This window comes from Tamandua tetradactyla, chromosome 5 (genome assembly GCF_023851605.1).
Source record: "Tamandua tetradactyla isolate mTamTet1 chromosome 5, mTamTet1.pri, whole genome shotgun sequence".
Classification (NCBI taxonomy): Eukaryota; Metazoa; Chordata; class Mammalia; order Pilosa; family Myrmecophagidae; genus Tamandua; species Tamandua tetradactyla.
In genome coordinates this window covers 163,681,098-163,969,455 of record NC_135331.1, presented here as the reverse complement: position 1 = coordinate 163,969,455, position 288,358 = coordinate 163,681,098, and the positions used below count along the sequence as shown (strand labels likewise).

General features: G+C 37.8%; 2 long non-coding RNA genes and 2 other non-coding genes across 13 annotated transcripts; 2 read left to right on the top strand and 2 right to left on the bottom strand.

Moving 5' to 3' along the window:
- The first annotated feature begins 56,649 nt into the window (after positions 1–56,649).
- LOC143682851 (uncharacterized) lies at positions 56,650–273,521 on the top strand. Of its 10 annotated transcripts, XR_013175323.1 has the most exons (7): positions 56,650–56,886; positions 59,662–59,766; positions 132,390–132,556; positions 139,492–139,636; positions 165,047–165,127; positions 209,346–209,428; positions 273,294–273,521. It is a non-coding gene; the product is annotated as an uncharacterized LOC143682851 (long non-coding RNA). The 10 variants fall into 10 exon arrangements; XR_013175327.1 differs by lacking the exons at positions 165,047–165,127; positions 209,346–209,428 and adding an exon at positions 266,198–266,296; XR_013175322.1 differs by lacking the exon at positions 165,047–165,127.
- Positions 64,835–103,116, bottom strand: LOC143682850 (uncharacterized). The gene is made up of 3 exons (XR_013175321.1): positions 103,084–103,116; positions 100,591–100,648; positions 64,835–64,868 (listed from the first exon to the last, which is right to left on the bottom strand). It is a non-coding gene; the product is annotated as an uncharacterized LOC143682850 (long non-coding RNA).
- Positions 105,515–105,586, bottom strand: TRNAG-CCC (transfer RNA glycine (anticodon CCC)). Its single transcript has one exon. It is a non-coding gene; the product is annotated as a tRNA-Gly (tRNA).
- LOC143685328 (U6 spliceosomal RNA) lies at positions 106,025–106,131 on the top strand. The gene has a single exon (XR_013176574.1). It is a non-coding gene; the product is annotated as a U6 spliceosomal RNA (small nuclear RNA).
- Positions 273,522–288,358: the final 14,837 nt, after the last annotated feature.

Genomic DNA, 288,358 nt, shown 5'->3' with positions numbered 1-288,358 from the left:
AATAATAATAGTAAAAAAAAACCCAAAAAAAACATAAAAACAAAAAAAAACCAAAACCAAACAAACAAGCAAAACCTATAGCTCAGATGCAGCTTCATTCAGTGTTTTAACATGATTACTGTACAATTAGGTATTATTGTGCTGTCCATTTTTGAGTTTTTGTATCTAGTCCTGTTGCACAGTCTGTATCTCTTCAGCTCCAATTACCCATTATCTTACCCTGTTTCTACCTCCTGCTGTACTCTGTTGCCAATGACATATTCCAAGTTTATTCTCGAATGTCCGTTCACATCAGTGGGACCATACAGTATTTGTCCTTTAGTTTTTGGCTGGACTCACTCAGCATAATGTTCTCTAGGTCCATCCATGTTATTACATGCTTCATAAGTTTATTCTGTCTTAAAGCTGCATAATATTCCATCGTATGTATATACCACAGTTTGTTTAGCCATTCTTCTGTTGATGGACATTTTGGCTGTTTCCATCTCTTTCCAATTGTAAATAACGCTGCTATAAACATTGGTGTGCAAATGTCCATTTGTGTCTTTGCCCTTAAGTCCTTTGAGTAGATACCCAGCAATGGTATTGCTGGGTCGTATGGCAATTCTATATTCAGTTTTTTGAGGAACCGCCAAACTGCCTTCCACAGTGGTTGCACCATTTGACATTCCCACCAACAGTGGGTAAGTGTGCCTCTTTCTCCGCATCCTCTCCAGCACTTGTCATTTTCTGTTTTGTTGATAATGGCCATTCTGGTGGGTGTGAGATGATATCTCATTGTGGTTTTGATTTGCATTTCTCTAATGACCAGGGACATTGAGCATCTCTTCATGTGCCTTTTGGCCATTTGTATTTCCTCCTCTGAGAGGTGTCTGTTCAAGTCTTTTTCCCATTTTGTAATTGGGTTGGCTGTCTTTTTGTTGTTGAGTTGAACAATCTCTTTATAAATTCTGGATACTAGACCTTTATCTGATATGTCATTTCCAAATATTATCTCCCATTGTGTAGGCTGTCTTTCTACTTTCTTGATGAAGTTCTTTGATGCACAAAAGTGTTTAATTTTGAGGAGCTCCCATTTATTTATTTCCTTCTTCAGTGCTCTTGCTTTAGGTTTAAGGTCCATAAAACCACCTCCAATTGTAAGTTTCATAAGATATCTCCCTACATTTTCCTCTAACTGTTTTATGGTCTTAGACCTAATGTTTAGATCTTTGATCCATTTTGAGTTAACTTTTGTATAGGGTGTGAGATATGGGTCTTCTTTCATTCTTTTGCATATGGATATCCAGTTCTCTAGGCACCATTTATTGAAGAGACTGTTCTGTCCCAGGTAAGTTGGCTTGACTTCTAGTTCTTTTTTAAAAAAATATTTTTTATTGACAAATCTCCACACACATATAGTCCATACATGGTGTCCAATCAGTGCCTCACAATATCATTACATAGTTGTGTATTCATCACCATGATCATGTTTAGAACATCTACATCCCTCTATAAAAAGAAATAAAAAATAAATAAAAAGCTCATACATCCCATACCCTTTACCCTTTCCTCTCATTGACCACTCATATTTCAATCTACCCAATTTATTTTACCCCATCTTCTCCCCTATTATTTATTTATTACCCATATTTTTTTGCACATCTGTCCATATCCTGGATAAAAGGAGCATCAGACACAAAATTTTCACAATCACACAGTTACATTTTAAAAGCTATATAGTTATACAATTGTCTTCAAGAATCAAGGCTACTGGAACACAGCTTAATAGTTTCAGGTACTTCTTTCCAGCCACTCCATTATACCATGAACTAAAAAGGGATATATATAAAATGCATAAGAATAACCTCCAGGATAAACTCTCGACTCTGCTTGAAATCTCTCAGCCACTGAAACTTTATTTTGTTTCATTTCTCTCTTCCCCCCTTTTGGTCAAGAAAGTTTTCTCATTCTCATGGTGCAAGGTTCCAGTTCATCCCGGGAGTTCTGTCCCACATTGCGAGGGAGATTTACATCCCTGGGAGTCCTGTCCCACGGTGGAGGGGGGGTGGGGAGCAGGATCTAGTTCTTGAGAAGAAGTTGGAAAGAAATTTCAGAAAAGGGACACAAAACTCTGGGCAGTGGTGTATGAGGATGTGATGCTGAAACTGTCTTGTGATTATGAGGGGACATAGCTGACACCCTGATGATGAAATGGGAAGATGGAAAGACCCTGAGCCCATGACCATGTGACTGAGCCACTAGATTAATCAACTCTGGAACTGATCTCATCTGGACTTTTTAATGTAAGAAGACAAATTCCCTTAAAGTTTAGGTCATCTTTAGTTGGAGCTTCATTATGCTATAATGAAAGCATTCTAGTAGAATCAAAGAATTACTTGTACTTGTCTGGAGCTTCTTTCTCACTTGGACTGGAATATTGAACAGAAGATGAAAGTAGACACAGTCTACTTACTCATAATCACACCTCACTCTCACCCCAAAAGTAGACTCAATTAGATGTTTAAAGATACATTCCTTGCTGTGACATGTGGAGAACCATATTAGAAATGTACATTAACAGGTTGAGTCATATGTATCATAATAACTGCCTATCTGTTCTACTACTTAGTTCGTCAAAAATATCTTGTCCTACCTTGTTCTTTTAAATAAAAATGATTTTACTCTGTTTTATAAACCCAATTTGACATAGATAACTAGTTGCATGGGAATAAAGCATTCAGCTTATTCAGAGTTTCTCTCTTTCTTCCTTAATTGGAAGGGCAATAAAGAATAGACCATTTTCTACAAAAGGTCCCATGCAGTATGATTACTTTCCAGAAACCTACAACCACCAGATGTGTTCCTAGGCCAGATAAGTCCTGAAACCCGGAGGGACCAGCCTCTCCAGGACATCACCTAGTTCCATTCCTATATCCTATATTATTGACAGCCCTTTCCAACATGAAAAAGTTAGAATAGGCATAGCCCACATACCCCTGAAGACTGGGAAAAGTAGTAAAGGAAAAGGTGGAGTTATAACAGAGAAGATAGGATTTAACAAATGAGCATAACTATTGGATCATTATATTGATTTTAATCTCCAGTGTCTTGGAGCAGCTAGGAGGAAAAATCTAAAGTGAAATTTTACAACCCACACCAAACTCTGGAATTTTTTCTACAATTAATTGCTGTGATGAGCTTTGAAATTTGAAGCTCCAGACAAGTACATGTAATTCTTTGATTCTACTAGAGTGCCTTCGTTGTACATAATACAAACATTTTTTGTATATATGTTATTTTTCACAATAAAAAAATAAGCCACTCTCCCTCATTGCTTGTTAGTCTTAAAGATGAGGGAAAAGCATTAGTCTTTGCAGGATGAATTAATCTGACTGAAAAAAAAAATAAGACAGTTGGTATACCTCAGCCTATCTTATTGTTGTGCTTTAGTTATCTTCAAGTACCCAGCTTTCAGCTACTTGTAGTTTTGAAGAAGTGAGTGATTCTCTTATTTATGAAACTGAGCTACCGTAATCACATACTCTCTCACTACTGTCTGTGTTGAATTAATGGGCCCTCATGGTTGTACCCTCTTGAGAAGGATGTTTAATTGAGCCTTGCTATATGATAGCTTCTTGGAATATAATGCCTGCTATGTTCCCAGTACTCCTTGGGATGAGTAGATGTGTCTGATTTTTATGGCTTCTTGCTTGTCTTACACCTTTCAGCTTTAAAAGCCAATTTAAAAGAAATTTCTTTTTCTTAAGCCTTGTCTGTTTCATTATTGATGAAATGCTAAGGGGGAAGCCCCTGTGAAGGACTATATCGACTTACTCATTGTTTTCAAATAAAACGTGTTTCATATTTAACATCAAGAAAGTGAATTCCTGAAGATGTCATCAACATGGAGATGTAAGACATCCCCTGAAGAAGTCTCCCCAGAGATTTAGTGACTAAGAGGACAAATTCCCATTTGCTTAGAATTCTGGAGGCCAGAAGAGACTGGAGAAGGACTCCACAAATGCTGAATCAAGGAACCAGGAAAATATCAGATGAGAACACCCACTCCCAGTTCCCATTCCCTCCCCCTCATTGGTTCCACACAGCTTGGGAGTTGCACAGAAGCAGCATGGCCTGGGACCCTCCTACTATGGACAGAGATTGTAGAGTGATTCACATCAGCAAATTAGACCACACATATCCAGGCACAGGGACTTAAGTCTGCAGAGACCCAGGGTGGAACACTAGCTGCTTTAGCTGCATACTAAAGGGCCTCCAAGGGGGAAAGTGAAAAAGAGAGACCATGAAAGAAATACTGGTGGGGACTGTTGTGTCCTCAGTCAACCCAGTTTCAGTCAGCTGGACCACCCGCAGGCAAGATGGACTTTCCTGAAATGACCCACCTTTCTGTTGTTGACCCTATCTGGCTCCCTGGGTCAGGATACTCTAACAGGGAAGAAAATGGAGGCAGAAAAGCCTTACAGAGAAAAAGGCAAGGAGTTTAAACTGAACAGCTGTAAGATAGGGTGGTTTCCAGAACTGGATGTCACAAAAGAAGAGAAGGGCATGGGACAGAAAGAATATTTGAGGAAATAATGGCTGAAAATTTCCCAGACTCTTATGAAAGACTTCAATATGCATGTCCAGAAATGCAACACACTCCAAACAGAATTAAAATAAAAAACCTGCTCTGAGACGCATACTAATCAGAGTGGCAAATGCCAAGATAAAGAGAGAATTCTGGAGGCAGTAATAAAAAAATAATCCATCGCATACAAGGGATCCTCAGTAAGACTAAGTGTGGATTTCTCATCAGAAACCATGGAGTGAAAAGACAGTGGTATGAAATATTTAAGGCATTGAAAGAGAAAAACTGCCAGCCAAAAATTCTTTATCTAGCAAATTGTCCTTCAAAATGAGGGAGAGTTTAAAATATTCACAGATATTTTTATATAAATGGCCTATTCTTTATTGCCCTTTCAATTAAGGAAGAAAGAGAGAAGCTCTGAATAAGCTGAAAGTTTTACTCCTATGCAACTAGTTATCAATGTCAAATTGGGTTTACAAAACAGCGACTAAAAGAATCAACTATCTAGGAATAAATTTAACCAAGGATGTAAAGGACTTGTGCACAGAAAACTGCAAAACTTTTCTAGAGGAAATCAAGTAGATCTAAATAAATGAAAGGACATTCCATGTTCATGAATTGGAATGCAAAATATTGTTAAGATGACAGTTCTACCCTAACTAATATATAGATTCAATATAATCCCAAAGAAAATCCCAAAAGCCTACTTTGCAGAAATGGAAAAGCCAAATTTCAAATTTATTTGGAAACAATCTTGATAAAGAAGAACAGGGTTGGTGGACTCACACTTAAAACTACAGTGGTCAAAACAGAATGGTACTGGTGTAAGGACAAATGTATCAGCCAAAGGAATCAAATTGAAAGTTCAGAAATAGACTCTCATATCTCTGGTCAATTGATTTTTTTCCTTTTTTTTTTTTCTTTTTGCATGGGTAGGCACTGGGTATCGAACCTGGGTCTCCAGCAGGGCAGGTGAGAACTCTGCCTGCTGAGTCACCATGGCCCACCCTGGCCAATTGATTTTTGATGAGGCTGCCAAGTCCACTCAACTGGGAAAGAGTAGTCTATTCAAAAATAGTGCTGGGAGAACTGGATGTCCAAATGGAAAGAATGATAAAGGATCCCTATCTTATATCATGTACAAAAATGAACTCAAAATGCATCAAAGACTTAAATATCAGAGCCAAAGACTATAAAAGAAGAAAGTGTAGGGAAGTATTTACAGGACCTTGTGTTAGGCAATGGTTTCTTAAACTTTGTATCAAAAACACATGCAATGAAAGAAAAAATAGATAAATGGGACCTCCTCAAAATAAAAAAAACAAACAAAAACTTTTGTGTATTAAAGGACTTTGTTGCAAGAGTGAAAAGACAACCTACTCAGTGGGAGAAAATATTTAGAAATCATATATCCAATGAGGGTTTAATATCCAAAATATATAAAGAAATCCTACAACTCAACAATAAGAAGACAACCCAGTTAAAAAATGGCAAAATTAGGGGTGTAAATCTCCCTGGCAATGTGGGACAGAAATCCCGGGGGATGAGTTGGGACCTGGCATCCAGGGATTGAGAAAACCTTCTTGACCAAAAGGGGAGAGAAATGAGCTTGAGGAAATAGGATTCTACTCTCCCAGGAGCCTTTCTCAGTCCATACGAAGCTGCCATTTGAAGTTTTAGGCTCCTTCTATTTAGAGAAGGCATTTCTCTTTCATTTGGATTGTCTTTGAAGTTTGCAAGTAGGTTATGTATAGGCAACATCTGTATCTTTAAGGATACAATCAGTAGGTACTTAACAACATACGTGTGTTTATATATTCCCTATTTCCCATAAAACAAACATAATATAAATGAACTTTTGCATACGGATAGTCTGATATAAATCAACTAACCAAACTACAAAAGAAGAAAACACTCAATTATTTCTTATGAATTTTGGACTTATCTATGCTTCTAGATGTAGAAATTGTTCAACTTATTCTTCCATTTCTCTTGTAGTACATTGTGTTTTAATCCATGAATCATAAACACTAAATGCATTTCTATCTGTCTGTGAGGTTTTGTGTTGCTTTGAAAATTGGGAGGGCTTAAGAGTAGGAATTCATTTGGCAGTTGTTTATTCATAGCTATACAGAACATATTTTTCTGAAATGAATTCAGTTCAGGTGGATTTAAGCATGCAATGATGATAAAGGAACGCATCAACTGCTATCAGGACATATGGCCGCTCTCCTCACAGAGTGCGATGTCTTCTGCTCATGCTGAGCCATACTTCTCTCCAGGATTATCCTATCTCTGCTCATGGCCCAGTCATTTGCCTCATTGCTCAATCCAGTCCTCTGGGAGTCAGTCTAAGTTATCTGTTGCCTCTCCCTCCACCAACTGCACCATCAATCTACAATTAAAACTCATTTTAATGATCTTTATATTCCTCATCTTCTTTCTGTCTCCGTTTCCACAGCCTTTGGCTGAATTTCCACAACAGCTTCAAAGTCCTATCCCCTTGTCTCTGAATGCCACCTTTCCAAACTTATCATCCACACTATCAGAGTGGTTTTCTTAAAAAGTAAATCAGTAAATGTCTCTCTGTTACCTGCAATGTTTTAGTAGCTCTCTACTCTCACCAGGATAAAGACTTTTGTCTGGCTCTTATGTGTTTCCCATCCAGGGCCATCACTCTCCCAGTCTCCCAAGAGCACCTTTGCTCCTGTCATATTCATTTACTCTTTGTTGGCAAGATGAACTCTCTCATGCTTCTGTGCCATTATGCATACCATTTCTCCCTTGCATGGTCTCTTCCATGCTTCATCTGCCTGGCTAAGGCCTATATGTTTTTCAGGATCAACTCCAAGAGCCATAGCTTCCTTCTGAAGTCCCTTTTTGTACTATCCAGTACCTTTAACCCAGCCTAACTACTGACCCCCCAACCCCATGTTAATTTATGTTCCACTATGGATTCTGTGGCTGATGGAAAAATTTTTGGTTGACACATCTGTCTCACTGATTGTCTATAGAGTTCTTTAAGGGTGAGTTTTGTATTATGTCCATTTCCATATCCTTTTATACCCAGCAAAATATCAGGGAATGCAAGTGTTCTAAAATAAGCTATGGAATGAGTAGGTGAACACTGATGTCATATGACACAATTACACATGAATGGAGTACTATGGTCAGACCTATATTCATCTTTTTCCCTCTCTCCTGCTACTCCTATACTGAAATATCAAGAAGCTCTCTACATTTTGAATTTTTCACACTCTATTACTGCATAAAATAGAAGAGAATATATTAGTTTTCGGTTGCAAATAACCAAAGCTCCTAAACCAATTAGCTAAAAGATCAGTAATTTGTTATTTTATACTACAGAAATGTCAGGAATATAGTAGGATTAATTGTGAATAATGGTTAATTCAGTGGTTTAATAGTGTTATCAGAGATCTCGGTTCCTTGATTCTGTTCTGCCATCTTCAGCAAGGTCACCTTGTTTCTCTTGCAGAAGCAAGATGGCCACCATATTTTCACAGTCCTTGGAGTTACAACCAGAAGTAAGGACAGAGATGGAATCTTATTGGCCAGACCTAAATCATATGCCCCTTCCTAATCTCATCATTTCTTATTCTGACTGGCATAGACTAACCAAGAGTCAGCCTTTGGGGCTGGGCCAGCCTTTCTCATGGCCTTAGGATTCCTGAACAAGGGAAACCTTGTGTAAGAGGCTGAGGTTTAGAAACCCTGAACAAAATCAGGGTTTCAGTAGGAAGGCAGAAAGGGTGACAACTAGTGGGAAGGGCTTTCCAATATTACTTTTTTTTTGTTACCGATATGAAACAGAAAATATTCACTTTCAACTGAGAGGCTGGGTGAACGACTACCTTCATTAAGTATATAGTTTTCAGCTTGTACCTTTTAGCAGTGAAAAATATAAGAGGAAACCAGAATCAACAGTGAATGTCTTGGAACAAAAAACAAATGCTGCTCCCTGGAAGGAAAGTTTTGATCTTTCAAAAGGTTCCAAAGTCCATAAAAATGCTTCTAAGCAAAATTAACTTCCAAGTCCATAAAAATGTGATTTATCATTTACAACATGACATTTATAGTATCCTTTCTTTGGTCTTGGAAAGGGGAAACTGAGAGAAAGGTGTGAAGACATCCTAGTCTTTGAAGATGACTAATGAGGTAGTATATCGTTACTAATATTCCTGAAATAGAAGTATGCAGTTATGTTCACTCAAATCTAAGTAGTAAAGGAGCTTAAATCCAATTTAGCTTATAAATTAAATGATATAAATATTTTTAAATGCCACCTTGTGCAATTAAATAAAAGACGCATTATCAGACAGAAATAAAAGCTTGAGTTTTACTATAAAATTGATCCTCAATATTGAGTTTCTGGATTGTATCATAGTATGTGTAATTATATGTGTTTTGTGAGAATGAGTTTTGCATTTTTGTATATGGTCTTAAATACTTTTTTGGAATGAGGTGATTATAAATAAGATTAATAATATATACTGTTCTATTTTCAAATATCTGTGTATACAGATGTTTGAAGAGTTGTGAAATATTTCTTTTATCTGTTAAAAATCTTATCTTCTGCACTGTGGAAAGAATTTTAACCAAAAACAAAAATGCTAATGCTTATTAGAATGACTGTTAATTTGTCTCCAATCTATAAAAATTGAGATGCTTTCTTTTTAAATTTGTATCCCGCAGAAAAAGAAGTCAGACTTTAAAAGAAAATGAATAAATAACCTGCAGCATAATTTGTCATGTTTTGGGACAATGTAATATATACAAATTGAAGTTTGGTGCTCATATTGAGAAATATGGGTTACTCTGGTTGTATGTCTTACAAAGCTCTGTGCTATTTTGGGCTACCTGTAAACAAAATATGGAAGGCCAAGTAACTAATGACCATGTGTGGATTCATGTTGGAAACATTAATATTGATCAATCTAATCTGCGGAGTTTTCAAGTTTTATTGTGGGAGGAAAATGAAGGCTGGGGAGAAAGATTTGATTTTGCTTTAATTAGCTAGGTAATTACCTCAACTCTCAAATTTACATTACCTGTATTAAAACAGACTTTACTAGTGAAAGAGTGAAAACTAATCAAAGAATCAATCAACAAAGAAGTGTTTAAGTGCTCACGGTTGTGTTAGGTGCTCAGAATTGTGTAAGGGGCTGAGAGTTTGTAGTAGGCATTAGGTATTTTCCTCAGTGCTGAGGGCTAAGAAAAGGTGTGAATCATGTGTCCTCAAGTGGCTTATATGGGGCAGAGAAGCATGTTTCACATGAAATAACTAAGGCACACGTAAGACAATGTGAAATTTCTTGTAGCAGTGCACGTAAGTCCCTGAGCTAGCCCAGCAGCAGTAAGAACTGAGAGGGGGAGCTGAGAGTGAGAGTTTTTTTTGGTGGGGAGCCTCTGGGGCCAACATTATACTTGCTGGTTTGCCTTCTGGGGCCTGAGGTACAGTAATGATGGGCTCTCATACCCTTAGAATGTTTGGCACCTTGGATTTAGTGTGTACTAAGTCAAATTTATATTATATATTACACACATACACATATATAATTTATTGCTATAATATGTTCTGAAAATATGTGGAAAAGGAGAGAAGTAAATCTACCTTCTTCAAGAAAGTATTGAATATGTTTATGCAAATGCATAGGCCAGGGAAAGTGGGACAGTTCGGTAGATGACCAAGAAATATCAGTAAACTGTGAAGGCTTGTAGAAATCAGGTCAGAAAAGCAATTTGAAAAAGCCATATCTTACTCAGTGTTTTCCTAGGAAGACATTAAAACATAAGATATCTGACAGAAAGACTTTGGAATTTTTCCTACATTGTACCCACAATACAGAGCAACAGAGAGAAGGCAAAGGAATACGCTGATCCTTTTTTTTAGAGTGGAAAGCTGATAGATTACTTGAAAAGGCAATATCATGGTATGTAGATATATTCTGTAGAAAAAATTATCTTTTCTACTTCTAACAGAAAACTCAGCAGAAAGGGGAACCAAAGATGATAAGGTAATATTCTTTTGAAAAATTAAATAAATTCATCTTGATTAATCCTATTTTAAGGCTCTAAAAAACTAGCACTATGCAGTGCCACTGATTATTTTTAAGAAATTGCATATTATAGAAAAGGTGTCTAAGATTTAGAAAAAGTGTGAATCTTAGAAATGTGCTATTAAAGAAAAGAGTAATCGTGTATTTAATCTGCTGATGGTTTGAAGAGTAGAAAGTCCTGGGACGTGACAGTCGGGTCTTAAATTTGACAGGACTAACTTTATCTCTTACTGTGATAGGGATAATGGGATTCGTAGGGCAAAAGGAAATGACGGATTTTATCTATACCTATTTTAGCAGGAATTTTGGTTTTGTTTTCCCCCCAATAAAATTGAATGTTGTTTGATTTTCCAACCTTTTGTATCCCTGGGTTAATTGTTCAAGACAAAAGATCTAAGAGAATACCTGCTTCTTTTTTTTTTTTTAATACAATCATTAGCAACAGTTTATAAAAATCTGAATGTATGCAGAATTGGAGGTGCAAAGAGAGATAAAATCCAGTTCCTTCCCTCCCTGGGGTTTATAATCTAGGGGGAGACAGACTGACATACACAGTAACAATATAAGATATATTAAGCTTCATTTGTATGATAAATAGAAAATGGCACCTTGGAGAGAAAACCTTTTTAAAGGATTAAATAAAGACTATTATCCTTTGACGCCTTTAAAAAGGTGTATTTTTATTAGTGTTTGCAGATGTATTACTGACAGGGTTATCAGGGAAAAAATCAGTAGTATAAGAGATCAAAACACTAAGCACATGGAGAGTATTGGTGGGGGTGGGGGGTGGTACGCTCTTCAGTTTCTAGTGCTTTGCAGACTTTAATGTGCAATGAATTGCCTGGGGAACTTGTTAAAATGCAGATTCTGATTCAGTAGTTTTGAGGGCTAAAAGCCTCTGTTCCTAACAAGTTCCCAGGTGACTCCAGTGCTGCTGGTGCAGGAAACTTTGCTAAGTAGCAAAGGGCCAGACCACTGCTTTTAGAAACAAAAGACACAAAAATTATTTGCGTAACCTGTCATAGAAGCCCATGTTGCTTAGATCCTTGAATCCTCAGACCCAAGGGCATTGGAAACTTTGAGCCAGAGCTACCATAATAGAGAATCAAACTTGTAGGAAAGATATAAGAAATTGCTGTCGTGGAACATTAAAAAAATAAAAGGTAATTGATAGGTGCTATAATAATGTCTACCAAATATAGACTATTACACAGAGTGTTGATAGCTTTATTAATTATGCATATAATGGAAATACATTTTGGCAAGATTGATTTAGATACAGAATAGAATGATTTCTCAGTAAGGATGCAGGCTACTTAATGGGTCATTTGAATTTCTTTTTTTTCTGGAGAATTTTATAATAGCAGAGTTGGCTTAAGCAAGACTTCTAAATGTGGAGAGATGTTCACAGCATTACTTCTAAGACTCTAAAAGTGCCACTGACAATGTTGAATTTTATCTAAGCCCTGTGATCCTGGACATTTTCCTTAGCTTGACTAAACTTTAGGTAGGCTCCTTTGTCTCTATATAGCCCCTGACCTCCCTTACTTGGCCTTCAGAGACTCCAGATGGAAGATGTTCCACCTGCTTCTATAGTAGAATCAGGGGATAACTTCATGTAATGGATACACCCCATTGCCAGACCTCCCCCTCCATTCCTCTTCCAAGTAGCTCGTCCCAGACCATAAAAACCCTATTGCTCTGCGCTTCAGGAGAGTTGAGCCCTCTCTCTCTCTCTTATTGTGATAGCCTTCTAGTTTTTCTCTATCGCAATAGCCTTCTGGTCTCTTTCTTCTCTAGTGCATAGGTCTTTGAATTAGGTAGTCCCTGCGTTTCACATTGTCAGGTGCAAAATTTTTCTTTGACACCAGTGAACTGATAAGCCACAGCTGAGGGATAGTAGGGATGATTACACTGATTGTATTGTAAATCAGTACACTAAATTTCCTTGCTGTTTCCCTTATTTCTGAATCCAGCATATCCTATCTGTCTGTAGACCATTAATTCTATCAATCCTTACTTCTGAAAGATAATTTATTTGAATGTCTCCTTTGTCTCGTAAATAGGTTTAAAAGAGTTCAGATAGATTAATAACTGCAAAGGACCTAGATGGTTCAGAGAAAGATACCTTTTCATTCTCCTTTCTTCCTTTCTCGCTACCCCCCCCCTTCCCCTCTCTCCTCTCTCCCCCTCCCCCTCTCTCCTCTCCCTGTCTCTTCTATTTGTCCTGGCGTTAGAATCCTTCATTCAGCTTAGGAATCATGGATAATGAAAGCTTTGCTTTTCTGCTGTGTGATTAATATTCAGTTTGTACAGAGTTAAAACTGACATTTAATAGGATTCAGTAAAATATTATCAACCAACCACATGCTCATGTTTTTGTTTTTTGTTTTTCTTTCTGCAAACTTCAAAATAGTTTACAATCTTCTAGGCTATATATGGAATTATTTTATTTTTGCTTCTTGCCCCTGAACTTTTTTTCATGCATTCACTTTTTTTAGAAAAGTATTTTTATTGACATATCTTCACACACATACAGCCCATACATGGTGTACAATCAATGGCTCACAATATCACACATCGTTGTGTATTCATCACCATGATCATTTTTAGAACATTTGCATCACTCCAGAAAAAGAAATAAAAAGAAAAAAAAGGAAAAAAGCTCATGCATCCCATACCTCTTAACCATCCTTCTCATTGATCACTAGTATTTCCATGTACCCAATTTCTTTTACCTCTTATCCCCCCATTATTTATTTATTTATTATCCATATTTTTTTACCCTCTGTCCATACCCTGGATAAAATGAGCATCAGACATAAGGTTTTCATTATCACACAATCATATTGTAAAAGTTATTTTGTTATACAGTTGTCTTCAAGAATCAGGGCTATGGGACCATCTCAGCAGTATCAGGTACTTTCCTCCAGCCACTCCAATACACTATAAATTAAAAAGGGATATCTGTATATTACATAAGAATAATGTTCTGGTTTGCCAGCTGCCAGAATGCAATATACAGAAATGTAATGGCTTTTAAAAAGGAGAATTTAATGAGTTGCTAGTTTACAGTTCTAAGGCTGAGAAAATGTCCCAATTAAAACAAGTCTGTAGAAATGTCCAATCAAAGGCATCCATCCAGGGGAAGATACCTTGATTCAAGAAGGTCGGTGAAGTTCAGGGTCTCTCTCTCAAATGAGAGGGCACATGGTGAACATAGTTACAGTTTCTCTCTGTAAGCTGGAAGGGGACATGGCAAGCATGGCGTCATCTGCTAGCTTTCTCTACTGGCTTCCTGTTTCATGAAGCAACCTGGGAGGCATTTTCCTTCTCATCTCCAAAGCATTGGCTGATGGACTCTCTGCTTCTCGTGGCTATGTCATTCTTCTTTGATCTCTCTGAACCTCTCCCATTCTCCAAAATGTTTCCTCTTTTATAGGACTTCAGAAACTAATCAAGACCCACCCAAATGGGTAGACACATGCCTCCACCTAATCCAGTTTAACAACCACTCTTGATTAAATCACATCTCCAGGGAGATGGATCTAATTACAGTTTCAAACATACAGTTCTGAATAGGGATTAGAAGAAATGACTGCCTTTACAAAATGGGATTCAGGTTAAAACATGGCTTTTCTAGGGTACATACATGATTTCAAACCAGCACAAATAACTTCCAGGATAACCTCTCGACTCTGTTTGAAATCTCTCAGCCACAGAAACTTTATTTTGTCAGATTTCTGTCTTCCCCCTTTTGATCAAGAAGGCTTTTTCAAACCCATGATGCCATGTCCCAGCTCACCCCAGAGGTTCTATCGCATGGTCCCAGGGAGATTTATACCCCTGAGAGTCATGTCCCATGTAGGACAGAGAGCAGTGAGTTCAATTGCCAAGCTGGCTTACAGAGGCACATCTGAGTAACAAAAGAGGTTCTTAGAGAGAGACTTTGCCCTGGTCTTAAAATACTTAAATTCATATAGGAGTTGTGTTTTTAATTTTAAATATGATCTTGTTTTAAGAGATATATTTATATACATATATACATAAAATATATAAAATCAGGCATTGTTCTAGCCACTGTGGGTATATAGCAGTAAACAAAATAAAGAAAGCAAAGTCCCTATCCTCCCTCCAAAGAGTGGAGTTTGTATGCTGCTTGGAAAAGATAGATGTACAAACAAGTAAACCTGTAGGTATTTCAGATGGTATAAAGTGCTATGTACCAAAAAGTAGCCAAAAACCAAAAAAATCAGGGAATGGGGGAAAGCGAGCATGTGCGTGTATGTGTGTGTGTAGTGGTTATTATGTTAAAACAGATGCTTGGGGAAGGACTCTGTAATACAGTGACATTTGATCAGGTAAGGGAGCACCATTTGGATATATTGAGGCAGAAGGAGAAGCATTCTAGGCAGAGAAAAGAGCAAGTTGTATTAGACACCTATTCTATACCCTTGGGGCCTGTGCCACATGCATTCTCATACTTTTGCTGCTGGATGAGATTCCTTTGTTGCTACAGAATGGGGTCCCAGCACGAATCCACTAAATGCTCTCGTGCATGCATAACCCAGAAATGTCAGGGAGTTTACATCTTTGTGATTGCCCTTGACCAATAGGGAACTGGGGCCTATAGAAAAATTCTTCCCCATTTTCTTTTCATAGTGGACAGTTGAGATGAATAATTCATAAAACCTTCATAAGGATGGTCCCATGGGATTGAGTTCATGTCTTCCCAGAGACAATAAAGTCAATCATACATCCTTGTATTAGTTTTCCTTCCATCTCTGTGTCATTTCTTTTGACCCCACTTGTTTTCTGGGATCACTTTCCACATAAACTATTTTAAGGCAAGCTTTATTTTAGATTCTGCTTTTGGAGGAACCAAAATTAAGAGAAATTGCAAAGACTCTGAGGCCTTTGGCACATTCAGGAGCAGAAAGGAAGTGTGTGTGTGTGTGTGTGTGTGTGTGTGTGTGTGTGTGTGTTAATGAATATGGAGGAGGGCAAGAGTGATGGCAGTGATGGGGCAGGTGGGAAATATATATTTGATGCAGAGGGTCTATCACATGCAAAGATTCAGACACAAAAGAGAAGAGTTTGCAGATCTTGGGACCTGGAATCAGTTTAATTTGTTGATATGTGCCACTGAATGTGCAGAGAGGGGAGAGAGATGGGGTGCGGTGATGTGAGAAGCAAACCTCATACTCTCTCTACTTCCTCACATAAGTTCTAGCCTCTACTGCCCATCTCTTCACACAATATACTCCATGTTGCTATCTCATCAGTAGTTTGCCTGTCACTTAGATACTTTTTCTTTTACGTGCCTATATCTCAAAGTTTGGAGGTGGAGATCAGGAATCTTCCTTGCTTTCTATTGCTTTTTCCAAGTCATGCTGATTCACCTTTATCTTAAAGCTCCTGCTCCGTTGAGGCACATATTTTTCAGTAGCATATGTCAGTGCCCCCTACCCATCATGTTCATTTTCCATCTCCCAGCTCTGCCCTTCCTTCATCAAAGGTGTGGGTAGCAAGCTCACAGTCTTTCCCAGCACCCACTTCATTTCAGCTTCCAGGTGCCTGTGGATGATACACTCTCCATGGCCTGGCTTGGACTGTGCTTTTCTCTTCTCCAGTAGCGTTTTCTTCTCCCATTTCAACAACTTACTTCCAGACAATCTAGATCCTGTCTTCTTTCCACACTTCTCTTTCTGAGAAATTACTAGTTAAGAATTTTTGCTCTTTGTTCATATCTTCTTTCTTACCAACTTACTTCTATCATGGAAAGCTCAGGCATGAAAGATCAGAGAAGTGATTCCTATAAGGTAGCTAGCTTGCCAAGAGAGGACAGAGGCTTGAGTGCAACATGGTTATGCTCTTCCTCAAACTCACCAACCCTGGGGAGAAAACCCAAGAGTGTCACTGTAGAAATTCCTTCACATGAGAATATGAGGCAACCTCCACCCCTGTCCAGTTTCCTGGCTTAAGCTTTCAGCATTACTATTAAGCTTTGACTGGCCCTCAAGAAGAGAAGATTGTCAATCTATTAGGGCCTTCCTGCTCCCACCTTCATAAGGCAACTCATATCTACTCAAGATTGCTGATTAGGCAAGTAACTTTCCTCAAAGAAATCTCTTAAGTAGGTTAGAATTGGCATTAATGAGAATAACCTCAGACTGAAAGCCCATTCCTTATTCTACTTCCCTGCCCAAATGTTGTCCAGGTACATCTCTCCAATATAGCGGTTAGATAATAAGATTAAATGCCTGCCTAAGGATACTCTAAGAATAAAATCTCACCAAAATAGAGATGTTGATGTTGAATAGAAATTTGAATAGAAAAGAATTCAAATTTGAATAGAAATGCCCTCTATTATCAATCTTTTGGGAGAAAAATTCAAGTCCAAAGATGAAATTCCCTTGTAAATTCGAAGTTACAAAGGTTGAAATACTAAAAAATTAAACTCAAACTCCATCCTCTCCAATACTTCTGCTCAGGCTCAACCCAAGGTTTTCTTTCCCTCATAATCATATAACTGTAATATTTCACTACAAAGGCTCTCACAAGCCTGGCTTTTTTTTAAAAGTTGAGAGAATTAATAGGATTACAGTATTGTCTCAGCAACAGCCAACACCCATGAAATTTAGAACACTAGCAGATCCTCAACCCTGGGGCAGTTATTTCAAGCAAAATGATGTTCTCAGAACCCAAGTACCCAGTTTAGCCAAAAGCCATGGCATAGACCAGTGGAAATAATTCTTCTTGGTTTCCGTCTTTCCAGGATCCTTGTCCTTTGCTGCCAAGTGTTATTTCATTACCCATGAAATCAACTCCATTGAGACATATCTTCTATCAATAGCTAAACTGATTTTCATATGTTGAACCAACTTTGTATTAGTTATATAAATCCCATTTGGTCATGGTATATAATCCTTTTTATATGTGCCTGGATTTGGTTTGCTAGTACCGTCAATTCTCATTATTTACAGTAGTTATGATCTGTCAAGTCACCGAAAACACTGAATTAGCAAATACTGAACCATGCCCCTAGAGAAAATACAGAGTAGGTTCCTGCTGGCCTCTGGTCACAACATTTTGTCAACCAATCCATACATAACCTTGTTTTATATGTGTTTTTGCTTAAAGACATCTTATGTCTTTTGATTCTTCCTTAAATTTGCATGCAATGATTCTCTAGGAAGCTCTTTGTTTCACCAAACTTATAATAACTGCCCCCATTTAATCCAACCTAGAAACATCGTTGCCTTCAGAACATTAAACAAAGGCGGTAAACATAAATTTAAGCAAATTTATTAATAAATTGCATTGGGGACAGGTAATAGGACCTTGTTAAATAAGGTGTTGATTCCTTAACATTGAACTCAAGGCCAACAGTCTGTAACTCATGCCTGAATAAATCTTACTTAACACACATATTTTGTCCATAAGGCACATCACAACCTTCTTGCATTTAGGAATACTAGACAGCACTTCAGCACTATTTTTGGGAGACATTCTAAACAGTGAGATCACCACCAAAAAGAGCAAAAATGTGAAAATGTGGCACCAACTATATAGCAAAAAGGATACTTGTTTACAGTAAGAAGGCTTATATAAGAAGGCAGAGCATTGCCTCAGCTGAGAATGAGAATGCCATTTGACTTAAATTTTCAACTGCAAACTTTTATTGCCTCTTTTTTAATTTCTATCTCTTCATTGATATTTTCTATTTGGTAAGATATTTTCATTCTTTCCTTTAGTTTTTTCAACACAGCCTCCTTTATTTAAAATATATTTATTTAAAATATCCTTAAAATAATTGTTTTTAAGTCTTTGTCTAGGAAGTCCAACAACTGGATTCTTCACAGACAGTTTCTATGGATTGCTTTTTCTCCTGGGTATGGGCTATGCTTTCTTATTTTATTTGCATCTTTTTTTTTTAATGGGACATTTAGAATAATATGTCACAATTCTGAATGTCAGAACTACTGCCTCCCCAGTGATTTTTCTTACTGCTGTATGTTGTAGTTATTGCTGTTTGTTTAATGACTTTTCTAAACTACTTCTGTGAAATCTTTATTTATTGTTGTGTGTGGCCACTGAGGTCTTTGCTTGGTTAGTTTAGTGGTCCTCTAGTGACTGGACAGAGATTTCATTAAACACTTGAAATAAATTTTGCTTTCTTTGCTGAAGGGGCCCTGCATGTATGCTGGGGCATACCTTCAACAGTCAGCCAGCTATTAACAGCCCTGCCTTAGCCTTCATTTTCTGCTTGTGCAGAGCCTCAAGTTCAGTCAGAAGTGGAGCTTAGGTCCTTCTCAGATCTTTCCTGTGCACATGTATAGCTGTGGGCATGCGCACACCATTACTCATAAGCATGTGTGAGGCTTTTCTACATTTCCATAAATATGTGGAAGATTTTTCAAGCCACTCTGGACATCTCCTTCCCTAGCTTTTCTTTTGAAGTTTTTTGGCTATCCTATTGTTTGCTCCAATTCTTTCCTACCAACTCTGACAACTGTAATTGAATAATTACCTCTAAATATTTTTGACAAATGCCCATGGAAAAGGCTTTTCTCATTAGGCAAGCTCTTTATCAGTCCACATGAAGACATCATAGCAAGTGTTGTCTTCTGGGTTGTTAACAGATAGCTCGAATAATGACTGTTCTCCAAGAATAAAGCTTTCAAGGATCTCTAAGCTGATTTTACTCTTTCCAGTGACTGCTAGGTTGCTGAATTTTATCATGACTAAGGATTGTTCATTTTCAAGGCCACCATGGAGCCAAGTGGCATGTAGGAATAGGCAAGCTTAAATGCTACAAAGCTCACTGATTTAACTGAAATTCAACTGCTTTTGTTGAATAAATATTCCTTTGATTATCTTCCTGAGTCCTGAAAAAATTTGATTCTGACATTTTTTTACCAGTTTTCTAATTGCTTTTTTATCAATCTACTAAATTTATTTAAATATTTGTTCCCCCTATTATTGGTTTATTTTTATTCCATATGTTTTACTCATCTGTCCATAAGGTAGATAAAAGGAGCATCAGACACAAGGTTTTCCCAATCACATAGTCACATTGCAAAAGCTTTATCATTATACAATCATCTTCAAGAACCATGGCTATTGGAACACAGCAGGCACTTCCTTCAGCCTCTCCAATATACCTTAACTAAAAAGGTGATAGAATAAATGTGTCAGAATAACCTCCAGGATAACCTCTCTACTCTGTTTGAGATCTCTCAGCCATTGACACTTTATTTTGTCTCATTTCTCTCTTCCCCCTTTTGATCAGGAAGATTTTCTCAATCCCTTGATGCTGAGTCTCAGCTCATTCTAGGATTTCTGTCCCACGTTACGAGGAAGATTTACACCCTTGGGAGTCAAGTCCTGCGTAGAGAGGGGGAGGGCAGTGAGTTTGCTTGTTGTGTTGGCTGAGAGAGAGAGGCCAGATCTGAGCAACAAAAGAGTTTCACTGGGGGTGACTCTTAGGCCTAATTTTAAGTAGGCTTAGCCTATCCTTTGCAAGGATAAGTTTCACATGAATAAACTCCAAGATTGAGGGCTTGGCTTATTGCTTTGGTTGTCCCATTGCTTGTGAGAATATCAGGAATTCTCCACATGGAGGAGTTGAATTTTCCCCCTTTCTCCAAGGGGACTTTGCAAATATTTTTTTATTCACTGTTCAAATCACTCTAGGATTTATCAGGGCATCACTCTGAACAAATCTACAAAATCTCATGCCCTACTCAAGGTTCCATGTACTTATGGTGTTTAATTAAACTGTCCACATAAGTTATATTAGAAAATGCACTAATTAAAATATAAATTTTGAACCAAATAAACATTTTTTTGCTTTAGTCTCACACGTATGCTAAAGTTTTTTTTTAAATACAAAAAACCCCCAAATAAACGCAAGCATTCCTATTTTGATCATTCCGTTCTACATATATAATCAGTAATTCACAATATCACCACATAGTTGCATATTCATCATCATGATCATTTTTTGGAACATTTGCATCTATTCAGAAAAAGAAATAAAATGAAAACAGAAAAAAAATTATGCATACCATATTCCTTACCCCTCCCTTTCGTTGATCACTAGCATTTCAAACTAAATTTATTTTAACATTTGTTCCCCCTATTATTTATTTTTATTCCGTATGTTCTACTCATCTGTTGACAAGGTAGATAAAAGGAGCATCAGACACAACTTTTTCACAATCAGACACTCACACTGTGAAAGCTATATCCTTATACAATCATCTTCAAGAAACATTACTACTGGAACACAGCACTACATTTTCAGGCAGTTCCCTCCAGCCTCTCCATTACATCTTTCTTGAATAACAACGTGATATCTACTAAATGCGTAAGAATAACCTCCAGGATAACCTCTCAACTCTGTTTAGAATCTCTCAGCCATTGACACTTGGTCTCATTTCACTCTTCCCCCTTTCGGGGGAGAAGGTTTTCTCAATCCCTTGATGCTGAGTCTCAGCTCATTCTGGATTTCTGTCCCATGTTGTCAGGAAGGTCCACACCCCTGGGAGTCATGTCTCACACAGACACGGGGAGGATGGTGAATTTGCTTGTTGTGTTGGCTGGAGAGAGAGGCCACATCTGAGCAACAAAAGGGGTTCTCTTGGGGGTGACTATTAAGCCTAATTTTAAGTAGGCTTGACCTATCCTTTGTGGGGTTAAGTTTCATATGAACAAAGCCCAAGATTGGGGGCTCAGCCTATGGCTTTGGTGGTCCACACTGCTTGTCAGAACATCACAAGCAATGATATTGGGGATAATGGGGAAGTTGAATTCTCCCCCATTCTCACCATTCCCTGAAGGGGACTTTGCAAATACTTTTTAATTCACTGTTCAAATCACTCTGGACAAACCAACAAAATTTCATGTCCTACTCAAGGTTCCGTGTACTTATGACATTCAGTTAAGCGGTCTACAAAGTTATATTAGGAAATGCACTAGTCAAAATATAAATTTTGTACCAAATAAACATTTTTTGCTTTAGTCTCACACATAAATTGAAATTTTAAAATATTAATTACCATCTATTTTCAACACCCTGCAGTAATGACATTTCTTTGTTCTTCCTCATGCAAAAACGTTTTTAAAATTTGTACATTTAGTCACTATCATTATACACTCTAGGCATTCCTAGATTACACCATCTCAATCTTTATCGTCTATCTTTGTTTCTGGTTTCATTTGTGCCCCCAGCCCTCCTCCCTCTATCGTTCTCACATTCAGCTTCATTCAGTGTTTTAACATAATTGTATTACAGTTAGGTAGTATTGCGCTGTCCATTTCTGAGTTTTTACATTCAGTTCTGTTGCACAATTTGTATCCCTTCATCTCCAATTACCCAATATCTTACCCTATTTCTGTCTCCTGATGATCTCTGTTACCAACGAAATTCTCCAAGTTATTCACTAATGTCAGTTCATATCAGTGAGACCATACAGTATTTGTCCTTTTGTTTCTGGCTAATCTCACTCAGCATAATGTTCTTAAGGTCTATCCATGTTGTTACATACGTCATAACTTTATTCTGTCTTACAGCTGCGTAATATTCCATCGTATGTATATACCACAGTTTGTTTAGCCACTCATCTGTTGAAGGACATTTTGGCTGTTTCCATCTCTTTGCAATTGTAAATAATGCTTCTGTAAACACTGGCGTGCAAATGTCTGTTTGTGTCCTTGCCCTCATGTCCTCTGAGTAGATACCTAGCAATGGTATTGGTGGGTCACATGACAATTCTATATTTAGCTTTCTGAGGACCTGCCAAACTGCCTTCCACAGAGGTTGTACCATTTGACATTCCCACCAACAGTGGATAAGTGGGCCTCTTTCTCCACATCCTCTCCAGCACTTGTCACTTCCCGTTTTATTGATAATGGCCATTCTTGTGGGTGTGAGATGATATCTCGTTGTGGTTTTGATTTGCATTTCTCTAATAGCCAGGGAAGTTGAGCATCTCTTTATGTGCCTTTTGGCCATTTGTATTTCCTCTTCTGAGAAGTGACTTTTCAAGTCTTTTGCCCATTTTGTAATTGGGTTGGCTGTCTTTTTGTTGTTGAACTGAACAATCTCTTTATAAATTCTGGATACTAGACTTTTATCTGATATTTTGTTTCCAAATATTGTCTCCCATTGTGTAGGCTGTCTTTTTACTCTCTTGATGAAGTTCTTTGATGTACAAAAGTGTTTAATTTTGAGGAGTTCCCATTTCTTTCTTTCTTTCTTTCTTCAATGCTCTTGCTTTGGGTGTAAGGTCTAGAAAACCGCCTCCAAGTATAAGATTTATAAGATATTTCTCTACATTTTCTTCCAACAATTGTGTGGTCTTAGATCTAATGTTTAGGTCTTTGATCCATTTTGAGTTAACTTTTGTGTAAGGTGTGAGATATGGGTCCTCTTTCATTCTTCTGCATAGAATATCCAGTTCTCTAGGCACCATTTATTGAAGAGACTGTTCTGTCCCAGGTGAGTTGGCTTGACTGCCTTATCAAAGATCAATTGTCCATAGATGAGAGGGTCTATATCTGAACACTCTGTTCAATTACATTGGTCAATGTATTTATCTTTATGCCAGTACCATGCTATTTTGATCACTGTAGCTTCATAATACGCCTTAAAGTTGGGTAGTGTGAGACCTCTGACTTCATTTTTTTTTTTCTCAGGATACTTTTAGCTATTCGGGGCACCCTGCTCTTCCAGATAAACTTGCTTATTGGTTTTTCTATTTCTGAAAAGTAAGTTGTTGGAATTTTAATTGGTATTGCATTGAACCTGTAAATCGATTTAGGTAGAATTGACATCTTAACTATATTTAGTCTTCTAATCCATGAACATGGTATGCCCTTCCATCTATTTAGGTCTTCTTCTGTGATTTCTCTTAATGATTTCTCATAGTTTTCTTTGTATAGGTCTTTTGTTTTTTTAGTTAAATTTATTCCTAAATATTTTATTCTTTTGGTTGCAGTTATAAATGGAATTTTTTCTTGATTTCCCCCTCAGATTGTTCATTACTAGTGTATAGAAACACTACAGATTTTGGAGTGTTGATCTTGTAACCTGCCATTTTGCTGTATTCATTTATTAGCTCTAGTAGTTTTGTTGTGGATTTTTCAGGGTTTTCGACATATGGTATCATATCATCTGCAAACAGTGAGGGTTTTACTTCTTGCTTTCCAATTTTGATGCCTTGTATTTCTTTTTCTTGTCTAATTGTTCTGGCTAGAACTTCCAACACAATGGTGAATAACCATGGTGATAGTGGACATCTTTGTCTTGTTCCTGGTCTTGGGGGGAAAGTTTTCAGTTTTCCCCATTGAGGATCATGTTAGCTGTGGGTTTTTCATATATTCCCTTTATCATTTTGAGGAAGTTCCCATCTATTCCTGTCCTTTGAAGTGTTTTCAACAAGAAAGGATGCTGAATTTTGTCAAATGCCTTCTCTGCGTCAATCGAGATGATCCTGTGTTTTTTCTGCTTTGATTTGTTGATATGGTGTATTACATTAATTGATTTTCTTATGTTGAACCATCCTTGCATACCTGGGATGAATCCTACTTGGTCATGATGTACAATTCTTTTAATGTGTTGCTGGATTCAATTTGCTAGAATTTTATTGAGGATTTTTGCATCTATATTCATTAGAGAGATTGGTCTGTAGTTTTCTTTTTTTGGAATATCTTTATCTGGCTTTGGTATGAGGGTGATGTTTGCTTCGTAGAATGAATTAAGTAGCTTTCCCTGCTCTTCAATTTTTTTGAAGAGTTTGAGCAGGATTGGTACTAATTCTTTCTTGAATGTTTGGTAGAATTCATATGTGAAGCCATCTGGTCCTGGACTTTTCTTTTTGAGGAGCTTCTTAATGACTGATCCAATTTTTTTACTTGTGTTTGGTTTGTTGAGGTCATCTATTTCTTCTCAAGTCAATGTTGGTTGTTCATGCCTTTCTAGAAAGTTTTCTATTTCATCTACATTGTCAAATTTATTAACAAAAAGTTGTTCATAGTATCCTCTCATAACTTCCTTTATTTCTGTGTGGTCAGTAGTTATGTCTCCTCTTCCATTTCTGATTTTATTTATTTGCATCCTCTCTCTTCTTCTTTTTGTCAACCTCACTAAGGGTCCATCAATCTTAGTGATTTTCTCATAGAGCCAGCTTCTGGTTTTATTGATTTTCTCAATTGTTTTCATGTTCTCAATTTCATTTATTTCTGCTCTAATCTTCATTATTTCTTTCCTTTTGCTTGCTTTGGGGTTAGTTTGCTCTTCTTTCTCTACTTCTTCCAAGTGGACAGTTAATTCCTGAATTTTTGCCCTTTCTTCTTTTTTGATATTGGCATTTAGGGCAATAAGTTTCCCTCTTAGCACTGCCTTTGCTGCATCCCATAAGTTTTGATATGTTGTGTTTTCATTTTCATTTGCTTGAGATATTTACTGATTTCTCTTGCAATTTCTTCCTTGACCCACTGGTTGTTTAAGAGTATGTTGTTGAGCCTCCACATATTTGTGAATTTTCTGGCACTCTGTCTATAATTGATTTCCAACTTCATTCCTTTACGGACTGAGAAAGTGTTTTATATAATTTCAATTTTTAAATTTATTGAGACTTGCTTTGTGACCCAGCATATGGTTTATTCTTGAGAATGATCCATGATCACTTGAGCAAAAGGCATATCCTGCTGTTGTGGAGTGTAATGTTCTATAAATGTCTGTTAAGTTTAGCTCATTTATTGTATTATTCAAATTCTCTGTTTCTTTATTGATCCTCTGTCTAGATGTTCTGTCCATTGATGAGAGTGGTGAATTGAAGTCTCCAACTATTATGGTAGATGTCTCTATTTCTTTTTTCAGTGTTTTTGCTTCATGTATTTTGGAGCATCCTGATTTGGTGCATAAATATTTATGATTGTTATGTCTTCTTGCTGAATTGTTCCTTTTTTAATACATAATACCCTTCTTTGTCTCTTTTAACTGTTTTACATTTGAAGTCTAATTTGTTGGATATTAGTAGAGCTACTCTTGCTCTTTTCTGATTGTTATTTGCATGAGATATCTTTCCCCAACCTTTCACTTTCAACCTGTGTTTATTCTTGGGTCTAAGATGTGTTTCCTGTAGACAGTATATAGATGGGTCCTGTTTTATAATCCATTCTGCCAGTCTATGTCTTTCAATTGGGGAGTTTAATCCATTAACATTTAGTGTTATTACTCTACGGGCAGTACTTTCTTCTGCCATTTTGCCTTTTGGATTTTATATGTCATATCTAATTTTCTTCTTTTTACCTTTACTGATAGTCCTCATTTCTACACTCTTCTCCACACCTCTCTCTTCTGTCTTTTCATATCTGTCTCTAGTGCTCCCTTTAGTATTTCTTGCCGAGCTAGTCTCTTGGTCATAAATACTCTCAGTGATTTTTTTGTTTGAAAATGTTTTAATTTCTCCCTCATTTTTGAAGGATACTTTTGCTGGGTATAGAATTCTTGGTTGGCAGTTTTTCTCTTTTAGTAATTTAAATATATCATCACACTGTCTTCCTCCCTCCATGGCTTCTGCTGAGAAATCTGCGCATAGTTGTAATAGGCTTCCCTTGTATGTGATGGATTGCTTTTCTCTTGCTGCTTTCAAGATTCTCTCTTTCTCTTTGAGATCTGACATTCTGATTAGTAAGTGTCTTGGAGTATGTCAATTTGGATCTATTCCCTTTGGGGTACGCTGCACTTCTTGGATCTGTAATTTTAAGTCTTTCATAAGAGTTGGGAAATTTTCAGTGATAATTTCCTCCATTAGTTTTTCTCCCCTTTTCCCTCCTCTTCTCCTTCTGGGATGCCCACAGCATTTATATTTGTACACTTCATATTGCCATTCAATTCCCTGAGTCCGTGTTCATATTTTTCCTTTTTTTCCCTATATTTTCTTTTGCTTGTCAGATTTCAGATGTTTTGTCCTCCAGTTCACTAATCCTATCTTCTTCCTCTTGATACCTAACTGTAGGTTTCCATTGTTTTTTCATCTCTTGTACTGTGCCTTTCGTCCCCATAAGTTCTGTGATTTGTTTTTTCAGACTCCATTTCTTCTTTTTGTTCATTGCTTGCCTTCTTTATATCTTCTATCAATTCACTGATTTGGTTTTTTATGAGGTTTTCCATGTCTGTTCATACATTCTGAATTAATTGTTTCAACTCTTATATCTCATTTGAATTGTTTTGTTCCTTTGGCTGGGCCATATCTTCAATTTTCCTAGTGTGATTTGTTGTTTTTTGCTGGTGTCTAGGCATTTAATTACCTTAATACTTTATTCTGGAGATTGTTTTCACTTCTTTTACCTAGGGTTTTCTTGCTGGATGAATTTGTTGTCTGTCTGTTCTTTGACATTCAGTTCAGCTTTTTCTAGACCTCTAGCTTAGGTTTTGTTTAACAGAGGATAATTTTTCAGTTCTTGTTTTCTTGTTTCTTGCCCTGCCTGGATGTTGCCTTCCTCCCACACCCCCACCCTTAGGAGGGTCTACTTAGGTATTATAGACCCCAGCCAGATTTTCCCAGACCGAACTGGCCTCCTGTCATGAGGAAAGAGTCACCTGCATCAGTTTTCCTTGAGGGTGAGATCCAGCAGGTTGAAAGACTCCTGTTAAGTCTCTGGACTCTGTTTTTCTTATCCTGCCCAGTATGTGGTGCTTGTCTGTCTGCAGGTCCCACCAGCATAAGATGATGTGGTACCTTTAACTTTGGCAGATTCTCCCTGCTGGTACCTTTAACTTTGGCAGATTCTCCCTGCTGGAGGCATGGTGGAGACAGAGGGTAGGTTGTAGGCTGGTTTTAATGGCTTCAAATTACCAAGCCCTGGTGTCTGAATTCCTTAAGGGAGGGATTCCACCTGAGTTGGGCTTCAGCCCTCCCCTGGGGAAGGCACAGGCTCCAGACAAGCCCTCATCAAGCTTGTTTCTGCCTATGCCTGGGGCAGCTGCAGCCTGAGAAGTCCTGCTGCTGTATCCAGAAGCAGTTAAGCCTTTGTAGAAACACAGCCACAAAAACCTGTTTCTTTCTTTCTTTTTTATCTTTCTCCGTCAGCCCTGCTCCCTTGGCGCCAGGGTAAAAATGAGTGACCTCCACTTTGTCCAGGTTCACCTGGGGGCCTATTTTTAGTAGTCAGAATTTGTGAATTAATTCCACAATTGGCGTTGGGACTCACGGTTCTGGGGGGGCTCGCAGCCAGTGTGTTTCTGGTCACTGATGTGGCCCCAGGAGCTGTTCTGTACTGTTCCTGGTTATTTAGCAGCTGTTCTGGAGGACAAACTAACTCATGCACCTTGCTAAGCTGCCATCTTGGCACTCAAGTTCTAATTACTTTTATGGAGCAAAGATTTTTTGGAGGTTTTTACACCACCATTTTCACTAATGTCTCCCTAGCCTACTTTTTAATTTGGGCTCTTCACTTCTCTAACACGGGTATGACTAGATTATTCCAGTGGCATGTCCCATAGTGAGAGCTATAAAATTGGTGAGTTTTGTGTCTTTCAAAAGCATCCTTGTTCAACCACATCTTGTCTACATTACCTTTCTAGGTTAGATGACCTACCATTAGACCGACATCTACTCCAAGTCTAGACATATCTATTATTGTCCTTTTTGGGTCTCCATTAATATGTTTTTTATTTTAGCCATGTCTGCCCTTTGGGTCCTAATTCCATAAATTTCTTCAGCAATTTCCCTTAGGAATACCTATGGACTGATCTATTATATTTGTATTACCCTGAAAGTTACCTAATAACTTTTTCAACTTTTTGCTGTGAGATTCAAGATATTTCCCTCTCAGAATGTGCCCAATTTTTATGTAGCCACTTGGTAAGATGTCACAATATTTAAAGGGTCATTGTTCAGGTATTCTTATAATGGATCCTCTATCTATATCTTTAAGAGAGCATTTCCCAATAGTTTTCTGAATTCTAACTCCTGTGGAAGTAATTTTCCAGTGTTTCTTTCAAATATTGTCTTCCTTCTTCTGTAGGAGTTTCGGTTCTGAGTAGTCTTTCTGATCTCCTCCCTTTTGAATTTCCTTTCAAAGAACAGATAGGGGGTGGGCCATGGTGGCTCAGCAGGTAAGAGTGCTTACCTGCCATGCCCGAGGACCCGGGTTCGATTCACGGTGCCTGCCCATGTAAAAAAAAAAAAAAAAAGATAGGCATGAATACATCTGTCTTTTTTTCTTTTCATCTGCTATATATTGATTTGGTCCAGCTATTCTCCTAAGACCTCACTCTTTCTCTTGGGTAATTTTTCTCTCTGGGTATTTTAGCCAATCATCTTTTATTTATTTATTTATTTTTTTACTACTTCTGTTCTGAATAATACTGCAGTATGTTTTTGAATCATGTCAGCTCTTTTTTAATTTCTTGATTACTGAGTCCTTTCAGACTGATACTTTGTGGCACAGAAAGAGTACATGTAACTGCCTTTGCAGTAAGTCCCCACCTGCAGCCTCTGCTGAGCTTGCTTGATTATGTGGCCTTGCCCTGTCAAGCTGTGCTTCCTGTGGGCTGCCTGGCACCCAGAGAGAAGAATCTGCATACGGCAGGCTCAGCTTCTTGTCTCACTCATCGAGAAAGCCACTCCTACTCATTGGAGAAGCATGAGTGAGGAGATGGAAAAAAGCCAGGAATGTTAGTCCCTTCGTTTGGAAATATCGATGAAGGGAAAATCAGAATTGCCACCTCCAACAGAGGCTATGTAAAATTCATGGTCACCGTGCTCACCTGGACCTTCAAAACTGCTCCCAATTTCCCTAGTCAGCTTGTTCTCCATTCCTTGCAATTACTTCAAATCTCCCAACTCATTAGCCTTATTCATCCATCCCTATTTTCTCTGCTTATTTGTAGCTGATGGCCTTGTATTTGGTATTCCAGAGAAAATAGAAAACACCAGATAGTAATTCTTTAAATTCCTTGCCACAAAATCTGATATGAGCAAAGTAACACAGTTTTAGCCTGGTCTCAGTAACATGGTCTCAGAGGATGGACGACTGATTGAAAATATATGGTGCTGTGCATATGTACTTAGGCATTTTAATGTTTTGCCCTAGATTACTGTGAAAATGGGCAGCAGATACTTAATTTGTGCAGAATTTTTAATAAGTTGACTTTATATTTTTGGATATGGACAGAAATGATGGTAGCATATTATGATGGTGAGTGTAATCAATGACACTGAATTATGAATATGATTGGGGTTGAAAAGGGAGGTTTAAAGTCAAGTGGGGTACTAGAAGGAAAGCGTGAGGATAAAACATGGGGCTGTAATAAAGTGAACCCTGTGGCGGACAATGGCAGTGCTTAAATGTACAAATATAAAACGATCTTTCACAGACTAGAACAATGTACACCACTAATACAAGTTAGTAATAGAGTGGCATATGGGAAAAATGCACCTATTGCAATCTATGGACTATTGCTAAGAGTAATATTTTAATATTCTTCCCTCAACAGTAGGAAATGTTAAGGATCAATGAGGGTGGGGGGGTAAGGGGTGTGGGATGTTCTGGGAATATTTATTGAACATTTGGGTGGATTGTATGATGTGTGAATGTATCTCAATAGAACTGCTAAAAAAATTTAAAAATTTAAAATATAAAAAAAAATCTGCCATATCAAAAACAAAACAAAACAAAACTGTCATATCTATACCTAATTTCTTCTTCATTCTGACTACAATAGATGATCTTGCCCCTCCTGTCATCCAGGGCAATCTTTCATGTGTTTTCTGCATCCCACACCCTCCTGCCTTCAGAAGAACTTTGTACTATTGTTTATCTCCTTTCTTCTATACTACTTTCTCTTTTGGTCATTTCAGCAGCACTAAACTCTGTTTAAATTTCTCTCCTAAAGCAAATAAACTGAAAAATAAAGGCAATGCCAGCAAAAGCCCTCCCTTCACCCCACATTAATTTTCAACCAGTACTTACTTTTCTCCACTCCATAACTGCTCAAAAATGTTATTTCTTATTTCTGTTTTCTCATACCCATTCACTCTTTATCCCAAGATCACCAATGATTTTTAAGTGTTTATTTATTATTTTTTAACATTTTATTATAGAAAATTTCAAACATGCAGATGTAGAGTGAATGGTATCATGAATCCCATCGTAGCCATCACCAGCTCCAACAATTACCAACTCATACCACGTCTTTCAATCTCAGTCATTGTCATTGGACTTAGCCAGTCATTCCTTTCTTAAAATACTCTTTCTTGGGCTTCCATGACCCCACACTGTGCTGGTTCTTCTCATAACCCACTGACTAATTTATGTCAATTGTTTTCTGCTGATTCAACTTTTCTGCTCAAGCTTTAAATGTTGTAGTGTCTAAAAATGTAACCAATCTTTTTTTAAACCAATATGTTCTCACAATCTACTTCCTCCGTAGGCTTTGCCCCAGCTCCAGGGGACCTTGTTTACCATTGAGATGTCAGTGCCTCCCAAATATCTACAACTCCTTCCAAGATCTCGCCTTAGAGATCAAGCCCCATTTTATCTAATTGCCTATCTAATATCTTCGATAGTAGGTCACATAGGTATCTGAAACTAAATATTTAAAAAATTGAACCCATGGTCTCTTCCCAAGCTTGCTCCTCATCCATTATTCCTTGTAGTAAATTGAATTACATGCTCCCTCAATCCCTTAATCCACATTCCTGTAAGTGTGGACCCACTGGAAATAGGACAGTTTTAAAGATGTTATTTTTAGTTAAGGTATGGGCCAAATGAATCAGGGTGGGCCTTAATCTACATTATCAAAGCCCTTTACGACCAGAAGAAACTTGAACAAAGGCAGTCAGAGAAGGCCACACAGAAAGAAGCTGGAAATCAACAAACATGAAGGGAGAGATTGCCATGTGATGGGAGGCAAAATGCAAGCCAAGGATCCCAAGAATTGTGGCAAGCTAGCAGAAAAGTACAGACTTTGGAGAGAAAGCACGACCATGTTGATGCTTTCATTTTGAACTTCTAGCCTCTGAAACTGTGAACTAATAAAAGCTTGTTTAAGCATTTGTAATAATTGTCACTATAGCCTGATAAACTAAGACATCCTTCAATCCAATCTTTAACGCCTATGTTTCCTTGTACTTTCAACTTTTGAAGTCAACTCCAACTGCTTCTCACTCACCTGTTCCTTTTCATTCTTTTTCAGCCTGCAAGTTCTACTTTTCAAAAATCTTTCAAAATATTACTTTCTTATATTTCTAGTACCCTGTGGATAATATGGTGGCATTGAAGCAGATGAAGAATCCAAACAGCAACAAACATTTCTTAGGGAATCAGATGTTTTTGATCTTTTCAACTGAAGGCACTCATGATTGAATCAAAATCATTTCTTAAATGTTGCTCAGACCAAAGGAATGATTTTGAACAACTGACCACCTTTATAGAATAGAACCTTTGTTAGAACCTTCCAATTTGTCACACTATGTGAAGGAAATTTTTGCTCCAGGGTTCACCTAATTTGAATTCTTTCTCAATTATATTCTCATAACTTGAGTGTTGTCTATTTGTCTTTAAGCACTGCCCACCCACCATTCTTCATTAAAAGAGTCTGATTAGTAAGCTGTTAAGAGTACCTGTTGTTGGGTGACCAGCAGCCTTTTTTTTTTTTTGGCATGGTCAAGCACTGGAAATTGAACTGGGTCTCCAGAGCAACCATTGCTTTTACTTCCTTGTTTACATTACTCTGAATGTTCTTGGGGGAACTCAACCCTTTCCCATTCTCAGGTTTGTAATTTGGGAAAGTTTTAACTAGAGATGTGCTTAAATTGGTTTATTCAGCATGTAGTCAATATACTCCAACTCCTGGTTCTTGATTTAGAGATAGAAACATAGCCTTTTCATAGCAGTGAGATGTGAGATGATGCAGACATTTATGGAAAATTGAAACTTCTTCTCTCTTTTATGGGGCCAACCAGAAAACACTCTTGCTTTTCCCTTTGATAGTCTATTATGAGGATGTGAATCTGGAAATGCTGCACCCATTCAGTTTCCATGAGGCTAGGGGAAACCCTGAAGCTTCTGGAGGAGGGGTCACATGCATAACCTATGTTGGCTATGTGTGAGGCAGAGCTTATTGATAATATTGATGATATTGTTTGTGCTGCTCAATCTGCACTGCTTTCAATTTTGTTTTGTTTTGATTTTTGTATTTGTTGAAGCTGGTATGGCTGAATATTTGATAATTTACAACATAAAGATTTCTAATTGATATGCCAGCCATGTTTTAACCATTTAACTCTAATACCCTCCCTAACCCCAGCCATAACTGTTTGGATAAGTGCATTTTGCTCAGAGGTAATACATAGGTGCTAAGACAATCATTTTATCTAAGGAATATGAACTAGAGGCTTAGCTCAAATAATAGATTGTAGAGAGAAGGGTATATTAGAATATAAATGTTTACCAGAATTAACTTACATTCAGAACTTGCCTTTTCCTCTTTATGATAAATTATAAATATCTCCCCACACCATAAACATTTGATAACATCATTTTTACTGCTTAAAAAAATTAACTTAAAAATTTTGAAGTACAAATTTCAGCTTGAAGACTTTTTTTCAAAGTGGACATATTTGTGTAATCATTACCAAGGTCAAGAAATATACCAAGGTCAAGAAATAGAAATTACCAGCACCCTAGAACTTGTTGCTCTTCCCAATTACTCAAACCTCTTCTCAAAGGTAACCACTTATCTGACTTCTAACATTAATGATTAGTTTTGCCTTCTAGGGCTTTATATAATTGGAAGAATATAATTTGTAGTTATTATAGTTAGCTTTTTTCCCTTTATATTCTGTTGTGAGAATCATCCATGGTATGTTCTGTCGCAGAATTTTGATCATTTTCATTGCTGTATAGTATTTTATATATCCATGGACTATGATTTACATGTTCATTTTACTCTTCAGGGACATTTGGATTGTTTGCAGTTTGACCATAATGAATACTGGTGTCATGAACATTCTTGTACTTATCTTTTGGTTCACATTATGCATCTCTGCTATATCTGGGAGTTGAATGGCTGTATCATATGACATATATTAAGCTATATAAGATAATAACTAATAATTTTTCAAGTAAATTGCATGCCATTTTCCACGCCCATCAGCAGTGCATCAGAGGTCCTGTTATCCTGTAATCCCTGCTAACATTTTGGTATTGTCAATCTTTTTGAGTTTTAAGCCATTTTGTTGAGTGTGAAGTGGTATTTTATTGTGGCTTTAATTTTCGTTTTCCAGATGACCAATGAGGTTAAATTCCTTTTTGTATGTTTATTGGCTATTTGTGTATTCTCTTTTTTGTAATGCCTATTTAAGACTCTTGTCCATTTTTCTTCTGAGTTAGAATTTTTTTCATAATGATATGTAAAAGTTTAAATATATATATACATGTATGTGAACTTATATATTATATTGGATAATTGGATATTTTGGAGGCCTTTTGACTGTTACATAAATCGCAAATATCTTCTCCTGGTTTGTCATATTCTTTTTCACTCTTAATTGTATATTTTGATGAATAGAAGTTCTCAATTTTACGGTAGTCCTATTTACCAATCATTTCCTTTATAATTAATATTTTATATCCATTTTTAGAATTCTTTTACTATCCCTAATTCAGGAAGATATTCTTCTCCATTATCATTTAGAATCTTTATTGTTTTATCATTCATGTTTAGATTTATAATCTACCTGGAACTAATTTGTACGAGATTGGGGTCAAGATTAATATTTTTCCCCAAATATTTAATTGCCCTTTCTCCATTGCTTTGTAGTATCCCTGTGGTAATTTGGAGCTATTATGTACCCCAGAAAAGGCTGTGCTAAGAGACCTGTTGTGGATGGGAACTTGTTAGGTTATTTCAACCGAGAAAAGACCCAGCCCATTCACAATAGGTCTTAATCCTTTTCCTGGAGTCTTTTATGAGAGGATAAAAGACAGAAAAAGTCCAGGAGCTCAGAGAGAAGAAAGCCCCTGGAGGAGCTGTGAGAGGAAGCCAGAATCTGAAAGCAAAGAAACCTGGGAGAGAAGGACTCTTAAATATTGCTGGCTTCAGTTTGCTAATATTTTGTTTAGGATTTTTTTGTGGGTGTGTTTGTATTTATGAGGGAGTTGGCAGTAATTTTCCTTTCTTTCAATGTCATTGTCACTTTTTTTAAATCAAGTTTATGTTAACCTCATAAACTTGGTTAGGAAATGTTCCCTCCCTTAAGGTCTTATGAAACAGCTTCATTAGATTTCTTCATTAAATGCCTGGGAAAAGTATAAGACGGCAATAAGTAGTTAACTAAAGATTCAATTTCTTTAATACAAGAAGGACTACTTGTTTTTCTATTTCTTCTTTTGCCAGTTTTACTTAATTGTTTTCTCTAGGATATAATTTAATTTAAAATTTAAAATTAATTGGTATGTAATTGTTCATAGGGTCCTCTTTTATCTTTTTAATGTCTGCAAATCATGCAGTGTCATCTCATTTCTCAAACCCAATATTGGTAATTTATATTTTTTATTGTGAAGTTCTGAAGTAGTTGCAGTGATTAATGGAAAAAAACCCAAACCTCTACAGTTGTTCCCAATGCAGCAGATACACCCATAACAGGCACTGATTTCACTAGCTACATTTCTAAGGCACAGGAAGAACAGAGCATGTAGAAAGCTTGGATATATTTTTCTAGACATCCAGAAGCAACGAGATTCATTTTGTAAGAAAATGCACTGGGCATAATTAAGTCTAGCCACAACAGTATTCCATGTTTAGTCTCCACTTCTTGGTTATTGTATTGTGAAATTTCACATCCAAAATTTCATCATCAACTTTGCAAGGCAGGAGGCCCAGAAATTCCTCTCTCAGGTTATGAAATTCATCAACATACCTCACCAACACACAGATGCTCTTCTCCTGCTTTGTCCACCACGCCATCTGTGATAAGGGAATAGAAGTGTAAATTTCTCACTTCCTTGAGTGTTTCTTCCCGAGTGCAGGTTTCACACACCTCTAACATCTGTTCCTGCTGTGTTTTAGAACAGAACAATGTGCTAACTGCGGCTCTCTTAAAGCGCTTTCTCAGAACCTTTTCACCATAATTTATTAAGCACTCCAGCAGTGCTTGAAAGTTATAAGGAGTGAAGAGATCTTCTGGGAGTTCATCAGCCTTGTGTCCATCTAGAGATATGTTTTGTTTTCCCATAAGAATAAAAATTTACTTATTTTTGTTTTTCTTCTGTATAAGGGTTAAAGATAAAATGTTTTCATCCTATTCTTCACCCGCTTTTGCTTTGGGGTTCTGAGCATTGAAATTTTTTGCTTCATTATGTTTTTGTTCCTGTTCTGAAATTTCATCGATTTTTTTTTTCTGTTTCAGTGTCCTGATTTCATTTTCACTCAAATCATTTTATTCATTTTCTGTGTCTACTATGTGGATTATTCAAGTAACTGGTAAGATAAAATATCACTGGTATAGCATTATCTCAAATAACTATTTATGTAGGTCTTCTTTTATTTCTTTCAGCAATGTTTTATAGTTTTCCAGGTACAAATAGTTTAAATCCATGGCTAATTTATTCCTAGGTATTTTATTATTTTAGTTGCTATTGTAAATTAAATTATTTTCTTGATTTCCTTTTGGTTTGCTCATTCGTGTTATGTAGAAACACCTCTGATTTTTGTGTATTGATTGTATACCCCACCACTTAACTGAATTAATTTCTTAACTCTAATAACTTTCTTGTACATTCTTTGGGATTTTCTATATATAGGGATCCTGTCTCATCTGTTCCATTTTGAATGCCTTTTGTTTCTTTTTCTTGTCTAATTGCTCAAGCAAGCAATTCCAGTACAGTGTTGAATAGCAGTGGTATTGGGGGCATCCTTGTGTTGTTCCTGACCTTAGTGGAAAGCTTTTAGTCTTTTCCATTGATATGATGTTAGCTGTGGGTTTTTCATAAATGCCTTTTATCTTGTTGAAGAAGTTCCTTTCCATCTCTAAGTTTTCTGAGTGCTTTTTTTTTTTAATTAATCAAGAAAAGGTGCTGGATTTTGCCTAATGTCTTTTCTGCATCAATTGAGATAATCATGATCGTGTGCTTTTTCACTTCGTTCTGGGAATGTAGTATATAGTGTCAGGTGATTTTTTTTATATGAATCATCCTTGAATTTTTGGAATAAGTTCCACTTGATCATAGTGTATAATCCTTTTATTGTGCCATTGGATTCACATTTCTAGTACTTTGTTGAGAATTTTTAAATTTATATTCATGAAGGATATTGGTCTTTAACTTTCTTTTTTTGTGATATCTTTATCTGGTTGGTGTTGGAATGATGCTGGCCTCAGATTTTTGTGTATTGATTATATGCCCCACCTCAGAAAAGTTAAGAAGTATTGCCTTCTTTACAATTTGGGAGAGTTTGTAAAGGGGTGTTGTTAATTCTTTTTTGTCTGTTTGGTAAAATTCACCAGTGAAGCGATCTGCTTTAATGAGAAAAGCTGTTCTGACTGCCAGGCTCACCTATTTATACATCCCTTCTCTCCAGGATCCTGACTGTTCAAATCCTGGCTATTTTAGGAAGTTCTGTTATCTTAAAACAGACTTAAAAAAAATATATTATATCCGGATTGCTAGTTATTCTTGATAGAATGGTTGGTCTGATTCACCATTTTTAGTAGCAGAAGTTTTTACTACTACTTTAAAGATGATTCCACAAGTGAAAAATGGGAGGACCTAATGGTCTTTAATGCATGTACAATGTTTCATTATGTCTTATTTCTGGATGAGGCTAAAGGCACTATCAAGATGAATGAAACACCAGAAGGTTATTTATCTTTTCTACAGAGCTGTATGCAAGATATAAGATATCTGTATAATTTTTAAAGTAAGCTTTTAGTTTTAGATTTACTTCAAAGTTGCAATGATAGTACAAAGAATTCCCAAATATCATGAACATAGTTTCCCTTATCATTAACCTCTTATATTGCATGGTATATTTGTCACAACTAAGAAACCAACATTGGTACTTTACCATGAGCTAAAATATACATTTTATTCAGCTTTTACTAGTTTTCCTTTAATATTATTTTCTGTTCCATGATCCCATCCATCATATTACATTTAGTCAGCATGTCTGTTTAGCCACCTCTGGTCTTTGACAGTTTCTCATATTTTCTTTCTTGTTTTTTTTCTTTTTTTGGATGATCTTGACAGTTTTAAGAAGTATTAGTCATGTCTTTTGTAGAATTTCTCTCAATTTTGGTTTGTCTGACATTTTTCTCATTGCTAGACAGGAATTGTGGGTATTTGGGAGGAGGAACATGGAGGCAAAATGCCATTCTCATTCCATCGTGTCCGGAGGTGCATGTAATCTACATGACTATCACTGACGATGTGAACCGTGATCACATGACTGAAGTGTTTTCCAGGTTTCTGCACCGCAGAATTACTCTCCCTCCACCCTTTAATTTGAAGTGAGTCAAATAAGCTTGGTCCACACTTAAGAGGTAGAGAGTTAAACTCGATCTCCATTAGGCGTCTATAATTTTTTAATGTTTTACTTCCTGCCTGGTTTATTCTGTATTCAGTAATTCTTGCTTTCGGTTCTTCCTTGTGTATACTACTACTTAAACATATTTCAATTAAATTTATTTCATTAAATTTATTTGCTCTAGAGTAAAGATGAAGACAGATCTAGATAGTTTTATAGAGATGATAATACTGAAGATAAAATGTGATTGAATTTTTGAAAATGGAAGAATACTATTTGGGAGTTTCTGTGCGTACTGAATGCAGCTTAAATTCCTTTTCATACATATAAATTTCTTTTTGAGTGCTGTTATAATTATACAATCAGGATAAATGTCAGAAGATTTGTGTTGCAGTTTCAAATTAGCAATTTCTAATTAGCTGGGTGATCTTGGGAAGAACAGCTCAACATTTTGGTTCTTGGGTTCCTTCTGTAGGTTGAAGAGGTCTGGTTGGGGTATAAGATCTCTAAATTCTCAAAAGGCTCATTTTATTTAAAAAATTAAGAGATCTTTTAAGTAGATATTTTAACTACACAGTTTTCAATGGTATCTCTGTGCATGTGTTGCACATTAACAAAAGTGGTTTAAGAGGTGGAATCTTCATTTTTTATTAGCAGATCGATCTCATTTAGTATCAGTCTTGATGACTAGCTAGCAGCACACAACTGAGGAGGAATGGTACTAAGCACTATTCCATTCAAGCTTTTAGAAAAAAAATACCGAAGGGAGAAATGCATGAATGCATATGGCTTGGCAAACCCCATCATGGTAATATGGCTTTCACCCTCAGTCTCCTATTGCCCACTAATACTACACATAGTTTGATAATCTATGCCAGAAATGAGAACATTCATCTTTTGGTAGCATTCGTAATACCCGTCCCTACAGTATGAGAATGACATCATCCATTTTTGTGGTTTGGTGAAAAACAATGAAATTTCTCACCTCAAATTTCAGAAAGCAAAAGGTATTGTTTCCAAGAACTTGTCATTTCCTTGGAGTGGTTATGAAAGCCATCGGTGGTCATGGAGAATTTTTCTTCTCCAAGGTAAATTCATGAAAAGTCAACATTTTCCAGACACGAAAATTAATAGTAGATGAATAAAATATTTGAGCCTCTCAGCCTCTTGGTTTGACTTTTGGTTGTGATTTAAAGTTTTTACATATGCCAGTAGTGGGTGAGAAAATAAAACACCAGCTGAGAACAGCATTTTTTTTTTCCAGATATCATTTCTTTCTTATTTTTAAAAATATTTTCATTGAGAAATATCCACACACGTATGGTCCAAGCATATTATACAATCAACGACTCACAATATCACCACATAGTTGTGTATTCAAATCTCTCATCATAACCGGTTTTACCCCTCCCTCTCATTGACCCTCAGTATTTCGATCTACCCAATTTTTATCTCTCCTATTATTTATTTATTTTTTTATCTTATTATTATTATTTTTTACTCATCTAGCCATACCCTGGATAAAAGGAGCATCAGACGTAAGGTTTTCACAATCACACAGTCACATTATAAAACCTGTATCATTATACAATCGTCTTCAAGAATCAAGGCTACTGGAACACATGAGAAAGGCATTTTGAATAAAGACAGATTGTGTTAATATACCCACAGAGGACGGCTGCCGGAGGTGGGGAGTGGGGTGGAGAGACACCAAGGAGGGGATTGAAAACCTTATTCATTTGAGGTGCCCATATGTCAACACCTTTCAGGTGCCTGGAAATTGAATGCTTTATTTTAGTGAATATCTGGGTGAAAACCTGAAGAAAATGTCCAAGGAAGTGCCTAGAATGGGTAGTGAAATTCTTTCAGCAAACCCTGGATTTAAGGAGCCTCACATTTCAGCTCTAGGGCAACTTGCCTACCCAGGAGCAGGAGGATAGAGCCCATTAGCATGAAGGATGGCTTCCTTTTACATACTAGCCAATTTTCAGGCACAGCTTTTCATGCTGTCAGGAGAGGAAAAAAAGCCTATTTGAAAATGTCCTGGAGGTGACTGCATGGGAGCAGTGGATCCCGGATTAGTCAAAGCGACTGTTTGTTTATATTGTTCAGTTATTTTGAAAACGGTTAACCTATTGTTTCCAAGATGACAAATAAGTGGATTCTGAGGTCACTTAGAATCAAATGTTAATCTTCCTAATGTCAACACCAGGGCAATTTGGGAAAGAAAAAGACTCCTCACCTCAACCCCTCATTTTGTTACTCTATAAATCAAATTTTAAAAAGAACCATGGTCTCTTCTCAGTGAGTGTTTTCCCTTTTGATACCTGGTTCACATGGACTAGGAGAAATCTTTCATCCTCCGTCCCCCTGCCTTGGATTGTTCCTTCTTTTAGGGAGAAATGTAATAATCTTATGGACAGCAATAAGCAAATTAGCCTTAAATGTGATTTACATTAATTTTAATCTTTCAAAAGCTAATGTTCTTCATTTAAGTTAAAGAGTTGTTTTTTTAGTCTTCCAGGTTTTGTTTCATGTTTTGTCTTTCTTTAACTTTAACCAGTCATCTGTGCATATATTTGAGGATAGAACTGGAAAATTAAGAAAAAAAATTTATACTCAATTCTTTAGTGTTTAGGCTGTTTATCAAATGAAGACTTGGAAAGTGAGACTCAGAGCTAGGGGGCTGGGTCAGAAGGGCCTTCCACAAACAGTGCCAGGACAGCCCTCCCTCCAAATACACCTAGGTCCAGGCAATCTTGGGGCTACTAGGTCCAGGCAATCTTGGGACTACTAGTCCAGGCAATCTTGGGGCTACTAGGTCCAGGCAATCTTGGGACTACTAGGTCCAGGCAATCTTGGGGCTACTAGGTCCAGGCAATCTTGGGACTACTAGTCCAGGCAATCTTGGGACTACTAGTCCAGGGTCTACTTCTTTAAGGTGAGATCCCCGTTGGAGGCCAGTTAAGAACATAACAGTCCACTGGAGAAGTACTAATAATTTTGAACATCAATAAAGGAAAATATTGGAATCTGGATCCTTTTTTCCTAACCGGTTTCTTGGGTAGTTTTTTTTTTGTTGTTTGTTTTGCATATATAGGTTTTCATCATCAAGATATGACAAAATTACACATTGTAGTCAGAAGACTTGCCCTGCCTAGCTCTTCTTCCTCTCCCCTTTATTTTACCTCTGAATAAAATTCTGTACTCCTAACTCCTTCTCAGCATCTGCTTCCCAGGAGACCTCCTGACACATATACAATTTCATTCACTAGTTTTTTTTAACTTCTCAAAAATGTTGGGACATTAATTGAGAAAGAATTTTCTCTATTTGGAGTTATTAGGAAGCGTTTATTGAATGAGAATTCTATTTGAAGTCTTAGGGAGTTGAGGCATGAAGACATGTCTAGAGAACCAGTCTAGTGATTCCAGTCCCACACTTCTCTCACTGTATTACTCAGGGTGCACCACAAACATGATTCTAGTTTCCTTAAACAGAAAACAAGTTTACAAGAAGTTCACAAAATCTAGAGGAAGTTAGAGAACCAGGCTAAGAAAACAAGGGTACCAGGGCATGTCTGGGGTTCTTGAAAGTAGGAAGGAGTCCATGATTTTGGGAGGGGAAACTACTGGAATGAATGAAAGCTTCAGTGTTTCCCGCCACTCTTGTGTCACCCTGCTAAGCTTCAAGCTTCTAGAGAGGAAGTCTGACTTGCTCAGTTTGGGTTCCATGCCACCTTTCTCTCAGAAAGGAGGGCTGATAACTTATTAATAAGAATCCCACCAAACAACATGTGAATGGGGAGATATAATTCCTCAAAAAGAAATAGTGGTGTTTTACCAAAAGATAGAAGATTGGATTCTGTCAAACAGCAGAGATCCTCCACCATCTCCAAAATGATTCTTTTTTGAGGCTTTCAACGATGTCCATGTCCTGCCTAAAGGCAGGGAGTGGAATATGTCCTTTCAGAGTGCTTTTCAATCTCCAACATTTTATTTGGTTGTCTTTTCGTTGTATTATTTGAAGGTAGAAACTAGTCCAATTCTTCATAGGCAGTGGATGACCCTAGCAAACATTTAACAGATATATCCTGAATAAACTCTGTTAAAGGAGTCCAAAGAGCTCAGCTATGAGAATTTCCTGTGCTTTAATTTGAGCTCTGTCTGGCCACTGATGCAGAAGGGCTTCCCTTCTCCTCACAAACCTCTCTGCAGCTCTGGGCACTAATTTCTCAAGGATTCCTGTCCTAGATGGTGGAGACCTGTTGTTTATAAAGATGAATGAACAAAATGACAGGAGCTCTCTGGTTTGTTTCCTCATTGTTTGAGTGATCTAAGAAAGCTCTGCAGTCTATTCACTCATTCCCTCACTTGCTCATTTATTCCCCAAATGTTTATTGAGAGCCTGCTATGGACCTGGCACTGGGGATAGGACAGTGAAGAAGGCAGATCAGTTCCCTGCTCTTTTATAAAATATCCTTGCAGGAGAGAACAACAATAAGCAAAGTAGTGAGATCTTTTTGGCTTGTTGTAAGTGCCACAAAGAACATACGACAGGAAAGTGGTATGGAGGTGACAGGGACGGTTCAGGTGGCCAGGGAAGTCCTCTCTAAGAGGGTGATACTGGTGCTGAGGCCCGAATGATTTGCTGAGATCCAAGGAAAAGCATGCTGGCCAAGGGAATCCAGGGCTCTGGGATGGGAATATGCTGGTTATGTTAGTGGGCTGGAAAGATGGCCAGGTGGGCTGAAATGGCATGGATGAGGTTCTTGCATGTCCTGGTTCTTGCAACGTCTTTGTTAGAAAGAGACGTAGATGCCATGACTGTTGTTGGAGTTGCATTATCAGAATATGTGCTTTGAGATATCCAGCTGCTGAGGAAACTTGTGACAAATCAATACCTAAACATCTTAGGGAACTCTGTAACACGAATGAAAATATTCATGGTCAGACCAGCCTTGGTTGCATTACAAAACACATCCTTAACAACAGAGCTGCAATATGACTTTTGTGGGTCCCAGGAACTTTTTTCTTCATGGGTTCCTTCTTCCACAAAAAATATTGAAATTATATTTTCTGACTATTCACTATATGAGTGAATAGACTGCAGAGCTTTCTTAGATCACTCAAACAATGAGGAAACAAACCAGAAAGCTCCTGTCATTTTGTTCATTCATCTTTATAAACAACAGGTCTCCACCATCTAGGACAGGAATCCTTGAGAAATTAGAGGTAGGAGATGTGGCTGGCAGGTGGTAGTAGTGAGATGATAGACATTTACATCAGTGAGCAGACTAGACATGGCAGATACAGTGCCCAGAGCCCATATGCTCCTAGGGCCTGTGAAAATGTTTTATTTATTTAAAAAATAATAATAATGTAATAATGAATCCAGCATTGATTGAATTCATCTTTATACTAGCATAGTCAGAAAATATAATTTCAATATTTTTTGTGGAAGAAGGAACCCATGAAGAAAAAAGTTCCTGGGACCCACAAAAGTCATATTGCAGCTCTGTTGTTAAGGATGTGTTTTGTAATGCAACCAAGGCTGGTCTGACCATGAATATTTTCATTCGTGTTACAGAGTTCCCTAAGATGTTTAGGTATTGATTTGTCACAAGTTTTCTCAGCAGCTGGATATCTCAAAGCACATATTCTGATAATGCAACTCCAACAACAGTCATGGCATCTACGTCTCTTTCTAACAAAGACGTTGCAAGAACCAGGACATTGCAAAGGGGATAGGGCAGTGGGAAGCAATAGACCCTCTAAGCATCAGCTCCTGATAAAACATATGACAACTTTGCTTTGCTTTGGTGCTCAAAAAGAACAGGGAATGCCACCTGTGATTTATCTGTTATATATATATATATTTTTTTTTATGTGGGCAGGCACCAGGAATCGAACCCAGGTCCTCAGGCATGGCAGGCAACCATTCTTGCCTACTGAGCCACCGTGGCCTGCCCGGTTATACATATTTTTAAAATGCTGTTAGTGAAATTTTATAGAAAGCAATCCTTATGGTACTTGCGTGTACTCAGAGTAGGTATCATTATCATTATATCCATTTTACAAAGGAGGAAATGAAAGTAAGAAAATTGGAGTCAGTAATTGGTGGAACTGGAACTCATGTTGAGATCTCTTGACTCCAAAATGCAAACCCTTAACATTATATGAATTATTATATTTAATGGAGTGAAAGAAGGTGACTCCTAGTAGATGGCCAATCAAATTATACTAAAAACTAATAGAACACACTATTTCATTACCTCTGAAAAAATAAGTTCAAATCTTGTGTTATTCAACAGAAAAGGTGAGAAAGGTAGTGAGATAAAAATTCACTTGCACTTGTCTGAATTGTTTTAGGCTTTCTATAAGGAGTGGCTGCACACATATAGTTTTCATGTGCAAAAGACTAATGCAAGAGACATTTATGTGGTATTTTTAATTTCTTAAGATTAAATTCTTTTTTTTCTTTGCTCTTTACTTCCTCATTAATTCTTTCTCTCATAGATTTGGTGGAAAAGTGCTCAGAAATAATGCATTAGGGAATGAGGAAGTCAGGCTTTTTTGCAGACTCTCTGTGGTTTTCCTACTGATCTGAAATTCTCCAATTGAAGTCAATGCAACCAGAATTTATGAATTGTATACTACCAACTGCCTAGTTTTGTAGAGGAAAAATAGAAATAAACTGTCTGTAGAATGCGAGCTTCTTCAGGTTAGGTTGACCTGAACGTGAGGTTTTGAGGTATAACTTGTCTTTATGCCTGTAAATCCTAGCATAGGGCTTGGGGCAAGTGAATGGCATCCTCTATGCATATCTTTTTTACTGCATCTTCAATTAAAACAAGTTCTTGAAGACTGGTGATAAATCGAAGTTCTAGACACTCAAAACGAAAGTTTGCAGGATATGCCCTTACATTCATTGCTCCTTAATTTACTGTCCTTTAGGTGCTTGTTCACTCATCAATTAACTATCCATATCCCATATTATCAACAGCCCCTTCCAACATAAAAAAGTTAGAATGGCCATAGCCCAAATATCCTTAAACAATGAGTGAAAGATCAAAGATGATGGTGGAGTTATACAGAGGAAGTCAGGTTTAACAAATGAGTATAAGTGCTGAATCAGTATATTGATATTTCTTTTAGCCTCCAGTACCTTAGAGCAGCTAGAAATAAAAACCTAAAATTGTGGAATTGCAACCCATACAAAACTCTGCAATCTATTCTACAACTAATTGCTTTTTTGTATATATTTATTTTTGTTATTTTTCACAAAAAAGAAAGGAAAAGAGAGAAGGAAGTTATTTGTTCACTAAGTCTTGACCCCAACCCTCTATGATTTTTCTTCTTTTCCTGAGACTAAGGGTCCATTCTGTTCATTGGTGTTTCTGAGTAGCCAAATGTCTAGAAAATGAAGAAATACCTATGTTATTATAAAGATGAGAGAGGGGGCAAGTTTGGGTGGAGCATAACTGTATGGTTTTATGAGAAAAGATAAGAGTTGAACAAATACCAAATTGGGCAAATTAATCTTAAAGTTTGCTGCTGTAGCTGGAGTACAGATAATGATTACCTGAACAAGGTCTTCTGAGATGAGATCACTTTGGCATAGTGATCGCATTTTTTAGTCAGTTCCTCAGTTTGTGAGTTAAGAGAGAGTTTAATCTCTGAAGGCTTTCTGGAGCCAATTTAGGTTACTAACCTCATGAGAGACTGCTGTACAAACCAGAATAATTTATCAATTTATGGTAGTGGATATTTATTTTTGGTGTCTAGGGTTCTCCGTCTACTAATTAGGGCACCAGAATGGGGAAGCAGAATTGCTATTCCGATGATTTCAAAGAAAGAACAGAATTAGAGCAAAGGAGGTGGATGGTCTCCAGAACATGTCATGTTGGCTGGGGTGAACCGCATGGACCATCCCTGTCCAACAGCAGATTGCATCTCTCGAATGATCAGAAAATATGTGCTCAACGATCTAGTGTTCTCTCCTCTATACTGCTGGAAACATAAGAATATATTTTTGTTCTTGATATATACCTGATTTATCCTTTATGGGTAAATGGGGAGAATAATAGCTGTACTGATCTCTTAGGGATATTGTAAAGATTAATGTGTTAATATATATTAAGCACATAGAATAATAATGGGATATAGTATACAGTCAACAAATATTTAGCAATTATTGTTATTATTATTAATTTGTTACTTCCCAAGACTCTACACAGACAATTTTCCTTCTGCTGTGATAATCTTTCTGGAGATTTTCTTGATACAAGTGTTTAGGTTATAACTTTTTAAATTGTACTCTTATTCTGGACATACTTCTCTCCCTGCAGCACACTCTCACAACCTTGATTGTTCTGAGTGTCTCTAAATTCCTCAGCTACACATTTACTCATCACTTTCTACCTCTGTGTGTGGCTGCTATCATCTACTTTGCATTCTTTTTTTCTTGTTGCATTCTCAGGGAATAACTAGGTAAGTGTACAGTTCTAGAGCAGATGGCTTTGTCCTTATAAATTGACATGTCCTAAATCCAATTTCCTTTTACTCTGTATCTAGCAGACAAGTGCAGACCAAAACATCCTAAGAAAACATAATGTATTCATGTCTTAGTAGCAAGACTGGTTCAGGAGTGTTTTAGAATAGAATGAACCAAACAAAACTCTGACCTGCTGTCCCAGGCACCTGCCTAACACCCACCTCTGGACACACTCTTCCCTACTCTCTTGATCCACAGCTAGATTGTGGTGCCTCTTGACCATGAAAACTGCTGCTCCCCAAAGCTGTGTCCCAGGTGGCCGCTGGATATGCCTTCCAAGTCCCTGCTCCTCTTATACCTCTGACACATTTCACAACCACCCAACTTTCTTACTCTTTCCTCTGCTTTGTGCTTCTCTCTCTGGTGATACCCAAATATATATAGCAGCTGTCCTACGCTGGCACCCTTTTCAGAGCAAATTGCCTCAACTCTGTGTAAACCAAATAGCTGTCCCCTCTCAGTAGACTCATTGTGGCACATAAACTAGGAAGGACAGGGTGAAAGGAGCAAGGTTCCGGGCAGGGTGGGGAAGCATTTTAGAGTTTATCAGCATATTGATACTTCAGTTTTGTGGTGCTTCCAAATCCCAAATGTATGGATGTAGCAATGATCAGTAGTTAAGGCAATTAGGAGGTAGGAAAAAAACCCATCAAGGATGATTAGTAATTTTCATATATAAATGATGTACAGATGAATATGCAATCTGATATTGTGCTATGGGATTTCCTGTTTCAGATGCACAGCCCGGTTATTATGTCAACAGAACCTATAAAACCTACTGGCTAGTCTGATATCACAGCATGATTTTATTATCAAATTATATCTATTAACAAATGATTAGGTATGTTTATCACTTCTAAAGGTAGCACTGCTGTCAGTTATTTTAGTATGAACACTTTGTGAGAAAAGAGTTTCTCTATTAGTTTTTTAATTCAGAAAAGTTATCTTCCTGCTCTTAAAATCAATTCATATTCCCATTCTCAGAATATTTTTTTAGAAATCTATTGTCTATATCAAGAATATAGGGGGGTACAAAGGTAGTTCAGGGGTGGAATTCTTGCCTGCCATGAGTAAGACCCAGGTTTGATTCCTGGCTTGTGCATTTTTGCACCCCCCCCCCCCCCCAATTTCACACATAATGCTGCAATAATGGGATAGAAACATGGAAAAAGAATGAAATGTGGCCCCCACCATACTGCATACAAAAAACAAACAAAAAATTGAGTTACATACTATTTTCTTAGAACACTAGATGAGTGATCTGTGAAAATGTTGTTCTTTTTAGAAGAATATATCATCATTTTGTAAAGCATATAGTTAAAATGAATATCCATGTTCTTTTCCTATGTCCGGCTTCATTAATTGTCTCTTCCGAGTTGTTCCTTGTATTCATTTAGCCTGAAAGAATTTGATGAGTGCCCAGCCTGGGTTATGTTACACCTTGGACAATCTTGCACATTTACTTGTTCTCCATGCCATAAGGTGTTAGTATTTGTGGTGGTTTGAGGCTGTGTGTGTCCCAGAAAAATATATACTTAAATTTAATCCATTCTTGTGGTTGTGAACCCGTTCTAAGTGTGACCTTTGATAAGGCTACTTCAATTAAAGTATGACCCACCTCATTCAGATGTGTCTTAATCTTATTCCTGAAGTCCTGTATAAATGAAATGAATACAGGAGAGACAGACAGAGAGAGAGAGAGAGAGAGAGAGAGAGAGAGAGCGCCACAGAAACAAGAAGCTGAAATTAATGAAACCTAGAAGAGAAAGAAGAGACCAACAGATGCTGCCGTGTGCCTTGCCAAGTGGCAGAGGAGCCAAGCATCATCAGCAGCCAGTCTTTGGGAAGAAAGCATCACCTCGATGATACCTTGATTTGTATATTTCCCCTGACTCTAACTATAAGTGAAAAAATCTCTATTATTTAAGCTGAACCATTTCATAGTATTTGCTTGGAGCAGCCCAGAAAACTAAAACAGTATTCATAGTGTTAACTATGTTAACATTAGTTGGCTTATGGGCACTCTGAGCATGCAAGATATTTGTTACATTACGAAAAAAATTGCTGGCCTGCTTTTTTACTAACTTGGCTGTTAGCCTGATTTAGAGTACTTGGCACACTGGCAGCTCCACACACCAGCTGCCGCCCCCAACCTTCATCAGAAAGCCTGGACGCAGTGGCATAGATCTTTCTCCCCCTCAGCCCTTCCTTCCTGATTCCCTTTATTTCATTTCTTCCTCTTTCTTTCCCTTGAAGACCCTGCAGGGTCTCATTCCCCTCCACTTGCAAGGTGCCTTTACTCTACAGGCCCCTAGACCCCCTTCTTCTGGCCTTCAAAGATTATCTTGGTGAACTGAGCATAGAGGAGGTACAGAGAAACTTCTACTACAGATATGCATGTACTAGCAGTGTGCCCTGGCCAAATATCACATGTGTAATTGCTGCACTCTAGGACACCACTGGTTGGCAGTTCATCTGCACATGGGCTACTCAGGCTCCCTCAGGGGTTCCTACAACCCACCACCCTTTGTTGTGATTGTTTCTCTGAGAATATGTATCCCAAATCCCCAGCAATTAACTTCTGAGTGGACTTTTGAAATAGAGCCCATTTGTAAGTTGAAAACAGCTTGTTCTTTTTCTAAAAGATATATTACCATTCTCTGTTTTTTTCTCACAAAAGCTTGTGAAATAAATAGCTTGGATGATATAACCCGTATTTTATTGATGAGGAACCTGAATCATAAATATGAAATGACTTTTTTAAGGTTACATAAACCAGGTAGTAGGAGAATCACTAAGTTTTGTAATTGAAATACTAGCCAACTAGTTGCATATAGAAAATACATGAAGGCTATCCTTTTTAACTCATGCACTCATTGGACTCCATTTTGGTCAACTATTGTAATGTGAATTTTGTAGTGATTGGATCTGGAGGGGATGAGGAAGTGGATAGGACAGTAATAAACAGATCCTTCTGTTAACAGAGCTCTTCGCTCTTTCTCTTTTTTAATGTGAGACATAGTAGTCAGGAGAAATGTTATGAAATAAAGCTCATTTGCTATTGCTGGTTTGTGGTAAAAATATATTCCCTTTTCTTGTTCTTTCCAAGTAAACCTGCCCACATGGACATCATCCAAAGCCACGGGAAAGCTAAATATAGGAAGGAAAAATCCAATTGGAAAATTCACCCTGGGGAATATAAAAAAGAAAACCACAATAATAAATGTTCTAAAGAATAAGAAAAACAGTAATTAAAAAAATAGATTAGAGGCAGGCAGGCTGGCACTGAGAGAATCACAAGTGATAGAATTAGGACATATAGATGGGCGTTTCTAAGGATTAGGACCTCAGGCTGCAGAGAGGTACACTGGTGTTAGAACCTAAGCTTTCTCAATAAGCTGTTTTTTCCCCTCCTTCTTCTTTTTTTTTCAAAAATGAAACAAAACATTTTAGAAAGCCTTCAATCAGTACATTTACTTTGTTGGGCGGGAGGGCCCATAGCTATAGTTTTTGAGATGTCATGGGCTTTCCTTGTCAAAAACAGATGTGTTGTTTTGATTTTTCCACTGTAAGTATCAATAGTTTGATGTGAAAAGGATGGTCTATTGACTATAGATCAACCATCGGTAATACTCCAGTTCTAAGAGTTGGGGAGAAAATAAAATAGGGCACTCTATTTCTTGGAGAGTTAAAATATAGTGAATAGGACTAGATTTGATATTATCTTCCCAAACCCAAAGGCTAAAGTTGCTAGTTCCAATTAATTTATGATCTTAAACCAAAACTGGCCACCATAGGAAGTGGCTGTTGGACATTATCTGAGGTTCTAATTTGGTAGACCAGTATTATAAGGGCAGGAAGAGGCCTAGGTGAAATAATTGAACTCATTTTCAGTTTAATTTGAAATCTGAGTTTTATAAAATGCCCTTCTGTGAAATAGCCCATTTCCCTCCACATCCGTGGGAAGAAGTTTATAATGAGAACATCCTGGGGAACTTCTATTAATTGTTGCTTACCTGAAATATCACAAAAGAGAGTGAAGCTGTAGGTAAAACATTCATTACAATCATTGTTTTTGCCTTTGTCCATTATAAGGAACTACAAGAATAAATGCCTTTTGGCCTTGAGCACAACAAAGCCTTTCTCAAACCAAGACAATGGGGGCTTCTGAAAGTGTGTGAACTTAAGAGCCTTGCAGAGTGATGGGGAACAGAGTATGAGGCCAAGAAGACATTCTGTCCAGAGTTCTAAAGTAATACATAGATCAACTCTCCTCCCTGACTCCTAGGTCCAGATGGGTAATCTTAAAGATTTAAAAGGGAAAAGGAATATTTTATATGAAAATTGAAGTTTATTTCTTCTTTAAAACTATACTCCCAATCATCAGATTTTCTGATCTCCAGAAATCTCTTGATTCTGCCTGAATTCCAGCACAGTAGGTAGGGATCTGGACTCTGAAAGTAGGCTGTCTGCATTCAAATCTTAGCTTGTTATTAGCTGTAAGAACTTGGACCGGGAATGTAACCTGTCAGCTTCAGTTTCATCATCTATAAAATACTAATATAGTGCAGTTATTTTTGTAGAGTTGCTTAGAATGTTGAGTGAGATATTCCAGATGAAGCCCTCAGCTCAAGATCTGTCTGTCTTGTAGGAAGTACTTGAAAAGCATTGGCTCTTGTCATTCAGCTTTCAAGGATGGCTCTGTATGAGCCTAACATGGTGGGCAGTTTCCCCCTTTAAGTTTAGACTCAGGTATTTGAAACTTTGGAGGTTGATGTACTCTCTGCTACCTGTTCTGTTCTGGCCTTATGCCAATGCTATGCAAGAGGTGGGGGGTTCATTATTTCCTTCTTGGTAGCTATCCTGAATTTAAAATATAAGATTTTGAAATGGGGAATATATTATCAAAGTTAATGTGGTCATGTAAATCTGTATAGCTCTGATGGAGAAATTCAATCAGGTTCCAAAAGTGTTAAACTTGGGAAAATTAAGAAGTTGACCACTTGGAACTCCTTGGAGAAAGCAGGGGCCACAGTGCCCAGAATGGTGCTGGGTGTGGACTGGGGGCTAATTGTGTAGTCACTGATGGTTGGGCTGATATTTTAGAGGATTCTGAGAGGTCTAGGGTTTGGTGCAGCACAGAATCCTATGGAAGGCATTAGAAGTCTCAAGAGAAGCAACAATTTGGTAGTTTTCAATGTTTTTGCTGTATTATCCACTATAGTTATATGAACCAGGGTCCCAGAAGGAGAATTTTTAAGAAAATATTTTTATTGAGAAATACCCACACACATACAGTCCAGCCATATTATACAATCAGTGGGTCACAATATCATCACATAGTTGTGTATTCTTCACCATGATCATTTTTAGAACATTTGCATCACTCCAGAAAAAGAAATGGAGAAGAAAAAAGAACTCATACATTCCATGCCTCTTACCTCCCTCTCAATGACCCACAGTATTTCAATCTACCCAATTTTTACCCTTTATCTCCCCCAATTATTTATTTATTTTTTATCCTTATTATTATTATTTTTACTGATTTGTTCATACTCTGGATAAAAGGAGCATCAGAGAAGGTTTTCACAATCATAACAGTTACATTGTAAAAGCTATATAGTTATACAGTCTTCTTCAAAAATCAAGGCTACTGGGACACAATTCAACAGCTTTAGGTACTTCCCTCTAACCACTCCAATATACCATAAACTAAAAGGGAATATCCATATAGTATGTAAGAATAACTTCCAGGATAACCTCCTGACTGAAAACTCTCAGCCACTGAAATTTTATTTTGCCTCAGTTCTCTCTTCCCCCTTTTGGTCAAGAACACCTTCTCATTCTCATGATGCCAGGTCCTGGCTCATCCCTGGAAGCCAGGTCCCACATTGCCAAGGAGATTTACACCCCTGGGAGTCATGTACCAGAAAGTGGGGTGGGCAGTCAGCTCACCTGTCAAGTTGACTTAGAGAGAGAGGCCACATCTGAGTATCAGCTCTTAGGGGGAGACTCTTAGGCATAATTATCAGTAGGCTTAGCTTCTCCTTTGCAGGAATAAGCTTCATAGGGGTGAGCCCCAAGATTGAGGGCTCAGCGTATTGAATTGTCCCCATCGCTTGCAAGAATATCAGGAATTCCCCAGATGGGGATGTTAAATATTTCCTCCTTTCTTCCCAGTTCCCACAAGGGGACTTTGTAAATACTTTTTCATTCTCTGCCCAAATTACTCTGGGATATATCAAGAGATTACACTAAGACACATTATATAGATATATAGTAAGACACATACTACTGTACAAACCAACAAGATCTCATTCCCTATTAATTCCATGTAATTAATTCCATGTAATTATGGTGTTCAAGTAAACCCAGCAGGAGAATTTAATATAAGAAAATTTGAAAAGTTCTTCACAAGACATAGGGCAACCCATTGGATAGTGCAGTATGATGGAGGTGTCACAGCCAGTCACTGCTCCCACTCAAGGAAGGGATTACTGGAACTGGAAAGGGAAGCTATGTGGAGCAGGCTGACCTGATAAGAAGTTTGATCTTTAGAGAAATGATGTAGTCAGCTCACTGCAACACTGCAGGGAGAAAAGGATCAGGAGGAAAAGGCCCTCTCCTCTCTCCCTTCTTTTCAGGAGCCAGGTGACAGGAGAGTCTTATTGAAACCTTCCATACACTTCAGCTTCTGGGACACAGAGCAGGGTGGAGAGAGGTGGAGAGTGCATCTTGAGGGGAAACAGAAGATAACAGCACTGTCATCTTTACTGTTGGTGCTACTTTAGGGAAAAAAATGGAAAAGAGTTAGGCCATCTATTTGAATGCATTATCTGGAATCATCCTTAGGAATGTGCATACCAGCTGATGCAATCTGTGTCCCTGGATCTTATTAGGGTCTCTTCTTTTTTTCATCCCATGCTGTTCAATTCTCTTTCATGTTTGTTAACGTATGAGCAATTCATTTCAACAAACATTGATGGAGTGAAATAATTCTGTATCCGTGTGGTACAGGTAATCCGGGGGATTATGTCTTTGACTTTTCTGTCTTTCTGTTACTACGGTCCTGGGAATTTGACTCCAGTGAAATTTTTATTGGTTTTTAAAGGCGTGAGCACCGTTAATATCTTGGACATTTAAACTAGTCACTGAATTAATAATTCTAGTCTAACTTGTTTCCAAAAGGGAGTTGGTTTTACCAGGAAATTTAGAGATAATATAAGAAGATAATCTTCCCAGGTTCACTGGTTTGGGAAACTGTGGCGTGAGCACTGCTCACTAGTTTTTCTATAGGAATATGTTACCTTGTGTATCAATCAGTGTGCTAGCAAATGTTCAACAACTGGCACTCTGGTGGGGGGAGCGGTGGGGAAGCCCTGATTTGTAGCATTTGCCAATTTCTCCCACCATGGCCAATATTTTTTCCCCACCATGGCCAATTTTAAGTTACCAACATACCATCACTGAATGTGATGTTGTAAAAAGATGCCCATAATTGACTCTGGAGAACCAATAGGCGCCAACTCCAGTGCACTACCATATAATCCCCTCTCCCTCCCGCCCCCAGAGATATCTGCAAGCACCGTGGGCATGTGGAATTTCTCCCTAGCAGGACCTGAATTCTCGGGATCATTCTTAATATTCTCGACCTTGGGAATGGATTTAGAGTTGATTATTCTGTAATTGGGTATGGGGCACAGGATGGACTAATTTTGTTGGCACCTGCTTCCTAGACCTTACTAGATAAGCCCAATTAAATCCTTGCCCACTTGTGAAAACATTAACAGATATCAGCCCATTCTTGTTTATAGGGGAACTTATAATACTGTCTTTTCTTTCCTCCTGCCCTCTCTTCCTTCCTTCCTTCCCTGCTCTTTCTTCCTCCTTCCCCCACCTTTTTTTTTTTTTTTTTTTTTTTTTACCATTTTCCACGTTGATGATTTGTAGAATCACAATAGATGTATTTAGGAGATGATTAAGGTTCTTGAAACTTTAGTCTTTTACCACTTCCATTATAAAGAATAAAATATTTTATTTCCTAGTGTTTAAAAATGATTGAAGTTGATTTGTATAAATGTAGAAAATCATTTAAATCCTTTTCCTATAAAAGCTAAAGCTGAAAATGCATTTCTTTCTTAAGAGCATTTGACATGTTGATATTTATACCATTCAATACAGTCCCCATTTTTATATACATTTCATATTTCATTATGTGATATGGTATACATTTTCATGTGTATAAGTATCAAACATGAGCATAATATTGAATTAGAATAAGGTTACAGTAAAGTTAATACTAAAATAAGCAACAAATATCCCATTTGTTTTTAACTGTATTTAATTTAACATTGTTCAACATTATACACTAAAATGTGAAGAAAAGTTACAGCCATGCTGAAAACGGATCTGGACAATTTTTGCAGATGTAACTATTCACCAAACATTTACTTCAGTTTTATTTTACTTGAATAGATACATTCACGTGCTCATTATTTCTTGTACAATATGCAACTTATTTACAACAGATACTCAATGAAATTAAACATGGGTTTATGATGATACCGTTTTATTATATTTTTACGAGGCAGGAGAAATAATATCTGTTATCTGTTAAAATGCACATCTGCACTATCTGTAACTGGGAAGAATTTAACTGGTTTTCTAACTGGCTTTCTTGTTTATTAAATAATTAGATTAAGAATAAATGTTAACTGAATCTAAGTCCTTATTTTTTTTAAATGTTCTAAGTTCAAGCACAACTGTTGTTCACATTGATCGTTAAAGAGTACGGCAGGTGGAGGAAAATAAACCTGAACAAATCATTCATTTTAAAAATATACTCCCCAAATCTAACAAATAATTTTGTCAATTATTTAACAAATTGGCATTTTTGTTAATACATTTGTTAACTGTATCCTACTTCACAGTGCACATTTGGCTTCCACATTGCATGTAATACGATCCTGTGCAAATTGGCATTTCCAAGGTTAAGGAGAAATGAGTTCCATACCTTTTGTTCCCTTAAAGTCTAAATATTCAGAGTGTTTAAGGGGAAAGAACATATACTGCATTTGAATTACTTTCATCCTCAATCTATCCATCCATTTTACCATCAAACAGATATTTTTATATTCCTTATGTTTTCCATTGGATTTTGTACTAACACTTGGAATACTAAAATGAAAAGAATAACACAATTTTTCTCTAAATTGAGTGTAGGGGATAATTAGTTCTGTGGAGGTAAAAGCAATCAGGTGAATAGTAGAGCAACTTTCCTACCCAAGTGGATGATTGTTTAGTACTAGGTTTGAATTGGAGTTCAGAGGCAGTTAGAGTGAGCATGGCTATATGCCGACTTTGCTTGTGCATCACTGTTTTCTCTCTGACTCCATAAAGGTCACGGATGCCAGGTGGGTCTGTTGTTGTATTAGTCTTCTACCATTTATGACCTTTAACAGGCTCTTTGTAAGCTTTTACTCTGTCTGATAACATTTGTCTTCTTTCCTTTGTAAACTTCTGATCTGACTGGTATAAATCCATACCATCAGGTTTACTTTTTAAACAAGGTCATTATTTTTTATTATAGCATTAATGTAATCTCTTTGGGAGCCTTTCAGTTTATTCCATGACCTCTGTCTAGGACATCCCACACAGCAGATATTCCACAGCTACTTTTTAGCTAAATTGCCAGTCCTCCTTTTAACCAACACTGTCTTTGAGGGGCATAGTGCATTTAAAATATATCCACAAATTATTTTATGCAACTTTCTTCAGAATTTCTCCCCTTGAGACTTAGGGACTCCTTTGTGATGAATAGAATATGGTGGAAGTGAAAGTGTATTAGTTCCAAGACTAGGTCATAAAAGACATTGTGGTTTTCATTTTGGTTATTCTCTTTCATCACTCACTCCTGGGGAAGCCAGTGCCATGTCATAAGGAAAGGTACATGAGGCAAGTAACTGAGGCTTCCTACCAATAACATGTGAGGGAGCCATCCTGGAAGCAGAGCCTCCAGCCCCAGTCAAACCTTCAGATGACTGCAGCCTGGGCTGACATTTGACTGCTACTTCTTGAGAGATCTTGAGCTAGAACCATGAAGCTAAGCTGTTTCCAGATACCTGCCCTCATAAACTGGGTGAGATAGTATATATTTGTTGTTTTAAACTACTGAGTTTTGGGGGGATTTGAAATGCTGCAATAAATAGCTAACAAATTAAGATTTACTTCTCGTTCTGGAAGAATCTAGGAGTATACTATCAGTGGACTCAGTTCTAGGCAAACAGTCTCTATTCTTTCATTTTTCCCCATAGTATTTATTTACAGAGTTCTTTGAATTTTATGACACCTCTGTCCTTAGCACTTCAGATAAAGAATATTCTCTCATTTTTATCCACTTATACTTTGGACCCATTCTTACCCATCTTTTTTAAGATCTTGCCTTAAATTTCCACCTTAAACCTCTTCCTCCTCTGCTTTGGCTTTAACTAACTTTAGTTTTTCCTATCATCAAGATAAAACCTCCCTTTGATCCCAGTGCTTTCCTGAACATGTATTTTATTGCAAATTCTTGAACTTCCTTTTCTTGGTATTTGCCTATGGTTTCTGCTTTTAATGTTGGCATTCTAGTTACCACTGCCCCTTCTTCATCCAGTACTTGGTCTCTGAAGACTTCAGCCTTCACAGAATCTCAGAGATCCTGAGTGCTGAAATAGAATTCAGAGACCACTCTCAGATGATGAATCAGAGGTCCAAAGTAGTTCAGGCTCTTGTCCCAGATCGCAGCTCTGGCTTGTGGCAAAGCCAGAACTTGGTCCAGCCTCCTTGATCCTCAGGCCCAAGTCCTTCTCTTCATACCGCAGACAACTCCTTGAACCTTTCTCCACCAAAGTTGGGAAACTGCATTTTTAAAGTTCCCCTCTTTTGATTTTTTTTCTCAGTCTGCTTTGCTAGTTCCCTTTCTGATTGAACATGAAGCCCTGCTCTCTGTCCTCAGCTTTTCTCTCTTGTGCCCTCATGTGCCTGTTATTAGACCTCTTCTTTAAATTTTTATCTCCAGTCCCAATTCTATTCTGGACCATATCTCTATATTGCTGACTACCCACAGGACAGTTCCACCTGGAGGTCCTACTGTCACCCTAATCCCATGGGCAAATCCTCAGTTTCTCCAACTTGTCATTGGTGCTGCTCCTATTCTTGTCCTTTGGGGTAAATCCTTAGGGCCATTAAATCAGCTACCAAGCCACCCCTTTTTTTTCTTTTCATTCCACGCATTCAACAAAATTGTATTGTGAATTGTTGTGTTAGGAACATGTCAGATATTAGGGATACAAAGTCTAATGAGTGTTTTATCTGGTCCCTGACTTTTCTATGGCCACAGCTCTAGTCTGCATTTGGATTACTCTGATAGTATATTTAGTTTGTCTCTCTGCCTCCTCTCTCTCTCCTTTCCATCCATGTTCCTTTGTTTATTTTATTATTTGGTTACTATTACTTCCTGTTATCACAACATCAAGACCTAAACTCTTTAGAACCCATCTTAGCTCTGTCTATCCAGTTGTTTTTTCTCAGGGACTCTGTATCTCATGCCAGGCTTCTCTACCCTCTGCCACTTTCAGATGCTCTTTCTAACTTCCATTAAGATTGCTCCTTTTTTGCTCCCTTGGTCCTGTCTTGGCTTCTCTCTAGTTGTAAACTTAGTGGTTCCAGCGCGATTACCAACAATGTCTTTTAAAGATTGACGTTAAGACAGGGAGCAAATATGTGTCAAAGGACTCAAAAGTCTTGGATAAAAATGGCTACTAAAATTTATTGTCACTTTGGAACACTGTATCAGTCAGGGTTCCCCAGACAAGCAGAACCAATAGGATCTATTGTGTGTCTATGTACATGTAGAGAGTTTTGTTTTAAGAAATTGGCTCATGATTGTGGGGACCAGCAGATCTGAAATTTGTAGCACAGGCCAGCAGGCTAAAAACTCACATAGGAGTTGATAAAAACTCATATAGTCTTGAGGCAGAATTTCTTTTCTGGGAAACCTCAGCCTTTTTTGCTCTTAAAGCCTTCAACCCCTTAGATGTGAAGGTAATTTCCTTTACCCAAAGTCAACAGACTTTAGATATGAATCCTAACTACAAAAAATACCTTCAATCTCTAGACTAGTGTTTGAGCAAACAACTAGGCACCATAAACTAGCCAAGTTGACATGTGAAATTAACATTCACATACATGTCTACCCCCCTTTCAAACAAACAAACAAGCTGAACTGCTATGACTCTACACAAAATTCCCTTGGAGTGAGGTGGGAAGATAAATTGGTGATATCTTGAGGAAACTGACAATGTTTGCCTTTTCCATTATCCTTGTGTGGACTAAATATCAGTGATTGTTGGTTAGGGTTTTCAGGCCTTATGATTTGAGCTAAATAAGATTTCCCCACATTTCACAATCATTTCTTGATTCAGGATGCTTGGAAGGCAGTGGTTAATGGGTTCATTTGACAGAAATCAACAAGGTGATCTTTCTAAGAGGAAGGTTCCCTCACGGGCGTGGCAAATCTTGAGGGTGGCTGATTCTCTTTCTGAAACCAAACAGGTTTAGAAGTGAGGAAGTGAGTAATTCCTTTTGTATCTCTTATTATGATTACATCTTATATTAGAATTGTACATGATTGTGGTCTTTATTGTGGTTGCTGAAAGATATGGGTTCATAATAGAATTTCTAGGATGCCAGAGATTTCTGTATAGTACATAAATTGGATATAGAAACCTCAACATTTTCTTGATGAATAATTATTCCTTTTGCATCACTTAACAGAGATAGTAAGGTCATGGCCTTTTTGTAATTTTCTTGCTTATTCATTATTCATTTATCTATTCAACCAAGTTTTTGTCACTTCCCTACTATATTCCAGGTAGAGTGTCAAGTTCTTTGGAAAGTGGTGAGCAAGAGAGACAAGATCTCTACGCTTTTCTGATTACCCACAGAACCCACAAGCCATAAATGGAGTGAAGATGAGGTAGTCTCCTTTATTCTCTTTGACCCTCATTGGAACTTTGGTTTCTGTCCCCTCTTTTTTCTGCTTTCCTTCTCACAAGTGGTCCTTCTCAGATGGCATCAACTTCTTTCTGGAGCCTTAAATATCTGTGGTGGTTGTGGTTGTACACATCAGACGGTGAAGGTCAGGGAAAGTGAAGTTGTAACCGAAGCTGGACTTCTGGACTGGTTCATTAAGAGGACGCTTCAGCTGATGCTTTTAGGCCAACACTCTTCATATTCTGGCAGCTCATTTGCTGTTTCTTTAGCCTAGTGCTCCACTGTCTTAATCAGTCCTTTTTTTACTCTTAATTAATAAAACTGAATTAAATTGGACTTACTCCTAGTAGAGGTGGAATATAAATGACATGATCTGACTCATAGTAGGCATTCAATAAGTATTTGAGAGAAAAAGACATAGAATAAGTGGAGAAGAGAGAGTTATTTTTCAATTAATCAATTTTACAATTAATTAAGATATAAATACTTACTCCCTTTTTATTTACTAAAATAAATAAAAATGTAGATGAAAGATGAAAATGTAAGAAACGAAGAAACCACACAATTTGGGGTGAAGTGCTTAATATTTCTAACCTCTAAATGCTTCTTCAATGATATTCCTAATCTATATGCTGTATGTTAGACAGGTTTGTCTTTCCTGCCTCTTTCCCACCCTCCTTTCCTACCTTCCTTCCACCCATCTCCCCTCCTTCCTTCTCTCTTCTTTCTCTTCCCCTTCTCTCTTTCTCCTTGTCCCCTTCTTTCCCTGACTACCTCAGAAGTTGGCACAAGGATAAGATCGATGTGGAAAAAAAAAGCTGACAAAAGTATAAATACTGTGCACATATCCAGGTCAATGGTAATAAACCTGGGCGATGAATAAGAAGCATAGTGATAAAGACTCAGTTCAGATAGCAGGGAATATGTTTTTTTTTCTACTGGGATCTGTCAGTTACCATATTACTAGAAATGGTTCTTATTATAATGCTAACATTTATTGAGTGCTCTCTATGTGCACAGTCTGATATATAAATATATATGTACATATAGATACATTTGGATATAATATGTTAACAAATATTTTTAAAGCATACTTCTAATTGAGGCATAATTAACATACAATAAAATGCAGATATGTATTTGGTTCGAGGAGATTTGACAATTGTATATATCCGTGTAACCCATATAAAACAAGATACAGAACATTTCTTTCATACCTTGGCTAATCTGAACACCAGAATCCTTTTCTGGAAAAGTTTCCCTTTCCTGCAAGGTCCCTAAGGGATATGTGTGCAGAGTAAAGTGGTCAGCAATTCTTATATGGCTCAGGCCTCTGTACATTTTATTCTTCACCCTTGTCTGTATCATACATGCAGCATTACCTTTTGGCTGTCTTCCAGTTGGGTTTGGCCAAGAGGAGATACTAGTAGGAAATTGGAGAGAGAGGGGTTGAACCATTCCTTCCCCAAGTTCTCCCTGCTGGGCTGCATTTTCTGGCAGTGACTACATCAACACAACCCTACTGGGTGATCTCTCCTCTGTAACTCTGGCTTTCTTGGGCTCTAGTAATACCCTTTCTTCCCTCTTCCTCTTCAGGCCTTCCAGTGTTGTTAATTACTGGGTGCCACAACGTCTCTTCTTGGGTTCCTTTTACTGGCCCGCAACCCTGCGAGTAGTCTGCTCATGAAAGTCTCATGAATGTTTCATGAACTATGAAACCTTCTTGTAATATGTGAGTTGGATTCTGTTTCCTACTGGGTCCCAGCTGATAAAGTCCAAGCTCCACCACAGAGCCCCAGTGGGCTTGGGTGGGGCACCTGGTAAAATGCTGGCACCAAGTGAGGCAAGTTGGGTAACCTACTTCATTTTGTCCTCTGCTTCCTGGACCTCTGCACTCACTGATGGGAAGAAGTTGGACCAGAGGAGGCAGGCTAGCAAGACTCTCGGCTGTTCATGTGTACCCTGTTCAGGCAAAAAGCATGACACATAGTCAGCGCTCAATATACATGCATTGAATGACTTCCAGGAGTGATATTTCTAAAGGGCAAACTTTATTTTACTTTCCTGTTAAAAGCCTCAGGGTTCCATACCGCTACAGACCACTTGGCATGGAACACAGATCCCCAGACTGCACTGGGGATCCTGCCGCCTACCTACTTCAGGCTTTCATCATTTAGAGTCTTCTCAGAGCCCTCTTGGATATCATACTCTTTTATGCCTTTGTGACGGTTGTTTTGGTATGTCTACTGCCCCCTTCTCCCTTCTTCCAGGTACTGGAATTTCCTCTTGCGATCGGGTGGTCTGAAAAGGATGCTGTAAATGGGAGATGCTCAAAGTTGGGAAGTCTGTGGTATTGAAATAGGCTTCTCTAGCTTTACTATTTGGCTTTGAGCTACAGACTCTTCTCCTATATTTGTTTCATTTTTTTCCCCTCTTGTACCATCATTATGGGTTTTTATGCTCAATTTCCATGAAAGTTTAAATTCATAATAAACTGTCTAAGAAAACAGATCTTTTTCCTTTGGTCAATTTAAACGTGTTTGGGACTAGGCCTATAGATACAGACTAAAATTCCAGCCTTGGGAAAATTTTAGAGCATTTTAAATTAAGAAATGTTTTTCTTTATGACCTCTTCAACTAGGATGAAAAAATGGAGTAGGATATAGGATTTGGGAATTAAAAAATATATATTTGAGTTAATCTCAGATATGTTTTATATTGCATAGGGAGATGCCTCTCTACTGGCATGGGAAGAAGTGGGAACTTGTCTTTGCTTTTCCCTGTCAATATCTTTTCATTATGCAGTTAGCTCTTGTTGCTGGATGTTCTGTGTGAAATCACAGCAGTATCAGAATGTGGTTAGAAGGGTAAGAGGCTCTGGAGTCAGATTTAGGTTCCAGTGCTGGCTCTGCTACTTACTAGCAGGTAGCCTTGGGCAAACATTTCCTAGTTTCTGTTTCTTCCTCAGTAAAGTGGGGATAAAAAAACTCTTATAGAGTTTTGTGATGATCAGGGGTGATCATGTAAAGTCTGTCCAATATAGATAATGTCTATAATGTCTGGTTTTTTCCATCCTTTTTTCCTCTACCAGAAGACTATGCTATAGACTTCTACATAGAGTGGGCAATTTTCTACCAAAATTACCAATATAATTTATTCATATATATATTATTCTTTTTCATCCTTGAATATTTTTAAAAAGTTGAGGATGTTTTCCCTAGGCTTTCCAAGAGTATTTCTTTTTTACATGAGATCAAATTTGTGATGCAGAAGCAGAACATTTCAGCAAGTCATAAACAAGTGATTGTATAGGAATGTGAATCTGTGTTCTTCAAATACCTTGTGTCTGCTCCCACAGCCCTACTCAATAAATATGATAAATTAACACTGCTTGGTGAACTCAGATCTGAATTCTCTAGAATTAAATTTGTATCACTTCCTGGAGGCATTTTGGTCCTAACTAATAAATTCTTTTAGTGGACACAATAGTCCAAATTAGTATTTTGGCATTGTTTTCAGGAACCCCAATTCACATTCTCAGTCGTCTCAGAGAGTAGGAAATGTATTTTTCTTCTATATTGGTAGTTTGTAGTCAAGGTTTCTGCAAGCTTTAGCAGTCCTGCCAGTAATTGTTTAGTGGTCATTTCCAACTTTGTTTTGTTTAAAATACAGACTTATGGGAAACAATCCAACAACACAATTGTTATTCCTTCAACAGAAATGCTTCAAGTTGATCATGAGACCAAACAGAAATTCTATCCCCTTAGAAGTATCCCTGTATTGATAAGCAAGGAAAAGAAAATCTTAGTGGAAGAAAATGATGTTGCCCAGTGACGATCTCAGTTTAGTTGAGGTTCTAATATTCTTAGCCTCATTTTGTGAGTAAAGGGTACTTTTAAATTAAAGGAAAAATGCTTGTCTTGTACCCAGTGGGATTTGCAGAGTCAAACAATGTATCTATATCAGGAAATTCTATTCTAGCTTTTACTGTGATGATGAGAAAAACAAACAAACATCTTTCCAGATGGATTTCTGTTTATATAGCCTTTAAAATTTTTACTTGCACCCAGTTTGTCCCATTGGCGGTACTTCTAGTTCTATTTTTCAAGACTTTAGACCTTCAAGACTTCAAGACTTTCATGCTTTAAAACATGAAAAAAAGTGACCCTTTTAGTGAGAGAAACAAAAATTATAAAACTCATTACTGGGAATAATTTTAGAAAGTGTGATAAATGGTACTTACAGCTTGTCAATAAGATTCTTTCAGCATTTTATTACGTGAAGTTGAAGAAATTGCATAGTGAATACCATATCCAGCATCTGTAGTGTACAATTAATATTTTTCTCCATTTACTTTATAACATATTATCCACCTTGATCTGTTCCTCTTTCCCATTTATTAATCCATCTTATTTTTGATGCATATTAAAGTCATTGTAGGTACGAAGTGGTGGGCTCATTCTAAATCATGTATGATATCATCTAGCCACTTGGTTAATGGTACACTGTATTGGTAGGATTAATTGTAGTTAAATAAGACTTGATAGAGTGGCTTAAACACAAAGGAATTTGTTTTCTCAGGTAAAAAGAGACTGAAGGTAGGGATCCAAGACTGGTATGGTGGCTCTAATATCATCAATGGCCTGAACTTTCTTTTTTATCTATCTGGTCAACCACTCTAGCATTTGCCATTCATCTGCAAGGTCTGTCATGGCCTGAGATGGCTGCTGGAGCTCTAGCCATCTCACCTTCTAAGAGTAGGAAGGAGAAAGGGGAGAATGGTTTCTTTTAATGACCTATCCCAGAAGAACTGATAATTTTATATACTTGTCTAGGACCATGTAAAAAAAAAACCTGAAGATGTTTTATGGGGATTGTATTACAGATTGTATTTATAGATTAAATTGGGAAAAGTCGACACATTTCTTTTTTTCTTTTAATATTTTTATTGATAAAACAACGTATAAACATACAAATCTTTTTAACATACAAATATTCCATATATTGTATACAATCAATGGCTCACAATATCATCACATAATTGTGTATTCATCACCATGATCATTTTTTGGTTCATTTGCATCACTGCAGAAAAAGAAATAAAAAAGAAAAAACTCATACATGTCATATCCCTTACCCATCCCTCTCATTGACAACTGGTATTTCCATGCCCAATTTATTTTAACCTTTGTCAGCCCTACACGTTTCTAATTTTTATGTATTATCAATCAGAACATGGCTACACGTGAGAGACTGAGAAATTTCATATATTAGCTGGGTACATGAATGAATGAATATTGAAATAGGCAACTAGCAATTTCTGCCCCACATTCATTTACCAGAAGGATGAATATAAATACAGAATAAACCATTTATTAATATTGTCCTTTAACCAGCTCTGCCCCTGTGAAGTGTCCCATAGTAAAGGAATCATTTTAGATATTGGAATTTGGGCCTTTAAAGATGTGGACAATACAACTTAAAATGCCAATCTGATGTATTTTTTTTTAGCAAAGTGTTATGTGCTCTGCAGCCTTGTTGCATTAGATTCACATTCTAAATGTGATACCTCCAGTATTAATGTAATTCTTAATTATAATATATAGGTATATGATACCACCCTATTTGCCACAGCTGTTCTGGAATTTCTAGTAATTGTTTAATTTTTTATTTTGGGACCAGTATAGGCCTGTGGATCATCTACAACCAAAATACTTAGGTCTTGTTAAAAAATACAGATTTGGGGACTGCATCCCAAAACTTCTCTATCAGACTTTAAATTAAAATTGAGAACCACTACACTAGAGCATTTTTTGGAGGTGCCTAGAAGTCCATGAATGTGTTTGGGAGGATAATAAAACTAAAAATCGCAGGTTGAAATACTGCACTTTTTCATAGGCCTTCTTTCCCTCTTTCAATCCCTCCCTTCCTTTACTCCATTCTAAAAATATAAATTTAGCTTTGCATTTGTTATGTTCCTTTGAGTTGAAAGAACAGAACTTGCTGGGAAGTTGAGGCATAAAAACTTGACCTAACAATGACATTTTCTAAAACTGATGGACTGTTGACTCTGAACATTATACTGAGACCCAGCAGATGGAGGTGACTGAAAGACGCACTAAATAGATTGCTGAACGATGGTGTACGCAAATGATCGAACATTGTGCTGCTACAAATAAAGAACAAAGTTGTGAGGCATGCAACGATGTGAATGAATCAGTGGGACATTTGGTGAGGCAAAATAAGCCAGAAACGAAAGAGCAAATATTGTATGATCTCACTTAGAAAATATTTATAAGAAAACTGGGACCTAAACTGTAAGCTATTATAGCAGTTACATTTAGTCTGGAGTGGTAATTGTTACTTCTGGATGTTGAGGGGCTGTTTTATATATGTAAAACCTGGTATTTATAGATAAGAACAAAACTGATCAGGTCAGGATTAAGGCCATTCAGAATACAGGGATAAGGAAGACATTGCCTGTGTTTTCGAACTTCGCCTACTCCTAAGGCCAAAAGAAGAAAGATTTATTTTGTCCAGAACCTAAATTTTCAGTAGCACATAACCTGACTCAACCTGTCTGTATAGATCATTTAAACAATCCAAACACAGGTGACCCAGAATACGAATGAGAGCCTTTAATCCTGTATATCTTATTGTAATGCCTGGATACAATTCAGAGCTTATTAAGCAGCTAATCAAAAAGTATTGGCAAAGTCCCTTGAGGGATGGGAGAAAAAATATGGAACTGTTAAACTTTACTGCACAGGAAACCCCTGATACTGTATCAAACATTAGGGACACCCAAATTAATAAGCCAGGCCCTGGATCTTGAGGCTTGCTCTTGTGAAGCTTATGTATGTAGTGGAGAAGCTTAGCCTATCTATGGGTATGCTTAAGAGTAACCTCTAGAGGACCTCTTTTGTTGCTCAGATGTGGTCCCACTCTCTCTAAGCCTAATTCTGTAAAGAAAACCACTGCCCTCCCTACTACTTGGGACATAACATCCAGGAATGAAAGTCTCCCTGGTGGCGTGGGAGATGACTCCCAGGGATGAATCTGGTCCTGGCACTGTGGTATCAATGATTCCATCCTGATCAAAAAGGGGAAAAGAAGAGTAACAAACAAGATATCAGTGGCTGAGAGAGTTCAAATAGAGTCCAGAAGCTGCTCTGGAGGTCACTCTTATGCAAGCTTCAGTTAGACATTACTACTATGAGAACTTGCCAAACCCCAACCAAAACCATTCTGCCAACCCTAAAAAACACCTAGGGCATTATATAAGATTCTACAGTTTCCATGCGCTTGGATAACTTTCCAGAAACCTACAACCTCCAGATGGGTCCCTGGACCACATAAGTCCTGAAATGCAGAGGGGCCAGCCTTTCCAGAACATCTACTAGTTCCATTCCCCTATTCCATATTATCAACAACCCCTTCCAACATGAAAAGTTAGAATGAGCATAGCCCAAATGCGCACTAAAGAGTGGGAGAAAGATCAAAGGTGATGATGGAGTTATACAGAGAAGGTTGAGTTAAACAAATGATTATGAGTGCTGAATCAGTATATTGATATTTCTTTTAGTCTTCAGTACCTTAGACCAGTTAGAAATAAACACCTAAAATTGTGGAATTGTTATGCATACCAAACTCTGAAATTTGTTTTACAGCTAATTGTTGCAGTTGCTTTTTTTGTATATCTGTTAATTTTCACAAAAAAATAAAGAAAAGAGAAGGAAGAGTATAATAGAGAAGATAAGATTTAACAAATGAATAAGACTGCTGAATCAATATATTGATATTCCTTTTGGTTTCCAGTGTCTTGGAGCAGCTAGAAGGGAAATGAAAAATCGTGGAACTGTAACCCATGCCAAACTTTAAAATTTGTTGTATAACTACTTGTTAAAATGTACTTGGAACTAAGTGGGGCAGGATGGCAGCATATTGGGGTGTGGAATTTAGTTCGTCCTCCAGAGCAGCTAATAAATAGCCAGGAACAGTACAGAACAACTGCTGGGGCCACATCAGTGACTGGACACACAGCATACACACATCTGGTCTAAGGTACACAAATCTGGACAAGCTGGACCGGTTGTGATCCCACACAGAGCTATAACTCCCCCAAGCTGTGGAGGCCAGCACCCCTCCCCCACAGCACAGCAGCCTGGTTCCCTGAGGGGAAAGGAAACAGACTTTCCTAGGGGCAAAGGCTTACCTCAGCCAAGCTCTAATTGCAGAATTAATTAACAAATTCTGACTATTGAAAATAGGCCCCCAGCTCAGATAAATCTGGAATAAGAGATAAAGGTACTAGGAGTTTTTGCTCTGGCAGAGAGGGGGTGGGGCTAATGGAAAAAACAAACAAACAAACAGATGTTTTTTGAGTTGGACAGCACAAAATACTTGAAAGTGGCTGGCCGCTAAAAGAAAGGGATACATAGAGCCTGGAAATACATAGAGCCAGTATCAATTTAAGCTCTTGATTGGCAAAACCCAAGGACCAGGGGCCCTACCTTTCTTTCTTTCTTTTTTTTTTTTATTGCTTTGTTTATACTAAGTAACAACTCAGTAGATACAATTGCAAGATACAATTGCAAGGCTTCTCAGTCTCCAGCACTGCCCCAGGCAAGGGTGGAATTAAGCTTGTTTGAGAGACAAATTAACTAGTCAGGTGGAAGGAGTTAAATTGCTAAAGGCTGTACCTTATCCAAGAGAAAGGTGAGGCCCAGCTCAAGGGAAATCCCTCCCTCAAGGAATTCAGGCCCCAGGGACTGGAAAACTAAAGCAACTAATGCCAACCTCCAACTTTGCTCCTGTCTCAGTCATACCCCCAGCAGGGAAACTCTGCTGAAGTTAAAGGCATCACACTTCTTTATGCTGGTGGGAAGCCATGGGCAGACAAGTGCCACATACTGGGCAGGATAGGAAAAGCACAGAGTCTAAAGGCTTCATAGGAAAATCTGTCAACCAGCTAGGTCTCACCCACAGGGAAAACTGATGCAGGTGACTCTTTTCTCCTGAGAAGAGACCAGTCTGAACTGGGGAAAATCTGACTGGGGTCTATAATATCTGAGGAGACCCTCCTCAAAAAAAAAAAAGGGCCCCGTATAGGCAGGGCAAGAAACAAAAACAAGAATTGAAAAATTCTGATCAGTTAAAGAGAACCTATGTGAGAGGTCTAGAATAAGTTGAACTGAGTGTAAAAGAACAGATAGAGAACAAAGCCATCCAGCAAGAAAATCCTAGGCAAAAGAGTAAAAACAATCTCCAGAATAAACTAATTAAGGAAATCAAATGCCAAGATGCCAGCAAGAAAATAATGAGTCATACTAAGAAAATCAGAGATATGGCCCAGTCAAAGGAACAAACCAGTAAAATGAGATACAGGAGTTGAAACAACTAATTCAGGATGTTTGAACAGACATGGAAAATCTCATCAAAAATCAAATCAATGAGTTGAGGGAGGATATAAGGAAGGCATTGGGCTAACAAAAAGAAGAAGTTGAAATTTTGAAAAAACAAATCCAGAACTTATGGGAATGAAAGACACAATAGAAGAAATGAAAAAAAAAAAAAACAGAACAAAAAGAGTGGAAATCTACAATGATAGATTTGAAGAGGCAGAAGAAAGAATTAGTGAACCAGAGGACTGGACATCCAAAATCTGACACACAAAAGAAAATAGGGAAAAGAATGGAAAAATATGAGCAGGGTCTCAGGGAGTTGAATGAGAACATGAAGCACATGAATACATGTGTTGTGGGTGTTCCAGAAGGAGAAGAGAAGGAAAAAGGAGAAGAAAGACCAATAGAGGAAATAATCACTGAAAATTTCCCATCTCTTATGAAAGACATAAGATTACAGATCCAAGAAGTGCAGCATACTCCAAACAGAATAGATCCAAATAGATGTACTTCAAAGACACTTTCTTTTTTTTTTTTTTAAAGGAAAGACAGAGAGAAGGAAGGAAGGATAGAAGCAAGGAAGGAAGGAAGAAAGGGAAACATCTCCAAACATTTTCTTGTTTTTATTGTACTTTGTTTTTCCGTTTTTTTTTTTTGTTACATGGGCTGGGGCCGGGAATCGAACCGAGGTCCTCCGGCATAGCAGGCAAGCACTTTGCCCGCTGAGCCACCGCGGCCCGCCTCAAAGACACTTTCTAATCAGACTGTCAGATGTCAAAGAGAAAGAGAGAATTTTGAAAGCAGCAGGAGAAAAGCAATCCATCACATACAAGGGAAGCCCAGTAAGAGTATATGTAGATTTCTCAGCAGAAACCATGGAGATGAGAAGACAATGGGATGATATATTTAAATTATTAAAAGAGAAAAACTGCCAACCAAGAATTCTAAATCCAGTAAAATTGTCCTTCAAAAATGAGGGGGAGGGCAGGCCACGGTGGCTCAGCAGGTAGAGTTCTTGCCTGCCATGCCGGAGACCCAGGTTCAATTCCTGGTGCCTGCCCATGTTAAAAAAATAAAATGAGGGGGAAATTAAAACATTTTCAGACAAATAATCACTGAGAGAATTTGTGGCTAAGAGACCAGCTCTGCAAGAAATATTTAAAGGAGCACTACAGGCAGATGGGAAAAGGCAGGGGAGAGAGGTCTGGAGAAGAGTGTAGAAATGAAGACTATCAGTAAAGGTAAAAAGAGAGAGAGAAAAAAAAAACAACAAATATGACATATAAAATCCAAAAGGGAAAATGGTAGAAGAAAGTAGTGCCGTTACAGAAATAACACTAAATGTTAATGGATTAAACTCCCCAATCAAAAGACATAGACTGGCAGAATGTATTAAAAAACAGGACCCATCTAAGTACTGTCTACAAGAGACTCATTTTAGACCCAAGGACAAAAATAGGCTGAAAGTGAAAGGCTGGGAAAAGATATTTCATGCAAACAACAATCAGAAAAGACCAGGAGTAGCTATACTAATATCCAACAAATTAGACTGCAAATGTAAAACAACTAAAAGAGACAAGTAAGGACACTATGTATTAATAAAAGGAAAAATTCAACAAGAAGACATAACAATCATAAATATTTATGCACTGAGTCAGAATGCTCCAAAATATATGAGACAAGCACTGAAGTGAGAAATAGACATCTCTGCCATAATAGTTGGAAACTTCAATTCCCCACTCTCATCAATGGATACAACATCTGGACAGAGAATCAATAAAGAAACAGAGAACTTGAACAATACAATAAATGAACTAGACTTAATAGACTTTTATAGAACATTACCCACACAACAGGAGGGTACAGCTTTTTCTCAAGTGCACATGGATCATTCTCAAGGATAGACCATATGCTGGGTCACAAAGAAAGTTTCAATAAATGTAAAAAGATTGAAATCATAGAAAACACTTTCTTGGATCATAAAGGAATGAAGTTGGAAATCAATAACAGGCAGAGGGCCAGAAAATTCACATATATATGGAGGCTCAACAACATACTCTTAAACAACCAGTGGGTCAAGGAAGAAATTGCAAGAGAAACCAGTAAATATCTCAAGCAAATGAAAATGAAAACACAACATATCAAAATTTATGGGATGCAGCAAAGGCAGTGCTAAGAGGGACATTTATTGCCTTAAATGCCTGTATTAAAAGAGAAGAAAGAACAAAAAATTGAGAAATTAACTGTTCACTTGGAAGAGCTAGAGAAAGAACAGCAAACTAACCCCAAAGCAAGCAAAAGGAAAGAAATAAAAAAGATTAGAGAAAGAAATAAATGAAATTGAGAACATGAGAACAGTTGAGAAAATTAACAAAACCAGAAGTTGGTTCTTTGAGAAAATCAATAAAATTGATGGACCCTTGGCTAGGTTGACAAAAAGAAGACAGAGAGAGGATGCAAATAAATAAAATCAGAAATGGAGGAGGATACATAACCACTGACCCTGCAGAAATAAAAGAGGTAATGAGAGGATACTTTGAGCAACTATATGCTAATAAACTAGACAACATAGATGATTTGGACAACTTTCTAGAAAGGGATGAACAGCGAACATTGGCTTCAGAAGAAACAAACGATTTCAAGAAACCAATCACAAGTAATGAGACTGAATTTCATCAAGAAGTTCCTAAAAAAGAAATGACTTCACATGTGAATTCTACCAAACATTCAAGAAAGAATTAGTACTGGTACTGCTCAAACTCTTTAAAAAATTGAAGAGGAAGGAAGGCTACCTAACTCATTCTATGACATCAACCTTACCCTCATACCAAAGCCAGACAAAGTTACTACAAGAAAAAAAATTACAGACCAATCTCTCTAATAAATATAGATGGAAACACCCTCCACAAAATACTTGCAAATCAAATCCAGCAGCACATTAAAAAGGTTATACATATCACCAAGGGGGATTTATTCCAGGTATGCAAGGATAGTTCAACATAAGAAAATCAATTAAAATAATTCATCATATCAACAAATCAAAGCAGAAAAATCACATGATTATCTCGATTGATGCAGAAAAGGCATTTGACAAAATTCAACATCCCTTCTTGATGAAAACATTTCAAAGGATAGGAATAGAAGGAAACTTCATCAACATGACAAAGGGAGTCTATGAAAAACCCATAGTTAACATCATCTCAATGGGGAAATGCTGAAAGCTTTACTGCTAAAATTAGGAACACGACAAGGATGTCCACTTTCACCATTGTTATTTAACATTGTACTGGAAGTTCTAGTCAGAGCAATTAGACAAGTAAAAGGAATAAAAGACATCCAAATAGGAAAGAAAGAAGTAAAACTCTCACTGTTTGCAGATTATATGATACTATATGTTGAAAACCCTGAAAAACCTACAGTAAAGCTACTAGAGCTAATAAATGAGTACAGCAAAGTGGCAGGGTAAAAGATCAGCACCCCAAAATCAGTAGTGTTTCTATACACTAGTTATGAGCAATCTGAGGAGAAAATCAAGAGAAAAATTACATTTACAATAGCAAACAAAAAATTAAAATGTTTAAGAACAAATTTAACCAAGTATACAAAAGACCTGTACACAGAAAATTACAAGAAATTGCTAAAAGAAATCAGGGAAGACCTAAATAAATGGAAGGGCATACCGTGTTCATGGATTGGAAGACTAAATATAGTGAAGATGTCAATTCTACCCAAATTGATGTATAGACTGAATGCAATACCAATTAAAATTCCCCAAACTTACTTTGCGGAAATAGAAAAACCAATAATCAAATTTATTTGGAAGGGCCGGGTGCCCCAAGTAGCTAAAAATATCTTGAGAAAGAAAAATGAAGTGGGAGATCTCACACTACCTGACTTTAAAGCATATTACAAAGCTACAGTGGTCAAAATAGAATGGTACTGGTATAAAGATAGATAAACTAACAAATGGAATCAAATAGAGTGTTCAGATATAGACCCTCTCATCTACGGACAATTGGTCTTTTTTTTTTGACAAATGATTTTTGATAAGGCTGTCAAGCCAATTCACCTGGGATAGAGCAGCCTCTTCAATAAATGAACTGGATATCCATATGCAAAAGAATGAAAGAAGATCCCTATCTCACACCCTATACAAAAATTAATTTAAAGTGTATCAAAGACTTTTAAGCATTAGAGTTAAGATCATAGAACTTTTAGAAGGAAATGCAGGGAAGTATCTTATACAACTTGTAATAGGAGATGGTTTTCTAGATCTTACACCCAAGGCATGAGCATTGAAGAAAGAAATAGATAAATGGGAACTCCTCTAAATTAAATACTTTTGTGCATCAAAGAACTTTGTCAAGAAAGTAAAAAAGGCAGCCTACACAATGGGAGACAATATTTGGAAATGGAACCACCACCTTAACAATAAAGAGACAAATAACCCAATTAAAAAATGGGCAAAAGACATGAATAGATACTTCTCAGAAGAGGAAATATAAAATGGGCTAAAGGCACATGAAATGATCCTCAACTTAACTGGCTACTAGGGAAATGCAAATCAAAACCACAATGAGATATCATCTCACCTGTTAGAATGGCCATTATCAAAAAAAGAGACAACAGCAAGTGCTGGAGAGGATGTGGATAAAGAGGCACACATATCCACTGTTGGTGGGAATGTGAAATGGTACAACCGCTGTGGAAGGCAGTTTGGTCATTCTTCAGGATGCTAAGAATAGAATTGCCATGTGAACCAGCAATCCCATTGCTAGGTATCTATTCAGAGGACATGAGAGCAAGGACACAAATGGACATTTGCACACCAGTGTTTACAGCAGCATTATTTACAATTGCCAAGAGATGGAAACAGCCTCAATGTTCATCAATGGAAGACTGGCTAAACAAGCTGTGGTATATACATATGATGGAATATTACACAGCTGTAAGACAGAGTAAAGTCATGAAGCATATAACAACAAGAATGGACCTTGAGGACTTTATGCTGAATGAAATTAGCCAGAAACAAAAGGACAAATACTGTATGGTCATACTGATATGAACTAACATTAATGAGTGAACTTAGAGAATTTAAGTTAAGAACACAGGCTATCAGGAGATAAAATTGGGTAGAGATTGGGCGATTGATGTTAAAGGAATACAGATTGTGCAACAAGACTGATTATAAAAATTCAGATTATGGATTTTATGATTATAAAAATTCAGATATGGTAATTCAGATATTACCTGATTGTAGTACAATAATGTAAGTACATTGAATGAAGCTGAGTGTGAGTATGGTTGAGGAAAAGGGCTGGGGGCACGTATGAAATCAGAAGACAGAGGATAGAGGATAAATACTGAGACAGTGTAATTTAGGAATGCTTAGAGTGTATAATGATGTGATTCAATGTACAAATTTAAAAATGTCTTTGCAGGAGGAAGAACAAAAGAATGTCAGCATTGCAGCATGTTGAAAATAGAAGGTATATGGGAAAAAGTACAATCAATGTAAGTTAGGGTCTATAGTCAGCAGTAACATTGTAATATGCTTCCACTGCATGTAACAAAGGCATTATGCCAAAACTAAATGTCAATTGGCTGGGGAATTGAGAAAGGGGTTTGGATTCTTTGTGGAAGAAAAGGAAATGTCTTCAGATAGATATGGTGGTGAAGGCATGTCTATATACTTAGGTTGGATTGTTTGATGTGTGAATAAAACTATTAAAAAATGGTAAAAAATGTACTTGGAAATTTATTGCTTTTTTGTATATATGTTATTTTTCACAATTAAAAAAAGTTAAAAAAAAAAACTTGCTCTAACACCCCATCCCCCGTTAGCAGATTATGTCTTGAGGGTTTTTCGTTCTCACTTTCTCTCCCTGTCTCCATCTCTGTGTCTGTGAGTGTTGTCTTCATTGTCTCCTTCTGCAGATGTATCTGCTCCATATGGCTCCATATGGTTGCTGGTGGCCAGGATTCACATCCTTTCAGCTTGGCAATTATCCCAGTTGTCCCTAATCTCATAATAGATCTGAATGGCCAGACTTGATTTTTATGTCCACTTCTGGACTACATGGTGTAATTCTAGGAAGTGGGATAATTCAATGGCTGGCACATTTTAGGTCAAATGCCCACCACTATGGCTGGAGGAGACACAAGGCATTTTGCTTGATACTCAACCATGACAACATGGAACAGGGGAAGAATTTCCCAAATGAAAAAAGGTGCTGTTAATAGTAGACGAAGAATGGGGAGTCATATTAGATTGACATGAAAAGCAATAGATAGCTGTATCAGTTCACAAAATCCTACTGTTTGACAAACAGCATACATAGGCTGTGGCTATTGAGAAAAGTAAACAGGTTTCAGTCTAGAGTGGAATACAGACAAGAAATCCAGCCTAGAGTACAGTGTGATAAGTACTATGAAGAACATCTGAAGAGGATGCTGTAAAATCCCCGTGGGGCATCTACCTAACCAGAGGTTGGGAGACGGTGTGAATGGCTCATAAGAAGAGAGTGTTTGATCTGAACCTGGAAGGATGAATAAGAGGTAGCCAATTAGGTTTTTGCCCCCTAGATAGCATCAGGAGTCAACCCTGTTTCTGGAGGTGGGCTGTTTGGGGGAGGGTTTCCAATTGCACCATAGATTTAAGTTGAAAATAAATAGTATGAAGTAAGGATGGGGATTGTAATAGGGTTATGGTTTAAGGGAGAAAAAACTCAATGGTTTTATTAGCACTGAATATAATTTCACATGTGTATTAAAATCTTAAATATTATATATATATTTGGCCAGGTGGCTAAATTATTTCAGCCATTTCATTTTGTTGAGGAATTTCAAATGAGTTGAGGTTTCCTTCCTTACCTCTGTGTGGGTCTTTGGTTATTTAAAAGCCGTTGTGGTTGTATAGGAGGTGACCCTGAGTAAGTTTTCATGTAACTTGAATGCAGTAAAACCATTTGTCCAGTAAATTCAACTCTCAGTTGATTTAGGGAAGCTTTTCTCTTGAAACCCAGCAGTAAGCAACATCAGTTTACTTTAGCAGATATGAAACTTGGACCCTCACACTTTCTTGCGCTCTTCCTCAACCCTTCTCCCCCAACATGGAAAGTGGCCTAATAAGTGAAATGAAACTTGGCGCTCTCAGCGATATTTAGAAAGTGGAAGGTGAAAGTGTTGACATCTGCTTGTATTTGGGGGGCCTGAGCTTCTCTGGCACCATGTGATATGGTGAGAATTTTCTGGCTAGCCAGGCATCTCATGTTTTGTGGGAGGTTGTCTTGTATTACTTGACCTCAGTTGGATTTCTGCCTACTAACAAGTGCAGGTTGATAAAGGTCTGCATTCCTTCCCACACGGTGGCTTCCTAGAACTCTTCCTTCTATCAGTTTTGACTATTTCAGTATGTTTGAGTGTCTGTTGTGTATTTGATATCTGTATGTGTGCATTTATAAGCACATACGTATATTTCAGGCATATGTGTACTTTAATCAGGCATGCCCATCTTCCCTCTTTGCCTCTTATCTCCTTCCTGATCTTATCTGCTCCTCTGCCAGCATTGGTTTGGATCTCAGAGAAGCAGACTACATACAAGTCAGGATTAGAAGAGCAAGGGATTTACTGAGGGAAATGTCTGTGAACAGATAAAGGTGAGGAAGCAGGGGTGCGTAGGGAGAACTTACACAATGCCATGCAGGTCAGACGGGAGGGAAAAATGGAACTACCTAGGCAGTCTCAGGCTGCAGCTCATTTCTAATACAGCTTTGGGCAGGCACATAGGGAGTCCTTAAGGTACGGTTTGAGGAGTCCTGTGTCCCAAAGGAATGGGTGGGCACTGGTACCTGCATAGCGCCCATGTTTGGTCAGAAGCGGTTGGGGAAGTGTGCCCTCCACAGGGATGCGGGGATGGGTCTGGATCTGGAGGGGCAGCCTCAGGAGCTGTTAGTCACCGTGTTTCCCACAGCAGGAGAGCTCCGTGGGGCATTTTCATAGCCACCATGCCCTCTTTGCCCCTAAAATTATCTTTTTTTTTAAAAAGCTATTTACTGTGCAAGAATTTCAAACTTAAAGAGTTGCAAAAATAACACAAAACCTATACAGAGAATTCCAACACACCTCCCTCCCCCCCAGATATCCAGATTTACCAACTCAACATTTTGCAAAATTTGCCCTTTTATTCAATCTATCCATCTACCCACCTGTCTGTCTAATCTATTTAGAATAGGTTGTATACTTCATACTCCTTGAACATTTAATACTTCATGTGCATTTCCTAAGAACAAGGATATTCAACTTATGTAATCACCTTACGCACAAGTATCAAAGTTTGAGAAATTTAACATTGTTAGAAAGATTATAGTCCATATTCCAGTTTTTCCATGTGTCCCAATAATAGCCTTTTGGGCTTTTATTCCTCCATTATTAGATCTGTTTCAGGATCCTGTATTGTATTTAATTGTCATTGTCTCTCTCTCTCTCTTTTTTGGGGGGGTGGTGGTGCATGGTCCAGGAATCGAATTCAACCACTGAACCACCCTTGCACCTCTCGCTCTTGTTTTAATCATGGAAGTATATATACTTTTAACTATCAAATCTCAACCACTCCCAGCCATACAATCAGTGGTGTTAATCCCATTCACAGTATCAGAGTTATCTTTTTTAAAATGCAATACCAACTGTCATTCTCCCTACAGCTCTCTGATGCTCCCTTTTCTTGCATAATAAAGTCTGGGTCATTAAGACCCTCTGCCACCTGACCCCCACCTACCTCTCCAACCTTTCCCCCCCACACTCGTGACCTTGCCCGAATGGGCCCTGCACTCATCTGTCTTGGGCGCTTTTCCCCTGCGGTTCCCCTTTCCTCACTTTCCTCCCTCTCTTGGCTGTCCTTTGAAATCCAACTTTCTTTGAAAACATTTCTCCACAGAACCATAAATGAAATTAACAGCCCTGTCCTTGAAACTCTAATTTTTCTAGGGAACATTGAAATTATTTGCTGAGTGTTATGAAAAAATACCAAGGTGAATCAGGTATGGATTCTGTCCTGGGGGACTTAGTCTAACAGGAAAAATGACATTCTCATAAATACTATATTAAAGAGAAAGTAAGAAAAATAACCAGCTGGGTGCAGAGAAAATGTGATGGAAATTCATGAGAAAGATTATCTTCACATCAGAGAATCCACTATCAGAAGAAGGCCTTAAATAATCAGTAAGATTTGAGTATGAGGCAGTGAGTGGGGCAAGGAATTCCAGATTAAAAGGATAACAGTGGCATAGATATGGATTTCTTTAGAATAGCCTCAATGATTAGAGTTCTTCCAACTTCACTAAGACTCTTTAATAGAGTGTGAAATACATTTAGTGATCCTGCTATTGATATGAAAAAGATGAAATGGAAAAAATAGAATAGGATTGGGTATGTTTGGAGACCATGGTAAAAGTAAGGTTATTGTTTTTGAAACTTTATTGTATGTATACACAATACATATGTATGTTTATACACATGTATGTAATGGCTCACTACGTAAATGTATTTCTTGCTGTAGGGCAAACTGTGTCTTCTTTGAGTTTATTCAGCAACAATACATGTATGTCTATGGAGTATCTCTTATGTGCTGGTCACTGGGCAACGTCCTGGGTACATAGGGATGAAAAACATATAGTCTCTTCCATCATGGAGATTATGACCTAGTGCAGTGGTCCTCAAACCCTGGTGTCTTCGGAAGCACTTGGAGGCTTTATTAACATGCAGATTGCCGGGATCCAGCCTCTGAGTTTCTGATTTAGCAGGTCTGGAGTGGGGCCTGGTTGTTGCATTGCTAGTAAGTACTCCAGTGATACAAAAGATACTGACTAGGGACCTCACTAGACACGGGTCTAGTACGTTACTTAAATAAATAGAAACACGTATATGATAACAAGTTATGATAAATGTTATGAAGGAAAAGAACAGTATTTTGAGAGAGAATAACTGGGAGTTTATTTTATATTGGATGGTCAGGGAAGGTGTCTCTGAGGATGTGATGTTTGGGGAGTGGGGGCATCCTGCTTGAAGGCCCTGAGGCACAGAGTGCTTGGTGCTCTGGGGAAACTGAAAGCAGGGAGGGGAAGAGGGGCTCAGAGGTAGATTAGAAAGTAGGTGGGAGATGGATTGTGCAGGGTTCTAGTGCAGTGGTATTCCAATTGGGATACCCATTTCCCTGGGATACATGGAGATTTTCTAAGGGGTGTACAAGAACATGCAGTTTCTTTTTCTTTCTTCCTTTCGGTACATGGGCCAGGCATTGAATCCAGCATGACTGATGAGCATTCTACCACTGAACCACCCATGCACCCCTGAACGTGCAGTTTAAAGGGAATTATCTTTCTTATGCTCTCTTAAAACGGATCTGCCGGGGGGCAGTACTTTGGTGGTACCGACATAACTTTCCTACAAAGGCATACTTATTGCCCAACACAAATATAGCTAAAGAACGCTTTGTCCCAGGGTGTGGAGGGTGGGAGAGAAAATAAACTCAAAATTTTAACTTTGGTGTTGAAAAAGTGAATGATTCTAATCATTGGATCAAAACGAAAAATCTGTTTCCAAGACAATTAGTCTCCAGTTCTTGGCTTTCTGTAAACTTGAAGGAGGTTCTTAACTAGCTGTCAGCTGGTAGAACATTAAAAAATAATTTTTAATAATGGATCACTTCGTAATTTTGGTATTTAACTTTAAGGAGACCCCAGAATTTAGTGTCATCAGTATAACAACACTGTTTTTATTTTCTGTAGGTTTTTTTATATGAATGAAATCAGCCCTTCTCAGGGCTTACCTCTTTAAAAATGAAAATTTGGAAGAAGAATTGATTCTGACAACTGCCACAATTTAGCACTAAGTAATATCAAATCATAGATACATGAACTAATTGGGAATAAAAACAGTGCCATTCAATACATTGAGATGCTTTTCCAATATAAATTATTTAGTTTATTTAATAATTATCTATAAAATTTGTAATGTGTTTATTTTATATTAATCAGCTGTATACCTGAAATAAATGTAATAACTTAAAATGGAATAATATTTTAAAATACTTAAGATATTATGGTCATAGGAAAATTTATAAAATTCTATTGTATATACAGCAAAGACATATACTATCTATAGATATAATCTCTCTCTCTTCCCCATACCTACTTAGTCTTAGAGAAGTACAATAAAATGATTAAAAACAACCACTGTGCAGCAGAAAAATGTATGAGGATAATTCTTTATTGTAAGTAGAATGGAAATATGAGTTCAAGGAGAAAATGAAACAATGTACTCAGTGTGCCTTCAGATATAGAAGGAAGGAAAAGCCTAGGAGAAGGATTTGTGAACAGTAGAGGAGCTATTTGGAACTCCGTAGGTCTGTTGAGTCTCCAGACTATCTAAAAACACTAAACTAGAGGCTTAGCGGTTAAGGAGAGCAGTTCTCTGGAGAAGAGGAAATCAGCTTGGGAGGTAGGATAGGACAGGACTATGGGATGAGTTCTGAGGTATGAGAAGCACCCATTCTTTTCTCAGCTTTCATCGACTTCTTGAATTTAGAGCAGGCATAAATGTCTCCTGTCATCTTCCTTTTCTGTGTCTTTCACTTCTTCTTCTCTCTTCCCTCCCCACAATGTTCCCCTTCATTGTCCTCCTACCCCTCCACAATAAAATAAGTCAAATGAGGGAGGGGTGGGGATAAGGGGGTGTGGAGATGGAGAATAAAAGTTGATATGATTGTTTGTCAAGGGTCTTTTGTAGGAGGGAGGGGAAAGAGGGATAGTGAAAAACAATTGTGAAGGAAAAGCCATATGATGTCATGTCTCCTTCCACTTTCCACTTTAAAATGCATCTTTGGCTGGAGATCTAGGTGTTTCTTGATAGGAGGGAGAACATGGAAAGATTAGGTTTTATTTCTTGGATAGGGCAACTGGTGTAGCTGTCTTGGGCTCTGCTTCCTTCCAGAGAAGTAGATGATTTTCTCCTTAGAGAAAGTATCTGGAGTAGCAGAAAGCGATACTGGGCTAAGTACCTAAAGAATTGGGAGCAGTTCATATTCTGCCACTTTTTATGTGACTTTTGAAAAAAACATCTAGATTGATTTGGCCCAGTTTCCTTGCTTGGAAAGGTAAAGAATTGACAAAAATGATCTGTAAGTTATCTCCCTCCTCTAAAGTTGATGTTTCTATGTAGTGAGTATTAAAAATAGTTTATAAATATCTAGGGACTTTTGTTTTTGCTTCATCAGCCTAAGAGTGAAAAATTACAGCAAACTTTCCAGTTCATTGTTTAAAAAAAATTCTTTCTCTTCTCTTTCCGAAACGTGAAGATCTACCCTGCCTTCTAATAGTCGCCTGGGTAGAATTTTCTATCTTAGCAAAAAGTGGCTCGACCTGGTTCAATTAATCGTTTCTGCATACCCCTAATTTAACAAGAGGAACTGGAATAGTCACAGTGTGGGGGAAGACTGAGAAAAATAAGGAAGGTATAGAAACCACTAGAGATGGAGATAAGTTAAACATTCTGGCAAATTGTCACGGTGTGTTGCTCATACTGAATGGTTAGGCCATTGGAAAGGTAGTTAAGAGAATGGCTCTAAATGCTTAGTCTAATTGCAAGCAGCTGTCGATTAGTGGAGCTTGACCAACTGTTTTTAATTCTGCTCAGTGCTGATGAAGAGACTGAGACTTTTAAGGGAAACTGGCATGAGCTGTGTGTGTGCATGAAGTTGCTTACACTTTTTTTTTTTTTTTTTGCGAGGTCATCGAGTGCAGCTAAGTACCAAGAGATTCTTTGAAATGATTTCAGGCTTTCATAATAATGGTCTTCCTAGTTTTCACCAGCATTTGTTGTGCTTTTGGTTCATCCAAATTCTGGAATGATTTTTGGGGAATGATTCATTCCCCAATTGGTTAGTGCCAATTCAGGAGCAATTTTTGTTCAATGGAGACAATAAATCCAAAATAAGAGATAATGCCATTTAAGAGTCTTCTCCTTAGGAATATTTTATTTTGTTTTTTGAATTAGAAAATATAAGAAAGTGGAAAAGTTTTAACTTGTTTCCTGTAATTGTAAAATCTGCTACAAATTATCTAAAATTGAGAGTATTTTTAGAAAATAAAGTTTTGGGTACTCAGTTTAATCAATCTGATACCTCTTTTGATGTAATTATTCTTTGCTTCTGTATTTCTCTTTTCCTAATACGGTAAGTAGTCTTTTATCAGCTTTTTTGCTGTTTTATTTGCTTTCATCTCTTGCCATATATTTAAAGAGCATTTATTTAAATGTTTCTACATTGCAAACAGAAGAGACCATTAACTAGACTAAAAGCAAGGCTTCCATGAAAGCAGAAGAGTTTTGAAGAGCTACAGTAGCTGCCTGACTGGTCAGAAAATATGCAAACATCAGAGAGTGTAAGGGAGAATGCCAATTTCTATCCATTTCACACCCTGAAATTTAGTACCTTGAAAGAGTAAGTAAATTTTCCAGGCTTGGACATGTGCAAAGATTTATCCACAGGAGATGTTCTACAATAGCCCTCAATTAAAAATATCCTAAATGTTTGAAACTGGCATTGGCTAAACAGTTGGGGTGTTCATGTGATATAATATTATGCAGACATTAAAAGTGTAGAAGAATATATAAATGACATAGGAAAGTGGTCATAAAATGTATTTGGTAAAAAAAAATCAGTTTCAAAATGAGTCCATTTTAATAAAGATATTTATATATTTTAAAAACTGTGTATGCACATGCATGTGGATAAAAAAATCAAAGTAAAAAAAGAACAAAATGGAAACATTGGTGATAGGACCATAGGTGAGTTTTATTTTATTATTTGTGTCTTTCTGCATTTTCTAAAATTTTCTCTGATGAACATATATATTCCTTTTACAATTAGGAAAACAAACTTATTTTAAAATGAGTTTCCCAACATGTCCTTTTTATATCGTAAAGAATTTTATTCCTTGTCAAGAAGAAGCTAAGAAGAGATTCATGTCCAGCAAGGGAAAAAAAAAAAATCAAGAGGGACACACTCAATAAACACCTAATTTTGTTTCTGATCTCGTGCCTGTTTGAAGCGCTCACACTTGTTTTGACTCAGCTAGATAAGTCAGCTCCTCTAAAACAGTCACAATTTCCACCAGCTGTTTTGGATGTTTGAGGTTATGTTTTTGTTTTAGTGAACTTCACTGCCTATCCCTTGAGCTAGCTTATGAACAATTGTAAAGGAAGTCTTTGAGGCAGACTCAGAGGAAAGCTGCTAATCTCATGACATCCACAAGGATCTGAAAGTGTGGCTGCATCTGTGCTGTTTCTGTTTTTCTTCTAAGGCAGGTCTCTTGATGTCAGAAAGATGAACCAGGTCCCACTGTTGGCTGGAGAGCCTGCCATCAGAGCTTTACCTGGCAATTCTGATAGATGCCTTAGGGGGCAACAGGTTTAACTAGGAAGATGTGAAGGGTTTGTGCCACTTACAAACCCTTCTTAGGTTTTGTTTCCCATGTAGTAATTCTTTTCATGAGTTCAGGGTTTTTAAGTGTGCTGGCAGGAAGCTATTTATCACTGAAAGCCACCAAAGGAGGGCTGCTGTCATCTTTGCCCAAGACCTCTGAGACTTTCCTTTGAGTTAGAAGCCAGGGGGTTCTCATTACATGATGTGGTAGGGTTTCTGGAAACTGATTTGGGGAAGAGGAAGCTGACTTATGTGGGAGTCACAATCTCAGTTGTCATTGTCTGGCCCCCCACCTCCACCCCCACCCCATAATAGCTTTTTCAAAGAATAGAAAGATGGTAAAGCGTCTAGGGGGAATTGGGATTTAGTTAGAAATATTCTAGAGATTAGTGGAGGTTTACCTGATTTGAAGTTTGCCTTAGAGAGCTCACTGGATTTAACTTAATAGTTCTTCCAATATCCTTTGCTACCACCCCCTCCCCTTTTTTCTTCCTTTCTATTTGTATGCAGAGTAATCAGGCCCAATCTTTTAAGGGCTGTTTGCAAACTGTCACTCATTGAGCACCTATCAAGAGACAACAACTGTCATGGTAACCAAGAAAACTGTCCAAAGAGCATACTTCTTTTATTCAAAAAGTTCAGAGAGGACGGAAGGAAGGCCAAAACTTGTGAAAAGGGAAATGTTGAGTGATATGATAAAGAAGTGATGTGTAGGAACAATATTTTTCTAAGAATTCTAGAGGGGCTGGCAAAGCAGTAGACCCGGCAGGTCTGCCCATCTTGAGAGAAATCACAAGTGCGGCAAAAACCAGAGCAATGTATGAGTTTGCTAAATAGAATTTCCACTTACATTAGTTAAGACCCTTTCAGCTGCAAGTGACAGAAACTCAGCTCAAGTTTAGGGGTATTCTAAATTCAGTCCCTGCTGCACCCAGACAATGTTGTTAGGGGTGACTCTCTCATCTTGTTTGGGTTTTCCTCTGCGTTGCTGTCTTGGTTTCCCTCTTCCCTCTGGGGGCAATGTCCACTAGAAGCCTCAGACTTACAGACCATTGGTTTGGCAACCCCAGTGGAAAGAGAGGGCCCCTCTCCCAACGGTTTTAACAGTAGTCCAGGGCCAACTCTCACGAGAACAACTTGGGTGACATGCTAGCTCTGAACCCATCCTTATGGGCTGGGTGTAGCACATTCTTATTGGACAGATCTGCGTTTTGGGCCCCCCTTTGTAGCTAGTGGGTGAAGTCTGTTTTATCATAAGAACTGAGAACTAGGGGGAAATAGTTTCCTAAGGGAAAATCAGGGGTTGTTTTTGAAAGAAGAATGAATGCTGGACAGGCGCTTCTACAAAGTTCCTGATGTCTTTTTCTTGCAGAATTACTTTAGTTTGGACTGTCCTAACCCATCAGAGTGGTTTTTGTAAACTTCCACCTCAATTCATATGGGGTTGGATTCCTGATTTTCTGATTTTTTGCCTCCTAGGAGTTTCTTTAATCCCTCTGCAAGTTTCTCCACTTCTGCCCAACAATTAGGTTTTCCTCTTTAGGGATTTAGGAAGGAGCAGCTCCCCTCTTCTAGGTTGTTAGGGACCTCTTTGTCTATGTTTGCATGACTAAGAGGGGTGACTCAAATGCTTAGTGCAGTGGTTTTCAAGTTGTGGTTCCTGACCAGCAGTATCAGCACCACCTGGAAACTTGCTAAAAATGCAAATTCTCAGGCCTCATCGCAGGCATACTGAATTAGAGACTCTGGAGTTTGGGCCCAGAAAACTGATATAGGGAGCCTTCTGTGTGATTTTGAGGCATGCTCACATTTTATATAAACCATTGATTTATGAAATAGTCCAATATAATCTAGTTTAGGAAGACTTTCTGAGTCCACCTAGATATTTTTGTTTTATGTTCTGCTCCCTCTAGGTTGAATCTTTCCCAAAAGGAAAATCTTTCCCAAAGGAAAGATTCAGTAATTCTTTTTATTTTTTGTATGCTATATGGTGGGTGTCACATTTCACTCTTTTTCTATGTGAGTATCCCATTACTGCAGCACCATTTATTGAATATTTTTTGTTTGTTTGCTTGTTTGTGTTTTTGGGAAATGCATGGCATGGGAATTGAACCTGGGTCTCCCGCATGGCAGATGAGAATTCTCACACTGAACTACCCTGTGCCCCCTAAGATTCAGCAATTCTTCATGCCCTCGCTGGAAGTGAAGAGGAACTTACTTTGTGCTTGGAATAAAAACTGTGCAGGGAGTTGCAGCTCAGAATACCCTATAGACTCTTTTTTTAAAAAAAATTTATTTATTAATTAAAAATAAAGAAACCAAATAAAGCAACATACATAATCAGTAATTCACAATATCATCACTTAGTTGCATATTCTTCATTTCTTAGAACATTTGCATTAATTCAGAAAAAGAAATAAAAAAACAATAGAAAAAGAAAGAAAATGAACACAGGAAAGAAAAAAAAAAAAGATTATACCTACCATACCCCTTACCTAACCTTGCTTTCATTGATCACTAGCATTTAAACTAAATTTATTTTAGCATTTGTTCCCCCTATTATTTATTTTTATTCCATATGTTCTACTCGTTTGTTGACAAGGTAGATAAAAGGAGCATCAGACACGAGGTTTTCACAATCACACAGTCACATTGTGACAGCTGTATCATTATTCAATCATCCTCAAGAAACATGGCTTCTGGAACACAGCTCTACATTTTCAGGCAGTTCCCTCCAGCCTCTCCATTACATCTTGAATAACAAGATGATATCTACTTGATGCATAAGAATAACCTCCAGGATAACCTCTCGACTCTGTTTGGAATTTCTCAGCCATTGTCATTTTGTCTCATTTCCCTCTTCCCCCTTTTGGTTGAGAAGGTTTTCTCAATCCCTTGATGCTAAGTCTCAGCTCATTCTAGGGTTTTTCTCAATCCCTTGATGCTGAGTCTCCATTCATTCCAAGATCTCTGTCCCACGTTGCCAGGAAGGTCCACACCCCGGGAGTCACGTCCCACGCAGAGAGGGGGAGGGTGGTGAGACTGCTCATTGTGTTGGCTGGAGAGAGGGGCCACATCTGAGCAACAAAAGAGGCTCTCTTGGGGGTGACTCTTAGGCCTAAATTTTAAGTAGACTTGACCTATCCTTTGTGGGGTTAAGTTTCATATGAACAAACCCCAAGACTGGGGGCTCTGCCTATAGCTTTGGTTGTCCACACTGCTTGTGAGAATATCAAGAATTCAACTTGGGGAAGTTGAATTTCTCCCTGTTCTCACCACTCCCCGAAGGGGGCTTTGCAGATATTTTTCCACTCACTGATGGAATCACTCTGGGATTCATCAGGGCACCACTCTGGACAAACCAGCAAAATCTCATGTCCTACCTGAGATTCCAAGTACTTATGGCGTTCAATCAAACTATCTACATAAGTTATATTAGGAAATGCATTAGTCAAAATATAAATTTTGTAACAAATAAACATTTTTGCTTTAGTCTCACACAGAAGGTGACATTTTAAAATATGAATTACCATCTATTTTCAGTACCCTGCAATAATGACATTCGTTTGTTCTTCCTCATGCAAAAACATTTTTAAAATTGTACCTTGTACATTTCACTATTATTATACACTTTAGGAATTCCTAGTTATACCATCTCAGTCTTTAACATCTATCTTTCTTTCTGATTTCATTTATGTCCCCAGCCCTCCTCCCTCTGTCATTCTCACATGCAGCTTCATTCAGTGTTTTAACATAATTATATTATAGTTAGGTAGTATTGTGCTGTCCATTTCTGAGTTTTTGTATCCAGTCCTGTTGCACAGTCTGTATACCCTATAGACTCTTACTGGATGTACCTTGGGGAATGAATGTACCTGGAAGTGCTGCAGCTGTTCTTATGGAGCTCAAGTTCTGATGGAAGAAAAAGACATTTAAATAGGCATTAATAGTAGAATGTGATGTGATGGAAGAGATATAAGTCATTTGGGAGCTTTCTGCAGGGTCGCTTAACCCAGACTGGGCTGATCAGGAAGTCTTATCAGGGGAAGTTAAGTCTAAATTGGGACCTGAAAGATAAATAGGAATTTTCTGGCAAAGAGAAGGAGAAGGAAATGCCAGGTAGCATATGCAAAATCCTGTAGGTGAGGGAGAACTTGGTGGGTTCAAGGACTTAGAAAAAAACTATGACTGGACTGTAAAATTTAAAGGGAGGGAAAGGTGAGGAATAAAAAGGTGAGGTGGATCCAATTATGCAAATCATATTAATTGAATTTAGTATTTATCCTGGGAGCAATAGAAACATAATGAAAGGTTTTAGGTAGAGGAAGTTAGATTACCGGGTTTGTTTTACAATGAGTGGTTGAGAATGGATTGGGGATGAGATAGGGAAGTAAGAATCAAGATTATAGACAGGAAAATAAGTCAGAAAGCTGTTGTGATAATGAAGTGAAGACAAGTTAGAAGACTGTGGTAATGAAAGGAAGGATGGCAGCCCCTTGGCCTAGGATGACAGACAGGATATTGGAGAGCAGAGGGTGCATTTGGGATACTGTGAGTGATTGAATGTGAATATGTAGACTGAGGGGAAGAGCAGTCTAAGAGGTACAGTATTCTAGTTTAGGTAACAAGTGAATGGACGTGCCATTCACTGAGACAGGAAACACGAAAAGAGGCATGAGTTTCTAGGAGAAAGTCATGAGTTCAATTTTGGACAAGTTGAGCTTGTGAAATATCCAAGAGGAGATGCCCAATATGCAGTTGCTGTCCAGGTCTGAGCTTAGGCAGGAGTCTGGGTAAGAGTAAATATTTGAGAGCTGTCTTCACATGAAGGGAACGGAAGCCAAGGAAGCAGATGAGATCACTTAGAGCATTTGAGTGGGGAGAGAGGAGGGCTTAGACAAAACCTGGACAAACCCCAGAATTAAGAAACAGACAGAGGAAGAGAAACCTGGGAAAGTGACCGAAGGATGGCAAGAAGATGTAGGAGGAAAATTAGCATATGTTAATGTCATGGAAGCCAAGGAAAGCTGGTTTCAGTACTTTCTGGAAGTGTATGATTGTAATAGCCTCAGTTCTGTACCTGACTGAGATCAAGCCAGTTCATCTCCAGGGAAGTTACGCAGTGTTACCCTTCATCTGCCAGAAACTTCTGTCACTATTCCAAATGGGTTTATTCCAGGAGACATTTTCCAGGAAACTTTGCTTTCCTGTAATTATTTTCTTATATAGATAAAATGGCACTAGCCAAGTCATAATTTACTTAAGGAGACCCCATCCCATACTTTCTTTCAATGTACTGTCCCTGTTTCTAAGTGAAGTCAAATTTCTGACACATTTTTCTCAATTCCATATCTTATCTCATGCAATTTTCAGTTTACTATACTTCACTGTGCCTCTGACACTCAGCATGCTTCCAGACAGATGGCCACAGACAGATGTGCATTTTGCAATCTCAAGTTATCCAAATGTTGTGGTAGCAGCAACACCTCTTCTGGTACCCAATTGTAATAGTGCTCTGTGGCCAGCTTGTGTCTTAAGCCACTGTTGACTTCCCCGACTGAATTACTGTCTTTCTTTCTTTTTTTTTTCTTTCTCCACAGCTGGATACTCTGGGGAGTTATTTTGGCTAGAATTAGACATGCACAGCTGATACCTCCAGCTGCACATTCTTTGGTTCTTTCTTTTTGGCTCAACAAAAGCTCTTGGTGTTTTTATAGTGTATTCAAATGGAGAGAAGTAGGGATGGTAGCCCACCCAGATATTCTTTAAAAGCATTAAAAATGATTCTTTAATTTTGGGGCCCAGTCTTGTCAGTTGAAGTGAGTAGAAGGAATAAATTAAAGTATATTGAGAACCAAAATGAATGTAGGTACTCTAGACAATTCTTATTTTGCTCCTTAATGATCAAATTATCAATAAGATGGATGTAGTATTCTAGACCTAATTATGCAGCCAATGAAATGAAAAAGATGATGCAGTAAATTTGCGAAGAATTTCCATCCAGAACTATAACATGCCATGAAAGCTTAAGGTCCAACATAGAATCTAGCATGGCAAAACTATGGGAATTAATTCATTGCTGTTGGTATTACCTTCAGGCTGATGGTTTTCAAATCTACTTTTCTAGGTCCATCTTCTCTCCTAAACCTTAATCCATGGTCTCCAATTATCCACTAGCTCTTTTTACCTCAAAGTCTTGCTAGCCCTACCTCGGATTTCATAGTTTCCTACTCAGTCCACTTCGTCCTCTTCAAACATACTTCTCCCAATTTTTTTCTGTCCTTATTAACCCTCCTAAACTTCTCACTTGAGGCCTCCAAGTCTTCTTTGACTCTTCCTTCTCCTGCATATACCCGGACTGTAGCCCAACTCCTCTTGCTCACCCCACTGGATCTCTCTGCCTCTCTTTTCCTCCTACTGTGGTCAGACCAGATGAGAGTTATATACTTTTGGGGGAGACTGCAGGCATTTCCTAAGTTGCCCTTTTTTTATTTGTTCTCTTTTGAATCCTTCACATAAAGAGATGCCAAGTTAATCTTCCAAAATACTGTTTCATACCACCACTTCTCTCTATATATTCTAATTATTTATTTTTTATTGATATATATTATATATTCATGTACCATGTAACCATTCAAAGCGCATAATCTATGGTTCACTATTATCACATAGCTGTGCATTTATCATTACAATTGACTTTTTTTCCCCTTTTTTGTGAAAAATAATGTATATACATAAAAAGCAATAAATTTTAAAGCACATTGTAACAATTAGTTGTAGAATAGATTTCAGAGTTTGGCATGGGTTACAATTCTACGATTTTAAGTTTTTACTTCTAGTTGCTCTGAGATAATGGAGACTAAAAGAAATATCAGTATAATGATTCAGCACTCATACTCATTTGTTAAATCCTGCCTTCTCTGTATAACTTCACCATCACCTTTGATCTTTCTCCCAATCTTTAGTGGTATTTGGGCTATGCCCATTCTAGCTTTTTCATGTTGGAAGTGGCTGTCAATAATATGGGATGGGGGATGGAACTAGCTGATGTTCTAGAGAAACTGGCCCATCTGTATTTCAGGATTTATCTAGTTCAGGCACCCACCTGGAGTTTGTAGGTTTTTGGTAAGTTACCCCAGTGCATGGAAACTTTGTAGAATCTTATATAGCACCCTAGGTGTTCTTTAGGATTGGCAGGAATGGTTTTGGTTGGGGTTTGGCAAACTATGATAGGTAGCAATGTCTCACTGAAGCTTACATAAGAGTGACCTCCAAAGTAGCCTCTTGACTCTATTTGAACTCTCTCAGCCACTGATGCCTTATTTGTTACACTTTCCCCCTTTTGGTTAAGATGGCATTGTTGATCCCATAGTGCCAGGGGCAGGCTCATCATCTCCCACGCCTCCAGGGAAACTTTCATCCCTGGATTTCATGTCCCACATAGAGGGGAGGGCAATCATTTCACTTGCAGAGCTGGGCTTAGAGAGAGAGAGAGGCTGGATCTAAGCAACAAAAGAGGTCCTCCGAAGTAACTCTTAAGTATACCTATAGGTAGGCTAAGTTGCTCTGCTACATACATAAGCTTAAGAGCAAGCCTCAAGATCAAGGTCTTGGCCTATTGATTTGGGTGTCCCTAATGTTTGACACAGTATCTGGGGTTTCCTGAGTGGTTAAGTTTAATAGTTCTATATTTTTTCTCCATCCCTCAAGGGACTTTGCCAATACTTTTTGATTATCTGCTTAATATACTCTGGGATGTATCCAGGCATTACATTAAGCTACATAGGATTAAGGGCTCTCATTCGTATTCTTGGCTCCCTGTGTTTGGATTGTTTAAATGTAGATTATGTGCTACTGAAAATTTAGGTTCTGGACAAAATAAACCTTTCTTCCTTTGGTCTCAAAGAGTAGATGAGGTTTTAAAATATAGACAATGTCTTCCTTACCCCTGTGTTCTGAATTACCTTAATTCTGACCTGATGGGCTTCATTCTTATGTCTAAATACCAGGTTATACGTATATAAAACAGCCTTTTAACATTCAGAAATAACAATTACCACTCCAGACTAAATGTGACTGCTATAAGAGCTTATAATCTAGGCCCCAGTTTTCTTTTCTTTTTTTTTCTTTTTTTAACTTTTTAATTAATTAAAAAAAATTAACAAACAAAACATTTAGAAATCATTCCATTCTACATATATAATCAGTAATTCTTAATATCATCACATAGTTGCATATTCATCATTTATTAGTACATTTGCATCGATTTAGAAAAAGAAATAAAATGATAATAGAGAAAAAAAAACTACACGCACCATACCCGTTACCCCTCGCTTTCATTTACCACTATTTCAAACTGAATTTATTTTAACATTTGTTCCCCCTATTATTTATTTTTATTCCATATGTTCTACTCTTCTGTTGATACAGTAGCTAAAAGGAGCATCAGACATAAGGTTTTCACATTCACAGAGTCTCATTGTGAAAGTTATATCATTGTTCAATCATCATCAAGAAACATGGCAACTGGAACACAGCACTACATTTTCAGGCAGTTCCCTCCAGCCTCTCCACTACATCTTGAACAACAAGGTGATATCTACTTAATGTGTAAGAATAACCTCCAGGATAACCTCTCGACTCTGTTTGGAATCTCTCAGCCATTGACACTTTGTCTCATTTCCCTCTTCCCCCTTTTGGTCGAGAAGTTTCTCTCAGTCTCTTGATGTTAATTCTCAGCTCATTCTAGGGTTTTTCTCAGTCCTTTGATGCTGAGTCTCAGCTCATTCCAGGATCTTTGTCCCACGTTGCCAGGAAGGTCCACACCCCTGGGAGTCATGTCCCAAGCAGAGAGGGGGAGAGTGGTGAGACTGCTCATCATATTGGCTAGAGAGAGAGGCCACATCTGAGCAACAAAAGAGGCTCTCTTGGGGGTGACTCTTAGGCCTAAATTTTTTTTTTTTTTTTTTTTTTTTTTTTTAAAGGAAAGACAGAGAGAAGGAAGGAAGGATAGAAGGAAGGAAGAGAGGAAGAAAGGGAAACATCTTTTAAACATTTTCTTGTTTTATTGTATTTTGTTTCTCCGTTTTCGTTACATGGGCTGGGGCCGGGAATCGAACCGAGGTCCTCCGGCATAGCAGGCAAGCACTTTGCCCGCTGAGCCACCGCGGCCCGCCCATTAGGCCTAAATTTTAAGTAGACTTGACCTATCTTTTGTGGGGTTAAGTTTCATGTGAACAAACCCCAAGACTGGGGTAGGCCCCGGTTTTCTTATAAATATTTTCTAAATGAGACCATATCATATTTGCTGTTTTGTTTCTGGCTTATTTTGCCTCACCAAATATCCCACAGGTTCATTCACATCGTTGCATTCCTCGCAACTTTGTTCCTTTTTGGAGCAACACTTCTCTATTTTAAAGAATTCCATAGTTCCTGTTATCCTCAGGATGAGTCTAAGACTCCCTCAAATGATTTTGAGGGTTTAGCATAATCTCTTCAGCTGCCCTCCCTGAGATCAGGCATTGCTAGCTGCACATTTTTACTGAGCTTCACTGTTCCAGCCTGTTAAAATAATTTTGAGTCTTTCTGCCATCGAATATGCTAATTATCCAGCCGAGTTTTCTATCAGTTGCCTTATAAGAAAATGTACTTTACACTTGATTTGGTTGTTGGTAAATACCACTTAATATGATGGAATAAGAACATGAGTATATGCCTCAGAGATTTCTGTAGCACTGAATTTTTTGGACTGGGGAATAAAGTTGTCATTAGGTTACTGAGAATGATCCTTTTTCTCCTCTGGTATCCGTACCTAAAAATGTCATGGCCTTTTGCATCATTCCTTTACTTATTCATCAAACATTTATTGATCACCCATCCTCCAAACGTAATTCTTTCATGTAGGTAAGGCTGTTTGGAACCTACTTCCATCAAGAAATACAAAGGCCAGGGTGGGCCACGGTGGCTCAGCAGGCAAGAATGCTCACCTGCCATGCCAGAGGACCCGGGTTCGATTCCCAGTGCCTGCCCATGTTAAAAAAAAAAAAATACTGAGGCCACTTTTATTTGTTTGTTTGTTGATATTTGATGGGCTTATTGGAGGCAAAAATTGTTGATGAGGAGGTTGAGCCCTGCGAAGAGCATCTGGACATTTGCTTTACAATCCAACAAATAACTCCCATCTTTTTTATGTCGTTCTGGTTACTTTTGCTATATAACAAAACCACCCCAGTTATAGTAGTGGAAAACGACACCTATTTTAATATACTTTTGGGTCAGGAATTCAATAAGGGTACAATGAGGATGATTTATTTTAGCCTTTCTCTCCATGTCTGAAGCTCAACAGGGAAGACTCAAAAGCTGGGGTTGACTCACAGCCGGGGGCTGGAATCATCTGAGAACTGTTCACTCACATGCTGGCACGTGGGCTAGGAGGATGGGGAGTTAGTGCTGCCAACTGGAGTGCCTTCAAGTGGCCCCTCTGTGTGGCGTGCTTCCTCACAGTATGGCAGTCCCCTTCTTACTGTCTGGCTCAGGGCTCCAATCATGTGTGTCCCTGTGAATAAGATGGACCCACATTATCATTTATGACCAAGCTTCAGAGTATAGTGCTAGAGAGTCAGAAGCTGCTCAGATTCATGAAGAGGGGCTGTAGGTCCCACATTTCACTGGGAAGAGTGTCAGAGAATTTGCAGGTGTATTTAAAATTTGCCGCATTTATGAATCGAGGAATCAGCTGTAACTACCACCTTTGGAAACTTGATTCAGTGGTCTGGAGTTTTGGGAACTTTCACAGCTTATTTGGTGTTGGGGACTGAATCATGTACTCCAGAGAAACATGCCCTTAGACTCACAGGAATGGATTCACACTCACAGGAATGAATTAAGTTTTTAGTTAAGATGTGGCCAACTGAATCAGAATGGGGCTTAATCCTTTTTCTGGGGGACTTATAGAGAAGGTCACAGAGAGAAGCAGAGGAAGCAATCAAATTAAGCCAGGGTTAGATATTTTTAGTCTTGAGCCTTTTTAATAAAAAGGAATCTGTATAAGAACTTATCTGTTTTCTCTTTTATTTGTCATAGGCTAGACTTGATATTTATTTTAAGACCTAAAAAAGGTGCTTCTGAGAGTTTCAGCATTTGACAGCTGGTAATAAGTGGGGAAACGTCATTACATAAACCCCCATTTGGGTTAAGAGGCAGGTGGTATTTTTGGAGAAGTCAGTGTCAATGTGAGGCTGTAGCTGCACTGACCGCCTCCAGCCCATCTGCAGAGACATTTCTGTCTCTGGCAAATAAAGCCCCCTCTTTCTGCCTGCTTTGACTGCCTCCCCCGAGTTCCCCTTTTTCTGGACCTTGAGTTTCAACTTGATGAGTCATCCAGAGGACGGGGCCATTGGATTCTACCTGGCAAGAACTTCAGATGTGGCTATGGGAGTCCAGTTTTCTGCTCTGATAAATCTGTGTTGACGTTCATTAAACAAATATTTATTGAGTCGTTTATGTGCCAAGTTCTGTGCTAGGTAATATCATTATAAAAATGAGCAAAAATAGACATTGTTCCTGCCTTCATGGGGTTTGCATGTGGGGAGGACTGACATGAATCAAACAGCTACACAATTAAACAAGAAGTGGCAATTTATTTAGCTGGTGCATTGAATGAAGCTTATGCCGAGTGAGTTTGACAGTGGGAGAGCAGGGGAGGCTTCACTGGTTGAACCAACAGCTGAGGCACGAATAGGGAGTAAATTTGGAAAGCATGTGAGAGTGATCCAGGCAAAGGGAAGGAGAAACCTGGGGAAGGAAGGAAGAGGTTGAGTTGGAAGGCTCAGGATAAGAAAAGACCAGTGGGAACGGCACAGAGTAAGGAGCAGGGTGGAAGGGTAGGTTGGAGAGGAAGGTGAGACAGGCGGTGTGAAGCCTGGAGACCATGGTAAGGAGTTTTGTCTTTATCCAAAGAGTATGGGAAAGGCCTTGAAGGGTTTTAAGAAGGGGTGGTGTGATTAAATTTGCATTTCCCAAGTGCACTTTCATGCTATCAGAAGAAGACTGGTGTATATGATGGCCAAGAATTCCTGTTATGGTCTTAAGGTATATTAGAACATTCATGGATCACTAGGATATTCATCACTGTCCTGCATGCTTTGCCCTACATACGGTGTTTTATTTTGTTTTAACTTGTCTCTCTTACTACAACTACATTGGCAGTTCTTTGGAGGCAGGGACTATATCTTTTTTTTTTTATTAGAAAAATCTTATTTTGGTAACAATACATAATAAAACACTTGCCATTTAACCATTTTTCTGTGTACAATTCAGTGGCATTAATTACATTTTCAGTGCTGTGCTAGCCACCATCCATTACCAAAACTTTTTCATCACCCCAAATAGAAATGCTGTACCCATCAAGTAATAACTCCCCATTCTCCCATATCCCCAACCCCTGGTAGTTTCTAATCTCCTTGTTTCTATGTATTTGCTTATTCTAGATATTTCATATAAGTGGAATTATACAATACTTGCCCTGACTTATTTTATTCAGCATAATGTTTACAAGGTCCATGCATGTTGGAGCATGTATCAGATCTTCATTCATTTTTTCTGGCTGAATAATATTCCATTGTATGGATATACCATATTTTGTCTATCCATTCATCTGCTGTTGTACATTTGGTTGTTTCCACCTTTTGGCTATTAAGAATAATGTGCCCACGAACACTGACATACAAGTATCTGTTTGAGTTTCTATGTTCAGTTCTTTTGAGGCAGGGATCATATTTTGTTCACCAATCTATCCCTTGTGCCTAGGATGGTGTCTGGTACATGATATGTATGCATTAAAAATTTGTGGATAAGTGATCCTGAATGGGGTAGTTTTTTCAAAAGTGTCTTTTGAAGAATTAGGGTAAAACCGTCATCAGTAGTTCTGGGTAGCAGACGACTAGAATTAACATGAAAATTGTTAGCTCTTATTGCTAGCTTCCTTTCTTTGGCATGATGTATAGTTGCATTTTTACTTATTTTGCATAGATTGCCTATTTTAGAAAACAATAATTTTTAAAATGGACTTTTTGCTTTGAAATGAATTTAAATTTACAGAAAAGTTGCAAAGATAGTACAGAGAGTACAGAGACTTTCTGTATATCCCTCACCCAATTTCCCCTGCTAACATCATATATAACCATGGAACATTTGTCAAAACAAAGAAACTGACGTTAGTGTACTCCTGTTTCCCAAACTCCTGACTCTAGAGTTTATTTGGCTCTCACAGATATGTCCATGGATGCTGTTCTGTTCCAGGACCCTATCAAGGTTTCCCTATTGCATTTAGTTATCATGTCTCCCCTGTCTCCTCTTGTTTGTGGCAGTTTCTCAGTAGTTCCTTGTTTGTCATGACCTTGACCATGTCTTGAGTGCTGGACAGATATCCTGAAAATGTACCCCCACGCCCCAATCTGTGTTTGTCTGAAGTTTTTTTCATGATTACACTGGGGTTATGGATTTTTGGAAAGAATATCACAGAGGTGAAGTACCCTTCTTGTTACAACAAATGAGGGAATAATGATGACTTTAACCTTTATACTTGGTTAAGTCAACATTTGCCAGGTTTCTCCAATATTAAGTTATTATTTTTCTACTTCCCTCATGTATTCTTTGGAAGTGAGTCACTAACTTTAGCCCACCCCCAAGAAAGGAGGAGGTAGGGGATAAGTTCCATCTCCTAGTGTGGAGATTGTCATATATATTATTTGGAATTCTTCAGGAAGGAAGATTTGTCTTTTCTTCTTCATTAATTTATTAAATCATTTTCTTAAATCAGAATGGACTCATATATATTTATTTTATACTTTGCATTATAATCTGATACTACGTTATTTTTTTTCTTGCTTAAATTGTTCCAGCTTTGGCCATTAGGGGCACTTTCAGATGGTTCTTGAGTCACTTTGACATGCCCCCATCCTTTCATTTATTGAGCATCTCCTTAATTTCCTGGTACTACCCAATACTCTAAGACTCATCTTGCATTTCCCTGATTCAGCCACTTCTCCAAGGAGCCCCAGTTCCTTTGATTGAGGAATAGTGTTTAGAAGCTAAGATACTGGTGTTTGGGCACCAATTGTTACGGGGTCTTATTGCTTTTAGATTCTCTTGGCAGAGAGAGCTAGGAAACGTATGCATACTAACTGCGTACATACAAATCTATAATTATTTCTGTCTATACATCTCTCTATATTTTAAACTAACATGAATTTATACTGATGTGCCTGACTCTAATCCAGCACCACAGGGTTGATTCAAGCCTTCCTTTCTTCTTACCTGTAAATTCCTCTCCAACAACGGGAAGGAAACCTAGCGCCCACCATCCACTATCATTTTGTAATCATTAGTTCTTCTCTGGTGTAAATGTAAAGCAGTTTCAGTATTTTTAACCTGTAACCCTGTGCAAAATTCACCAAGAGTCTCTCTATATAGTTCCTTTTATCTTTAACAATTTTTTATGAAAAATTGGTATAACATAGTAGCTGAGAAAACAGTCTCTAAAGCCAGATTTACTGGGTTCAAATCCTGGCTCCATCACTTAGCAGGTGAAAATCCTTGTTGAATTACTTAACCTCTCTTTCTCCTCACTTATAAAATTGGGATAATAATGGTATTAATCCATGGGATTGTTTGATAATTAAATGAGTTCATTTATGTAGAATATTAGAATATTGCCTGGCATTCAGTAAACACTTTCTATTAAAATGCTAGCTATTATTGTTACAGGGCAGGAATAACATCTATTTTAATTGTTACCAGAATAATGCCAGGTATATTAGGGTAACATATGCTTTTGAATGATAGCATCATCTTTACTTACTTACTATCTTTCATCACTTCAGTGAAGGGATATGGACACAACTTCCTTTTATATTTTCTTCCATTCAGCCACTGGTGTTATCTTTCTGTATGGAGTTAGTTTATCATTTATTTCTCCACCAAATTCTCGTAATTCAGAAAACCTGTTAAAACCTAGGTCCAAAGTTTTAAATGCATTAACCCCTTAGACTTTGGCAACCCTAGAGATCATGAACCATAACCGCCTCTCTGTGTCCCCAGCTTCTAGTGCATTGCTGGAATAAAGAATGAAGGAATTTCTTGACCAAAATGTGGAAGAGAGAAATGAGACAAAATAAAGTGCCAGTGGCTGAGAGATTTCAAACAGAGTCGAGAGGTTATCCTGGAAGTTATTCTTATGCATTATACAGATATCCCTTTTTAGTTTATGGTGTATTAGAGTGGCTGGAGGGAAGTCCCTGAGCTGTAGAGCTGTGTTCCAATAGTCTTGTTTCTTGAAGATGATTGTGTAATGATATACCCTTTACAATGTGACTGTGTGATTGTCAAAACCTTGTGTCTGATGCTCCTTTTAACTAGAGTATGGACAGATGAGCAAAAAATATGGATAAAATAATTAAGCAAATAATAGGGGGAACAAAGGTTAAAATAAATTGGGTAGATGGAAATACTAGTGATCAATGAGAAGGAGGGGTGAGGGGTATGGGATATATGAGTTTTTTCTTTTTTACTTCTTTTTCTGGAGTGATGCAAATGCTCAAAACAATGATCATGGTGATGAATACACAACTATGTGATGATATTGTGAGCCATTGATTGTCCACCATGTATAGAATGTTTGTATATTAAGAATGTTTGTGTGTTTATATGTTGCTTTATTAATAAAAATATTTAAAAAAAAGAATGAAGAATTAAATAATAGTGATTGAGAAGGCCAGCAGTCTAAGGCATATATCCAGTTGCTGGTTTCTTAATTCTTTTATTATTAAGCCTGCTTCTTTGTGGTTACCACTGTCTGGAAAATCACAGATTTTCATAAACCTTGAAATAGAGATTTGGGGCTTCACTCAAAAAAATTTATGATAATGTTCTGCCTATTGTTATTAATACTGTGCAGCAAAACAGCCATGGTTTCTGCCCGGTGGCCGTCAGCACTTCTGGGCAGGATCATGTGTTACTGGCATTTTAATTAAGCTTCAATGAACCCAGCTGCAACGAGTCAGCAGAGTTTTTCAAATTATTTTTCACAGTTGGGGTTTCATAAAATACATATTCCCCCCACCATTTTCCCTTTACACTAAAACACAAACAAAAAAAAGCACGAGCCAAAAAAAAAAAAACCTACAATGCACGAAAACTAGATGCCTTTGACAATGGGTAAATTAAATTGATATATGGCTACTAATTTTTTTCATGGCTACTAATTTTTGAATCATTAAAATATAAAATTGAACCAACAGCAGATGCTTAATCCTATGAGTCATTTTAAGCTGCTTTGTTAAATGCCCTGCTTCTCAGAAACACAGCAGTGTTTTATTTGGCAAAAATACCTGAAAGTAGAAATTCTGTGTGAATTTCTAAGGTTCAAGAAATTTTTTTTCCGCTTTATTTTAAATATCTTTAAGGCACTATAGATTTCAGGATTAGTGTGTGGAACCATGGCGAAATTTGAGGTGTGATGCTCAAATCCACATAACCCAAAGTGAAATGGAGGACATTGTCTGGGAAACCAGCAAAGGGGCAGACAGCTGCTTTGGCTAACAAGCCAGACACTTTAGGTCAAAGCAGTTCATATTACTGAGCAATGACCAATGAGTTATTTTCATTCTTTTTCTGAGATTTTGCTTTTTGCCTGCCATCAGAGACTCAGGTCCCGGTCTCTTCAGCAGGAACTGTTTTTAGGAATTCATTTCTACCCCACCCAGGCTTGGTTTGCTCCTACTTAGCTAACGTAGAATTATTTCTGCCAGATAAACCAACTCTTGGGCCTCCAGTTCTTCTTTTGAAAAAAATCATCCCAAACACCTTCATGGGCTTTTTTTTCCCCCATGTCCCATCCCTGCCTTTTTCCAAGGCCCACACTTACCTATTCCTGTTATTGTGGAGGAGGCTGGGAGGTCCAGGCTACCAGCAAATTTTGGTTGCTATAATTTGAGTGGAAAAAAGAAGAGGCCAAGAATAAGTGCCATTCATTACTGGTTAGCTCCCAGATCTCCTGCTGCTTGGAAAACAGATCGCGCTAAGCGTCCTGAGTGTGGGATTTTTGAGATCTCACGACCTGTACACAGCTGTGGTGCCACAGTGGTTAATCTACCACAGGGGAATTGAGGTGTGGTAGGCAGGGTTATTTACCGGGGGAAATGACTTGGCCATTTCTGGGGGAAATTTGTTGTAAAATAAAGTTCTGCATATGATACCATTGATTGAGTTGCTCAACACACTTCATAGAACAAGAAATTTTCCTGTTAAAGAGCAGATGTTGCCATATTTTACCAATAGGAAAATAAATTAGTTTCCTTAGAACCCACAGTCATTGAGAGAGTGGTGGTATCTAGGAAGAGAGCCTGAATCTTATAACCAGGAAGAGCCTGTAATTTCCAGACTTAGCTTGTTGACTGGCTTATCCTCACTGTAGCTGGCTATGAACTGGCCAACCTGTCCACTCCACTCAGGTGGTTGTAAACGGGCTGCCAACATTGACAGCCCATTTAGGCTGCCAAGAAGAAGAACAAGAAGAGCTGTTTGGAACCTCTTCTTGTCATCTGTGCCCAGCCTCCCAGCTATTTCCTGGCTTCAACGTCTGCCTCCAGGCTTCTTTAGACTTCATCATGGCCTCCAGGCTGCCAGTGTGGCCTCTGCGGCAGAGGGAGGGAAAGGTGACTTTGACATATTTGCCCTTTAATGCGATAGTATTTTATAGGAAGAGTTCCTTCAAAGGCCCATAACTATATCATGGGCAAATTGTTTTATGAGTACTGTGTAGAGAGAATGGTCATGTTATAGAATACTTTAGAAGAAATCAAATCATACAGCAGGGTGTGGGGTTATGATTTACCAGCTTTGGGGGAGGTAGAACAGGTTATTTCCCTGGCCAGATGGTGACTAATCAGGTCCCGGCCAGACACAGCCAACTGTGTCTGGGCAGTGTGGGTTCAGGGCAGGGCCCAGTTGGAGATGTAAACCGTGAAGACTTGTTCTTCTCAAGGGATCTGCCTCCCTTGCCCTTTCTCCATGCAAAATGTAAGAGCTGAGGTGGCAGGTGACAAGGTGCGATGGGGCCAGACAAGCTTTGGAGTCAGAAGATCTGAGTCCAAAATCAGTGTTTGCCTTTATCAAGATTCTTAACTCATTTGAGCCTCAATTTTCCATCTCTAAAATGGGAATTTAAAACACCCAATATATTGGGTTGTTGTAATGATTAGAAATAATCTGTGTAATGCCTGACACGTGACAGCTATTCAATTAATAGTAGCTATGATTATTGATTGAAAAACTCTGCTAAGCAATGATGGCAGCATGTAACATATCAAAGATTTTAATTATTCTACTCTGAGCACCTGACATCTATTAGAAAAACACATGAAAAAACAAACTTCTGTTAAAATATTTTCCCCCTGCTCCATTGAAACATATCCAATGTCATTTGTAAAATTCAGAAAATCAATTCCACGGCTAATATTTTAAAACATTTTTTCTTCTATATATGTATAAATAAAATTGATTTTATGACTTATATATGGTTTTATATCCTACTATTTTAACCTAGCATTATAATGAAAATAAAAACTCTTTCTCAAGTGCCTTATTTTCATGTAAGGGGAAGTTTCTGAAAATTTTCTCTTCAATGGAACCATATATGCCTAATTTGTGTGCTTATCCAACACAGAAGCAAATTCCTAGAAAAGTGTGAAATTCTTTGCTAAATGGAACATTCAATTTTATTGCCAAAAAATAAGCACAAAACTGAAGAGAATCTGTTTAGTGACTGGTAAGTCCACGGGAATGGTATGTTAATGAGGCTGTTCATAAGATACATTTAAAAGAATTTGTTTTGTGTTATGGAAAATTTCGAACAAGCAAAAACAGAAAGGATAATATACTGACCCTCTGAGCATACCTTTCCTGCAGCTTTAATATTATGACACAAAGCCACTCTCGTTTTACCTGTACCCCAAGTTTTTACCATCTGCTACCTTCCCAGATTATTTTGCTGTCAATCCCAGATATCCCTTGATTTTGCACATAGCATTTTGTAGAGTTGACTCTGGGTTGCTCTGTGCTTTCTGGTTTATACTCACTACTGCTGTGGGAAAAGACCCGGGCTTTAGCATCAGATATGTAGGTGTTCAAATCTAAGGCCCACCACAAATTAGCTGTGGTGTAGGAGAAACCAAGGCTCTGAAAATCTCAGCTGTAGAATGGATATAATGCATCATACGGTTACTGTAAGAACCGTCTATGCATATATATTTTAAATATATAATATTTAATATAAACAGATATGTTTATATATTAAGCATTTGATTATAAATTTATTAGGTCCCCCTCAGTTGGTAGACGCTCAACAAATAGTATATACCTTCACTTCCAACCTGTTTCTGGCTCCTGAGAGCTGCTCTTTAAGGCTGACCTCCTTAATTGTGGCATCTTGGAATCCCTGGGGATCAGTCCTCATTCTTCTTGACCCTTGAAGCAGTTTCCCTGGGTCTGACTCCTTCTATTAGGATATGTCCTGAGCCAACCTTGACAAGACAAGAATTAGCACTTCTACCACTCAGTGGGTGAGGCCTAGAATTGCTTTTTTTCCCCTTAAACTTCGTACCTTGAAGTAATTTCATATTTACACATCTAAGAACAAAAATATTCACTTATATAGCCAACTTAAGTAGAGTTATTGAGTTCAAGAAGTTGAACATTGGTATGAATCTCACAGTCTGTATTCCAGTTTTTTCATATGTCACAATAATGGCCTTTTGGGCCTTTTCCCTTCCAGTTCAGGATCATGCACCACATTTAATCTTTTTTTTTAATTGCAGAAACATATCTACCACATGAACTTTTCCTTCTCGATCACTCCCAAGCACACCATCCAGTGGGATTAATCACCTTCACAATGTTGTGCTGTCTTTACCACCTCTAGAATTGCTCTTTTTGCTCAGTGTCTGGTATGTGAAGTACCATAGAGAACCCTGGATCCTTGAGTAGCCTGCACCCTCTCTAGTACCCTCACTAGATTGAGCTAGTCCAGTTTTCTGAGATAGTTTCCTTATATGGTGCTACCTTCATTTTCCTATTGGATCTGGAATTGACCCTCCTGTTGTTGAAGGGCCCTGAAGCTCATCCTGGCTTTTTTGATTGAATGATTAATTGAGCTATTGAGGCAAAATCACCTTTATCGGGACATGACTTGTTGAGGGAAGGGCATCTCCTGAAGTGTCCATGAGTGGCTGGGATAAGGTTATAACAAAGGGTGAGTGGAGCTCAGAATGGTAGTCACTGAAAGGCTGAGGTGGACCAGGGCTGGGGTAGGCACAGGCAGAGGTGTAGCAGCACTAATACTTCTCTTAGAGAGGGTTAGCACCCTGGGAGGGGCAGCTCTACAGCATGAACACACTTGATCTGGGGGTAGAAGCAAAGAGCTATGTAATGGGATTGGATGTGGCAGGCATTTTGGGAAATGTTGAGGTTGGGCTGTTGCGCTTTCATGGTACAGAAGGCTTTCGCCTAGTTGGCTAGCTCTTTTTTGTACTTTCTCCACAAATCTGCTCTTGCTTCCTAGAGGGGGAGGTCTTGCAAGGGCAATAATATTTGTGCAATATTGCACTTCCCATTTAACTTCAGCTGTTAGGCAACCCATGTAGTCCAGTCTCAAATGACTACATTTAAAGAAACAGCACAAACAGGAATTCCAACCTTTCTTTAAGATTCTCGTCAACATTTAAATGTTTTCTGGTACATAGTTCACAACAATTCATCCCCCTCATCTCTCCCCCCAAAACTGTCTATTTCATTTACTTAGTATCTGATATTTTTTTTTGTCCCCTCTCTTGTCTGCCTCGTTCTCCCAAGCATGTCTTCCAATTTAAAACACACACCTTCCTACTCTCCAACTAATTTAGGTTTTCTCTATTTTTCCCTAGAGAACATATATATATATATATATATCTTTTTTTTTTTTTTTTTTTTGTATGGGCAGGCACCAGGAATCGAACCTGGGTCTCCAACATGGCAGGCAAGAACTCTGCCTACTGAGCCACTGTGGCCTGCCCCCTAGAGAACATATTGGCATAGGTTTTTCTTTCTTCAGATAATGAGAAGAAAGAGGCTAAACAAGAAATGAGAAATGCTTCAGTGATCTATTAGCAGGGAAAGTTGAAGACCTTTATTTTTGTTATCACGGAACTATCAGTTATTGCCCGAATGCTTGCTTACCCACACCCCTTTTATGAATGTGCCGAATGTGTGCATTGATCTTCTACCTGCCTTCCCAGTGTAATGACTCCATTTGCTTTCTGTGTGGTTTCAGGCCCACTGCTTATGTTGCTGAACTATGTACCAGAAAACATTTAAATGTTGATGAGAGTCTTAAAGAAAGGTTGGAATTCCTGTTTGTGCTGTTTCTTTAAATGCAGTCATTTGAGACTGGACTACATGGGTTGCCTAACAGCTGAAGTTAAATGGGAAGTCAACCCCATTATGACAAGGACTCATCTTGAACTTCCCTGGAAGAATTTAGGGAGCTCTAGGCCCTGCCCTATGGAGCTCACTCATCTTGAATTTTGATATTGGAGCTTGATGTTGGAATCACCCTGAACTATGGTCCCTTGTTCTATCTGAGGGACTGGAATTTTGCTGTGGAATTTCAATGGAGCAACCAAGGCTTGACTACTTGCTTCCTTAAGGCTGCCTGTAGGCCTGGAATTCTGAGAGTCCAGGATTCCTTGTGTCTGCCTCCTTCCTCTAGATAGAACACACCTCCTATATCCTCTCATATATATATATTTTTTGGGTGCATGGTCCAGGAATCGAACCTGGGTCTCCTGCATGGGAGGCAGGCATTCTAACCTTTGAACTATCCGTGTACCCTCCTCTTATATTTTTTATGTTAACAGCCCAGTGTACCCTGGAATGCTGTGTTCTACCTGTAGGGATGAATGATGCCCCAGCACCATCACCTGACTCTTCCCTTTAGTGTATTGCTTGCTTACCATTATGCTCAGCCCTTCTGAGTTTGGCCCTTCCTGTTTCAGAGAAGCCATTCCCATTCATGGTACTGTTGTATTATTATTGATCATTACTATTTCTAAGGTGACTACCTTGTGCTGTATAATTCCTTCACATTTTCTCATTTCTTCTTCACAAAAGTCCCAAGGGTCAGGAATTATTCTAAGCATTTTACAGATAGGGACACCAAGGCTTAGTGAGGTTTAATTATTTCCCTAAATTGTATCCTTAAGAAGTTGTAGAGCTGGGAATTTAGATAGAAATGTATAAGAAATGCCTATTAAAAAACAGATTCTGTGCTCGCTTTGGCAGTGCATATACTAAAATTGGAACAATACAGAGAAGATTAGTATGGCTCCTGTGCAAGGATGACATGCAAATTTGTGAAGCATTCCATGTGCTTTAAAAAGAAAAAAGAAAAAAAAACCAGATACTTTGGTGTTACCAAAAGAAATTCTAATTTTTAAATTTGATATGGGGGTCAGGGAATATATATTTTTAAACAAGTTCCTTGATTCTGAATCAGCTGGTCTATATACTATCCTTTGGGAGTAATGTAATATGTCATTCTTTTCTGAGATAAGGCTAATTATATGCTTTGTGGGTTTTCCTTATGTAATTACACAGTGTAGCTCATTTAGGAATGCTTTTTTGTGTGTTGTACATGTAAGACATTTTTGACTCTGTCTTTAGAGGCACCCATGGGGCATGTCTGAGCAGTCAGTCCATGTGGAAGTTGCAGCCTCAAAATTTAGTGATCAGGTGAGGAATCCTCCCCTGTGAAATGAAAGCTGGAAGGATCAACAGAAAATGGAGGAACTTGCCTTAAGAGATGGTTTGTTAAAATGCTGCCGATGGTTCTAAATGTCTTAAGCAAACATAACTGTAATGTATCATGTTAAGAAAGGTGTGAGCTACTTAGCTGCATTTCAATTTGAGCTAATCATTGGGCTGCAATAGTAGAAGGGCATGTTCTGTATAGGGCCTTGGAAAAGGGGAACTAGTAAGAAGTGTCTCCAGCTGATTTAGACCAGAATTCTCTCTTGGAGAAGAAGAGCAGATTCTATCCCTTAATGATAACCAGCTTCCTCTGATCTAAAGTTGAGCTCACTGAGCAATTGATCCATGTTGGGTCTCCTAGATGGGCTGACCCCACCAGGAGAAGGAAACCTCCACAGATAGTGGATTCAGTTTTCAAACCATTCCCACTCATTCGCTCATTTGTGCCCTGCTTAATTAATTGCTCCCAGGTGGGTTTGGATAGCACGGGTCCACTGCCTGTCATGTGATCCTCATTGGCTCAGCTAATTAAAGCTGATTTTCTGAAGATTAGTATCTGAACCCAAAGGGACTCTATCAAGTATTGATGCCAGTCTGAAACAACCAATCAAATTTTCTCAGCTTCTGAAAACCCCAGTTGTCCAGCCTCAGGGTTACAGGGCTTCTGGATTTCTTTTGCCAGGCAACCCTATTCCTTAGGCAGTAGGATGAATGGAGACTATATTTTCACCTAAGAAACAGATACTTTAAAAAATTCTATTATACACACTAGCTAAATATAAATTTGATCAACATATGTATTTGCATGAATAAAGGTTAACTTAGTGTATCCCAGATAAGTGGGCAGATAGTTTGAATTCTATAATGGAGAAATTGAGGCAAAAGGAAAGTGGACTACTGCCCAGTGAGTCAGTGGCAAAAGTAGGATTTTAATGCCAGTTTCTGACCTCTCATATTGTGCTCAGTTCATTTAAATCTCAATAATTCCAACAGTGTCATTGCTCTGTCTATATTTTCTCTCCATTTTGTCCCTCAAGGCCATGTCTTTCACTGTCTTGGCACATTAAGCCCACTGGGAATCGAACCTGGGTCTCTGGCATGGCAGGCAAGAATTCTGCCACTGAGGCACTGTCGCACCGCCCCATCAATTTCTTTTTGTTAGACTTCTTGGAATTTTATTTTGCATATCATAAAGAAGAATTTGTATGATGTGCTTGTTATGAAGGATAAATAAATAGATAGAGATCTTACCTGGCACAGCTCTAAGTAACACATGGCACCAACAATTCTCCTCTGCCAAAAAGATTCTGCTCATTGGCCTTTGCATGAGGTTGATTCTTTAGAGAATGGGAGGTAACTTGTGTCAGCAGATAACCCAGTATTGATCCAACAGAGCTGTTGGGGAAGCTTTTGTGGTGAGTGTGGGAAAGGTCATGAAATTGGAGTCTGGACTGGGCACAGAAAGGGCGTATGAATAAGGGCAGGGCATACAAATCAGGCAAAAAACAAAGCAAAACAAACAGAAAACTTGCCCCTGTACTTCCTTAATATAACTTCATTAAAAAAAATACACACAAATTACTCATAATTAACATAGCATTTATTTTACAGTACTTCTTGGATCTTTAAAAGTTATGTATCAATATTTAAAATCTTCATTCCTACAATATTGCCTGCCCTATTAATTTACAAAGAACCTTCCTTGAGAGGACAGACTCCCTCTCAACCCTGCTTCTTTGCATTCATCGCCACAGAACTACGCCCGAGTTCTGCCCACACACTTACTGATTGCTCTTCAAGGGAAAAAAATCATCAAAACCAAGGCGAACTTGCCCCACTATCTCTGAGCAATCAGTTTCTGATGTTATACATTCCCAAACAATGAAGTTTTTTCAGTTTAGAACATAAATGTCCTAGAAATGCTACACCAAACGCAAACTCCAAAAAAACTCCAATTCTCTGACCAAAGCAGATTATATTTAATGGAAGAGCAGTGGATTCTGGGATGTCAGGAATTACTTTAAAGTTTCTCCTTCTGAGAGAAGGCCATCCTTTTATATTTCACCAAGCTTTCTACTGGACACTCACAGTTTTTGAAAACAAGCCTATAAAATGCTATTGCTAATAAGAAGTCACACGTGCCATGAAGTTGAAAGGTTGCCTGTCTGGCCTGAAAACATATTGTCTGTGCAAACTACTTGGGGGAAGTGAGGAGGGGGTGGTCAGAGAGGAATAAACACAGCTGGTTTCAATATTAGAAGCAAAGATAGGCTTTTAGCTCTTTCTTGTGGTACCTGCTTCAGGAATGAGATCAAACAGAGAAGAGCGTCCGTAAGTGTGGGGTATGCATGTGTTCAGCAGATAAGCTGGGAAGGTCGGCTAAAGGGGACCGCTTAAGACTTTGGGCTCTACTTCCCTTCATCACGGCACTGTGGTAACATCATCTTCCTCCAGCACCTTGTGTCAGCACTCTTGGATTTCACTGATTGTGAAAGTTCCTCGTTTTGTAAAGGATCTACGTCTTTCTTGCCTTGTAAAAATCATCCCGAACTTAAGCTGAAACTGTAAAAACCCCCCTAGCAAACAAGAAGCCTTCGTTATGATCTAAGTTATGGGAAAGTGGATTTTTAAAACTTTCTATTTAAAGACATTGGAGCCTTCGTGATGTATTAGTAATTCTAGTAAAAATAATGAATGATACAGACCTGATTTCATAAGAGAAGGCAGTCAAAACACTGATCCATTTCTGCTCGGAAGGGTCACTTTCAGTTTTTATGAAAAGTAAAAACAAATTTGGAATTGAAAACGAAGTCGCTTTTAATGCAGTGATTCCCACACAAAGTTTAAGAGGAGGGGAAATTTTTTTTTTTAAGAGAAAAGTTTCATAAATTTAGTAGATAGTGAGAATTTGGTATTTATAGTGGAATACAGTAAATTTTAGCAGACATTTACCATGCCCATAAGTACAATCTCTTAATTTTTAGTATTCCTTTAGTACTCTCATTCCGAAAAGTATACTCATTTATACTTTTCTACTAGCCTATTTTCCACTAAACTATAATATATCCCTGCTACCACCCCTCACTCCCGGTACATTGACCCGCTTTTCTTCCCTTCCCAATCTACTCGGTTGTCCTGGGTGATCTCATTTTTTCTCATCATTTTAAAATCTGATGAGTCCTAAGTATACCTATTCAGCACAGACCTCTCTCCTGCATTTTAAACTTAAACGTACAACAGGAACCTCAAACTCAAACCATTCAAAATCTCAGCTCATCATCTAACCCATCCTTCTCCAAACAGCACAGCCCCCTCACCATATTTCCCTTCTAGCACCCAAGAGCCTGGGAGTCATTCTAGTCGTATCTCCTCCTCCTCTTCTTTCTTTAAGTCCTGATATGATTCAATCGCATGAACATGGCTCCAGCCTCTCTTGTCTTCTCCATTTCCATGGTCACTGCCATGTTGCAAGCCTCTGTCATCTCTACCCCGAACATGGGTAATAGCCTTCGACTTGGTCTCCCTGTCTTCTACCTGACTTCCCTCTACTGTTCTCTGCTAGCGTGCTTTTTCTAAAACACATTTGAGATTGAGTGACTATTATCTTCAACTTTCTTTGGTTCCCAGAAGTATGAATGGGATCTAAATGGTGTTCAAGGGTTCAAGGAGGTCAAGGGCCTCTTGCCTTATTTTCAGTGTCCCGAAGTTCCTGACATTTCCTGAGTGTTCTATACTATTTCACACCCTTGGGTCTTTCCACTGATTGTTCCATATGCTTAGAATTTTGTGGTTTCCTTTTTCCCTGATAAATTTATTCTTTAAGCCTTGACTTAAGTGTCACCAAAGCCCAGACAGCTTCCCCCATCCTCCATCATGATGCTGTTCCCACCCTGATAAAGGTACTCGTTTTTTCCTTTCTGCCACCTCTGCACTTTGTATTCTCTTCACACTGGATTATGATTTGCTTTTATAATCTTTATTCTTGTGCATTTTTACTTGTCTGCCTGCTGTACCAGAGCATGAGCAACTTTGAGGCTGTAGGCTTTGTCCAATTCAACTTTGTATCCCCAGTACTTGACGCAGTGGCTGCTAAATGGTCCCTGTGTAGTCAGATATGTTTACTGAGACAATAACCAATGAATGCTTTGGCTCCCTTTGTATCAACAGTGAACCTAAAGGACTCCCTACTACAGTGCTCTCTCTAGCCACAAAGTGCAAAGCAGAGGGAACTGACTTCCTCTTTTGTTTCTCATACTTACCATACAATGCCCTTTTATGACTGTACCTCCCCTCACTGCCTCCCTGAGGTTCACCTTAATCTATAGAAAAACCAGGTTGAGATGGGATGGGGAGGGGTTGGGTGAACATAATCTTACCTCCCACCTGCCTTTTGAGCCATTCACATAGTCCCTAAGTATCTTGGAGCTTCACCGTGCTTCATTAAGTGTAAGAATCAGTGGTTATGGAAGCCTTGATTATCTTTCTTTTCCTGGCTCAGAGACACTGTGTTTTGTAGAGGAACCCTTTAGGCATAATTTCCCCATTTTGTGGTTTTAATGTCTACTCTGAGGGGATTCAAAAATCCTAATCAATAACAAGGAGAAGTTAGAAAAGATTGTTTATGTCACAGATAGGTTTCAAGAATTCACTATTTTCTCAATGTATTGAACTGATATTGAAACTGTGATGCCCTATAAAGACCAGTTGGTTTACAAAAACTATTCTGCAGTGTAGAATAGTTTTTGCTGCAGCAGACCTCCAGCAAACACTTACAGTTGCAAGGTGGAATTTTACACTAAGAAGAGGGTTTGGTTCTGTGTGGAAGGAGATTCATGCTTGTCTTCAACATTTATGAGTTGAGTTTTATTTTTTGGTTTAGATAGGGGAACCTATCATTTGGGAGTTAATTTATTTGTTTGAACATTTCTTTGTGGTACCTGATCAGGAGCTTCAAGGACTTTTTTTGGTGACCCACCAAATATTCTGGTATCAGAAAGGCCATATATGGTTTTGCTGAAACTTGTCACCCTTTCTCCTCACATTAGCTGGGAACTGGTGGCTTGGTACTAAACACATCCACCTCACTTTCAGGCCACTGGTTCTCAGTTGACATGGATGAAAAGATATGACTGAATCAATTCAATGTCAGTCTGTGGCCCAGCAAGAAATAACCCTGAACGAAGTCAAGTGACCCATGTGGGGACTGGATTAAGCCTCAAGATCCACTACCACCCTGCCTTAACCAAGGGAACCAAGTGACCGCCGACTCTGTATGTTTGGGGTAAAAACTGGAAGAAAACGAGGATCGATGAATCGATTTCCACCTCAAATGTGAACTTGGTCCTTTCTGAAAGGTTTTAAGAACTACTCTTGAAATTTTGGACTGCCTGCAGTGGAAGTCACATTTGACCACCTCCACACTTGAGGCTGTTATTTTTCTGAAGGCTTATTTTAACCAAAGGAAATCCTGTTTCACCAGCAGCGCTGGCAACAGCCCTGAGATGCACAGTTGTCTCAGAGTGTTGTAAAGATACAGACTCTCTTTAATCTCAGAATAAAAATATTTGATGTTTACAAGGTGTATTAGTGTAATTGGAATGTGTCTGCCAGCCTTCCTTCCATGGTGGGACCTCATAATTAAAGAGCATCGTGTTCATGTGGCTGCCTGTTTATCCTTTCATAGTCTCTCGTGAGTGGTCATGGGCAAAACCGTTACTCTGTCCTCTCGGACAGGTCAAGCCTCAAAGAGACAGATGCAACCAGAACAAAGGGGAGGTTGGACTCCACTTGCAATTCTTCAGAGCTCTGTGGAGCAACTGGAGAATGAGACATGTACAATCCAGTGGAGGAGGGATGCCTGGTATCCCAGAGAGACTGAAGATGTGTGTTGTGGAATAGTCTCGTATTAAAAAAACATAGGAAGACCTCAAAAATGATTTCCTTTTTCTTTAAGTAGGAGGCCAGGAAAAGAAACTCTCTCTCTTTGTAAGCATCTAATTCCATATTACATATTAAAATCGTATTCCAAGGGATTCTGGATTTTACTAAGCAGATCCTCAGACAGTTACAGTAACATTAATAGCTTACACTTTCTGAGCTTGATTCTTCCTTTATTCCCTTTTTTTTCCTGTAACTCAGGAACTTTCAGTAGTGCTTGGGAAATAATAGGGCTCAACAAATGTGTATTATCTGAATGAATATATCTCCTTGCAAAGTTCCTTTCCTCCCCAATTCTTCTGGAAGTCCCCAAGAGGTTGTCTGCCATTGCTCAAGTCAGTGTGTTAACCACAGCCACCCAGGGACCTCTGGGTTCTCACTCTCTCCCCTGGCTTCCTCATGTTACTTGAGAATGTCCCATGTCTGGGGCTGCTGCTAAGTACCCCAAGAATGCTAAGGTCTCAGCCGTGTCCTGATGCTTCTCTTTTGTCTCCCACAGTCACTCTGGCCCTAGAATTGTACTGCCTATGGTTTCACTGGGTCTCTCCATTTTTCCACTTCTTTCTCCAGCTGCTCTCAAAGGAGCAGACTGTATGTTTACAATAAAAACTGGAAGAAAACAAGAATGCATGAATCAGTTTCCTCTTAGAATATGAACGCATTTGTTTCCGAAAGGTTTTAAGAACTACTCTTGAAATTTGCACAATCTGCAGTGGAAATCACTTTTGATTATAATCACTTCTAGATTATAAAAGTAGTAGTCAAATTCAAACGCTGAATAAAATACTTATCTCAAGTAATGAGACTTTTACTCCTGAGAAAAAAACTGTAAGGGCAAAGATAATCAGACTGATTGTGCTCTTTTGAGAACATTAACATGTATCTACAAAGAAGTGAGCCCCATGGAAAGATGGGGACAGAGACGCTGTCTTATTCATTTTTTGTATCACTTCATTCCTGAGAACAGACTTTTACACATTTAAGTTTATAGAACTGAAATTAATTGAAATAACTTGTCAGCTGATCTGTTACCCTATACCTAATAAAAGACCTAGAGGAACAAACTACTTGACAATTAAACAACATTTTCTTTTTGTTTTTTTTTTTTGTTTGTTTTTTTTTTTTTTTTACATGGGCTGGGGCCGGGAATCGAACCGGGGTCCTCCGGCATGGCAGGCAAGCACTCTTGCCCGCTGAGCCACCGCGGCCCGCCCCAACATTTTCTTTTTGAAAGTTGTTTTTAACAACCGCAAATCTGAAGTGTTTTGATCAAAGCAATAATTCTGTGATTCTTTTAGGTAACATCGTCTTTCCTGGGATGAAAGGATTTTTTTCATATAGAAATTGAGAAAGGCATACACACTTATTCTGACTTAGAGTTGCCACGGTTTTGTAAACAAGAATAGTTTTCCAAGTCACAGAAATCTTTTTTTCAGTTTTCTGACCGATGAGGAGCTAAAGTGCAAGAAATTAAGTCTTAAGGATTGGCCAAATAAAATGCTTCCTTTGAGGAAAAAAGCTCTGTCCCCATACCCACTAGTTTCTGACCACATTTCTTAGAATGCACATGGATTGGCTGTAACCACACAACACACGAGGACTTTTGTTACCTTTGTTGATTGACTGCTGTTTGAAAGTTTGATTATTTCACACTACATATTAAGCCTGAAGTAAGTTTGTTGAATTAACAGGAAGGCAGGATATACACCTGTCACTCTAAATAGTTTGTAAGCTTTTGTGATTGTAAGTTGTGTTGGATAAGTGCCTCATAGTAGCTGTCTGAATGTCATATAGTCAGAAAACTCTATGAGAATTTAGATTCATAGAAGATATTTCGCATAAGTGAAAATGTTAAAGGGACAAAGAAAAAACCCAAGCTTTAACTATGAGGGCTGGTGTATATTTGTGATCCTACTTTTTTTTGTTTTTCTTCCTTTATATTTTTCCCCTAAGGTAGTATGATGATCATTTGTTGTCACTATGAGATGTAGGACAGTATCAACACATGTGTGCAAACCTTCAGCAGAAGGAGATACTTTGAAGCACATTCAGATATCCTAAGATTTACTTGCTGCTTTTCCTTGAAAGACAGCTCTGGATCTGATACCACCCTTTAGAAGTGAGGTTACTTTGAATAATTAGGGCCCGAAGAAAAGTTACAACACCACTTTCTTCCGTCCATCCACAAGATCTTCTTTGCACGCAAATATCCCATTGACGTTAGCAGAAATTTGTTGAAGTTTTTTTTTTTTTTTCTCTGTCACTGGGAACTGGAGAGTGGAGGTGGTGGGTGAGGAGCATGGGACAGGGTCTGGGTGCTAAGGTTGAGTCAACTGTGACGAAATTTGAAACAATGCAGTTTTCTAATAAAATCAAGTCTCATGCTGCTTTCCCATGGAACAAGAAAAAACATACTCAGAATGACATTTAAAATTCTTCCATCTTGTTTGATAGACTGACAGCTGTTTTATGGCTTTTGAGGACTGGCCAGCATTAATGATTTGGCATTTGATTTTGGAGAAGTGTAACTCTGAGCTGAATTTATTGGATTCTCTGTATCTGACCTACTACTGGAGATCTTGTGACTTCTTACCAACTGATGCTTCAGCAAAGGAGATGGTGTGCTTATGAACATATGCACCTTTACATTGATGTCCCATTAGTTTCAGAAAAATATAAGGGCTCCAAACATTTTTGAGATATGAAATAATTCATTATGTTTATCCAACATTTACTAATCTTTCCCCTTTGTTGTTTAGGACTTGAATTCACTTCTAAAACTTCCTATATTCCTGAAGTTGAACAAATAATCATCTTTCTTTAGTGACTCTATCTAGACTTAATCTGTTTGATTGGTAAATTTTTATCATGTGCCTAGCTCTGTATAGATATATCAGAAAGTACTCTTTAGAATGGTTTAAAATCTCAGTTTAATTGCAGTTTGTAAAAAGGAGGAGTGTTTGTCTACAGGAGTAGAAGAAAGCTTTGTGGAAAAAATGTGACAATTGGTGGACTTGGAAGAATTAATTAGACTTAGCATTACAATAAAATCTCAAAAAGATGATAGAGGATGGGAAACTCTAAAATTAATTTTGGGCTTTTTGGGGTAAACCATGGAGTCATGTGTAGACTGAGTTTCAAGTTGAGCTATATCTTCTTAGAGGGTAAACACGTGCCTGTGAATTCTTAGTAGACTGTGTTCCTTTTATTTATAGTTACCATTTGATTGTGCTCATAAAGACTTTACTAATTCTGATAAAATTTGTGGGTAAAGAAACACTCTGAAAAGAACCGTTTCTAATTTTTTTTTCTTTTAGTTCTTTTGCTAATTTGAAGGGGGAACTGAACAAAAAGAGTAACCAAATACTGTGAAACCCCTAATTTTCTTGACCTAATGGCAGGTGTCTGTTACAAATCTCATTAATTCTAATCATTTTTGGCTCCATTTAAAATAAGTAGCATGAAGACTTTTCTTATCTTTGTTCCTCCAATTCAAGCGTAGCTTTATATAGTCTACCATCAACTAATTTATTGAGCATCTATTTATGTACTCAGAATTTTCTTATAGCTGTAGTTTAAGTTCTGCCTTATAGAGCTTAATATATTAGCAACAAAAATATATAATACTGAGTGTATTGAAGTTTTGGTTAATACTGTAATGTATGGGGGTGTTAGTAGTAGGAGTCCAGGAAAGAAAAAAAGTAAAAGACACCTGGGGTAACAGAGATTTAGAAAGCCAATGAGAAGGGAAAGTCTTAGAATAACTGGAAAAATAGGGGTAAGGCTTGAGGCACAAGAATGAAATAATGAAGAGGTGAAGGGATAAGAAATGATGAAGAGCTGTTTCCAAACAATTCTTACTTTCCTAGTTTGTGTGTACAAGAAGGAGAGTCCAGAAAAATTTTACTTAGCATTTATTTGGCCAAAAAACGCACACACACATGCACACTCTCTCTCTCTATATATATGTATTTACATATATAAACTCATTAATTCCATTGATTATCCTTCTGGTTGATAATAAGAAATGCATATCTTTAACAGAATTGGTAGAAAACTTTTATGATAGTCACATTCTAAATTTTTTAAATGATTTTTTAAATTGTGAAATATAACATATATACCAAAAAATGCAATAAATGTCTAAGTATGTTTTAACAAGTAGTTATAGAACAGATTTTAAAGTTTGATATGGTTTACAGTTCCATGATTTTTCGTTTTTTCTTCTAGCTGCTCCAAGACACTGGAGACCAAAAGAAATACCAATCTAATGTCAACAGTCATACTCATTTGTTAAATCCTATCTTCTCTGTTACATTCCTCCTCCTCTATTTTTTCTTTTTTGTGAAAAATAGCATATATACAAAAAAAGGAATAGATTTCAAAGTACGTCACAACGGTTAGTTATAGAATGCATTATAAATTTTTAAAGACTTACACTGTGAAGTTTTACTGGCAAATAATAAGAATTGTGGTTGTTAGCATTTCTTATTCCTAATAAATACAACAAATGAGAGAATTCCAAGATTAAAAGTTTCTTGCTCATACCAAGAGAAGTCATAAGTAATCGAGACTTTTTTCCCCTTTGATAGACTATTTGGAAGTAAAAGTTAAAACTTAAGTATGAGAAATGCAGAAGTTATAAAGGGAACTTGAACATTTATTTTTAGACTATTAACCAGACGCACTTTTCTTGGCAGCTCAAGACTCATTGAAATTATTGTTTCAAATAATATATATATATAATATTTGCAAATTTATTTATCATGGGCAAGATACAGCCATGTGTCTTAAAATTTTTTCAAGTATTAGAACCATGTTTCTTAAACTTTGGTATGCATATAAATCATTGGGTATCGGAATGCAGATTCTGATTCAGGTGATCTGGGTTGGAAACTGGAATCTCCATAGCTAAGATGTTCCCAGGTGATGCTGATGCTATTGGAACATAAGCCACACCTTGAATAGTGAGGTATTAGAGAACATCAAAGTAGCCTCTGGTGTTAGTGACTTACCAGTACATTGAAATTTGCTTTATTATTTTATTTAAAAAATAAGTGTAGTGTTAAAGTGGACATGAGCTACTATATTTTTATTGTGGTCCAGCATATGTTGACCATTCATCAGATTAAGTAAGCCGTAGAAAGCCAGTATCTAAGGCTTCCCCAAGCGTCTGTCTCTCTGATCTCTGCTTGTTCCATCCGAATGCTATCTTCCTCTACCTCTTCTTACTCTGACCTTTGATGCTTTTAACCATGGCCCAGCAACCATCTTGATGTGCTCTTGATCTTTTCTCCTCCCTGCCTTGTCTGTGTCGCCCCAGTTCTGTCCTGTGGTATTTCTGACCAAGATACACAATATATCTTGTGGTTTATCAAAGCAGGGTTTAGTTCTTTCTTCTTGACTGCCTTCTTAGTATTATTTGGAGAATTATATCTATGACATAATTTTTCTCTCTCTCACTAGCTCATGACAATTCAAGAAGTGCTATTTGCCACCAATGTGACGTTAACCAAAAGGCAGCACTGGCATTGTAAAGCAGCACTAGATTTTAAGGGAGTCAAGAAGATAATCCAAAATATGTATCTACTAATTTTTATAATTATTATTGACATGGAACACAGGAATTCTTATAGAGAACTTGAAGACCCTTAAAAAATACTTCCTCACACCTGGGGACATTTTCAAACCCAAATGGAGAACTTCTCGAGAACTTAGGGTATTACTTTCAGGCAAAAGGAGGCCCCCTGGCTTTTCTTGGTGCAGCTCATTTTACCAGGAGAAAACGTTAGGCTTCAAGGCAGAAGTTTTGTAAACAGCAGCACTTGTTTATTTTTTGTTTGTTACCGGGGGCTTTTCCTTAGCACTTTCACCCATGAGCCTCTGGAGGGTGTTGGTTTTTGGCATTCCTGGTACTAGTCATATCTCAGTCTGCAAAACAATCACTCAGTATAACTCTGGCCTTCCACAGATGACTTAGGTGAGTTCTGTAAGATAGTTGAAGAGGCTCTCCCAAGCTTTTAGCTCAATTCACCAACAACAAACAGTATGTGTTTTCTGTTGTACCTGAGATGCTTCTGAACTAACTTCTTAATATACAGAGTCTAAGTTTTTTTTTTTAAACAGTTTTATCCACATACTATACAATCCATTCAAAGTGTATAATCAATGGCTCTTGGTATAATCACAGAGTTGTGCATTCATCACCATAATCAATTTGAAAACATTCTCGTTGCTCCAAAAAGAAAACCCCATGCCCATTGTAGCCCCCTATTATTGACACTTATAATTGGTATAGTACCTTTGTTACAATTTATGAAAGGATATTACAATATTACTGTGGCCAATAGGCCAGAGTTTTCATTAGTTCTATTTTTCCCATATACTACATTATTGTAAACAACTTCTAATAGTGACGTATATTTGTTCTAGCTCATGAAAGAACAGTCTTATCTTTGTACAATTAACCACAGTCATCATTCAAAACAGGGTTCACTATATTATACAGTCCCATGTTTTATCCTCTAGCTTTCCTCTTAGTGACATACACAGGGTCTAAGATTTTTATCTGATAACTATTTTAGCAAATCAACCCATCCTATCTATTTCTATGTTAACAAATCTACACTAAGCTCACATCCACTTGGGAATCTTTACCTATCAGTGGAACCACAATTGATCGGTGACATCCCATTAATATAAATTATTGTTTTTCTGTTCAGTTTTTTATTTTGCTTCTATGCCAGGAGGTTCTATTCTTCAGATTGACCAACATCTATTTTTCCTCTCTCTAGTCCTCTCCCTAGACTATAATCAGTTGGTGCCTCTGGTTAACTCCCTTTCAAGTCCTCTTCTCCCTCAGATGAAAGGACTGAGGATGCCCATAATTTCCCCACTACGAGAAACTAGAGTGTAGAGCTTCCTCTTAATCTATGGTAAAGTCCCCTGATGCTATTAGAAGAACTTTAATTGTGAATTAATGTAATTTGAAAAACAAATAAATGCATATACTTCGAAGTGCGATACTTTCTTCTGGGATAGTTATCTGGAAATTTGGGCATTGTCTTTAATTTCTCATTTCTCTCTCTTGATTTTCTTATTTTTTTTCTTTATTCTTACTGCTTCTAATCTAATGATGATATCACCGCACAATCTCTTTGAAACAACCCCCAACCTTTCTCATAATCCACTTGAAAGGGTTTTAATAAGTAAAAATTTGACCACATCATTCCCTGGATTTAAATTCTTCGGTGACTTCTGACGGCCCAAACTTCTTAGCTTGGCTTATAATTTTTTGTAGTCTGGACTCAGTTTACTTCTCAACATCAAGTCCTGCCACAGCCCTACTCCCTCTGTGCCCTAGACAATATTGAATTGCTTTCAGTTCCCTAATATATGATGCCTTTTCTCACAGCTAGTCCTTTGCAGTGCTGACTCCTCTGCCCAGAAGGAGGCTTCTTTTGAGATTCCCATTACTCACTGAGGAATACCTGGTCTAGGTATCACTTCCTCAGGTAAACTTATGCTCCCATAATGCTTTGCATGGATTCCTTTTATGTCCTTAGCATTGCAGATTGAGTTAGTCTGTCTGCCTCTCCAGCTCAGGATGGTGGTAGGCAACTTCATTTTGTATCTCCTATGATTCAGAACCTTAGGACTTTCCAGCCGTCAATCTCATGGCAAAGTAATTTTAACAAGGACAAGGGGAAAGCAGTCATTGTGATTTTAGTTCACACCAGGGCACCAACTGCTGAATTACCTATTCTATCTAATTAGAGCTGATCTAGTACCCTGATAAGATCAATTTATCCTATCTAGGTCTATGGAAGGACTTAAACCGTGGACTGACACAAAAATGAAACTTTAATTTATAGTAGTTGCTAGATTTTATTGTAAGAGCTAAATGTATGGTAGAATTATACAAATGTTCTTAACCAAGAGCCCAACAAGCAATGCTGTTTATGTAATAATTAGCTTGTCTTCATTTAAGACTACTCAACAATTGGATTTCTTGGTCTCTTTCTTTCTTTGAATTTATTCTGAGGCTTAATATTTCTACCTTTAGCGTTACACAAATTGGAAAGGATAACACTTAGGACATAAGAAAGTCCTGTGGGTATTCAATAGCACTATAATTGTGCTTGTGTTTGGTTAAGCGCCTAACAGTGCCTTCCTAAACTAAGTTGTGGAAAGAAGTTTCCATCAGTAACTGCAGACCACGTGAAGCCAAGATTAATTCATCCTTCCTGTGGAAAAGAAACTGCCTATCCTTTGTCTAATATTGAAAATACAGCTGAGTGAAGAAAAACAATTTGGCAAAATTAGCAAAGCATCACTGTAAATGCCAAGTAATTCACACCATAAATGCCAAGTAGTTAATACTACCTGAAAGGCAATCAATCCTTTTTACAGACAATGTACTTCATTCAAGCCACTGGGTTTCAGGAAATCCCAAGTGGGATTTCACAGGGATAGCAATGACTAAATGTTCATCCTCTTATTCAAAAAATATTTATTGAGCATCTCCTCTGTATCAGGCATTAGGTTAGATACTGCGTACATAATGGTACACAAGATACATATGGTCCTGCTGTTGAGCATGTGGAGATACTCAACCACAAACAAGGAAATAAATTAACAACAAAATGATCAGATATCACAAAGGTAGGGCTTTGTGATAGAAAGGGACTGGGTACCTCCTTTAGACTAAGTGGTCAGAAAAGCCTCTCTGAAAAAAAGTGACATTAAATTGAGATTGAAGTAACAAGAAGCAGCCAGTCATGTTGGAGAGAAGCCTTCCAGATAAGGAGCAGTTTGTGCAGAGGTCCCAAGTCAGGGCCAAGCTTATCATACCCAAGGAGAGAAAGAAGGCCACAGAGGTAGGTACTGCTGGGCAAGGTGGAGCAGGGTGGCGAGAGATGAGATTAGAGAAATAAGAACCAGATTGAGTAGAGATTTTAAGCAGGGTTCGGATTTTATTCTGGAAGCCGTGGCGTGGAAAATGATATTTGATTTACATTTTTAAATGGACACTCTGGCTCTCATATGGAGAAGGTACAGTAGAGGGGTAAGAGCAGATGCGGGGAGACAGGTTGATGCTAAAGTTGTCCAGACAAAGATTTGGTGGCTTGATAAGGTCTTGGTGGTGGTAGAGGTGGACAAGTGGACACTTTTGGGACCTGTTCTGGATGGAGACCCTACAGGTCTTGTTCGTGGATTAAGTGTGGGGTTGAGGAAAAAGAATAATTGAGCATAATGCTCCCCTGGGACCCTATTCTTCTATTCTGCATTACATGAGCACAGGATAACTGAAGCCCGAATCTCCAGTGATGACATGCAGTAGCCCTTATCCACTTCTCCATGTTGTGGGGATTTCAGGAGGGCTCTGTCTGTCCAGATTGGGACTTATTCTGTAGTTAATTTATTTTCATGGCCCAATATGACTCAATCATTTAAGTTAAGCACTCCCCAGTGTCATAGGGAGATTCTCATAAAGCAGTATGTGCCGAAAACCTTCTCCAAGAGTTGTTTCTTTCATGTTGTTAGAACTTGCATATCTAATGTCTTCCACCTTCTTGTTCTTTCTGTTGCCTAAAATTTATTCTGATTTTCCACTTGGAGTCATTCTTCTTGTTGCCCATTGACTTTCTTTTTGGATCAGTTGACTGCTGTATTGGCTGTGCTTACATAAATATTTAAACTCTTTTCCACTTTCTTCCATTAATTCATCCAACAAGATTTATTTATGAAACACCAACTATGTGTCACACCTGCTCAATGTTGGGTGTAAAAAGGTGAATAAAGCTGGACCCATTTGGGGAGCCTTTATCATCTCCACCTCATCCACTAAAAAAAGCCAATATGTTGTACTAACAGCTCCTGCAGACAATATCTTCCAAATTCTATTTAGAACCCTCTTACCCTGGTGTTTGTTCAGTTTCTGATTTCTTTATTTTGCCCACATAATTCGATTGATGGTAAAATCTAGGTTCAAAATAATTTTCTTTCAGAAGTTTGAAATTTTACTCTGTTATTTTACAGCATTTATTATGCTACTGAGAAGTTTGAAGCCAGTAAGATCTCATTTCTTTGTAGATGACCTGTTCCTTCTCTCTGTAAGTTTAATAACCATATCTTTATTTTCGATATCCTAATTTTACACAATGATGTGGATAGGTGTGGGTCTTTGTTTTAAAAGAAAATCATTATTCTGCTCTGAATTTATGAGTTCTGTCAATATGAACTCCAAGTTCTCCATTTGGATTCAGGCAACATCTGATGTTATTTAAAAAATAATTTGTCTTCACAAAAGGACAAACATTGTATGATTCCACTTATATGAAATGTCAAGAATAAGCAAATTCATAGAGACAAGAAGTTAATTAGAGTTTCCCAGGGGCAGGGGGATGAGGAGAATGGGGAGTTATTGCATAAAGGGCAGAGTTTCTGTTTGAAGTGATGGAAAGGTTTGTAGTGGATGGAGGCACTGGTAGTACAACATTGTGAATGCAATTAATACCACTGAATTATACAGTTAAAAATGGCAAAAATGGGATATTTTATGTTATGTATGTTACCACAATGAAATTTTTTTAAATAATGAAATTTTAAAAATGAATGTAATCACAAGATTAATAGAATGTGATCATCTCAATCCAAAATAAAAAAGGCATCACAACAGGGCACAAGGGTAGTTCAGTGGTAGAATTTTTGCCTGCCATGCAGGAGACCCAGGTTTGATTCCCAGCCCATGCACTTCCCAAACAAACAAGCAAACAAACAAATGAAAAACCAAACAAAAAAAATTTCAACAAATGGTGCTGCAATAAGGGCATACGCACATGGAAAAAAAATGAAATGTGACCCCAGCCATACAGCATACAAAGAAAAAAAATGCATTACAAAATTTTACACTCATAAACGTAATTTCTATCTCCATTTTCTCTGTTCTGTCTTTCAGAAATATGTATTATTGGCTATTGGATCTCGTGGATTGATCCTCATTATTTCCTACCTTTATTTTTTCATATTCTTTTTCACTTTATTTTTGAGTAGAGACTTCCTGGCTTCCTTGACTTTGATTTCAACTCTAAAAATATAATTCTTATTTTGGTAATTGTATAATAATTTGAAAGTTAGAACTAAAACTTATTATTTGTAGTTAATGTGATTTATAGGTAGAACATCCAAAAAACTCTTTAGATATATTATTAAAATTAATATGTAATTTTAGCAAGGTTATGGGATAATATACAATATCAATTGTATTTTTATATAACAACAACACTTAGAAAATAAAATCTAAAACGATATTGTTTACCTTGGCATCAAAAAACCATAAAATACCTTGGAATAAAAGTTACAAAATGTTGCAAATTCTCTACACAGAAAACTATAAAACATTATTAAGAGAAATCAAAGTCCTTCTAACTAAATGGAAAGATTCACTATGCTTACTGTTTGGAAGCTATTGTAATAATGCAAATTCTACCCAAACTGATCTATAGATTCAGTGGAAGCTCAGTCAGAATTCTAGGAGATTTTGTTTTAAAAATCGATAAGCTGATTCTAACATTTATATGGAAATATAAAGGGCAATGATAAACAAGTAGTCTTGAAGAAAAAGAACAAACTAGGAGAACTTACTTTACTTGATACAGTTATTATAAAGCTTCAGTAATTAAGATTATGTGATATTGATACAAAGAGAGACAAATGGGTTTATGCAACAGGATAGAACATCTGGAAGCAGATCTACAACTATAAAGCACTTGATTTTGACAAAGGTAGAATTATGAAGATTAGCTTCTTCAATAATTTGTGCTGAATCAATTGAATATCCACATGGAATAGTCGAGCTAAATACGAACGATCAAGTTTCTAGAACAGTGTTTCCCAAATATCAATGTGCATTTGAATCACCCGAGAATCTTGCTGAAGTACAGATTCTGATTTACTAGAACTGGGATGAGGTTTAAGGTTCTGTTTTCTAATACAACCCAAGACGATAGTTATTTTTCTGGTATGCAAATCACACTTTGTGTAGTATGAGTCTAGAAGATAACAAAGGAGATATCTTCATGACTCTTGGATGGGGAAATACTTCTTAGACAACGCACAAAAAAGTATTAACCATAAAGGAAAAGATTTGTAATTTGGACTGCATTAAAATTAAGTATGTTGGTTAAAAGATACCATAGAGAGAAAAGGCAAGCTACAAACCAGGAAGAATTATTTGCAATACATACAATTAATGAAAAGCTCATATCCAGAATAAATAAAAAGCTTCTGTCTCTCCCTCTTTCATATATGTATCTATATGTATATCAATAAATAAAAGTCAGCACAATAAAAATGATCAATAGAATTGAATATTCATTGAGTAAAAGAAGTTATGCAACAAATATATTCAAATGTCCAATAATATGCAAAATGTGCTCAACCTTGTCAGTAGTCAGGAATGCAATAAAGTCATAATATGCTGCAATTACACACCCACCAGAATGAGTTAAAACAAAACAACCCTAAAATTAAGAACGTGATCTCAAGATTTGACAAGGATGTGAATACAACTAGAACTTTCACATGCTGTTGGTGGGAGTTTAAATTGATAAAACCATTTTGGAATAATGATTGAATTTAAGCATACCTCATGACTCAGAAATTTCACTTCTGTTTGTATATCCTACAGAAATGTGTTCTTATGAACACATGTAAAAGAGTGTTCTAGTAGTACTGTTTTTTTATTTATTTTTAAAATTTTTATTAATAAAACCAATCAACATACAATATGAACATTCTTTTTCTTTCATCACATAGTTATGTATTCATCATCATGATCATTTTTAGAACGTTCGTATCAATTCAGAAAAATAAGTAAAAAAAAGAAAAAAAAATTCATACGTACCATATCCCTTACATTTCCCTTTCTTTGATCACTAACATTTCAATCTACTAAATTTATTTTAACATTTGTTCCCCCTATTATTTATTTATTTTTAATCCATATGTTTTACTCATCTGTCCATAAGGTATATAAAAGAAGCATCAGACACAAGGTTTTCCCAATTACACAGTTGCGTTGCAAAAGCTATATCATTATACAACATCTTCAAGAAAAATGGCTACTAGAGCACTGCTCTACATTTTCAGGCAGTTCCCTCCAGCCTCTCTGTTATGCCTTAGCTAAAAAGGTGATATCTATTTAATGTGTAAGAATAACCTCCAGGTAACCTCTCGACTCTGTTTGGAATCTCTCAGCCATTGACACTTTATTTTGTCTCATTTTCCTCTTCCCCCTTTTGGTCGAGAAAGTTTTCTCAATCCCTTGGTGCTGAGTCCCAGCTTATTCTAGGATTTCTGTCCCATGTTGCCAGGAAGGTCCACACCCCTGGGAGTCATGTCCCATGTAGAGAAGGGGAAGTCAGTGAGTTTGCTTGTCATGTTGGCCGAGAGAGAGGCCACATCTGAGTAACAAAAAGAAGTTCCTTGGGGGTGATTCTTAGGCCTAATTTTAAGTAGGCTTAGCCTATCCTTTGCAGGGTTAAGTTTCATATGAACAACCCCCAAGATTGGGGGCTCAGCCTATTGCTTTGATTGTCCCCACTGCTTGTGAGAAAAGCAAGAATTCTCCACTTGGGGAAGTTGAATTTTGCCCCTTTCTCACCATTCCCCCAAGGGGACTTTGCATATACTTTTTTATTCACTGTTCAAAACCTTCAGGGATTTATCAAGGCATCACTCTGGACAAACCTACAAAATCCCATGCCCTACTCAAGTTTCCATTTACTTATGGTGTTCAATTAAGCTGTTCACATAAGTTATATTAGGATATGCATGAGTCAAAATGTAAATTCTGTACCAAATAAATATTTTTTGCTTTAGCTTCACACATAAGGTGAAGTTTTAAAATATTAATTACCATCTATTTTCACCACCCTACATTATTGATATTCCTTTGTTCTTCCTCAGCAAAAAGTAGTACTGTTTTGTAAAAGTAAAAAACTGGAAACAACTACAGTGACCAGCAACAGAGAATGAGTAAGTAAATTGTTGTGTACTCAATAGCAGAATGCCATACTGCAATAAGAATGAACTAATGTCACACACAATATGGATGAATATCCCCAACATGATGTGAGTGAAAGAAGAAACCTACTTGTTGCATGCTTCCATTTGTGTAAAATCAAACACAGACAAAAGAAATCTATGACGTTGAGGAGTCAGGTTTTTTTTTTTACATGGGCAGGCAGCGGGAATCAAACCCCGGTCCTCTGGCAGGAGTCAGGTTTCTTTGTGGAGGAAAAGAGAGTAACGAAGAGGACATAAAGGGCAACATGTTAGTAATGCTCTAGTTCTTAAACTTGGTGACTTAAGTGATAGTTAAATCGATGTGTTCATTATGTGGTATTCTGTAGAGCTTTATTCTTATGATTTATCCACTATGTATTTTACACTTCAATAAAAAGCTTGAAAACATGAGAATATTTATTGAAGTTTCTTTTTATATCCTCACCTGCTCTCTGAATTTTCGGTTTCCTCTGGGGCCAGTTTTCAAGAGTTGGTTTTGATCTCTTTCTTTTATCCTTCGGTGACACTTCAATTGTCCATCATTTCTACCCATTCACACTCAAGTTTGAGGGCATAGGGTGGTGTAGGAAGTAGATCTGGCAGCTCTGTGCATTGAGGAGTTACTTTATTTTAGATAGAAAGAGCAGGGAACTGCCTTTTACCCTGGACGTCTCCCAAATACCAGAATGAAGAGGCTTCACGTTAGTTTCCCTAATTCTCCGCAGAGTGCTTGTTTAGTTTATTTAGAGAAGAAGGCGTGTCGTTATAATGTGTGGCTGCCTGCCAGTCTGGGTACAAGGGTAGGATTCAGGACATGAGGGTGCGTTAATTCTTCCTGATAAAGACTTTCAATTAATGTTCATGTTTTAACCAGTTTCCTCATTCCTATCTGTTATCATTCTTTTATCACACCTGGAATGCCTTGTTCCCTCCTCCTCCCCACTAACTGATACAGTGAGCTTCCTCCCACTCTGTTTTTTTTTTTTTTTTTTTTAAAGGAAAGACAGAGAGAAGGAAGGAAGGAAGGAAGGAAGAAAGGGAAACATTTTTAAACATTTTCTTGTTTTATTGTATTCTGTTTCTCCGTTTTTGTTACATGGGCTGGGGCCGGGAATCGAACCGAGGTCCTCCGGCATAGCAGGCAAGCACTTTGCCCGCTGAGCCACCGCGGCCCGCCGACCTCCCACTCTGTTTTAATTTATCAATACTTTGCCAATCTTTCAGAAAATTTTTGAAATCTCATTTTCTGATAGTTTCCTTTCAGTTAGTTTTCTTTCATGTTACAGATTTATTAATTTTTAATTTCTTTCTTTCTTTATTTTTGCATGGGCAGGCACCAGGAATTGAACCCTCGTCTCTGGCATGGCTGGCGAAAACTCTGTCACTGAGCCACCATGGCCCGCCCTAATTTCTTTTATTTTTTTATTGCATTTGGGGAGGGAAAAGAGGCATGTTCTAATGTGGCCATTTTAATCTAGAAATTTCATGTATATACTTAAGCTTTTATTTCCTGCTTTATGATTTTATAATGTTTCTGTTACATCTCCCATGAGGAATGAAGAACATATTAGCACCTCTCACTTCCCTTTCCTGCTTCAACTTCTGATTTGTCTCATTGCTAAATTGTCAAGGTTTATGCCATTTACATTTCTCCTTTAATAAAATTAACCTCTTCTGTTCTTGCTCTGAAGGTTTCTTCTAAAAATTTAACCCTCCTAAAGCAGCAAGAACTAAGGTTGTGTGGCTTAGGCCATATTGGAGGAAATGTAATCCTGTGTCACTAAAGATCTTGTCGCTCACAATAGACAGTCTGAGTGTCAAGGTCCAGTGGAGCCTCTTTTAATTATTTTCAGCTTCCTTTATTTCTTCTGAGTTGTACTAAGATGCTACTTTTTTTTTTTTTTGATTCTCCTGTCATTCTCTTTCTTTTAAAATTCTTTTTTTTGTTTTTGTTTTATTGTTATGCTTCCTTGAGTAATGTACTCATACTGAATTCTTGGATGATAAGATTTCTGACTTCTTGCATGTTTATAAATGTCTTAGTCTTACCCCTTGACTGGAGTTTGACAGGGCATAGAAATTTTAGATTAAAAAAAAAATTTCCTCTGCTTTTTTTGATCTGTTACTTATTTTTGATTAACTTTCTATTTATATAGCCTTTCTCTTAAACTAATGTTGGACCTCCTGGAATTATGCTTCACCTTGCTTGCCTATTGCATCTTTTCATCTCTATGCAGCTTTGTGCTCTGTGCGGGGTAGATATCTGAATTTGAATACCTGGACCACCAACTAGTCTCTTTCCCCTATACTATCTACTATTTTGTTCAAATGTGTTTTATTTTGACAATTGCATTTTTAATTTTTGTGAAGCTCTGTCATATTCTCTGATAGCTCCTTTTTATACTCTTTTTTTTTTTAGCAGATGTGACATCATTAAATGTCTCTGAAACTACCGAATCACTGTTTTAAAATACACTCCTCAGTTCTTAAAGCTATTTCTTCTAGGGTCTGTTTTTTGTTTGTTTGTTTGGTTTTTTGTTTTGTTTTCCATCTTAATTGTTTTCTTTCTGCTTCTCACTTCCTAGCAACTTAATTCATGGTGTCCAATGCATGTTCATGAATGAACCAATTTATTGTCGGTTAGTATAGACATGTAGCTGGCCAGTGTTTCCTCTGCATTTCTTTATCGTTTGTTACAATTTTGAATGGAAAAATTCTCCCCATTTTATTTTCTTGACGATAATTGCTAGGATATCAGAATCTTAGCAATTTTTGATACTTCTTTTACATCCAGACAATTTACTAATCTATCTTATACTTTCTATAGTTCTTCCCATTGAATTTTCCTAGTAAATCATCAAGTAGATTTCAATTAATAATTTTTCTTCTTTTTCTGGTTAATTAATCTTTTGTTCCTGTTTCGTTTGTTATTGTTCTGATAATTTTTAAGTGCCTGTGCCAAGGCTGTATGCTATGTGCAATATATTTAAGTAATAGTATAGAATAATGAATCATTGTAATAATTTTATAATATTGGTCACTATAATATCAGTCTTGGTTATACAAGGTAAGACAACAGCAGAATATATGAGACATCAAATGTTTTTAATGGAAAGGAAATATCAAGAATTCAGATTGGATCATTCTCCACTGAATTCTGGTCTTCTGGATAGGGTTGAGGAAGAAATGAAACCACAGAAGAGTTTTATTTGTTTTTTAAACAGATACTACCAGAAACTCTTCTTTTAAAATTTAGAAAGAGTCCAAGATGTGAATCTGGAATGGATCCTTTCCACATTTTGAGATTAGTCATTTGTTACCCAGTAGCTATTTACTCTTCTCAAGATGAAATGGGTAAATATGCCCATCCCCCATAATCACTGTTGAATAATTTTCCTCTATGAAATATGCACCATAGCTATTGGATAGAGTTGCAATCCTGCTTTATCAAGTAATTATAACAACAACCAAAACCAAAACCAAATCCCAGCAGCAATCAACCAGCCCTAGATTTTAACGAGATAGAATTTGATCTTTCATTTAGATGGATAGGTAGCATGTCTGATTATATGGATTTAATATGCAGGCTGGGCTTTTGTTTTTGATTCTAAGCCACTACAAAAAGCACCTATTATAGTTTTCATAGGTACTTTGTATAAAATATCTTCCTACTTCTCACTGTTTCTATCATTATAAAATATTGAACAGACTTCGCTTAATTGGCAGATGGAAACTGCAGTCTCACTGAAGAATATAGTCAGTTAGCAGAGGATTAGAAGTGGCTTCTCATCTTAGTCTTGACATGAACAGTAAGGAACAAGCTATTGAATTTCCTTTTTCACTTTGGCTACTAAGGATCTCAGAAAAATCTGGAATTCAATTTGCATAATTGTGTGAAATCCTTGAGCCAGCTTGTATGTACATCCTAAATTACCCTATGCTTCAACTTTTTATTCTAATGTATATTATCCGTGACTCTGAATTTCTAATTTAATTCATATATTTAAATTTTGTTTTCAGATTTTTTCCCAATCTATTTCAATTCCTATGGGTGATACCAAAGGAAAGAAAGAGAAAAAGGCAGGGAAAAGAGTAGAGAGAGGAATGGAAGAGAGATAGGGAAATAGAGTTTGTGTGAATATTTTTATTTTAAAGGAGGAATTTCTGCTCTATTTATGTGAATTGGCTGTGGTCTAGCATTGACTTGAAACAGCCTATTTTCCTGCCCCCCCTTGCTCCTCTTCCTGCTTCTCTCTTTTCCTCTTCTAGTTATATCTTGACACTTGCCAGCAGAGGCAGGTAGTCTCAAATTATGCAGATTAACTTATTTCAGCAATTGCTGAAATTGAAGTTGAATTATCAACTTCATTTTCTCTGAGAGGGAGTGAACCACCCACAGTCCCAAAGACCACTGCATTGTCCACCTGATTCAAATGACCGATAGAGCCTGTGGGCTGAGGCTAGGAGGAAGGAAACTTGCAGAGTCAGGAACTCTCAGTTCTACTATTGATGGGAAAGTTTCTTTATTTTTCCTTTTTTGGTCTGTGTCTGTAATTCTTCATTTTGTCCTCACCCCCCTCCTGCACGTCCCCCAGCCCAGGTACACACGCACATGCATTGTCCATTAAGCCAGCCTAAGTTACTACCTGTGATGTCATGCCTATGTTTGTTACCATGAAAGCTAACAGGATCTTCAGACTTGCCCATGAAGTATGGAGGTTTCTTGCCTATGTGTATACCAACTGGATTTTCTTTTTACTGTTTTCTTTTTTCATGGGGGCAGGCTCCGGGAAACGCACCCAGGTCTCCAGCATGGCAGGCAAGAAGTCTGCCTGCTGAGCCACCGTGGCCCTCCCTGGATTTTCTTTTTAGTTACTAAAAGCGTTGACTGCCAAGTGATCTGCTTATTTAATATTTCAACAGGTAAAAGACAACTGACTTTAAAGTATGATGCTATCAAGGATGTTTGTTATTTGCTTGTGTTACATGATCAATTCCTTTTTTTGCTAAATTTGGCGACACTCAATTCATGGATCATAAATCTGTTTCTGTGACTGACTTTAAAGATTCTAGAAAATAATACTTAGCTACTGCTTACTGTCTTCAGGAGAGCTTTAAAGGCAGGCTGGTGGAGGAGAAGTGGGAGAGAACTTTTCCTCTCCAAACTCTGGCATGCCTAATTGATCTTATCTGCAACATTTGACCCAAAGACCTCCCCCATAACTGTCAGAAGCGTAGATTAACATTGTTGTTAAGTCCATGGGTAGATAAGACCTGGAGTTGCTCTGACTTTCTGGTTTATATAACCTTGGATCAGACATCATCCTGCAGGCTTCCCACCCTGATATGCTGACCTTGGCACATGGATGCCAGAGCTGACCCTGGAGACACCAGTCAAGCCAGGTTTCTGGAAATATCTCAGCTAAGGACCTGTAGATGTTCATGACTGTGCTCTGAAACAGTGGCTGGAGAAATTGACAGTGCCAGAACCTGCAAAAAAGGCTGGACCTGCTGGATGTCATCCATTGCAGCTGGCCAAGATGGAAGGGAAAATGGATCAAAACAAGCTCTTCATATCACCATCTCGCTTTTGAGCTGGTTTGTTGCTGTTCGCAAGGGCAGACTTCCTGCTGGTCAAGTCACAGAGGCCCAAGGGGTTTTCTCAGGGAGTGCCCAATGTGCCTCTGTTTCCTTCATTCGGCATTAAGGCTGTTTCTGATTTCTGGGTATGGCTCCTTACCATCTGTTCCAGGCTGCAGCTGCTGTTGTTTTATTTTGTTTTATGGGACTTATTACTATTGTTGGTTCATCATTACATAATGTTTTATTTATATTCACAAAAATTTAATACCAAGTTGTTGTTCTTTTGAATAGAAAGCAGATATCCTGGGGCTCAATAGATGAATGGAAACCTCTGGATCCCCTGGAGAGGGAAGCTCAGAGCTGGGAGAAGGGACGAGTGATAATTCTGCTTTATCTTCAAGGAAGGGCATATACATGTGCCTCTGTAGAGTTAAGTTCCATCACAATCCTCCCTAAAGGTAAGTGATATTGAGAGGTTGAAGAAAGGCTGGGAAATATAAACTAATGAAATTCAGAATGTATTTGGTAGTGGTCATGTATATAGGGGATGCTGTACTGTTTGAATAATAAGCTGCTTTTAAACTTTCTGTGCATGATTCTTTCTTTGGCCTGAAAGCACTCAGGAAATGATGATTCAGCAATCTTTCCAGTAGGAAAAAATGTATTTCTTTAGGCTTGCCTCTCATATTGTAAGACATATCTTATCACTGTATCATTGATTAGGAGGCCCCACAGAGCTTAGCTCGTGTTTCCTGGGACGGTGTGAGAAAGTAACGCTTCCTGTCATCTACATTGCTCTCACTTTTTGTCAAAAATGTTTTTGATCATCTCTAATTATCAAGGACCCTGGACAACACTTGGGTCCTCTTCTAATTGTTAACACTCTAGGACATAAGTGTAGACAGAAACTAAAGGCATTACAACAACAAGTGGGAAGACAGTCAATTATTTATATTATTTCGAGTGAGTTTTTGTTAGAGGCTTGGAGCAAGAGTAAATACAAAATTGAGATGTCTAGCAGAAAGCTTCATTTTAGGGTTCTTCTTCTGTACAGGATGATATTTGTTCACTGCACTGTGGCCAGGCATTGCTCTAGGTACCCAGTATATGAGGAAGCTGTTAAACCTGTTAGCGTGCTTGAAAGACTTGATTCTTCCCACAAGAGTTACATTGGCCTTGCCAATCTGTTTAACAGACTGTTATCAGAAGTAGATGTGGACGAAGTTTGGTGGCTGCTCCTTAAACACAGAAAACCCGGACAGTGATTGGAGGGACCCCGGGGGTCCTCCTGCCCCAGGCCCACTATGTGGGCAGCTCTTAGTCCCCACTTTTGCATCCACTTGTAGATTTTGGACCAAACCAAATTTGCTTTTTAACTGGACCATCCAGTTTCTCACAATGTCTACCTTATGGACAAAATAGCTGCCTATTGTGAAGGTATTGGTGCACATTTCAACTAAATTTAAAGACCTTTTGACATTTATGATAGTTCCCGTAGTACTCATTACGCACTGAACTAGAAGCTTTGGATATATCATCTCTGATTCCCACAACAACCCTGAAAGCTGGGGTGCATCCTGCAGTTTAGCCAACGATAAGGCAAGGGATCAGATATGCCACCAAAGGTGGCCAATGCCACAGGACAAGTCATCAAAGGACAGAATCTCAGTCCAGGTCTGAGTGCACATCCTGCCATCCTCCTGTCATTAGACCATCCTGTGCCTCTTAGTAGAGCCTCATGCCATGTGTATACCAACTGACCTAGGAAGCCCAAACTTCTTTTCCAATATTTTGAACTAAAAAAAAGAAGCCTTGATAATATCATAGCATTGAGCAAACACACACACACATTCTGCTAAGTCAGTTTCTTAAATTTATGTTTGAATTTTCCACTAAAGATAATGAGCTTGTTTCTCTCAAAAAAATAGGATCTGGGGAAGGAAGTATATGGGGCATAGGGAACTTAGACTAACATCAATGAACTTGATTGGACTATTAAACCTGTAGTGCACGCTTATGGGGTGATATCATCAAAAAGTAACTTTTTGGCATCTGAACTAAATGGATCTCTGTGTATAAAGACCCTTCCCCTGTTTCTGGGCACATCGGCAGACATAGCTAGAAGTTTGCAGGACCCACAGAAAAAGAGCAGATGCATTGACTCAATACAGGACATGGATGTGATCAACTTCTGGTACAGATCAAAACGAGTGTGCCTTGTGGGGGATGGGCTTAAGTAGAGTGCACTGCTGGGGAGAAGAGTGCAGAGGGTAGACACAAAGTCAGAATTTTCATGGGCCACCACCCCAGTCCAGGCTTCTGCCCCCCAAAATGTGCAGAGTAGTCAAGGGGGAAAGTGACCTGTCAAGTAAAATTAATGGCCACCCTCCTGGACTCTCGGTAGGTATGCCAGAGGTAGTGGCATTCCCATCATCATGTTCATTTACCTGTACATGGAAAATGACCCAGTGGTTTTGTCCTGAAGGCTTTTTTATGGTCTCCTGACTCAGGACTCCACCTGTGTTGCTTTAGGGGAAAGCATTTTGTCAGCATCCTCCTTTCCTCTCTCTGAGTTGCAGGCAGATGTGGCCTGCAGAGAGAGGTGAAGGAACCAGCGGGGCGATACAGCTGGGGATCGTTAGCAACAATCAAGGAGCAGCATTAAAAGGCAGCAGGGCTGAGTGTCTTGGTTCTTACGTTGGCCTGCTTGAGGAAGCCATCTGGACAGAGGAAATTTGCCTTAAACCTTGGCAAGAGAACTTTGTTCTGTTTGAACTTTGTTTAAAGCCCCAGAGTGGGTGATCATTTTGTTTAAACTTTCTTAAAACAAAGAGTGGGAGATCCCCTGCAATTAACAACAGGAACCTTCTTCCCTTCTTAACAGATTTGATAGGAAAAAAAAAAATGCTCTGACATCCATTAAAGTGGCTCAGTTAGCAGGATGGAAAGAAAGATACAAAGGAGTAGGATTTTGAAGTCTCAGGAGAGATAATATAATAAATGTATAATCATATTAAGCACCACCCTTATTTGGACCTTCTTCCATTGGTGACTATCCCCACTGACTGCTGAGAGCTTCAGCCAGTATCCGCCCTACAGCAGCAATTTAATTTTCAGCATTATTTCCTAAATTCACTCTTCATCTTTGCCTGTGAATTTACACAATGGTCACAAATAATGGGATTTGCCACTCTGCCTAAAGTAGTTCACTAGGGAAGCACATCCTCTAAGCTCTGAAGTAGTTACAAATGCAGCTGCTTTTCCTCTAGCTCTATTTATTTAATGTGGTTCAAATATTGGACTTCAACCAAATTCATAGAGCGGGCCTAAGGAAGCAGCAGGTTTATCTTTAAACCTAAAGGTTACCATTACATCGTTGTCTGTATTAACATTATCTCTAACACATATTTATACATAGGAACATGTAAATATCGGGGCCCGTAGGAAAATTAAAAGAAAAAACACCATCTGGTTGGTGTAGGCCTGTGCCACAGGCTTGAAGATTGACCTCATACAAAATCAGCCTCAGGTGGGATTTTGGGCAAACTCTTTCCCATTCTGGACCTCACTTACTGTCACTGTCAATTGTCTCAGTTGGACTAGCATTGGACCTTCCTGCTCAAACACTCTATCATTTTATAACTGTAGGTGGGATGAACCCAGTCTAGTCTCTTAGGCATTTGTACTGGGAGCAGTGGCTATTAGCTGCCCTCCCATAGCATATGCTGCCTTTCCGGCCTAAAGCATTTTCTCCCCCACCTCTCCCACTCCCTGCAGCCCTACCCTTCAATCTGGTGAACAACTATTCTGGGTTAACCCTTAGACTCCTGCCTAGTGTCTCTTCACCTAGGATGCCTACCCTTCCTTCCCAGGCTGGCTGTTATATAGGGCCAAGTCCCTGCATTCCTGTATTGCCCTTGCTTGTTTGATTGCTTGTCTCTGACTAGACCAGAAGCTTCATGGGGGCGGGTGCTCACGGTGTTGACTACTGAGTACCCCCTGCCCAACACCGTAGCTGCTACATACTGGGAAACAGGTCTTCTGCAAACATTTTTGAACAAAAGAACATACTGACAAGTGAGTGGATGAATAAAAGAAAGTTCCCAAATGGATAAACATTCCTAAGAGGTGAGTTTAGGGAATCCCAGTGGAAGGGATTGCTGCCTCTCCACAGGCCTGGCCGTACCTACTCAAATTGTGCAGGACTCGAATGAAAATTTAGACATGGCCACATGATTGCTTCTTCATGTGCTAAATGCAAAAGGGCCTGGGCACATGGGCAGCGGTGGAAGCTGTGTGAGTGCTCCTCTGAAAGTTTTGTGGGGAACAGACACCAGAAGCACCTCCTCTTCTCTAGCAGAAGAGGGGCTGTGGACGGGAAAGCTTCTCTAAAGCCACAGAAACTCACAGGTGGAAGACCCACGTGTTCTCCACCCATGTTTCAGCTGCTGCCCCTGCTTTATATGGACAGAGGGAGCCTGCTTTCCCCCTGCTATCCTTCTATAACTCAGCTTACACACTAGGAGCTCCATGGCAATTGGATATTTTTTTCATCAAGTGGTGCAAATATGGGAACACTTTGTAAGGATAAACTGAATTTGGGGTTCCTACTTGCCCCTTTACTGTTCCTTGTTCCCATACCTAAACTTGATCTGCTTCATCCTTTAATCCCACTGTAGTGCCCAGATTTATAATTAGGTCAACTAAATATATAAGTAATTAGCCTTCACAACTGAAGAAAAATCTAAAAATGATATTTAGGTATTGATTGTTATTCTGTGCAGGCATGTATTTCCCAGGGGACTAAAACTTAATTTCAAATGTATGATTTTTTTTTTTATGTTAAGAACAGCCAAAAAAAAAAAATTGCCAATTAAAAAATAAGTAAGACCAGTGTGAGCCTGTCTGTATGATAAATATTTGAAACACTTATTTACAAAATATCCATTTGCTCTGCCTCAATATTTTGGCTTCTGGGAATTGGTTCAAACAGAAGTGTATACGTAAAGATGTTCAACACAGCACTGCTTATAAAGACAGAAAACCTAGAAACAACTTAGAGTTCAACTTTAGGAGAATGGATAAGTAAATAATGGTATAGCCTCCTAATGAAAAGGATTGAAGCCACAAAAATGAAATTTGTAGATTAATTGTAATAATGGTTCATGCTGATGCTATAATATTTAAGTGTGTGCACGGGCGGTGTGATGGTGGCTCAGTGGCAGAGTTCTTGCCTGCCATGCTGGAGGTTTGATTCCTGGTGCCTGCCCATGCAGAAAAAAAAAAAAAAGAGTGTGCACACGGTGGTTTCAGCTATGTGGATCAGAATACAAAAGACAAAGGAAAACACAACAAAATGTTCACAGGATGATTTGGGTAGTGTGATTATAGGTAATTTTTAGTCACCTTAACATATGTTCCAAGATTTCTGCAATGAACCAGCATTATTTTCAAATGCTTACTTTTATAATAAGAAATAAATGATTATCAAACATCATAATAGATGTTGTATTATTGGGCTACATGCTAGGTCATAAGCACTCTTTGCCAAGAGGAACAAGTCATGACTTGTCTTCAAAGCTTCAAGGGGCACAAAAATTATAAATTTATAAGAAAGATTTTGTGAGCATATACAGCAAAATACTTGCTTATCAAAGTCAGGGTAGTATTATCATACGACACTTGTTTGAAATTTCCAAATGAATTGTGCTGTCCAAGCAAGTTTACCCTGGGAGCAATAGTTAATAAATTCTACCAGAATAGAACCAGGACAGAGGCTAGTTAGTAGGATGTTTTCCGTGGAGCCTAAAGTTTTTATCAGCAGAAGTTTGCTTTATAGCTTACATCACAATTCCACAGGATGAAAATAAGATGATTTGGGTCTTGGTTTAGCTATTTGGGCTTATAAATGGCACAGACTTTGGTTATTATGGTCCAGTCTGGGATTTCTCTGTTCTTTTGTAAACATTACTTGGGCAGGCAGTAGGCAGACAATTTTAAGTTAGTGGTGGAATCCTTTAGGATGATAAAGCTGTATAATTAAAAGTCTGGGTCCCAGCACATTTAGTTTGGTGCAATATTCTTTTTTCCTCTGAAGAGTCTGGGCCAAACAGAGGCTTTGGGTCATGTGTGGACATGATTGTGATATAGCTGCATTAGTTACATTTCAAAATTGTCCGTGATGGGCCACAATTAGGGGCCTCTTTGTAAGAGGCAGAAGTTTACAGAGTAGTAGGGAAAAGAGCTCTATTAGAGTTGAACCATCAAATCCTTAACTCTCTCCATCTAGGTTGAATTCAGTTTTTGTCACTCCTTTGTTTCATTTAATTCTCTGAGTTTTGGAGCAGCATGATTATCTCACTAATCTCAATGGAATACTGTTATTCTCAGAGCAGTTAGAGTTGGATAAGAAGGCTGTTATGAGTTGGGAAAAGAAACAAAAGAAAACAAAATTATATTCTCTATAATCCCTATTCTTTGCAGCTCTCAAGAATATTCTCCATCTCTAATAATAATAATGGAAGTTTCTATTTATTGAGTCCCGCACTAAGTGATTTTTTTTAAAACAGTTTTAGTCACACATAATACAATCCATCTTAAGTGTAAAATCAATGACTCTTGACATAATCACATAGTTATGCATTTACCACTACAGTCAATATGAGAACATTATCATTTCTTAAGAAAATGTCCGACATCCTTTTTATCCTCCCGTTATTGACATTTAGCTTTGTAACGCCTCTGTTACAGTTAATGAAAGAATATTAAATGTTACTGTCAGCTATAGACCTTAGTTTGCATTAATTGCATTTTTCTCATATACTATCCAATTTTTTCTTTGCATGGGCAGGCACCGTAAATTGAACCCAGGTCTCCGGCACGGCAGGCAAGAACTCTGCCTGCTGAGCCATGTGGTCCGCCCTATCCAATTTTTAATACCTTGCAATAGTGACATACATTTGTTCTAGTTCATATAAGAACTTTCTTATATTTGTAGAATTAGCCACCATCGTTGTCTAGTCTAGGTTTCACTAAGTTCTACAGTCTCAGTTTTCATCCTCTGGCTTTCCTTCTAGTGGCACGCATGTCTCTATCCTTCCTCTTTCTACCGTACTCACACTCAGCTTTGTTCATTATACTTACAATATTTGCACTAAGTGTTTTACTGCATTATCTCAGTGAATCCTCACAACCACCATTTGAACTAGGTATTTATTTTTGGTTCCCAGTTCAAAGATGAGGAAAAGGAGGTGCAGAGTGGCTAAACTGGGGGTTTAGAATTTCTAATTATGGGCATTTCTAGAAATCACTTGGGAACCACATGCTATACACTTAATCATAAAGGCATTATAACTCTAACTCCAAAACTAATCCTGCATTTCCCTGCATACAGGATTAGAGTTGCCATGCCTCTGCGGTCAACAATACTTTGGACGGTCCTGGTGAAATGAGGACTTAAAGCACTTCTCCATTTTCACCTCCTAATTGTTTAGGTCAACCCAAAGATGTACAGTGAAAGAAGACTTCATTTCGCTAGGGTAAGGTAATTCCCTCTGGAGTGGGACTTCCCTCCATGTTGCCAAGAAATAGGCTCTGTTGGAAAAGTCAGATGGAAGCTTTGGCTATCACCAGCGGGGGCTGCATTGCCCCTCCTCTCGTGTGGGGTGACGTCTACTCTACTCACACCTTTAAACATGCAGACTTTACATGTTAGACCACACCCGCACCCCTGTAGATCCCATAGGCTTTGGTCAAGATTAAAGTGTACTAAGTGAATGAACACAGAGAGTCCCTAGGGATAGAAATATCAGGGGTAGAAAGGTATTGAGGAACTTATGAAATAGAAATACAGAGACTCAGAAATAAGGATATGAGGAAGAATTGTCGCTCACTGATTGGACTTGGCCTCTGATACCAGGCAGTTTTCTTCAAGTTATTTGGAGAGGAATCATTTTTACTTTTCATAGATATCTGTTTTAGTTTCCTTGACTATTCGAGCAAATACCATGCAATGGTTCAGCTTAAACAATAGGAATTTTTTGCTTATGGTTTTGAGACGAAGAGAAAGTTCAAATCAAGGTGTTATCAAGGCAACGCTTTTTCCCTGGAGACTGGCACCTGTGGCTGTCTCTCTGTGATTCTCAGTCCTCAGCTTTTCTGTTACATGGCACTGCACCTTATTGCATCTCCTGGTTTCTCCCTTCTTTTCTGGGTTCCACTGATTTCAGTTTCTGGTTGCTCCCTCTGTGGCTTTCTCCTTCTCTTTCTGAATTTTGTTCTGCTTATAAATGACTCCAGTAATAGGATTAGGAATCAGCCTTGGCCACAGCTTAACTGAAGTAACAATGGGTTCACACCCACAGAAATGGATTAAATTTACCAATATGCTTTTCTGGGGTACATACAGCTCCAAACTACCACAATATCCTTTACTTGGTCTTCTTAAAATTGAAGTTTCTCTTTAACCAGAAAGAAGTTGGTATTTGTTATTGGTGATTTACTTAAGAAGCAGCTGCCCAAGCATGCAGCTTTGCCTAAGGGTATTAAAAGGAATTTAGTCACCTTTGATGGGCAACACTCTGGAAAAGTACTCTGAGAAAATATTGGTTGCTTATTTCAGGCTCTCAGCTACATTCTCTAAATTGGTCACTGATTCTCCAGGTAATTCATGATTAGTTCAAAATGAGGGCTTGTATATACCGGAGTATAAGACGTTCACAGTATCATGTTTTCCTGTGCTTGGGTACAAGAAAGGTAGCATTTCCCAACCACCTCTGGCCAATGGGCCATGAACAGAAACGATGCGTACAACTGTGAGGCAGAGGTGGTGGGAAGCCCTTATGCTTCACTTAGATCTAAATATTTTTTCCATGTTAGCTAAAGAGTGGAAAAGACATATTGCTCATGAACATTTTATTTGACTGATCTTAGTACAAAGGAAAATGAGCAGCTTTAACTATTTCAGAAAAGCGTGGGCACCAAAACCAGTCTTCTCACTGTCTTAAGGGCAATATGTTTAGCTTAGTATTTAATACCAAGTTTAAAATAAAATAATTAGAATTAAGCTCTTCGTGTATTTTTTTAAGTGATAGTTATTCTAACTTTTACCACTTGTCCTTAATTCCTTGGGCACTTAAAATCCAGTTTATTTGTATATATGCCATATTTCACAATTAAAAAAAGTAAAAAAAAAAGCCAGTTTATTTTCTGGCCATAGGATGGTAGGGCTGTTAAAACTCACTATGGAATTCCCTGAGTAAAGAATTCAACAAGTAATATACGAACTCAATTCCAAACGTAACTTGCCCGTATCTTCCAGATTTAAAGTAGAATGCTGAGTTTGTTCCATGAATCTCATTCCATGACAAAAAGAAAAACTTCTCTTCTCCAAAGCGGGGCATTGGCTGACACGCCTTCCCCAGGAAACAGAGGGCGGGACAGCACTTACAGCTGACTTGACTTGCTGTCACCTGTGAGATAAGTGTTATGCGAAGGATGACTGTTCATATTGTAATTCTCCAGCTTCAAATGTTCTAGTTATTTAATTTCTTTTTATCCATCCTTATTATCAGTTCTTTTCCTTCATTTTCTTGAGGACTGTCCCATCGTTTATGAGCTTGACAATCTACAGCATCAGGGTTCCCATAAGTTAAAGTCATAGCCTTGGGGAATATGGCTGGATGTTTGAATAAGAGGATAAGGCTTGGATGTTCCTCCTTGCTCTAGAGTAAGCAGATTGCCTTCTGGGAGAAGGGAGCCGGGACTCAATTTTATCTACAAAATAAGGGAATGGGGAATGGACCCAAAGTGATCAAGATTTCTTTCTTCAATAGAAGAAATATTTCTCAGTGAAATGTGACTTTGCTACATGGTGTAGCTGTGGCTGATTTGTTCATCTCTTCCTTCATTCAACTCTACTCTTCAAAGACTCAGTATTTTCATCCTCCTTTATTTTTTATTTTATTTTATTGCTACTTTGTCCTGTGCTTTTGTACTTTTATTCGTACTTCTCTGGTCAACTACCTCCCTGCCTTCTCTTTATTTCTCCTGGTTCCTTTTCTCATCTTCTCATTGCTGCTTCCTTTTTCATCTCCTCGGTACCCATGTCCACTTCGTTTCTCATTTGTCCTTAGAGCGGCCCCTGCTAGCTTGCTGCTAAAAGTGCCCTATTACACTGGGGAGCTGGAAAAGGTGGAAGGTCATCAAAAACATGAAACTTCTTTCTGCTTTGATTCACCATGTTCAGTACTGGGGTTCCAGATGGTACTCCCACCTTAGGTAGTACCTCCTGGAGGACACAGACCACCTTCCAAAATGGCTCATGCCTGTTTTGGATTCCCTAAGTCAGGCTGAATCCAGAGCCCCATGCCTCCTCTTACCTGCATTCCTTCTTTGAAGCATGTCATTAAGTGTTATGCCTCAAACAGAGAGTCCCAGGATCCAGGGACTTTCTTTCCTGTTTGTACTTGATAGAACAGTAGCTCCTTTCATGATTCACCTTATCTTACTGCCCCTCCTATCACTGCCTTCAAATCCTATCCCATTGTATCCCTCACTGTGCTTGCTACAACTGAAAGCTTTCTTGTCCTCAGAGCCAAATCCCGTTTTTCTTTTTACTTTCTCCTCCACACCTTCCTCAAAGTCAGGGACTGCCATTCTCCACAAGTAAGGGGTGTCTACAGGGCTGTCTGCATCCACTGATGTTTGTGGATCTTCCTGGGGACCACTCTTGCTGCAGGGTGGCCTCTTGGCTGCTGACTTCAGGCTGCTTCCCTGGGATGTAATCCAACGGCTCAGGGGCACCTACCCATGTGGATGCTCCCCAGAGGCTGACTGTTGGTGGTCTCTAGAAACCGGCAGGCCGGTTATACTGATTCTCACTCCAGGGCTTTGCTCTTTGCAACCCAGTGACTTCCTGTGGTGCATACATGTGCAGTCTGCTTTCTAAGAAAGGGTCTCCAAACTTTTCAAGGGAATCTCCTATCAGGAAAATTTATGAGCATGTGCCTCTAGTATATGTTTGTATGTGTGTGTGTGTGTGTGTGTGTGTGTGTGTGTATAAAACATATACACGCTCTACTGTGCCACAATCCCTATTTCATAAAGCATATAAAATATTTAACATTTAATAGCATGAGCCAAGGCTTCAATAAACAATGTTTTCAGCATAATTTTTATTTTCTTTAATTCAATGGTAGAAAAAACCTTTTGGCTCTCACTAAGATAAATATTGTTAACAGTATTTTTAATGAGAGCAGTATGAGTTAATATGTCTGACAAACTCACCATAGGTTTTATCTCATAATTTGGATGATGAAGAGCTCTTACTTGGAGTGGAAGTGTTGGCTTTGGCAATTTCTTCTTGTTTGCTGATTCTCATTAGCATTATCTTCAACCCATAGTTTCTTTAAAATAACATTTTGGAGCCACCTGCCTGTTTGACAGGGCTAGTATACAGTTACTACTAAATTATATGTGCTCTAAGCCCACTAATTGGGCACATGGGAGCTGCAATACATTGCAATCTCTGGCCCACTATGCATTAAGGAAGTCCCCTTTATTTCTGGGGACTATTACTGAGGCCTTGACCTTCTAACATATTGAAAAGATGAGGAGGCCAGTACCAAGCTATATAGTAAAGTTTAATTTATAAAAAGGTTTTTTTAAGATTAAAAACTGTAAATAGTCCTTCTAATGCTTTCCTCCCATACCCTAGTATATCATCTCATTCCCTTTGGAGACCACTGATTTTACCATTGCTTTCTGACATACTCTGGGCCCACCACCCCTCTTTTCTGGCTTCCTTTCAGTGGCCTCCCCGGTGACTCTCTTTAGGCACAGCTTTTCCAAGATATTGTCAACAACAGTTTCTTCAAGACCTCATAGCCTCCTCCTCTGCCCTTTCCAGACCTTCTCAGGAGTTTTTAAATAAATAAAATTTAATTGTAAGTTGTCGATGATCTTTTCCCCGTCTTACTTGACTTAAACTTACTTAGTGAATGTGTGGGTGAAGAGGGCAAGTTTAGTATGTGCCTGGTGCTTTATGAAACCTATCTCATGCCATCCTCAATGGCCTGATGATATAGGATATGTTAACATAAGGCTCTAAAGCTCAGAGATGTTAATTGGCCAAAGTAATAGAGCTAATAGATAGAAGAGCTGGAATTTGAACCTTAGTCTCTTTGACAGCAAAGGCTGCTCATGTTGACTTCTATTAGGATTTTAGTGATGGGAAGAATCTGGCAGGGGCATTTCACCAGTGGGAGGCATGGAAGCAACGATTTCTGAAATTCCTTAGGTCAGGAATTTTCCAAGAGAAACTTACTGTTCATCCATCTCTATTTATCCCACAGAAATGTATTGCTTACTGTGAGTCAGGTCTTGGGGCAGGCACTGGGAATTTAACAGTGAGGCAAACACAGAGGAGGCTGAGATGAGGAATCCTGGGGGTGGCAGATGCGAAGAGCTATTTTAGGTAAGGGGGCTATGTAGTCACAAAGTGGGGTTCAGGAAGTCAGAACCTGGAACAGGTGAGTAGGACAGTGTTGGTGGGATGGAGTGCCTGGTTTAGGCTGGAAGCTGTGGGAACTGTTTAGAACTTGTAGACCCATGCGAATGTACAACTTGTTATCACGGTAATGTGCAGGCCAGGGAATCTGAGTTCTGGGCAACACCTGAAGCTATTCTTTAGGCCCTCTGACCTCTCCCTCTGTTCCTCACAGCACCTATTTTGGGCTGGAAATAAATAAAATGCTGAGTGCCTGTCCCGTTGAATTGATTTGTATTTTGTTAAAGATCTATGCTCTGTAGGGTACAGTTGCATCATTTTTTGCTGATTAAAATGAGACCCTTTAAAAGGGCTGTGACTTTCTTTTATAACATCAGCTTTTCTCTGAAAATGAGATCAATTTACATCACAGTGTTCACTGCATCTTTGCTAGAAAGCTAACCCGTGTAAGCTTGAAGTCTGTTATAACATCTACCTAGGGCCTTCCGGGATTTTTATTCCTTCCTCTTCCCCAGGTGTTCACAAAGTTAGTCATCCAGACTTCTGAATCCAAATTTTTGACAATAGCTAAAGAATTGCTTCACACCATTAAAAATGACAGGGAAGACTTCCTGTCATTGTAAACTCCTTAAATAGATAGCCCCATCTGTCCTATTCACTGTGGAATCCCCTAAGCCCAAAACAGTGCCTGACACATAGTAAGTGCTCAATAAATATTTGCTGAAAGAATAAATAAATTGTTAAAGTAGAGAATAATGTATTATTTTATTTTCTCCATTGTGGTTGGTGCCTGTAAATTTTCTTCTTTAAAGAAAATGCTAAGCAATTAAGGAGTTGTTTACTATTTTAAGTTGGAAAAAAGAAGTGTGTGTTTTGATGTTTAAACTGCCTTTGGTCACAGGAGGTTAGTCCCTGATGGTAGACATGCCAGGCTGGGGACAGCTCATATATGTGCTCCACAATCTCATTTTGTCTGCTGCAAATGTTGAATTATTTTCTTTTAAATGTCGGTGGGCAATATACCAAATGAAGTATGTTGGGGACATTTTTTTCCTTTTTTTTTTTTTTTTTAATCCATGTGTTTTCACAGAAATGTAGGCCATAAGTTTTTGATTCATTTACACTTAACTCATCAAAATGTGGTTTTGTGAGCACTCTTTGATATCCAAGAAGCTTTATGATCCTTTTTACTGTACTGTTCCACCCTTTTCCTCCCCTTAGAAACAGAAGGTTACATATGGCAAGAAGATACACATGTAGCAAAATACTTAAGTTGGACCCAAACCCCAATATTTTAGGAGGCTTTAAAATTGGGAAAATGTTGCCACAGTTCTTTCCTATCAGCTAGTGCCACAAAACTCCAAACAGGACATGGGATCAGTGTACAGGTTATGGGTTGGGAAGCTTTCTAGTTCTTTCTTTTGAGAATGTTCCTGGAAACATTTTTTAAGGAAGTGAATGTATTTGGCTTCTAATGGATTTTAGCTGTAGATAGGATAGTCAAATATCAGCTTTTCTCCTTGCACTTAAATATTACTACTTTTTTTTTTAAGTGGGGGCAGATGGTAACATTATATAGACTGAATACTTGCAAAATCTTAGTATTTGAAGAAATTAACAAAATGTGTGTTTTTGTTTGCTCTTTCTCATTATTTGGGCAGAGGTTTTTAATCCCCAAAACAAATACACAAGATAACGTAGAGTGCCAGTTTGAAACTGTTGTGTACCCCACAAAAGCCATGTTCTTTAATTTTCATTCAATATTGCTGGGTAGAATCTTTTTTATTGTTTCCATGGAGATGTGACCCACTCAACTGTGGGTGGTAACTTTTGATTAGGTAGTTTCCATGGAGATGTGTCTCTACCCATTCAAGGTGGAGTTGCTTACTCCCTTTAAGAAGGAACCATTTTGGAAAAACTTTAAAGCCCGAGTACTGACAGAACCCATACAACCAGAGACCTTGGGAGGTACAGAAGGAAAACGCCCCTGGAAAAGCCCTATGAAATGAGAAGAGATAGCTATCAGATATCACCATGTGACTTCCCAGCTGACAGAAGTGTTCTGCATTCATTAACCTTTCTTGAATCAAGGTATCTTTCACTGGATGACTTAGTTTGGACATTTTCGTAGCTTTAGAACAGTAAACTTGCAACTTAATAAGTTCCCCTTTTTAAAAGCCTTTCCATTATTGGTATATTGCTTTCTGGCAGCTTTAACAAACTAAACCACTAAGGCATGTAAAAACACCATGAAATACAGAAGAAAAATGCTTTTTAAAGCACATATATATATAGCTAATACTAAGACTATTTCTTTTCAGAAAGTTTTTTTTTAAGATAAATATGATCAGAATGCTTTGTCAATCAATTTTCTTAAAACAAATAAGCAAAAACCCCAAATGTGAGAAACTGAGACACATCTAGAAATTAAACATTCTGAATCACAAGGTTCTAGATTTTCAGCACATATAGCTGACAAAAGTACTGTACATTTTGTTTGGTTGTACAAAATGTGTATTTAGGCCTCATGCTAATCTTTAGACGTGGGTAAACACGTATTAACCCCATTTTCTGTAACAAATTAGTCTGAATGCTGAGCTGGCAAACAGCTGCCATGGCTTGCATGAGAAAAATAACTCCAGAAATGAGAAAATGTTATTGGTTCCTTAAATACTGGAGGTCAAGACTTTGAGAAGACAGGAAACAAAATGCTCTGGGGTTTTGCCAAAAGGCCTCATCAGTTTCAGCTGTGGATAAAGCCCTCCTCTAACCTCAGGTTTTTTTCTGCCTCTGTGTAAGCAAGCATGGACAGAATTCTTCTTAGGAAATCACTAGAAAGACATCAGAAAATGACATCAATGTGCTTCCAATGTCTCACCTCATGTCATTCTGAAGGCATTTTCATCTTGATTACCTGCAGTTAACTAGTTTTCCCCAGCCTATCATCCATTAGTTAGACGTGGATCAGCCTATCAGACTCACAGAGGAAAGGACCCACAGGGAGATATCAAGAGGGCACGATATCCCTGAATCTACCACTAGTTTCTACCACAACAAGTGTGTTCTCTCTTGTTCAAGAAATTCTCTTGAATGGATAGTAAAATATGGAATGTCTATATTTCACCAAAAGGTGTTCAGAGCTACAAAGTCTTTCTCAATCAAATGACATCAACACTTAAGTAAGCTAGTATCTTGTGACTGATTCAGGAAATTTTGCACATAACCTCATTTTTCTCTAGTGAATTGCTTCAGTTGAGACTCATATTAAGTTTTTGTAGCTAAAGACATGTGGAGTATCTCAACCAAGCAATAGAGTATCCTTGGCAGGGATGGGCATCTCTACCTGTGTTCAGGAAAGAGCTATTTCTGGCTAACTTTTTCTCTCATTTCAAACGATGACAAAATGTCTCTATTGCTGTGATGGGGAATGTTTGTTATGACTCAATCTTCTAGTCAAATTAATTGGTGGATAATTCCTAGAAATTAGGAAAGCCATCAAAATTTTACTCAGCTTCTCTTAACTGGAAGCATTTGGATCTTGGGTTCTTGGTGCAGAGAAAAATGTTATGAAATGAACATATTTCTGTTGATAGAACATTTCAGAAAGGCAGTGCTGGACACTTTGGGGAGCTCATTAAAAAAATCAATAGATCAATATGGAAAAAAGACGGGAGATGATTAGTTGTTAAGTACAAATTAAGAAATTGTAATTTCCCAAATGATGAGAATTTTATGAAGATGCAGAATTTCCCAAAATGGTGAGATTTATTCTTCAGTCCTTCTCCACCTTTCCCACCCTGCCCTATAGCACCTGGTCACCAAAACTTAGAGTGTGGAAAGAGAAGTCCATCTCTTAGTCAGAGTTGATCCTGCTCAGCTTTATTCTATATGGAGCAGTGGTGATTCATGCCTTCCTCTGCTGTCACACTGTCAGCATCCGCTAATCATAGCCCCATGATCACAGGACTTGTACACATAAACAATTTCCAGGAGGTATAGAGCAGCCCAGGGATCTCTCAAGCATAAACACCAGTTATTCTGTAATTCATTACACCCCGTCCTCATCATCTTGACATGTGCTTAAAATAATAGCTTTCCTTAAAGTGTTTGAACATGCCAGTGGACTCGATCCTTTCTCTGTCTTTGGTACATACATTTTTGTTTCACAAGGTCCCCTTTCCTTTTGGAAGAAAATCGTTGGCTGGCTTTTCTAATGAAGCTTAGTGGATTTGCTTCTTAAAGAATGCCAAAAGAATACAATGTTAGAACCTCAAAATCATGCTAATTACCCTTGGGCTTTGCATTTATAGTCTTGATGTATAGCTCAGTGCACTAGGGTGATGCCCTTCATGGCTATTGCCAGGCAGACTGCATACATTGGTGTTTGTGTATTTTTTTTTACACTAGTAAGTTAGGTCATTTAACATCCACTCCTCTTAAAACAGTTATCTTCAACAAATTAAGTTGCTCCAGTCAGCCCGTGTCCCTTAAGGCAGGAGCCAATAACTTCTAATTATTCTGATATCATTTATTGATTAGTTCAGTCAATCTGTATTTTTTGAACACCTACTATTCATGCATTGTAATAAGCATTGGAGTTTAACAGTGAATGCAACTGGTTCTGCTCCCAAGGGAGTCTAGAATCAAGAAGAAACATTTATGATTTCAAACCATAGTTGTTTAGTGTCTGAAGTCTCTGATGGAGTATTCCAGTAAGGATTGATAGACTTCATAAAGTCTTTTGGTAATATTGAATTTTAAACCTAGACTACTGAATTTAAAACCTATCCCTTGAATGTTGCAATTAAATGTTCTCAATAGTCAGAAACTAGAAGGTTGTATTTGGAAAGCTAGAAGGTGTACTTCTAATGCTGTGTCATGTTACTAGAGATTCCTAGCCCTTTAAATTGTGTTTCAAAACTAAGCCAAATTTTGTAATTGTCCAAATTATAAAACGTATTTGTAAACCTGTCCCTAAAGTCCTATCAATAGCACTGTTTTGACATCTATATTATTCCTTTTCACACATGAGGACACAGTTTCAGCACACTTGCTTGATTTGCCCAAAATATATTTTCCTAGTTTGTATGTTAGGGTTAGATTTGATACCATATTATGGTGTCTTTACCCTTTTTATGCTGATCAATGAGAACAGCAGTCAAGTGTAAAGAAAGGGCTAACGTTTTAGTTTGAGAATCACTTACGGACACTGCTCTGATTTTAACTGTGCTTCCTGCATACCACGTGCTTGAATCAACTTTTGATACATTATGTGCTAGAAAGACTAGGGAGAAGGACTTCCAAAGCATTTAAATATGAGTTCAGTTCTCATTTTTGTTCCTAATGTGTTTTTACCCCATGTTCTGGGAATTAATAATAGTTTTAACCATTGGATTAAACTGTATTTTCAAAGTCTAATTGTCATGGACAGATCATTGACAAAAAGGATATATATATTTACGTCTACAAATATGCATAGGTATAAGTAGGTATCAAGATATCTAGTAATCAGCAATATAGAAATTAAAATAAGGTATGAGAAATAAAATAAAACTCAGATAATTATCCCAATGATATGGATCTCTTATATTTTGCTGATAGTTGTTTAAATTAGGACAAATCCTTAGGAAAACAGTTTGACGATATCAAGAGCCAGAAAAATGTCCATGCTTTTTGACACTGTAATCCCAATTATGGAAATCTATCTTGAGGAAGCAATCCAAAATATGGGGAAGGCTACACACATGAAAAAGCATGAAAAATGTAAGTATTCAACAATAGGCTAATGGTAAATATATTTTATTTTATCCACTTCATAGAATTAATGGCCATTAAAAACAATAGCCATTTAGAGGGTAAAGAGTTTCTATTTTGGGTGACAAAAAATTTTTAATAATGGAAGGTGCTGATAGTGGCAAAACATTGTAGAACTAGTTAATACTACTGAGTTTATACACGGAAAAATGGTTAAAATGGCAAATCTGATGTTATACATATGTTATCACAGTTTTAAAAAATGATAGCTATGAACATTGTATAATGACAAGGAAAAAAGCTTAGGATACAATGTTAACTGAAAATGCAAAATTAAAACATATACGAATATACTTTATGATTACAAATAGGAGAAAAGCAGATGTAGGGGGAAGAGAAAAAGCTAAAGGAAGCTCACCCTAAGATGACAGTGGTTGAGATAGGGTCATGGGACTTCTTGGTGGTTTTTTCTTTTTCTATTTTCCAAAATTTCAGTACTGTTATTTATATTACTTTTATTCAAATTATTAATACAAATGTAATCTAATTTAGCTGTTCTCCACAGCTGTGATGAGGCTCACCGATGGGTTTGGGAGTGAGTGGGAGGAAAGGGGTGGAGTTAGAGCTAGCAAGCAGAACTTGTCACAGAAAGTTCTGGCCTGACCACTCTACATCGCTGGGAGGGACAGTTATTGAGGTGAATGTGTTCTGCAAAAAGCACTGTAGAGCCATCTATTAGCAGAAATGTTAATAAAGAGTACCTTTTTAAATCTGTTTCTCTACCTGAAGTACCGGATTTCCTTCCAGTTTGCTGTCAGGGTAAATGAGGTAATGCATATGAAAGCATACTGTACACCAAATACCCCATAAACATGTTAGTAACCATTATTTTAATAATAATAATAGTTTATTTGAACCTTGGTTTCCTTTTCTGAAACAAAGCAATAATAGTTTCTGTCCTACTTATCTCACATGGTTATTGTTAGAACCAAATGAAATAATGTATGTAAATGAGTTTTTGTAGACTCTAAGAGTTACAGAAATAAAAGCTGTTATTACTGACTGCACACCTGGGCTCCCAAGGTATCACGAATTTGGGAGTAAAGCTGAGGACTAGCCTTACAAAATGGTGCCCTCTTCAAACTTTTGTGTTCATCCTTTCTCTGCTGCAGAGAAAGCCTATGCTTAGAAAAGGCATTTTATTTTCTAACTCCTACTGGGCCAGGGTAAGAATATCCTGTTTATGTCAGTAAAGTTGTTGTTTAAGCAGAAAAGTTCGCCTCCTGGAGAAGAATTGGAAGATGATCTGCTATGGTGTGAATGATTCCTCTGAGGACAGCTGGGTTGATGTGTAACTAATGAAGGAATACAATGAAGGATACAACTGTTCTTCTCCTCTAGAGGTAGGAAGCAGCAACTGTCAATGCCCTAGAAAAGAAATGAAACATAAAGAAGCTGCCAATCTCTCAGCTTTTGGAATTTCCAAGGCATTTCGTAATTAGAAATCCAGAATATTAAATCAGAAAAAAACCCTCAGTTTAAAATGACTCCCATGATATTCTGCCAAGCTGTCCCTTTTAAAAGGTCTATAATAGAAAGGTCTCAAAAACTCCTGTGATTCTATGATCAACAGATTAAAAGAAAAGATCAGAGTGAAAAAGAGGTGATCTTCCAAAAGCGATGGTGACAAATGCCATTTGTTCTTAAGCCATAGCTTCAATGCCAGGAGTTAGCATTCAGGAAAAATACTGATACTCAAGGCTGATATTTGGCATGTCTTAATTTGCTTAAACAGAACTGGGAGGACAACAATTTGGAAGTAACCATGTGGATTAATTGCTTTTGGAGAAGAGCATTAAATGTCTGGTGATACTTATGTTCAGTCCAATTAGTGAGATAGAGTGCAGGTAAAACCCTCTTATAATTTCCCTTAGAAAAGAAAACAGCATTCATAACATTTTACACAAACTAATATGAGTAAGGAATGGAGATAAATCATAACTCATACACATATGTAAGAAAATCCTTTCTTAGTATTTACTGAGGCGGGACATTTCCCCTTGTCAAGAGCTCCGGCACCCGTGGTCAGGAAGCCGTTTGACCCTCCAATTTTAAGTTAACATAATTTTCTCAAGAAGTCTGTTTAATATGAAACCCAACCACAAAGGATAAAAAACATTAAAATTGAAAGGAGTTGGGGAGCGGGGGAGAGAATGGAGGAAAAAGGAACTTAAATCCCAAATCTATTTTAAAGGAATGACCAGTCCTCTTATTGTGACAAAGTAAGGACTCACTGGAGCACAAAGAGGTGCATAAACTCTTATATCAGACAGGCCGGTGGGTTTCAAATCCTGTAACCAGTTCATTCATTCTCTGTGTGATCTCAAACAACGGTCATCCAGTGGACACTCTGTTTTTAATATATAAAATTAAAGTTACTGATGGTTGAATTAGACAATATCTGTTAAATGCCCGGAACATCACGTATCTTTATATATATATGTATATATTGAGCAGTGTTCATATTAAGGTATCATATTCAAGCAGTATAAGGGCTCCAAAGTGGTTATATTCACTAGCTTTTGTGAATTGGATTACGTGAGAGATCCTGCATGAACTGGCCATTGAAAGGACTCCTGTAGGAAGTTGTCCTATAACATTTGTCTTCACCTCTTCTTGTATTGACTTGTATATTTGAATTTTTTTTTCTTTTTTTTGGTCTTAGTAAAGCACAGCTGATTTTTCATTCTATTATTAAAAATCCTTTTCAGTTTAGACTTGTTCAGTGCATGATAGAACGCAGTTATGTAATTTCAGTTATTTAGTTCAGGGTGGGAAGATACTGAGGTCTAGAGAGTTTAAATAACTAGAGCTATGTAGTGGCAGACCCCCAAATCAATTTTATTAAAAGGAGATTTTGTTTGTTTTAGTTAAAGTATCTTATAATTGCTAAGGAGATGATTTTCTTTGGGCCTTATGTACATGTTCACAGCATGTATTAAAGAGTAGACTTTTTGCTCGATGAGAATTTCACCACTGGATTCATACAATTTTCCAAGGAAATGCCCTTTCAAAAATTTCTGTAGCCAATAATCTAAAAGTGATTTTTTTCCTTAAAAGAAAATTCCCTTTAGAAAAGAAGGAAGTACACCAGGACAAAGGCAGCCAGCTGAGATCAGTGACTCAGTCTGCTCCAGAAATTACAGCTCTCAAGTCAGTTTGAACCAGTGCTCACATTTCCAAAAAAACAGACTGCGATGGCACCTCAGGGTGTAGGGAGAGCTACAGAGGTGATTAGTTTATAAAACATAAGAAATTAAGTTCCTCACTCTAAGGTATATGCAAACCCAGAAATGCAAATTTAAACAGGGAATTTCCTGGTGCACTGAGAAATTGTTACCCTATTCAGTGGTGAAATTTAAGACTATGGTATTTATGGATGGGAGTTGCTTGTCAGCTGTTTGCGACCTGTGTTGGAGTGAGAGAAGGTAGGAGCACAGAACCACTGTCCACCATTTTCTCCTCAGCTAGAAGAACACGATTGTCCGAAGTAGTCTGGTCAGTTTTCCAAAGGGCAGTTCCAAGTTTTCGTTTTTGTTTTCCAAGACCACAGGCCATCATCCATTCAGAAGCTCCCACTTACACGGATGCTCTTGATAATGATGAAGGAAATTGGGTAAGAGTCTGAGAACTGACCTGGACAAGTCCTTGTGAGTGCACAGGGAGGATAGTTACATTGGGGAAGATTTATTCCCTTAAAAACCCCAATCAAACATTTTCTTGAATCACTTTGTTCCTTAAGCTTTCCTCGTCACTGGGGGAAAAAGTGGATGTTAGAACACACTTTTACATGTCCTTTATTTCTAGAGAAATCTTGTCAATTTCAGTCTTTTTCAAGCCATGGACAAGTTTTCTGAGGCCTCCCCATCCTCAGCCTGCCTAGAGGCATAGTTTTCTCACACTTGCAGAGTCTTTAGGCTGAGTCACCTCATTAGATGCAGAACTTGTCACGTTCAGTACTTTATTTACAGGCAAAGAGAAAAGCATAGCCATTTCTGCTTCCTTCACTACCCAGTAGAAACTATAATTTATGGAGCAAAGCTGTTAGTCTTATTATTAAAATCAACCTAGAACCTTCTAGAAGTCCATTTGGGTCTTCTGGAACTCTGACATAATTTATTGTCTGCACCACCCATTTCAGAGGGTGATTTTTCCCCCTCTTGTTTTCTATTAGTTTCACTTAGAGATGCTTGCTAACAGGAAGTCTTGCCTTGTCTCACAAATAGGTATGCAAGCCCCTTGGCACTTGATGCCTTCCCTTTAATTGACATGTGTCACATGGTCTTTGGATAATGAATGGGGCATGGCTCAGATTATAGTTTGTGGTTGATAAGTGTGAGAATTCTAAGGCCACAATACACTATTCTCTCTTGAAGTTTCAGTAAAGCCCTCCCCTATTTGACCATTTCCTGTGATATGGTTCTGACCATTTTTTAGGTATTTGAGAAAAAATTTTAGGTTCACTACCTTTAAAATGGAATCCAATCACAATTTCCTCCAGTTGTTTTTTTTCACCTCTCTAGTTGTCATTCCTGGGAAACACGCTGGTGGTGGTGATGGCGGTTTATGTCATCAACCTCGAAACATTTCAGGGTGCTGCCTCTGAGATACCAGTCCTGTTTTGCAAAGCATTTAGACCTCTATTTAGAGCAAATGAAAATTACTGCTATTGTGGCTGCTATTTTTTTGTTTTTTTCGCATGGGCAGGCACCAGGAGTTGAACCCGGGTCTCCAGCATGGCAGATGAGAACTCTGCCACTGAGCCACCATGGCCCACCCTGTGGCTACTATTTTATATTCTAGATTAATTTCTCTAGCAGGTGCTCATTCCCCTCCCTCCTGTAAATTCCAGAATATTAAAAACTGCTCATGAATTGCACCATAACGTGGTAACTTTGAGGAGGAAATTTAGTTGAGAAACATTTGCAGATAAATGGAGTATACTTCTCCCAAATCACATGAGGAACTGTTAATAGATTAGTTTGAATTGTTTTTCCTAGTCTAAAAGGAAAGATGTAACTAATTTGAGTTTGGGAGTGTTCCTATGTTTGTGCTTCGTGGCAATTTTTTTGGTTGCTCATTTTTCTTTCAGACTATTAACTTCAGGTTACATCAAATCATAAGGAGCCCTCAAGGCTCACTGAGCATGGTACATACTCTCTGACCAAGATTTTTTGTGCCTTTTTTGATGCAAGAGGCAATCTGGAGATACAATTTGAAAGCTTAAATGGTTGTTACTTAAATGTTAGAATAGTACATAGGGGTCCTGCAAGATATTTAACATAAGGATTGTCCCACAGAATCCAGTATAAATGATGGCCTTTGTACATTTTTATGATATTGCATTGGATTATACTGAGCACATTATGAAATATGAAGTACAAATTGAAGGATGGTGACTGCCAAATTGATGCAAACATTTTCTGTAAAGGGTCAGAGAGAAAATATTTTAGATTTTGTGGGTCATATGGTCTCTATCAGTACTACTTGACTCTGCCATTGAGGCATAAACATAGCCTTAAACAGTAAATAAATGAATGAATGTGGCTGTGTTCCAATAAAACTTTATTTATGGCCACTGAATTTTTTTTTTTTGATAAGGGTGTGAGGAAGGGGGGAAAAGAAATCTCAGACAAAGAGGGCTACGCTCTCCTACTTTACACATCTCCTCTCGACCACACCTGTGCAGCCAGCTGGGCTCTGAGGGGTGGGATTGGGAAGCCAGAGTGATCTCCCCATCCCTGGAGCTCATTATCCCCCCTGCAGCTTGCAATACTTATTGCCCCAACTCCCAACCAATGAAAAGACGTTCCCACAAGCAGTCTTCTTTGGGGTTACCTGCACTTGAAGGGTGAAACCTTGCTGGAGAAAGGACACTCCAGCAGAGGGCCTGGGGCATGCACTCTCGATCCAGAGCCAGCAGAGTTATTAACGGGGCCCATGCCTCAGTTTCCACCTTTGCAAATTGGAAAGGTTGCCTTTAAGTGAATGGTCTTTCAAGCATTTTTTTCTTTTAGTTTTTATCTATACAACAACATACAAGCACATAAATTTTTAACATACAAACATTCCATACATGGTGTATAATCAATGGCTCACAATGTCATCACATAATTGTATATTCATCACCATGATCATTTTTTAGGACATTTGCATCACTCCAGCAAAAGAAATAAAAAGAAAAAAGAAGAAGCTCATACATACCACACCCCTTATGCCTCCCTCTTATTGACCACTAGTATTTCCATCTATCCAATATATATATATTTTAATTTTAACATTTGTTCCCCCTATTATTTACTTATTTTTAATCCATATGTTTTACTCATCTGTCCATACTGTAGATAAAAGGAGCATCAGACACAAGGTTTTCCCAATCACACAGTCACATTGCAAAAGCTGTATCATTATACAATCATCTTCGAGAAACATGGTTACTGGAACACAATCCTGGGGCTTGTCCCTATGAAACTTATTCCCACAAAGGATAGGCTAAGCCTATTTAAAATTAGGCCTAAGAGTCACCCCCAGAGAACTTCTTTTGTTGTTCAGATGTGGCCTCTCTCTCTCTCAGTCAACACAGCAAGCAAACTAATTACCTGCACCCTCGCCACTGAAATTTGAATGTCATAATTTTCATGCATCACAAAATTTTCTTCTTTTGAGTTTTTGCATCCATTTAAAAATGTAAAGCCATTTTAAATTCATGTGCTGTACAAAACAGTCTTTGCGTTGGATTTGGACCATAGTCATGGTTTGCCAGCCCCTAATATACTGAATTGGTAAGTTAAGGATCTGAGCCCGGGAACAGAAAGATGTAAGCTGTCATACACATTTCTTGGACTGATTTACTTTCTCCCTCCAGGTACTGGACTTCTGATTATCATACTTGATTGTGATATGTGATATCGGAATGTTTGCTCCTAGTGGGAGTAATTGAATATCTTAGGGAACAGATGTAATGAGATTTATTTTTTTAAAAAATTATTCCTGATGATAAGACTTTAAATCTATATGAAGAGCTCAGCTCTGCTGTCCAAAACATGGATTTTTAAGAGTTACATGAAAATTCAGCTTGCTGAAGTTTCAGCCTTTAAAAGTTCCCTAAGATGAGGAAATAGTGTAGAGAAAGGGAAGTTTTTATTCTTTAAACGGTCAACTTCATTAATATCTTGGCTGGGACTATTTCCATAAAAGCAAAGTCATGACTCAAAAAGAAAATATTGCTAGTGAGAAGCATTCAGAAAACAAACCTCATCTTCGAAAATGACTCTCCAAGAGAGAGTCCTTTACCCTACTGCACCTTTACTTCAGCAATCACTTATGAGACAACAGTCTCTCACTTGCCTTTGAATTTTCTTCTGTATAGAAGTTTTATTTGTTCCTTATATGCTTGTGGTCTTAGTCTCACAGACATATTTTTATTTTTTCCCCCTTTTCTCCCTTCCTCAGTCTAAGATGTTAGAAATTGGCCTCTACTCAGAGTTCTCATCTGTGTGTCTGTACCTTTCCTCATCTGCCTACTCATGAGGAAGGTTAAGGAAGGCATGTCTGCCCCGGATGGAGGGAATACTGACTTCTCATGGGCACTGTCTCTTGATGGCCACATCACAGTAATACGATGCGAAGGTTGTTTTCAAAAAGAGAGCTTCTCTATGTTTTTAAATATTGGCAGATAAGTGTGTCTGTGGTGATTCTGATGCATCAATGACAGGGCTTTTCCTGGAGAACCCACTAGTGTTGGCTATCAGATTCTGCATAGGATTAGGTAAGTCTACCGTTTCCTGGATGGTGCCCTGTCTACATGGATGCAAAGGATCGCCACAGAATCAAAAAAGTCATTTAATAAATATATATATTTTTCATTAAAAATTATACTGCACTTAGGCTCGATTTCCTTATGTAAACATAGATATTTGGAGTATTTTGGATGTATTGATGTGTCAGCTGATAAAAGCTATAAATGAAATCATTTCTGTTCTTTACTCCAGTCTTTGAATATTCCAGATTGTGATTCTTATGTAGGCTAAAGCATTTCTGTTGGTGTCCGTGCTCTACCAAAAGAAAAATTACAGGGCTGAAAAGTCATAAGAAAGCAGAGGTGATTAAAGACTCAATAGCTCAGTTAGAGATACCCTACTGATCTTTCAAATCCTTTAATAAGATATTAATTGTTTATGACATAGGGCAGAAAAGTTATTTAGTATCAATAATCTACTTGAAAGAAAAAAAGTTGAAAACAATTGACTTGGATTCTTCTTTTTTTTTTTTTTAATTTTGAACATTTTATTTTGAAATACATTCTAGTTTGCTAGCTTCCGGAATGCAATATACCAGAAATGGAATGGTTTTTAAAAAGGGGAAATTAAGAAGTTGCTAGTTTACAGTTCTAAGGCTAAGAAAATGTCCCAATTACTACAAGGCTATAGAAATGTCCAATCAAAGGCATCCAGGGAAAGATACCTTGGTTCAAGAAGGCCGATGAAGTTCAGGGTGTCTCTCTCAAGTGGAAGGGCACATGGTGAACACAGTTTCTCTCATCTGGAAAGGCACATGGTGAACACAGTCAGGGTTTCTCTCTCATCTGGAAGGGCATGTGGTAAACACGGCATCATCTCCTAGCTTCCTCTTCTGGCTTCTATTTCATGAAGCTCCCCAGGAGGCATTTTCCTGCTTCATCTCCAAAAGTTGCTGGCTGGTGGACTCTGCTTCTTGTGGCTATGTCATTCTGCTCTGCTCTCTCTGAATCTCTAGCTTTCTCCAAAATGTTTCCTCTTTTATAGGATTCCAGTAAAATAATCTAGACCCACCCAAATGGGTGGAGACATACCTTCCCTAATCCACCTTAACAACCTGGAGATCTTCCCTGAGAGGAGAAATTTCAACCACCTCTTCATTCTGGAAACATTTTCTTCCATTGTTTATTTTTTAAATAATTTCAAACTTATAGGACAGTTGCAAAAGTAATACAAACCCATGTAGAGAACTCCAACATACCCTTCCCTGCCCACTTACAGATACCCATATCCACTAACTTTTTTTTTTTTAACTTTTTTTATTGTGTAGTATAACACATATACAAAGCAAAGAAAGAAAAAAGCAATAGTTTTCAAAGTATTCTTCAACAAATAGCTATAGGACAGATCCCAGAGTTTGCCATGGGCTACGACACCACCGTCTCAGATTTTTCTTCCTAGCTGCTCTGGAATATAAATATCCACTACTTTGAACATTTTACCACATTTGAAGTATCAATTTATCTATCTAACCATCTATACACATAGATTTTTAAGCTGCTACCCTTTTCCCTTATTATATTATATCAGATTTTCGTGATTTAATTTTAATATATTATGGACATCATTTCATGTCAATAAAAGTAAGATTATATTATTATTTCAATGGTTATTTAGTATTTAATTAAACATATTCTATAAGTTATTTAAGCAGATTGCTAGTAATGGACATTTGATTATTTCCAAATTTTTATTTACTAAACCTCTTAGTGATGAAATAATTTTTATCAATTTTTACTGAGAAATATACACAAAGGATATAATGTTTATATGAAGTTTAAAAGATAAAAATAAGCACCTCTGTACCCATCACTCCCTGCATAAGAAATAGAGCATCATCAAAATTTAGAAAGACCTGTCAACCCTGCCGTCCTATTGCTCTCTCCTCTCCCAGGAAGTACCGCTGTCCTGAATTTTGTGTTTCTCATTCCCACGCTTCTCTGTATAATTTTACCATAAGAGTGTGTATCCAGACAAAACCTAATCCTAAATATGATCCTGCAAGATAAAGAAGAGTGGTATGAGCATTTGCATTTCTGGCCTTTCTTTCCAGATTTGTGCATCCAGTTTTTTCTATCCCTTTTTTTTTTTTTTTAACTTTTCGTTTTGAAATACTTTCAAACTTACAAGACAGTTGCAAAATAATACAAACCCATACAGAGAATTTCACCATGCTCCTCCCTCCTGGAGATACCCAGATTCACTAACTTCTAACATTTTGCCACATTTGCCATATCCTTCTATATCTATCTATCATCCATCCATCCGTCCATCCATGATGTCTATCCATCAATCCATTTTCTGAACACTTGAATGTAGGTTGTGTACATCATGTTCCCTGAACCTTTAATACTGCCATGTACTTTTCATAAGAATAAGGACATTCACTTATATAACCACCTTAAGTACAGTTATCAAGTTCAAGAAATTTAACATTGATATAAAGCTTAACGTCTATTCATATGTCCCAGTGATATCTCTTTTAGCCTTTTCTCCTCCCGTACTAGATCCCTTCCAGGATTATGCATTGCTTGTATTTTCTTTAGATTCTCTTTCTTTCTTTCTTTTCTGTAATTGAGTATATATATATATACAGCATAAAGTTTTCCATCTCAGTCACTCCCAAGCATACTATTCAATGGGATTAATAACAGTCACGATATTGTGGTACTATCATTAACTTCTGTTACTAAAATTTTTCCATCTCCCCAAAAGAAACCTGACACCTATTATGCATTAATTCTGCATTTTTTCTCCCTCCCCCCCACCCCAGCAACCTGCACTCTGATCACTGTCTCTATGAGCTTGCATATTCTCCAAAATTTTCTTTATATGTACCATGGGACTTAAATTTTTTTGTTGTTGTTGATTTCAGGAATTTATTTGATCTAATATTACTAGGGACTTAATATGTCCTAAATCTATAAAAATCTTGGTTGCCTTGATACCAGTTTAACTTCAATAGTATATACAAACCATGTTACTATACCACTCCATCTTACCTTTATGTAGTTTTGTAACAAATTACATGTTTATACATTATTAGGCTAAACCATTGATTTTTATTGTATAGTATAACACATATATGCATTTGCCTTTCAGATCCTATAAGAAATAAAAAGTTAAAAAACAACAGCAACCAAACAACATAGTGCTGGCAGTTATAGTTTACCCATGTAATTATCCTCATTGGAGATCTTTATTTTTTCATGCAGCTTTGATCTATTGTTCATTGTCCTTTCCTTTCAAGCTGTAGAATTCTCTGTAGCATCTCTTGTAGGGCTGGTCTGGTGGTGATGAACTCACTCAGCTTTTGTTTATCTGGGAATGTCTTAATCTCATCCTCATTTTCAAAAGACGGTTTTGCCAGATATAGAATTCTTGGGGTGGGGGACATTTTTTAGCACTTTAAATATGTCCTCCCACGACATTCTTGCCTTCATAGTTTGCAATGAGAAATTGGAACTTCATCTTATTGAAGCTCCCTTGTATGTGACACATTGCTTTTCTTGCTGCTTTCAGAATTCTCTCTTTTTCTTTGGCATTAGACAATATGATTAAAATATGCCACAGTGTGGCTCTGTTCAGGTATATTCTGTTTGTGGTTCATTGAGCATCTTAGATGTGTATATTCATGTCTTTTACTAAATTTGGGAAGTTTCAACCATAATTCCTTTGGATATTCTCTCTTCTCCTTCTGAGACTCCTATAATGTATTTATTAGTATGCTTGATGGTGTCTCACATGTTCCTCAGAGTCTGTTCATTCTTCATTCTTTATTCTTTCTGTTCTTCAGTCAGAATGATTTCAATTGTTTTATCAAGTTCTCTGATTCTTTCTTCTGCCACCTCCAATCTGCTGTGAACTACTGTAGGGAATTTTAAATTCTGTTACTGTTGTCTTCAGCTCTATTTGGTTCCTGTACCAGTTGAAAAAGTTTATGTACCCTAGAATAGCCATGCTTTAATCCTAATCAACCTTGTGGGAGCAACGGTTTCTTTTAATCCCTATTCAGTACTGTGTGTTGGAAACTTTAATTAGCTTATCTCCATGGAGATGTGACTCAATCAAGTGTGGGTATTAAACTTCATTAGGTGGATACATGTCTCCACCCATTTCAGGTGCATTTTGATTGGTTTTACAGTAAACCTTTAAAAGAAGAAGCACTTTGGAAAAAGCTAAAGAACAAGAGAGGAAGCCATGAGATTCTGAGAGAGCAGAGAAGGATGACAGAACGCCACAGAACCACGAAGCAGAGAGTCCACCAGCCAGTGACTCTTGGAGATGAAGAAAGAAAAGGCTTCCCAGGGAGCTTCATGAAACAAGAAGCACAGAAGAGAAAGCTAGCAGACTTTGCCACGTACCCTTCCAGCTGAGAGAAACCCTGAACGTCATTGGCTTTCTTGAGTCTAGGTATCTTTCCCTAGATGCCTTAGATTGGACATTGCTATAGACTTGTTTTAATTGGGACATTTTCTCAGCCTTAGAACTGTGAGCTAGCAACTTATTAAATTCCCTTTTTAGAAAGCCATTCTGTTTGTTATATTGCATTCCGGCAGCTAGCAAACTAGAACAGTTTCTTTTCATAATTTCCATCTATTGATATTATCTTTATGTTCATCAATTATTTTCTTGATTTCTTTTGGTTCTTTGAGATTTTCCTTTAGCTTTTTAGGACCATTTTTTTAAGTCTTTGTTATGTCCCAGTTCCAGACCTCCTCAATGATAGTTTCTAATGCTTTAATCTTCACCTTTGCCTTTTCATCACTTCCTCTTTCTTCTTATGTTTTGTAACCTTTGGCTGAAGCCTGGATATTTGATATTTGAATGAGTTATAGCTGGAATTTAGGTGATGAGGTGTCTCTTCATCAAAATTGCATCCAGGTAGTGTCTCCATATTGGTTTTCGTGATGCCTTGTTTTCTTGGTTTCCCCCAACCTCTCTAACTTTTCTTCTCAGTCTTTCCTGACAGGTTTCCCTCATACACTTGACTTTGCAGTTCCTGAAGAGTTGCAGTTCCTGAAGAATTTGTCTCAGACCCTCTTCTTCCTTATTCAATACTCTCCCTGGGGAGTAATTTAATCTGAGCCTTGGCTTTAATTATCACCCATGCCTATGAATATCAAATTTATATCTCCAACCCAGATTTTTCTTCTGTGTTTTTAAACAACTCTACAATTGCCTACTTGACCTTTTCACTTCTACATACCAAAAGAATCTCAAACATATCCATTCAAAGCAGACCTCACAGATTTCCCGTACCTATCCCTACTGCTTCTCTTTCAGTCTTCTCTGCATCTGTGAATAGTTAACCCAGTTCCCTACAGCAGAAACCGAGGAATCAACCTTTTACCTTTCTCTTTCTCACACCCTATATTTCCAAGTCTTCTATATTACGATTGCTTAAATAGCTCCCCAAATTTGCTTTTTCTTTTCACCTCTACCTGGTCCTCATGACCTTCATGTCTGGCTTGGACAGCTACAATGAACACTTTCTAGCTTCCTCCCAGTACTCCACACAGCAGCCAAAGTGATCTCACTGTTAGCATAATTAAAATATTTAATGCAGATGTCTCTTGCTGTGTCTGCCTCCTCTTGTGCCATAATAACCCTTGCTCTGTGCTTGAGCCCACTGGTCCGCTCTCAATTCTTCAAAATATCATTCACCTTCCCACCACGGGGTTTTTGCATGTACTTTTTCCTCTGCATGAACAACGCTTTCTTCTATTTAAAAAAATCTTCTCAGATAGATTAGCTCACATGTCAGTTCTCCAGGGAAGCATTTCCAACTCTCCCATCTAGGCCAAGTTTCTCTGTGATATACCCATGTTAGCAACTTCTTCCTATCCTTCAAAGCACTTGACTTGGGTTGCCATTTTTCTGTGCGCGATTATTTTCATAAATGTCTTTCTCCCTCATCAGGCTGTAAACTCCATGATACTGGTTAAATGTTCACTGAGATAAAGGGACAGGATCCACTTCTATATAGGATTTTGCACTTAACAAAAATAAAAAAAAAACAAAAGCAGCAAGTCAGCAGTGTAAAATAACCATAATTGACATAAGGCACTGAGGTCACTGGGCAAGGTGGCCTCTCTTTCTTTTGCCATTCAGTGCCCAAAGCTCACTCTTACATTCACTGCAGCACTGAAGACAGGGAAGTAGTACATTTCCCCGGAGCTTTGGAAAATGGGAGGGTACAGTAAATGTCAGCCTGATTCAGACATCAGGAAAGGCAGTGGTGGGAGTAGTGGTCCTTTCCTTCTTACATCAGTACTTCTTAAATTTTAATGTGCATCACAATCTTCACATACTACTAAAAGAGAAGTTTAAAAAGGGAATGATGAAACAAATAAAAATAGGTGATTAAAAATTTTCCTCCATGCCAATGGATTTTCTTGCACATCCCCTTGTGACTTTGGAGGTCACTCATCTTGACAGTTTTAAGGTTCTTTAATGTTCTAATTTTCTTTTGCTTTATGTGTGGTACACTACTCAGGCTGGATATTTTATAGTTGATTCTTGACTGAGTTCACTAAAGAGTTACTTCTGATGAGCTATACAATGAGGAAAAGAAGATATACAGGAAATAAAAACTAAAAGAAGACTATAGTGGCTTTGAAACAGCAAAAGCCTGACCCTCAAAGACTCAGAGTCCCTCTCTGCTGGGAAATTGCCACAGCCTTGGCCTTAGTGGGTTGGGAAGCCAGGAAAGGTCAGTTTGAAAGGCTGTGGATAACTGAATATTTACATACAAAGAAAACGGGTCATGGATTATAAATTTTGGAGTGAGCTTTAAAAATCTGTTTGTTCACCCCTTCATCTTTCAGATGAGAACTTCGTATCCAGAAAAACTAAGTGATTGTTAGAGGCAAAGGTGGCCTGATACTCTGGACTTTAAATGTTTTCATGTAAGTTCTCTTCAGCAACAATGTTTTGGGATTTCTTCAATGCCTTTTATTTAAGAACAGACCCCTTTTCAAAGCATTATGAGCTTCACGGCAAGAATAGTTCATGTCCACCTGTAGATGAGCATTTAGATTAAATAGTTGTATAGCCACAATCAAATGGGCACTCTTGGAGCTGGAGAAGGAATACATGTTTTGTGGTTTCTTTCCCAGTCTCTCCATTTTGCCTTGAACCTGAAGCATGTGAGGACCTGGGATCTGGAAGAAACATATCACTAAATTGGTAGAATGTTCTAAGAACACACCCATGTCCACATCGCCTCATGATCAGTCATCAATCTGCAGTGAATGTGGTAGTGTTTGCAATGGGAAAGGAATGGATAACAAACTCAATATTTTCCATATGACTTGTGCAAATGCCTTCTTGATTTCTTCTTTTTGATGGAAAAAGAAATAGGGAGAAATTGCAGATGGGGAAGTTCATTAGCAGTTCTTTAAAGCTTTCCTGCCCAACTGCCTCCTTTTCATGAGACATTAGAAAGAGAAAATTGGAGACCCATTCTCTGGTGAAGGGATTTGGCTTCAGAGTAATCTGGGACCTCAAGTGGACCAAAAGCTGAACTAGTACCTGGTTTCTGCCCCTGAGGAATCAAAGAAGACTTTAAGTAGGACAATTAGGATGAAACTATCTGGGGTGCCTAAGGAGGTTGCAGGGAGTTTGCTTGTCTTGGGTGTCTTGAGTAACAAAAGGAAAGTAAGAGGGGGGCAGTGGTGTGGTGTTTTGATAGAGTGTGGGTCCTGATGAGTGGGCCATGGAAGGGGAGCAGCTGCAAGATGCTGTTTTGTACGTGACGAGAAAATGATCTATCCTGACTCTCGTGAGTGAGTTTAGCTTGTACAGATACATCTGGTGTCCTGATTCGGCTGGCATTTCTGCACAATCCAGTTTCAGGCCCTTCCTTTTTGGATGTGGTTCTGGGCATTCCCCTTTCAGAAGGCTTTAGGTTGGAAGTCCCCAAGGGTCTGTTCTCTTCCCATAAGTTAATATTTCCATGGTAAAGAACACAAAAAAATTTTTTTGTGTGGGTGGATGCTAGAAGGGTTTCTCTTTTTTCCTTCTTCTTCCCCTGAGAATAATGATGAACATTCCCTCTCTGCAAGGTCATTTGGCACAGAAATGCTGCCTGTGCTATCTGATCTTACTGTCTGTCTTGTTGGTTGTTTCTTTGTATATCTAATTTCAGGTGTAACTAGCCAGCTAAATACATTGAATTGTAGATCCAAAAGAGGATTTTTTTAAACTGCCCTGCTCTCATTCCCCCATTTTTACATCTTCTGAATACTTATTTCACTCATTAGTTCTTTCATGCATCCTGGTTTCTAGTTTTGCTTTGAGGGCAATTCAGAGCATTTTTTTTTTCCTCTCTGGCTTCCATTTTCAATGTCTTAATGAGAGCGTTTGTCAGAATAATTCAGTTTTTCAGCTTTGTCAAAAAAGCAGTGATTTTGGGTGAGTTTAAAGAGAGAAAAATAGATATAATCAAAATAATTTTTATAATGTGAGAATCTGATTATACACGGTTCTATCCTTACTTTCCTTTGGAAAGGGTAATACTCTGCAGCAATTCAGAATGTTCATGCCTTTTTTTTTCCTTAATATTTGAGCTAAAATTTCCACTTCCTCTCATATTTGAATATTGATCCTTGTCAGGAAAATCACAGCTGACAAAATTGTCTCAAATGGGCATGAGATCTGATTCTCTGCAGTTTTCCAAACAAAAAAGTTAGGGGGGAAGTCATTGAAATGTATTCAGGAGAACACAGTGCCCTTTTTGGTGAGTGGGCCTTGACAAATTCAGGGGTGGTGAAAGGTTGACAAGGTCTGAACCTTGACGGTGAGTGTCAGAGTTAAACATTCTCTTGTAGTCAAAGTGAAGAGACTTGCTGGTGCAGGGGATGGGGAAATCTTCTAGGAAATGTTGAATGCAGGGCTGACAGCCTTTTCCAGGACAGAAAGTAAATAGGGGGTTTGTGTTTTGTTTTTTTTTTAAATACAGAACTGTTAAACACCCCAAATAGGAAAACAAAAATCTCCCAGATGTAGGCTGTAGTAAAAGACATCGTGTTCCTCCAGAGAGAATAAAAGAGAAAAGCAACAATAGAAAGGACCAATGATAGCAAACACCAAGTTCCATGGCTCTTCAAATGCTTCACTGCACATCTGAGTTGGTTCACTGAGCTTCCTCCACAGGTCTGAGGGATATTGTTCCTGCTCTCAGGAGATGACCTAAGACCTACAGGTAATGGGGTGATATGTCAACTCCTGAAAAGAAGCCTTCCTGTACATGAACGTTGCCCAAAAGGTAATCACGGGTGATGGATGGGAACCACATTCTTTCTAAATGCACCTTTCTTTTTAAGAAAGTATTTGTGCCTTTAGTTGGAAAAGAATGCTTCCTCCTACCCCCCACTCCAAGGCTTTTCTCCATGGCTTAAAGAAATGCTTAGTCTCTTCAGCTCCACAACCAGCCTGAAAGGGGCATGCTATCTTTTTGGGAAAGGTGAATTTTTGTCATATTTATTCAAGAACCTCAGGTGTAACAATATCTCACAACAGAGTTGTAATTTGGACATATACAAATTCTTACATTCAACCTCATAAGGGCTGGGGGAAGATTAAGTGACCAGGGTCACCTTCACTCTTTCTCTCTCAGGGTTATCACTGATCTGATGTGATGCCTTTCTTTATTTTCTTTCTCTTTTTCTTAGAGAAGTTGTAGGTTTACAGAAAAATAATGCAGAAAATACAGAGTTCCCATATACCTCCCACACCCACAATTTTCCCTATTAACACTTTGCATTCGTGTGACACCTTTATTACAATTGAGGAAACAATATTATAATTATACTATTAACTATACTCCATAGTTTACATTAAGGTTCACTGTTTGTAGTGTACAGTCCAATGAATTTTTAAAAAAATTTTATTGTAGTAATATATATACAATCTAAGAATTTCCCTTTTAACAACATATTCAAATATGTCATTCACTGCTGTTAATTACATTTACAATGTTGTGCTACCATCACCATCACCATCCATTACCTAAATTATTCTATCATCCCAAAAAGGAGCTCTATACAATTTAAGCATTAACTCCCCATTCTCCATTCCCACCCCAGCCCCTGGTAAATTATATTCTAATTTGTCTGTATAAATTTACTTATTCTAATTATTTCATATCAGTGAATTCATACCATATTTACTTTATGTGTTTGACTTATTTCACCTAACTTGAGGTCTTCAAGGTTCATCCACATTGTAGCATGCATCAAGACTTCATTCTTTTTTATGGCTGAAAAGTATTTCCATTGTATGTATATATCACATTCTGTTTATTCATTCACCTGTTGATGGATGCTTGTTTCCATCTTTTGGCAATTGTGAGTACTGCTGTGAACATCAGTGTGCAAATATCTGTTTGAGTCCCTGCTTTCCATTCTTTGGGATATTAATCTAGATGTGGGATTACCAGGTCATATGTTAATTCTACACTTGACTTTATGAGGAACTGCCGAATTGTTTTCCACAGAGGCTGTACCATTTCATACTCTCCCACACCCCAACAATGAACAAGTGTTCCTACTTCTCTCTCTAACACTTAATATTTCCATGTTTTAAAAATAGTAGCCATTATAGTGGGCGTGAATGGTATTTCACTGTGGCTTTGATTTGCATTTCCCTAATAGCTAATGATGCTTTGGTTTGCTAAAGCTGCCAGAATGCAATATACAGAAATTGTTGACTTTTACAATGGGGGTTTATTAGTTTACACACTTAGAGATCCAAGGCCATGAAAATGTCCCAATTGAGGCATCAAAAGAAAGATGCCTTCTCTGAAGAAAGGCTGCAGGCATTTGGGTTTCCTCTGTCATATGGGAAGGCACATGGTTGGTGTCTGCTGGTCCTTTGCTCCTGGGAGTCATTGCTTTCAGCTAATGGTTTCAGTGGCTTTTTCTCTCAGTCCCAGTGGGTTCTTCATGCTTCTCTGGGCATTTTTCTCTCTAAGCTCTCTCTCTCAGTGTTTCTGCCTTTTATCCTTTCATAAAGGGTTACAGTAAAGCATGGAGACCCAGCTTGGATTGGGTGGGACACCTCGTTTGAAACAACCTAACCAAAAGGTCCCACCCACAATAGGTCTGCACCACAAGAATGGATGAAAAGAACATGGCCTTTTCTGGGATACATACAGCTCCAAACTACCACAAATGTAGATCAGCTTTTCACATACTTTTTTGCCATTTGTATATCCTGTTTGGAGAAATGTCTATTTAAGCCGTTTGCTCATTTTTAAATTGGGTTGTTTGTCTTTTTGCTGTTGAGTTGTAGGATTATTTATATATTCTGAATATTAATCCTTATAGGATATGTGGTTTCCAAATATTTTCTCCCATTCTGTAGGTTTTTTACAAAATTTCATGATGAAATCCTTTGTTGCACAAAATGTTTTAATTTTGATGATGCCCCCTTTACCTATTTTGGTGCTTTTGATGTAAAGTCTAAGATACCATTGCCTAACAGCATGGTCCTGAAGATGGTTCCTTAAGTGTCCTTCTAGAATTTTTAGAGTTTTGGTTCTCATATTTCAGTCTTTGATCTACTTTTAGTTAATTTTTGTATACAGTGTGAGGTAGAAGCCACCTTCATTCCTTTGTATATAGATATCCAGTTTTCCCAGCACCATTTGTTAAAGAGACTATTCTTTCTCCATTGAGTGAACCTAGCATTCTTATAAAAAATCAGTTGGCCATAAATACAAAGGCCTTCTTCTGAACTCTCAGTTCAGTTCCATTGATCTACCCAGTTTTCCTTGCGTCAGTACCATGTGGTTTTGATTATGTTGCTTTGTAATAAACTTAAGGGCAGGAAGTATGAATCCTCCAACTTTGTTCTTTTTTTTAAAGATGGTTTTGACTACTTAGAGCCCCTTAATCTTCATATAAATTTGGTGGTTGGCTTTTCCATTTTTGCAGAGAAGGGTATTGGGATTTTGATTGGGATTGCATTAAATCTGTAAATAGCTTTGGGTAGAAGTGACATCTTAATGATATTTAGTCTTCTAATCTATGAACTTAGAATATCCTTCCATTAATTAAGGTGTTATTTGCTTTCTTTTAGCAATATTTTGTAGTTTTCAGTGGACAAGTCCTTTATATCCGTGGTTAAATCTATTCTGTCTATATGATTCTTTTAGTTGCTATTGTAAATGATTTTTTTTTCCTGATTTCCTCTTCAGTTTTTTATTACTAATAAATAGAAACCACTACTGATTTTGGGGTGTTGATCTTGTATCCGGCTATTTTGTTAATTTGTTTATTCACTTTAGTAGTTTTTAGTGGATTTTTCAGGATTTCTTATATATGAGATCATGTAATCTGCAAATAGGGGAAGTTTTACTTCTCTCTTTCCAATTTGGATGCCTTTTCTTTCTTTCTTTTTCTTTCTCTTTGTCTAATTTTTCTGGGTATAACTTCCAGTACAATCTCGACAGTGGGTATCCTTATCTTTTTCTTTCTCTTAGTAGAAAAATTATATTCTTTCACCATTGCTTATGCTGTTAGAAGTAGATTTTACATATGCACCTTTTATGTAGTTAAGGAAGTTTCCCTTTATTCCTAGATTTTTAAGTGTTTTTATCAAGAGCCATGCTGGATTTTGTCAGATGCTTTATCTGAGTCAATTGACATTATTAGTGTATTTCCCCCTTTCATTCTATTAATGTGGTGTATTATTTTAATTGCTTTTCTTATGTTGAACTACCCTTTCATACCTTGTATAAATCCCACTTGATCATAGTATATAATTATTTTAATGTGTATTTGGATTCAGTTTGTTATTATTTTGTCGAAAATTTTCGTATCAATATTCATAAAGGATACTGGTCTATAATTTTCTTTTCTTGTGGTATCTTTATCTGGTTTGGGTATTAGAGTAATGCGGGCCTCATCGAATGAGTTAGGGAGTATTCCCTCCTCTTTGTTTTTTGAGAAGAGTTTGAGCAGGATTGGTATTAATTCTTCTTGGAATGTTTGGTAAAATTCACCAGTGAAGTCATCTGGTCCTTTTTTCTTTGCTGGGGGTTTTTGATTACTGGCTCAATGCTTTTACTTGTTTTTGGTCTTTTGAGATACCCTGTTTCTTCTCGAGTCAGTATAGGTGGTTTGTGTGTTTCTAGAAATTTCATATGGATTATCTAATTTGTTAGCACATAGTTGTTCATAGTATCTTCTAATCCTTTTTATTTCTGTGGAGTTGGTAGTTATATTTCCTTTTTACTTCTGATTTTAGTGATTTGTGTCCCTCTTTTTTCTTTCTCATTCTAAATGAAGTTTTGCTGATTTTATTGATCTTTTCAAAGAATTAACTTTTGTTTTCATTGATTATCTCTTGTATTCATTTGTTAAGCTGCAGAATGCTATATAGCAGAAATGGAATGGTTTTTAAAAAAGGAATTTAATAAGTTACAAGTTTACAGTTCTAGTGCTGAGAAAATGTCCAAACTAAGGTACCAACAAGAAGTTACTTTCACTCAAGAAAGGCTGATGCCATCCAGAACACCTCTGTCAGCTCAGAAGACGTGGCTGGCATTTGCTGGTCTCTTTCTCCTGGGCTCTGTTGCTTTCAGCCTCTGTTTTCTGTGGGGATTCCTCACTTGGCATCTGTGGGCCTTCACTTAGCTCCTCTGGCACACAACCCAGAGTCGTGCTTGTTTAGCATCTCATGGGATTGCACATGGTAACATCTGCTGGGTCCTGCATCTCCAGATATCTGGGTCTTTGTTGGCTCTTGTCAGCTCTGAAGCAACTGTTCTCCAGGTGTCTGCATCTACTTTCTGCTTTCTCCAAAATGTTTCCCGTTTAAAAGACTCCAGTAAACGAATCAAAACCCACCTTGAATAGGTAGAGTCATATCTCCATCTAATTAAATGGGTGCACCACATCTCAATAGAGATGATATAATCAAGTTTCCATCTTACAACAATGATTCAGGATTAAAAGAAATGGCTGCCCCTGCAAGATTGTATCAGGATTAAAACATGATTTTTCTAGGGTACATTATAGTTTCAAACTGGCACATCTCTACTATTATTATATATTCTCTATTTTCTTTATCTCCACTCTAACCTTTATTTCCCTCCATTTGCTTGCTTTGCATTTAGTTTCCACTTTTTTTTTTTTTTTTTTTTTTTTTTTTACATGGGCAGGCACCGGGAATTGAACCCGGGTCCTCTGGCATCACAGGCAAGCATTCCTGCCTGAGCCACCGTGGCCCACCTGCCCTGCACTTCTTTTTGTAGGTCCTCTAGTTGTGAGGTTAGGTCTCTAATTTGAGATCTCTCTCCTTATTTAAAGTAGAGCTATAAATTTCTTTCAGAGCACTGACTTCACAGCATCCCATAAATTTTGGTAGGCATCCCATAAATTTTGGTATACTGTGTTTTCATTTTCATTCAGCTCAAGATATTCCCTAATTTCCCTTATGATTCTTCTTTGACCCATTGCTTATGTAAAGTATGTATTGTTTAATTTCCACATTTGTGTGAATTTTCCATTTCTCCCTCTGTTGTTGGTTTCTAGCTTCATTCCATTGTAGTCAGAGAAGACACATTGTATGATTTCAGTATTTTTAAAATTATTGAGACTTGTTTAGTGACCTAGCACTTTGTCTTCCTTGGAGAACAAGCCATGTGCACTACAGAAGAACGTGTATTCTGTTGCTGTTAGATGAAATGGTCTATAAATATCTGTTAGGTCTAATTCATTTATAGTATCATTTAAATATTCTATTTCCTTATTCATTTTCTGCCTGGATATTCTATCCATTATTAAAAGTCGTGTATTCAAGTCTCTTCCTATTAGTATAGAACTGTCTATTTCTCTCTTTAATTCTGTCAATATTTTCTTCATGTATTTTGGGGCTTTCCTGATAGTTACATGTACATTTGTAACTGTTAAATCTTCTTGTTGAATTGACCCCTTTATCAGTATATAGTGATCCTCTATTTCTCTCATAACAGTTTTTGACTTAAGGTCTGTTTTATCTGATATTAGTATAGTTATCCCAGCTCTCTTTTGGTTATTATTTGCATGGTGTATTCTTTCTATCCTTTCACTTTCAATCTACTTGTGTCTCTGAATTTAAGATGAGTCTCTTGTAAAAAGCATATAGTTGGGTCATACTTTTTAAATCCTTTCTATCAGTCTCTGCCTTTTGACTGGAGAGTTTAATCTATTAAATTTAAAGTAATACTGAAGATGCAGGAACTTTTTCATTACAGAAGAGATCCCTGTATTTTCATTGTTTTTGTAAATCTTACACCTTTCTAATCCCTCAATTCTTCTGTTAATGCCTATTTTTGTCTTTAGTTGAGTTTTTGTAGTGTGCTGTCTGGGGTCGCTTCTCATGTCCTTCTGTATTCTTCAGATATTTTCTTTGTTGTTACCATGGGGCTTAAATTTAACATTCTAAATCTATAGCAATCATGTTTGATTTGGTACCAACATAACTTCAATAGCAAGTACAAACACCATTCCTAAACCCCCTTTGTCTTCCCATTTGTTTTTTCTTAACTTTTTTTATTAATTAAAAAAAAATTAACAAACAAAACATTAAGATATCATTCCATTCTACATATACAATCAGTAATTCTTAATATCATCACATAGTTGCATATTCATAATTTCTTAGAACATTTGCATTGATTTAGAAAAAGAAATAAAATGTCTTCCCATTTTTTGTTTTACTTGTTACAACTTACATCTTTTTATATTTTATGTCCCAAACCATAGATTTATCATTACTTTTATGCATTTGCATTTTAGAATCTGTAATAAGTAAAAAGTGGAGTTACATATACAAAATGCAATACAATATTGCTGGCATTTATAATTACCCATATGGTAACCTCAGGTTTTTATTTCTTTATGCCACTTTAATCCACGGTCTAGTGTCCTTTCCTTTATGTTTGATGAACTCCCTTTAGTACTGCTTGTAGAATAGGGCTAGTGTGACAAACATACCCAACTTTTGTTTATTTGTGAATCTTAATCTTCTCTCATTTTTGAGTCTCACTGTCTTATTGGGGGTCCCTTGTATATCACACACTGCTTCTCTTCTGCTGCTTTCAGAATGCTCTTGCTGTCCTTGGCAATTGACAGTTTAACTACTATGTGTCTGGGTCTGGTTCTCTTTGAATGTATCCTGTTAACTTTCATGGGCTTCTTGAATGTTCATATTCATGTCTTTCATTGAATTTGGGAGGTTTTCTGCCATTATTCCATTGAACATTCATTCTGCCCACTTTTTTCTTTCTTTTCCTTCTTGGATTCCCATAATGTGTATATTGGTACACTTGATAGTGTCCCACAGGCTTTCAGGCTCTATTTGCTTTTTTCATTATTTTTTCTTTCTTCTCCTCAGTCTGAATTATTTCAATTTTCTTATCTCTGAATTCGTTGATTCTTTCTTCTGCTAGCTAATCTAATCTGCTACTGAAACCCTCTAGGGAATTTTTAATTTCTGTTATTTTGGTCTTTAACTGTAGTATTTCCATTCATTGCTTTTTAAAATTTCTATCTTTTTAATAAAATTATCATATTATTAACTCATTGTTTTCCTGATAATATGTTAGTTCTTTCTCCATGTTTTCCTTTACCTCCTTGAGCATTCTGAAAACATTTTTTTTAAAACTCTTCATCTGTTATGCCCAATGTCTCATCTTTTTCATTGATAGCTTCTGAATTTTTATCTTGTTCTTTTGGGTTAGTCATCATTTCATGCCTCTCTGTCTTGTAATCTTTTGTTGTACTCTGTACATTTTAATATTTCAATGTGTTAACTCTGGCATTTAGTTCCTGAGGTGTCTGTTCCTTAAGTTTGTTTCCAGCTAGTGATATGACAGAGATTTCCTTGAGTGCCAGAAACTATCAAAAACAAACAAACCTACGCAAAAAAAAAAATACTTGGGCGGGCCGCGGTGGCTCAGCGGGCAAAGTGCTTGCCTGCTATGCCGGAGGACCTCGGTTCGATTCCCGGCCCCAGCCCATGTAACGAAAACGGAGAAACAAAATACAATAAAACAAGAAAATGTTTAAAAGATGTTTCCCTTTCTTCCTCTCTTCCTTCCTTCTATCCTTCCTTCCTTCTCTCTGTCTTTCCTTTAAAAAAAAAAAAAAAAAAAAAAAAAAAAAAAAAAAAAAATACTTAAAAAAATCTTGGCATATTTGCTCGCATTGGTGGATGTTCTCCTTCAGAGTATAACCCTTTATCAAGCAGATGGGACTGAGGTGAAAATGAAGTAGAGTCCTCTTTGCTTACCTTCCCCCACCCCAAGCCTTTGTCTTGTCCTGGACTTGTGGCCCTCAGAAGTCTACCATTTACAGGAATCTGAATATTCCCTCTACTCCCTAGGGAATAGATTTTCCCCTCCTCCTAAATTCTATTGTATGTCTTAAAACCCATTATCCTCTGCCCCAGGAGTTAATTGTTTCTTACACTGCTTTAGCTATTTGTAAACTGCTTCAGTTTACAGGGCAATTTCTGGGACGGAGAGCCAGAAAAGAGTTTCCTAACTCAGTCTTTCAAACTTCCACCCTAGATACTGGCACTGCAGGTATCCCAGAATACACATATGAGTTACTTTGCTCCTTCTGGAATAATGCCAAGGACCCACAATGGGAGTACAGGCTGGTTCTATGATCATGGCCAGGAAGGGTTCCATGAGCTTCTTCTACTTTTTAAAAGTTATGTTGTATTGATTTGTACTCATCCAGTTAACTGTTTTCTGGAGTTTTGAAGAATATGATCTGCCATCTAGTTGTTCAAAGATTCTGAATGTAAATGGCACATGGAGCCACCATCTTCGTAAATCAGAAGTCCACTCTTTTTTTTTTTTGTGAATACCTTTCAGTTCACATGAATTGTTGAGCAACATGTGTGCCATGTGTCATATTTTTTTCTCAGTGTCCTTATCATTTCTGCCAAAAGAAGATTAAGATCTTCCTAGATCCTGTTCAAATGCTCCTTCCTTTATTTGAGGTTTGGGGGACCACTTTCATGACCTGTGGTCTGTAATTTTTGCTGCAATCATCATATTTTCTTTAAGTATCTTTCATCTTCTATATTAGACATGAAACTGTTGAAATGAAAGTCAAGGCTTTTTATAAATTTGGCTTTCACCACCTCTATCTGTACCCAGCAAAGAACAAACACACAGAAGGTGCTTAGTAATAATAACATATTTATAAAACACTTTACCTATTATAGAAGTGCTTTCACAGAACCACCTTCTACCTAGTAATATGAGTTCAATTGAAAGTCATTGAATTAACCAAATTGTAACTACTTTCATTGAACACCCACAAGGTCATTATGTTGTAACCTAAGACAGAAGAGAAGAAAAAGAAATGAACTAAGGAAGAGAAAATAAATGTAATTGAAGCACATATGGTAGGGAGTGGCAGAGTGCTACTGTTTTAATTTCCTGGCTGCTAAAGCAAATACCTTGCAATGGGTTGGCTTGAACAATAGGAATTTACTGGCTTACAGTTTTGAGGCTAGGAGAAGTCCAAAATCAAGGCATCATCAGGGTGATCCTTTTTCCCAGAAGGCAGTGATATTCTTTGCCTGGTGCCAATAATTCTGGGTCCTTGACTTTTCTGTTACCTAGCAGTGCACTTAGTGGCCTCTCTTTGCTTCTCAATTCTATTGACTTCTAGCTTCTGACTGCGCCCTTTGACTTTCTCTCTGCGTGGCTTTCCCTATAAGGCCTTCACTAATAGGATTAAAACCCATCATAATTCAGTTGGTCTACTCCTAACTGAAATGATCTTGTCAAAAGGTCCTGTTTACAATGGATTCATATCTGCAGGAATGGGTTAATAGTAACAACATGTTTTGCTTGAGTACATAGCTTTAAGCCATCATAGCTACTAACAACTATTTCAGGGCATTCAGGTTTCACTAAATGGTGTTCATGCTACTCCAGGTAGATGTTATTCTCAGCTACATACAAAGGACTCTGGTCTTAAATCTCAGGGTAGCTTCTAAAACATACTGGTCTTTTAGACATGACTGTAGAAGAGAAATTTTTCTAATAAGAAAGATGCCATCAGGAGGAACTTATATCATGGTATGACACAGGGTTTTTGTTTTGTTTTGTTTTTCTGCTGGGAGAGTCAGCTGGAAAGTGGTCTAAGTTACAAGAAAAGAAAAAAGATGTTTTCTTCCTGTGAGGAAGACCTGGGGATGTAGCAGAACAGGGGGAGGACTGGTAAGTTCGTGGCTCTCTCTAAGTTAAAACAGATAGCAAAGTTTGATGCACTAACCAATGCAGAAAGAAACAGCAGTGATTGGAAAGACATTTCTTAAAATAAAAAATAAAAACCAGACTCAGTTCAGTAGTGACTGGTCACTGTTTTTGAAGCTGTTATGTACTCCAGAAAAAGACATGTCCTTTTAATTCATTTCTGTGGGTATAGACCTATTGTAGGTGGAACCTTTTGATTAAGTTATTCATTTGAGATATGACCCATGCCATTCAAGATGGGTCTTAATCCAATCACTGGAGTCCTTTATAAGAGAGAGATGGAAGATAAAAGAGATGAAATTAGGAGATGCTTACAATGAAAACCCTCTGAGAAGCTAAAAGAGGACCCACTGAAGCCAGAAGTTGAAAGCAGTGAAACTTGGGAGAGAAGGACCAGCAGATGCCGGACATGCGCCTTCCCATGTGACAGAGGTGTCTCAGATGCCAGCAGTATGTCTTCAGTGTCCGGGTATCATCCTGTTGATGCCTTGAGTTGGAACATTTTCATGGGCTAAGAACTGTAAATTGTACATTAGTAAATCCCCATTGTAAAAGCCAACCCATTCCTGGTATATTGCATTTCATCAGCTCTAGCAAACTGAAACATGAATGCAAGATGATTTCCTTGTGATTAAATTTTTTTAGATCTCCAAATTTTCACTCTGAATTAAAGATGTATTTTTCTGTTATGGTAATAGTTATATATTAATAAACATGCAAATATGTGCTTTATATTTCTATAGGGCAGAGATAATTAAATAGATTCTTTTAAATTTCTGATTTTATTGCCATAGTTAAAGAGAGTTTCTTGGTCTGCTTACCATAAACATATACCAGAATACCAGGTAAACTTCCAAGGAGGAAACAGTCGACTTTGATTGCCAAACAAACTTTCTGAGATAATACGAAGGTTGTATCTCCTTACCTCCACTGTCGCTTTTTGCACATGGTCTACCTTATACATTTTAGGTAGAGTACATTCAAAGATATGAATATGTCTGTCTGATTCCTCTAACATTCTATTCCAGGACTTGTGGAGCAGCTAATATTTGATGGTAGTTATGAGATTGATAAACAGGACAGTACTTCAAAGTCCTAGCCATTTCCCCCCCAGGGCAGCCAACTGTTTCTAAGTCAGCTAAGCATGCATTTCCTCACACCCTAGTCCCCAATATAAGAGCCAGATATAAACAATATTTAATAGCCATGTCAGCTCTAGCACCCACAAATTAGAATGGACACTAGGAGAGCGCTAAGCAGTGTCTTAAGCCTTCTACAATGCTGGGGTGCCATTACCCCTTTCATTCTGAATTGTGGGGGAGGTCCTAGGGATAGACTGGGGAGTGGGTGGGGTTGGGCACTCAGGTAGCACAGAAGTAGCAATTGAAAATTAGTACAGCCAGGGCACTCTGATGGAATGCCAGCCCTAAGAGCATCTGTATTGAATGAAGGTGAAGCTTAGAGCCACACAATTGAGATTCTGTGTAACAATCACTTTGCTGGAAGTGAGGGTGTAAAGATGAAAAAGTATTAATGGACAGTGGTGATAGTAGCACAACCTGTGAATGTAATTAACACCACTGAACTATATACCTATACATTTATAAATTAAACCTGGAAATTTCAAGTTATATATATGTTACCACAATGAAAAACCAAACCAAAAACAATGAAAAAGAGCCCATTTCAGTACTGTATTCCAATGAACAGAGTGAGCATTTCCTTCACATACCTGAGTCCAACTCATCCTTCAGTCCTAACACTGCATCCTGCTCATTTCCTTCACAACACCTGTCACACTGTAGGATTTAAACACACACAGATCTGCGTAGACATGTGAATGTATGTGCTTATTTTCAGACTCTCCCCTTAGACCCGAGTTCCATGAGGTTGGAGATCATGCATCTTCAGCTCCTTGCCTGATTTGTGACACTTAGTAGATATGGAATAAATTTTTGTTGAACAAATGAATCAGGAATCACCAACCAATTATCTGAGTTTGATTAAAAAAACCTCAGAAATATTAACTATAAATGCTGTGGAAGACACAGAATTCGTATTCCCCCCCAAAATGTAACATAAAATGTTGGCTTTAAAAGTGTGCTGGATCTTTTAGTTACTGGACCCACCACAGCTGGCTGACCTTCCAAAGAGAAGCACTTGAACGTTTTGTGACATTAGGAAAGAGAGTGTGTGTGCTTCCTGTCAATAGTCAGTTAAATGAATGTTTAAGTTACTCAAATAAGAAAGTCCCTGTGTGAATGACCCAGCTTTTGTGAACCCATTTAAGTCATTAGGGGAAATGGCATTTTTAAATCGCAGCAAAGATTCCCTTCTGGATCAGTCTGAGTTATGGGGGATTTTTTTCCTCCTCAATTTATTTGACTCATTTCACCCACCCTGCAAACAGAAATAGCCTTTTGATATTCTTCCTCCCCCTTAATTAACTGTTCGGGTCCCAAAAGTCTCACAAGAAAATAAGGAAAGGAGTGAACTGAAAGGAATGAGAAAGTTCCATCTAGGGGAACTTCTGCAGACTCAGGACATTTGAGGAATCCTGAAGCAAAGTAGAAGGCTTGTCTATCAGCAGAGTCTTGCTGGTCTCCCTGCTTCCTATTCCACCTCCCCACTAGTTCCCACCCCACTCCTCAGCCCCAGATCCTCCAACTCCACCCTTCTTTTCCGTTGCCCTGGAGGGGAGGACATGAGTCAGCATTCAGACTTGAAAGTGTGAGCTGCCTCTGACTCCTCAGAATGTAATCATTTCAGAAAATCTAGGACGCACAACTATAGAGAAAGTCGCTTTCCCTGCCTCTTTCTATCCCTTGGCCAGACATGTACTCCCACTCTCTGAATGCAGTCTTAGCTGGCCTGAGCTTCAAACCTTAAAAAACAACCATTTGTGCATGGTGTGGGGCATGGGGTGAGGGTGGGAGATAGGGGGGTTGTTGGGGAGCAGCAACAGCCACCACCCAAGCACAATTGGATGAACAGCTTTTGCAGAAAACACAGACAGCGTACCCCTGAACATCTGGTGCTTGTCAGTGTTCAGGCTGGAATTTTGAAAAAAGAAAAAGAAAAAGAAAGAAAAAGTCATGTTCCAATCAGAGTCTCAGTCTCAATTTTAGAAGCCAGGATTAATTGACTTTACTCTTCCCAGAGAGGAAGTGCCTTGGAATTCCCTCCAGGTATCTTGTTAAAACTTCCAGGCACACCTTTAAACCCATGGTTTTGAGAAGGAAACCACTTCAGTGATTTTTTTTGTTCAGTCAACATTCTATCAGTTTCCACATCCAGGTTTTTACGTTGTGCTGGAAAAAAGAAATTTAAGTGTCTCTTGCTCTCCCAGAGTGACTTATTTTTGTTTTGGCTTTTGGAGAAAAGGCAAACAGTCTCATTCATGGGATTGCTGCAGACTTCATCACAGCTCAGACAGCTCTGAGAAGAAAATCTACTTAGACTTCTTAAGATTCAACCTGTTCAGGATTAGGAGAAAGCCAAGACCTCATCTGCTATCGTGGGCAACAGTCTGGCAAAAAATAATTTAAAAATTATGGTTCTTCTGACAAACAAAGGGAAAAGTGGCTGAACTCTTTATAGAACTACCTGATCACCTTCTTTTGGGCTTGAACAATCCTTTACTTTTATTTGAAGGGTCTCTGCCTTTCCCTCATCCAATTACCAAAGTAAGCTTGGTTTAGAAAGGGAGAGTGAGTGTTGAGGGCCACAGGTCCAGTTGTTGAGTTCATATTTCTAAGTATTTAGCTGCCAAATCAGACAGAAAGCACTCCAAACAAGCTTTTATTTAATGAACTGATCTTGGATGTAACTAACTTGTGCTCTGAGCAAACAGAAAACCAGATCTTGCTCTGGCCTTAACAGCGTCCTTGTGGAGACTGGGAGAAGAGCAATGCAATCTCCCTCCTTCTGAGAAATTATGGATACATGCACCTTTGCAGTATCACTGAAGAAAAACTCAGACCACCTAGTGCATGAGAAAAGTGAGGTCTGAAAGGGAAGGGCCACACACAGCCAGCTAGTGGCTGATGGAAGTAGAATTCTCTGCTCCTTCTGCTCGTCTTGGCCGTCTCCATCATACCACTTCCAGCTGTGCTTTCATTATTAATGGGGTGAAGCTAGCCAGGCTGTGATTAATCAGTGAAAGGATAGTGATTTTGCTGCGTTCAGTGCTTTTGCGTATTTTATAAGTATGGGAGAGTTGGGGGAGGAAAGTGTGTGTGTATGTGTTGGGCCGGTGGAAGAATGCACAATGACAGAAACATGATCTAACTGGTTTCACATTGTAGAAACCAATATCTACCTCCTTAGCTTAAGGGCACCCACCACTATCAGTATGAACAGAGTTGGCTTGGGGGCAATCCAATTCAGTAATTTTGGGGGGCCATCCACCTTGTGCCTGCGAAGTGCTTATGACTCTGGGCGACTCAAAAGATATGAGTAAGAACTGGGCTTTGTGGCCCTTCTGGGTTTCACAGGGGAAATTTACAGACCTGAGGCTCTTACATTGGGAGGACTGGGATACAATAGGGGTGAAAACAGGCCATTCTAGGAGGATGGATTTGTGCAGGTGACAAACCTTCTCTGCACTTTTGGAGATATAGTCAACAGAGCATCAGCAACTTGACAGTCTCCTTAGGGGATTGTTTTAGATTGTCTTCTAAGAAGTGTCTATACATGAGCATGGAGTCAGGTAAAGGGCTATGTGTGAAGTGGCTTGTTCCTTTTTCCTTTGTTTATTTTCCCAATTTTTTTTTTTTTGAGAACATTTCAAAGAGTTATACACGGGTAATTCAAATGATCACTGTGAAGATCACAAGCATTTCAGTGGCATTACCAGCAACATTATCCAAATCAAAGAATGTTCAACACATTGGAGAGACATTCACTCTAGAATATCCACTTGCAGATAGCAATCTTTTACTTCGATTTTATATTTTATTGTGTGTGTGTATATATATATATTGCATGGTTTTCCTTGAAGGATAATATGCCTGTTAAAAATTAAAGTCTCTCAAAGATTTTGTTATAAGACCCTTTGCTTTTTTTTTTGAAAATATAGTCATTTTCATGAGACCACGCTGGCTTGTAAGAACCAACAATGCCTTCCTTCTTTCCTTCCTTATTTATCCGTCCTGCCTTCTTCTCTTCATTCCTCCCTCTTTTCCTCCCTTCATTTTTTAAGACACTTATAAGTAGGGTTGAGAGACTCTATATACTCCAGTTTACCTTTATGAGTTCATATGACTTTTCCACCAAAGGCCAATCAAATACCAATTCAATGTAAACCTTAAGTAAGGATCAAATTTTAGAAAGGATAATTTTCGTAATTGTAAAAGCTTAAAATGGGGAGCTCTCGATGTTAGCAATGTTCATAGAGGGCTAGGAATGATTGTGCTGTTGTTCCTTACACTTTCTGCAGAGAATTTTAAAAGTACCAAACACATCAGAATGGCAAAAACAAAATAGAACCAAAAAAATAAAAAATAAAAATGAAACAACTGGATATGGCAAGTCCTAGTGGGGTGCTGGAGCAGTCTGAACTCAAGTACGCTCTGGTGGGCGGGAAGGCATATAGGTCCAACTGCTTCGGAAACTGCTTGGCACTTATCCACTAAGTCTGAATATAGGCATGCCCTATGACTCAGCAATTCTACTCCTATATTTATTCTCAAGAGAAATTAATACACATGTTCATCAACAGACATGAACAGGGATCTTCCCACTAGCACCATTCGTAATAGCTCCAAACTGGAAATAACTCAAATATTCATCAGTAGAGGAGAGGATAAATAAACTGTGGTATATTTATACGATGAATAAACTATGAAAACATGAATGAATCTCACAAACAGAATGTTGAGCAAAATAAGCCAGACACAAAAGAATGTATATATTGATAATTGTATTTCTATGAAAGTTTAAAAAGGCAAATTTAATACATGATTTTAGAAGTCAGGAAAATGGTTTTCTTTCGCAGGGAGGTGGTGGTTAGGAGGGGTCATGAGAGGGTCTTCTAGGTGCCAGTTATGTTCTATTTTCTGATCTGAAGGCTGGTAACATGGCTGTATTCATTTTGTGAAAATCCATCAATCTCTACCCTGACAGTCTGTGTACGTTTCCATGTGCATGTAATACTTTAAATAGCTATTGTTTTTGAAAGTATCTTAGAATCAAAATCATTGGTAATTTCTATTTCTTTATCTGAAGGTATCTTTTTTTTTTTTTTTTTCCTATTCCTGGGCTTAGGAAAATTTTTTTTATTTTCCAAACTTAACTTGTGGAAGTGCATCAAGATCACATCTAAATTTGGCTTAGTGTCAAGCAATATCATGTGTGCACAGATTTGAAGTGATGTTAAGTCCTTGAACAATGAACACTTTAGGTTCCACATCACATTTTCCTTAACCTTGGACAGGTATAGGGTATTTATGTTTTGGGACAAGGTAAGGGCAAGATAACTGGAGATAGGGTGATCATTAGATAAATGTATGGTAGCGTGAAAAACAGACCTTGGTCAGTGTGTTCTTGCTGTTTCTGGGCACAAGCTTAACAGCTTGTTCTTTAGGCTTCTCAGTCTTCTCAGACTGTGATGAAACTACTGTAGGCATGATCACTTGAGAATGATGGAATTAGTAACTTTTTAAAAGCTAATATGGGTAGGCTAGTTAAAGGATACACATTAAGATGGAACATAAAGTCCTTTATACATGAAATTTGGTCGACTGCAGACACTGGAGGAAAAGGCTGAAATACAATGCCCAAATAAGAGCATTCTTGGATAGGTGGGCAGCCGTGGGCAGTAGGTACTACCTAGCCTTAAAGTACAAACATTGTGGCAAGAGAAGCAATCTTTGAACTTTTAAAAAATATGTTTGAGTGTGCGCAAGCATGCCCATATGATGGAGGGAGAGAGTATTAGGTTCTACTACAAGGATAATAAACCTCCTTTGAACTCCCAATTTCCATGTCAGCAACGAACCTAGGAATTAAATATCTCACTTAACAAATATGATCAAATATTTTCTAAAGAAATAAAAAATATTTTCTAAACCTCTCCCCACACATGAGTGTATACTTGTGTCCTCTATAGCCATGATTCTATTTCTTTCTCTGATATTTTAAAAATATATACTTCATATTCTCTTTTTTCTTTTTTCTCACCTAATCCCTTTTTAGCTCTTTAAACTCTGACCTCCCATCTCCATCCACCTATTTATCCAAATTGGCTGCTAGAAGTAATCAATTGCCTCTATAACCTCCAATGTCCTTTCTTTCAATCTCATTCTCATTATCCCTTCTGCAGCCCTGCTTACTTTTTCCACCCCCTCTTCTTGGCAATTTTCTCATCCTTCCACATTTCCAACATTAGTTTCTTTGCTAATTTTCCAATAGCTTTTGAAGTCTCCCATCTGTCTCTGATTCCTCCTTCGGCTTTCTTTCCCCAAGGCTCAGTCCTTGGTCCTTCCCTCTTCTTACTGGGTACCACAAAAGGCAGAGATTGTCTCTATTCTCTATTCTCACGGCTGCAAACACAAGGGGCTAATGACTCATAGATTTACAGCTCATGTCCTGTGCCTTGTTCAAGGTTTATTCCCATTTTCTAACTGGTCATTTTCACTTGAAAGTCTTCCCATTGCCTCTAATTCAGCATCTCTTGAGTTCAACATCTCCCCCACAAAACCAGTTCCCTTCCCAAGTTCCTTGTTTCTGCCACAGAAACAGGCCATATCTCATGGCTATTCTAGCTCAAAACTTTGAAGTCATCCCTACTGTTTCCTTTGCCTTTATCCTTGCCTGCCCCACAGTCCTCCCCTTCATGCCTGATAATCTTCAAGTTCTATTTTTACCCCCAAACCTCTCTCACCTTCCTTAATTCCTTTCCATTTCCTCTCGCCCTTAATATGGGGCTATGCCATTGATAGCCCCTTCCTGGCCAACCTGTCTGATTCTGGCCTCCCAATCTCCAACCAGATCCCACACTCTTGAATTTTGAATTTTCCTTAAACATTGCATTTTCCCACCTTTCCCCTGCATCAAAGTATCAATGCCTCCAACCGTTGGTTGTTCTTTCTTGGTCTCAATTTTTTAAATGAACAATTACTCATTGAGCACCAATTACATGCCAGGTGCCTTGTTAAATGTTAGTTGGCGGTGAATACAATTATGAGTAAGTTACATCATCCTAGCATTTAAAGGGAGCCCTCACTCTTCCACTTAAATTGGGAAGACAGACCAATATCTAAATACTAGTAAGGATAAAGGAATAGGGAGAAACTGGTGGTGTTGCTTGTGGGCTGGGAATGGAATAGCAAACTCCAAGAAGCCAAATCCTTATATTTTTATAATGCCACAGTGCTGATTTCAAAGCTCTGTCAGTCTTAAGGCTCAAGGGTGGAAAATTATCCTAAGACCAAGGGAATTAAAATGGACCTGGTAAAAGAGACAAAGTTTGCTATTTATCCTGTTTCTTCTCTTTGGTTACAAGCTTTCAGAAGATGGAACTAGATGGCATTTTTTCTATAAATCTCACAGACCTGAATTAATTGCTGAACTCTTAGTAGTTTTTAGCAAATACCCTTTGATTCATTGTTGGTAGACCAATCATCCTTAATACTGGTGAATCCCTTTGTGACCTTCACTGAAAGCCCAAGCTCAAGTTCCTTAAAGCTAATTTTTTATATTGTAATGATACCAGCGATATAGCAGGCTTGGTGCCTTGTTTCAGTTTAGGCCAGGACAACTATATGCCCCTTCTCCAGAAAAAGGAATCAGGGAAGAATCTTTTGATTCAGTTATACCCAGATGTTGGGGAAGCAGTTGTTGGAAGAAGATAAAATAACAAGCAAATTAATTTAAGAACAAAAAGAGAGGCTAAAAAAAAGTCATTGAGTTAAAAACAATCTATTTTTATTTAAAGAGGGAGTTGGCTTGTGACTTTGTACTTTGTTCTTGAAATCACTTTTATTTTCCTAACCACACCAAACTGATAAAATCCAGATGAATATTTGGCCAGATTAACCCTCTGGGTAGCTTTGTCAAGTGATGTTTATCTTGGGAAAGGCCATCCATCTTGATCTCTAGCACAGACCATTGCAAACCAGAGGCAAAAGTAGGTGATTATAATGCTAGAGTCTTTTCAATGCTATTTCTCTTTGAAAACCACCACTCATGGCCATCCTCTCACCTCAAAGAAAACCACTCTTTCCTTGGTCTAATGAATGAATGTGTGGGTGTCTTAACCAACAGACATACAGAACCATCAGAGCCAAACAGGACAATGTCTTGCAATCATGTTTACAAATTTTGCAAAAAGCTCTAATGTGCAATATACATGAAAATGATACAGTCTAAGGTGGTGGAGCAAATCCTCTGCATAAATGTGATTCTGAATGTTGACATATTTTCCTGGGAGTGGTGGTTTGAGGCAAAAATGAGAAATGAAATGAAAGTCTGTACTTTCAGAATTGCAGCCAAATCTCATAGAATGGAGAACAAGAAAATCAGAAAGCTCTAGGTAATGCCTGTATTTAACTTCTTCTTTAGTTTCAGTTGACTGTTCATTACATTTCTTAGGTAACTAACAAGTTCACACACTGGCTTGAGCCTCATCTTAATTTACATAAAATTAAAATTTGGCTTCTGTGCGGTGTCTTCTACCCAGTATATTACAAGACAAGGTCTCTATGTTATCTTTGGTTGAGGGGACTGTGAGCACTGAGGTGAAAAAAAAGATGGAAAGCAATTGAATTGGCAGGACCAATATAATTCGCTATAATAGGAAGGTGGTACTTGAAAAGATCAGAGAGCCTTCAAGAGGGGTATGGTCCTGCTGCTTTTCCAAACCTCACTGGTAAATACCACAATGACTTTTGTATAGTTAAAAAAAAAAAAAAAAAAAGCAAGATAGAAAAACTCTTAAGCACTCTTCATGTTTTGAAAGAAAAATGCATGCCATTGGTCAAACTAATAGATAGTCCAATTTCGTGGATTTTTCCTTGCGGATATTTTAGAGTATGGATTTTACTCTAAACGTGGTAGATTTTCATTGCAGAATTGGAAGCAGGGGAGTGAAATTATCTGAGTTATTTAAGATATTTAAGAATGGAATGAGCTTCCCATCCTCCCTCTCTTGGGCCTCCTAGTCCTTCAGCTCCCATAGCTCTCATAATAGTCATAGAGGATGTCTTTCACCCTGCTCCTTCACTGTACTCCAAGCAAGTGCAGCCTGCTGATGACCAAGAAGAGCCTTCAAGAAAGAGAGGTTGGCCAACTAGACCAAAGTTACCAAAAAGCCCAGTAAAATGAGAACAGGAAAATATCCAATGGACTTGGCGACATGGAAGTCAGCAATGGCCTGGCAAAAGCAGTACCAGTTTCAGTGGAGCAGTAGAGATGGAAGCAGACTAAAATGAGTTGAAAAGAGAATTGGGAAGTGAGGATATGGGGAACAGCACATCTAGATAACTCTCTATAGATGTCCAGCTATAAAACTGAGTAGAGAGGAGTGTGATTAATAGGGGATGTAGGGGCAAGAGGAGTATTTAAGACAAATAGCAGTGTCTATTTATAGGCTTACAGCAATAAATCAGGGAGAGACTGATGATGCAGGAAAGAGAAGATAACCCGAAGAATGGGATCCCTGAAAATGTGGCAGGGGGTAGGACCTAGAGCCCACCAAAGGAATTGACCTTCTGTAGGAGAAGGGACACTTCTTTCACTGTAAAAAGAGGTATGGTAGAAAGACTGGGGAAGGAATAGCTAGAATCCCTTGAGCAGAAGGTAACTATGGTTAACTTAGACAAAAAGATATATTAGAAGAATTCTTGTTAGCTAAAAAACAAAACAAAACTAAGCTGTTGTAATAACTCATGATGTCTCTTCTGATATCCAGAGAAAGAATTAACTCCCTTTTAGACCTCAGGACAGAGGTGCAGGTAAGCAGAGTTTTTTACTCACAGATCTGGTATATCTCACAAAGCATACTAGGGTGGTATAACAGAGTGAGGAATTCATTTTCTTCCATTGCACAAAGTCCTCAAAAAGAGGGTATCACATGTCTCCTCCTCTCTTCTACTCCTGCTCTTCAGTCCTCTTTCTCTTCCCATTGTTCCCTCTCTCAAGCCTGCCAAGATTTAGGTTCTAGGGTTCTCCTCAGGATTTAGGGCATCTGCCTCCAGGTATCTTGTTACCCCATTACATTCAGCATATGCCAGATGCTAATGAAAGCTCATCTTCATCTCGGCTTTGCAGTCTGGGGGTGTCATACTGGACTCTAGGCTAACCAATGGGGGTAGTAGAAAGCTCTAATTGCTGTTTGGCCTTTTAAGCAGCGAACAGCATGGATAATTTTTTATGGCAATAATATAAAGGAATCATTGATCATCTGCAGAGGCAGCACAATTTTGTCCCATACAAGGGAAGCACATTTTGACCCTGCTCCTTGTACAAATGCTATCCTGGTATTTCTGTGCTAAAGAACACTTGACTTGGTCCAAAATCTCTTTAATTACCAGAGTAGCTGCTACTGGCTGTGAGTAGCACTTTCTCAGCCATCCAGAATGGCCAGTATCAACATTCATTGAATTTGTCATGATCCTCCATAGAAATGGTGGTAATCTCAGTTTGTCATGCCATGCCATTGTGAAATTTCAAAACTAAGATGGATGTCAAAAGCGTGGACCTGGTGACCATTTTAGGTAAAATTTCACAGATGATCATAATGGTCCAAGGTTTATTTTTTTTTCCAGCTTTGTAGGTTAAAACAATCAATTCTCTGAAAGTTTTCAGGTGTTCAAGGACTTATTCAGAGTTACCAAGTTCCCAGGGAATTTTTTTGTTATTAAAATAAAATAATAGTATTTAGTTATTAAGAATATTTTATTAAGTTAGGAAATAATTCTTAGGAGTCAGAGTAATTCTGTCAACTGGACCATAATTTCATCTCCACTGTAGAAAAGTCCACATAGAAAACTATGTCGCTACTCCTGGCTTCTTGGCCCAAGAGTAGTTGGGATGGGGTATAAAAACAGCCCTTTCCAAAAGTAATATCCTAATTAAACCTGGATCCTTTAGACTCCAATCCCTACAAGACACTCTCCCTCCACTTCAATTCATTTTCTCCATTGAATTAGTTGTTCACATTCAATGACTTTTCTTCCTCTCACTAAGCTCCTTTGAGTTGGACAATGTCACATTCAACTTCGTATTGCTACGTCTTCTTTCCAAGGGCCAGATAGATTTTGCATATGCTAGGTGTTCGGGATTTGTTTGTATTACCATCAGTTGGTTTCTTGGAAAATTGCTTCTTATCTTGACCCTCAAGAGGCTGGGTGATACTGTATAGAGCAAGCAGTAGAATTATAGCCAGACTTACTAACTTCACTCCTGATTCTGCCACTTACAACTTATGTGACTTCAGGCTAAATCACTCAGTGCCTCTGAGCCTTAGTTTCTTCATCTACAAAATGAACAAGACCTATGCAACAAGATCATTGTGAAGATCAAATGAGATCAGGTATGTCAAAGTGTTTAAAGGCCATATAAAACTTAGGGGTTTAATAGTGACCATGGAGTCAGAACAAAGGAACCAGGATGACCTTAATGATTATTGTTAACACCCACCATTACTTTGGTCTGCCTGTCTTTTCATCTCTATAGCTTTAGCTCTTAGCACATGCTGGATTAAGTAGGTTCTCAGTAGATGTTTTTTGAATGAATGCCAATATCATTAAAATCAGTTCCACCTTGCTTGGGTTCTTGCAAAATAAGAGTAGAAGCAAAACAGTTTCAGAATATTTCATGTGGATGTGGATAAGTGTGGTAGGAACAGAGATGGAGACAATTCCCCTCCTGGAGGGGCGGCTTTAGGAGGATGGAATAATTCTAGAACCCCCTGAGATTCTAAACCTCCAAAGGTTGTTCCTGCCTAGCTTAGCTTGCATTATCCCCTGGAGTGGATAGTCTTGATGAGACCTCTTGGTTGTAGCTCTCTTACTGGGACACTGAGGATACAAGATAACAAATTAAAAATAAGGAATGAAATATGAAGTGATGCTTTGGGAATCACACTGAGGAGAGTGGGTTACATTTGGAAGAGAGACAAAGAAAATGAGCTCTTCCAGTATTGGCCTAAGGTGAGGGGAGGCAGAGCAGGATAGGGAGGACACAATAATTGGAGCACGTGGCTCTCTTGTGCTATTGCAGACCTCTGGTGTGCATTGCACAGAGTCTTTTGGTGTGCTTTTGTAGTTGCACTGACCAAGTAATCAAACACCAACCTTATTTTGTTTTTATAAAGAAATCCTTTTCGCTAAAAATAACCTTTTGAATAGAGTAGTTATTTATCCAAATCATTTTTTTTTTTTTTGGCCAATACATTAAGGGATTACCTAATGTTAAATTGATTTTTAACATTTTAAGGAATAAATAAAGTTTTGACTTTATTATGAAACTGTCTTCTTTCACATATCTCTAAAAGAAACACTTAATCAAGAACATCTAATTTTTATTTGTTCTACTGCAACTTACAGAAAGATTTATATCTGGTTTTATAAGGAAAACAGATTTTTCCCCCTTTCCTTCATTGTCCTACCATAGAAAGTCATTACAGAGGAACCCCAAGGTCTTGGACTTTCTTTCCTTGTCAGACTCTGGGCAGATTTAGGAAAAGCTGCCTGGCCTAGATCAGGAAATTTCTTCCCAGCCCTGGAACCTTGGGATGGCCAGCCTCTAGAGAGACTCAAATGTTTGCTATACTTCGGTGTGATTGCCCTTGTCAGCCAGCCTCCTCATAACCTGTCAGCTCTGCTGTTAACCTGCCATCTGCTGCAGTCCTGCTGGGTCAGTATTTCGGTTGCATTGGAGATATGCAGGAGGACCTCATCCTCATGCTGAGGTTTTCTCAACAACAAAACAAGACCTCTGTGGGAGGATGTAGGAAGTTTAAGCCTGGCTCGACAGCGTAACCTGGAACACTGGGAGTGAACACAAACATGGATGTTGCAGCTTGAAGAAAAAACTTGGCAGAAGCAATGTGGATCCAGTGCCTTGGCTCAGAACTGGAAGGAGGAATCCAATTTTAGTACATTCTGTATAGAGAGTAAAAAACGTTGCTTTTGTTTTGCTATACTCCCATAGAAATAAATGAGAAAATAAGAACCAGATTGAGAGTTAGTTTTTCGTTCAAGATTTTCCTTAAGACAATGTCAAGATGGAAAACATCTTCTGGAGCTTGAAGAATGCTCTAATTTGTAGAACAGCCAATTAAAGCTTCTTAAAACCTGTATGGCCTGCTGCGGTACTTTAAGAGCAAAGCAAATAATTTACTTCCTACAGGACAGAAACACCATTATCCTGTACATGTGATGTGTTTATGTGCTATCCACTATGAAACAGGGTCACAATGTTCAAATGGACCTTGAAATCTTCTATAAGGGGATGAGAGTCTAACAGGGCAACAACATGCCACCCACAGCTTGGGGCATGCATTTTATACAAACCTACATGTTTGTAAGCAGAAATGTAAATGTCACATATTAATATATCATTGTGTACAAATATGTATCAACATATATAACATGGAAGTATCCATTTTCAATGGGAACTATTATTAAAGGAATACAATTACTTCAAATCTAAGGAGTTTCAGCCAGAACACTGTGAAGTGCTTCTTAATGTTACATTTAGACTTTTTACAACAATCGTGAAGAATCGACTTTTTTGTTGTTACGAATGTGTAGTGTGGCCCATACCCTATGATCTTTCCTTGGGGCTTGCAATTAAGTGAGTAATGATCTTGGAAGGTTAAGTAGATAATATGATTGTGAAAACCTATTAAATCCAATTATTTTTTTTCCATGACCATGAAACACAATCTGTAAAGGCTGAGGTTGTGCAACTCCCTGGAAGGCTCATGGCTCAGTTCAGAGTTGCCTCTAATGAGAGGCAAATGAAAACAAAACCAAAAATAAAACACAAGTGATCCATGAGGCTGGCTCTTTGAGCCTCATTGCCTTTAATTGTAAACGTATGAACTTCAGGATTTTCAGGAAAAGTCCTGCCCTGCAAGACATGTGGAAAGTCAAGAATGACCCAGCTCAGCTGTTTGTGACTGGAGACTCCATGCTACCTGGTATGGTTATTCTAACCTAGATAAGAGAAGTGGCTAAGAGGTTGTGTTCTTGTTCCTTTTTGGCCTGGGTAAGCAAATAAGTAGCTGTTAAAGTTCAGCATCCTTAGATGGAAGTTTCACCACGGCTTGCTAAGATTGCTCTTAGTAAGAGGTGAGATACTGTTCTGCCTCAGTGCTGCTATCACTAGGCCAAGGGTGTTGCTCTTGGTGGCAGTTGCACTCGATACCAAAGAAAGGGTGAGTTATGCCACTATCACCGGAGTTGCTTCAGGGTAGGAGGTGCCCCAGTTGCCTCGTTGCTTGGCTTGTCACATGGTTTAAGAATCTTTGAAGGGTGGAGCTTCCTTTGATGAGTTTTCTTCGGATTGCTAACACTGAAGTCTCTCTGTCCTCTCAATAGTAATAATCATAATACATGCCTCTTTAACTTTTTTTTTTTCTGTGTGGGCAGGCACCAGGAATCAAACCTGGGTCTCCAGCATGGCAGGTGAGAACTCTGCCTGCTGAGCCACCGTGGCCTGCCTTGAAGGCATTAACTTTTAAGCTTAAGTTTATAACACAAGTTTAGGCCATTACTCTGCTTATCCAGTCACAAGAACAATGGTTTACAATAAAATATATGATCCCTTTCATTTGTAGAACACTTTAAGAAGCACTTTTACACACATTATCTCTAGGTCCCCCAGATAAACCAATGAGCCAGGCATGGAAGACATTCTCTTCTTCCCTTGGCCTCTTTTTAAAAAAGTGAGGCTGTGAGTTCCAGAGAGCCAAGAATCCAAGTTCATATCTAGATAGGAAGTGGCAAGGCAGGAATAAAATCTAGGTCTTCCAGTTTCAAAATTGGGTCTCTGTTTTTGCGAATACTTTAAATATTTGGTGGCAGAATAATGCATGATTTTTTTTTAGGGAAAAAAATGACTTCATTATACTTCAGGAAGATAAACACTATTAAAAGAATCTGCTGGCAGCATCTCCAAATGTCCAGGTCTTTTGATTTATCTCAGTTACAGGGAAAGTGATACTTGTCTTCCATTTGAGGGAGTTCTGTGGCAGGTTGACATTGATTTACTGTCATTTAAAATATTTAGGGGCCTGAATGTCCCTCAAGAGTAGACTACATGACTTTCAGTGTAGGTTTATACTTTAGGGGTACATGGACATTGGTTTATATCAAATCTCAGAGCTGTAAGGGCAGCTTAGAGATCATTCCTCTCTCTACTTAATCATTTTACTCATGAGAAAACTGAGGCTAAAAATACTAAGTGATTTACTTAAGGTTACATGTTGGTTCAGTAAAAAACAAACCCTATCTTTTTTTTTTTTTAACTATTTCACTCTAAATCACCCAAACCAGTTTTCCTCTAGTGATGAACACCAAGCTAAATTTCAAGCTATAATATGTTATGGTCTACCTGATGGAAATTATTTACAATGGCTTGGACCAAGATTTGTTCCTAAGGTAAATGTGTATGCAGTATTTTTACTTGGAAACAACAAATGGCTCCACAACTAATAATAATTATTATTATATATCTTATCATATGTATATATCATGTGTATTGTGTTTTGGGTCAATGTTGTTCAAGCCCTTGTGAGTGACACGAAGAGCCAAGAGCAGGGAGTGAATCATGGAGTCCTGCTGTGATGGTGAAAGGCCCCGTGCATCTGAGGGCACTTTTGCAGTGAATGGGGCACTATCTTTGGACAGTCAGTGGGGCACAGGCCTGCCTCCAAGCGGCCCATGGCTCGATGCTGGCTTGTTTGCTCATTATTGTACGTTTGTCTAAGTTGTTGATCATCAACATTGAAGCAGGGACTGTTTCCTGACTAAGAAATCCCTTTGACATTATAGCAATGACTCAGTGAGTGACTTTGTGCCCACGGTGCAGCCAAAGTCACCTTCTTCTGGTGTTCTCGGCCTCTGACTTGATTAGTCTGGCTCTTTCACACATCAAGCACATAAAATACAAGGAATCAAGGTTTTCCTGAATTAATCTGCCCTCCCAGAAGGCCTATTCTTTTCTGTCCCCTAAGCCAGATATCACTTCAGCTTCAGGCTCCCACAGCCCCTTTACTTTGCAGAGCTGTCCCTTACTCCCTGCTCTCTTCTGTCTCTACATGTCCCCTCTGAGAGTCTGTGTCACACTGTTTTCTTCTCTAGCTGATCCACTTTTTAAAAAAACAACAACAACATCTTCTTCAGGGTGTAATCCTGACTGGCATTTCTTTTATAACCTCACAGAATACAGGACATATATTAAATGCTTCAAGATACTTATTGGATGGCTGGTTGCTATGGCAATGAGAAGATGAATTTTCTTCCCTCCCTCTCTCCCTCTCACCTTCCTTCCTTCACTGCCCTCTCTCTCCCTTTCTCCCTCCCTCCCTCCCACAAATATGTATTGTGATAAAAGACACGAACTGTGCTTGGTTTGGGGATAGGGCAATGAACAGGGCAGATAAAATCCTGATCATGGAATTATGATTTCAATATAAATGCAGAGCAGGCGAGTATTTTGTTGAGAAAAAGGTGATGAAGGCATTTTGTTTCATAATTAGAAATGAGCACTAGATGGAGAAAGCCTGTCTCCCTTTTGTATTTGGGGGTAGTAGAGTTGAGAAGGAAGAAACATGTGTTGGAAGGAATACTGCAGTTGGAGGCAAGTACAGGCTCTGGCTTGACTATTTTAGAAGCTCTGAGCCTTTGGGCAAGTCACTTAATACCTTAAGCCTCAGCTGCTGCATTTATAAAGTAAGGGTGGTTGTGAGGATTGAATTAGCTATATGAAAATGCTTCTTAAATTTAAGCACCTATTTTACTTTACTTAATATTAGGTAAATGCTTTTTAATATTATGAGTTATGTTTGTGCTATGTGCAAATGCTCTTAAGCTTGTACAAATGTGAAGGATTTTATAGGACATGCCACACTTTATTTTTCCTCTGCCAAATTTCATCTAAATAGTTGCTACCTCCCTCCTGAGGATCTAATAATAGGTACTAGGCTACTTCTTTTTTTTTTTTTTTTATTAATTAAAAAAGAATTAACAAAACAATTAGAAATCATTCCAATCTACATGTACAATCAGTAATTCTTAATAACATCACATAGTTGCATATTCATCATTTCTTAGTACATTTGCATCGATTTAGAAAAAGAAATAAAAAACAACAGAATAAGAATTAAAACAATAATAGAAAGAAAAAAAACAAAAAAAACAAAAACAAAAAACCTATACCTCACATGCAGCTTCATTCAGTGTTTTAACATAATTGCATTACAATTGGGTAGTATTGTGCTGTCCATTTCTGAGTTTTTATATCCAGTCCCGTTGTACAGTCTGTATCCCTTCATCTCCAATTATCCCTTCTCTTTTTTTTTTTTTTTTTTAATTAACGGAAAAAAAGAAATCAACCCAACATTTAGAGATCATACCATTCTACACATGCAATCATTAATTCTTAACATCATCACATAGATGCATGATCATCATTTCTTAGTACATTTGCATTGGTTTAGAAGAACTAGCAACATAACCGAAAAAGATATAGAATGTTAATATAGAGAAAAAAATAAAAGTAATAATAGTAAAATCAAAACAAAACAACACAAAACAAAACAAAAACCTATAGCTCAGATGCAGCTTCATTCAGTGTTTTAACATGATTACTTTACAATTAGGTATTATTGTGCTGTCCATTTTTGAGTTTTTCTATCTAGTCCTGTTGCACAGTCTGTATCCCTTCAGCTTCAATTACCCATTGTCTTACCCTGTTTCTAACTCCTGCTGAACTCTGTTACCAATGACATATTTCAAGTTTATTCTCGAATGTCCGTTCACATCAGTGGGACCATACAGTATTTGTCCTTTAGTTTTTGGCTGGATTCACTCAGCATAATATTCTCTAGGTCCATCCATGTTATTACATGGTTCATAAGTTTATCTTGTCTTAAAGCTGCATAATATTCCATCGTATGTATATACCACAGTTTGTTTAGCCACTCTTCTGTTGATGGAGATTTTGGCTGTTTCCATCTCTTTGCAATTGTAAATAATGCTGCTATAAACATTGGTGTGCAAATGTCCGTTTGTGTCTTTGCCCTTAAGTCCTTTGAGTAGATACCTAGCAATGGTATTGCTGGGTCGTATGGCAGTTCTATATTCAGCTTTTTGAGGAACCGCCAAACTGCCTTCCACAGTGGTTGCACCCTTTGACATTCCCACCAACAGTGGATAAGTGTGCCTCTTTCTCCGCATCCTCTCCAGCACTTGTCATTTTCTGTTTTGTTGATAATGGCCATTCTGGTGGGTGTGAGATGATATCTCATTGTGGTTTTGATTTGCATTTCTCTAATGGCCAGGGACATTGAGCATCTCTTCATGTGCCTCTTGGCCATCCATATTTCCTCTTCTGAGAGGTGTCTGTTCAAGTCTTTTTCCCATTTTGTAATTGGGTTGGCTGTCTTTTTGTTGTTGAGATGAACAATCTCTTTATAAATTCTGGATACTAGACCTTTATCTGATATATCATTTCCAAATATTGTCTCCCATTGTGAAGGCTGTCTTTCTACTTTCTTGATGAAGTTCTTTGATGCACAAAAGTGTTTAATTTTGAGGAGTTCCCATTTATTTATTTCCTTCTTCAGTGCTCTTGCTTTAGGTTTAAGGTCCATAAAACCGCCTCCAGTTGTAAGATCCATAAGATATCTCCCAACATTTTCCTCTAACTGTTTTATGGTCTTAGACCTAATGTTTAGATCTTTGATCCATTTTGAGTTAACTTTTGTATAGGGTGTGAGAGATGGGTCTTCTTTCATTCTTTTGCATATGGATATCCAGTTCTCTAGGCACCATTTATTGAAGAGACTTTTCTGTCCCAGGTGAGTTGGCTTGACTGCCTTATCAAAGATCAAATGTCCATAGATGAGAGGGTCTATATCTGAGCACTCTATTCGATTCCATTGGTCGATATATCTATCTTTATGCCAATACCATGCTGTTTTGACCACTGTGGCTTCATAATATGCCTTAAAGTCAGGCAGCGCGAGACCTCCAGCTTCGTTTTTTTTCCTCAAGATGTTTTTAGCAATTCGGGGCACCCTGCCCTTCCAGATAAATTTGCTTATTGGTTTTTCTATTTCTGAAAAATAAATTGTTGGGATTTTGATTGGTATTGCATTGAATCTGTAAATCAATTTAGGTAGGATTGACATCTTAACTATATTTAGTCTTCCAATCCATGAACACAGTATGCCCTTCCATCTATTTAGGTCTTCTGTGATTTCTTTTAGCAGTTTTTTGTAGTTTTCTTTATATAGGTTTTTTGTCTCTTTAGTTAAATTTATTCCTAGGTATTTTATTCTTTTAGTTGCAATTGTAAATGGGATTCGTTTCTTGATTTCCCCCTCAGCTTGTTCATTACTAGTGTATAGAAATGCTACAGATTTTTGAATGTTGATCTTGTAACCTGCTACTTTGCTGTACTCATTTATTAGCTCTAGTAGTTTTGTTGTGGATTTTTCCGGGTTTTCGACGTATAGTATCATATCGTCTGCAAACAGTGATAGTTTTACTTCTTCCTTTCCAATTTTGATGCCTTGTATTTCTTTTTCTTGTCTAATTGCTCTGGCTAGAACCTCCAACACAATGTTGAATAATAGTGGTGATAGTGGACATCCTTGTCTTGTTCCTGATCTTAGGGGGAAAGTTTTCAATTTTTCCCCATTGAGGATGATATTAGCTGTGGGTTTTTCATATATTCCCTCTATCATTTTAAGGAAGTTCCCTTGTATTCCTATCTTTTGAAGTGTTTTCAACAGGAAAGGATGTTGAATCTTGTCGAATGCCTTCTCTGCATCAATTGAGATGATCATGTGATTTTTCTGCTTTGATTTGTTGATATGGTGTATTACATTAATTGATTTTCTTATGTTGAACCATCCTTGCATACCTGGGATGAATCCTACTTGGTCATGATGTATAATTCTTTTAATGTGCTGTTGGATACGATTTGCTAGAATTTTATTGAGGATTTTTGCGTCTGTATTCATTAGAGAGATTGGTCTGTAGTTTTCTTTTTTTGTAATATCTTTGCCTGGTTTTGGTATGAGGGTGATGTTGGCTTCATAGAATGAATTAGGTAGTTTTCCCTCCACTTCGATTTTTTTGAAGAGTTTGAAGAGAATTGGTACTAATTCTTTCTGGAACGTTTGGTAGAATTCACATGTGAAGCCATCTGGTCCTGGACTTTTTTTTTTAGGAAGCTTTTGAATGACTAATTCAATTTCTTTACTTGTGATTGGTTTGTTGAGGTCATCTATGTCTTCTTGAGTCAAAGTTGGTTGTTCATGTCTTTCCAGGAACCCGTCCATTTCATCTAAATTGTTGTATTTATTAGCGTAAAGTTGTTCATAGTATCCTGTTATTACCTCCTTTATTTCTGTGAGGTCAGTAGTTATGTCTCCTCTTCCATTTCTGATCTTATTTATTTGCATCCTCTCTCTTCTTCTTTTTGTCAATCTTGCTAAGGGCCCATCAATCTTATTGATTTTCTCATAGAACCAACTTCTGGCCTTATTGATATTCTCTATTGTTTTCATGTTTTCAATTTCATTTATTTGTGCTCTAATCTTTGTTATTTCTTTCCTTTTGCTTGCTTTGGGGTTAGCTTGCTGTTCTTTCTCCAGTTCTTCCAAATGGATAGTTAATTCCTGAATTTTTGCCTTTTCTTCTTTTCTGATATAGGCATTTAGAGCAATAAATTTCCCTCTTAGCACTGCCTTTGCTGCGTCCCATAAGTTTTGATATGTTGTGTTTTCATTTTCATTCGCCTCGAGGTATTTGCTAATTTCCCTTGCAATTTCTTCTTTGACCCAGTCGTTGTTTAGGAGTGTGTTGTTGAGCCTCCACGTATTTGTGAATTTTCTGGCACTCTGCCTATTATTGATTTCCAACATCATTCCTTTATGGTCCGAGAAAGTGTTGTGTAAGATTTCAATCTTTTTAAATTTGTTAAGACTTGCTTTGTGACCCAGCATATGGTCTATCTTTGAGAATGATCCATGAGCACTTGAGAAAAAGGTGTATCCTGCTGTTGTGGGATGTAATGTCCTATAAATGTCTATTAAGTCTAGTTCATTTATAGTAATATTCAGATTCTCTATTTCTTTGTTGATCCTCTGTCTAGATGTTCTGTCCCTTGATGAGAGTGGTGAGTTGAAGTCTCCAACTATTATGGTATATGAGTCTATTTCCCTTTTCAATGTTTGCAGTATATTCCTCACGTATTTTGGGGCATTCTGATTCGGTGCGTAAATATTTATGATTGTTATGTCTTCTTGTTTAATTGTTCCTTTTATTAGTATATAGTGTCCTTCTTTGTCTCTTTTAACTGTTTTACATTTGAAGTCTAATTTGTTGGATATTAGTATAGCCACTCCTGCTCTTTTCTGGTTGTTATTTGCATGAAATATCTTTTCCCAACCTTTCACTTTCAACCTATGTTTATCTTTGGGTCTAAGATGTGTTTCCTGTAGACAGCATATAGAAGGATCCTGTTTTTTAATCCATTCTGCCAATCTATGTCTTTTGATTGGGGAATTCAGTCCATTGACATTTAGTGTTATTACTGTTTGGATAATATTTTCCTGTAACATTTTGCCTTTTGTATTATATATATCATATCTGATTTTCCTTCTTTCTACACTCTTTTCCATATCCATATCTCTCTCTTCTGTCTTTTTGTATCTGACTCTAGTGCTCCCTTTAGTATTTCTTGCAGAGCTGGTCTCTTGGTCACAAATTCTTTCAGTGACTTTTTGTCTGAGAATGTTTTAATTTCTCCCTCATTTTTGAAGGATAATTTTGCTGGATATAGGAGTCTTGGTTGGCAGTTTTTCTCTTTTAGTACTTTAAATATATCATCCCACTGTCTTCTAGCTTCCATGGTTTCTGCTGAGAAATCTACACAAAGTCTTATTGGGTTTCCCTTGTATGTAATGGATTGTTTTTCTCTTGCTGCTTTCAAGATCTTCTCTTTCTCTTTGACCTCTGACATTCTAACTAGTAAGTGTCTTGGAGAACGCCTATTTGGGTCTAATCTCTTTGGGGTGCGCTGCACTTCTTGGATCTGTAATTTTAGGTCTTTCATAAGAGTTGGGAAATTTTCAGTGATAATTTCTTCCATTAGTTTTTCTCCTCCTTTTCCCTTCTCTTCTCCTTCTGGGACACCCACAACACGTATATTTGTGCGGTTCATATTGTCCTTGAGTTCCCTGATACCCTGTTCAAATTTTTCCATTCTTTTCCCTATAGTTTCTGTTTCTTTTTGGAATTCAGATGTTCCATCCTCCAAATCACTAATTCTATCTTCTGTCTCTTTAAATCTATCATTGTAGCTATCCATTATTTTTTCTATGTTTGCTACTTTATCCTTCACTTCCATAAGTTCTGCGATTTGTTTTTTCAGTTTTTCTATTTCTTCTTTATGTTCAGCCCATGTCCTCTTCATGTCCTCCCTCAATTTATCGATTTCATTTTTGAAGAGGTTTTCCATTTCTGTTCGTATATTCAGCATTAGTTGTCTCAGCTCTTGTGTCTCATTTGAGCTATTGGTTTGTTCCTTTGACTGAGCCATATTCTCAATCTTTTGAGCGTGGACAGTTATCTTCTGCTGCTGGCGTCTGGGCATTTATTCAGATTTCTCTTGGTGTTGGACCCAGCAAGGTTGTAATATTTTTCTGTGAAATCTCTGGGTTCTGTTTTTCTTATCCTGCCCAGTAGGTGGCGCTCGTGGCACCCGTTTGTCTGCGGGTCCCACCAGTAAAAGGTGCTGTGGGACCTTAAACTTTGGAAAACTCTCGCCGTCCTGGGGGTTCGCTAGCCGAAACGGCTTGAGCCGGCCCGGGGTCCGAACGCAGGGAGGGTTGCTGGTCGCCGCAGCCAGGGAAAGAGCCCGTCCGAATTTCCTAGTCGGCCCTGGGCAACAAGCGTGGCGGGAGGGCGCCAGCGGCAGCGGCCCGCCCGAGAGAGTGCACGTTCCCCGGGAGTCACGGGTTTGGAAGGGGCCTCCCCCACCTGTCACCGTTCTCCGCGGCCTGGGGGTTTCCGATCCAATTCTCTCAGTTGGTCCGGGGGCTGCGCGTGGTGTGGGCGCCAGCCGTCTTTGTTTCAGGGGACCGCCTCTCCAATTCTCCCAGCCGGCCCGGGAAGGGGGAAGGGAGTAACTCCGGCCGCTTGCCACCCCGCCCGGTAAGGCCCGCGCGCCTCGGCGATCTCACCCGAGCTGCTTCTCTCAGCCAGCCAGCCGTTCCAGGATGGGGTACGCTGTCTTTTTTATCTCTGTTGTGGCTTTGGGCGCTTTCTGTATCGTTTCTACTCCCCTAGTAGGTGTCCTGGAGAAGAAACTAAGATCCGCGCGTCTTACTAAGCCGCCATCTTCCAGGAAGTCCTAGGCTACTTCTTTTTGAACAGAGTAAGAATTCCTGTGTGTCTTAGAAATAATGCAACTCTGGAAGCACATGTATTTACTACGCTGAAGCAGCACTTTGTTAAATGACACAGATAGTGCCTGAATAAGCTAGTAAAGTTTTCAGTTGAAGTTGCCCTTGGAAATTGTTCATAATTCAGGATATGGTCCTATGATACTTAAAAACAAAACGAACAAACAAATAAACAAAAACCAGCCCAAACCCTTGATATTCTGGAGTGAAAGACACACTTTAGGATCAAAATCGACATTTCTGAAATGGCATAGACTCCCCCCAAACATCAACAAACACGAAAACTAAAACCAAAAACTGAATTCCTCCCAGAACTAGGTCTTCTTCTGCACCTGTTACAATTTCAGCACAATTTAGGGAACTATGGGGCCAGGTCACAGAATCCCAGGCTTGGTGCTTCAAAGTGATTCACCTTATAAGGGACCGGAAAGGTCAAATGTTCCCCCTAATTTCTCCATGAGTTAAATAGTTGGATCAATACTAACCTGATTAATAATCTTTCTTTTTTCTGGAATAATAATGAAAGGTCCGTAAAACCCTTCTGATAAAACATGTGCTAGCAAAGCAGGACGTGACTGTTAAACCAGTTCCTGCAGGTGACAGCCATCATATATCACACATTGCTTTCACTGGGAGCTGCATTTAGTGCTTGGTGTTGTAAGCCTATTTCCCATTGCATCAGAAGAAAACCTCCTTCCCCAGCCATGGCAGAGCTGCCAAACAGATTTCATGTACTGGTCTATGAACTTTAGACCTTGCTTTCTCTGGGGCTGCAAACAGACTGGCTCTCTTTAGGGAAAGCCTGTTATGGCCCACTTCCAGATTCACTGAGATCCCATTTGCAATTCATAGGCTCACTGTTTTTTGTTTGGTTTGGTTTGGTTTTTTTTTTTTTTGCTTTTTGTTTTTTCTTCTCCAATCCCTTGAATATTTACTTAAACAGTTGAGACACAAGCAATAATAAAAACTGTATTTTTTATGTTATAAGAAAAACCATTTTATATGATAGCTACATGATATGCCAATTTTCTCAAAATCTTTTCTAAAATACTCTGGTCCAGAGGTTGAATCAGTAAGGTCACAAAGAAAGGCACAGAAGATGGTAAAAATATCAAATTTACTGAGGGGTTAGAAGAATTAAATATTTACTGACCACATACTAGGCACACTAGACTAGGTTTTACACACTTAAATGTGAATATAAGTTCTAGTTATCTATTAATAGAAGAACAGTGCTACTGTCAGGTAAGCTTGTATTAAATGCTTTCACTTTAAAGATGAACTATGGAACCTTTTCATTTAACAAAGATATTTGCTCAAAGAAGCATGTCAACATACGCTAATACATGTTTTCCATTTCCAAAGATTTTATACAAGCGTGAACCATTAGCAAATGGAATATTCAATCTGTTTTATTTGACTTAAATCTCGATTTGTTTTATTCCCACCAACTGGGTACCATTTGGCCAGCATCACAATTCCCTGGTTTCTTCACCACTATTAAAACTTTAGGTAAGTTTAGTAGGAAGTAGAACCTTTGACTGGTTCTCTTTCTCACCACTGCTTGTTGGAGGGCAGATTTTGTACTCTTTCTGGGCTATAGTTTCTTTCCAGATGATCTTACAGACGTTTGAGGACCTTCAGATTCAACTTCCTACTCGGACCCAAAGATCACGGAAGACTCAAGAGCTGTGACTAGATCTTCATGGACCCAACACAAAAGCTTAATCCAGCCTTGACCCCGGAGTCTTCCCTGATGTCTACTGAAGACAGTGCCCAGAAAGACATGGCGGCCTCTCATCCTTTCTCCTCAGAAATGTTAATAAAGAACCTGAGCAACTTGACTCTCAACCCTGCTACCCAATTCCTTTCCTCTCCACTGGAAGAGCCACTCCAACAGCAGGATGGAGAAAAGATCAGAGGGGAAAAGAGAAATAAGTTTCTCTACTGGAGGGGTACAGTAAGGATGTATCTTAGCACAAACAAGTATTTGAGAGGATGGAAAAGTGAAATAGCTCCACCCCAACCAATCTTATCCAGTCAAAAGAGAGTTAACAAGCCCTCAACATAAGAGATTCCAAATGGAATAAGAGATGAAATATTACACCGTACCTGTCTTCTTTACCTGCATTATGGTTGGGATTCTTCTGAAAATGCTAGAATGAAGATTAATTAAGACAAACAGAGCCAATTTAGTCATAAAAATCATTCTAATACTGTTTTTTCTTGCCAGTAACTTTAGGATCATTCTGCAGCAGGCAGTGAAAGCTACTGTATGCTATGGCAGGTTATAGCTTTTGATGACCTGTCAGTCTTGTAATATAATTTGTCTTTTTCCTTCTTGAATCTTTCCTCCCTACATTGATACCAGTAGTTTATAAGGAATCTGTATAGTTTGAATGCCTTGCTGACATTAATTTACTTTAGTTCTACTTTGTGTATATAGAAAAACTTATTAACATTGAGATGCATTTGAAAAAAAAAACTTTAGGTAGAGGCCCTCAATCATGAGGCTTACTCTTGTGAAGCTTATGTAGGTAGCAGAGCTTAGGCTACCTATAGGCATGCTTAAGAGTTACTTCTGGAGGACATCTGTTGTTGCTCAGATGTGGCCCACTCTCTCTAAGCCCAACTCTACAAATGAAATCATTGCCTCCCTCCCCACATGGAACATGACATCCAGGGGTGAAAGTCTCCCTGGCAATGTGGAAGATGACTCCCAGGGATGAATTCAGCCCTGGCACAGTGGGATCAACAATTCCATCCTGACCGAAAGGGGGAAAAGAGGTGTAATTAATAAAGTATCAGTGGCAGAGAGAGTTCAAATAGAGTCGAGAGGCTACACTGGAGGCCAGTCTTATGCAAGCTTCAGGTAGACCTTGCTACCTATCATAACCTGCCAACCCCCAACCAGGACCATTCCAGCCAATCCTAAAGAACACCTAGGGCAATATATAAAATACCACAAGGGTTCCATGCACTAGAGTAACTTTCCAGAAACCTACAACCTCCAGATGGGTCCCTGGTCCAGAGTAGTCCTGAAACCTAGAGGACCCAGCCTCTCCAGAATATCAGAGAGGTATGTAAAGATCAAAGATGATGGTGGAGCTATACAGAGAAGACAGAATTTAACAAACGACTATGAATGTTGAATCATTAAATTGATATCTCTTTTTGTCTTCAATATTTTAGAGTAGCTAGAAGTAAAAAACTAAAATTGTGAAATTGTGACCCATGTCAAAGTCTGAAATATGTTCTACAACTAATTGAGGTGCTGTGCTTTGAAATTTATAGCTTTTTGTATATATGTTATTTTTTACAAAAAAAAGAAAGAAAAAAAGTTGATTATGATGATAAAAAATGTACTTAAGCCCTCTAGCCTCCTTTATTCTGGAGTAGCTAGAAGGAAAAATATGAGAGGATTGTATGGCAGCCCATGACAAACTCTGGGATCTGTCCTGTAACCACTTGTTAAAGTGTGCTTTGAAAACTATTGCTTTTTTATTTCTTTGCTTTGTATGTATGTTATACTATACAATAAAAAAAGTAAAAAACAGCAAACTGTAAATAGGAAACAGTGTTCACTGGTGGAGGGGTAGAAAGCCGGTGATTTTTTAAACATAATACAGCCAAGCTTTCAAAAGTAGGATCTAATTTTAAAATACAAAAGTTTCCATTTAAATAAGAAAATGTACTTGGCTTAATCAGCTCTAAGGTAAAGCTATCATTGCCTTTTCAACAGGCTTAAATCAAAGCAGATTATTTTCCAGAAAGCCAAGTGATTCCCTGCTTGTATTGCACTACGATTTTCAAGGGCATATATAGTTAGCTTTCTACCCTCCCCAAATCTAAGCTAACTTCCCACTCCTCCAGCCAATCCTTCGTTTTTCCAGGTCCATTATATTCTTGCCAAGCTGTCTGCTCCCTGCTCTTTTTGCCACCTATATGACTCACTGGTTTTAAAGGTGGTTTCTGCAAGGTAATTAAATCAAATTCAATTGAGTTATTTTTTTGGTTTTCAGAAGTCACAAACAGGAGAGAAAAGTTTTCCGGAGACCTCTTGAGTAACACATTTGTCACACTCGACTAGTTTTCTGGTTGAAATGGAGACAATTATTGAGTGTCTGTATTATAATCAATAATAGAGTAATATATTGACCTCTGATAAAATCTCTTGACCTTCTCCATTTCTGTGAAGTGCTGGCCTGACATTTATGCAGTGTATAGCAAACCATACCCACGTGCAGGAGACTGAACAGCCGAGCATATTTTCTCCAGTGCATTGGTCTTGGACGGTAAGCAATGCAGCCAAATATAGCTGGGCTTAGAAGAATCTCTGGGCATTGGTCTTCTCATCTGAACATAAATATTCAACCACTTTTAAATGTTTTGACTCCTCAAAAAGTTTGAAGTCTTTTGTACAACTTTGTTTAGCTATGGAAACTCTGGCGTATCTCTTAGGAAAATATTATTCTTATTTTATCAAGAAGAGGTACTCACTGAGTAGAAAAATTTACTTTGAAATTCTTTAAGGTTTGTTAAGATACTTTGAGAACATCTATTTTTTAACAGTTTGATGTCATTTGAATGAGATCTAGTGACCTTCTTTTAATCAAATTAAAAAAAATAAAAGTATGATTTTTGAAACCACACAAATCTCAAAACTTGACTTAAAGTTATTTTCAAGTATGTTATGCATTTTATAGCTGAACGTTGAGTCTTCAAACCTGAGACCAGATTGCTTTGACCTATGTAGCAAGAGTCATTCACTTACTATGCCTACCTACTGAATTCTGGCTTAGTTTTACCTTCAGTGCAGAGTTTTCATGTTAGGAAATAAACTCCAGATTGTTAGTAATTCTTTCTTCCTCATCTTCTGGAAAGCAGATGGCTTTATGTGATCACTTCTTCAAATTAAGTTTACAAAGAAAACTTTATCAAAACTTCCAGACTCCTTTTCTTTCTCTCCTCCATTAAACCTCCTCATATGAATTTTACTATTGCAAGTTTTCTTATTAAGCTACCTATTGTTTTTTAAGTGCACTTTGAGAATTCCTAATTCTGTGCCTTTGATCATAGAGTTCTTACATTTGAAATGCCCTCTTCCTTCCATTCTACTAGTGGAAGCTCTCCCCTCTCTTTAAGAGCTACCTCAAATCTCACATTACTCATTAAATCCTTCGGTATAGGTGATTCCACTGAACTTCTGTGTAGTTTATGTCTAAATCACTATATTCACATTCAGCATTTATTCATGCATTTATCAATTTTTAGGAGACAAAGATGAAGTCAGCATAGATTTTTTTCTCAAGAAGCTTTCAGTTTAATTAAGGTGATTGCCTGTATTTAACATCATATTGCAAAGTAAGACATCCTATGAGAAATAGAGAAGTTAGATCACATGAGTGAAGAGGTAACATCTAATATACATGAAAACCCCTAGATCATGTGCTGAATAAATGTTAGTCCCTTTCTGTATAACTGAGAAGGATTAAGGAAGGATTTAGGGAAGAAGTGTTCTTCAATCTTGATCAAATACTTAAGACCTGTATAAGTAGACGAAAGGGGAAGAAAAAACATTCCAGGTCAAGGAACTTAGTCTAGGACAGCAAGTCTCAAACTTTTAGGACTCAGGATCCTTTAAACTCATAAAATGTTTTGAAGATCTCAATCTATCATTATTTATCCTATTAGAAACTGAAACTGAGAAACTTAAAATCTATTTCTTTATAATTAATTAAAAAATAATAAACCTACTATATGTTAACGTTAACATAGTTTAATGAAAAAATAACCATAATTTTAAAAATAAAAATATTTCATGAGAAGACTGGCATTGTTTTACACTTTTTTTTCAAATCTCTTTAGTTTCTGGTTTAATAAAGCTGAATTCTTTATCTGCTCCTGCATTCAATCTTTTACATGTAGCCTCTAGAAAACTCTACTGTACACTTGTGAGAAATGTGAGTGAAAGAAGCAAGTAACATACTGGCTTTATTATGGAAATAGTTTTGCCCTGGCAGACTTCCTGAGAGAGTCTCCGGTCCCTCTGAGATTCCCAGACCACTTTGAGAATGCCTGGTTAACAATGTGCATTGCTAGCCATCTCTTTTTATGGATAGTCTGTATTTTTTTTCTTTGATTAAATTACAAGCTTCTTAAAACAGAGCCTATTACAGGTGTTCAATAAAATGAATGGCCAACATTGATGACAATGATGATGATGGGTGTTTGTGTCTATTCATATTTGAAACTCTATATTTAGTGACTTTGGGGGAGTAAAAGTTCAAGCACTATAAATACTGCTAAGCCATAGAGCTGGCTATTAATGATTTGCCTGAAGGTAGTAATAGAGGCAATGTTAGTAATAAAGCTAATGACTCCTACAAAATAAATTAGTCAGCAAAGGATATCCATGTGCATTGACAGGGTGGCAGGCAGCCAGTTTCACTTTTGCAAATTTTAAATTCCTAGGGCTTTTGGTACCACTTCATCAGCTTCCTTTCCTGCTGGGAGACAGATGGCAGGTGTGGTCAGATTTGTATGTGAATCAAGTACACGTGGAAGTCCAAGGCTGGAAATCTGTGATAGGATATTCATATTCTCTAGAAGTTTCTCAAGAGAATTGCAGCAGGAAGAGTTTACCATATACTGTACTCAAGGTTCTGAAAAAAAATGAAATGTGCCCCAGCCTGGTATCCCTTCCTTATAACTCATCATTCTTAGGCATGGCAAACTGGGGTGGGCCTTACATTACTGTTCTCCAGTGTAGAGCTTGACCAGACTTTATTTTTTCTCCTCCTATGTTCAAGATGAAATGTTACTATAAAGACAGCTTTAAAGTTCTTTGTCATTTAAAACTAAGAATTTATATGTCAGACTTTGAGATGTATGTGTTTCATTCCCACTTTGTAGAAGGAAAGAACAGGTTAATATAGATCAAATGAAACCAATTCTCAAATTCACAAATGAGGACACTGAGAATAGAGAGGTTAAGTAACTTGCCTGCGCCTTTCTCTTTTTGAGTCTCTGAGCCAATGGTCTTTTGTGTCCCATACTTGTGCACCAGCTCAGCCTCATCTTCCTTAGGAGGTATACCATTTCCTGTATTGAGAACTTGTGCAAAAAATGAGGGATCAGGGATGAAGTCTTTGGTGCCAAATGAGTGAAAAGAGGCTCTGTTGTTTTGCTTTTAAAGGAGCTTCTGTGCTTCTGAATGAGGCTTTGGACCTCCAATAGATCAATAGTCATCCATAGATGAAGGCAACCTTCAGACTCCAGGTAAGTGGTTCTCTACCCTGACTACTCATTATAGCCACTGGGTTTGGCTTAAAAATCCCAAGGACCAGTCCTAACTGGAGCAATGAAATCAGAACTGGTGGAGGGTGGCAGGATGAGGGTGGGGGTAATGTGAAGAGCACACTAGGTAATGCTCATGTACAACTAGGTGGCCAAGCTCTGCTCTAGTATCAGAGTGCTTATTCTTATAACTCTGCTCTCCTCTTGCCCTGAAGACTGAATTAAGCTCCAGGCTTATATCCTCTGGAAGATACAGCACCCCATACAGGCCTCCCTTAAAATTTTCAAGGAGAATTTGTTGATTTAGTTTGGAAGAGACTGCTAAGGCTGTGGTTTGGAACTGTATGTACCCCAGAAAATCATATTCTTAAAGTTAATCCAGTCGTGTGGGTATAAACCTATCGTAAGCAGGATCTTTTGGTGAGACTATTTAAGTTACAGTATGACCCACCTCATTCAGAGTAGGTTTTAATCCTCTTATTGGAGTCCTTTATAAGAGAATGAAATTCAGACAAAGAGAGAAAAAGCCATGAAAGCAAGAAGCTGAAAGCAACAAAACCCAGAAGAGAAGATAGAGACCAGCAGATATCACCATGTCCCTTGCCATGTGACAAAGCATTGCCTGCAGCCACTCATCAGCAATAAAGCATCATTTTGATGATGCCTAGATTTGGACATTTTTATCATTTCAAAACTGGAAGCTTATAAACTAACAGATTCCCATAGTTAAAGCCAATGCATTTCATGGTATCTGTTTTCAGCAGGTTAGCCAACTAAAACAACGGCCCATCAATGCAATTGACCACACATTCCGGCATCATGAAGGACAAGTAATTCTATGACATGCGGCTTCCTGCATGTCTGTACACTGCCCACCACACCGCTCGTCTGGCCTTCCACGAGCAAAAGTTTCACTACTGAAATCAGTGGGTGACCTTTTTCATTTTTCATATACCCGGAGGAAGAGACAGTTTGCTATCGAGTAGGTTTACTATTGAGTTTAGTACTTCAGAAAGACGAGAACCCAGGAATGGAAGCCTAATCGAGGGTCATTCCTCAGTGCCAACTGACAGTACTTTGCCTTTGTACTGTTGCCGCATGATGAGTTTACTTTTTGGATGTTGTCATAATCTTAATTCACTGAAGGGATATACCCACAAAATATCAAAATACTATGTTTGACAAGGCAACTATTATTTTCTCCTCGCTTTATTCCAAAAGATGTTGGCATCATGGAAACTGAGTATATAATTCCAAATTATAGTGGTTAGCACAATCCCTGCCCCCCAGAGGTACTGAGACCAGAGGTCCATCACAACTACATGCTACTGCTTCTCTCAAACAGAGCCTGGCTCAGGGAGGGAAAGCTGAAGAAAACTAATATCTGGGGAAGCCTAGTGATAGCAAAGAGAGGGACGAGATATCAGGCAAAAGGTAAATAAAAACTTGGAGGGTGAGAGCTGGAGAACAGTGCTGTTGAAACTGAATATTCATCAGGCAGCCAACTCTAGCCTCAATTCCCCATCCTCCTCTCTTTTCTGGCCTCTCTTCCCATCCTTGGCGTGTTACCTCCCTAGGAACAGTGGAAGCTCCCATAGCTTTGTCAGTTAGTGCAGGTGCTAGGATCCAAACCATTCAGGGCAGATCTTGCATTTGATTCAATTCAACTGAGAAAGAAGAAAACTAAGGTTATTCTCTCTTCCCTCTAAGGAAATCCAGCCCAGTGGTTCCCACGTGAAAATCATGAAATTAAACATTGACCTAATAGATTTCATTTTAGGAAGAAATTTTACCAGTAGAGACTATAATTTTATTATATATGTATATCTTCGCATAATAGTAAAAAAATGTATCACATATCAAGTATTTAAAGATATATATTTTATAAATTTCTGATATTTTGTGAATTATTTATTTTTCTCAGATAAATAGTTGAATGTACCTTAAAGTTGAGAAAACTTTGTGGAAGAAACAAGTAAAAATGGTAACATCCTACCCCTTATCTTTTTATCCCTATAAATTGGGAGAAGCCCTCCATTGTTTGGACAATGATTTTCCATTGTCCTAACAGTGAAAGCACCTCATTTCAACTTTTGAAGCAAAGTCTGAGAACTTCTGGTCTCTGGATAAACTGCTAGACTCTAAGAAAAAATACACACTGTCTGAAGTTGAGCTTCTGATTGGCGCTTTGTCCCTGACAAGCATGTGACTTTTGGGGAACCTGAATCAGTATTCCTACCTGAAAAAACATGCCCACGCTGATCTCTACGTGGAGATCGCCTGCTGGTGCAGCAAAGATTCAAGCTGTCAGCTGCCTAAGAGAAAGGGGAGAGATTTAATTCTAAAGAAATCAGCAAGGAAGCATTTGACAACAGCAGAGAGGAAATCAACCAGCAGAAAGTTTAACTGTGTGGTGTTGATCAAGAACGAGCAATGGCCTCCAGAAGCTGATATTTCTGACATATCTAAATTTCAGGCTTCGGGGGTGAGAAACAGGTTTGGGAGGCGTCCCAACGTGGAGGAAACAAAACTCGATTGGAGAGAGAGGGGCAAGAGCACAGAAGGAAGTTCCTAGGCCTCTGTCAGTTTTAATTCCTTCCTCTGCTAAAGACCAAGAAGGAAAGTGGGAAGATATATGTTAGCAGAAAAGGGAGAGCTTTGCAAGTTGTGAGGGCAATGGCATGGCAGAGAGACATAAAATAAGCAAGATGTTTAACAGACACCATGGAGATATAAGGAAAACAAATCCTCATAGGGAAATTACTTGGCAGATTAATTCATTAGAAGGGTCTCCAAGTATAATAACTGAACTTAGAATGATTTATAACCTTTTTCAGGCCAAACACAGCGCTGCTGTGGAGGAAAGAGCTTGGGTCGTAACCCCGACAGACCTGGGTTTCAGCCCCTAATAACTGAAGCAGAGGGCAAACTTCCTCATCTAATATAATAACAGACCACCATTTTCTTACGGATTTCTTATGAAGCGTGAGCTAAGATTTGCAAAAGTCCTATCATGATTCCTGCCACATAGTGTTCAAGGTAGAGCAGTTCTTCTGTTTTGCATGAAATGGTAATTATGGAGGCTACTTTATGGTTGATTATTCCTGTAGGAAAGGAATCAGGATAGTTCAATCTAGGTCTCTCTGGTGTTGCTGGGTAGAATCTGGGAAATGACATTAAGATAAATCACGTAATTTTTTCTACGGGGGTGTTCACAATGCTGGGGATTGAATGCTTACACAACACAGCCAGCATGGACGCTGCGATATTGCACAGCCCTCGCGATAGCGCTCAGTCGTCGTGATACCGCACAGTCCTCGCGATATTGCACAGCCCTCGCGATATTTCTTGTCCAAGGGGAGCGAAGGGTGTGATGTCCCATCCAGCAGTAGGTCTGGAAAATGAGGCTGCAAAGGGGCAGATGCAGTTGCGACAGGCCTTACCCAAATCTCCATTGACTGTCTGACAGCTCCAAGAGCTAGGTGCACAAAAGTAATAATAATAATAATAATAATAACAACAACAACAACAACAACAACAACAACAACAATAATAATAATAATAGTATTAAGGAAGTGGAGAAATGGGGAGGATGGTGAAAGGAAGGATCCCGGAGAAAGATCAGTGCCTCGGTGAATGTGAGGCAGAAAAGGGATATAGAAATAAACATGTGTGACAGAGTCAGGTAAGCTACTTCAGATCTTTCATCTGTGAAAAGGTGATTTATGGCCTGAAGGAGCCGGGTTGAAGATAAGGTCTGTGGAAACACTGGCCTAAGACAGTCCGGGAGGAAGGCTGAGTAAGAGCGCGTGGTGATTGCAGGCCAGATACTGCCCTCCAGCAGGTGGTGGTAGCAGTTGCAGTTCTGCCTCCACGAACCCCTACAAGTCACTTAACCCTGCTTCAGCCTCGTGGCTATACGACGAAGGAATCAAACAAGAATGGCAGTTTTCAACCTTTTAAAAAACTCTACACCCGCTTTTGAAAAATATCAAACTCTCTTGGCGCTCTCCCTTCCCCGCTTGGACACATCCTCCTTTTCAATAATTCCCAGTCCCAGCTGAGAACCCTGAACTAGATCATCATTCAGGTCCCTCATGATGCTGACGAAGTGAGGACATGTATCCCCAAGACAGTGATAAAATAAAGACAGGAAGAAAAGAGCAGCCAAGTGCTCAGAACGGACTCTGATATGGGTATTGCTCAGGAATAAATTGTCTACTGGCCAAAGTCCAAGTCAGGGTGAAAAAACGCGTCTCCGGGATCTTTCAGCTGGTGAGCTGAAGAAGGGTAATTTAGGGAGCTCGAAACAGAAACCTGCCCCGTTACAGAGGTGGTTAATTCCACAAGGGAGATTCTCTGGGAGGCTCCATGTTGCTCTCCAACTCCAAGGAAGAATTTCGTAGACACATTGCCTCCAGGTTGTTTTCGGTAAGATTCTCAAATCAGTGTTACTTACTGTCTATTTGAATGGGAAACCCTGGTTAATCTGTGACCAGTCCCTCAGCCACTTCCTATTTTAGCTTCCTTTGAAAATCCCTGCTCATTTTCTTCACCTGCCTATGGCTCTGCTCTGTAAATTCTTGTGAAATGGGTGTTAAACTGTAAAGATGCTACCTAGTGGTTAAAAAACAAACAAATATTCTGGAGCCACACTGCCTCCCTTCAAAGTACAAGCTTACTAGCAGTACATCCTTGAGCAGGTGTTCTTAACCTCTTTGTGCCTCATTTCCTCTCCTGCAAAATGTGGATAATAATCTTCCCAACCTAAAAGAGTGGTGAGGATTAAATTAATAAGCATAAAGTGCTTAGAATAATGTCTGGCACAGAGTAAGAGCTGCATAAACTATTAGCTATAATCATTTCTCAAATCCTCATATCATTTTTATACCCTAAATTTCGTTTCTAAGTGGTTTTCCTTTTTCTTTTTTTTTTTTTTTTGGCCAAAGGGTTAAAGCAGAATGCACACAAAAAACAATCATACAGAGATAGGACAAACCTGAAGAGTTTCCACCCACCCTCTTCCTGCTGCTGTCCCAATTTGCAAAGGATCATGAGATTTTCTAATCACTCGTGTAGATAATTCCATCACCTGTAACTAACTGATTTTTTTTCTCCCCAAAGAAGTGAACTTAATGAAAACAGAGTTTGTGAAAAGAGTCAGGGAGTCTTCTTCCTCCAGCCCTACCCTTTACTTCTGGAAAGAATTTAAAACCACAATACTTCTTTTTCAGTTTTTAAGTTCAGGTTTGAATTTGAAGGCTGATTTTCAGATTTAGTTTTTTTAATTATCTGGGGAAGAAAGAAAATTTGATTTTTTAATTGTTCTAGGCAGAAGGAAAAACAGTAGCAAAGATGGCCACTTTGCAAGGTCCAAAAACTTTATTTAGAGAGAGTTGAAAGTTCTGGAGGGAAAAGCTTAAAAAGGAGAATGGAATGAACATTTATGTATTCACAGGGCTTTGTTTTGCAGCAGAGTGTTCTAGATTGGAAAGGAGATGAAAAAATAAAACAATATACATTACCTTTAATTGTAATTTTATTTTACCTAATATGTAGTAATGAGAAAGCATTAGGAAAAGCTGAGAGAATTACTGGATTTATAATTCAAGCCAATGAGCTAATAATGTTTCCAGCAAGATTTTCTTTTCTTCCTTATTTTGTAACACCAAAGGATTTTATTTCCTGTCAAATAGCAAATACTTCCTGACTGGGTCCTTTTAACTTTGCCACTGCATTTAACCTTATGCACCCAGGCCCAAAAGTTCCTTACCCAGGGGAAAGTCACCTAACCACACCCCTCAAACAGGAAAAATAAAAGCCGTATTATTGTGTGAGCCACTTTCTTTCAGGTAATGTGTCTGTTGCGATAATTTCATTTATTCATCATGAGCTGGAGACAGTCATGGTACCTTGTTTACAGGAAGTTCTTCCTCAAATGGGCTTTACTTACTTAACTGAACTTAACACCAAATCATATCACTCAGAACCCCACCTATAGTCATTCCTTTCATTCTTACCTGACCAGATGAGTGGGTGGAGGGTGGGAACCCTCTGAGATCAATGTGTTATTCTCGAGGATTTCGGCCTGTCCACAAATAGGCTGGAAAAATGGCATAAATATACTTTAGTATTGCAGGCAATTTCTTGTGCCTTCCGCAACCCACTGTGGCTATGTCTAGTATAATGCTGACCCTGTTTATCTGTCAGGCTCCTACTAGATGATGAGCTTCTTGAAACCTGAGGCCATATCTCATTCACTTTTCATTTTCTCAATCTATAGCACGATCTAGCACATTGTTAGAGCTTTCTAGTTTATTATCTTATTATCCTTTTACATCCCACCTCATTCTGCCAAAGAACTTGAGGCTCTCAAGAGACATTGTTGTTAAATTAACAAATGTTTTTGAATCAAATATGCTTAGATACCACGGAAGCAAAAGCCAGAGCAGGCACACCTTGATGACATGGCAGAGATGATTCATCTCCCACCTGGTGGTGGGAGTGGGTGAGGAGAGAGCATTCTTAGAGTCATAGGGTGATGGCGCCTCACAAGGAGGAGGGTTTACCTAATTTCCTTCTTATTCCTGTTTTTGTAATTCCCCTCTCTGACTTTACATAAACTAAGACAGTAGTGTGGCACGCACAACCAATGTATTTTCTTGCAAGCTCCTGACTTCACTTAGCAAACAGGCTTTGATATCCATACCTTGAAAAAAAAATTAATGGAAGAGCTTTGTGCTCTTTATTGTGATAATCACTAAGTGCCAACATGGGATGCCCCACCAATAAGATGGAGAAATGGGAGTCCTGAAGTAGGTTGCTCTGTCCTAGTTCAGACAGGATGCCAGTCTTGAGAGCGAATGAGATCTACGCACATCTGTTCTCTGTCTGTCAGCTTGGCCTACTGTATCTCATTGTTCTTTGGTGAACTCTTTGCTATTGAACTGAAGATGTGGGATGCCCAGTCAGAAGAAACAATTGGCTCTGACTCAATTTATTCCATCACTCTGGCCCACAGGGAGAATAGAATGCTGGGTGAGACGCCTCAATTCCACGGTGGAGCCTAAGCCTCAGTTCCACAGTGGAGTCTAAGCGTCTTCTACAACAAAGAATCAATTAAGAGTAACCATAGGAGAACAATACTTCCTTTGTTGTGGAAAACTTCCTCAACAAAGGAAGCCTGCTGCTCAGGCTATTTGTTGGAGTAAGTGTTTATAGCATGCCTTTCTGCTTTGTCAGGGGAATCTGGCCTTCCATCTTGCAATTTTGCAACATTACTTCTTACTGTATCTTATTGATTCTAATAGCAGACATTGAGGCAACCGCCTGTTGGGTTTCACTCTAATGCTACACTTCCTGGGGTCATAGTCACAGATCGAAAAAAGCACAGCCCTTCCTAACTACATGCAAATATGTCTTTAAAAAAAAAGCAAAACAACTTGCTTCTTCATGAAAACCTCATGACTGACACTCCACTAAATATAATGTTGATAAACCTGTTGTTCATCTTCCCTAATCGTGAGTTTGGTGGATGCCCTGAATCACGAGGCAATCTGAAGGAAAGTATTTTCTGTTATTGTTAAACTTATGCATGAAATGTTCAATGAGTTTAGGCTTACATCACATGGGCTGGATTTAGTTGCGCCGACTGTAATTCAGGCAATCCAGCCCTACAGGTAATTGGTACACGGATCTCTCAGATTGGATACCTGTTTACACAGCTGAAACCTGGCATGCAGCACACAGTATATTCTTGAACAATAGAAATGGAAGATGGGGAAAGTTCTAAGCAATACAGCCAAGAACACTCTGTGATATTTGGATTTGGTCACTGCATTTCCCTTGTCCTTTATTAGGTTCATGAGCCACATGTTAACCTCTTTTGGTTATAGTCAATTCATCTATAAAATGGGGAGAATAATAATAATAATAATAATAATAATACATTACCTTAAGACAGCCTGCTTCACTAATCATCTTTTAAGATTCCTTAAGAGCTCATGGATCATACTGAAAATGCAGACTGTAAAGTGAGGAATTTCCCTGTAGTTTTTTTTTTTATTTAACTGATTAAAATGAATTTTATTGATACCAAGATTAAGTGCAGTTAAACAAAGCCATCCTCTACCTTTGTCCCACTCCCTCCCGCCAGTCTTGCTTCTGTTTATTAACAGGTCAGGCAACTTTGAATCAAAATAAGGAGTCATCAGATGAACTCTTATGTCCATATGGATGGGTTTAAAATTTTATCCAGTGACCTAAGTTAGATAGGCATAACCGGTTTTGAGTGACCTTACCATAGTCCATATTGTTTTTGCAGGTTAGTGGAAGTGGCAGATATCCTCTTTGTGCTGCTGGGTTCCAATGCATAGGAGCAAGAGATCTTTAAACTATGTTGTCTGTCCTCCTTGTGGCAATTAGGATTAGATGACCATCCAATTGTAGCTTGCTTTCAGCCCAACTGGGCAAGTGGTTTAAAAAGAGTGTTTTAGAGATGTAATTTTGAAAACAAAAACAACCAAAAGAAATGTTTGTTGGGGATATATTTTAATGGTCATCTGCAGATGGTTTCAACATAGTACAAGCCCTCTTCTTACGTAAACTGAATTAACCATTTGTCTTCCTTGCTAGACATGCTGTTTCCTGAATGAGCATCCATTTTTATCACAGCTTGGCATAATTTTTAAAATAGTTAGGAACCGATAAAGGGGATTTAAATACAGAAGAATTCTATATAAAGTGAAGCAATTTTTTCCCTTCCTTAATGTTCACTTCTTTTTTCTCTTGCTAGCTTTTCAGACAGAATGAAAGGAGGGACTTAAACCCAGATCCCCCAACTCTGTGCTCTACCTGGAATATCCCCCACTCCCTTTTGCTTATCTTTATCATATCTACCCATTAAAACCTAAATTTGTCTCACCTCTTCTAACTTCAAGTTTTTTCCAGACTATTTAGCAGAAGCCAATTCTCTCTCACACACATACATGCATACTGTATATTTCACTTAACAAACAGTTATATTGTTCAATATATCCCAGATACTGTTCTAAACTACCTGCCAAGTATTCATCTGCTCTATCTTTGTAATTCTATGAGGTAGAAACTATTAGGAAATAGTTGAAAAAATTGAAGAACCAAAGTTTAATTAGATTTCTCAGAATCAATGCTAATAACAGAACCTGTTTTGAACCCAGGCACAAATGGTACTCGTGTGTGTGGTTTTTTTCTCTCCTATTTTGTTCTGTTCAGTTTGGTTTGGTTTGGTTTGATTCAATTCAATTCTATTTGATTTCTTTACACAAATGCTGATTAAGAGCCACTGAATTTCTTTAATATCATGGAAAACACTTAACATCTCTCTCCCATCACTCTAGTCTGACAGTACAGAATAAATTGTTTATATCATTAATTTGGGCCTTTTCAATGTTATTATTTATCTTTGTGTATGTTTAACAAGGTGACCATTGTGAAGACTCTGTAACTCTGACTTTGGGTCTGTAACTCTGACTTTGGGTAATATACTATTGTCATTTGTTAAGAAGACACCATTGTGTGATGGTTTACTTAAAGGGGAGTGGATATCACCACTGTCAGTAATTCTGCAGAGGGCCTTATATTGAGGCAGAAGATGAAGCTCAGAGCAAAAGGGCTTAGTTGGGAAGTGAAGATAGTTCCTCTTTCTGGAGCTAAGGATGCATTTGATCTAGACTCTGAGGCATGAAGAAACTTGGAGTGGGCCCCGTGGTGGGGAGGAGCTCCCCTCTGGCTATGTGATAGGTCATTTGGAGTAAAATAGGGAATCAGATAGTGAGAGACCATGGACTAAGCTAAGTAGGACCGGCTCCTCAGGCTTGGGGGCCAGAGTGCTATAAGGATTAGCAGAGTCCATAGTTGTATATTCCTGTGATAGAGACACCAGGATATTTAAAAATATGGTTCTGGATGACTTCCAGGTTAGCAGAGGGCTCTTCTTTACCCAGCCTTTCAGAGACCTGGGTTATTCCTGGAGAGATTCTATTGCCATCTCTTGGAGCAGTGGTTCTCAAAGTGTGTGGTTCCACAGAGTCAAAGTTATTGTGATAATAAAACTTTGCATTATTAGCTTTTATCATTAGATATTAGAATTTTCCAGAGGCTATGTCTTGTGTGATATCATAACAGACTAAATAAATGGATATGAGAATCTAGCTGTTTTCTCTTAAGCCAGACTTGAAAGAGATTTGCCAAAAAATGTGTAACAATGCCAATCATTAAGTTTCTTCTTTGGGAAATATAGTTAATGTTCATAAAAATGTTAACCATCTGCAATGTGTTGGTTATTTTTAGTATTAATAACTAAATATGTTTACAAGTTTTTCAGTTTTAATTTTTCATACCATATAAGTCACTGGATAAGACCCACATGAACAAAAACCCATTGGCATAATTAACAATTTTTAAGAATAGAAAGGGATCTCGAGACCAAAACTTCAAAACTCCTGCCTTCGTGCACTGTTGTTGCCTGCATGATCAAATCTGGTTTGCCACCATGACAGGATGGAAGGTGGCAGGAATAGGGGGTGAAGAGTATGGAGAAAGCATCAGCCTCAGTTCTTTCTATTGTGCCTCTCTGTGTAGATTCCTGAGTTTCTGCACATCACTGTGTCTGGGTTCCAAAAGTGAGCATCTCAAGAGTGAGCCTTCCAAGAGGACAAGACCCAGTGTGCAAGCAGTTATCAAGCCTCTGTTACTCACATGACCAAACCCAGAATCAGTGTGGGAAGGAAATACAGTAAGGCTTGAATACTGGGAGATATGGTTCATTGGGTGCCACCAAAGTAGGTCTGCCTCAAGTGGGTTTAAAAAGAGAACTGTGATTTTATTTTTGTGATGAAAGGCTGATACCTTCTGAGCCTCATGGGATATATATCTTATATTCTATTATGTCACATACTCCATATTTTCTTTATGCAAAATTGGACAAATTGTTGACAAAGAAATTTTTCCTTGAAATATCAATTCATTCACATGAAATACTATTAAAATAAGAGCAATTAAATTATTTAATCAACTAATTTTATTGGGAAATACCAATTATTTCCTGAAATTGGGTTCTTCCAAGGAAAGTAATGAGTTCAGTCTCCCTCATTAGACACTCAACCACTTGAAAGCAAGAACTTCTACTACTGCTCAGTGTTTAGGGGCCTATAATAAGACTCCATCAGAATTTGAAGACACATTTAAGATAAGTAGTAAAAATTAATACCTAAGAGATGCTATTAGCCCCGTGGGTTGATGTTTGTAAAATGTATTCCTGATGATTTGGGTGTATCTGCTGAATCCCATCATGGAAACTATACTATTTATCAAGTACAACTCAGGTGACTAATTTATTCATTCTGTAAAATAAAATTGGGATATATGTGATTATGAGAATGTAAGTTGCAATCTATTTAATAGTAGGATGACAAATATGGCAACAATATGCTTTGTGGAACTGATTCTAAGGGAAACAAAGAGTTGAAATATGGTTACTGCAGTTATACACTGTATGTATCAGTTGTTTGAGTAGTGTTTTTTTTTTTTATTGCTGAATAGTGTTCTATGGTATGGATGGAACACAATTTGTTTATCCTTCACAAGTTGAAGGTCCTTGGTTTGTTTCTAGTTTATGGTGATTATGAATAAAACTTCTGTAAACATTTGTCATTGTGTGGACATATGTTTCCATAGGTAAATCCCTAGGAGTGAGATTATGGTGTTGTATAAGTGAATGTGTTTGACTTTATAAAAAGTAGACAAATTGCTTTCCAAAGTTGTTATATCCTTTTGCATTCCCACTGACAATGTGTTGTTCTGCATCCTTACCAGTACTTGGTTTTGCCACTTTTTAAAATTTTAGCCCTTCTAATATGTGTGTATTAGTATTTCATTGGGGTTTTAACTGGTATTTCCCTAATAATGAATGATATTGAACACTTTTTATGTACTTATTTCCTATCCATATATCTTCTTTGGTGAACTTTCTGTCCCAATCTTTTGCCCATTTTTAAAAATTGAGTTGTTTGTTTTCTTTTAATTGATTTTTGAGAATTCTTTATAAGTTTGGATGCAAGTTCTTTATCAGATATGTGTTGCCAATATTTTCTCCCAGTGTGTGGCTTGTCTTTTCATTTTTTTTAGCGCTCTTTTGGAGAGCAGAAGTTTTCAATTTTGATGAAGTCCAGTTTGCCATTGTTTTCTTTTATTGATCTTACTTTTTATGTCTTCTGAAGAAATCTTTGCCTATCCCAAGTTCTCAGTGTTTTTCTCTTATGTTTTTATCATAGACAGTTTATAGTTTTAGCATATGGATGTTCCATCAGCTTTTGTTAAAAATACTAAACTGTCTCCATTTGCTTGCCTTGGTACTTTTGTTGAAAATGAATGAACCCAGTGTGTGGATCTATTTCTGGACTCTATTCTGCTTCATCAATCTATATATTTATCATTTTTCCAATGTAACAGTTTTAATTACCGTGACTTTAGAGTAAATCTTGGAATCAGGTTGTGTCAATGCTCCAACATTTTTTATTTTTCAAGATTGTTTTGTCTATTCTAGGTCTTTTTCAGTTGTGTACTTTTGATTTAGTTGTTTCTTCTGATCCTCAATTTCTCACCATTAGTATGTGAATAATAATAGTATCTATAGCATAGAATTATTGTAAAGGTTTAATTTTTGTAAAGCAGTTAATAAAGGGCTTAGCACATGTTAGTTTTCAATATATTTTAACCATTATTATTATTAATTTGTAATTTGCATGGTAGCTTTCCTACTATTTCATTCAAAACTGTATACCTTGCTTTATTCTGAAACATGCATATGCCTGCTGCAGTACCTTTTCATTTTTGGTGGGGGGTGTCAGTGTAAAAAATATTATGAAATAACACTTTATCTAGTCAAGTAATTAAAATACAAATTTGAAAAGGAACAGCCTGAGATAAAAATCTTTCTTATATAACTCATTTTATGAGGTTTTCATGGAAAATAAGATTAGTAAAAGATGCAGTTGACAACGGGAGCAGAGGAAGATACAGTATAGGAGGAAGACTTCATTTGGAGTCAGAACCCAACAAATTTTAGTCTTGACTTGCGACTTCCTAGCTATGAAATCTTTGGGTGTACTCTCTTGCAGTCTCAGTTTTCTCATCTATATAATGTCGCCCAGTAGTGAAAGATAAATGAGCTGGTAGCTGTGAAAGTGCTCGGCAAATTGTAAAATGCTAAACCCACAGTTCCTAAACTATTTAACAAGGTGCCCTGTGGTACTGCAATGGGCTCTCAACAGCACATTGTTACCATTTTCTAAGGATACAAAGTAACGTCTGTTGGAAACTGTAAGAATTGCTACCAATATGTTGTTTGACCCTAACAAGTTAATAAGTGATAAGGTTAGGTATTTATTTTGGTATAGAAGCCCTGTAAAATAAAATTACTGAGTTATTAAGGTTACTATGAATGAGAAAGTTTGGGAACCTCCACAATGAACACCCATACCTTGAATAATTTGTGGGCCCTAGGCACGTGTCTAGCATAAATATGTTATTATTTTCTGTGCTTTTGTTATTTCAAAATCTTTGATATGGATTTTTCATGTAATTGGTCTTAGAACTCATCTCAAAAGGCTTAGTTACCAGAAGTGTTGGAACAAACTTGCAGTACCATCAGATATATAAATGGCCTTGAGGACAGCCGCCCCCACCCTCCCCAAAAAAAGGTAGAATGAGTTTATATGTTAAGTGTTCTACATGTATTAGCTTACTTATTCGCAATCAATCATCCTGTTACAGATGAAGAAACTGGATGAAGAGAAGAAGAGATTGAACCAAGGCCTGGTAGCTATGTGACGGAGATATTTCACCCTTGTCTCTTGGATTGCAAAGACATATATGGTCCATTAAGGAAGCCAAGGACTGCATGAAAAGGAATCCTAAATTATTTTTGTAGCCCTATATATTTCTAAATTTATCCATATTATTTTTTAAGTTTCATTTTGATCCTTTTTTAGTTGTTTGAGGAAAAATTCTTGGTGGGGTTGGATAGTGTATACCTGAAGCCATTTTAAAATTCTTAATGGCATGATCATGTGTTCCTACAGTCAAAACTTGGATCTGTTGAAATCTGTGTGTTGTAAAACCAAGAAACTATAAAAACCAGTTTTCGTAAGTGCAAAATGTTACACAGACTTTCTTTTAACATGTTTTAAAAAAAGGGGGATGAGATGCCCCAATAAAAAATTCAATCTCCTTTTTTCAAAGAAAACTAATGATTTCATGATGTGGTAAGTTGCTTTCATTACCATAAACATCTGGTTTCATAAGCACAATTGGTGAACTAAGGATGCTTGTTCAAATGTTTTGGCCACACAGCCTTTCAGTGCTGTAGTGACTGGTTGATAATAACAGGCAGAACTTGCCAGGACATGAATTCTTCTGCATTATGTGATAATGGCCAAAGAACTCCTGATTGGTCTGCAGTGAGTGGCCTATGCTTTCTGCCTCGTTATCTGCTCTTCTCCTTCCCTGGCTATACCTGCATCTCTTAAGCCTTTTTGCTGTTCTTTTTACTCAGTCAGTGCTGTCCAATAGAACTTTCTGTAATAATGGAAATGTCCTATATTTACGGTGTCCAATATGGTAGCCACTAGTTACATGTGGATATTCAGCACTTGAATGTGGCCAGTGTGACTGAGAAGCTACATTTTTAATTTAATTTAATTTTAATTAGTTTAATTAATGTAAAATAGCTAGTGGCTATGGTATTAGACAATGCAGGTCAGATACCCTTCCGCTCTGCCTTCCTGCTCCCAGTACTAGATTCTTATTATCAGGTCACCTCCTACTCATTTTTCAAGACTGAAGAGTCTCTAGGGAAGCCTTCCCTATCCTTGCGGCGCTTTCTTCCTCTAAACCCACATTCAGAGTTCTAGAACCATATCTCTGTATCCATAATAATGCTTTTCCTTTATCCCAGCAGCACTATGACGTAGATTTTATCTACCATATTGGGAACTCCATGAGGTTTTTGGACTATGTCTTTGAACCTACAAGTATCCAATACACTGTTCTATAACTGATCAAATCCTTCTTGTGGATTGAGTAGGGTTAGAGTAGGAACACTTTTCAGTTGTAAGGTTCTTTAGCTAACTAGGAGAGAGATTGTGGAATGTTGAACTGATATAGTCAATGAATAAAAAAGTTTAGTTGACTTTCCCTAACAGAAACCCAAAGGATTTAGTGCCAAAAGGCTATAATTTCTCTTAATATTGTTGAGGAACTTAACATAGTACTCTGGTTACTATGCCCAATTCTTTGCTTATTGTTGCCTGTTGTAGTCTAACTTGTATATACTGAAAAGTGAATGTTTCAAGAAGTGGCAAACCAATAGCTCAGGTTGGAAAAAATTGAAGAAACTACTTGATGCCACTGCTTTAGAAAGTTTTCCTGAGTATGTGAAGTTCTTCACCTCCTCTCCTCCCTGGAAGAACAGAACAAGGTAAAAACCTTCCTTAAGGCAAGGACAGAAAGTTATACAAATGAATAGTTTTTGTTTTATTTTATACCCTCTCCCAATGCCCTCCAGGCCTATATGTATATTTATAACATGCTGAAGCCAGTGGAGCATTATCTGTCTTGGTTTCCCTGAGAACCTTTAGATTCTAAATCTCTCATCTTTTTCAAATGAAGTCCAAAAGATATAGGTCTGCTCTCTTAGCACCAATATGATTTTTTAAATTGTGAATATAGTAACAAATTTCCATTAAAATAGTAAAATGAAAATGTTTTTTTAAAAAATAATAATAAATAATAATTAAGCTCAACACCTTCTTTATCAGATTGGGAACCTCACTGTTCACCTCAGTCTGTGTTTGAGGGCTATGGGGAGAGGAGATTTTCATGCCTGAGAAGTTAAGCATGTGGTTCATTAATATGTGGGGTGTAAATTGAAGCCACATGCCACAATACTTAGCATTTGATAAGATGTTCATATACTAAAATAATAGGTTTGGACTCCTGATGCTCAATTAAAATCATGTATATTTAGTTTATGATTGACAAGTCTTAAGTTGCATCTTTTTTTTTTAAATATCATATCCAGACATTTTGAAAATTTCTCATATGATTTTGTTTAGCATCAAAGAGTTTTCACTTAAAAATGTTAACATTAAAACTAGTCACACAGCAAGTGGATGACAAAAGATAAAACAGCAATCTTGTACAAGGAATGAAGAGTTTCAAGTTAACCAAGTTGAGCAAGATGCACTTGAATGAAGTTGACACTTGATTCAGGACTTCCAAGTGTAATTCCAGGGACATAAAGCTGTCATTGTCATTGGCATTTTGAGTCATTCAGGTCACACAGGAATAAAACTGGCCCAGTAGCATGTCCCATCTGACTCAGTGTGGTGGCAGGTTTTAGTCAATGAGGGGAGTAAACCTTCAATTGGAAATGTCAGTAATGGAAAAATCAGCTTCTAAGAGGCATCAACTGGGCACTTAACCATTGTGACTGATTTTTCATTTTTTCTTACTTGCCCAAGACTAATCTACTGCTTTAACTTTCAAAAGCATTCAGTTAAAAAAAAAAAGCATTTAGTTGCCAATCACAAATTATGCATTGAATGGAACATCAGTTCATTCATTCATTCATGTAGTTATTCACCTGACAACTATTTACTGAGCATTTATTATTGGCCAGGCATTATTTCAGGACGCTGGAGCTAAACCAGTGATTAAAATTAATCCCTGCCCTAATGGAACATACATTCTAAATGGGAGTAGATAGACAATAAACAAATCTGCAGGTAAACATTGATAGCATGTCAGTGGTGATACATGCTAAGAAGAAAGATAAAGTGACGTAAGAGGAGAGAAAGTGATTGGGGTAGAAACTCCTTTTTTATTTAAGATGCTCAAGGAAGACTCCTCTGATAGGTGATATTTGAGAAGAGACCTGAGGAAGAGAGGGGGCAAGGTAAATGGATTATCTGAGGAAAGATTTTTCTAAGCAAGGGGGAAGAGCAAATGCCAAAGGCCTTCAGGGAAGAGTGGGCTTAGAGTATCTGAGCAAGAGAAAGGAGGCTAATAGACTTCTCATTGAAGAGGGGCAAGAAGGGAAGCAGGGAAATAGGAGGCTTTTGGAATGGCTAAACTGAGACAGCAAGGTGGAGACTAGAAGGAGATAATTTTACAGAGGTACCCACTCCTGAGAGAAATGGAAAGCATCAGAGATTTTTAAACAGAGGAGTGATCTGATGTGTTTTAAGCAGTTCTCTTTGGCTGCTGCAAGGGGAGAGACTGCAGGGGTAATGATAGGAGCAGAGAGAAAATTTGGATAGCTGTAGCAATAACTCAGAGATTATGGTGGCTTGGATAAGAGTTTTGGTGACAGAGAGATGAGAAATGCTTGGATATTGGATATATTTTGAAGGTAAGGTCCTTAGGATTTGCTGAAAGATTAGATGGGAGATGTTGAAAAAAGAGTGAAGTCATGGATGACTGGAGGGCTTTTGGCTTGAGCAACTGTAAGGATGGGATAGGGTTGTCATTTACCAAGACAAATAATACTGAAGGAGGTGGAGGTTTTACTTTCCATTGGGGAAGAGCCGGTAATCAGAGTTGTGAACATTTTAAGTTTGGGGTTTCTATTGGAAGACCAGATGGAACTGTTTAATTTGAAGTTAGACATATGAATCTGGACAGTAAGGGCATGGTCAACATTGGAGCTACAAATTGGGACCCAGAAGTTAGACTGTGTAAAGCCATGGGACCAAAAGATATCACTGAATAAGTGAATATGGATAGGAGAGAAGGAGTCTTAGGACCAAAATCTAGGAGAAACCATGAAGGAAAGTGAGAAGGACAAACCAGTGGGGGAGGGTGAGACAAAAGAGAGGGGGCCCTGGGGGCCAAGTGAAGAAGGTAGAGAAAAAGGGAGTAATCAGCATGTCAAATGATGCTGAGAGGATGAATCAGCAGAGGGCTAAGACTGATCACTAGGTTTTGCAATATGAGGGTCAAGTGGTCATAATAAAGGTTTTTTAAGGGTGCCAATGAGAGCCCAAAGGAATGGGTTGGAGAGTATAGAAGGGGAGGGAATGGAACCAATGACCACAGAAGATTACTTTGAGGAGTTTTCCTATGAGCGAGAGCAGAGAAATGGAGCAGTAGCTGCAAAGGTATGGGACAGTCAAAGGAAGTTTTTAAATTTCTCAATTTAATGAGAAATTGAAGGCAAAATAAAGTAATGGAATTGGTTATATGGAAGGATCAAGTGTTCCTTAGGGTTCATCAAACACAGATAAGAGTTTCACAGTAGAAATAGAAAGGATATTGCTTTACTTCAACTGCTGCTGCAACCCTGCAAAGTGGTTGATCTTTAGAACTTTACCTCTTATGGTAGTTAGCTGAATCACTCTTAAGGATGTGTTTGATACTAAAAAACCTGCCTATGTTCATTTCATCTGTGAGGTTGGTGGCAGGGGTCAGATAAAAGGGCAGAAAAGGGAGAATATTGTTTTTGCCTTGCTTTCCTTTTCCTTAATATTGTTTATCAGATTACGTGGGACTAAGCAAAAGTTTTAACATAATGACACCTCCAAATTATAGCAAATAAATAGTTTAAGTCTCTTCTTTGAAAGGTATAGGAGCAGTATACAACGACTTAAAATCTGATTAATGAGAAAATGTGTTTCTCCTCTCTACTCAGATGTTTCAGGATTGGATTGCTAAGTGGCCTCTCAAATTTTTACAAATTAATCATTGGATTAAATGTTCCTGTCCCAGAGACTCCTTGGGTCTTGTTTTGAAGATGATCCTATGTTTTTAAACTTGAGGCTCAGTATGTGATAATCTGTGGATTGCTAGACTATAAAAGCCTATGTTGTTAAAATTTCTGGAAATAATGTAATTCTCTAATTTCTTGTAATATCATCTACTATGATTTGGATTGGTTTGAGAAATGTACTACATGCTCTGGGATTCTAAAACAACTGGAACTGTCTTAGAAATGCCCAGAATTCTCATTTGGTTCCTTTTTCTTCTCATCAGGAAGAAAGCAGGCACAGGTTATCTATAAATTCTTGTTCATAATAGCTAGCATCTTTCCCCCATCCATCAAAAACACATCTGTTCTTACTTTGGGCACAACTACTGCTATTGCAACATCCTTTTCCTTTGTAAGTGAGGATAACCTGCATCAGGTTGTAGAATATGTCAGCCATGTGGGAAGAAGAACATCAGCATTTTTTTTTTTTAATTTGGGGGTGGTAAAAGATTCGTTTGAGTATTTCTTAAGCACCTATATAATGATATACATAAAACTGAGCTCCCAAATCCTGTGAACTTCCATGACTAAGTAACCTGGTTACACATGCCTGGGGCAGTTTTATGGTGAAAATGTTGAAGTTATCCAAGACTGGATTCATTTTTATCCTTTATGTTCTTTAGAATGAAATGCACAAATAAGAATTTAAGGAAATGACAAATGGGAACATTGCCATTCTTGGAGAAATTTACCTGGAGAAGACTCCAGATAAATTTGTCTGGCCAGTATTGGAAGTGTGGGCACCAGGAAGGTGAGCTCTAGTGAACATGATCTGTCTCAGGCTCAAGAATATCTAAGTCCTACCATTAATCAGGTCATTTGTTTGCAATTACTTTTCTGAAGTAAGTAATGTTTTAGATTAGTTTTACTTGGCCAGAATGTTGTGTTCTTGTAGAAATTGTCAGGAATAAGAGGACTTTGGCAAGTGAAGGAAGCATGGGCACGTATCACTACCTTTGGGGTCAAAAGAAGATATTAGGGATGCAGATGGTAAAATGCCAGGTGGACTGCAAATTGAACATTTTTTGCTTGGAGGTGATAGAAAACCAGTGACAGAGATGCAGAATTTGGGAGAACTCTCAAAAATAAGTTTAGAAAATTAAGTAATATATTAATCAATTATATTTTTATATTTACATATTTTATTTAGATATATTTATATTTATATATTATATTTTATGTTTATATATATTTTTATAATATAATTGATTAGCATTCCTAAATTCCCATGCCCTTTCCCCCAAGGTCTTCTCTAACAGGCTTGGCTAAGTAGCACCTATGTCCTTTTCTTCTGGATTCTTGGATCCAAGTATTTGGAACTGAGACCCAGAGAATGTTCTTGTCTCAGATGGGTGATTTTAGGAAGTAGTGGGGCAACCATGTCTGAGTTGTGTGCATGTGGAGCAGAAAAAGCAGATCATAAATGGAGATTTTGGTGAGTGTGCAGGAGTGGGGGCTGGGGTAGAGATTGAAAGCAGGAATGAATGGAAATGAGGAGCAGAGAAACCTGGGTTAATCTGAGAGGGAACCAGAGCAAACTCCTCTATGGGTTTTAAGAAAATGACTGGTAAAATGAGGTGGCTGATTATGAAGGGTTCAGCCACAGTCTTTCATGAAATTGGCAAACTCTGAATGGATCCTTCTTGCCTTGAAGTGAACACTTGACTCTGACCCAGACAAAAAGAAGACTTTGCCATTGCAGACCAATCATTGAAAAGCCTGACAATGTATGGATGCACTGCACTTTGTAAAAGATTTGAAACTTCTCTGCAAATTCTTTGACAGTCTTCCCTCAACAGGCCAGGCTTAAGTTCCATGTCCTTAAATCAGGGCATACTTGAGACTGCTTCTACCAACAGTGTATGGTGGAAGTGATGCTGTGTGACTTCTGAGGCTTGGACATAAAAGACCATGAAGACTTTGCCTGGTTCTTTGGGGATGCTCACTTTGGAGAAAGGCAGCTGCCATGAAGAAGTCCAACTATTCTAAGACCAGCATGCTGCAGAGGCCACATATAGATTCTCCAGGTGACAAGTGAATCCCCAGCCAACTGCCCAGAGCCAACATTCGAAGTCCACATGTGAATGCACAGTCTTGGGCATCCAATCCAGCTAAGCCTTCAAATGGCAGTAGCCCCAGCCAACATCTGTCTAGGACTTTATAAAAGACCCCAAGCAAGAACTTCTCAGTCAAACCCTTTCCAAATATCTGAACCACAAAATCATGAGCAAGAAAGGAGAAAGGGTATCACAGAGACGACACAGCCAACAGTGTCTGCCGTAGACAGCTTGACTAAAGAAAACTTCTGCCTTTTTTTCACTATCATCAAAAATCATCCAGTAGGCAAATGTTTTCTTATTGTTTGTGCTAGAGGCCACTCAGCTCGGCTGGGTATAACATTGGCTAAGAAGGTTTTATTTTATTTTGTTTTTTACTATAATCCTGTCTCTATACGGATTAGTTAATGTCTCTCATATCTGTGTCACAAGTTGAACTCAGAATTCCCATTCCCATCTGTCTTTTCAGAGGTTTATAGCATGAATCACAATGTTTATGTGTGCGGCAGGGTAGGAGAACTGGTGAGAAAGGGCACATGGGCCAGTGCAAATACATTACCACTACTGGGAAAACTTAGACAAATGACCAGACAGTGCTGGAAATAGTCAGAATAGTGGGGCAAGGGAAAGAAAGAAAAGGAATAATATGAAGGGGAAGGCTTGCTTGATTGTGTGCCAAGCACCTTGGTCTTCAGAGGAAATGGGAATTACAAATCCCCTCAGATTTAAACACATGACTTCTTTAAAACAATTGCTTCATTGGTGCCCAACTGTATCAGATCGCAGCTCCAAGAATGCTATTTCAGGAACTTTTTCTGCTTCATGGAATCAATTACATAGCCTCTTAATGCGCCATCAGAGAGCTCAATGTTAAGTTGACTGCTGTCTAGATTTAGTAAAATTGAGACAATTTGTATCCAAGAGATACAATCCAAAAGACTGGCTATCTATTCTTTCTTTCTTTCTTTTTTTTTGATCCAGGCTACAAAAGCAGAAATCTCCAAGGGCCAGGCTGGTATGGCAAATGAAGGAAGCCTCTTGACTGAGACTGTGATGCTCAAATGACTATGCAAGAGTCAGTGACTGCAGAGTAATTCAGGCAGAGAATAAAAAAGTATTTGCAAAGGTCTGGGGGACTGGGGAGAGAGGAGGTAATATTAAACTTCCCCATCAGAGGAATTCCTGATGTTGTCCCAAGCAGAGGAGACAACCAATTCAATAGTCTGAGCCCTCAACCTTGGGGTTTACTTCTATGAAACTAACTCCTGCAAAGAAGCAGCTAAGCCTACTTAAATTATGCCTAAGAGTCACTCCCAGAGAACCTCTTTTGCTACTCAGATGTGGCTTCTCTCTCTAAGCCAATTTGGCAGGTAAACTCACTGCTCTCCCCTCTATGTGAAATGTGACTCCCAGGGGTATAAATTTCCCTGACAATGTGGGACATGACTCCTGGGATTGAGCTGTGACCTGGCATCATGGGATTAAGAAAGCCTTCTTGACCAAAAGGGGGAGGAGAGAAATGAGACAAAATAAAGTTTCAGTGACTGAGAGATTTCAAGCAGAGTCAAGAGGTATCCTGGAGGTTATTTTTATGCATTATATAGATATCCCTTTTTAGTCTGTGGTATATTGGAGTGGCTAGAGGGAAGTACCTGAAACTGTTGAACTGTATTCCAGTAGGCTTGACTCTTGAAGATGATTGTTTAACAATATAGCTTTTACAGTGTGACTGTGTGAATGTGAAAACTAGTGGCTGACAGTTTCTTTATCCAGGGTATGGATAGATGAGTAAAAATATAAAAACAATAAATAAATAAATAAATAATAGGGAGAGGATAAGGGGTAAAAAAAATTGGGGTAGATTGCAATACTAGTGGTCAGTGAGAGGTATGGGATGTAAGATTTTTTTCTTTTTTCTTGTTATTTCTTTTTCTGCAGTGATGCATATGTTCCAAAAATGATCATAGTGGTGAATACACAACTATGTGATGATATTGTGAGCCATTGATTGTATACTTTGGATGGACTGTATGTGTGTGAAGATATAAGTATTAATATTAAAAAAAAGAGTCAGTGGCTAATGAAAATATTCAACTCGAAAATTGATTGTGACGATGAATGCACAACTGTATGATAATACTGTGAACTATTGATTATACACTTTTGATGATTATATGTATAAGAATATATTTCAATAAAATTGCTTTAAAAGAAAAGAGCTAGTAGTTGCTCAAGGCCAGTCAATGACTATGAAGGAAAGTGGTATCCGTTTGCTGAAAATTGCAGCCTTTAAAAGAAACAAAAAATCTGAATTTCTGTGAAAAGTCTGATTTTTGAATGTTAACAATGAATTAACATTTTCATTAAATACCCTATTTGCCAAATTTGCCTGTGGCAGGTAGTTTGCATCCTCTGCTCTGTATTCTTTAAGTTTTATTCTTGAATTGAGTTAGCACACCAGAAAGCAACATACCAAGGCTATATTAGCTTGATACCCTATAGAAATATAATCTAAGCTTTATTTTAATACAATGGCATTGACTTCTATCAAAGTCCAATGTTCACTTTGCTATGCAACAGTTTTTATATACAGATACACATGGCAAATTTCTACTAGAAGTCAGTAGGAAAGAGAAGTCTGTCTTTCCAGATATACTTGTAGTTGGAACTGCTTATTTCATTCTTTTTCCTCATTTAGCTTGACTTCTGGAAAGATCACAGTTAAAAATAGTGCTTAAAGGAACATATTCCATATTTTGGGTACTATGAACTTTCACTTCGCTCTAATTTCAAATATATAAGAGGAAACTTTTCTAAGTTTCCTCTAAGTAACTTACCTGCTTCTCACCTCTTATTACTATGAAGAGACCAAGATATATTTTTGAGACATGTGATACTGACAGATAAATACACATCCATGCATATAATACAGAACAGTCCACATTTTATATAATGTGTATTTTGCGTTCCTATGTTCTTCTCATTATTCACACAGTTCTTTTAGCTTGCTTTTTAAAAATAAATGCAAGAATAAAATGTAAAGGAGCAAATAATTTCCCCAGTTATATTTGGCTGTCTGACTATTTGGCCAACTTAGAAATATTCCTTAGAACATCTATGGTGTCCGTCTTCTTTTTCTTCTTTTTTACTTTTACTTTTATTTTTATTCTTTATTGGAGAAGTTGTAGGTTTACTGAACAATCGGGCATAAATATAGAATTCCCATGCACCACCCTACACCTTGCATTAGTGTGGAATTTTTGTTACAATTGATGATAACACATTTTAATAATTGTACTTTTAACTATAGTCCGTGGTTTAATTTAGGGCTCACTATATGTGTTCCATGGATGTTTTTAAAATTTTTTATTCTGGTACCATATAAACAATCTACATTTCCCCCTTTTAATCATATTTGAATATATATTTCAGTGCTGTTAATTGTATTCACAGTGTTGTGTTGCCATTACCACCATCCATTCCCAAAACATCTCCATCATTCCAAATAGGAGCATTGTACATTTTAAGCCTTAACTTCCTGTTCCCTATCCCCACTCCATCCCCTGGTAACTTACATTCTAAATTTTGGCTCTATGAGTTTGCTTATTCTAATTGTTTAAAATCAGTGAGATCATACAATATTTGTCCTTCTGTGTCTGGCTTATTTCACTTAAAATAATGTCTTCAGGGTTCTTCCATTTTGTTGCATATATTAGACTTCATTCCTTTTAACAGCTGAATAATATTCCTATATATATATAAAATGTATATACCACATTTATTTATTCATTCATTGGCCTATGGATGCTTGGGTTGCTTCCATCTTTTACTAATTGTGAATAATGTTGCTGTGAACATCAGTGTGCAAATATCTGTTCTAGTGCCTGCTTTCAATTCTTTTGGGTAAATACTGAGTAGTAGGATTGTCGGTTGTACAGTATTTCTATACTTAACTTTCTGAGAAAGTGCCAAACTGTCTTCCACAGCAGCTGCACCATTTTACTTTGCTATTAGCAATGAATGAGTGTTCCATTTCTCCATATCCTCTCCAACACTTGTTATATTCCGGTTTTTTTGTTATTGTTTTTCTAAAATAGCAGCCATTCTAATCTGTGTGAAATGGTATTTCATTATGGTTTTCATTTGCATTTCCCTTATGGCCAGTGATGTTGAGGGTCTTTTCATTTGCTTTCTGCCCATTTGTATATCTTCTTTGGAGAAATGTTTATTCAAGTCTTTTGTCCATTTTTTAGTAGAGCTGTTTGTCTTTTTGGTGTTAAGTTGAAGGATTTCTTTAAATATTCCGTATAGTAAACCTTTATTAGATATATGATTACCGAATATTTTCTTCTTTGTTTAAGCTTTCCCACACTTCAACTATTACAAAATTGCAGGAAATTTGGAAATCAAAATTCCTGTTTCATCACCCAGAAATTACTACCAAGGAATTCAAAATTTTTTCTCTAATATTTTTCTATGTATACATTTACTATATACTCTGTATGTATATATGTGCCTTTTATATAAGTGATATATGAAATCATATTTTAAACACAATTTTGGAATTAGATTTTTCTTCTTAATATTGAGCATTTTCCTATGACCCTAAACATTTTTGAAAAAATAATTTAAGCATTTTAACATTTCAGTTATGTGAGTAAATTTTAATTAATCTAACCATTCTCTTATTCTTAGACATTTGGATTATTTTTGAATTTTCAACATTAAAAGTGTGCTACCATGAATGTAAATATTTATATGCTTTTCATAATATTCCTTGGAGTAAATTCCTGAAAGTAGGGGTCAAAGGGCATACATTTTAAAATAAATATTGGCAAATTATTTTCTATAATGATAGTGTTTACTGAAGCAGTATACAAGTATACAAGTGTTCCTATCTCTGGACATACTATGAAAAGACAGGAGATTATCATAGTAAAGTAACACTTCTGCTAATTTTTAAATTCTGAATTACGTTCAAACTTACAAGACAGTTAGTTAGAAAAATAATATAAACCCCTTCCAGACAACTCCAACATAATTCTACCCCTCCAAATACCCAGATTCACCAATTTTAACATTTTGCCACATTTGCTGTATCATTCTGTCTATCTACTGTCTACCTATTTATCGATCTATCAATCTAGATATCATCTATCTATGAATACATTTTCTGAACATTTGAGTATAGACTCTATACAGCATGCTCCTTGAATTGACATGTACATTTTTAAGAACAAGGACTCATATATAACCACCTCAGATGAGTTATCAAGTTCAAGAAATTTAGCAATGATATAAAACTTGCAGTCTATATTCCAGCAGTGCTGAGGAAGAGAGGCCTTTTATATCCTATAGGAAATAAAAGTGGAGTTAAAAACCAAAAAAGAAACAAAACAAAAATAGTACTGGCATTTGCCCTTATATTTACCCTCTTTAGAGATCATTATCTCTTCATGCATCTTTGAGCGATGGTCTATTGTCCTTTCCTTTCAACCTGCAGAACTCTCTTTAGCATCTCTTGTAAGAGATCTACATAATTTATTTTATCCCTTCTCCCCCCTATTATTTATTTATTTTTTATCCTTTTTTTTTTTACCCATCCACCCATTTTGTCTGGGAACATCTTAATCTTGTTCTCATTTTTGAAAGACAGTTTGGCCAGATATAGAAATTGGTGGGTGGGGGGGGTTGCTTTCAGCACTTTAAATATGTCCTGTGTTGCCTTTTTGCCTCTGTAGTTTTCTGATGAGAAATCAACACTTACTCTTATTGTGCGTGTACATGGCACCTTGCTTTTCTTTGTGGCTTTCAGAATCCTCTATCTTTGGCATTGACAATTTGATTGTAATATGTTCTGTGGCATTGGTCTATTTGGGTTTATCTTGCTTGAAGTTCATTGAGCATCTTGGATGTGTATATTCATACCTTTTGTTAAATTAGGAATTTTTCTGCCATTCTTTCCTTTAAAATTCTTTCTACCCCTCTCTCTCTTTCTTTTCCTACTGGGATTCCCATATGAAAATATTGGTATGCTTGATACTAGGTTTTTAGGTTCTGTTCACTTCCCTTCATTCTTCTTTCTCCTCCTCAGTCTGAATGATTTCAATTGTTTTATCTTCAAGTTTTCTGATTCTTTCTTCTGCCACTTCCCATCTGCTATAAAATTCCTCTAGGAAATTTTAAATTTCTGTTACTATGGTCTTCAGCTCTGTTTGGTTCCTTTTAATAATTTCTACTTCTTTATTGATATTCTCTTAGTGTTTAGCTATCATTTTCCTGATTTCCTTTAGTTCTTTATTCATGTTTTCCTTTAACTATTTGAGCATATTTAAGATCAATTTTTAAAAGTTTTTGTGTGGTAAAACTCAGATTTGTCCTCTTTATTGATGGTCTCTGCCTGGGACATCATGTCCTGTTTCCATATATGTTTTTTGGTTTTTTTTTGGCTTTTAATAAGGGGAATGTAATAAGTTGCTAGTTCACAGTTCTAAGGCCAAGAAAGTGTCCCAATTAAAACAAGTCTATAGAAATGTCCAATCTAAGATATCCAAGGAAAGATACCTTGGCTCAAGAAGGCGGATGAAGTTCAGGGTTTCTCTCTCAAGTGGAAGGGCACATGGTGAGCACAGTCAGAGTTTTTCTCTCATCTGGAAAGGCACATGGTGAACACAGTGAGTTCCTCTCTCATCTGGACGGGCATATTGTGAACACGGCATCATCTGCTAGTTCTTCTCCTGGCTTCCTGTTTCATGAAGCTACCTGGGAGGCATTTTCCTTCTTCATCTCCAAAGGTCACTAACTGGTGGACTCTGCTTCTCTGGCTGTCATTCTCTACTTTCTCAGAAATCACCTCTATGTATGTTTTTAATCTTTTGTTGAAACCTGGAGATTTTGATATTTTAATGTATTTGGCTAAAATTTAGATTCTGCAGCATCTGTTCCTTAAGCTTTATACAGTTAGTGTTATGACAATTTTCCTTGAAAACCAGGTGCTGTCAATAAACAAGAAAAAAAAAAAAAGAAACCCTAAAAAACAATGGGGGGAAAAATAGCTTTCACTGTCTTTGCAGATTAACCTATATAAGAGTTTTCCTTCAGAGTTTATCCATATAATGGGTTTTATGATAATAGCTCTAGGCCAAAGCATAGGAACTTTCTTGATCCATTCTACACACTCCTCTAATCTGGGGCATGCATATGTGGCCCTAGGAATTCCCCTGTTTACGTGGTTCTGATATCCCTTTTACCCTAAGAAGCCATTTGCTCAGGGTCCCAGGCACTTCCCTGTATGTCCTACAGCCAGCAGTTTCTTGCTCCAGACAGCATGACTTGATTACTTTCCCATAGCCTTCTGTAAGGGAGCTCTGGGCTGCCTTTTACATGCAGGGCAAATTTGGGGATGCAAGTCTCTCAGGACATCCCTGAAGAGATTAGGTCAGACATTCATGTTCCCAGCATGTGCATAAGGACCAGTCTGCTCCCTGTGGAAACACAACCAGGGATCTGCACTGGGAGCAAGGGCTTCATCCCAAGCTGGTGAGGGGTCGGGGAGGGGCCATCCAGGTTCCTACCAGATCCTACCACTGTTTAGAAGGCTTTTTCTTGATTTAGGGCCTACCTTATAACTGCAGTCCTTTAACTGTTTTCTGGAGCCCTGAGAAAGATGTTTCTGCCACTCCTTGATGGTTATTCAAAGCTTCTGTGGGGTGACAGAGTCCTGAATCACACTCTGCCATCATCATTGCTGATTTCTTTTGCTAATTTAATAGATAAAAAATAGAAGCTTATTATTTTATATTGTATCTTTGTGATTATAATAAGGTTGGATTTTTCTTATTTTTAATATTGGTGCTCATATTTCTTCTTTAGCAAACTATATATTCACATTCTTTGCTTGTTCTTTTATTGCAGTGTTAGAGGTTTTTTTTTTTTTTCTTATGCCTTTAAAAAAATAAAGACACTTAGGCTAGACATTAAGTCCAAGGTTGTTAGACTTCTGTGGAATATCCAAAAAAATCTCAAACTTCCATAACAAATGTTTCCAGATTTGACTCTACTAGCTTCCACTGTCCAATTATATACAAATTTGTAGTTTATAGAAAGGGAAATTCTACTGCTTTGTAATAACTCTCACTGTTGTTTGCCAAAATTCAGTTCCACAAATTGGTAGACACTGAGATGAGTTCCACACTGTTTTGTTTTGTTTTGTTTTTTTCATCCCCTTCAAGGCAATGAGAACTTTTGTTTCCTTACCAAGCAGAGCTGAATGTTGTTTCAATGCAAGACATCTCATTTGCCATCAGTTTGGTTTTCCAAGTGGGACTTTCCTGATGGGGTTTTCTTGAATCTTACTCATTCTTTTCTTTCTTTGTCACCCCACCCCTCTTCTTCTAATAATTTAGAGTTCTCTTTCCAGAAATATCAACCAGGCGGGTACAGTTTTTCAGTGCTTCCTACTTCAGTGACGTAAAACACCCACAGAAATTTTCTGCTAATCTGAGTAAAACAAACAATAATATATCAGAAATGCTCTGAGACAAGACCTTGGAAGTCAAAATGCACATGCCAGACTGAGACCATCAGAGTGGAGTGCTTATTCTTAAATGGCAAATAGGCAGCTTTTGCTTTTCTTTGGGTAGGCTCAATCCCATATATGCCATTACTAAAAGCAATCACAGATAGTTTTTTAAGGAGTTGAGGTCTGGAATTCATGTCTCAAAATAGCTACAGTTTTCTCAGAATTTTTCATTGCCAAAGAAACAATTTATAAGCAGTAGTAGTGAAACAGGGCATGGTTCCCTTTCGAATTCATTATGTGTGTATTAAGTTTGGTTATTGTATTTACATAAGGCATTTCTTTTGAAGCACAGTATTCTTGGCAGTAATAGGAAGTGCAAAACATAATTCATTGCTGTCTCTGTTTAGCTTTGAAAGAGACATAAAGGGACACAGAGTTTATTGTAGTTTTTGCTGGGCAAGCTTTCACACCTTGTGGGCTAGAGTGCTGGCCTGAAGGCAAATCCTCATGAGCCTAGCCTCATGGAGATCTTATGGAAAATTCTACTTTATTGATGTGATGCCCTGAAAGCTTATCAGAAAGAGAGAAAAAGATGAACAGAACCTTCCTCTCCTTCTGATTCCATGAGTATTCTAGGCATAACCCACCATAACCCTACCCTACACTTCCCTTCCACCTTCCAGATCTAAGGGTCTCCCAGGAACAAACATCTCAGTCACTGATTTGATCCAGCATGTGTTTTTGTAGAACACAAGATTGAGAGAGGTAGAAGCCATGCTGGTTGTTGAAGAGATAGGATGGAGTTCCCTGAAATAACCCTGACTTGCCAGCTGCACATAGCATAAGTGAGCTATCCCTGAAGTGGGGCCTGAGAGTAGAAAGTGAGGGCAGGGCACAAGATAGGGTGATGAGGAGGCCTTCTCTGAACCATTAATGAAGGAACTTGTTATTTTTATTGGGTGTATGTTAGTCTGGAGTCTTGGTTGAAAGTGACCAAAATGAAAATACAAATCAAAACACTCAAGTGAGCTTCTTGAGCAATAAATGCACTTGATTGATTAATATGACTGAACAGTGCCAGGATAGCACTACTTTGCAACATGGTTAGATTTGGGGGTCTCAGACATGATACTGGTTCTGTTTCTTTGGAAACCTTTTTCTCAGGGTGAATCACAAAAGTCAGAGTCTGTGTAAGACTAAAGGTCTACCAGCTGCATGGCCTTGACAGAAAGAGAGCATCTTTTGCCAGGAGAGAGAGATGAGGGGAGAAGTAGGGAGAACCAAGAATGGCTCAGATTATATCAGCTGTCTATCCTTTAAATGGAAGGAATTTACTCTGTGGGCTAGGTTTTGACCACATATCTATTCCAGAGGAAAAGGAGTAGGGTCCAACAAAAATGAGATATTTCTATTGCTAGAAAGAGAGGATTCTGTTGCTAGAAGACGCATGGCTATCACAGTCCACTTTGTTGTGGTGTGGTAGCAAAAGCCCAAGGTTGGGAGCCTCTTCTTTGCCTCTAACTAGCCATCATCTTGAACAAGCATTTTCTAGGCCTCAGTCTTTTTAGAAGAAATAAGGACAAGAACATGTGCATTGTCATTTCAGTGAGACCACTGTATAAAGAATACCAAAACAATACAAGTGTAAGGGATTATTCTTGTTGTCTCTTTTGAAATTGTTGCTGGATCCCACAATTGCAGAACATTTGTTTACTTGTGTAAGGTTCTAAAAAGGAAGCTCATTGCTTAATCTTCAGTTTAAACAGCTGCCTTCAACCTACCCAGGTGTACAGATTATACATCTGCCTCCCACCTGCTTCACCCAAGTGATGCAAAGAAGAGTGTGTTGGTTTCAGCTTCCTAACACTATTGTCAGAACATTGAGTGTCACTTCTCTCTGATGCAGCTTCACTTTGAAGTATTGAACTTCCAGTTACAGATTCTTTTGGAAACTTTAGTTGGCTTCTGAATCCAAAGTGTTTGAAATAGTCAACTTTTTATCCCTAGAAATGGAATGGAAGGACGGACACTGCTCCTAAAGTCCCAGCTGCACCAGCTGTTTATCCTGAATTAACATGTTGTGACTCTCCCTAGAGTTCATGGCATTTCCTTTGACACATCAAAATGAAACTCCTAGAAGGCAGAAACATGTCTATTGTTAGGGGACATTACCCCACTTCAAGGTGAAACCAAACACCAGGTTGTATTTTTTTTTTTAAGTCCTAAACCCAGAGTGTCTAGATTTGGGAGGTAGGTACTAGTTAACAAATATTGGTAAAAGTACAAACTGCACTTCTGGCAAAGTCATCCTCTTGGAAAGGACACTTTTATAGAATAATTTCAAAGAGGAAAACCGACCAACTGAATTCACAAAAGAACTTGTCTTTACATCCAACTGATCCCTTGGTTCCATAGATTCTAGACTTTCCACTTAAATCCTCTCCTCTCTCCTCCTTCCCACTGACTTTGTTCTGGCACCTTCACCTCTCATTTCGATATTCCCTTTTAACTCACTTATAATCTTTTCTAGTTTCTAACCTGTCTTCGAATTTCCTTTCTTGTGAATTTTCCATCTAAATACATATCTGAGGCCTTTTAATATATGTCCTTGGGCTAGTTCATTAGCCTCTCTCTACTTCAGTTTCCTTAGTCCTTAGTTCAAAGGTTTATGTGAAGACTAACTGAGTTAATATAAGTAAAGTGCTTAGAATAGTGTGTAGTGCACATAGAATGTTCTACTTAAATGTTAGCTACATACATAGTAGCTATTATTATTTGGTCATATTTGAGTCCAGCTTAGTTGTCTACCATCTTCTGTTCAAGGAAGATGTAGCTTCTGCACATAGCATGCCCTCTCCTCCAGACCTGGACCCTTGCTAGGATTCAGCCTCTTCCCTCACACTCTGCCACATGCACCCTGCCTTCTATGCTCCAGCCACACTTAGGAAGACAATGTGCTTCACCCATGTGGTTTCTTCTACCTTTCCCCCATGGCCACTCTGGGAATGCCTCGTCATTCTTCAAGTCTCTTCACTGAAACCTTTTCTGAACAAATCTCTGGGAAAGACTTAAAGATGTCCTTTTTGCTGCTTTCTTCTATTATAGTGCTTATCCTAACACTTTAAAAGTAATGGAAATAGCAACTGCTTATTGAGTGTCTAGATGTGCCTTGGATTTTTATACATGATTTCATTTTATCTTCACAACAAAAGCATTCTTCCTGTTTGTATTAGTTTCCTAGAGCAGTCATAACACATCACTGCAAACTTGGTAGCTTAAAACAGCATAATTGAATTCTCTTACAGTCCTGGAGAATCAAGAGAGCAAAATTAAGGTGTCAACAGGGCCATGCTCTCTCTGATGGCTCTAGGGAAGAATTCTCCCTTGTCTCTTCCTATCTTCTAGTGGTGTCTGGCAATCCTTGGCATTTTATGGTTTATAGCTGTATCACTCCAGCCTCTGTCTTCATCTTTATGACCTTCTCCTTCTGTGTGCTTCTGTCTCTGTGTCTTTTTTGCTTTTCTTATAAAGACACCAGTCATATTGGATTAGGGTCCAACTTAAACTAATATGACCTCATCTTAATTTAGTTAATTTGCAAATAGGGTTACTTTCTGAGGTTTCGGGGGTTAGGAATTCAATGTATTTTTTGGGAGGACACAATTCTCAAATAGGGTTGAGAAAACTGAGACTCACAAAGCTGAAGTAACTTGCCTGAGGAAGCAGTGGTGCCAGGATTAAAACTCTGGTCTGATTCTAGAATCCATATTCTAGAATCTATATGTCATCTTCTTTCTTGCTGTGATTATTACTTCTCTTGTCTGTCTTCCTTCTCTGAATCTGTGAGCTGCCTCAGTGTTGATAATGCATACTGGAGAGCTCTGTCCCTGCTCCAAGAGAAATCAGTGCCCCAGTGAAAGAATCTGCATTATACACCCTCCACTTACCAAGTTCTTCACATCTTTCCCTACTCCCAAATATGAACAACTGCTCTCATTTGATTTCTTCCAATTCTGATCTCTAACTATTTTTTTTCCATGCCAAAGACTCTTGGACTTCTGCCTTTGATTCTTCAGAAGTAATGATCTTTCAGTTCATGTTTGGGAGTAGAGGAGTCACCACTAGCTCCAAACACTGAAGAATTGTGTATACCCTGCCCCCTTGGACCAGGCTTCTGAGCAGCACTCTGTATCTCTGCCAAATGTCCCTGCCTCCTGCTTCCTAGGGAGAAGGGACTTGATAGTACACTTTGTGAGGGTAGGAATTGTGTACTGGAGGCACAGTATATAGCCTGATGCCTGGCACATAGCATATACTCAATAAGTAATAGTTGAATGAATGAGTGGAAGAAGCATTAGCTGGAAATTGAAGTCAAGCAATGGGCTCCTCAGAAAGGCCAAAAGATGACTGAGCCTCCATATTTTGCTTCTAAAAAGAAACTCATGATGTATGGCAAAGGGAGTGAGTGTTAACACAGAGGATCTGGATAATTGTCATTTGAACAATGGATTGCCACACCCAAACTCTATCTAAATGCCATCCTCTATCTACCTGCTAATCAAGACAGTTGTAATTCCCCTATCCCACTGGACTGGAACTTCCATCTGGTGACCTTTCCTGTCAGCTATTCATTTACTCCTTAGTCCTTTGAAGTTTAATGACTTTTCTGGCTTATATCAATTCTAAAATTAACTGAAAATATCTTAGATCTTATTAAAATATCTTATATCATATAAAATCTCATACCTTATTTCTTATTTCTTTCATCAGTGGGAGAGCAGAGCATAATAATGAATGAACTGTAACATAGAATCTGGCATATATGAATGCTCAATTCATTTGCTTTGTTTTTGAGTTCCTTTCTTCCTAAAAAGATGTTGTTAATACCATTTGTGTATGATTCTTGAAAATACTTGTTGCAGTAGATGCTTCTTAACAGGTGGTCTTCTACCTAACAAACTAGAATAAAAAGAAGGAGAAAAGAGATCAAGTGCCATTTTTAAAAAATCATACATAAACTTTAAATGAAACCAAATGTTTGTGAAAGTCAAAGGGAGAAGGAAGATGTCTTTTTTTTTCGTGATAATCACGTATGGAAATCGTGACATCCTTCTATTTTACTGAGGAAAATAGAATACTGTGGTTGATTTCTCTTGATATTCTCTGGTCTGGAGGAGGTGGGCCCTTTTCAGATGAAGATTTGCATTTGATTCCTTATGCCCCCACCCCACCCCTCACTCCTCACATTTCTTTGTGGTCTTGCATACTGTTTTAAACACTGTCTGGTTCCACCTAGAGCTTTTTTCTGAACTGACATCCTTAGGGCTTAATTGTTCCCTCATGAAAGGAAGTCCACCTCCCAGGTATCAAAGCATTTCCCTTTCAGCCTGTGAGAGAATTAGTATTTGTTGTTGTCCCAGTCAGCTGCTCTCTTGGATTAGCATTTGCAGGCCCTTCCAGGCTCAAGGAAACTTGGCAGGATTGCCTGGCAGCTCTAAGCTTACTAGAAATACCAGAAGCCCACAGTTTGCATAATGCTAATTAAGTTTTAAAGTCAGCCTCCAAACCCTTATAATATTTAGAGGATCGAGTAATTTAGGAAATGTCATGTATAGCGACTAATCAGAGAGAAAATGAATTCTAACCCACCAATAAAGCAAGGCTATGGAGTTCAAGGGAACGCTGGAAGGTGTGTCCCATACCTTCAAAGAAGAACTGGTCTTTCAATTTTCCTTTTTCATTTGTAGTGACAACACTGCCAGCATAATATCATTTTCTAGTATCATTTCCTGAGTGCCTGTATTGATTTATCTCCTTTGCCTTTGCATGTGTTTGGTTTTCACTGAGCCATCACGCTACTGGGTGTGGTGATACTCCGAGGTTTGGCCACACCTCTGGGGTGTGACAACACAAGACACCCATGCCAAGTGGCTTTTCAGGGTGTGGTGATATCACCAATTCTTACCACACATCTTGGAGAGTTTTAATTAATCTCTCCCTATCAGTCATCCAAAATGAAAACATATTAGTCTTAGGCTTAAAAGCTTTCTTCAATAACAAACAAAATATTGGTTACTGCTGTGGGGCTGAAATCTCATAATTTATAACAAGGATGAGGCTTTTAATTGAAATATGAAATATTTTACAGTAATTAATACAATATCTTTTTTTTTTTTTTTTTTTTTTTTTTTTTTTTTTTTTAAAGAGAGAGGGAGGAAAGGAAGGAAAGACAGAGAGAAGGAAGGAAGGATGGAAGGAAGGGAAACATCTTTAAACATTTTCTTGTTTTATTGTATTTTGTTTGTTTGTTACATGGGCTGGGGCCGGGAATCGAACCGAGGTCCTCCGGCATGGCAGGCAAGCACTTTGCCCGCTGAGCCACCGCGGCCCCCCCCAATACAATATCTTTTAAGAAAGAAAATGCCAAGTGAGGAGACCCAATAGAAATAGAACAGAAAACACTGGAATAGAAAACACTGGACCTTTCTCTTTTCTTTAGAAATTCATGTATTTACAGAGGTTACAAGTTAGGGAATGAACTTGGTCAGTGTTCTCTAAAACTTTGTACTTAAGAAGACTTATCTGTAATTAATAATCTCGTTTATCACTTTTGACATAGATACTGATTACTGGCTTCCAGGCATCACTGGAGTGGTGGAGACCAGTCCCCTGCTTTGAGCCCCAGGGTTTCTGTGCCCACATGGATGGCATCACTCTTGATTCAGCATAGTCAGGCCTTGGCAAGAGACTCTGGGCCAGATAGGTGGGTAGGCAGTAACCCACCCTAATCCCTTAAGGAGTACCTGTGGAGCAGCCAGTCTTGCTCACTGGGACCCACAATATCTGATTGTATCTAGTACACAGTTAGTTTCTGAAGGAAAGAATAATAAGGAAAATAATGTTTGCTTTCTTGAAGCCCTCTATGTGAGGGCTCAAAACTAAAAGCATGAGAATTCCAGAGTTAACTGGCAAATTGTGTGGCATGGATTATGGGTTCAACAGAAGAGCAGAGCAGGTAGACATCTGGCTGTAATGGAATAGCTGGGAAGGCTTCCTGGAGGAGCAAGAACTTGTAATAGTCCCAGAAAAAGGGGTGCAATTTGGAAAGGTTCTGTAAGAGGATCTTTCTAAGATCTGAGTTGTATAAACCACTCTACAACAAACATCACTTTAGATGCTTGGAGATGTTGTGAAAGAAACAAAGCAAGGCTTCCAGCCTGCACACTGTTGAGCTCTTTTCTGAGCTACTCATGAGAAGAATAAACAACTCAATTTAGGAGTAAAGCACTTGTACTGTATTAATAAGAAAATATTTGTAAATTACTAGACAGGAGGAAGAGGAAGAAACTTAAGATGAAATTTTCTCAGTCAAGGAGGAAGAGGATTAAATTTTTCCCAGTTAAAGAATTCTTTATGATAGGAATGGGCAATCTCCAAGGTTTGTGTCAAATCAGGCCCATTGCATGTTTCTGTGTGTCTACTGAACTAAGCATTGTTTTTATATTTTTATGTGGTTTCAAAAAAATCGAAGGAAGAATATCTTGTGATAAGTAAAAATTATAAGTTATTCAAATGCCAGTGTCCATAAATAAAGTTTTATTGGCACAGAGCCACACCCAACTGTTTATATATTGTCTGTGGCTGCTATTATGTGCTACCATGTCAGAGCTGAGTAGTTGATAAAGAAGCCAGATAAGGCGCTCTCATAGCTCTGCACTGCCACTCAGCACACTGAAATTGCAGTGATATAGTTTTAAATTGATAGCATTTTGAGTGCCGTGCATATCATCTACCTGTAGGAAAAGATATTTTTAAAGATGAAATATATAAAATCTTATTACAGATCAGCATGAACTGATGAACATTTGCCGTCAATTTTGATGATAGGAAATGCTAACTTTAAACCTCAGTTAGGTAAAATGTTATCCCTCCTAAAGAATTTAATTCTTCCCATTCATAGACCCCATTATAAAAAATGCAAGCCATGATTATTATATTTTGAATTTTGTCAACAAAAAATTGCAGAAATCAGCTTCCCCTCTTGCTATGTAAGCATCTACATAAGATCCTTGATTTTGTCTTGTGACCTCCTAAGCTGAAAATATTTACTATCTGGTCCTTTACAGAACAAAGTTTGTCAAGTCCTACTCTATAATAAAGGTTTACATCTGAAGCATGCTTTGGCATTTATTGTGTGTACATAACCTCATGAGATGGTCAAAACAGATGCCATTATCTTCATTTTGTGTAGAGATTTTTAAGGTGAGGGAGCTGATATATCCTGTCTTGAGCAGCATTTTAGTTTTGGAAAAGTACATTGAATAATCACAACCATCTGTGATGCGCTCGAGAAAATAGACACCCCTGGTATAATGGTTTCATCTCAGAGGAAGAGGTGAACTAATATGCATAGGAATGAGAGGATCTTCTGGGAGAGGAAGAATCAGGACCATAATTCCTGCTTCTAGAGATTCAAGGTCTGGGAAACCTGCTGAGGTGGATCCAGTGATGGTGCTGAAGCTCCAGCATTTGGCTTGACTGAATCTGGATGTTCATTTTGATCAACCAACCTTTCAGCAACTATGGGTATGCTTTGGGAACAGTTTGTGAGAGTATACTGAAGATCTTAGCGCTGAAGAAACTGAGGGTCCTTCCCCTACACCAGACAGTCTTGAAACAGTGGGCAAGAATGATCACTCGGTGCAGGACCAAGGGGCAGTCTTGAACAGAGCTTCCATGCAACATTGAATGGCAACGTCAGTTGTGGTCTGGCCAGACTCTAGTTCTTTGCATGTTTTTTGTCTGAGAATGCCCTAGACATCTTCATAATTTGTCAGATATTGCTCAAGAGGGAGTTACCAGATGGCTTGTTAGAGGAGCAGGTTAAATAAAAATGCAAATACATTTTTTTAAAAAAAGATGTTATTTTGGGAAACAGGTCATCTGGTTAAATGTACAAGGAGACATTAGTATATGCATCTCCTGAGATTGTATAAGCAAAAAAGCAAGAAGTAGTAACAAAAAAACAAACAAAAACCCAGGTGTCTGGGTTCCGACCCATTTATCCCTCATTCTGGATTAGTTTAGGGCTTTTGCATCATTGCAAAGATGATCTTCACCAAAGAGCTTAATTTTATTGAATAATGCTAAGAATTGAAATCATATTTATAATATGTATTCACTTGGGAAGTTTTAACATTTCAAACCTATTCATAATTCCTACCATTTACTCACCAATTTAGCTCATTTTACTGGTACTTATTAAATTTCTCCTGAGCACTCACTGTTGGTATTGCCAAGCAATAAATATAGATCTTTATTATTTCTCTTTGTTTTATCCTCAAATTTGAGTTTCTCAGCATTGCATAGCAAGATATTTTTGGTGAACCTGCTACAAATATGAAGAAGTGGCTCTCCCTCAATTCCTCCGCCCTGTCTGCTCAGGGAGCCACTTACAGGTAAGGGGGGGTGCCCATTTCCACATTTGGAGTGAGGTTAAAATACCAAAATGCTATTTCCTTTAGTCATGATATGTTCACTAAGTCTTCGTGAATAATTTCAGTTTGAGCCACTCTTGAATGTCACTCTGGGTTATCAACTCAGCCATGAGTGGATTTTCAAATTTCTTCTGCATGTTTGGGCATATTCTAGGATATGAAATTGTTTGGGGCACCCCAAATAACCAGACATAACAGCACCCCAAATAACCAGACGTAACAGCATTTTTTAACAGTTTTATTGAGATATATTCACACACTATACAATTTCATCCAAAGTATGCAATCATTGGTTCACAGTATATAATATAGTTCTACATTCATCACCACAATAAATTTTAGAACATTTTTCTAAATGTTAGGATATAGGATATCCTAACATTTAGAAAACTTAGTTTTGCAGTGGTACATTTGTTAAAAAGAATACTAAAATATTACTGGTAACTATTGTCTATAGTTTGCAATAGGTGCATTTTTCCTCATATACCATTCTATTATTAACTCCTTGTAATAGTGATGTACATTTCCTCTGGTTCATTGAGGAACATTTTTTTTTAATTTGTACTATTAATCACAGTCATTCACCACAGGGTTTACAGTCCCATGTTTTATCCTCTAACTCTCCTTCTAGTGACATATGTGACTCTCAAATTCCTCTTCCAACCACAATCACAGACATAATTCAGTATTGTTAATTACACTCACTATGTGCTACCATCACCTCTACTCATTTTCAAACATTTAAATTCAACCTAGTTAAAAATTCTAGAACAGTAAGCATCTGCTCCTCATTCTCTACCCTCATTCTATCTCTGGGTAACCTATATTCTAGATTTTAACTCTATGAGTTTACTTAATATAATTAGTTCATATTAGTGAGATCACACAACATTAGTCCTTTAGTGTCTGACTTATTTCATTTGGCATAATGGTCATCCATGTTGTTGCATGTTTCAGGACTTCATTACTTCTTACAGCTGAGTAATATTCCATGGTATGCATACAACACATTTTGTTTATCCATTCATCAGTTGATAGATACTTATGTTGTTTCCATTTTTTTTGCAATTGTGAATAGTGCTGCTATGAACATGAGTGTGCAAATGTCTGCTTACATCCCTGATTTCAGTTCTGAGTATATATCTAGTAGCAGAATTGCAAAATCAAAAGGTGTTTCAATATTTAGCTTCCTGAGGAACCGCCAAACCATCTTCCATAGCAGCTGCACCATTTTTCATTTCTACCAACATGAATGCGTTCCTATTTCTCCACATCCTCTCCAATACTTGTAGTTTTCTGTTTGTTTAATGGTGGCCATTCTAGTAGGTGTGAAAGGTCTCATGATTTTGATTGCATTTCCCTGCTAGCTAGTTGAGCATCTTTTCATGTGTTATTTTAACCATTTATATTTCCTCTTTGGAAATGCATCTATTCAAGTCTTTTGCCCATTTTTAAATTGGGTTGTTTTTCTTTTTATTGTTCAGTCTTAGGATTGCTTCATGTATTTTAGATATTAAACCCTTATTGGATATATGGTTTTCAAATATTTTCTCCTATTGAGGAAGCTACCTTTTCACCTTTTTGACAAAGTCCTTTGTTTCATAAGAGTATTCAGTTTTGAGGAAGTCCCATTTATCTGTTTTTTTTCTTTCATTGCTTGTGCTTCTTTGGGTATCAGGTCTAAGAAACCTCCACTACCATAAGATCTTGAAGATGCTTCCCTACATTTTCTTCTAGGAGTTTTATGGTCCTGTCTCTTATATTTAGGCTTGATCCACTTTGAGTTAATTTTTTGTATAAGGTGTGCGATAAGGGTCCTCTTTCATTCTTTTGCGTATGGATAGCCAGTTCTCCCAGCACCATTTGTTGAAGACAACATTATTTTAGAAAACATAAAGTTGAAGTTGGAATGAACATGTTGCAGGTTACACAAGACCATCTCAATTTAGGAGAACAAGCATCCAGTGACAGCAGTAGTTGTAAGTTCATCGTGCCTGTGCCATCACAAAATAAAGGTAGTGAGAGTCTACTTCCTTTCTCCGGGCAAAGGTGGAGCAGAGACCTGTCTGTGTTAGGTAATGGCTTAGCTGAGTTTGTCATTGATAAATGTTTCCTTCTTTGATTTTCCTCCTCCTCCTCCTCCTGTTGCAGTATGACTTACTGAAGTGAAACTCGGGGAAAGGGAGCAGGTACAGAACATCCCTCACTAAAGGTGACACACAGAATCAGATGAAAGTCTCATGGCATCACAAACACGTGATGCACAGGTTAATGTGCATACCTTCTGTGGGTTGGGAAGTAAACAGCTTAAATTAATGAAATGTGGAATACCCAGTTTATAGTAGGGAGGCTGTATTGCAGTGGGGAATGAGTCTCCAGAGGATGGAGAAAATCTCACTCCTAGTTTCAGTATTGCTCAAGTTCTTGAACAAATCTTTTTACATCTCTGGGCTATTACTTCTTGTCTATAAACTGAAGGACTTGGGATCAATGTTTTCCAGAGGTTCTTGTGTATGCATGTGCTTGTGTATTTTGTGGAGGAATTAATGAAGAATAATGGGTTCAAGTTCAGTTTTCAAAAAATAATAGCCAAAATATATGGACTACAGACAATTTGCCTGGCCCTGAGCAAGGAAATATCATGAATTTTTTCATTTAGTTTGTACTATACAATTTACCACAAAAAAAATTAGTAGACATGGAAACTGAGTCTTAGAGAAGTAAAGCCATTGCCACTCAGCTGTTAAATAGAGTGAGGATCTGAACTCAGACATCTCAACATCAAAGCCCGTGGCCTCACCACTGCCTTTCTCGCCCATATCCATTGCCAGCCTGGCTGTGTACAAATGGCCTAACCTCTATACTTCCACATACCATAGCAATGAAATGACCATGCAATTCCTGCTCTGCCCACCTCTTAGCAAAGTACTAAAGACCAGAGAGCTGATATATTGGTATGCCTTTTTTTTTTTTAACTTTCTTTATTGTATAATATAACATATATACAAAGCAAAGAAAGAGAAAAGCAATAGTTTTCAAAGCACTCTTCAACAAATAGTTACAGGACATATCCCAGAGTTTGACATGGGCTACCATACCATCATTTCAGTCTTTCCTTCTTGCTGCTCCAGAATATAGGAGGCTAGAAGGAATAAATATTTTTTTTACCATCACAATTGAATTATTTTCTTTTTTGTGAAAAAAATATATACAAAAAACCCAATAAATTTCAAAGCACAGCATGGTAATTAGTTATACAAGAGATTTCATTTGATATGGGTTACAATTCCACAATTTTCAGTTTTTACTTCTAATTGCTCTAAGATACTGGAGACTAAAAAAATATCAATTTAATGATTTAGCAATCATATTCGTTTGTTAAACCCTACCTTCTCTGTATGACTCCACCACCACCTTTGATGTTTCTATCCTATTTTTTAAGGGTATTTGGGCTATGGCAATTCTAACTTTTTCCTGTTGGAAAGGGCTGTCAATAATATGGGGTAGGGAGATAGAACTAGCTGATGTTCTGGAGAGGCTGGGCCCTCTAGGTTTCAAGACTTATCTGGTTCAGAGACCCATCTGCAGGTTATATCAGTATGCTTTCAGCATGATGCCCAGTAAATATCAGCAGCCCTAAAAATACAGGTTCATTCTTTCCCCTATCCCATTTAAAATGATTTCTTTGAAAAAGTAAATAAGTATCATCATATTTCAGAGTGTCATTTAAAATTTTCTATTAAAATAAAAATATGAACTCTCTGTGATCTCACAGTTCCACTAGGGATCTTATTTTACAAATACAAAGATATTCATTAAAGCATTGTTTAAAAGGCAAAAAAAAAAACCAAAACATTGGAAACATTTTGCCCAGTAATAAGGGAACATTTAATGAAATGGAAAGAAAACCATAAATCTATAGTATGAACTACTACATGGCTATCAAAAGAATGGGGTGGTGCTATAAAGACTACCTTGGAAAGAGATTTAGGAATACTGTTAAGTCATGAGAACAATATATAATCCCATTTTTATATGATAGAAAAACTATATATTGATAAGCATAAAAATGCCAATGCATATACATATTAAACTGATATGCTCCTGATTAGAAGAGAGAAGGAGAACTATCTGTTTACTTAGTACATGATCTATATATATTTACATTTTATGAAAGTATTAAAATGGATTTTCCATTTATTTAGGCATTTAATTTTGTAATAAAGTACTTTGTAAGCGATTAATTTTATAATAAATCAACTAAAGATTAAAGAATAAAAGACTGTTTTTTAGAGTCTTTTATTTAATGTTAGGTTGATGGTTTTTATGCTGTGGGCTTATATTAATTTGCAAAGCTCTTTTAAAGCTTTTATTTAGTAAAGGGATAAGAATGAGTCTTATGCAGCTTTTGACAAGTCAAGACTACCATATCATTTTATAGAGACATTTGGGGAAGATATCCCCTAACCTATTTCCTTGGTCAACAGACATTAGAGTATCCACAGGGAAGTTGTTATTTATTGAATTGTGTCCCCCCCCAAAAAAAGATCTCTTTAAGTACTAATCAACCTCTGGTCCCATGAATGGGAGCCTGTTTGGAAATAGGGCCTTGAAAGATGTGATTAGCTAAGATTTAGTCAAACTCTATTAGAGTGGGTCTTAATCCAATATGACAGGTGTCCTTATAACTTATGAGAAGCATTAAAGAGACAGACAGGAGTGGAGAAGACCATATGACAAAGGAAGCAGAGATTGAAGTGCTGTAGCTGTAAACCAAGAATCACCAAGGATTGTTGACAAAGTAGCAGGAGCTAGGAAGAGGCAAGGAAAGATTCTTCTCTGGAGGTTCCAGAGGAAGTATGGCCCTGCTGACACCTTGATTTTGGACTTTTGGCCTCCAGAACTGTGAGACAATAAATTTCTGATGCTTTAAGATACCCAGTTTGTGGTGTTTTGTTATGGCCACCTCAGGAAACTAAGACAGAAGTGTTTCCTTACAGTTATTGCTCTCTCTGTGTCTGGCAATACCCAAATTGACAGAAGGGTAAAGACCTTTAAGTTAAGGCAATTTTTTGCTGATATCTGGAGGCAGAGGAGTGAGTGCTAGTGACAGCTCAATGGGAAATAGCATCCTAATGGAGTCTCTGTGCTTCCTCTGTTTGTGGAGTGTTTTATGCAAACTTGGAGGGCAATAATTTAGCTAAAAATGTTGAATTCTCAGGAAAAAATATCCTTCAACTAAAAAATAATTGATTCATTTTGCCTTTGTAATTTAGAACTACTGAGATGGTTTTCTCATCTATTATTTAAAGGGATAATAATGTATTTCAGGCAGAGACTGTTTCTCTGCTCCACACTATTGCTCTGAAGAGCTTTGAGAACTTTTTAGGCAAATATAGATTTTTGAGAAATTGATATCCAGGAGGTGGAATTAGCTATCAGTTGTAAGCTTCCTGAGGGCAGTGAGTACAGTCTCACTCTTCTTAGTACCCCCCAACAGCACTTTGCATATGATGTTCTGGCTACTCATTGGTAAATCGAAACCATCTTCTGCAAGTTTTTCTCTCTAGAAAACACTTACAATTAAAATTCAGTCTTGACACTTCCTTGCTGAACATTCTTCAATGCCTTCTTCTTGTTCTAAGTAGTTCTAAGTGCCAACCACAGAACCCATAATGTGTCTTTTAAGGCCTTTCATGCAAGGATGACTGTGAACCAGTCACACTGGTTCTGCCACGCAGTTTATCAACCTGCCTTTTACTTGGCCAAGTCTGAGCTTTCCAAGTTGCTAAATATTTAGAACATCACCCCTACTTGGGTGACCTGGTCGCTGCCTACCTATTAGCCTCACCTCCAGCTCAGGTCCCCTGTGGTCACATTCTGGCTTCCCAGGGTTTCCTTAAGTGTACCCTTACAATACCTCAGAACCACACCCCTCTTCTTTGTCTTCTGCTGGGGAATCTTCCTGGGTTTTCTTCACCTAGTAGTTAATTCCTTCTCAATCTTCTGATCCCAGTTTTAAATCTCAAATCTTCAGGAACCTTCCCTGAACCCCTGCCCCAGATAAAGTTAGAGATCCCTTTAATATACTCTCAAAAGGCATTATAGTTTCTTTTAAGCATTGATCATAATGGTAAGGAGATGACTATTTATCTGATTATTGAGTGTATGTCTGATAGATGGAAGGCTCCAGGAGGCCAAGAAACATCTTATCCTCATAGCACCAGTTTTTGCCATACAGAAGAATCATGGTAAACATTTGTTGGAGTGAAAGAATAAGTTTAGGCAAATTTTAATAATTGGTGTTTTATGAAGCTATTCAGATTCTGTAAATAACCCTTGTTGAGTAAAAACTCTCATTCAAGTGTCACTTGCATACTAATTTCAGCCATGTTGGAAAATGAATGTATAAGTTTTTTTTAGCGTCTAAGTTTTTATTTAATGTAGACAAATATATCTGAATACAAGTGTTCTAGTTTGCTAGCTGCCGGAATGCAATATACCAGAAATGGAATGGCTTTTAAAAGGGGGAATTTAATGAGTTGCTAGGTTACAGTTCTAAGGCCGAGAAAATGCCCCAAATAAAACAAGTCTATAGAAATGTCCAATCAAAGGCATCCAGGGAAAGATACCTTGGTTCAAGAAGGCCAATGAAGTTCAGGGCTTCTCTCTCAAGTGAGAAGGTATGTGGTGAATACGGTGTCATCTGCTAGCTTTCTCTCCTGGCTTCCTGTTTCATGAAGCTCCCCGGGAGGCATTTTCCTTCTTCATCTCCAAAGGTCACTGGCTGGTGGACTCTCTGCTTCGTGGTGCTGCAGTATTCTCTGCTCTCTCTGAGTCTCTTTCTCCAAAATGTTTCCTCTTTTATAGGAGTCCAGTAAACCAATCAAGGCCCACTCAAATGGGTGGAGGCATGTCATCCCCTAATCCAGTTTAACCACCATTCTTGACTAAATCACATCAACCAGGGAGATGATCTCATTACAGTTTCAAATTTACAGTATTGAATAGGGATTATTCTACCTTTATGAAATGAGATTTATATGAAAACATGGCTTTTCTTAGGGGGCATACTTCCTTTCAAACCAGCACCACAAGTTTAGGGGTCCTGCTTACTTTTGGGAGACATTCCAATTGCCACTGCCTCTCGATTACATTTCTAATATCTTTGGAGTCGTGGTCAAATAAATTTTCATTCATATACATGAATTTGGTGAAAACCAACCTAGATATAGAAATGAAAGGTAGAGTTTTACTGAATTTCTTTTAAGCTCTTTTATTGAATTTCTTTTAAGCCTGGCTAATTTTAGCCCTTAGGGACATGAGATATGTTAATTTGCCTAACTTTTGTTTGTCTAGATCAATTATATTTTCTTGTATTTATTTGACGTGACATTTTTTCCCATATGATTCATTTTGAGTAATATTGTAACAATTCGCCATGCACATCCTGAATGCTATTGCCAGTATTTCTTTTCTTTAAATATTTTTAAAACTTTTTTTATTGTATAGTATAACATATAAACAAAGCAGAGAAATAAAAAAATAATAGTTTTCAAAGCACTCCTCAACAAGTAGCTACAGGACAGATCCCAGAGTTTGTTATTGGCTACCACATGATCCTCTCAGATTTTTCATTCTAGCTGCTCCATAATATAGGATGCTAGAAGGCTTAAATATTTTTTTATCATCACAATTGACTTTTTTTCCGAAAAATAACATATATACAAAAAAGCAATAAATTTCAAAGTACACTATAACGATTAGTTATGAATACATATATAACATATTTCAGAGTTTGACATGGGTTACAAGCCCACAATTCTAGGTTTTTACTTCTAGCTGCTCTAAGATACTGGAGAGTAAGAGATACCAATTTAATGATTTAGCAATCATATTTATTTGATAAATGCTATTATTTCTTTATAACTCCACCATCACCTTTGATCTTTCTATCCCTCTCTTTAGGGGTATTTGGGCTATGGCCATTCTAACTTTTTCATGTTGTAAGGGTCTGTCATTAATATGGGGTAGGAAGATGGAGCTATCTGATGTCCTGGAGAGGCTGGGTCTTCTAGGTTTCAGGACTTATCTAGTCCAGGGACCCATCTGGAGGTTGTAGGCTTCTGGAAAGTTATACTCGTGCATGGAACCCTTGTGGAATCTTATAACTTGCCCTAAGTGTTTTTTAGGATTGGCTGGAATGGTCCTGCTTGGGGTTTGGTGGTTATGATAGGTAGCAATATCTAATGAAGCTTGCATAAGAGCAATCTCTAGAGCAGCCTCTCAACTCTATTTGAACTCTCTCTGCCACCCTTTGGTCAGGATGGAATTGTTGATTCCATTGTGCAAGGGCAGAATTCATCCCTAGGAGTCATCTCCCATGTCTCCAAGGAGACTTGTACCCCTGGATGTCATGTCCCATGTAAGGGGGAGGGCAATGATTTCACTTGCAGAGTTGGGATTAGAGAGAGTGAGGCCATAGCTGAGCAACCAAAGAGGTTCTCCAGAAGTAACTCTTAGGCATACCTATAGGCGGGATAAGCTTCTCCGTTACCTACATAAGCCTCACAAGAGAAGCCTCAAGACCAAGGACATGGCCTATTGATTTGGGTGTCCCTATAGCTTGACACAGTATCAGGAGATTTCCAGTGATAAAGATGAATAATAATGCCTGGATACTCTAGGATGTATCCAGGCATTGCATTAAGCTATACTGATTTAAAGGACTTCTTTCTTACCTTGGTCTCCCTGTGTTTCAGTTGTTCAAATGAGCTATACAGATAGGGTGAATTCGATTATGTGCTACATAAAATTTCAGTTCCAGACCAAATAAACCTTTTTTCCTTGGGTCGCAAAGAGTGTGTGTGGTTCTAAAATATAGACATTGTCTTCCTTACCCATGTGTTCTGAATTACTTTAACTCCAACCTGATCGACTTTGTTCTTATCTCTAAATATCAAGTTTTATATATATATATATATATATATATAAAACAGCCTCTCAAAATCCAGAAGTAATAATTACCACTCTGGACTAAATGTGTCTGCTATAAAAGCTTACAATCTAGACCCCTGATTTCTTGTAAGAATTTTCTAAAGGAGACCATACTATCGTTGCTTTTTGTTTCTGGCTTATTTTGCCTTATCAAATATCCCATACGTTCATTCACATCGTTGCTTGCCTCCCAACTTCGTTCCTTTTTTGTAGCAGCAGAACATTCGTTCATAAGTATACACCATTGTTTGCCAATCTATTTCTCAGTTAGTGCATCCTTCAGCCACCTGCATTCATCAGGGATCATGTATATGCCCAAAGTCCACAGCCCATCAACACTCTCAATTTTAGATAATTTCATTGTTCCCAAGATAAAGAAGACCATTAAACACACCCTTGCCAAATAGGAAATCTAAACCTCATCTTAACTCTTGTTCCCCCCACACTCCATTATTTACCTCTGTTGTTGCTGTGGCAGTGCTGATGTTTTCTTTTTAAACATAGTCCATAAGTTTTCCCCCTATACCCTGGACTTAAGCATTCTTTAAGTTTGGTTTTAATTAGTTTTTAAACAGTCAAATATCCACTTTCATAAATGAACCGTATGCTGCTTGTCCCTATCAACCACTAGCCAGTTTATTCAGTATTAATAGTCAAGAAAAAGCTCTGTATTGAACCTTAAAACACTGCTCCAAACACCCAACTAAATCCCTAAAACCAAACCAAATAGCAACATAGTATTTTTCTTTCAGAATGGAAAACACATTTTTCTGTTGGGCAATATCAATGTTTTCTTTCAAATGATGTATTTTTTTTCTCCAAGATTTTTCTCGAACTGAAGTGAATCTCTCCAATACTTGTAGGCCTGGAATCATTAGATAAAATCAAATTCCCTCTGGCTGATTTTCATGTGACCGTATGGGGAAAAAAGAATGATAGTGAGCAAGAGAGAAGAAATAACCTACTTAGAGAGAGCAAGCAAGAAAGGAGGATATAAAAAAAATAACAAAAGACCACCATTTAGGCTCTTATGAAAGTCAATTTGGGCTACCTAGAGCTCAGGAAGAGGCAGACGAAAAGAAATGTTCCAGTTAATTTCAAGGTGAGATTCCCAGTCCTCTCTTCCCAGAGGGCACAGGATCTCCACTTGGGGGGATTCCCAAGGTTAGTTAATCATCAGACTTAGACATTCCCCAGAGCTACGTATGTGAGGACAGGAAACTTAGAAAGGAGTCAGTAGATGACAGCAGTCAATTCTTAAATGCTCCACTTAGTAGATTCTGAAAACCTAGTGTATTTTTTTAATGCCCCTGGGATTTCTCCACCCTATAACTTAAGTCCAGACAGGCTATCTGTGACAATTACCTGTAAAGCAGCTCATTTTTAACTCTCCATTTTTAGGAACAGGAGGAACTTCAGCTCTGATTAAAGTCAAACTCCACAAACTAGTAGAAATTTGTCTTAGTACAGTTGTAAAACTTGGCTTGAGGTTGACCCACTGTTTAATTTCCTCAAAGCTTACTTACAGAGTAATAGGGAGCTTATTAGAATTTTTATATGAAGATACTGCAGATCTGAAGAACTGTCCCTGGGCTTTCTTATTTTGTCCTGGGAAACAAGTGATTTCACTTTCAAGTCATCATTGATAGTTAAAGAAGAAGTTTGGCTTTTGTTGTTTCTAGGTTGACTTGTTGAAGAGGTGACATAGATGGTGAATGAAAGAGGAGAAATACTTCCAAATTAAAGATAATGGTTCAAAATTGCTATTGCTTTGAGGGCTGATGAAATAACATTTTTACTATGTTATCTTTAAAGTTTCTAAATGATTCTATATTTCTTTTCAGTCAGTACAAGATAGAAGGGCTTAAGAGAAACAAGTTTTTGGTTGGCCATGATGGAGCAAAACGAGAAGGAGCAGGTTTTGAGTCTTCTGGATGCATGTATGTGATACTTAGTTTAATCTAGAGCATAGAGTCCTACCTCAGAGATTGTGCACAATAGTGCTTGATGATTATTCTCCACATATCAAGGTACTTTGCATTAAAAACTCAAAATGAGAATGTTTGCCAGTAGAGTAGAAAGGGAAATAAATTTCCATGTTTCTCTATTTTCAGTTTTAATATAATAATCTATATCAGGATTATTGGGATGCAAATAAAGAAAACACAATTAGGAGGGACCCAAGCACTAAGAAATGTCTGTGTCTCACATAATACAATATTTGAAAGTTGGATGGTTCCAGACTTGTTTAGTTTAGTGTTTAAAGGATATCCTCAAGGCCCCAGTTTCTCTCAAACTTTCCTCCATGACATCTGGCTTGTCTTTTAGCCAAATTCTCTCAGCCAAGATAGCTGCCATTGCTGCAGACTTCAAATGGACACAGCAGCATCCAGAGACAGCAGAGTTAGTTTCCTCTTGTGTGTCTTTTGTTAGTAATACATAACACTTTCCCTGAGCTCCCAAGCATACCTCATCACTTTTGGAGAGAATGGGTACAGTTAGGTATGGCAGTTTAGTAGGCAACACAGTTTGTCATAAATCTAAATTTGGCACACTAAGTACAGATAGTCTTTCCTAGAAGACAGTTGCCTCCTTGTGTGCCTGATTATCTTGATTATATACAAAGTTTGACTTAATCTTTTTCCCACTTTCACAAAAAAGTTGAGCAATATCTTTCTGAAAATAAAAACAAGGAGAGATGGGGTTTTGATGGGACGTGGGTTTTAGGTGTTATACCTTATGTGATTCTCAACACAGGTCAGAGTTTATTGCTCTTGTGTAATTTCTTTCTTCTTATAAGGAGAGTTCCATGCTTTAGAGATCTGGAAAATATACTATATATTCTATAGTGTATCTTTTCATTCTTCAATTATCAAAGGATACACGTAGGAATCAGAGAATCTATCTTTCTATGGCCTGCTTTTTCTCAGAAGGAAAATGTAGAACACTCATGATGGTTATAAGTACCATGTAAGTATCAAGGTAAGTAGAGAATAGGTTTAAAACTTCAACCCATTAATTTCAAGTGGGTTACTCCCTAAAGTCAGGGAAGAATGCAGCCTTCTACAAAATCTGCAGAAGAAAAAGCTAGTCTCCTCAGGTGACATTTCAGATCCGGCCCCTCCTACCATCCAACCTATCTCTTCTTGAACCCTTATACTGCAACTCTGCCAGGGTATTCTTGCTTGCTTTGACCTCAAAGAGGAATATCAGTTGATTTCCACTCCTATGTAATGGTCCCAGTTCTTGAAAAATGGCCAAGAAAAGCAGAAAGAAAAGTTATTATGAGAAGATCCAAAAGGAGGGGAGGCAGGGAGGAGAGAAGAAACTTCAAATTGCTTGGGTCATTCAGAATCAGGAAAAAGGTGGCAAGTAAGGAAAAGAAAATTGAGATACAACAGAAAGTCTATTTTTCTGTCTTATTTAAAAGTAAGTCAGATTATTATATGTGATTATTTGAGTAGTTGTTGAATGGTAAAAGAATGGAAATTAGACGTAGGCTGCTTTATTTTCTAGGATTTGATTTTAAAGAAAACATTCTGATATTCAGTCCTTATGTGGTGATTACATTAAAGCCATTTAATTTTCTGCAGTTTTTTTCACCCAGGATTCCCTAATTTCCCACTCAGTTTTTATTTTTAAAGCCTTTGTGCAAGATGAAATGACCAGAGAAGAGCTGCTTTTTAAAAAAGGGTTTGAAGTTTGTTTGCTTAACAAAGTGTTTGCAGTCATAATTAGGTTGCATATTAAAGTTCAAAACCAACTCATGTTGGAAGTGACTGAAAATTGTTACCATCTGATGGCTTTGTGGGCAGATCTTTCACAAATGACACTGCACGCACTAAGGAATAAAGGCCCCATTTCTGAGCATTGTCCCAGGAGATTTTAAGGGCCTAGGCAACACACAGGCTGCAGATTTCTCATGGTGGCATTATGGGTCTTAAATCCAACTATCATAATGCTAGTGCCTTGCTCTGACAATTTGATTAGTCTTTATGCTATTCTCATTTCTTTAGCGTTCTCACTTCTTATCTTGAGTGGAACTAGAGAACCCATGATAAGTTTGTATATCCTAGATCCAGAATGGAAAATCCATCTCAAAGCCAGGTTTTCATTAAGACAGGGAGAGAGAGAGAGCGCCCGATGGAGACAGAGACGTTGGCTGGGCTGTCCGAGATGAGTCAGCGCCTTGTCTGTTGTGTTGAAAGGCAAACTGTCGTTAATCTTAACAGTGCTCCACTTCCATCTTCACTGGCATATGAAGCCTGTTTTGGAACAGAAAGAGCAGTTTTATATGGCACATTTTAAACATCTTGCCTCAGGCAGGAACCTCACTGTTTCGGAAAGGGAAATCGCTTCACTAGCTTCCACACCTGAGTCTTTTATTTCTATTTAGAAGGCAATGAACAGTGGAAGCTTGTTTGTTCTGATGATGAGCACAAGGCAAGAATTAAGGCTGATTAAACTCTGTGATGGGACAGAATTTTGCATAGATTAGTACAGAGGACTATGATTTTAGGAGTCACCACAGGTATTGGATTTGCTGATGCCACGTGATGTATAGGTTCAATCTAAATCTGGAAACTCAGTGTCATATCGAATAAGGAGAATGAATTTTTTCTTTCTTTAAGTAACTTCTATGTTAGAAGCTCAATTTAACTTGGATCATTTTAAGATGAATTTTGGTTATCTCATTTTGTGTTTCTGAGTATTGATACTTGTTCCCTTTTACTCATTGCAGGTTATACTGTCTGATATGAAATGCTTCCTAGTATAGCCATTCTGCTTAATAAAATAAACAAAAAAAGAAGGATCAGAATTTGGAAGAAAGCCAACATAATGACAAAAGAGGCAGCTAAGTCTTTGGTTTTGTGATTCAAAACAGAGAACAACTTTAAAGCAAAATAGAAGGAACCATAAAATATAGGCTTGACTTTACAATGAGCAGAAATGTTTTTTGGTGGGGGGAAGACTGGATGTGTAGAGGGTGGACAAAGCTAAACAGATTTATTTTTAAAACTTTTTTAAAAGCTAGTTTTGGAAGATTTATTTGAATTCTACATCAAAACCAGGTGCTTTCAGCTCTCCTTAACAAGTGAATGTTGTCCTTCGTTCTTTTATGCCCAAGAATAGCAATAATTGGAAAACAGCAACAAGTAGACATTACTCACCATGGCATTCTGTCTGTGACCCCCACAATAAAGATAGAAGATGCATCATTTTAGTCTGAGAGTTATTCCATGGTCTCTTAGAATAGAATCCATTTGGACCAATGTGCTACAGTGAGCACTGGTTTGGCAAAGTGATGTTTAAATCTTCATAAACATCCAAAACCCATTCTATCTAGTGCAGAAATAAAACAGCCACAGGGAGAACCCCAAGGTCAACATTTATGTTGAGATAATGTCCCTTAATTAGTGAAGGTTTAAAATGGCAAATGAGATTGGACATTTTCTAAAGCAGACAATAACTTAAATATTTTGAAGCTTTTGAAAATTTATTGCTTTTTAATATACTGCTGCTACCTGGCCCTTATTTGAAAAATCAGAAGTGTATTACATAGAAGATTAAAGAAAGAGTTTCAGATTTTCAAAATGAATAGTTATTAGTGATATTCTACAAAGAGATTAATATGTTAGAATGCCAGACATCACAGAATAGATATAAGATCAGCTGTTTGTCCTTGGGAGCATGGGCCTGAGGTCCAGGAAAATTTTGCCTATTGAAATCTCAGATATATATATATATATATATATATTCAATTCTTATAGCTATCCTCTATTCCCCTGCTGATAAATTACAGTTCTTGTATCAAAAAGAGAATATTAGGATTAAGACACCCACACAATCTCCCCATTGAATCTGTTGTTTGTTTGGAAGGACTGAAAGGGGAATAATTCACATGGCAGATGAGTCCCAGGAAGATAAATAAACCCAACTTTTTAAGTCTGGAAAGTTCTGGAACTTTTTGTTAAATTGTAGCCCTGAATAACTACTACCCAGCAATAAAGTGATCAATGAAATAACTCAAGTGAAAAGACTATTGTAACCAATTGATTGAATGAGCTAAATATGAAAGGATGCAAATAAAAAGCATAACAAATATATTCTGGTAGATATCCTTTTTTCCCTCTAAATAGTATCTTTGAAAGATCCCTTACCAGTTCTAGGCACTTTCAGGCTAGACCAGTGTCCAGCTTGAATTGTGTCTACCATAGAGCTATACCAGTTACTTATGGCCAGGGTGCATTCTGATTATCAGTGCCTGTGTCTTCCTAGTTGGTAAATATCTTAAATATCACTCCTGCCTTCCGGTATTAATGACCAATCATGCTTTCAGCAGTTCAAAGGTCCATTTTTTTTTTCTAATATGAAAACTCTGATTTCAAATCCAATTCAAAGTTTTTCCCTCTCCATATCATTCAGACTTGACCCAGCCTCAGAAAGCTGCAGTGGGAGAAATGGTGATAGTGTCTTTACTATTCCGCCACCTTGTTTGTCTCCTCCTCCTGTCCCCAGCTGGGCTTTATTTCTGGCTTCTCCAAGTTAGAGACACAGGACAAGGAGAGGAGATTAACAGAAAAAATATCTTACTTTATGAGTCTGTTGTGATCTGGTAATGAGACCCTCTGTGCAACAAGGCCTACCTCTGGGTTCTTTCTCCCATGGGGCATTGTGTTGGGTACTCTGGATGTGCCCACTCAACTTCCTCCTATCTTGTTTCTAGTGGGAGAGGTAGGATAGATAAAAACAATATTTCCCAGCCTCCCTTGCAGCTGGAGTTTGGGATTTGGATTCATTTCTGCCAATCAGATTCACTTACCAGGAGGAAGGCAAGAATGAGATGGGAATCATTGTCCTAAGGCTCCTGGTTGTGGTTTCTAGCAAGCAAGAAGGAAAAAACATGAGTCTTTCCTGCAGCAGTGTTCCTGTGTCCATCTACCACTTTCCTGTTACGTAGAGAAATATTGGCAGAGGCAGCTTTCTCTTCCAGTTCAAGTGGTGGCCTCAGAGGTGTTAGCTCCCCTAGTGGGCCAGTTCTGTATCATTCTGTGAATCATTTCCAGAGCCTTCCTCCTTCAGCCTCTCCTAGGATTTTGCAAGCATTTGTAACAAGAATGTTCTTTGCTTAAAATAGCATGGTTGCTCTTTCCTGCTGTAAACTCCGATCAACAAAGGTACTTTTGTGCTTTCTTGATGCTTCTCCTCCCAAGAGAAGCCCCTTAGAGCAAGGGATGCTCCTCTGACTGACTGTCATGCAGCCCAATTTCTTCAACTGATGGGGCACCCACACAGACCTCTTCTGGTCTTTAAACTCTTCCAGATTAAGAATTAGACACTTGTCTCCACACTCCAGGATATGCAGGCCAAGTTCTTTCAAGAACTCTGTCTGCAAGCTCTGCTCTGATTTTTGTTCAGGAGTAATATGTACCTGCTTCTGACAAGGCCCATACTCTTTATAAAAATGGTTCTTGTAAAGTTCTTCCTCAGTTGCCTTGAATTGGTGGAGCACCATTCTCTTCTCTGACAATACCCTTCAAAGAAACCCTCGCTATCCTCTTCTTTTGAGGCTGAGATAAGGGCCACTGTTTTGGTAAGATTTTCAGTGATGGTTTAACATCTTTCTTTAGAAGTCAGGGTTAGTTGCCACCTATTGTTCTCAGCTTTGGGAACTCTGTCGAAGGAAGATAGTTAAGGAGGTCAAAAGCTTTTTATTATACTATTGTTGTTGGTTTTCCAGACTTGGAGGCCAATGCCCTGCTTTGGGGATTTTTTTGGGGTGAGGGGGTAGGAGAGGGGTGTAATAGGCAAGTGAGATAAGAGTTGTCTGCAGCAGCATTGAAGTAAAACTACCACTTGGGAACAACATTCTAACATTGAGACTGGTAAAAACAGTATACCTCCTCTGTGATCACTCCCCTTCTAAGCTTTGCATTTGAAAAATTATTGTCTGTATTTCTCCATATTCGTATGGCTTATATTTGAAAAAACTAAGTGTAAAGCCCCAGACTGAATCTGATGGGTATAAAATTTACCAGTCATTCAAAAACTAGTGTTGCTGCATTAAAAAAAGAAATCGTAAAGCAAAATAAAGCTTTTGACTTAAAAAAAGGATAGAAAAACAGCTGGTCCACCTGTGTGTGCCTCAATTTCCTAAAATATAGAATGAGCAGTTGGATTAACAGACCAAATTCCCTTCCATTTCTGACGTCACATGACTCAAAATCAACATAACCAAAATGGTTAAACTTTAGCTACTTTAAGGAACCATTGTTCTCTTCCCTCAAAGAGCTAAGGTCAGCTAGAGAAAAAAAAAGTTTGGACCAGTATTAGGTCAGGCTTCTCAAGAAATTGTTACATATTAGCCCAAATAATTTATTGTAGAACATGTTTAAGTTATGACTCTTCATACATCACAAAGGCAGCATGGTCATCTTTTGCCAAAAGTTTTCATGAAACCCATGTGGAAGAAGTCAAGGAAGCAAGATATTAAGTGAATCCAGCTCCAATTTTAAACAACTCTATCTACCATTTCCCCCAAACAGTTTAGATATGAACCATCAGCTGAGATCAAGAGATTTTATGTCAAGAAACAGCAACCACCTTGTTTCATTTCCTGAGAAATACAGGTTGAACTTTGGACATGGCTATCTATAGAGTAGCAATTAGTTGAATGTCGGTCAGTAAGAGTAAGGCCAGTAGGCAAAATGCAGGTTCATAATGCTCACAGTGAAAACACCTATGGAACAGGAAATGAATTTCTAAGACATCTACTTATCTTCGAGAATCATGTCAAAGTATCCCATTTTCTGTTGGACCCTCTTTTACTAGATGAATTCTCTTGGTGTGCATCCAGTAGACTTGGTAATATGGAGCTTCAGTCTCTGTCCCGGACTCTGCCAAATATTCTTCATAGCAATTTGATGGAAGGTAAATGATTTTATTTTTGTCGCACTTCTATTTTTACACATTTAAGTGGAAAGTGTGAGCATGAAGAATAGTGGTTTGAAAACCATTCAAAGGTAATCAATATTCAAAATATTTTCTAAGTGTACAGCATCATGATGCCCTCTGGTGGCTAACCCATAAGAAACGTGCTTTAAAAGTCCCACAGGAAATAGAAATTCTCCCTTTCTACAGGTGAAATAGTCTCCCTATAAAAGTATTCATTACTTTTTTTTCTTTAATAAAAGTGGAACTCTATACTTAGTTGCCATTGCCTCATTGCTTTCATACTCAAAGATCAAGATATTCCAAATTAATATGATAATTAAGTGACAAAAGCTTTTTTATCATTGAGTAGGCCAGTAGGTAAAATGTAGACCACGACAATTGGCATCACCATCTCAGAGTAGAGGAATACATCCCTTGAGGGATGATGAGAAAATTCTCCCGGGGTTGGTTAATCTGATACTGTTAATCCTTTTCCATCACTGAAATAGCTTTTTCGGGGGGAGACTTGTGATTACTGTGTAGGGAGCAAGACTATTCCAGAAAGAAAAGACCGATAGACTCAGTTGAAAAGCAATCATAAAATTGACCCAACTATTTGATAAATGACTTCTAGGAATTTTTTTTTACATTCTTGAATCCCCAACAGCTGCCAGTGAAGTGGATACACATAAGTGAGGTTTTATAAAACTCGGGATAAACATTTAAGAAAACTAGTCAAAATCTTAAAATTTTTTCTTAATATACCCAATTAGATAGTTTTAAGTAATTAAGAAATTTTAAAAATGCTTATAAATTGTTGATGTGTACGTTTTCCTTCATTCCACTGACACTGAACTTATTATCTGAACATATTTGAAGACATCTCTTTATCTGTTTAAAATAACAATCATAAGCTTCAAAATCTTTTATTATTCACTGATAAAACTGTATTTTTAAAAAATAAAACTCCATGACAATAGATCCTTTTAAAAGAAAATATTCTTTATAGCAAAGCTGTTTATATGACCTGACTATGATAACAGTGCTTTTTGGAAACTAGTTGAAACATTTTCTCTATCATAAACTCAGCATTTTTATTAGTCTCGGTCCATGCACCTGTTAGTCTGTAGAATGAAGTTAACTGTTGGTGGTTGGCACTGGGGAAAAAAGACTGAAGAACTTATTACAACACATAACTTAACAGAACTTGTGTCCTGCCATTAAGTAGTAAGAACTTTTCAACTTTCTTGCTCACATGAAAAGTTCTAACTACCCCAAAAGGAAAGACTAATAATAGTAATAAATCCCAAACAATCCACCAAAACAAAACAGTGCATTAAAAAAAAAAAAAAGGATTTGGAGTTGGAATTAGGAAAATAAAACAAGGAAGAACACTCCAAAGGTGAAATCTTCCTTTTCCATCTACTGTATTTATTTCCTAATTTGTGATTTTCTCCTTTCAAAGACTCCTGGTTTTGGTTTCATTTTCTCCCCAGGTCTATAAGACTGTGGACATTAATGCCAGCGTATATTCATCACCATAAAATCACCTTCTCATGAAATGATTTGGCAAATTCATGGGTTTTTTATAGTAGAATTTTACCTGCCTTCCATTGAACCTGTTCTTTTTGGTGTGGTGTAGTATAATTTACCTTTATTTTTTCGCCATATGGTTAGCTGATAATCTTAACTACCAGCTGGGCAATCCACTTTTCCCTTGATGATTTGAGATGCTAGCTTATGGTATATTAATATTTCATATGTTTTAAAAACTGTTTAAGTAAAAACTAACATCTCTTCCCGGTGCCTGCCCATGTGAAAAAAAAAACAACAAAAAAACTAATATCTCAGTGTAAAACAAAAAAAATATATAGCATTCTTTGATTTCCTTTTTCTCCCTGCTCAGTAGACTTTCTGTCTTTATTTTTAGTATGCTCTAATAATCTTTTACATTATTTATATGCTCTTTCAATAATTTTTGATGTTTGCATTAGGTTAAATAACTATTTTTGACTTTGCTCTTTTTTATTAATTTATAAATTGGCTGGTATATATACTTTTTAAAATTAAAATATCAGAAAGTTTAAATGAATTCTTGTCTTTATCCTAACATGTCTAAGAACAGGTCTTTCTATTGTTTTTATACGTTAGAAGCAATAGGGATGAGTATAGACTTTGGGGACTTACTGTTGTAGGAGATAAAGACAATAATAAATGCACATTTCTCCATTGTAGGAAACTAGTTTTTGTTTGTTTGTTTTCCCTGTGTGGGGCTGGTAGGACTTTTTTTGTCTTTGAAATTCAAAATGTTGACCTATTTAAGTCATTTCATTAATTTTGTTTCATACACTTCCTAAATAGAGGTGACCTAAATCTCCCCTAAGTTCAGATAAAAGTTCTGTAGGTTTTAATGTTAGGTTTCTGTTCATTTGCTTTAATTTACTTTGGAATTTCTGTTATAAATGTATTGCATCTCCCAGAACTGTTTTCACACCTCTTTTTTCTTTAACCTTATTAATCCCTGCAAAATTGAGCTATAATTATTTTGAACCTTGTCTTCTAACTTTTTGATAATGTAATTTTTCTCCTATACCCAGTTTGTTGCTCCTTCTAGGATCCAGTCACCTAAGGGTAATATTGTGTTTCATATCTTTCTATTTCCAGTACAAGGCTTGGCACAGAGATAGTAATGAATAAATGTTTATTGAATGGCTTTTCAGTAAAGTTGCTCAAATATAAAAAGCAAAGAATTATTAGGGAATAATTTTTAGTGAGAACATTAAGTATAACTTGGTATAAAATTACTGATATAAACTATATTAGTTGAAAATCTTTTCAGAAATTGTATTATCATCTGCAAGAATTTTAGCCTAGAGCCTCTAATATTATTCGGTAACTTTAAAATTGTGCACAGCCCTCTTCTATAACTCCCCACTCTAGTCCAGGGGTACAAAGAAACACAGCAAAGTTTTGTAATAATAACTAACATTTTCTGAGGCTTATTAGGTGGAAGGACCTAGTGAGGGGCTATATATGCAAAATCTTATTTAATCTTCTCAATAAATTTATCAGTTAGGGCTTATTTTTGCTGATGAGGGACTGAAATTTAGGCAGTAAGTTGCAAAAGGTCATACAGCTAATAAGTGGCTCAGCTGGGATTTGAGCCCAGATCTGGTTTGTTCCAAAGTCTGTGATTTAATCATTAAACAGGACTGGATGGACTTTCCTTTTCTGGGCCATTCTGATTCTGAGGTTCAATGACACTATATTACTTCTAAGTTTCATAGGCATCAAACTTCCCTTTCCTTGCCTTTTCCCTAATAACTCTGATTTGGCTCCATAGAATCTAAGTCTTTACTATTAAAGACTATGATCTAAAACTGGTCAAGTCAAAGTTATTACCCTTATCTTTATCATATTTGCCCTATCCATATAATTAAATGCCTAGTGTTTGCAGGGGGTACAAAGACAAGCTGGGAATGGTCCCCTGCCCACAAGAGGATTAAGATCTGACTGCACAGGACAGCATACAGATATAGCAAGGGATGATGGCCCCTCATGTCTCTCATTCAGACTATTCATCTGTGCAAGAACTTGGTATCATTTCCAAGTTGCTCCTCAAGATCCATTGCAGGATATGGAGGTACTGATGCTGGAATTGGTGATCCCAATGACCTTTTACTCTAAGACCCTCAAAACCAGCACAGGCCCATCACAAGGGCATTTAGATCCCTAGGTTGCCGAAGACCAGGCTCTCCAAATCTGGAGCCTGCGTGGGAGTGATATATACACACCAAGGAACATGAGCTTTCAGTCTTGTGTTGAATCATGGCGATACTGAGGAGGCAGAGGATCATGATGACTGTTTTTTGACCTCTGTTATATTTGTTGGTGACTGGAGCTAGAGCTGCATTAAACAGTGCCAGTGACAGCAGGGTTTATGGAAAGGATAAACAGGAAGTAGTATGGTTTATTGATCAAGAAATTGAGTTTTAGATTCAGAAAGCCATGGTTTTGAGATTCTCTTCTGCCAATTATTACCTCTATAACCTTAGATAAGTTCCTTAAAACTTTCTGAGCATCACTGATCTCATATTTTACATTGAGAAGTACTCAATAAATGACAGCTATTACTGTTAACATTAATTCACAGGGTGTAAGAGTCTTTGTTCATTTGTTTTCCCGCTTGGCATTTGTTTTTCTTCCTTTTGGCAACCACATTGATTTCTTACCTCTCCCTTAGTATAATTGCTGAAGTTCTCTGCCCTCTCCCAAATAAGGCATGGACAAAGGGCTGGAGCCAGGTCAATCAGGTTTTCTTTTGGGACTTTGAATTGTGAACAAATTGACACCTTGAAGAGATCATCCTTTGATTCTTGCTGCCTGCACCTCTGAAACTGCCTCAAATGCCATCTTCTTTCAAACCTGATACTTTGATGTAGTGAGCTACTCGTGTCCTCCCAATAAAATCCTAGGTCATATAACGAGGATATGTTTAACATTTTAAGAAACAGTAAAACTATTTTCCAAAGTGATTGAATTATTTTGCTTTTTTTTTTTTTTTTTTTTTTTAACATGGGCAGGCCCCGGGGTCCTCTGGCATGGCAGGCAAGCGTCCTTGCTAGCTGAGCCACCGTGGCCTGCCCTTATTTTGCATTCTTAATGGCAAGGTGTGAGAGTTTTTGCTGTTCTATTTCTTACCTATGTGGTATTGCCAGTCTAAGAGGGGCATAGTGGTATCTCATTGTAATTTTGCATTTCCCTTCCTAGTAACTAATGGTGTTACCTGTTCACATGCTTATTTGCCATAAGATATCTTCTTTGATGACGTATATAGTCAGATTTTTTGCCCATTTAAAAAATCACTTGATTTTTAATTAGTGAATTCTAAGAGTTCTTTCTGCATTCTGGATGTTAGGTCTTTGTCAGATACACGTTTGCAAATATTTCTCCCAGCCTGTGCCTTGCCTTTATAAAAAAAAATCTCTTAAGGGAAAGACATATCAATTTTGAAGATGTTCAATTCATCCATTTTTTTTTCTTTTATGGCTGTTACTTCTGGTGTTTTATTTAGCAAATCTGTGACTAACTCAAAGTAACAACGATTTTCTCCTGTAGTTTCTTCCAGAGGTTTTAATGTTTTAGCTGTTTCATATTAGTCTAGGATATATTTATACTTAATTTTCGTAGGTGATATAAAGATTGAGCTCATTATTTTTGCATATGGATGTTCTTTTTTTACAGGTCATTTCTTGGAAAGACTACTATTTTATGATTGAATTATTTTGGCACTTTGTTGTGTATGTCTGTCTTATTTCTGAATGCTCTGTCCTGCACCATCAAACTGTAGGTCTCTCCTCACACTGATAGCTGTATTTTTCTTTTTGTAGCTGTCTCTTATCAAGTTGAGGAAGTTTCATTTTATTCTTAAGTTACTGAGAGGTCCTATCAAAAATGTCTGTTACCATAATGACATGGAATCTTGAATAGAGCATGACTTGTTGGTTTGTACAGGTTAGTGTGATGCCTTGATATAGCTCAGAGTAATTTGGGCAGATAATAAATAAGTATTTGCAAAGTCACCCTAGGGGACTGGGGAGAAAGGAGGAAATTAAAGTTCCCCATCTGGGGAATTGCTGATATTCTCACAAGCAGTGGGGACAGCCAATTCAATAGGCTGAGCCCTCAATCTTGGGTCTCACCTCTATGAAGCTTATTCTTGCAAAGGAGAGGCTAAGCCTACTGATAATTATACTTAAGTGTCACTCCTGGAGAGCATCTTTTGTTGCTCAGATAAATCACTGCCCTCCCCACTAAGTGAGACATTACTACCAGGGGTGTAAATCTCTCTGGGAACATGGGACCTGGCTCCCAGGGATGAGCCAGGACCTGGCATCATTGGAATGATAAAGCCTTCTTGACCAAAAGGGGCAAGAGAGAAATGAGACAAAATAGAGTCTCAGTGGCTGAGAGATTTCAAACAGAGTTGGGAGGTTATCCTGGAGGTTATTCTTACGTATTATGTACATACCCCTTTTTAGTTTATGTGTATTGGAGTAGCTGGAGGGAAGTACCTGAAACTATTGAGCTGTGTTCTGGAGTCCTTGATTCTTGAAGAAGATTGTATCAAGATATAACTTTTACAATGTGACTGTGTGATTGTGAAAACCTTGTGTCTGATGCTCCTTTTTTCCAGGGTATGAGCAGATAAATTAAAAAAAAATAAGGTTAAAAAATAAATTAAAAATAGGGAGAGATAAAAGGTAAAAATTAGGTAGATTGAAATACTGTGGGTCAATGAGAGGTGTTGTTAAGGGGTGTGGGATGTATGAGTTCTGTTTTTTTCTTTATATTTCTTTTTCTGGAGTGATGTAAATGTTCTGAAAATGATCATGGTGAAAATGTACAGCTAGGTGATGATACTGCGAGCCATTGATTGTATAATATGGTTGGGCTATACATGTATGGATAGTTCACAATAAAAATATTTTTTAAAAAATGGGTGTTAAATTTTCTTTAGTACTTTTTTTGCATCTATTGAAATGACCATATAGTTTATCTTGTATTATAACCTGTTAATATGGTAATTTTACATTAATTTATCCTCAAATATTAATCTAACCTTGAATTCTTGGAATGAATAGCATTTGGTCATGGTGCATTATCTTAATATATCACAATTTTATTTTCTTATAATGTCTTTGTTATTGATTATTAGGGTAATCCTAAGTTTATAAATGAATTGGAAGGAATTCTTTCCTCTTTTATTTTCAGGGCATTTGTGTAGAATGAGTACTATTTTTTCCCTTAAATATTTAGTAGTATTAACTACTTTTGTGTGTTAAGTTGTATGTACTCAAAAGGATAAGTTCAAGTCCTATATGTGAATGTGGCCTTATTTGGAAAAAAGGTTCTCTGCATATGTAATCAAGTAAAGATGAAATTTCACTGGATTAGAATGGGCCCTAATCCAATATGACTGGTGTCCTTATAGGAAGAAGAGGAGAGAAACAGGGAGAAGAAGTCCAAATGAAGATGGATATAGTGATTGGATGATGCATCTACAAAGCCAAGGAATAGCAAGGATTGCTGGCAAGCCCTAGAAGCTACAAGAAGCAAAGGAGGATTTTCTCTTATGGGTTTTTGAGGGAGCATGACTCTTCCAGTACCATGATTTTGGATTTCTAGCCTCCAGAACAGTGGGATAATAAATTTCTGCTGTTTTAAGTCACCCAGTTTGTGGTACTTTGATATAGAAACCCTAGGAAACAACTATTGAAGCTGGGCATACAGTTTGTGTGTGTGTGTGAAGGCTTTTTAGCTACAAATTCAATTTTTTTCATACATATAGGATTATTCAGACTATTTCTTTTTAAGTGAGCTTTAATAGTTTGTGTCTTTCAAGGGATTTGTTCACTTATTTTAAATTGTTGAATTTATTGTCATAAAATTGTTCATAATATCCTAATTATCCTTCTTGTGGCCATCTTCTTTCCTTAACACAGTAACATCTTCCTGGCTGAATGCAAACAATCAATCACATGTTCCCAAACTTTAATCACCAGTTACATCCTGGGAACCAGGCTGCCCACCCTCCCGTAGAAGTAGAGACAGAATCATCCCATTTGGGGCCATGAGGGGCCCCTTTGAACCCCAAGCTTCTGAGCCAATAGTGGGGGACAGGCATTGCCTCCCTGAGGAGTTTGTTCTCCTTCCCATATTCACTCTCTCAGCTGCATCCATCAGATACCCACCTTCACCCCAGTTTCAAGGAAGAAAGACATATACTCTACACCACATCTAGACACAAATAAATCCCCCTTGCCAGTGAAATGAGAAACCAGTTCAGAATGTGGCAAAATGTTTGAGTATTTTGCAGAGTTTTTGTTTCTGTGATTTTCCTTTGATGAAGAAATATTGCTTTTGGAAAAATAAAAAACAGTGGATGAGGGATCCCATCAGGCCTCTTGGGGAATGTAGTATTCCATAGATGGCTGGAGAGTCAGGAGTCAGTTTCCACAGCTCGGCTCTGCTTTGGGCAGATGGTCAGCACTGGATATTGCTGCTCAGGTGATTGATGTTCTCTTCTTCTTCTTCTTCTTCTTTTTTTTTGGTGTTTTTTAATCTCTGTGCTTAATTTTGGATAGTTTCTATTGCTATGCACTGAAGTTCACTGATTATTTCTTCATCAGTATCTAATTTGTTTTTTTTTATTATTAATTAAAAAAAGAATTAACAAAACAATTAGAAATCATTCTCTAATTTGTTTTTGATCCCATCTGGTGAATTTTTCATTTAATATGTTTTGTTTTCCACCTTTCACAATTCCATTTGGGCTTACTTTTTTTTATCTTACATATGTCTCTTCATGATGGTGGTATTTTTCTTGTCCTTGTAGACACATGGAGCACATCATAATAGCTAGGTATTTAATACAAATTAGTACTGGCTAGCCCTGCATAGGTACTCAAGTAAAGATGAAATTGTACTGGATTTTCTGGCAATTTTTTTATTGGATGCCATACATTTTTAATTTTATGTTGTTGATTTCTGGATTTTGTTGTATTACTTCAAATATTTTTAGATTTTGCTCTTTTCTAATGGGAGAAATTAAGATATATTTCCATGAAAATAATTTTGTTTAGTTTTTATAAGAATAGAATTGTTTATTCAAACGGGTGTATATAATACCGTGAAAACAGTGCAACATTAAAAACATGGATATCTAGGTAAGTTATATAGCTTACTTAAAATATTTTATTGGTTCTTAGAAATCTAAGTGTCTTTGTATCTTTTTTCCCATGTTCAAGGGAAAGAAAAAAGTGAGTTTAAAGAGACATTACTGGGGGTGGGCCTCAGTGGCTCAGCAGGCGGAGTTCTCGCCTGGCATGCTGGAGACCCAGTTTGTCTCATAGTGCATAGCAATAGAAACTATTCAAAATTAAACACAAACAGAGATGAAGAAAACACCAAAAAAAAAAAGAACAGAACATCAATCACCTGAGCAGTAATATCCAGTGCTGACCATCTGTCCAAAGCAGAGGCGAGCTGTGGAAACTGACTCCTGACTCTCCAGCCATCCATGGAATACTACATTCCCCAAGAGGCCTGATGGGATCCCTCAAAAAAAAAAAATCAATAATATTGGGGGAAAAAAAAAGACATTATTGGGTGGTACAACAGTGGCTCAGTGGCAGAATTCTTGCCTGCCATGCTGGAAACCCAGGTTTGATTCCTGAAACCTACTCATGCTTAAAAAAAAAAAAAAAAAGCCATTATCGAATCTAGCTGGCCTAAAGGTAGTTGCATATTTTATATTTGGAACTGATGGATTTTTAAATCAATCATGTTGATTGACCTCTTTTAATGTAGAAACTGAAGTTCTACCACAAGTTCAATAAGAAGAAAGTGATATAAAGAGATTCATTTATCCATTCATTCATTTATTCATTCAGCAACTATGTAGGGAATGCTTACTTATCCAGGTTCTGTTCCTGCATTTTGAGTGAAGAAGTCTACGTTACAAGTGAAGAAGTCAGGAAATTCTCTACCTTCATGGCACTTTGTTTATAGTTGGAGGAGTCAAACAAATAAATCACATGATTACAGATGGTGGGAAAAATAAGAGTGAGTAATTTTATATAGGTAAGTCAGTGAATGCCTCTTTGAGGGGATGACATATAAGCAGGCCCTGAATGATGAGAGAGGGACAGAAATGTGAAGATCTAAGCAAAGGGAAAGAGCAAAGATAAAGACTGTATAGTTGAATGAGTTTAAGGAATAAAAAGCAAACCAGAATAGGTGTAGCATAGTGAGTGTTCTAGTTTGCTAGCTGCTGGAATGTAACACACCAGAGACAGATTGGCTTTTAATAAGAGGGGATTTATTTCATTAGTTCTTCAGAGGAAAGGCAGCTAACTTTCAACTGAGGTTCTTTCTTATGTGGGAAGGCACAGGGTGATCTCTGCTGGCCTTCTCTCCAGGCCTCTGGGTTCCAACAACTTTCCCCAGGGTGATTATCTCCAAAGGCTTAGGCTGAGCTGCAAGTGCTGAGATGAGGTATGCTGAGCTGCTTGGACTGTGCTACGTTGAGCTCTCTCATTTAAGCACCAGCCAATTAAATCAAACATCATTTGTTACAGCAGGCATGCCTCTTAACTGACTGCAGATGTAATCAGCAGCAGATGAAGTTCACTAGCATTGGCTCATGTCCGCAGCAACAGAACTAGGTACCTTCACCTGGCGAAGTTGACAACTGAGTCTAACTACCACAGTGAGCAAGAAGGAGAGTGGAAGGCACTGAGGTCTATGAGGCAAACAGGAACCAAATCACATAAGACCATGTAGGTTATAGGACTGAATTTATATTTTGACCTAAATGTAACAGGGAACCATTGGAAAGTTTAAAGCAAGAAAGTGATATAATCCGATTTACATTTTAAGATCTTCCTGACTGTTGTTTGGTAAATAGACTTAAGGTTAGAAAAAAGTGCAAGGTGGGAGACTGGTTAGAGGATTTTACAGTAGATCAGTCCAGAAAATTAAAATTCTCTGTAAGAAAACTCAGGAGGAATTTGAATGAAGAGATCGGGAGTAAAAAGGAGCAAGATGTTTAACAGCTAGTCCAGAGGCTTTTCATGGAGAAAGCATGTAGTAAGAAATAGTACTTAGGGAGATTCCTGGTATCAGCGTGTCTGAGAGACATTAAAAAACAAAACTGTCTTCTAGTCAGTTTTAAGCCACTCATTGTTCAGTGTTGTACACTCTATTATTGCAAACCATAGTAAAAAAAAATGCTGTACATACTGTCCTACATTGGTGGTACTTTGAGGGTTGAAAGGAATAAGGCTGGTTACAGAACAAGACCACACAGTGTAAGAAAAGGAGAGCATGCAGAAAATGGCAAGATGATTCACAAGGTGAACTAATCCAGTGAATTTGGGGCTATAAAGCCATCACTGATGAACAAAAATACAGATTCCCCCAAGATTTTCATGATAGGATGGGATAAATATTGGGTTTCCCAGCCCATAGGTGGTGGTGGCTTGAGTCAGCTAATTTAAATATTGAAGAGCAGTGTGACCCAGTGATTCTAGGTCACACAAACCACTGAAGAACAAAGAGACAGAGTACAGTTTTATGGTGTGTAGTGATGTCAGTAGCATAAATCTTTAGGCTTGTCTTCCCCAATCAGATGTTTTCCCAACAATTACTTTTATTAATAACTAATTTACATATTAATTTAACAAATATACTGAGCACCTACTATGTGCTAGGTATTGTGTTAAGTGTTAAGGATACAGCACAAAGCAGCATAGCAGACATAGCACAGCTTGAGCCCCTCCTCCAGCCTTCAGAAGTGTCTCAATATTTGGCTCAATTCAAATCTGGCATTTGGCCTATGAGACACAAGACACCCTTGCTAGCACATTTGGGAAAGCAGCTTCTGTTCTCCTCTGCAGGAGTTACAGGAAGATTTCCCTCTTCCTAAGGGAAGTCAATAGCTTTACAAAATACTTAGCTATTTTCATTAGCACTGTATATTATATATCTCCTTAGCTTTCTTAAATAAAGTCTGAGCCTTGCAGTTCTTTTCAGCTGTATACTTCATTATTATACAGGAACCCTGCTGATGTGGTGGTAAGATGTGGGGGGAAGGGAAGCATTCTGTAATCTTACAATTAGTCTTAGTCCTAGTGAGCCTGTGCCTCTCAGCTGTAACCTTTGCTAGTGCTTCCCAGCATCCTTTTTCACCCCTTAGGTGAAAGGACTGCTAGAGGAAACTGGAGTTGTATGTCCCTTCCTTCCACATTGAAGGTGAGAAGGGCCTGTAACTCTGTATTTCCATTCCTCCACATCAGTTAGGCTCTGGTAAAATAGCAGGCCTTTGTTAGGAAGAAGAGGATTCTCTGGCTGTATTTCAGAATGGTTACTTTTCTCCTCTTTCTGCAGGAAGTATGAGGAGATTTTTTTTCTGATCTTCGCAGTCAGAACCTGGAGGTAAAACTCAAGGAAGTATGCCCCCCTTCTCCAAATCCCCACCCAAAGGCTGAGTCCTTAGAAGATTTTATCTCTCAAACTAGTCTACACTTAGTCTCTAGCAATTAGTCATACCCTTTAAGTATTCCTCCCTGATTCTGGCTCCAGTGGCAGTTTCTGATCCCAGAATTTGCCTGTCTCTCCAGTTTTGGGGTTTGTGGTTTGTCCTATGACCCCAATTTTCTGATGAATCTAAGTAGAGTTGTTCATAGTCAGTTTGTCAACAAGGAAATGAAGTTAGGATGAACATAGGGGAATTTAATTTTGTACAATGCGATGGTACAAAGAGAGGAAAGAAATAGAGAGAACTTAGCGTCTAGATGATTGAAGGGGAGATTGCCGTCCTTAGAGGAAGTACTGTGGGGAGGGCTCATAAGGGGTTCAAGACAGCTGGAGAGAAACTGGCAAATGAGTGTGGCCCGAGAAAGTGAAACCAGACTGGCTGAATTGGAAAGCATTTAGGGTAGGATGACTATTCAGTCACCATCTTGAATTATACAAAGGAAGTGGTAAGAATAAGGAATGGCTGAGTATGATCAATATAATACCACCAATCATGAATAACATTCCTTTTAGGGACATAACCAGTGTTTATTTGAGCATTTCATGGATTCCTTAAAAGATTGTTTTCATCATCTGAAAGACTTCTATTACTTTGTGTTGAGGAGATTTGTATATATATAGATATATACATGTAAAGGTAATTTAGATTTCATTGATGTTTCACAATTCTTTGTCTTTTAAAATAGATGCTATATCTTCATGTCTTATTTAAACTTTACCAACTTTGCTTAGTTAATCTTACCACTGATGCCTTCAGTGCAGTTATTTTGAACTTTTCGCAAAGCCTTTGATTTAATTGAATCACTAAATTAGAATTACTATAAAATTCCCGAGTTCACTCTGCAAAGACAGAAATGATAAGACAGTCAACTTCTGTGTTCTTTTTCATTCATTTTTTCAACAAATAGTGACATGACATAAAAATATTTTAGATCAGTAGTGTAATCAAATTCCGTTTATTTAGTGAGGTTTACTTTACAAACAGCTATCTATATGTTTCTTTTTCCAGATGCCTATTCTCTCTTAGTCCTGCTAAAAGCTGTGTCAGTCCTTTATTTTTTTTCCCCAGCAGAAATGAGAGAAGAGTTCCTTTTATATAGCTTTCTAGAAGAGACTCTTCTTTTGTCTCACCACTTATTTTCACTTAAGCCCAGGTGCTTGAACTTTATCCTGTAGATCAGTAGGTTTCAAGGTTTAATTTTAATTTTTAGGACCAGAGCCCTCTTTTCGTATTAATGATCAAATGAAACACTATTGCGTACACCACTGATACAAGTGGAACAGTTCTGGTTAAAGCAGAGTTGCTTCTGATGTATTAGAGATTATAGGTCTTCAGGTGAAGGTCCTAGACTCCAAAAACATAGTCTAAAATCTGCTGCTATATGGAATGGGGAGCTGTTAAAAGCGTTCAAGTTCTGAAATAGAGCCATATGACTTCATTCTGGAAAGATGATCTGGTTACCACCATTGTGAAGGAGAGATCCAAGCATTGTGGGTATAGAAAGAACTGAGGCAAGGACACCAATTCAGAGACTTTCTAAAGTTAAGGCAAGCAATGATGACATGTTTATCAATGGATATACAGTTAAAATGCACCAAGGGGACAAATATGAGACATTTTAGGGATGTAGCATCAATTAGATCAATTAGTCATGCCGACTCAGGTTCTCGCTAGTATTACCACCACTCTGGCAGGATGAAAGAGAGAACATTGGAAGTAAAATGTGTTTTAGGAGTAGGGAAATGATACATTTTTAAAGTAAGAAACTTTGAGTTTTAGTTTACATCCCAATGGGGCATTTGCATGACATTCACAAAGACATATGTGTATGTGCATGTCTGTAAATAGACTGAAACAGAGAAGAGCGATGTGATTTGGAGATGTGTACTTAGGACACAGCTAATTTACAGGTGGTAGATGAAGGCATGGATGATGATGTGATTGCCCAGGGAGCATGGATGGAGTCCTGGGAAAGTGGGGAAGAAAGAGTAGTCAAGAAGGAAACCTGAGAATAAGTAGTTCAATAGACAAGAGAGTAACTGGGAGAGAGCTGAAGATAGTAGTAAAGCATTTCCAGAGAAAGGGAATGGTCAACATTGTCCAAAGCTGTAGAAGTCAAATGAAATAAGGACTTAGATGTGGAGTATAGATTTGGCAATTTAGAGATTGCAGGAGGCCTAGCAATAGCAATCTCAATGGAATGATGGAGCTGAACTCCAGATTACTTTTAGGGGCACATGAGTTCCAGCAATCCCGAATGGTCATGTTATTGTGCATGGTTTTAAAGACTTTGATCTAATTATCTCTTTGCCTTCATCTTCCAGATTTAGGATTTCTAATTTTTCTAATCTCTTCTAATTTGGGAATGACTCCAGCTCCACAATCATTTAAATTTCATTTCTCTGGGTCTTCTCTCATTTTGTTTAATCTGTTAAGAGGTTTAGTGACCTTAGCTACTTTAATAAAAACGATGATTATATATTTTTTTCTATTTTGAATATGACCTTTATGGATACCCAGCATGTTGTGAGACTTTGTGGCCACAGCATTGCTGATGCTTCTGTGAATGACTGACAAGGTTGAGACTAATTCACCAGAGTCACCATTGCAGTGATAAAGTGATTCTTAATTTCGATTGATTTCAGATACTTTCTTTACTCTACTCACTTCTTGCCCATTAATGCTTGTATTAACTTGTCTTAAGCTGGGGGCAAAAGTGGTTTAATTTGCAGAGCTCGTCAAATTTGTGTTCAAAGTGTGTCTAATAATATTATTGGAAGGGAGGGAAGCAAATTACACTCAGACTTCCTTTTGAGTTTTGTGGCCATGACCTTCGAGATCATGGGGAAAACTATAATAATGAATATTATTTGTCATTATATATTATTACATGTTATTATAGAGCATTTATTATTTTATATGATGTGAAGATTAATGAGATTTTGCCCTATAAAATTAGAAAGCAGACCTGAATTTTTGGTAATTCCATCCTTGTCCTTTGTATTCTTTTAGTTATTTGGAATTAATAGGTGCATTGAGAATTTGGAACCAGAAGTCAGACTGTTAAATTTTTCTTTAACTTTCAATTATTAAATCTAGGCACTGAACTTTGAAAAGGAAAACCTTATAAATAAAGAAATATGTAATAAAAATGTCTCTATCTAGAGTAATACATATTACACAAATGGATTTTAGTACTGGCCTGCTGCTGCTGGATTCTCAAGCTAGTTCTCTGCAGATACACCACAGCAGTAATAGAACTTTCCATTCACGCTGCCAGGTGGCAAACAACCAGAGCCCGACCAACCCTACAGCAGTGGCTAAATCTGTTGTGGATTGCTACAAAAGGATTCTCTACATAGGTATGCTGGATGAGGCAGCACTCGTTATTAGGGGTCAGATGGGTCTTGTTTTGCTGGCTGCACAACAGTCCCACTGGACAAAGTGAAATGCTAACCAGTGATGAAAATGTCAATTGCTTTGGCCCTGAGGATCAGGTGAAAGGAGGTGGATGGTCTGTTGAGACTACCTCAGCTTCCCCAGGCTTCAGGGTGCTAGTGATGGAGGGCTTCTCTGGGAGAGATGGGTACTGTAGTGGTGAGAACCTATATGGCCCCTTCAAGTGAATTCCTCCTATCCCCTCTCCGCTGACACTTCTGATTCTTCAGCCCTGCTCAGTCTGCTCCTCTCTTCCTGGTTTGCTTTCACCTTCACAAATCATTTCTAGAATCATGCCAAGTAGAAGACTTGCTCTTCTTCTCAAGGTTTCATCCCAAATTCTGCGCTAGAAAGCTGTGTTTTGTCCCCTAATGTTCTATACTTCTGCAACTCAATACCCCTGAAGTGATTCTTTTTTCCTCTGCTTTCTGTGCTCATATCTCTCCTTGGGATCATGGATATGGACCAGCCTGGGTGACTAAATGAAGAGATGAAGGACTAAGGATGAAAAAGAAAATATCAGGATAAACCTCCCTTAATTAATAATTTAAAAACATCATTGTGTTGCCTATGCATAGATATATATTTATCAATAAAGTTGCTCCAAAATGGGTCTTTGTGTTCCCACTCCACGCACCAGTGTTTATATAACCTCAGAGAAGTAAAGCAAAACAAACAGGAAGAAGGATTGAGAGTTCAGGAATTGCCTGAGCTAGAAAGACTTGAATATTTTCAGTACAAGCTTACCCCTGGGAAGCAGCATCATCAGCCTCATCAAGGAGCTCATGATGACAGCACAGCTCCAGGCTGGGAAAGGATCTTATGTGCCTCACTCAGCGCTTGCTGGTAATTTTCAGTGCACAGCCAAGGGATTTCAGGTTTGTAAGTCTAAGAGTGAAGTGCTTACAAAATAGGGTCAGAGAGTCCAGGTGAACCCCTATCTATCTGAGAGAATGGGAACAAATGGGAACAGAATCAAGAGAGCCAGGAATTATGCCCAGTTATTATAAAACATTTAATACAGTGGCTTATGGTGAGTAGCAGTAAATGTCAGATATTATTATTACTATATTTCATTGACTCTGAGATGTACTTTTAAATTTTTTCTGGAGTATTTTTAAGCTTGTTCTATCTCTTAGGGGAGCAATATCAGATGTCATATCATTTCACTTAAAAATACTTAAGTATATAACCACTCTAGAGATTTTCTTATTGTTCCAAATTTTCAGTTTTCCCAATCAGAAAAGAAGTTCCATGGATTCTCTTCCCATAGCTACCCATATATCCACCATCTGTATGGATATTCAGACTTCCAGCTTAATACTGAGATCAAATTAGCTATACTTCCCCTTTCCATCCACTGTTTTTTCCTGATTATCTCATTAATTTGGTGTGTGCATGAAGAATAACATATACACAAAAAAGCAATAAATTTCAAAGCACACTGCAATAATTAGTCATAGAACAGATTTCAGAATTTGGTATGGGTTACAGTTCCACAAGTTTAGGTTTTTACTTCTAGTTGCTCCAAGACATTGGATACTAAAAGTAATATCAAGATAATAATTCAGCAGTCATACTCATTTGATAAATCCTATCTTCTCTGTTATGATTCCACTTTCTCTTTTGATCTTTCTCCCAATCTTTAGGGGTATTTGAGGCATGCCCATTCTAAATTTTTCATTTTGGAAGGAACTGTTGATAATATGGGATAGGGGGATGGAACTAATTGATGTTCTCGGAGAGGCTAGGCCTCTGGGTTTCAGGACTTGTCTGGCATAGGAAACATGTGGCGGTTGTAGGTTTCTTGAAAGTAATCAGAGTGCATGGAACCTTTGTAGATTCTCAGATAAAGCTCTAGGTGTTCTTTAGGGTTGGCAGGGATGGTATTGATTGGGGTTTGGCAAACCATGGTAAATAGCAATCTTTAGCTGAAGCTTGTATAAGAGTAGCCTACAGAGTAGCCTCTGGAATCTATATGAACTCTTTCAGCCACTGATACCTTATTTCTTACAAATCTTTTCCCCCTTTTGATGAGGCAGGCATTGTCACTCCACTTGGCCAGGCTCATGCCTTGCAGTCATATCCCACATTTGCCAGAGAGATTTTTGCCCCTGGATGTCATGTCCCACATAGTGGGAAGGGTTGTGATTTTGCTTACAGAGTTGGGCTTAGAGAGGAAGAGACCACATCTGAGCAATAAAAGAGGTCCTCTGGAAGTTAACTCCTAGGCATAACTGTAGGTAGGCTAACTTTCCTCCCACTTTTGCTCTAGTTCCCATTTCCTCTTACCCACTCAAACATATTGCTCCAGAAATTCTCCCTTCTCCCTTGGATATCACTCAGTATTTCACCAAATCATTCCATCAGTATACAGCATACCCACATGCTGTTCTTTTTTGCATTTGAGTCTTTCTCTTGACCACACTTTTCCCATATTTTTCTCCCTCCCTTTACAGCAAAACTCCTTGAAAGAGTTTTAAGGTATACATTTCCTTCATGATTATAACAGCTTTGAAATGAACACTCACAATCACTTGCCTCATTCTAGCAATGATTAGTGAAGGTCAGGACAACTTTGTAGTGCTGCTTCTCCTGGTCTTCTCATTAGTTCAGGGAGCACTAGCTGAACCATACAAGTTCAGAAACCAAGCTCTGGAGTTTTAATTGCCCACATTCACACAGCTAATAACCAGGATTTGCAAGCTCTGGATGCAAATCCTGGTTATTAGCTGTGTGAATGTGGGCAATTAAAAAAAATTCTCTGTCTTAGTTTTCTCAACTGTAAAATAGAGGAATAATGCAGTTTTTTAACAACAAATTTATTCTGAGAATTAAATGAGAAAATACATGTTAAGTACTTAGCAAAGTGCCAGGTACTTGGAGTTTCACAGAGACTAGCTGTCTGCCTCCTCCTCACAGACTATCTTATGCACATGTGCACATGCAAACACATGCACCTCTGGTTACTGCTGGCCACACCAAAATATTCATGTAAAAGGTTCTATGCACCTTATATAATGAGCTGGGTAACATTTTACTCTTTGCCCCCATCCCTTTGGGTGAAAATACCAGCCATTCAGTGGTGACACTGTCATAGTGTTATCAAGCTAACAAAAATGCTAGAACACCAGAATATTGTAAAAAGCAAAGACTTTTTAAGGTCTTCAGCAATCTATTGAAAATTAAAATGTAATTATTGTGGAAAACAATAGTTTGCATCTTTTAATCACTGCTCTATTTTTGACAGAATGTTTTAATTATTGTTCTTTCCCCTCTTCTATTCTTCTTCCATTGATTTGTTGCCAGTTCAATTGTGTCCCTAGGACCTCCCAGTACTCAATGAGTTACCCTCAGGGGATTCTGTCTGCTTCACTGTTTAAAAGTAAACCAGAACTCCAATACCTACAAAATAAAATCAGAAGTTAAAGGGATTTTTTTAAATGAGGAAAAACTGGGAGGAATAAAGAATAAGGGAAATTTACAAGACAGCCAGTTATTAAATTTAGATCTAAATGAATGATTATGTATTGTTAATAAATGTGGGGTAGACTCACTTATGCAAAGTGTTAAAACAGAGAAGCCATAAAATAACAGATTTTAAAAATCTTTTTGTTTTGCCTCACAAACCAAGTTATTTTTTCCTGTTGTGCAAAGAACTATATCCTGATATGTATAGTGTTCAGGTGATCTCTATACAGAACATTAGCCTTTTTCATCCATTAACGAATTTGCGTTCACTATTGAGTCTTAGTTTATTGAAAATTTCCACTTACCTTAGGGGAGCAAATTTAGTGGGGAGAATCTAAAAAAGGAAGTAAAAGATGAAGAAGATAGCAATTAAATTTGCTTTTATGATTAACTGGCCTAGTAGGAAAAGGAAAGAGAAGTATTCAAGGGAAGAATAGCCTTTTCTATATGAACAACACCATCAATGATGACAGTATTTCTAAAATAGGCTTTGGATTTGAGTCTTGGCTCCACCTTTGTGGGGACCTTGAGCAAATTACATGACCTCAAATTTGTGATATGAAAACAGAGATATTGGTAGGACCTATCTTATAGGGCTTTGTGAAAAATTGAGATAATACAAAACATACACTCAGTCTATGTTAGTTATTATAGCATTATGATGTTGAGATCTGGTACAGAGCCTCTTCCAGTACAGAATACCCCACCCTGACCTCTTCACCACAAAGGAAGCAAAAGTAAATGCCCAGAGTTTTGTAGAGTGGCATGGCTGGGAGCATTGGGTGGGATTCATGTCTCCATGTTTGTGAATGTTCTTTCATTCCACTCCATGTAAAAATTGCTTCCTGCAGCCACTGCCATGGCTAAGAGGTGGAATATGACCTTGGGGCAGATCCAAGTATCCTACCAACAGCAGCTTGGTTTGGGAGGAATTTAGCTTGATGGGGATCTTGAAGTAATGGTATAATATAGTGTTCTTCAAATGGTTTTCACCATAATCTATGGAAAGAAATACATTTGATATCATATCCCCCCTCCCCACACACAACTGACATAAAATTACAAAATAATACTTACACTTAATGTGATACCCTCTGATATTTTCTCTCCCTTTCCCTCTACTCCCCTTTTTTCTTCTCTTTTGTTCTTTTCTGCTCTCTTCTGCCCTGTTCTTTTCTGTTTCATTTTTTAAAAATAAAGTATTTGGTATCATCAAATTGATTTTACCCTTCATTAAAGGACTAAACCTGCAGTTTGAAAACATGCTGTAACTAACCCTATTGTTTACTAATACTATTTCTTGCTTTCTTCCTTTGTTTTTCAATATCCTTATAATTTTATCACTAAGAGAAGTAGGTGCTGTTACATAAAAGGAAATTTATATAGACAGCAATGAGATTCTAAGTTGGGTGAAAAACTTCTGTTTTCTGTAGGTTTTTAAGGTGCACCTTGAAGTATAGCCTTAGAAGCATGGCATTTGAAAGCAATGAGGGTTGCTTTAAATTGAGAGTCAGGCTATATTGCCTTGCCTTTTCCCCAAAGGGTTTCAAAATATCTTGGACATAATTGTGCTTCTATTTTCTGAGCATAGTCATTGACATGAAACACCTTTAAATGATTGATCCAGGGCTTTTCATTTACTCACTCCTTCAGACCCTTTGAGTCTGGATAGCCTCTATTACTGCTCCTTGCAGTGCTCTATAAAGGTTACTTGATGAAAAGGAGGAGGGGCTGGAATCTGCTCATTATCAGCAGTGCCTCATAGCAGAGTTGTTGAAACATGCGAGGCAAGCAAGTCTGGATGCTCTCCAATGCTGAGAGGTGTAAACCAATAGCACCAGCTGGGAAGGTGGCATCAAGGCATATATCTTAGTGTGCCTTGCATGTTCTGATGGTCAGAACCCAGAGAAACACCTCACTCTTCTAACTAGTCATCCTTAACAGTGAAAATTATATGTAACATTTTTATAGGTTATACCTTTTCAGTTCGATCATATACTACAGAGAATAGGAATAACATGTTTACAACTTTGTATTCCTTCAGAGTAGCATGCTCATTGTTCACACCAATCAATATTAATAGGATGAGCAAGAATGCTGAATGAGTGATGTCGAAACAATATGGTATGGTGGCATTTTCCAGACCTGCTATTTAATTTTAGTTTGTTCTATAATAAAAAAATGCTATTTTTATACCTTGCAGTCTGGGTGTTTAAACTAGATTTAAGAAATTTTAGAGAAAAACTGACAGCTTACAAATGTGCACAATTAGTTGGTTATCCATAGTAATAGAGATGTCTGCAGCCTTTCTGGCAACATGTTCAGAATTTGAAAAACTTGTAAGAATTTAAGCAATTCATGAACCTTGGCAATGTCCATTTTCAAAATTACTGGTGTCAAGAGAAACTTATGAGTTGGGTCAATTCCTTGCTTGATTTTTCTTTTCTTTTCTTAACAGTACAGAAGTAACTACAATAAAGGAATGGTTTAGGATGCAAGCTGCTGGTTTTCTCTGTCTTGTTTTAATATTTGAATGGTTTACAAAAAACACCAGCTTGCAACTTTAGGGGGAGAGTATTTGACTTCTGAGTTGAAACTTTATATGCCAAATTGCAATTAAAATCACATTTTATTATAGAGTTAACTTAAATACACGAGCAACAGGATTTTCGTCAGAGTATCAGGGAATGAATAGGTGACTGCTAAAACAGGCCTTTGTGCTTTCTTTTCCTCATTTGATCGATCCTGTTTACCTTTGATTCTTTAAATAAAAGGGAAGCACCCATTTCATTTAGTTTTCTCTGGGCACAAAGAAATATCTAAACTTCAAAAAATGCCTGTAGTGAATGAATGTAGTTCCATCCCCCTATTCCATATTATTGACAACCCTTCCAACATAAAAAGTTAGAATTGGCATACCGCAATGATCTCTATAGATTGGGAGAAAGATCAAAGGAGCAGATGGAGTTATAAACAGAGAAGATAGGATTTAACAAATGATTATGACTGCTAAATTCTTATACTGATATTCCTTTTAGTCTCCAGTG